We start from the raw sequence: 276,643 nt of genomic DNA, 5'->3' as shown, positions 1-276,643 counted from the left end.
AAACGTATTAGACTTCTCCTTTCCTCAATTATGGCACTAGAGAAATTATTTTTTAATATGCTATGGATATCCACCATTGAGTTGCATCTATCGTTTTCAATTTTTGATTAGTTATTTTTTATAGGAGCTAGGAGCCGCCAAACATCAATAAAATCGCCTCTTTTTTACACCCACGAAAAGAGTCCAGCATGCTTATTTAACGGTCGATTTAAAAAAAAATACGCGCATAGTTGCACAGAAAATATCTTTCTCATACCGATGATGATTTTTTTTTTTAAATTGGTCCAGTTTTGGAGGAGAAAATAGGAGAATACGAAACCTCGATTTTATCAATTTAAAATACGTTTTATCTGGTCGAAGCGCAACTGTCGCATTCACTCAATTTATATATTGTCGCATTCACTCAATATATATATATATATATATATATATATATATATATATATATATATATATATATATATATATATATATATATATATCGAAGAAAGAAACGGCAACATTATTAAGGTTTCGGGTGTACAGCCCTCTTAACACAACAGCATTAAAATCATAAAAAATAACAATCATTCACATTTATAATTGACAAAATCAACCACTGGCATTCCTCAACAACCACTCAACCAGATTAGCATAGTTTATATTCAAGAGGTCAATTTCACCAGCAATCCGGTTGGGCAGATATATCGCCCTAGATATAGGAGCCGTTGCTAACATATTTGTGCGGGCCACAGGAGGAACAAACAAATCACGATTCCTCAAGTCCCTGAATTTACTAGGTGCATAAAACCTAAATTCATTAAGAACCTTAGGATTGTGTATTATCCCATTCAACAGCTTAAAAAAGTGCCTTCCCAGTAACATATTCCGACGAGACTCCAATGAGTTGAAACCTAACGCGCCTAATAGGAATGCACTAGGATATAGCCAAGGATAATAACCATACCGTTTCATATAAAGATATCTATAAATAAACCGTTTTGGATTCTCTCAATCTTCAATGAATGAGTTATATGGGTAGGATACCATATAATGAAAGAAAATTCTAGAATGCTACGTACTAAAGATTCATAAAGAATTTTAAGCACCAACGCACTCTGGAAAGGTTTACTAACTCGTAGTACGAATCCCAGCATTTTTGTGGCTCGCAAACAAATATTGTCTATGTGTCGTTTTAATTGAAAATTATTTGAGAATATATGTATTTCCGTAAAGCTCTATCTGTTTCACAGTCCATATATTGAATTTATTTTCTTTCATTACGCTCTATTAAAAATTATTCGTTGATATTCGTCCATATATGCACACATGATCATTTTTTCTAGTACAACTGTAGAATGATTGCAGATATATTTATCTATGGTACATTTATTGGATGCGGGTTGCTGAAACGAATGATTCGTCGCATGAAGAGTACATTTAATTAATTTCAATAACTGTTTTCATCCTTCCCATAAAATTGTTCTGTTGCTAAATGGCAGAAGATATAACCGTTTAAGATAATAACTTCTGTTTCTACCTTTGAATTTAAGCAGAATATATAAGGGAATTACAATTTTTATTTATTTTATTTTTAATTTTAACAAAAGCTAATTTATAACTTAAACTAAACCAAAATGTATGCTACATTCCACACTCATATTAAAGGATATTAATAATTTTACATATGTACATATGTAAGTGGTACGCAAAATATATAGTAAAAGGTTTACTCTTCACCAGCAGAATATAGTAAAGGTTTGATTATGATGTGGATACTAGGATTTCTGATTTCCTGGACTTTCTCAACTCCCGGAACATGGGACAGAGCTTAGGATCGATCCCGGGATTCCTGGGGTCCCGGGACATATAATGTTAATAATTTTTTAAAATTTCTTTTTTATTATTATAAAATATTATATATATATATATATATATATATACACACACATATATATATATATATATATATATATATATATTTTATTTATCGGTTTTTCTCCGGTCAGAATGCATCTTTTCATTTCTTTTTTTTTTTTAATTGAGGCTATTTTTATTTACGTTATTCTGTAGTTTTGACTTTGACACATAATTATCTCATCTTCATCAGAATCTAAAAGAGTTTCTTTCATTGTGGAAACGTCAATACATGAAGGATACACTCGCTCCATAATAGTTTCATCGTAGGATTTGCATTCACCTTTATTAAAACATTTAAAGAAAGTTTTAATTGAAATATTTTCCTGGTATTCGGGATAAGAATTCCCGGGACCCAGGACATAAAAATTCCGTGAGTTCCCGGGAATGTCCATCTCGAGTCGACCCGAGGAGAAACCATATTGGATACATATGTATGTACATATATAACACTAATAGTGGATGATAGACATGACTATCCATCGTTTACAATATATATGTTTATTTTATTATTAACGAATTTGTAAGTAGTAGTATAAATAAGAAAATAAAAGTTAGTAATTGTTTGTTTACTTTATTTCTGATACACAATTACAATACGATATGACTTTTTCTAAGCCGCAAGTGTTGTTGCTTTAATATAATGCATGTACTTAAATATTTAGCATATGCTAGATAAAACTTTGTTATATTTATTGTGGCAATCGCTCAATTAGAATGATATAATATCTTTTAGACATTGATTTCTCGAGTCATATATACAATATGACTGGATACAATTCATGCTAACAATAGTACAATGTATCGTGCCATAGTATTGAATCAACTTTTATACATTTAATATTTTTTTCTGAATTTTATACATTCATACGATATTAACATTAATTTAGAGTACAATTTGTAGCAATAGCGTGTAAAAATAATAGCAATACCGAATGTGCATAGTGAATTAATAATGTAGTCAATATATTGCAAGAATTCATTGAAATCCAATTCAAAGTGCATATGGATAATTATCGCGGATAATTTTCGAAATGGATTTATTTCTCTTTTTACAACTGATAAAAATATAATTGTTATTGAAATGGTAAAACTATCACTTATTATAATATGTACCGCCAACGATGATCACTTATCAAATATATGTACATCACCTTTGACCGAAAAAAATCACACTTTTCAAATATTTGTAGTATATTATAATACGCTCATAAACTCAACGAGTAAATGGAATAATATGAATCTGAAATTATAGTACTAATGATATAATATAATAAGTAGTTCTTGTGAGACTCATACTAATTATGTATTATATGATACATTTGTATGTAGATATTTAGATACATCCATACATTGATTGTATGTACATCTGATACATAATATACACATTATCATAGAACGTTGTGGTATTTGGTTCAAATATTCTAATGTTAATTATAAACTCCCGGTCATGTTGCAGTGACTTTTTAAGGCATAAAAATAATTGATAATTAAATAATAATAAAAATAATTAATAATTGATGTATGTATGTACATATGTTATTTTGATAATGGGTTTTGAATTGAGAATCTTTATAAATACGCATTCAAATAAATTAAATTGAATATTAAGTTTAAATTAAATATTTGAGAGACTGTGACTTCAATGCATTTATTTTACGCCAGTATTTTTTTACGAAGTTTCTTATCGAATAATTAAAAAAAATGCACGAATTGTATAAACTTTTATATAATACTAATTTATTTTTTATTTAAAATTTAGAACAATTTGAGATAAATCGAACTTTGCAAAAACAAAAAAAAATGCTTGTTTTGAAATTCTTATAAAGAGAAAGTATAATATTTAAAGAAGACTCATGAACTCTACATATACTCTTGCGTTATAGTTATAGACCTTCAACGTAATAGTCTTATCAATTGGGTTGTAATTATTATAATTTTAATTTATACTATAGCATGAATTTCAGATTACCAGTATTTAACCATTAAAAAGTAATCACTACAGTTTACTGCTCAAAGTGGCATCGGGGTCATGTAAAGATATGCTTTGTACATATATTATAATAATAAGTTCACAATGAATCTAAAATTCTATAATAAATTCCAACATGGTAGTTATTTAGATACCTACGTTTATTAATTGTGTACTTTTCCTCGACTAGAATTAAAGCTAATAATTAAAAAAAAGGCTACTTTAACCTTTTCCTACACAAGAGAGGCCTTCTCCTTTTAGGAAAAGATTGAATTGATTATAATTTTAATAAGTGTTAAGGGATTAGTCTCATGTTTTAAACCTGGAAATGTAGGATAATTACAAGAAAATGTAAAATTATTTATAATTAGTATTATTATTTAATTTCTTCTGAAACTAAAAAAAATGGCCTCGGTTTGGGTTCAAAATTTTTTTTTTTATTATTTCCTATTTATTCTATCACTAAAGGAAAAAAAATAAGACCATGAGACCTTCTTTCCCAAAATTAACATGCGTGTATTGTATATAGATTATATTTTATATAGATTCATTGTTCTTTTTGGATTATCAATAAAATCAAATTTTTCCTATCAAACGATGATCAATTTGGTATACATATGTACATATTACAGATTTGTGTTGATCAACATAACGAAGTGATCGATAGTAATGATCGAATATGTTTTTGTTTATGTTATGAGGACATTGGGATTTGAACCCTGAACCTCAACTACTCGTGCCGGTGTCAAACATCTGTCTATCCGGACAATTGGTTCCTGGTGATGACCAACTGTGACCCGGTCTAGACTCTGCGTCATCTTGCTAATATCGCCGATGAAAATATTTTAATGACGATAATCGTCGATGAAAAATCAATTTTGTAATTAATTTTACTATAAGTATAGCAATTAAAATTAATATCCAACAAATTCTAAAATATATATATTTTTTTATGATTTTCCACCAAATCATTTCCTCTAGAATTTCATGTTTTTATTTACTTTAATTTTATTGTAAATAATTAAGTAATTAATATATTGTTAATATAAACTTTTTTGTATGCGTACATACGTCAAATGTTAATGCATACAAATAAATAGAGCCATTACAATCATTCCAAGAAACTTATTGTTTATGACTATTATATTATAAATATTTTGTTAAATATCAGTCAATGTACGTCTTAAAAATAATTAAAGATTGTCTCTTTTAATTGAATTCATACATACATACATATATACATATGTACATATAATTTTTTGATTGTGATTATGAAAATATCACACATTTGTAACATAATTTCATAATGTTACAAATTAATACTAATCTAAACTTAAACTAGACAATTCAATATGATAGAGTTCTAATTTATTTTTCTTCGTTTTTCTTTAAAATCACCATTTTGTCGAAAAACATGGTTTACTAAATAATATATTGGGTAGCTAAAACTAATGTAGTCACAAATATGCATGTACATATATAACGTCATTAAGCATCACTCAATTATAAATATTTTTTGGCGTCACTACAACTGTAGATTTTTTTTTCAAAAAGGGCCTCCCAAAGATCTGGAACCTGGTGTAGTTGCACCACCTGCATCATTGATGATACACCACTGAATGTGGATATTGATATACATATGTACATGTATATTAATTAATTAAAATTGATTAATTAATTAATATACATATAATATACATGACCTTATTATGTATTTATGTTAGATGTTTGCTTACATGGCAAAAATACTGAATGCGGATTTTAGTGATTATTTTCCGAGATATTTGAATCGGAAATATGACGCAATAGTCTGAATTGAGTTGAGTAGTTGTATGTGTACAATATCCATATATAATATATTTAAAAAAATATATATGTATATATATATATATTTTTTTTTTTACAGTGTTTATGGATTCATCGATCAGTTACGATTGCTAATTAATTTGTATGCCATTATATTGTGCGATTACATAATCAATATAGAATTAAGCTGTTGAACTTTAAACAATAATGTTCCATAACGAAGAACACTAGTAAACACTTACTAGATTAGACCGGCAACAAAAATTGAAAAAAAAATAATTTCGAATCTAATTGGGTCAAAAGATAAATGTTCAAATCTGTGATCAATTATCAATTTAGAGAATAAAGCATTAAAGTAATTTGACAGAAAAATTACCAGACTTTTAAGCGTCATCAAATTGATTTACCGAGCAGTATATTTTGTAAATTTTAGAGGATCATCATATCATATCATCATCATATACATATATAATATCGCTATTCCGTCTGTGTGTCTGTCTGCGATAACGCTCGCCATACTATAATAGTCGTTTCGATTCGACACACATTATATGTACGTCACAGCTAAAAAAATTCCCAACTAAACTTACGAATATAATAATAAAAGAAAAAAACTTCTATATATGTATAATGTTTGCTACCAATTTTTCCTCTAGGCTAATAGACAGCGCTAAGTCTCTGAGGATTTACCACCATCTATTGAAAATGTATTTAATTAATTAATTTTTCTATTGGTGTTTTATATTGTACATATGTAGGTAGGTAAATAGTTTTTACCATTTTTTTTCATATTAAAAATTAAATATAAATATTAAATTAAATATAAATATATTTTTTTTTAATTTAATAACTTAATTTGCCAACACCCATGCCACAGTGGCGTAACTACCACGCCCGCAGACCCCGCAATGCGGGGGGGCGCCACGAAGCGCGCCTTTTTTACGGATTTTTCAATTTGTTGAGAATTCTCTTATTCTTGTATATATTTTTTCAATGTGTAAACAATAAAACAAAATTATATGATTAAAACCAATAAAATTTATAAATTTTTCGCTGCCACCATTAACAGGTGGGAAGTTTTTAATAAAAATTCACCATCAGTTACTTTAAACAGATTGTGCACTGCTTGTTGGTCGTCCAGATTAAACTATTAATGCACTTTGATATATAGGTACATATATAGATAAAAAAGTATAAATATTAATTTGGAAAGTTATTTTGCTAATATTATTATATGGGGGAGGGGGGGGGGGCGCCTTAAAATATTTTGCGGGGGGGGCACCAGGAATTCACGCTACGCCACTGCCATGCCATGATATTTCATCGGGTGCAGCACTAGTTTTATTATAACATTATCATTTTATATTGTAAATTAAATTAAATTTAAATTAAAATAAATAATTACAATGACGTCTCTGGACTAAGTGTTTAATAATTACTTAATATATTGTTATAATTATATGTGATTTTTAAATAACACTTTATATCAAACTAGCTGAACCCCATCATGCGTTGCAATGCCACAATAACGCAAGCAATTCCTGTTCCCGTTGCAGCAATTCCTGTTCCCAAATGCAGGCAGCGAACACTTTCAATAAATAAACAAAATTATTCAATTGTTTGTTTATTTCACGCCTAACAATGCTGGTCGCGACGCGAAAACATTTGAAATTATTGCGTTGCAATACCACTCATTCCCGTTTTTCCCGTTCCTGTTCCCGTTTCAAGTGATGGTTGGAGCCCAACGCCGTGGAGTAAAGTCTCTTCAACGCTGTGTCGTCATAAACCAACCTGTTAACATGGTTGCCAACAAACACATTTCCTTGGCTACATAATGGCGCTTCATACTTTCGCGTCGGTAAAATCGTAATTACAAATAATATTATTAAGAGGTTTTCTCCCGTTTTTTTTCATAGTAATCTTCCCGAACGTGCATATAACAAATCCTGAAAGTTCCATCGTAATCGGTTGAGTGGATTAGGAGCCTATACGAGACAGAGACAGACAAACAGACAAACATACATTCAATTTTCTATATATAGATATCTTGTAATGTATTTGAAATACATACATACATATGTACATATGAAATACGTTCACTATGTATTTTCATACATATGTCTTTAAGGGAAACTGGGGCAGTGCCCTACCCACATTTCTCCTAATAAAGAAAAGTATATTTTCGGTGATTCAATTCAATTGATTGATAGTCAAGATTCAAGAAATGCTTTATTTATATTGCTCAATATTCATCATACACGAACAATATGGAGTGAACAGAACCGGTTCGTAATGAAGCTTGGGGCAGTCGCCCACCAGCCACGATCCCGTGGTCGCCAGCAACAGTTTACCTGCTACTCTGACACTAGCAAGTGGTTCGTTTGGTCGGTCAGCGGAGTTAAAGAGAAAAGAGCCGTATTGCCGTATTCAGAAGGTCGCTTTTAGTTCACTGTGTAAAAAGCTCTCTTTAGGGCAGAATACGTGTGCCATATGTCATCGGGTACAACACTAGTGTTTTTATAATGATAGTGTAGCATATGCCAAAAGGAGCCGCCGTTTTAATTGGTTTTCGAGGATTATCTCGAGGCGTAAGTGCAGTCGGCTAACAATGGAGACCCCCGAATTGACTTAGTGGTCGGTAACGGCATTCGGTCACTTCCCACTGGAGTTCTCTGAACTGACAGCGCGAAAGCGTGGGACTGCATGCCGAGACGGTGGGACGGCGTATCTGGTACGAGACTATAATAATAGGTTAAAAAACGCGTTGAGGAAAATGCAGTGAGCGACCTGTCGTTTATAAGCAGGTACTTAGGCCATATTAAGGCATTCTGGACGGAGCACTGGTTGTGCGCGGATCTCCTTAATCACCCAATAAATGCTGTGAAGCGACGTTGGCCTTTTATTTGTATCCTCCATCCACCCCTACACAACAATAGTTTTTTTTTATTATTTTTTTTATTTTATTTATTGAAAAATCAACAGACAGGATGTACATAGATATGTATAAAAAAACAAATAGTAAATAAATAATATATGTAACATCCGAGTCCAATAACAGATTTTTACAAAAATGAAAAAGATAAATATAAGGAAATCAAATTAAAAAGTAAAGAATAAAGGCGTGACAAAATATGTAGAACATTGCATAATTAAACTATAGTATTAAAATATTGGGAAAAGGTTATAAAATAGAATATAAGAAGAAATTGAAATTTACAAATATAAAACAAATGAAAAAGGTAAATACAAAATAAACAAATGAAAAGGAAAAGAATGAAAGCTATAATATGATTAAATAGCACATTACATAAATAAACTAAAGTATAAAAATATTGGAAATATTGGAAAAATAGAATAGGAGAAGAAATGAATCGATCGGTCACGATTCTCTTGATATTAGACCTGAATTGATGTAGGGAAATACCAAATAGATCAACCTCATTCAGCTCTCCGTTAAACATACGATAAACGCGCTGCAGATAAGAATATTTTTGGGAATTAGTATTGAAAGGATCAAGTGAAAAGAGTGCAACGCATCTAGAGTACCGAACTGGGATTCTGAAATTAACCTTATTCAGTAAATCAGAACAATCAAGGAAACCATTAATGAGCTTAAAGAAGAATATAGCATCAGTATGTCGTCGCCTGACAGAAAGATTGTTAAAAGAAAGGATTTTTAAAATGTCGGAAACAGTAGAATGGGTATAGGTAGGAAAAAGGTAGCGTAAAGATTTAATAAATTTAAGTTGAACTTTCTCAATACAATTAATATGGGATAAATAAAAAATAAAATAAAAAGGTGACCAGATAATTGAGGCAAATTCAAGGTGAGATCTTACAAAGGAAAAATAAAGATAAATAAAAATAGTTTTGTTTATTTAATGTTCGTATGTAAATAAAAATTGTTTAATGGTGTTTCTTATATATGTATTCTAAAAATCAAATCTAAAATTTTATAATCTTAAGCATAATATTAAAATACTTTAAATTTACAAAAGCGTTATTCATATGTTATTTTATGTGTAAAAAATTTTCATCAATGTTTGGCAGTATCATGGTGACGGGTTCGCGAAACTATTCTACAATGCCGGAGACTTTTATCGACATTGTTATGGGTCAATCCACGTTCAGGGGTCACCTTTACAACGATAACTGTTGCTCTTGTCATCCAGGGCGAGTGTTCATTATTGATTACATTCTATCTGCGTTATATGTATACATATGTAGAAAGGCCAAGTTCATCACACAATGACCATCTCAATATCACATAAGTGTTTCGTTTGAAATCTCCACTCTGATCCACGGTGATCAGAGTGAAATCACCGTGGAATATTTTCACCTACAAAATAAATCCGTACCACGAACAATTTTAATGCACGTTAAAATCGAGACATTGTCTTGATCGTTTTCGGTTTTAAACGCATCCCCGATCTTTTTTGATGCGAGTCCAGGGTTGCCAGAGGTCCATATTTGAGCGGCACTGTCCCGAGTTCAACAGACATTGCCTCTGAAAATCCCGACTTTCAGAAGAATTGAAAATCGAATTTTCTTCAATTGGAGAATTAATTAATTATTATTTACAATATTGACCATCTATACCAGCGTTTCCCAACCCTTTTTGACTCGCGTACCACTTGGTAGTATATAACGCTCAATTGTACCACCATATAAAATCTATTGTATTTCATGAAATTTGTTATTGCAAGTGTAATTACATAAATATATAGGTAGTATTTGAATTGTAAGGAATTTGAAGATAGGGTAGAACCGTAGACGCGCAATGAATCTGTTTTGTTAAGAAATTTTGTGAAAAAAATGTAATTTGCGGAGTCACAATTATTAATTGCGCACTTAATGGTATATCTCGCATCATTTTAATCAAATTTTAAAAAACTATGTTCCTCTTAAACAAGCACAAGGATCTCATTAAATTTATTTTGTAATATAGATTTAGCTAAAAAATAAAATATATTATATCTACTTTGTAAATTTGTGTTTTTATTAAAACCATTTATCAGTAGTAGAAGTATGATGAAATAGTAGATGAATATATTAAACTTTGAGCATTTTATAATTGTGACTATGCAAATAGCTTTTTATCCATAAAATTTCTTAATAATTCCTTACCATGCAAATAGTACATACATATGTATATGCCGGATTTTCGATCATCGACTGTAAATGTTGACGTCGACTATGATTAATGATTAATTAAGCTAATGTTTATTAATTATTTAAAAAATATTTCAACCATCAACCGCGTACCACAGGTTGGGGAACGCAGATCTATACGAAGATGTCTGTTTAAAACAATGTATGAGAAATGGACAATATTTTTTTAAAGATCATTCGGCTTGCAATAATTTGTATAACATTAGCCCACATCCTTTCAATTCTACATTCCATTGCAATTTGCGGAAGAATATTTAGTCTAATGAATGCCACCTGGAGAAAGATTATGATTAAAAACCGTAGAATCTCAATTAATTGTAATGACAAGAAGATTTTTATCAAGCAAGGTTGGCGAACATATTTTGAAATAATCTAAAAGCTAAAAAAATTTTTAATAAAACTGTTTTGATTATATAAATTTTTGCATTTAGACCAAAATGTAATTCCTGTAATTATATCCAATATATTTCAATAACTGTGATTTCTGTGGATCATTAAGTGACTACTTTTTATATGTTCTCATCTACATACGTATTCATATACATTTGATTTTCAAATGCTTTTTATTATTACGAAATTACGTTCACAATACATCTAATATCTATTTTAATAGCTACTGATCTACTGATCATTTTCTATTTTACAATTTAAATTTAATTTTGTTAGTAATCATAGTATTATATTATTCTAATGTCAATGTACAGCATAATAGGAAAAAGAGCTCAAAAACCTATTTACAAATATACATATACATAAATACTTATGTATATGTATATGTATGTACTTATACATAATAATAATTTTATTAAAAATATTTTTTCTTGATTTCTTCATTAATTCTTAAGCTTCTTTTCTTTGATCGTTCGAAATAGTGAATGACCCGATCTGTGATTTTGGAAATCTGGCAACCTTGGTGGGAGTATGTATGTGCTTTATTATAGAAAATATGATTGGGAAAAAGTACTAAATGCAAATCAATCAAATTTCCCACTTCGTATATTTGTGTACGCAGATCAAATAAAAATTAAATAAATATGCTATCGTCATTAGCATATCCTGATCAAATTCTAGATTGATGTGTTTTCAATATTGTGTGAATGCGTTTGTTTTCTTATCATACATGACCTTTGCGATGTGAATGTGATTTTCTTTAATTTTTGGATAATATTTTCCTGTTGTATCACAGATAATCGTTTTTGTTGCATCTTGTTGCATTACATATAATCATCAGTTCCCTTATACCAAGTAATACAATGAGAACATTTTAGCAATATATAATTTTACACATGTTCATCACTATGATATATTTTTACTTCATTACCATACATCACTATAAATATATGTACATATTTCTATAATACCTGAGGCTACTCAGTTAATGCTTAGTGTCAAAGTTATGCCTTTGTTCATTTAAATAGAGATTTTATAATACATACATACGTTGTTGTGAAAAACATTCAAAGCATATCTCCAAGATAACCTTTTATTATTAACTATATTTTTATGTTCATTAATTAATTATTGTGGTTTTATTCCAAATTCTAGACATATTTATAAGTGTTTACTTCTATAAGATCTTCTTTAGTTTTCATTACATGAAATATGAATTTAATGTACATATACAATCAAGTTAATGCTAATTTTTTTTAGTTTATTGATTTTGTTTTATTGTATTGTAACATTATACAAATTTATATCAAAGCTGGAACTAGACATTTTGTCATCTGAGCAGTGGCGTAGCTAGAAATTTTGGGCCCTGATGCAAAAATTACGTAAGGGCCCTTGATATTTGTTTTTAAATACGAAATGAAATAACTTTATGTGCATATTTGACATAATAATTACTCATACAATAGATAAAACAATCAAATAATTTAGAAATAAGCTCACCAATTATAAATTTTTACTTTATGTGTTTTGTGTTCATGCGAAAATTTGAACTCGATATTGATCACTGATCACGTTTTAAACACGACATAAACTTCCGAAAATTCACTTTCTAAACAACTGTATTTTGTGAAAAGCAATTGCGAAAATTGTCTTATGGTCATGTTTTCAGTGAAATCGTTTTTCAATAATGAAAAAAATCCCAAAAATTTTTCGCTAAAATTGAAGTTTGTGGGTTGTTGATTTTCATACTTAATTGGTCTTTTTTGGTGATATCTTGGGTCGTATCCAACATTATGGCATAAAAAGGCGATGAATTAATATTTAGGATTAATTTATTAAGTAACTTATTTCCCAACAATTCTATCAACACATTCTGTATTGTTGGACTAAGATAATTTACTGATCCGGGTGGCATATCTTTTACTTGCTTCATAACATCATCGAAATTCGCAATTAATTGAACTTGGGATAAAAAATTTCCATTGTAATCATCCAAAAGTTTTTCTCTGTGACCTCGAAATCCCAATGAATTTTTGACTAACATTAATGTTATGCGAAACAGTCGCTCCAAAACCATGTTCCAAAACTAAGCTTCATATCGTATTTATTCTTCATTTTTACAATCATTGGTCAATTTTTTCTACATTAGATAGTAATTTGGGCCCCTTGTCGAGCATGGGCCGTGATGCTTTTCATCACTCTGCGCAATGGTAGCTACGCCACTGCATCTGAGTCAAAAGCAAAAATTTGCACCCCTATGTAATTTTTTTTTTTATTTTCAATGTATATATATATATATATATATATATATATATATATATATATATATACATATACACATATGCACATTTTTGAAGATACTCTTCTTCGAACAATGGCCCATAATTTTACACCAGGCTTTCTCAAACATCGGAAAAATGCAGTCATGTAGTCGGGCCAGGTCGCCGCTCTGGCACTTTATTTTCAACATTATTTTTGTAGTACAATTAAAAAATATTTGACTAAAATTTCATATAAAATTTTGTATTCCAAATATTGTGAGCAACATTCGATGGCCACAATAGAATAGTAATTTGAGCACATTCAAAACTTAAAAGACATTTAATGAAATTTATTGGTTTATTTATCTAAAACCACCCAAAACTTCGAACTATTTTCCATATGTACTTGATGAGAGATAAAATGAGGGATCTCAGCTTAACACATTCAGCCCGGCGCGTAATTTCATATACTATTCCGTGTGGCGGCACTATCGCGCGTAGGGAACCCAATTACGCGTGCGGCATTAAATCACATGAGTTATGCCTAAATCTTTAGAGCTTCATATGAACTTCAGTTTTGGGGTGCTATATGAAGTGGAACCGTAAAATTATAATGCATCAGGGTACCCAAAAAAAAGTGAAAAAAAAAAATTATCAGGCGGCATATTTAACTTAATATTTTTCCATGTGGCGGCGTATTTAATTCGAGTATGAGCGTTATACGGGAGTGTGACCACCGGTGGTTTTTGACGCTGGGTTGAACGTGTTAAATTAATAGTCATCTCTAAATTCACATGTTAAAATTTCATAGTTTTTTAACATATATATGTATACATATGTACATGGTTTTGGCATTGGTAAAAGCAAATGTTGCTGTTGACTCACAAACACGGTTTTTGCAAAATCATAAATGTTGAAGAGGATGCATTATGGCAGTTTTTATAAAATATTGGCTGAGCCCAGCATGCGTTGCAATACCACCATAACGCATACAATTCCCGTTTCCGTTCCCATTCCCGTTCTCGTTCTCGTTCCCGTTCCCATTTGTCGGAAAAACGCAGGCAGCGAACACATTTGAAATTATTCAATTATTTGTTTATTTTACCCTAACAACGCACGCCACTCGTTCCCGTTTTTTGCTGATTTTTTTCACAGTAAGCTTCCCGGACATGCATACAATAAATCCTGAAAGTTCCATTGTTCCATCGTACAATAACGCATGCAATTCCCGTTCCCGTTCCCGTTTCTAGATGCGTTTCGATAAGTGAATGTTTCAGTTTCAAATTAATACTTAATAATCAAATTAAATTATAGTAAAGTATACGTGACAGACAGACAAACATTGATTTTTGTATATGTATATATAAGATTGTTATGAGTGGTACATAATGAAAGGTTGGTATGAGTGGTACGCAATGTAAGCGTTGGTAAGTTGATTACCAACGTAAATATTTCCTTAACTACACACTTGCGCTTCATACTTACGCGTCGATAAAATCGTAATTACGAATATTAAGAGGTTTTTTTCCTTATTTTTTCACAGTAATCTTTCCGGACATGTATACAACAAATCCTGAAAGTTCCATCGTAATCGGTTCTTTGGTTTAGGAGCCTATTCGAGACAGACAGACGGACAAACATTGATTTTTATATATGTATATACATAGATAAAAAATACATCATAATTTCAGCAAGTAAGAATATTTGTTAATTATTATTTGTTTTTTTTTTTATAAATATATAAAAAAAATCATTTTTAGTAAGGAAAAAAGTGGGGGGGGGGGGGGTCGTAAAAATTAAACACCAACCTGGTTCTTTTTTATTTAGCACTACACCAGTGTATATATGTATGTAAGTATTCATAATTGATTGATATTTTTGTTTGTGATGAGTCAGGATTTCTCAAATTAATTATTATTGATTTACGTTCGCTAAATTCATGTATTTTTCATTAGAGATACTTTCAAGACTAAGTACTTTGATTTTGATTCTTTGGTGATTTAATTCAAATAAGAAAGCCGACAATTTAAAAGACAGGTGACAGTCTTGTTGCAAGTTCATAGGAATGCCGCTTGTCAGCCTCAAAACTGAAGGTTTTTGCTCAAAGCCGATATAAATACATGTAACATTAACATTAGAATAATATAATACTATAACTACTAATAAAAATAAAATAAAATTGTAAAATCGAAAATGATAAGTAGATCAGTAGCTATTAAAATATACATAAAAGCTATTGTAAACCTAATTTAGTAATAATAAAAAGCATTTAAAAATCAAAAAATAAAATACAACCCTCGAATTGAATGGAATTTGTTAAAAAAACAATAATTTAAATGGTTTTCCGCTACAGATTGACGCCTTTGGCGGAATTGAAATGTAAAGGATTTTAGTCAATCAATATTGGCATATATTTTCGATTGGTGATTTTCTGAAAAACGGTCCTTTCATACAAACACTCACACGCTTTGTATGGGGAATTGTGAGCAAATGGTGACTTCGGATTCTCATTAATCAGCCAAAACTAATAATAAATTACTCATTTAAACCAAAATCCATTGGTTGGATGCACAGGACATTGTTTAAAATTAACGATTTTTTTATTTAACGTTCCATTGATACGACGAAATTTTTTTACTAGATCCATAGATGAAGATTAAAAATTCACGTTTTTCGCTCCGGGATAATATATACATACATACATACATATGAACCATTGTATTTGAAAATTGGCGGAAGTCCAATTTTCAGTTCCAGAAACACAATTTCAGTTTGACTTAATTCACAAATTTTTATTACTACTTTTATTTTATATGTTCCGAATTTCGAAAAAGCAGAATAAGCTTATTACAAACCACCAGTATTTTTAAATATTGTAAAACGCAAAACATAATTATAAATGTTTTGCGAGAATTTTCTCGAATTAAAAAAAAACATTTTTAGTGAACAAAATTATTTGGTTTGGTTTTTTTTTATATATAAATCAAAAATTCGTCGTATATAAAACAATTTTTTTTTTGTACATATATATGTAGGTATAAACCAAAAAGCTTTAGATTTTGTAATTTCAATAGCCAATTTGTGGGCTGATAATTATTTTATTTAAATTTTATCAATCATATTATCAACAATTTTAAAAGAATCCAGTAGTTGTCTGTAGAAAAAAATATTTTATACATAATATCATAGTCTTATGAGCTACATGTGTATTTACAGCAACAGTTTAAGACATTGATTTAAATTTGAAATCTACAGTAATTTAAATTATCTATCATCCAATGCTATATCAAGACTTTGAGAAGTGAATTGCGAATTAACTAAATCACATTTAAGATTAATTTCAAATAAAGCTTTTATATTCTTACAATAGATGGCAGAAATGAAATATGTATACATATGTACACACATATGTACATATGTATATATATATATATATATATATATATATATATATATATATATATATATATTTATTTATATGGAGATTTCCACTTAGCAGCAATCCAATAAGCAACCAATTACCGGTTTACTGGTTAATAGCCGGATTTTTAAATCTCAAAAATAAACTATTCTTTTTTTGTACTAAATATATTTAGCCTAACGCCTGTAAACATTATTCATTATTAAATTTAAATCTAAACATTATGTATTAATAAAATCATATTATATATAATGCCCAAAAATATGTATGAGTGGTAGTGAATTCTTTATGAATTAATATTTTATAATGGTCTAAAAGAATATAAATTTTTTAACAGCGTAGAAAACATGTATGCATTCACACTATCGTACGATAGTTGTGATCTAATTTATCAAGTTCTAGTTGTTTTACCCGGCTTCGCTTAGTATTTGTAATATAAACAACGTAAATATGGAGAATCTAATAGTAAATATTGATTCAACCAATTGAATTGTCGTCATAGAAAATTTGTATTGTTTATGAAGTTCCCAACCAAATATACTAACATACATATGTACTTACATACATACAAAGTAAGGCTTCCAATCCCGGGATCCCGGTGCTCGGGATGCCGATGTTTTCTGGTACCGTGAATCCCGGTGCTGAAACTAGTCCGAATACCGGGATTACGGTGCTGGCAGAAATCTCTTTAAAAATATTAATTTTCCAAAAATAATATGGAAAAAAACATAAAACAACATTATATAATGAACAATGGTGGGATGAGCAATGACAGTCATAGTCCATTTGTTTGCCACCCGTTTCGACGCCAGCTTATAGTGGTATAGTGGTATCCCCGAAATGGTATGAACGGCCTGTATCGTATCGCAGATATTGTGCTCTACTGCAATGATATTTGAAGCATTGTTTAACTGATTCGAACTCAGAATCGACCACTGATCACGTTTCATGATCTAGAAAAAATTTATGTGTGAGTGTCTGTATGTTTATTGTGTGTCAGTGTATTTTGGGGATACAGTGATAACACTGTTCGTCCTATCGAACTGAAACTTAGTATTGGTTACTGAAATTTTTATCGATACACGATTTTCAAATTTTTAAGTTGGTACCTCCTCTTATAGGTGTCCTCTTTCTTTTTAAGTTTTTGAATAAAATTATCTCCCAAACCACTCATCAAATCGGACTGAAATTTCTTACTTATAATAGAAATTATTAATATTATACCCCAATATTTTTTCCTAACCCGAAAGTAGTACTTTTAGTTTGGAGAATCAAGGTTTTTTTGTGTTTTTCTAAGAAATTCTTTAATTTATTGAACTGAAATTTTACCAAGTTATGTATAAAAGTTGGTAAGCATCCGTCAACCAGAAGTACTTTATTTAATTACATTTTCGGATGTGTTTTATTTAATCTTAGAATTTTATGGATGCGAACCGAAAATTAAAAAATGTAGCTTAACTCTCAAAATTAGTACGCCAAATGGGAGTATTTTTTGCGTGAAACATCGGGAGAGGTTGCAAAATTCAATTGAACTTTTTTGAAATATGAAAACATGAAATTGAACTTGTTTCTCTTATACATTTGAAATACCGGTGCTAGCACCGGGATCCCGGGATCGGAAATTCCCGGCACCGCAATCCCGGTGTTGAAGTAACCTTCCGGGATTGGAAGCATTAATACAAAGTCTCTTTCGAAATTATATATTAGATTATATCGGTTTTATGTATTTCTTTTTATCAAAAAAGTCAATTCCCTTCTCACGATTTCTTTATTACTTGATCATGCCAAAATTCGAACACAAGATTTTGACTGATTCGAACTCTGAATCGACCACTGATCACGTTTTCATGATTTAGAAAAAAGGTGTGTGTGACTGTGTGTGTTTGTCTGTGTATTTTGGGGATTTTTTGAACACCGTGAGTCCTATCGAACTGAAACTTAGTAACGGTTTTATTTAATTTAACTCTTTTATTTAAGTTTTTGAATTCAATTATCTCCCAAACCGCTAATCAAATCGGATTGAAATTTTTTTACATATATATAATATAAATGTTATGTAAAAACCGGAAGTAATACTTTTACTCTAGAGAATCGAGGTCTTACTAAGCTGAAAATTTATATTTTATTCTTTATGTACTAATTTAGCATTGATAAGGTTTTGGTCAGAATTCGTAAACCGGAAGAAGTATTTTTTTTTAAAACAATATTCATGATATATAATAGTGATTTTAAGTAATAACAAAAAATTTGATAATCCGACAACCGGAATGAGAACTTTTGTCTTGTGCAAGTTTCCTTACATTTGCGCTCAATTTGTATCGTCAATGCTCTCATAGCCGGAATGTGTGAATGTGTCTGTATGGTTCAATATCAAATTTTATTTTGTGACCTTCTTATATTCCTCAAATAAAGTCATGGGTTGGTCATATCCGATTTTTTTTATCTGGGTAGGCTCCTTTCTCAAATTGATTTCAGTTTTATTTCTAAAAGCTAATTGATGCCTTTCTTTTACTGATAACATATATTTAGTCGTAGTTGCTACTTCTATAATATCATCATCGGAATCAGAAACGGATTTATTACATCTTCCTTGTTTGTGTGTAAATCGAAGATGAAGCGTTGGGTCGGACCAGTGTTGCCAGAAGATAAAATAAAGGAAAGGAATTAGATAAAACGCAGTGAATATATGTATATATATATATATATATATATATATATATATATATATATATATATATATATATATATATATATGTAGAATTGATTTTTAAACGAGCCGTAGGTATAGTTGGTCAAGCTGGGATAAAGTGTGTGTGGTATGCATGGGAAAGACCGGATGCGTGTTGTTATGGTCACTTGTTGGAGAACAAGCCCGAAGATATGTGTTAATAAATACATAGTTCTGACTTAATCTGCGTTTCACTTGGAATCCTTCACATCCGGATCCTATATTTGGGGGCTCGTCCGGGATGCCCGAAGACATTCCAGTGACAGCCAGAAGCGGTCAGACGACGACGCGGAGTTTTGACAGTTGAGGTTAGAACGCGCGATGACGCGTACGAGCATAAAGACGACGCCGGTGGCGTCACGTCAGCGAACACGCCACACAACGATGATGATATCCAAGACGATAACGCCATTGTCAGCGTCAGTTGTACGTCGGCTAACTGTCGTGGAGATGCAGAGGTTCGCGGACTTAGACGAAGATGATGACGACGAGGATGAAGAGGAAGAAGAAGACGAAGTGCCATATTTTGACAGAGACAAATTCGAGACTTACGCGCCACGGTTTAAGGGGATCGGCGGTGTGCCAATCAGCCAGTGGATTGAGCACATGGAAGAATTTGCGAAGTTCTTCCACTGGACGCCCCTGCAGCAACTGGTCTACGGGAGAGTATATTGCGTAGGAACAGCGAGAATGTTCCTGGATTCAGAAGGGATAATTAGATCATGGACTATCCTTAAGCAGAAGCTGATAGAAGAGTTCCAGTGGGATGACGAAGAGCTCGTCTTTGAAGAACGAGAAATGCTTGCTCAAGCAGAGCCCATTGACTCCGATTCAAGTGGGGCCGGTGAAACACCAAAGATGTCAAATGGTACACGGCCTGCAGCATCGCCGTCTCAAACTACTTTAGACGCTTCTTCAGTGCGACTAGACACGGAAGAAATAAGAGAACCAGTCGGTATTCCAATACAAGAAGAAATAAGAAAAGAAGTCAGTATCCCGGGTGCCGCCCTGTTGGGTAGCCCCATAACAGAATCCGTTGTGAAATTTGTTAATAAACCGTGTGTTTTGATGGAGGTTAACTTAGAACGGAGTCTGCCGAGGAGAAAAAAAGAGCAAGAGATGAGGGATCGTAAGGAAGTGTGGCAACAGGCATGTAAAAGACCTTTGCAGCAACGGGCTTCACGAGAGATGTCTGCTCAAGCAGAACTCATTGTTTCCAATAATGAAGAGGACGATGCGAACATGGCTGATGGAGATGTAAACATAGCTGATGTAAGTGTGAACAGTGATGGTTTGCAAAGAGGAAGACTTTGGGACTACGGAGACATACCGTCTTCAAATACAGATGAACCACCCGATGATCAATTTAAAAAAGGATCTAAGGATTATAGTCATTTGAAGAATTCTGAAGATGAGAATAAAGAAAAGGAGAAACATAAAGACAAAGAGAAAGATATGGCTATATCACAAGAAGGATTAAGGGACCCAGTCAAAATTTCAACACCAAAAGACACTGTATTCACTTTCAAGCTCGGTCGTAGTCGGATTGATGTTAATTCAATGGAAAAGAAAATAGAACCATGGATTGAGAAAAGACTTACTGGATGTATCAGTGAGCCAGAACCAATATGTGTTGACTTCATTTATGGTAAATTACTAGCAGAAAATCTGTGGGGTGACGGCAGATTCATCGGATGGTCACGGAGAATCGCCACGGGCATTGGATAGTATTTAAGTTGTACCGATAGAAGTGAAGTGTGCGTTTGTGAATTAGAGAATAAGTGAAATACCTGGAGGGTTTTTAGTTAAGCCTTACTTGTAATTTGATGATTGAAAAGTGTAATGTTTTATTGCTTATTCTAGTATTTTTGGGAAGTGCTTGGTACATTGAATAATGTTTTAATTTGGTTACATGCTTAGAAGAATATAATATAACTGTATTGAAATGTAATTCTAGTAATGTTTTAAAATGTGATTGTTTCCGATGTAAAGATTTAACCTGTCATTGTAATGGTATTGATTTTAATGTTTTATTGCTAATTCTAGTAATGTTTTGAAATGTGATTGTTTCCGATGTAAAGATTTAACTTGTCATTGTAAAGGTATTGATTCTAATGTTTTGTATTGCTTGTAATAATTTTAAATTGTAATTGTGATACCTTTCTGTTTTGTATTGCTTGAAATAATTTTAAATTGTAATTGTGATGATTTATGTGTAACTTTAATTGTGATGATTTATGTGTAACTTTATTGAAGATTGAATTGTGTTGAAATGAAAAATTGATTTGTAGTGAAATGTGCAACGATTAATTTGTTATAATTGTAATTGTTATGTAAATTGTAAAATGATTGATGTATAAGTGTATTGAAATGTAGTTGTGATGATGATTGTAATTGTGATTTAAATTGTAATTGTGACAATTGAAAGCATGTTTAGAAGAATATAAGATGATTTTATGGAATGGAAGATTAAACATTGTTGAGGATGATAGAGGAAATGTTTTAAAAGAATGTAAGATGATACATTGTATAGAGTAGAAGATGAAATGTAAAAGAATGTGAGATGAAATGCTGTAAAAATATAAAAGACGAAGAATGTCATCCGAGGGCGAATGACAGTCAGGAATGACCGAATGTAGAATTGATTTTTAAACGAGCCGTAGGTATAGTTGGTCAAGCTGGGATAAAGTGTGTGTGGTATGCATGGGAAAGACCGGATGCGTGTTGTTATGGTCACTTGTTGGAGAACAAGCCCGAAGATATGTGTTAATAAATACATAGTTCTGACTTAATCTGCGTTTCACTTGGAATCCTTCACATCCGGATCCTATATATATTTACTGTTTTATTGTCTTTGTGTTCATTATTAATTATTTTAATATTATGAAAATAAAAATCAAAAATAGTTTTTATATACAATCTTGAATAAATACTTTATTGTGTAGCGGTTATTATTTTGAATAGTATATACATACATCCAATTAAATTGCCAAAATGTGAGTTACAAAAGTTGACTTAATTTCTAAGGTATTTTTTTAAATAAAAACAATATCATTACAGGTGCCGTGGTCATAGTACCCGATACTTCAAGCACATTTCACGTGTGACGAGATTTATCGGTTTTTGATTCATTTGCACGTTTTGGGAACCATGTAGTAATCTTCTCGGGTTGCCTTGTACTTAGTTTTGTCTAACTGGATATCCTCACCCAATTCAACCGCCTTCTTCATGGCCTGGAATTCTTGATTGGTATTCGGTTGGCAGACGACTCCAACCTTTAAATTGAAACGTTTGGATTAGTCAATTAATTCATGTACTGTTAAAGGTATTTTACTTAAAGTTTTATTTATTGTACTTACAGTCATCTCGTAAAGATCACCTTCTTGGCATTTGTTGCTGCATGCTGGTATGGGTTGTTCAGTAATGCAAATTTCACTGTTCTCTTCGTATAGTTGTACGGTGGAGCGAACTTGGCAGACAGTGTGGCTTTGGCGGATCTTCTTTCGTTCTGCTTCCTTTTTCTTCTGATCTTGGCTTTCTCCTTGGTGGGATCCTTCTTGGTGGGATCCTTCTTGGTGGTCATGAGATGAATCAGTGTGGGACTCACCGTTGTCCATGTTCGGTGGTTGGACAGACGGAGTGATCTGTTCATGACACACGGTAGGTACGGCATTGGCTTGTTGTTGTAATTCTTTAACTTGAGGATCGCATTGATCGTTAGTCATAGCCCAGGTGGCACCGAACAAGGTGTTGTCGCACATGTAGCAATTGGATGGAGTTGCCAGATCGAATTTGGAATCGCCTGAGTTATCTCCGCATAAACCACTGGTCGTGTTGCGATAAGAATCGCTGACTGAGATGAGCATACGATCTCCATTGGAAATGATGGTCAATTTCTCGTTGTCAACGTTGATGGTTAATTCGCCATTGATCATGTAAGCTTCCATGAGCTTAGATTTCTTGTCCTTGGTCCATTCATACACGGATTTTCCATGGGTGAGTTGAACTTGTTTCTTATTCACCAGTATGTTATCGCCTTGATAGTATTCGATGGTTATATCATCTCCCGAAAGTGATCTGAAAATGCGTATATCTATAAGTAAAACAGCTAGCAAAAATCTAAAATGTAAAGGTTAGGTGTATGGTATGGTAAGCACCTGTAGGTGACCAAGAAGTCTTTTTTGCCGTTATTTCCCTTTACTAAAACAGAACTTTGTTGAAGAGCGGAGAAGACGCCTGAAGATTGTCCAGCGGCGTCTACGACATGAGATCCATTTTGCATAGCTACGTGCCAACAATTTCCGACGGCGTACTTGTAAGTCTGGTTAGAGAACGTGTTGACAGACTTTCCATCAATAGCACAAGTTGCTATTAAAAAAAGAAAAAGTTAAGCTTCAATTTAAACAAGTTAACATCATTGATCTTGAAACTTACGTTGATATTGGTATCCATAGACTCGATCGGCGTATTGTTTGAACATGGGAACGGTGGGGTTCATGACGATTCCAGCGATCGCCTTGCCCCATTGGCTCAGATGGAAATTGATGTATTGAACTTCAACGATGGGAGTACTCATAACCGAAACTAGTCCGTTCATTGCAGGACCGAAATCGGCCTGGAATTGGATAGTTCCAGGTTTGGTTTGTTTTAACCAGTCGTCTCTGATATTATAGTATAAGTGGTGTCTGATCAGATGGTGAGCTAAGTAGGCCAATCGTCTGGTTCCATCACCAATGTTGTTGTATTGAACGTCGGCGGACAGAGCGTTCATTACATTGGCGCGAATAGTGACATTTTGGCATGCGGGCATCAAGAAGTTTCCACTGGCCATTTCCAACTCGCAAAGCTTAGCCATGGGTGCGTTTTTCAAGTATTCCTTTCTATCGGGGGTCTGGCTCATTTGTCCTTTCATGGTGACTACAGCTCCGTTGTTCACGGATTCTCCGTATTTCAAAATCATATCGAAGTCAAGGCTCGAGTTAAATTCGAGTGCCTTCACAAAGTCCAAGGTGGGTACTGTGGGCATCTTGGCGGAGATCACGGAGTAGGCTTGGAATGGTTTGCCGCTGGCGGTTTGATGGTTATAGAAGAAGATCAGTCGGGATCTCTCGTCCAATTTGCTGTTGCCTCGTGCGATCGAGGCAGAGAATTGAGCATTAGCTTTTCCAAGGCATTGAACTCCAACATCCAGAATGTATCCTTGTCCTTCTGGGATTCCAAATACGGCTGTTTCCAACAACTGTTGTTGGCGAGCTTTGCTACCACAGCTGACATCAGAGGGGTATTGAGAAATTACTTTGTCTGATGGCGACCAAGCACCTTTAACGGGATGTGGTTCTTGGGTGTCTAAAGGAAAAAAATGATTATCGTTTTGTTTTAATATGTAATAAGACACTATCATCGAAAAAATACTCACTGTAACCAAGCGAAAAGACGATCTGTTGATTTTGAGACTGTTGTGGTTGGTATTTGATTGTGGTTAATCGGTTTTTGTATAATGTCTTGGATTGAGGTTTGATCATGACGATAAAGGTGTCCATAATTTGATCTCTTAGAGATCGTTGTGGGGGAAGCGAATTATAAACTTGTCTTACTTCGAGGGCCATTCCGAAAGTGTCTTTTCCGTAGATTGTGTTGAAGTCGTATTTTGGATGTTGTGGTAGGTTGAATTTGGTTTCTTTGTGTTGTGTTGGAACGATAGTAGAGTCTCTTTCTCGAACCGATGTATAAGAGTCCATGCTATCGTGGTACAACCTGGACTCTTCTGAAGGATTCAGGGGGCTGACTTCGACGGAGACGTCAGAATTGATCACATCAACATTGACTTTAGATCTGAGTGGAATATTGATTTGGGATTTTCTGATGACTCCAGATGTCATATATTTGTCTCCCATAGGGCAATAGAAGCCAACTCTTCCTTCGCTGTCACGAGCCAATACGAGTTGAAGATCTCCGGTGACGTTCACTGTATTAGGTATGTTCAGTTTGTCTTCCTTGTTGTTTTTGGGGTTGATTTTAGCTTGAACCTTGCCTTTAAGCTGGATGTATACTGGGCTTCTGGATTTCAGGAAGAATGGCATGCCAGTGATTGTTGGGAAACTGATATCAACATTTTCTTGATTGTAGAATTTGTTGTAGTTGTATTCGACACCATTTTCGAGTTTTTGCACTATGGACTTAACATAGCGCGGAAGATTGTGGAAGCTTTGTTCTCCGAATGCGAAAATGCGATCTTGGCTAAACAGTTTCAAGAATAAGCTTGCTTGAAGCTCTTCTTGAAGATCTCCCTTGATGTTGAAAACTTTAGCGATATCATCAGCAGTTAGTTTTGAATTGTCTTTTTTGTCATTTATTTTAGTGACTACTCTATCCAATGTACTCTTGATAAGTTCAATCAACTTGCTAATGCTTGAAACACCACCTTGAACCTGTGAATTAATAAATATCAATAAGAGTTCTTTTGAAGGATTGGATGGTTAAAAAACTCTTAAATTACCCTATTGGGTGACAACCATCCGCCGAATTTAACTCTGGAATTGTAAGTGAAATATTTGTGTATTATGCTATCTTCACTTCCGATAAGACCAAGAGATTGGAATAGTCCTGTGCCTAAATTCTTGGAGTAGTAATACTGTAAGTATTTAGCAGAATATTGGAATCCATATTCTTTTTCAGAAAGCATTTTTTCAGCTGCTTTGGCGTATCTCGATCTAAAATGAAAAAAAATTAAAGTTTCTTGACATGTGTGAAATCAAAAACGTAACCATAGAAAAATTTACTAACAGTCTTTCAAATTTCTTCTCTTGTGTTCCTAAATTGGCTGCGTATTTGATGGCCGATTTGATGGCGGCGCGAACTTGGATACTGGAGTCAGTGTGGGTAGCTTCAGCCATTTGTTGGAGCATGTTGAGAGTTGGACGAGCTTTCAAAAGTTCGAAAATAGCGGCGACTCTCACTTCATAGTTGTCACCTTCGTTGTTGTAAATGTTGAATAGAGTGTATCTGGCTTGTTTTGGGAAAAGTTTAGCAAGTTCGTCCATACACATGACCATGAACATGCGTTGGTAGTTGGTAACCTTGACACGTCTTTCGATATAAGGTGAGAATACTCTCAAGATATCAGGATGACCCAAGTTTCCGATAGCTCTCACGAATACTTGAACTCGGTGAGTATCCCTATTTTGAACGGCTGTTTTAAGTTCTCGTTCCAACTCAGGTATAACAAAGCTGGTTACGAGATCGTCCTTGCTGGACAACATTCTGCCGAAGATGTGAGTTGGGAAGTTTTTGTGAGCAGTGTGCCTATTCACATGAGCTTTGTTGATCATGATTGTGGAAGCCATCAGCAACGAACTATTCAAGTGCAATTGGTTTTTCACCCTGGTGTCGAAAGTCATTTTGAAGAAGTCCAAAAGCAATCGTTTCGTAGGATAGCGCAAGGTTCTGGGCATAACTGCGACTAATTGAGCTGCTTCTTCACCCCTGATGGTATTTTTAAAAATCATGTTTTTGATGTGGGTGAAGGCTGCGTTGGTTCCAGCTTGAGCAACAGCATCCAAGTACACTCTCCAGGCGTACAGTTTTACATTGTCGGCGCGATTTTCCTGGGGACCGATCAACTTGGCAGTTTGTTCCAATTCTTGAAGATTCATGGTTGACAGCCAGTTGACGAGGCCATTCATTTTTGACAACGTGCTCTCATTGGGCATATTACTCGGGTGCTGGAGTTCCGTAGCAATGTTCTGTGCGATTTTGGCGATTTCCGCTGGGGTCTTGCGTGGTTGTTTGCCGTGTGAGTTTCTGATAATTGACATGGAAGGTGATTGCATATTGGGTAGATCGAGCCATGAATCACCACTGTCATCATCATCAGAGTCACAAGACGAGGAGGAAGATGAATGGCTTGAGCTAGAACGAGAAGAAGGATAGTGCGTATTAAAGCCTCGAATTGAGCCGGAGCCTTGCTGTCTATTGCTGCCTTCCTGGATTCGCTTGATATTCTCATCCAAATTTGATCGCAAAAGGTCTTCGGTATTCACACGCTGTATTACCGATCTGTATTGAGATAATTCAAATATCTTATTAATATCTAGTACAACGTAAAATATAATTTTTTGAAGTTATATAATTCAATACCGTCGTTGGCGACGAGCTGGTTTTTGTTCATCTCCTTGGTCTTTATGGTTTTGCTCTCCATGCTTGCTAATGGAGTTGGGATGGGATGCTTGATCGCCACCTTTATTGTTTCCATGGCGATCTTCTTCTGAGGAAGAAGAACTGCTGGATGATGATCCACCGACGCGTTGGTTTCTTTGTTTTTTAGATCCGATGCTGTAAATGAGATCACCGGCAGAACGAAGTTCAAGAGGTTTGGGATTTTCCATGCTTTGTTCAACAGCGATCAGAGTCACGTTAGCACTGCTCATAACTTCGGCTTCATTTGCGTATTGTTGGCCAATCAAAGGAGTGGCTCTGATTTGATCGGTCGTGTACGACGAGTAGATGGTGTTGTTATTCAGATCAGCGATAATGCGACTAACAGTAGACCTCTAAAATATCAAAATTGTCTGAGTTGACACTTTGGCATTATATTTACAAATTATTCTTAATAAATCAATCACTTTTTCACCTTCATCAAATTGCCAGCGGAGTTTTCCCAGCTAGATTCTTCTGGAACACCGAAGTGGTATGCCACGCGTTTATTACATTTGCCGTAGTTTTTGGTTTTCCTTATATCGACTACGTATTTTTTATTTTCTTGCTTCATTTTCTTGACATTAACGAATGGTGCCAAGTAGGGAGAGCTCTGCAAAATGTCCAATCCCAAAGGATTGACAGCGTACAGCGTCTGTAAAAATATAATATATTTAAGTATATTTGTGTATAAATCTAATATAATCAACATATTAAGAAATATCAATACCTCGCACTTGCCGCTAACTTCACGTTCCATTTTTCTGAAGACACCATTGCTTTTATCTTCGTGGCGAGAATTGCTCCTTTCGCTGGTATCATATTGGAAATTGCCCAAAATGCCTTTAAGCAAATTTTCTTCTTCCGGGGTGGTATCCTTGCTCACCAACACTTCCTTGACCAATCCACCGCTCATGATGACTTCGAATGGTTTTTGCATTCCTGGGTATGGCTTATATTGCAGGACGGGCAAGTTGGAATTCCAACCTCCTGGAAGTTGATGGTGCACATGTCCGTAAACAAACCCTTGGAATTCTCCTCGGAGTCTGTCGGCTTTGAGGCAGTGAAGGCTTAGTCTAGCTTTGATTTGGACGCCAGCCCAGTTGCTGGAGACACCCTCTTCGTGCGTGTTCATGGAAGTCAAGGTACGTAATTCGACATTGTACGAGTACTTCTTATTGGCATGCCAATCTGAAAAAAAGGTAATATGTAATATACACGTGTACATTTAGAAACCTAAAATTAAATCAACTTAAAAGACTTACTACTGTACGTATCTGAGGGACGTCTGCAAAAAATGCATTTCGATGACTGGTGCGATTTGTCAACCTGATCACTGTGCCATTGATTTCCTTGATCTACATATGTATTTAAAAATTACGTTATCTAACATAAATTAAAATGGCTTTAATACAACACTATAAACTTTGAGGATCTACTAAATGACCGTTGTCGATAGGACTAGGTTTTATTAGAAGATCTACAAAGAGTATTTAAATCAAATTAAATTCGAAAAGAGCTTTCAGCATAGGAATTTGGTTAAAAGTTGTTACGTACGTCGATTTGAAGGATGGAAGCCAGTGGTCGAATTTAAGACGATTGATATAGGCACCACACCTTGAAAAACAGGCTGGGCTTCCTTTGTTTTCCTGTCGTCTGCATCGTTCGCGAATGCTGCCGCTACTGTTTATTATAACAGAAATTATGTGAGCACAAGATCAATCAATAAATAATTATCAGCCGATGGTGATTTTTGTGTGGACTTACACAGCAAAGTTATCACGAAAACGAACTTCATGATGAGAGAAGCTCCACTGGCCACACAGCTTCACCAGCCGGAGTCTGCTTGTGATAATCTATTGTACGGCTTATATACAGATTTGAAAATTTGCTTCGATCATCATTTCATAGATTATTGCTCAACGGTGGCTGTTTTCAGCGATTCTCAATGTGGTGGTCGCGACAAACGATATGTCATCGTTAAAAGCGTCATATGTAGATAATGGCTATATCAATACATTCGTACATATAATTGAAGTTTTTGAAATAGTGGATGTCAGATGTATTCCTTTTATATTTCTACATCACTTACTCTGATCATATTAATATTAGGTATGTTTTGGATTATTTTATTATAACTTACAAATCAAAGTGGCCAATGATCTTAGCAAGGCCAACAAACTCCATAATTTATTTATGTTACTTTAATTTTTGATTTTTATATGAATATTAATACCAATATTATACTTATCTCCATATTTTTTTAGATTGAACATCAAGTTTTGCTGTCTAGGACGCAACATGTGCAACTCGAAATGTCACATATTATATGTATCTCATAATGCAATGTAAGATAGTCGGCAACAGAAGACCAGGTAGAAGAAGTATCTCAGATCAAAAGCTTCAAAATGGGAAAGCTTTAGTTTTTTTATATTGCTTTTTATAAAATAATTGTTGTCAGGATAATCGCAAATATTTAGTGAGCGGATAATGCAACAACAAGAAGAAGAATATCAAATTTTGTGGCTGAAATGCGTAAGAATATTTATAATTAAATTTTAAATTTGGTATTAAAACCTCTAATTTGGACGCTGAACAGAAAAACTCGCGTGAATATTTTTTTAATTTGTGAAACTTTCTTTGTTGAATGAAATTAAAATAAAATAAGTTAATAAAATTCAAAAAATCATTATGTTGTTGGCGACTAATATCTAAGCCTTTTATGTCTGTTTTTATATCGTACCCACAGATACATAACGTTGTCAAAATATTTAAATATATTAAGTGAATTGCTTTCATGTGGCAAAAGTACGTTCGTGTTGTGTTTTGAATTGTCAATAATATGTATGTACATACATATGTAACACTGTTCGACAAATGACGACTTTTTTAAGTTCAGAGACGAGATATGACTTTTCTTATAGATCTATGCCCAATGAACACTAATCTGGTAATAAAAAATGTTGATTAGATCGAGATTCGGAGATATGTGTTTTTTAAATCGCGCGATGTTTCTATATCTTAGTGTCGTTCAGTCGATGTCTCAAAATCTGTCAATTTCCTGTTTAAAATGAATATTGGAATCTATAGTCGGGTATTTTATCTTTCATTTGTAGTACTTTTCAGCCTTCAAATCTCTCTAAGTAGTCGTCCAGTTCAAATCAAAAGTCAAAAGTACGTATTTTCACTTGGGATTTTTTCCCACTGTTAATACTATTTTATATTGAAACATGTTTATTGGGATAGTGTTCTGGCCACACTATTTTTGTTTTCGTTTAAAAGGGTTAATTGGAATTGTGTGCTGAATTTTAAATCGGTAAAATTGCGAGCTAAAAGCTCGTACTAGTATTTACTTGTATTTACACGAATCTGAATTGAATTTATAGGGATAATATATTAAATTGTCTTTATATGAGAATTAAATAAAATTCCACTTAGAAAAATCATATTTCGACTATTCGTTTATTTTATCGAGATAAGCCTGTTATCAATAGAATTTTTGTTATTAATCCACAAGAATTAATAACAAAAGATTGAAAATAAAAAAAGTCCGTATAAAAAGTATTGGAATATTCAAAGTAGGGATACCTAATTTAGAGTACATAGTCATATACAGATTTAGTGTCAATATTTAGATAGCATATATAATATTATGATATTCGAAAAAGTCGAATACAAAATCGACATCTCTATTTATTAAGCCAAACTATGTTCTTATCTTCATCTATGTACATACATATGTACATATAATATTCTAGAATGCAAGGAAAATCTACTTGTGAAGGCAACAAAAAACCACTTGAAAATCGATGAACACTTCGTTACAGAGTAAGCTGAAAAACTTCAACCATGATAAAAAAACGAAATTTCTAAAATAAAATCTATCTAAAAATTGGTAATTTAATAAAGATTGAGAATTGCATGATATGTGCATATGTATAAGTGTGGTGATTGATAAGCGAATTTCAGATGGAAAATTATCTGCATAAATTTATTCTACTGTGATTTTTTTATGTGTCGGGTTTTCTTGAGTATACAAGGAGATGCATTATATTTTAATGTATATAAATATATACGTTAAATGATTCCTGATGAAGTTAAAGTAATGTAGTAATGATATAAATACAAAATAAATTTGTAATATTCTAGGGTAATAAATGAAAACAAAAAAAAACTATTACAAAAAAATGGTATGTATTTTATTTATCTAAATAAAGTATTTCAACGTTCTCTACAGTGCATCAAATTTTATATTACTCGTTTCTCGGCTTTTAGTTTCATTAATAGATTTAGCTCTACTGGACAAAGGACATGCTAAAATAGTATTCCGAGGAAGTAGAATTGATACAAGTGATGTAAGTTTTCGGCACAGATGGCCGACTTCAACACGAAAAAAAAGAGAATTCAATTAAATTATGTCAGGATGTCATATTCATTCACAAGTTGATACATTACATTTTTATAAAATGCCAGTATAAATGTTTACACGTGGCCTCTAACCCTTTCAAAGTTCAGTAGGTGTACATAACACTGTTGATTTCATTATTAACATTTTAATGCACTTACACCCCAGATAGATTTGTTTGCAACAGTCATAGTTATTTATCTACATGCATGCGTATGGTAAATACATTTTAATTGCTGTTATGAAACATAAATGTATGTAGAAGCAATATATAATACATTTAATTAGGTAATTACTAAGCAACTTTGATTTTGATTTTTAAATGCTTTTTATTGTTACTAAATTTCACAATACATCTTATATCTATTTTAATAGCTACTGATCTACTGATCATTTTCTATTTTACAATATCAATTTAATTTTGTTAGTTATCATAGTATTATATTATTCCAATGTTAATGTACAGCATAATAGGAAAAATAGCTCAAAAACCTAGGCAACTTGAAAAGTGTGAAATGTATGAAAATCGTCATTACAATATTTACATTGTATTATTGAATTACATTAATATTTTATTGAAATAGCTAAAAATATCTGGTGCTGCAAAATAAATTTAAATCCATTATATAAAAGTATACTTCAACTTTCATCTACATACGTATTTATATACAAGTGTTTACATATGTAGTATTTTTTATTTTATTTTGAATTATACCAAGAAGACACGAATAGAGATATTCATAGTTTTAATTTGTTATGTTCAAGTTCAAACCTTAAAAAAATATATTTTGGGTAAAATGTTTTTCTTTTTGACATAAAAAAACCAAAGCTCATAGTTATTCCGAGTAACGTCAACGAGCTGTACAACGTCAATCAAAATACGAAACTACTTAAAATTTTGATCCTTTTTCTATTCGGTGACTTTTTCCCATGATACCTAATGTTTTTTAGGCGCATTTTTTCAGTGTCAAATCGCGCAACTCTAAGATAATTACGTTTCGGTTTTTATAGGGGTTGAACGATGTTGAAAAATGGTCTAACGAAGGATCAAAAAAAAAAAGAAAGGGTGCGACGAAACGCGACACTCGACGGATTTATTTTGTCTTAAACGGTAGAAACTGTTACTGATTTTTTTTAATTTACTTTGTTGAGGGTCAAATATTGTCAAGGGGAGATGGGAATATTATAGTGAACATGTAAAAGTCTATATATTATATGTATGTAAGCATACTTTGTAATTTTTTTTATATATTTGATTTAAAATTGCAACATATGTAAATGATCGGGTCGGGTCGCATGTTTGATAATCTTAAGTTTTTCAATATAGAATAAATATAAGCCGTAGCAAAGGTCGCATGATGCAGAAATATTATCAAACACGTGTTGAAGATAAGATTTGAAATATGAACGAAAACTTTCGCTGCAATAAATCAAGAAAATCTGTCACTGACGAACGCATTGTTTCCATCTCTCTTGGAAGAAATTAAAAAATGAATAAAAATAGAAAAAAAAAACCCCGAACGAAAGATGAAAATATAATTGAAGTAAAAAAGATCAACGGTTCCATATTTGACGCCATTAGTCGGTGACATGTGTCTGGTGAACCCTTCAGTTATTTTTATTCAGCAAAAGCCGCGTTAACTGATATACGCGCGAGATGAACTCTTTTTGTAGCAAAGGGGAAACTATACACAAGAGACACATAGATTTATTAAATCAATTAGCTGAAATTACCTGAAAACAGCCAGGTAATACGGTAATACGCACCTAAATTATAATATGAAATATGGAGCCGAAAAATTAAAAACAATTTTATTTTTTCATATAACAAATTCAGACCATTATATCCTTATTTAAGAAGACAGTCGTTACGATTTTAAATTACTACATTGTAAGAAGTTATTAAATCCTTAAAAAATATCGTATGAAAACTTTATATTATGTATATTACAGGTTTCATATATCATGTCTCGCAAGTTCTTAATTCATTAACGAAAAAATCATTGCTAATGTCTTTGGAATTATGTATGTTAGTCATATTTAAATGAAAAAGTAGTTCAAGTCTATAATAATAATAAACTACATATATGTACATACATATGTATGGATATGCATTTCATCACAAATGTAATTAAATCTAAATACATGTATTCGAGTGACATTATATCAAAATAATATTGTATATTTAATATACATATATAATAAAATTGATGTTCGGTTGTCCTAGTATTCCCCTCATGCACATGTACTTGTACAATGTGTAACCCATGAACTGTAAAAAACAATAAGGAATACACGTTCACTTCAAAAAAAGTAACACATGTGCAAGTAAACTCTAATCTGTTTTATTTCATACCTCGTATTTATGTATTTGTGGAAATGCGATTGTTCTGTAAACACACGCAGTTGGACATTTTATTTGATTTGTAGCGCACAAGATGTCTAGATTTTCAAAATATTAAAGGCACATACGATGAAATGTTCCCTTTCGTGAAAATGTTATACGTACACATGTAGGTGTTAATTTGTAAATAATCTTAATGCTATAGCATATTTCAAAGTAAACAATATCCTATTAAAGAATTAGAAATCATACCTGAAATTTGAGCCTGTAAAATTTAAAACATTTGTTTTCTTATATTAGTATAATAATTCAAATTGTCTTTTGTTTTAATGTAATATTTAAAATTTTAATTGTATATTATGCTAAGGTTAAGAAATATCCAATTAATGGTAATGGTATACACGTTCTTAAGCAATACATCACACGGTTTCTTCTCCAAGCATCTGTAAATGCGCTATCGCAGGCCTTACAAATGAAAGTTTAGATGAAATATTATTAGAAAATATGAAACAAATTTTTTCACAATTTAAAAACTATCTTTGAAAGATATGTGGTATTACAAATAAAAAATAGTTATATGTATTTACATAGTTACATGAGTATTATATTTATAATATTCAATCGTATACAATCTGTAAGTGTTTGTTGGTATATATTTTTTTTATTTTTTATTGAATTTGCATTTTTGCAATATTGGGTATAGTAAAAATGAAAATTGAATATTTCTGAACGCTTGTGCACTTGTTCCATTCCTTTCGAACCCTTTTGTCACACAACAAAAGTGTGTTTAACCGTGCTACGCTAAAATAGTCCCTGTGGCAATGTCATATAGAGTTTCTTTAATTGATCACGTGTGCGTGTGTGTGCATTTAAAAAAAGAAAACTTTAGAGATCTTTTTATGAACGGAATATACTTTTGTATTTAGCTCGGTAATGAAGAAGAACGTACGATCAGAAGTCGAAAACATTTTTCTAATATTATCATCCACATACATATTAATTTTATTTATTTATCATCCATAGTAATCAGGCTATGATTTCAAATTACAAAAATTCTAAAGAAATTTATTTCATTTGATTTATAATGGAGAAGACAGGTGACTTTAAAATTTTATTGAAACAGGAGTTTACATAATGCCCTATGGAATAAACAATCGTGTAATAAATGTTTACAATAATGCGTTAATATTTGAATAAAGGTAATGAGCATTGTCTTTCAATATGTCTAAGAATGTGTTCAAAACAAAAATGTGACTTTCCAACTCAATTTACTAGTCGAGTGACGATTTCACGAAAACCTAACCTAATCTATATTGGACCAATTTATAGTTGAACTGTATTTTCAGTTGTAATATATTTTGACCAGTTGGAATGTAATTCGCCATATGAATCAGCTTACGTAGGTTAGGTTAGGTTGAAAATACACTTCAACTATAGCGGTAGTTGTACATACCAGGCTAAATGGAATATATTCCAAGTAGTCAAATTATATTACAACTGGAAACTACACTTCAACTGTAACATACCTATATGTAAAAATAAACTTGAAAACCCATTTGTTATACAATGCTCATAAATGTTCATAATATATTTTACACATAGAATATTTTTAATTAAAAACGACGAATAAATTGTGTTTGAGTAATCTATGTTTATACTTGAAATTACTTATTTTAAAATTTGCTTTCTGAAGACAAGATATTGTTGCGTTAGGGGTGGGTTCAGATTCATATGAAAGACCAAAGTCGCTTCACAGCATTTATTCAACGATTCAGGAGTTCCACACGTAACCATCGCTGACTTACCTCCTTATAAAGGTCAAGTTGCATACCCAGTATTCCATTCTTATTATATATATGTGTAGTATACTTTCCACCTAGATCAACGCCTGAATCTTATAGGGATTTTTTTAATTTGATTGTTTCAAATGTTTTAGATTTATCCAAAGGGCGTGCAATGTTGATTGGGGATTTTAATTTAATCTACTCGAACAAATATGTTGGCAAAGGCTCCTATATCTAGGGAGATATATCTGCTCAACCGGATTGCTGGTGAAATTGACCTCTTCAATATAAACTATGCTAATCTGGTTGAGTGGTTGTTGAGGAACGCCAATATTATAATTATATTGTGATAATTGAATGTCTGGCCACAGTGACGCGTTGGAGCTCTCTGTAATGTCACTATGGCTAATATGTAAAAATAAAATAAAATAAAATTTGTGTATCCATTATTAGGCACGTAGAGTTCTACCGTGGTGAGTCTATTGTCCTGTGAGAACTCCAGCGTATTCGTTGTTCGGGCACTTACTGAGTCCCGTTCGCTTAATTCGGGATGTCTATTGTTCACCCACGAACGCACTTAGACAGTGGATACTCTCTCCCATGTTCCCACATTACAATAAAGGCGTTAATTTGTTTCCAATGAAATGTATATGGAGCTATCTTGAGAATTGAATACGATCTTAATAAATTATTATTTTGAATAAAAAATACCAATAATTTTATTTTACTACCGCCATCTACATATGTATAAAACTAAAGACTACATAGACGTCACCCAGATTTAAAATTTGCAAAATTCAAACGCGTCTTAAACGATATTTTATCTCTATCGTAATGGCAGAGGATCCATTTACTTATATTGATGACCAAAATGAGCAATATCGCAAAGTATGAAAACGATCGGATAAGAGGCAAATATTTTCCTGAATTGTAATCGTAAGTGAAACGTAAAGGAGGTTTGTAATAAAAAGCGTGCATCCCTTAAGAGGGCTGGACACCAGCGCCTTGTCCATACAAACGTATTACACTTCTCCCTTCCTCAATTATGGCACTAGAGAAATTATTTTTTAATATGCTACGAATATCCACCATTGGGATGCATCTATCGTTTTATTTTTTTGATTAGTTATTTTTTATAGGAGTTAGGAGCCGCCAAACATCTATAAAATCGCATCTTTTTTACACCCACGAAAAGAGTCCAGCGTGCTTATTTAACGGTCGATTTAAAAAAAAATACGCGCATAGTTGCACAGAAAATATCTTTCTCATACCGATGATGATTTTTTTTTAAATTGGTCCAGTTTCGGAGGAGAAAATAGGAGAATACGAAACCTCGATTTTGTCGATTTAAAATACGTATTATCTGGTCGAAGCGAAACTGTCGCATTCACTTAATATATATATTGATCGGTCTCCGTGACGAGACAGAATGTTAAACGACAGAAAACGCAAATATCGGAAGGCAAAGATCGAAAATCGAAAGATCTTAAGTCGATAGATCAAAAAAAAATGGTGCATGGTAAACGGTACATACTCACTTAATTTGCGCGAGCAGGATACAACAGGAACAAGAGGAACAGGCTTATTCTGCGCGCGCACATTAATACGGGAGGAAAAGCCAGCCAGCAGCATAGCTCGGACGTTAAGCTTCTGCTTACCGTCAAGAAGGTGCCGGGTTCTATCCCTGAATGAAAATGAATTTTTCAGAGTATGCTGTTGGTCAGACCTGGATTTGTGACTCCAGGTTGATCGTTTCCTATCAGAGTTTGCCAATTTTCTCTGATTTCATTGTTGAAACGGTTCCCGGAAAAAAAAATTGGCTAAAAATCCTTCCTACCTACTATGTCACCACTATTTGAAATTTGATGGATGTACAATAAAAATTTATGTACAATTCATAGATGTCTCGTTAATTTGCGAGTTTTTTCAGTGTCTCGCAATTCAACGACTTATAATAAAAAAATGCTGCATTTGTATTTGTAATTGGCCAGGAAGGCGTATTGGGATTTACCTGTAAGGCCTTCCTGGTATATATGTAAAATAAAAAAATAAAATAAAAAATATATCGAAGAAAGCAACGGCAACAAAATTAAGGTTTCTGGTGTGCAGCCCTCTTAATTGATATCAAATGAGAAAAATAAGAAGAAAGCATAGCTTACTTGACTCTAATCACATTGTATATGTTGAATGTATAGGTAGTATATAAAAAGAAAATCGTTTTGAAATGTTTGGAACTGCTTCCCCTTACATAAACGGTCTTATGAATAAATAATACAAAAAAAAAACTGTTTCACCATGTGCTGAAGTCCTTTATTTGGTGGTGGGGGTAAACAATGATCTTACGAAGGTTGAAAAAAATACCGTGCGGGCAGCGCGAATCCAGACCATGTGGCTGAAACATGGCGGCCGTCTTCCAATATGGCGGCAGGAGTGATTCCCGACACTCCCGCCGCAAACGGGTAAACAAATTACCAGTTTACCGCGACCCGTTACCATTGCAACACCTCGCGTTCCCGGTTTCAAGTGACGTTTCACACCTCTAGTGTCAAACGGGCACACCTGTCACTTTTTCATTAGCCTGTCAAAATTTCACACGCCAACTTGTACATACATTCATTCACCTTCTAAGGTAATCTAATATAATATTTTATTTTTAATAATGTATTATTTTAATTATCATAATTAACAATTTACTTAAGCCACTACTGACTTAGTTTTGTTGAAAGGAAATAACTGTAAAATATATACATATATTATATGAGCCGTTATATTTGTAAGTGGCGGTTGTCCACTTTTCTTCATTTCGAGAAATTCTTAAAGTTTTCAATCTTTAAAAATACGGGTGGATTGTAACAAATTAATTCTGCTTTTCCGAGATTTTGAACATATCAAATTAAAAGTAATGATAACAATTTGTGAATTAAGTCAAACTGAAATTGTATTTTTGGAACTGAAAATTGGACTTGCAAATATAGCGGCTTATATATAAAACGCTTATTTCGTCACACTGATTGTTCGTACAGACGTTTCGCCGATAATGCGTATGCGCATTCAGTCAACTGGCATATTTTTGCTATTATTTATTTTGTAGGAAAACCATTTTGTAACAAGCTTTTTTGCTCTGAACACTGATTCAATGGGCTATTGTTATTTACAATTGCTCCTGCGACTATCCGATGTCTAGATATCACATGGATTGTTCGTATAGACGTCACAACGTGCTTAATTTTAATCAAGCACGAATGCGTGCACCTGGTTTAATAATAATAAACAACAGTGTTTTTTTATTGCAGTTCCCTCCTTTTTTTTACAGATTTGCTTTGATATTGTACAAAGACGATCTATATTTGTATATACTAAAAACGGGGCTAGATTTTTTATAATAACATTCAACCATTTAATTTATATTAAATAATAAAATTTATAAATTTTGATATTAATTATTTATTAAAAAGAAATATTTATTTACTACAAAACTAATAAAATAATATTTTATAAATTTTAAACATATTGTTGCGTAGGGGTGGGTGGATGATCCAAGTAAAAGGCCAACGTCTTGTCAAAGCATTTATTGATGATTAAGGAGATACACGCACTGCCAGTGCTCAGTCCAGAATGTCTTGATATCGCCTAAGTACCGCCTTATAAGGGGTAGATCTCTCAGGACATCTTCCTATTGTTATGGTCACGTATTCGGATATGTATTCCCACGACATTCGGTCCCACGGTACCAAGGTATCGGTCACTTCTGAGAACTTCACGGGAATGCGACCGAGTACCGCTACTACGCCATTGTTTAGCTTACTTGCACTTAGTTTGCAGATAATCCTCGAAACCAATTATAACGGTCACACGGTGTCAGGGATGCGCCTCGGCTTAATCCGATTGCACTTAACCGACGGCTCTTTACTAACCTCTTATTTTAGTATACGTAACAATATTAACAACTATTATAATTTTAGTAAGAAATAGTATAAAAAAACTCACTAGCGCATAACTAAATAAAACTGTTGCAGGGGGGTTTGGTTGAAACGGCTAGTGAATGAAAAAAAAAGCGTCTGTTGCAAATATTTCGCGAAAATTGCTTATACATTTTTGAATTCCGGGTTAAACGTTGGTAGGTATCTAAAAATTTGTGAGTCGGAACTTTTGGGCGTCCTGAAAGGTTTGTTCGGGACACCGGGACACTACATATATTTAGTAAAAACGGGGACAATCTAGATTAATCGGGACGTCTGACAACCCTAGTTAAAAAGTTACTTATAGGTGTCCCGTTTATAGGTGTTACTCACTTATGGGTGTCCCGATTTCAATTTAGATGTTATCTAATCATTATATTGCTTTCAATTTAAGTGTCTCTGATGTTTTAGATATATGTACATAAATACATATGTTCGTATGACAAAGTGTTAGTATTTGCTTGGTTCATGAATTTAGAAGTTTCATTGACATATCGGTGGGCGCCAAACAGTTTATTTTTCCTACAGCTAGCTTTGAAATAATTAAGCAAATATTTACGTTAAATTTTCAACTGCGAATATTTATGAAATTGCCCAAGGCTGACTTTTTCACAATTTTCAACATCTGCACGATAATTTAGCCGGCTTGTTTTTATATACACTAAATATGAGGCCGTCAACCTTATGCTAGACAAGTCGGAACAACTTCGCGATTCACATTATCCTAGTGGAAACTTTTAAAATTAGTATCGGCTCGTGCTGTAAGATACTGAGTACTAAGTCCGCTCCGGAAAACTCCCGGAAAATGTCACGACGTTTATTCGAATAACCAGTTCTTGCATTCAAAGTCGAACTCTATCATCTATACGTATGTAAGCATTATACATACATATATATATACGAAGAAAAATGAAAGATGAAACTTCTTATGGATATTTATAATATTGGTCAATCCGAAACTAAATAAATGACGACAAATTTATATACATAGGAGCTGTTTTATTTGAGAGTGGCGGAAGTTCAATATTCAGTTTCAAAAACACAATTCCTGTTTGATTTGATTAACAAATTATTATCATTTATTTTAATTCGATATGTCCATAATCTAGGAAAAGCAAAATAAACGTATTATAGGCCATCAGTATTTTCAAATAACGGCTCATATGTATGTATAATTGCGGTCTCCGTGACGAGCCCGAATGTGAAACGCCGGAAAACGCAAATATCGGAAGGCAAAGATCAAAAATCGAATGATCTTAAGTCGAAAGATCAAAAAAAAGGATGCATGGTAAACGGTGCATACTCACTTAATTTGCGCGAGCAGGATACAACAGGAACAAGAGGAACAGGCTTTTCCTCCCGTATTCTGCGCACGCACATTAATACGGGAGGAAAAGCCTGTTCCTCTTGTTCCTGTTGTATCTTGCTCGCGCAAATTAAGTGAGTATGTGCGTGAGTATGTACCGTTTACCATGCACCCTTTTTTTATCTTTCGACTTAAGATCTTTCGATTTTCGATCTTTGCCTTCCGATATTTGCGTTTTCCGGCGTTTCACATTCGGGCCCGTGAGGTAGACCCGTATAATTGATACGAACATGAAATCCGTTGAAATACACATCAAAATGTTTATCTGCTTATTTTGTATAATAATAAAATTTGATGAAAGTTATATTTATATAGGAATCTTTGACCCAATATGTATATTAAAAAAGTTGTCAAAATAAAAAAAAATTGTCATAAATTCTCCACAAACACTTTCAAACGCCATTTAAATCTTATTTCTCTTTCTATGTAGTTTTTTAGGAAGACTTGAATTAAATCTCAAAAGTAATAAAATGTCGATTTTGTTTGAGCTGAGCTTATATTATATTACAAAAAACTTTCTATTTTTTTTAATTTAAGATAAACCTAGGGTAGAAAGGATATTAGGTATTTAACCTTTTTTTTTGTAACAAAGTACAATTCTCAATTTGTTAAATTAACTTTTAAGTTACATACATACATATGCATATACATATATTATATTTCAATTTTAATTAAAGTTTTGAAAAACACAATGGATTTCTCAAGTTGATAATAATTTGTAAAACAAGAAAAATCTTGGGAGGTCCCATCAATGCAATTTTTTAATGGACGCTTTTTTTATAATACACTTAACATTTTCCCTGAAGCACAATTAATGTAATGGTTTAATGACTGTCTCCATGATATATGTATATAAATAATATTCCATTCAGATCCAGTAAGGGCCACCTAACGATCTGCTTTACTCGTGGACTTTATGATCTGCATATAAATTATTACATACATACATATATGGCAAAATTTTATAGCGATCGTAAAGGGATGCTTACGCCATATTCGCATGTACGTAATATAAACGTAATTGGTTTTAATGACAACCGTTTTTTTTGGCATTACAGATGGCCGTTCGCCAGCAGCGTTTTCATTGAAGATCTTCGCTCATCGTTCGGGTTTTTTTTGCTTCAATTCACTCTTCTGCTTCTTTCACCTAAAAAATAGTGTGGACTTCTTGCCCATGTGCTACATCTCTCAAGTACAATAACGTCGATGAGCTTGCGCGTCCGAGAATAGAACCTGTAGCACATGTGCCAATGCGCGGGGGTCGAAACGACGCATGCCCTAAAAAAACCCCACTCGACCAAAACAATACGAGATCAGATGAGACGACACGAGCCATTGATGCACTGATTCATTGTAAAACCAAAGGACATGGACGCCGAAACTGGTTATCCTTTCTTCGTACCACCCCCGTTCGCTCCCTTCTCCTCTCCAACCGTCTCTAATCAAGATAAGTCGATAGACGATGAGAAATATCAAACTATATCAGATTTAGAACTACACTTCAACACTCTTTTCATGCTGGAATCGGAAAAGGGCAGAAATGCGAGCGAAAGCTGTGAAACTTCAAAGTACGACCAGATAGAACAGAACTACTGGCCTGCTGAAGAATCGCCTATCAAAACCGATATGAGAAGACACGAAAGCTTCTCGTGCTCTGAACAATCCACCTGTAGTGAGAATAATTTAACTACACTATCAGACTATGGCTCGTTGGTTACGTCTTCTTCGGAAGCGTGTCAATGGAATCAAACTGCTCAAAATGAATCTTGCGACTTGGACAATTTGTGGTACGCTGAAAAGGAACTGTTCAGCGAGTATTCCTCTAATTTCACCGATCGCTTGTCCCCAGAATCAGAAAAGTGTCCTTTGCCTCCTCTAGAAACCGCTTTCTCTAAGCACTTCAGTAAGTTCTCATCAGGCAGAGATGCGTCCGTGCCTCAAATTGGCATGCAAACCTGTAACAATTTGGATTTGTATCCAAATTCGAGTAAAAATAAGCCGTTGGATGTGAACAACCTAGACGGATACATATATCCGAAAAATCTCAATTTAGAAGACGATACAAAAAACGTCGATAGCAAAAGTATCGAATTTGCAGAACTTTTTGACAGTATAACGTTCGATAATAATAAACCCGAGGATGTTGAAGGCGATCTGATCACAGATCTAGATTCACTGAATTACTTTCAAGATGAAGATGACGATGATATGATCGGTTTTGAAGAATACTGGACTAATGATTCGTCTAATTTGGAAACTATGGGAGAGAGCGTTGCAGAAGAAACATCAGAAGATGTTAGCAGTACTAATCAAATGGATCCAGAAGGTTAATATTTAATACTTTAAAAATGATTATAACAAATTTTGAATAATATGAATATTTAATTAATATTTTTCTTTTATAGGTAACAGAACTTGTCTGTGGAGGACTTGTAATATGACCTTTCATAATCAAACGTCTCTTGTTGAACATATTGAAAAAATTCATGTGAACTCATTCAAAGGTATGTAAAATATCTCTGATCTATCGTATCAAATAAAATATTCCTATTTAAAGTAGATTTTTTTTATATATTACGATTCTAAATATTTTTAAATAAATTGTAACACATTTTATACATAATTATTACATATTTGCATAGTTACAAACTAACGAATATGTGAAAAACATCGTTTAAAATGATTGCATGCATAATATATTTACAGTTTATGTTTTGATAGTCATCATTATACATACATATTATGATTTATCGCAAAAGTTCACTTGGAACTTTTTCCTTTTCAATGAAAGTTAAAAGGCTATCAATTGAGGTACATCATTACAAATAAAATAGAACGCAGTTTATGTTCATAGATTACAATTTTGAAAGTTCATCGCAAAATAGTTTTGCAATATCGGCAATGATGAAATATCTACAGAAAATTTCAATATACTTAATTTAATTTCAGGAGAAGAATTTGGGTGTCTTTGGATCGAATGTCCTAGAAAACAGCGTCCCTTTAATGCAAGATATAAGCTGCTGATTCATATGAGGGTTCACACGGGACACAAACCTAATAAATGCTCGGTGAGTACCAGCAAATGTGCCCATTTTCGAATTAGTTTGATGAATTTTAGTATTAATTGAAATCAACAGTTTCCAGGTTGTGGAAAAGCTTTTTCCCGTTTGGAGAATCTGAAAATTCACCGAAGATCTCACACCGGTGAGCGACCGTACAGATGTCAAGTGTCCCGTTGCACCAAAGTGTTTTCGAACAGCTCCGATCGTGCAAAACATCAAAGGACACATTTTAATGCCGTAAGTGTTGCAATTCACGTCTAAATTAAAAATAAATGAAATTTTCTTCAAGTGGATATGTTGATTACAGAGACCGTATGCCTGTCAAGTAGACGGATGCACAAAAAGATACACGGATCCGTCGAGCTTAAGAAAACACGTAAAGAACCACACGTCTGGTGATTGTAAGTCCACTTCCAAAATGGTGCTCCAACAGTTAATACAAAGATCAGATGAAAAAATTGGCTTGGAAACGTGTGGGCAGAATTATGTGAAACAAACACCAGATGCGGAGAAAAGATTGTACAGAAGTTGCAGAGCCAACGGTAGAACTATCCATGAAGAGAGTAAAAAGAGATCTATCGAAAGCACTCTGTCACCAGATACCAAAAGAAGAATGAAAGAAAAGATAGTAAACAATATAGCGGAGAGTAATACTCGTTCTTCAATTTTAGACATTTCTAATTCGACCGTCGTAACCAGAAAATTTGAAGAGAATAGTTTCGGTTTGATGAACATTTGGGAGGTGGATGTCAGTCGTCCAAATGTCAATTATATAAATATTCCAAATGAACCTAATGTACAAAGTTACCTAAATAATGTCACCGTAGAAGAATATGCAAATAAAGAACTTAATATTGCATATTTTAATGATAGCTTTATGTAATGTTGTGAACATGCTTTTACTAAAGAAATAAACAATAAAAAATAGTCTTAATATTGTACAGTCATGCAATTGTTCAATTATAATTGTATTTATGTATATGTATAGTACTTAAAGGGACCAAATGTTCGTGATAATTAGGTATACATAATTATGTAATTTTAAATTTAAAAAGTACTTAATATGCACATACACACATACATATATGACAAATTTTATACAAAAATTGTTTAGGCGAATTTATATGAAATTAATATTAAATAAATTTACAAACTACTTAAATGAATTAAAAAAATATATTATTTTTAACGTAAATTGAATAAATATTTTGTTTTATACATACATATGTACATATTTTATATTGCAAATTCTATATTTGATCTCAGTTGTGAATTAATGTCATGTTATATTTTTATATATAAGGTAACTTCTAAGTAAATGATATACAAGATCTCTTATAAAATTATTTTTTGAAGATAATAAAAACAAAATAATATTTTTTGTCGTTTTTCTTTTGTTAATTCTTTAAATGTTATAATGACTATATAAATAAATTAATTAATAATAATAATTATTGTATACATTTATTCATGTTTTGAATAACATCGAAACTAATCATAACACGTATATTAGTTAAAATGTATCAAGTTATCAATTTAATGTTCGATTTGTTTAAACATATTTATTAGATCTGAAACATAATAAATAGTTATTTGACCTGAATCAGGTCACATCAACTTGTTAATTAACATCAATTCATTTTTCAACGTCATGGCTTTGCATAATTGATTAGAACTGCAAAACATATTTGAATAAAAATTCATTTTTATATATAAAAAAATGAAAGCTTCCTTTTATATATTATTCAATATATTTTCAAGTACGTATTGTCGCACTCAAACAAATAAAAAAGGTTATAAAGTATGGAAATTATGTGAAGAAAACATTGATTACTTCATATTGCAAATATAAATCTAAAAAATACTATGCAACAGGAAAGTCATATTATGTATAACAGGCAATTCGAATAATTTAACCTTTAAGAATGCGATATTTAGAATCATTTTCTCAAATTTAATTTCCCAAATCGAATTAAATTGAATTTAATTTGATATTGAATTCGGCTTTTTTAACATATTATTATACATAAGTTTGTGATGCTTCTATGTACATATCAAATGAATCTAATTAATGGAAATAAAACAATGTGTATTTTTTAATTTTAATAAAAAAAAATAGCACACAGTTTTAGCTAATACATAGAGCTTATGAATGGTAAAGACAGATAACAAATATTTCTATTGCCTTTGCATTTTCTCCACCGCATGTAAAGTGAAGTTCAAAACATGTGGAAAATGAGGTATCGTAAACCTTTTTCTTCGGCATTATATAAACTAAGATATTCTAATTATATTTAGTGTACATATTGATAATAAATTCCAGTAAAAAGTATTTCATCGAGTTTTATTTTGAATACATTCTAATAATTTATATTTATTTATCAGTTAAAAAAATTTTAATTGGGTTTTCATTGGTTTTTGGATTATTTATTAGGTTCAATATTTTTTTTATGCTTTGTAACATTATAAATACATAATAATTAAAAAGCATCCGCCTATAATCAAAATCTGATGATTGAAAATTGAAAATTTGACATTATAAATGATTAAAGCATAGATTTTGTAAAATTATATCATGAAATTTGGTGCAGAATCTCTATAAACATAGATATACTTAATTTTTTGAAAAGAAGCATTTTATTACTGTTGCAAAATATTAAATATAATGAAAAATATTCCAAATTCAGAATATAATATAAAATAAAACCGCATTTTATATTTACAATGTATTTTTATTTGACCACTAAATTTTTCTGTACACTTTTTTGTATCATAATTACAATAATAAGCCATTAGCCACTGCTGGATGAAGGCCTCTCCAACATGCTTTCATTCGTCTCGGTTTTGGGCAACTCTCATCCATCTCCCACACATTTTTCCGCGTTCATCCACCCATTTCCCCTGCGTCCTTCCTTGCACCATTTTACATTCTTTCGGGTACCATTCGAGCACTTCTTTCGTCTATCTATCGTCCGCTCTTCTGCATAACTACGTGACCTACTCACTGCCATTTCAATCTCGTTACCATCATAATTTTAACTCACGTTTCCGTTTTCTATCTCTCCTTGTTATGCCAAGAATACAACGTCGCATACTTCTTTGACTGCACTGGACATTATGCAGCATTCTGTTGTTCAATATCCAAGTTTCGCACCGATACGTCATCACTCGAAAGAAACTAATCGAAGATATTTTACTTCAGGCATTTTAGATTTCTTTATATTATACCTATTAACTTAAAATTATTGGATAGCAAATATCACCAATCGAAATACATAAATACATTTGTGTAAATTTACCAAATAGATTAATCAGTAATAAAATAATTTTGATTAAAAACTAATAATTACTTAAGTTAAAACCCGTAAAAGATTTTTGCTTTAAATATTTCTGAAAATCAAAATAGTTCTAGAAAATATTTTATTATTTGTATGTATGTATGTATGTATGTATGTATAAATTGGTAATCGGATTATTTCGCACATTGCGATCGCGCGTACGATAATCATTGCCGCAAAAATTGCGAATACGGAATATCTGGCACTCGAATTCTCGTTAGTGTATTAGTTCACGTGGTTAACATTCGATGGATGGAATTTTTGACTGCCAGATATTCCGTGATCGAGATTTAGTGAAATTGTATAAATTATTGTACACCTGTATGTATATAATATTCTCCTGGTATTTTCAGACGTTAGCTGGAATAATTTGAGTTTTCATAAATAATAAATAAGAAAAAAAAGTGTCATCTATGTACTTATGTATAGGTATGGACGAACCAACTATTAAACATCTTCAATGTATGTAAGTATACATATTATAGAAAAAACTATTTTTTAATCAAATGTCGCGATGTTAAAAATATTTAAGAACACTTGGATAATGATACATGGTATATAATATAATATATTACTTGGATTAATTAAAATTAAATTTATATCCAAGTATGTTAATTATACAATATCTGACTGGAATGAAAATGTTGTCTATTGCTGGCGAATGTGTAAAGCTTATTCAGCGAATCGATGGAATATAAGCGCCGCAAAGGCAACAGATCCTCAGACTCCAACTGGTGAGAAGAAGCCAGAGGAGCTCCTCACAATGAGGGTCGCCTTCGTATTGTTGGCGCTCGGTAAATTAAAATAACATTAAATATACATATAAGTATTTAGTTTCATTGTAATAACTTATTCTTTCTTTATTTTTTTTATCACTTTAGTCGCAGTCACTTTTGCTACCTCTGAATGTAAGTACTTAGAGATAACATTTACTTTTATTTTATATAGCATATAAATAGTTGATTTAAATTGAAAATATTTATTTTTAATTATAGCACAATTTAGAAGGACTTACCAGGTGGATGCTCGCACCTTGACAGCTTTCGGCGTGTCTGGAGGGGGAGAAAGTGCCCAAGGAAAATGGGCCGGAGTTCAACTGAAAGGAAAATTAGTGCTGGAGTTTGGATCGAATAAAAACCGTATTCTGGGACAATTCACCCAAGCCTCCTATGGAGAAGTGAACCATCACTTGTCTGGCGGCTGGGGCGGACCAATGCCACAGGTGAGATGAACCAGAAAAAGCAAACTTTCCATCAATTAACCAAAAATAATTGAACTAATTTTTATATTCAACTTAAAGGACGTCAAATATCAACCATACCCAGCTATCGAACACCCGTTCACTGTTCTAATGAACAATGGACTCGTAAAAGAGCTACTTGTACCTAAGGATATGAGAGTCCAAGAGGAGAATCTTCTCAAGGGTATGTTGAGCGCAATCCAATACGACATCAGCAACAGCAACTTAGTCGACAAGAGTAACACTTTCGTCAACGACGACAAAACCAATGGAGTTTACCGCAAAATGGAAACTGACGTCACTGGAAAGTGTAACGTGAGTTTTGTATTCGTTTGATTATTTTTGCTATGAATGGATATAATTTTAAACTTGTGCTAATTTGTTACATAGACTCTCTATACTGTCTCACCATTACCTCAAATAGTCATGATGAAGGATGTCAAACTTGCCCCGTTGGTCCAATTGGACAAACTCGCCAAGAAAAATAACCGACAATTTTTGGATATCACTAAGACCAGAAGCTATAGCGACTGTAAACGACGAGTGGAATATAGTTCCGGAGTGCCTCAAGGTTCTGATTGGGAACGCACTGCCAACGTAGAAGATAACTTTATGACTGTAAGTGATATATTGTAATACATGTAGACTGTTGTGGCGGAAAATTAAAACGTTAAATGTATTTTGTTGTTTCAGCGTGCTTCATTCCAACGCATCGTCGTTGACAGATTCAGCGATGTCATCTATTCAGCTTCTTTCACCAATCGCGTGGCCGCTCGACCTCTGTTCTATGGTAATAATGGAATGGTTATCAGCAGCGTCAACATGACTTTGACATCGATCAATGACGGTAGTGGAACCGTTCGAGAACCATCGTCACCACGTTCAGCTGGAGATCTCATGTACAGCATTGCCTCGAGCCAAAACAAAGGCTCCCAGGACCAAAAAACATCGGATCCTATCAAAAATCAACAGCATAACCAGGGAGCTAAAAGCAGAAGCCGCAGGTAAGTCACAATATTTTCAAATGCAGAAACAAAATAATAATAGGTATGTCAGAGTTTCGCAAATTTTTACTTCAAATATTTTCAGATCTGTTGACCCAAATCACCGTGAAGAGGATTGTGATAACAAAGAACATAACCACAAAAAGCATCCTCAAAACGACTCTCCACTTATACACAACGCACATGAAGTTAACCTTTTCGGAGATAAACAAAACAAAAAAAATTCGTCTGTTCACTGGGGATTAGATGTTGCGCAACCAGAAAACTGGCATATAGAAAATATAACACTTCCAGGTTTGATACCAAAGGTGAATGGTTCCTTTGGGTGGGACATTAATAGGCCCAATAATAGTCACGGACATGACTTTAAATGGGGATTCGGTCAAGGACAGGGAGAGGGACATGGACAGGGACAGGGACATGGACAGGGACAGGGACATGGACAAGGACAGGGACATGGACAAGGACAGGGACATGGACAAGGACAGGGACATGGACAAGGACAGGGACATGGAGATGAACAAGGACAGGGACAATGGCAATGGCAAGGTACAGGACATGGTCACTTGATCCACGAAAATCAACGTCCAGGTCATGAACACCGTCCAGGCCAAGCCCAAAAACCAGGACAAGAACAGGGACAAGGACATGCACAACAATGGGGACCAGGTTATCACCAAGGACACGGAAATGGCCAGGGACAAGGGCATGGAAACGGCCAGGGACAATGGCACGGAAATGGTCAAGGACAAGGACAAGGACAAGGAAATGGCCAGGGACAAGGACATGGAAATGGCCAAGGACACGGACACGGGAATGGCCAGGGACAAGGACACGGAAATGGCCAGGGACAAGGACATGGAAATGGCCAAGGACACGGACACGGGAATGGCCAGGGACAAGGACACGGAAATGGCCAAGGGCAAGGAAACGAAAACGGCCAGGGACAATGGCACGGAAATGGCCAGGGACAAGGGCATGGAAATGGTCAAGGACAAGGAAACGGCCAGGGACAAGGACACGGAAATGGCCAAGGACAAGGAAACGGAAATGGCCAGGGACAAGGACATGGAAATGGCCATGGACAAGGAAACGGTCAAGGACAAGGAAACGGACAGGGACATGGAAATAGCCAAGAACATGGAAATGGACAGAGCCATGGAAATGGACAGGGCCATGGAAATGGAAACGGACAGGGACATGGAAACGGACAAGGACAAGGTCAACGACCTGGAAAATATCACGGACACGGTCAATCTGGACGAAGTCATGAGTCAGGACAAGTTCATGGACACGACCATGGAAATAAACCAGGGCAGAACGGTGGGCATATACCTGGACACGAACAATTCCCACAATCGGGTCACCATTCAGGACATGGAAATCATCATTATCGTCCAAGTCAGAAGTGGCAAGACGGAAAACGACCAAGGAAGACTTCAGGCGGTTCTAGTTCATCCTCCAGCTCATCCAGTAGCTCATACAGCAGTTCTGAGAGCAGCGATAAATGGGATAGTGTGCCTGATGATAGAGAACTCATCACCAATAAACTTTACTTGCAGCCCGAAGAACACAAACAACAACAACCAGCTCAAGTACAAAACACAATTAACATTGCTAAAGAAATCGCAACGGAACTCCAACGACCTGGTCAAATGCCTGATGTTGATACAACCAGTAAGCTAGGTTTACTCGTCAATGCTGTATCTCAAATGGATTCCAAACATTTACAACAAACCACCGATAAAATGTACAATGTCCAAGATCCACTTGCCCGTACTGCCTGGAAGCTTTACCGCGATGCATTGGCTCTGGCCGGAACTGGTCCAGCCTTCAATCAAGTCAGAAAAATGATTGAATCGAAAAAGGTCCAAAATGAAGAAGCCGCTGAATTGGTAGCAATTCTCCCAAAGACGCTTCGTCAACCAACCAAAAAAATAGTTTCTGATTTCTTCGCTTTCGCAGCTTCTAACGATGTTAGAAATCAGGAACATTTGAATACCACCGCTTTATTGGCTTCGACAGCTCTTATTAATAAGGTTTACGTTAATGATAGAATAGCGCACGATCTCTACCCACAACACATCTTCGGCCGCCTCGTGCCCAGAGACCAACAACAAATCTTATCTAACGTTTTGTCCGTTTTGAAACCGAAATTAGAAGCGGCTGTCGCTAAAGGAGACACTCGCAAAGCTCAAGTCTATATCGAAGCCATCGGAAATTTGGCTCACCCTAAAATCTTAGAAGTCTTTGCACCATACTTGGAAAGCAATGAACGTACGACCAAATTCTTGCGCACCCACATGGTTCAAAACCTTGAAAAAGTCGCAAAACAATTCCCCAAAAAAGTCAGATATACCTTATTCAACATTTACAACAACCAAGGTGATGACTACGAAGTTCGCGTTGCTGCAATCTTCAAATTACTTAAAGCTAGACCCACCATTTCCATGTTGATGTCGATGGCGAAAGCTACCCACACAGATAGCAACAGGAACGTTCGATCTGCAATTCAATCTGCGATTAGCGATGCTGCGCGATTGAGACAGCCTGGATGTGAGCAGTTGTAAGTACAACTAACGTGTTTAAATATTTATTTTGATCAACTGTTACACATATATTTGTCGGATAAATTTTATACAATATTTTTCATGTTTTCAAATTAAGGGCAAGAAACGCTCGTACCGCTACTAGTATGTTGAGCAAAGAACACTATGGATACAAATATTCCAACGTCGTATTGAGGAGCTATAGATCTGAAGATCAAAATATCGGTTACGATCTGTCCTACTTCCAAATCGGAAGTGAAGATAGCATTCTGCCTAAATCCATTGCAATGAAATGGAGGAGCAAGCTTGGAGCTTGGATCAGCCCACTCAAGGTATTCATCACAAGATTTTCATACTAAGGAATATTTTTTAATATACTATATTCCGTTGAATGGAGCAGATTTAACAACTGAAAATGTTTTTATAAATTTTAGGTGCAAAGTTCTGTTTCCAGTGTTAGCCAATTATTAGATATCATATATGCTGAAATCGTATCGAAAGGACAAAAACACGGACAATATCCTCATGGACAAGGACAAGGACAACACGGACAATATCCTCATGGACAAGGACAAGGACAACAAGGACAGGGACAACATCAAGGACAACAAGGACAGGGACAACATCAAGGACAAGGACAAGGACAACATCAAGGACAAGGACAACATCAAGGACAAGGACAACATCAAGGACAAGGACAACATCAAGGACAAGGACAACGTATTGATGAAATCGTCAAGTTATTTAACGGACCTGAAAATGATTATCTAAGGCGACATGTGAAACCATTCGAAGGCAATCTCTTCCTGAAACTTTTCGGCCAGGAAAGATTCTTCTCGATCGACAAAGAAAGACTGATGGAATTCCCAAAAATGTTCCAAGGAAATAACAATGAAATGAAATACGATTATACTAAGACTTTGACAACAGAAGATGCAGTCATCATGTTCCCATTGGTTATGGGAGTCCCATTGTACTTCAGATACACCACACCAACTTTGGTGAAAATCCAAGGTGACGTTCGTGCCCAGATCAAACCAGAAGGTAGCTTCATCCCACGAACCGTCAACATCAGCAGCAGCATCAATCTTTTGTACACCACAAACGTCGAAGGAAAAATTGGATTCGTGAACACTGTCAACAAACATAACGAACACGTCACCGCTGGAGTAATCATCAAGAAACAATTGAATGTGCCACTCAGAGCTGATGCCGATATCGACGTCGTCAACAGTAACATTGTTGTATCCATGAGTCTTCTCAATGGCGACAAGAACACTCTCATCGTGCACCACAGTGTGTCACCATTCACAGCCATCACCGATAGGAACGTGATGAAGCCAGTGTTACAACAAAAAAGCACGCACGTGATTAAGAGAAAACCTCAGTTCCAAATGGACGAAAGGTACGGATACGAAGAGGGCATGGTCTTTGAAGTTAAAAGTTCTTCAGATAAATTTGAAGGAAGTACAGGATACAGATTACCATTGAAAGAAAAGATCATTCCAACCATTTTCAATATGCACGTCAGAAATCCTGAGTACTATAGATCTGACATCACCTACTTGGCTGAAGCATCCCCCGCTCGCAAAATCATCTTCAGTGTAAATTACGGTTAGTTTAAGATATATCATAAATATTTTTTTAAATTAAATTTTGTATTAATAAATAAATCATTTTGGTTTTTAGATAACCTAAATGGCCATAAAAAAACTACGACTATAGATCAGCAAGACCAACAAAATCAAAAGGAAGATAAAATAAGGAAACAACCATTGATTCCATCCGAAGAAGTGACTAAAATGTCTCAAGATGTCAACCCGAACAGTCAAAATAGACGACAGAAGATGATGAACACTGTATCATCTGGTATCAGCAATCCACGAGCATTTGTTATTGATTTAGGACTTAAATTCGTCGGAAAGGATAAAACTGGAAGATATGCCATGACCTTCGCATACTGCCAGAGCTCTGTCGATGAGAAGGTTCAGGCTATCCTCTACTATAACAAAAATTCTATCCGAGACACCTCATTCTTATTTAATGCTGTAATGGCCGCCAAAGTCCCCAACTCCCCTATTACCAACTTGAATAAGGTTCAGAAGTGCAACAAGTATCCTGAAGGTACATTGGAAATCATATATGGCAGGAAAATCTTCAATGAATGTCAGATTAGCATTGGAGCTAATATGAACCAATCGCCCGAACAGAAAGAATACTTGAAACAGCACCCAATGATCAAACAGTGCGAACAGGAAATGCAGAAGGGAGACTTCATGATGCCAGCTTGCCGCAAGGCCGTAACTCTCCAGAGCACCGTCGATAGGGTTACCATGAGAGCTTCATACAGAAATATCAGCTCTAGATTACAACATATCCTCACCAATTTCCACAACATAGCTCGCCAAATGGGCTACCAGTATATAGAAGAAGACTGGATCACCCACAAAGGCAAGGAACAACAGATGGAGTTGGATGTGCATCTCAGACCTGACTTGAGCGCAATGAATATTTCAATGCAGTTACCTTCAGCACGCATTACCTACAAGAATGTACCAGTGACCAGCCCGTATGTCAAGAGCGTCTTTGCTAGAGAACCATCTGTCCCAATGTACCGTCGCATTCTAAAACAATTCTATGGACGTCAATTCAACCGTTAGTATCTACAATGTGATGATTATTTCATTAATTAATGATAGGTTGATTGATTCTTATGTTATTTGTTTCTTTGCAGCAACCTGTGTCGTTGATGGCAATAGGATCAATACGTTCAGCAACGTTTCCTATGAATACCAAGTACCTGGCTGCGACCGCGTATTGATGCAGAGCGACCGAGAGGCTCAAAACGGAATACGACAAAGTTATGACCACTCCAGAAAGGTCAACATAAGGACCCGGAGAGTCAACGGCCAACAAGAAACGTCTATCTGGTACAGAGCCGGAACCGGCGAGTTCATTACCATCGACATTGAAAATATGGGTATCAAAGTCAACGGCAAGACAGTCGCCTTGACTGAATCCCACACGTACGAACTGTGGAGCAAAGACAGACAGATTCTGCTCCTCGAAGCATTTGTGCTCCCAAGTGGCGAGTTTGTCGTGAAGATTGACGACGATAACCTGCGCGTAGTCTACGATGGAGTCAAACGAGTGCTGGTGCAACCAGGCGTTTACTTCAGTGGACACACCCAAGGTCTTTGCGGTGGAATGAGCGGAGAGCAGCTCTATGATCTTGCTACACCCCAAAGCTGTTTCGTTCGCGAACATCAACACTTCGGAGACTCTTGGGCTATGGTCGACCCCAAGTGTGACGCTAAAACTAAACAACGCCAACAGGAATACCATCAAGCTACATGCATCCGCAGACAATGGGTCCCACCCTCAATCAACCAAAACAGATTCACGAGCGGCAGCGGTGACAATAATGACAGAAGTGATGAACACACTCACAAAATAGCCACCAATCCTAAATCCGACTCTGAAATCATTTCATCTTCTGAAGAAACCATCCCTGGTGAAAATGGAAAGCCCAATGCCATCTTGACCAAAACTTACAGGAAACACACTCCAGGAAATTGCCAACTGCAAAGACAAGTCCAACTCGTAGATGACCTCACACAGTTATGCATCACATACACCCGCCTGCCGGCCTGCTCGAAGCAATGCGGAGGAAGAAACAACTTGCAGATATTGCCGGTGAGTGTTTGAATCCACCTACAAACATAAGAATTCTTGTAGCAACAATTTAGAAGTAGTATATTTAATGTAAATGTATTTTTTATATTTTCAGACTCCAGTACATTGCAGACCTTGCACTGACTTGGAATTCAGCAAACTCGCCCGAGAAATTAAGAAAGGCAACAATCCAGAAATCGACCCCAAGAAATATCCTGAAACGAAAAAAGTGTACTTTGCAGCACCCACAAAATGTGGCGGCCATTAATACCATACGATAAACCCCGAAACGGCAAACCGAGGATTTCTTCCTAGTTGTATTATTTCATGAATTATTTTTGAATATGTTATGTATCCACATATAAATTACAGTGTAAATATGATATATTATTTATCAAATAAATAGCAATTAAAAATTAAACGATTCTTATTACTCAAATCTATCCGTGAAATATTTCCTGAATAAAAATTGATCAAATTTAGGAGTTTGGGCAGTGTTGTATTGAAAGGAAAAAGCAAAAACTAAATAAATATGTTATTTAAATATATTTAAATTCACATTGTATATACAAGTGTACACATATATTCTGATGTTCCAAAATTTATTTTCGTCAATGTTTACACGTGAAAATCTATCATTGTTTATTTTGTTTTTCTTTCGTGAAGTTTACTTTTATACAAAAATTATCTAGTTGAATGTATAAAAGGTATAGCTCATATCGACTGAAACTTTATATAAAAAATAAATTGGAAACATAATTTAGAATAATTTATAACAAATAGGATATATAATATAATAACAATATAATTTCAAAAATCAAACTGAATGGTGCTATTGAATATTGCCGCTTTTTTACAAGCAAATATTGTACTTCGGAAAGAAATAATTTTGAAACACTAAAATTATTAACAGTGCATTGAGATTTCATTTCAGACAAATAAATCAAAACGTCAGTGAATTTTCATCATTAAAATTAGCTTAATGTTACGTTAAAACTATATACAATAAAATGCTTTCTTCCTTAAAGATACGATTTACATCATATACCTTTTGTATAATCTATGTAATGTAAGAAAAATATATAAAAAAAATCAAAATTTAAAATAAATAATCAATATTCTACGTACTGCGAATTTTATACGATAAATAGTAATTTTACGAACTTTTATACTAATTTTAAAACTATGAAATACGTAATACTATTATAAAAACGAAAAAATATATAGTTAATTCACTAACATACTTAATACTATTATATTATGTATACAACATATGTATATTGTGTACATATAATATATATATATATATATATATATATATATATATATATATATATATATATATATAATTTTTTTTTTTTTGCTAAAAAATAGTATGTGTAATATGTGTGGGATTGACAATGTGTATATTTTTGCAGATTTTTTTATGCACAAATACAATTACTTAAGACTATCGATATTTACAAAACAATAAAAAAAAAGCAATATTTTACATGCTTGGAAAAATACTCAAGTTTTAAATATATATTATGTATATAAAAACATGACATAAACAACGTTATTAAGTAGTCTAATTACCAATACAAAAACTAAAAAGCTGTCTGTCTAAAAAGTGTTTGGGTTCGACAACGAGTGTGACTGTATGGAATTTACATAAAAAATATTAATCAAATTTGGGATTGAATATAAATGAGCTACCAGTGGCATAGTGCAAGTATGCAAATTTCAATTTAAACTGCCCTCGAAATCAGTCAAATGTGGTTATTGCATATACCATATGCTTACAATATTCAACTGAAAATATCAAAGCAATGATTGTATTCAGGATAAGGCTAGTATGTATACCAGTTTCACTGTAACAATTTTAACACTAATCAACGAAACTATTACTAAGTTCAAAAAATGAAACAATATATAAAAATCAATTTTCCACCATCAGACAAAAAAAATCTAAAAAGGAACTGAATGCTTCTTTGTATATTATCATAAAACATATTCATAATCGAAATATTAAATAATTCACACATTAAGTAACAATATTTTAATCTAACTGCACAATCTTTCTACTAATATAATCTCACAAAAAAAAAAAAACATTATGTAAATATAAGATCAGAAATATTCTCAATTTTATTTTACGTCTTAAGTGTAGAAAATAACACTTTAATGTGGCAGCATTACACATCAGTCATATTTTGAGAGATTTGTTTACCAACGAGAGTAACTAATATTTAGTTCTGTCTTATATGGATACTCTTGAGAAAAATTTTGTTGTACTTTCTACTAAAGTAAATCAATAATAATCAAAACAAAAACACTGAATTTCCAGTCCAAGTTCATAAATTGAAAACAATATGAAGTTTTTAATGTCACTTTTCAGAAACAGTATTTGTATCACACTTTATAATGTCAATCACTAATTCAAAAAATATAATAGTAAATAGTAACACATTTGTACACAGAGGAAAAACGTGGCTCATAATATACATAATAAATAAAATTATTAATAATAACAACTCCAACATAAAAATGCAATATTTAGTAATAGACCAAAACACTTTTTAAATAGATATAATCATAACAAAGTCAGAAGAATCACAGTCAATTCCATAATACAACCTCACTCAAAATTCCTTCAATCGGGGGGTTTATGACCACAATTCTGTGGACTTTGAATCACAATGTGCTCTTTGTCAATCACATCAACTTCTTTGCGCAAATGATTGTCTTGAATAGGTAGATCGTGATTATTTGATTCGGATTTATGACAACTGACGTGAATGTTCGTTTTGTCAGATTCGACAACTTGATGTTTTGAGCTGGAACTAGGCCTACGATGACCATCACTATGTGAAGTCGAATGATGGGAGTCGTGTGTTCGATGCCGGTGTTTCGATGAATCCGAGTGTTTGGATCTATGTCGATCCGATGAGTGACTTGAACTTTTGGGAGATGATTTCTTTGATTCGGCTTTCTTTGAGACTTCGCTGTAATCTCTTTTCCCATCGGAACTTTTCATTGAATCTCCGCTAGATTTTCTGCCTTCAGATACTCTCGAATCGGTAAACTTCTTTGTTTCATAGTTGTTCTGAATTTTGAGAACAGAGTCGCAGCCTTTTTCAGACACATTCTCGGAATTGATAGGTCTTATAATATTGTCACTTGTTTTCTTTAATTTATTTTCATCGTGGACTTTTTCTTTTTTATCAGACATTAACAGATCGGACGATTTCTTGTCATTAGAATGTTTATTTGAACTTTTGTGTACGGATGAGTCTTTATATTTCTCGTGTACTTTATTGACTGACGACGACCGACTGTGCGTTTTACTCGACCCAGATGAACTGCTAGAGCTATGATGTTTCTTAATAGATGGATGATGACTCGTTTTACTCGGGGTTTGAGATTCTTGCGACACTTTGGACGTCTGTTTTGAACTAGACTCTGAATGCACTTTTTTGTCTGTAGATTTCGTCTTCTCCACAGAATGCCGGTGGATAGTACTCATTGCTCTCATTTCAATTTTATCTACATTATGTTTTGCAGATATTGGCGTTTTCTTGGGCACTGTAATAAAAGAATAAATACAATTATATACTTACATAAACAGTATATAAATAATTAAAATACATAAATATCAAAAATATACCAGACGTGTTTTCCTGGACAGCCGCTGGATCTACAGGTGTGGATATATCTTCTGGCACACCTTCACTTGGTGAACTATCAGATTCAGGGTAATATTGCTTTAATCTTAGATGCCAGGCTAAGAGACAAAATTAAAATTAGTATACTGGTGTTATGCATCTTAATATTTCAACAGATTTTAAGCATGTATACAAATATAACACATCTGAATTCCATGTATGTATTGTTTATAAAAAAAATAACGAAATTAATGAATTTCAAAATTATAAACATATGTACATTTATACATTAACGGTCATATTATGTAGAAAATGTGAATGCATGTATTTTGATATAATATGCTTGTATGCAATTTGGCAACCAGGTATTCGCATTGAATTCCAGAACTGTTGTTTGGATTGTACAAACAAAGACATCTTGAACATTGGAAAATATATATAATATATATATTCAAATACACGCGCAACTTCAATGCATTGTTTTTTCATTGAACTTACCAACACTAGTGACAGCAGATACCGTTCTAAACTGATGTATGATATTTCTTGGTAGAAAATAAATATCGTTATCGCGGAGAGAAAATCGACTATAGCGTACACCTTCCCGACGAAGCTGATTCAATTTTGCTTCTTCAAGCCTGTAAAAAAAATAAAGTAAAAATTATGTAAAAAAAATCATGCAATGAAAATAAAAATGCAATAAAAAATAAACCAACCAATTGACACATTGTGTGATGGGCGGTTCATGTAAATCCAACTGCAGTAACTGGACGAGTTGTGGGAAGTCTCCAGCGTGAAAAGCCACAACATCCTTAGTGATACGACCAGTTCCAGTTGAACTGCCTTCCACTGCTTTCAAGACGCCTATGAAATGAATGAATCACAAATGAACGCACGCATAACACACGTCATAGATCACCAGCACAACAAATTGGAGTCATATACAAACCTACGGCAGCAGTTGTGATTCGATCGAGACCGTGTCCAACGTGATCGGCGTGAGCCCGAGTACGATCTTCAAACAAAGTCTCGCGAGCCTCACTCCAACGAGGCAAATATTGCAGATTTCTTAGCTCGTTGATCCCAGCTCTGATTAAACACGACACAAGTTATTAATAAAGCAAATAAAACAGCCTAATTTACAAGAGTTTAACAGACATACGTAATACTTTTATTACCTGCGCTTTTTTATTGGACTTTTTCCTAATTCTGCGGTAGGAATCAATTGCTCACCAGGCCGAATCCACAAAATCGGACCATCGTTACTCTCTCGAGGATCCATTTCCACAGCCGACATAGGTCCCCAAGGCATGGTCTGAAAGCACAGATGTTTGCATATAAATTTACCATTTTCAAAATAAATACGAGTATTGCTTCTGTATTATAACTAACCAGTCGTAAAAACGGCGATAGTTCCAATAGTGAGAGCATATCGGGAAAATAGCCACCGACTTCTTCGTGCACTGTCCCGACTAAGGATATTTGATGAAGTGGTCCACACCGGAAAGTACCCGCAGAGTACGTTTGCATTACCTGTGCAAAATGAAGACATAAATTTGTGCTTACTTCAACAATTGATCTACTTTTGCACAAACAACGGAATCGAATTACGATTTAATCACATAAAAAAAATTTGATTTGCAATGTTTTTCATTAATAACGCGTAAATTACCTGTTGACTGTACTGTAATAGCGTGGTCGTTTCTATATCACTATTCCGTGCAAGAGCACCAGATTTAACAGTGAGATTTGGATGTGTGCGAGTTAAATATTGCAGAAGGCACGGTAATACAGAGGCAGCTCCACGAACCACACCAGCGGTAAAGCGAGCCCAACCGTCGGAATCTTCGATGAACACGAGCTACAAAACACAATGCATTTTTTAAAAAAAGACGAATCAATCAACAAAATAGATGAATTTTGAATGAACAATATATCAATACCTTCAAAAACTCCTCAGCGACGGAATTTTGCTGATTTGGCGACAGCATTTCTAGATCTTTGTGTTGTAAATAGAGCACGGTGGCACCGCCGTTAGGATGTGTGTCCATATATATCAACCTAAAAAGCAAAACAGTTTGTTAAATGAATGATTTAATTCAATATTAAATCACGAGTGGGATGATATAATACCGATGGTATTTAAGATTGTGGACAGAGATAGAAGAAGAAACTGGGCCCCAGTTATCAGGAGCAGCATTTTCCGATTGTCGTCTGCATTGGACGCCTATAGAGCATCGTCTTACTCGTGCTCTTCGTCTGCATCGGCGACACGAAGTCGATGATCCGTTGATATCTTCCTTGATGGACTTCTCAGCATCAGGTTCAACTTTGATGACTGTTTTGACTTCCATTTCGGAAGTTTTAAATTCTATAAAACATATTTTTAATTAAATAAATAAACGAAAAAAAAAAAGAATCATCTATATTGGTCTATATTCATACCTTGTTTCTCGATAAGATTTGTTTGTTTGTTGTCTTTTCTTATGGTGTTGTCTTTCGATGTAGGGTGTGACGTTTCCAAGCGCCGTTTCCTATTACTTCTGACACAATTACTGTTAACTAAATGCGATGTCGACAGTCTCTCTTGTTTCACTTTGTTATTCAATTCCAAGTTGCCATAGCAAGGCAATTGTCTGATTTTAGGAATGGGGGTGAATTTCACCGGACTGACGAGACAAGACGATTTTCTGTGTATGCAAATGTACTGTCCGAGGACCGTAGGCGCCGTCAATACATTAGTTCTTGAAACTTTGGGGTACTTGTATTTAAATAAATTTTTTTGCAAAAAACTATTTATAATCCTTATTTGCTTAGTCACCGAACCGAGAATTTTGAACAACACATGATCTACAAATATAATATTGTTTAATTTGTACTGATTTTTTGCAACGTCTAAGTTGGCAATCCAATATATCACAATTTTTTCTACGCTTAGTCTAGGTAAAGATAAAATATTCAATTCTCGTTTATGATGATTCGATATAGTCACTGGGAGACGGAGAATGCTCGAATGGGAGTTTGTCGTTTTGATTCTCTTTCCGAAACCTCCCGAATCGAAGACAGGCCACAGTGGAATCCTCTTCTGCAGCTTGGAAATGGAACTGGACATGTGAATGCGATGACTTTCCTCATTGTCTTCAACTTCCCGTTTCCGCTTGCGTCCTGCAACAGAAAATACTATTATCATATGCAGACCACATTTTTTTTTATTAAAATACACATAAGGAATTATAATCATAACCATAACGACTCGGTCTTCGTCACGAGCCCGAATGTGAAACGCCCGAATACGCAGATATCGGAAGGCAAAGATCGAAAGATATTAAGTCGAAAGATCAAAAAAAAAAGGGTGCATGGTAAACGGTACATACTCACTTAATTTGCGCGAGCAGGATACAACAGGAACAGGCTTTTCCTCCTGTATTAATGTGCGCGCGCAGAATACGGGAGGAAAAGCCTGTTCCTCTTGTTCCTGTTGTATCCTGCTCGCGCAAATTAAGTGAGTATGTACGTGAGTATATACCGTTTACCATGCACCCTTTTTTTTATCTTTCGACTTCAGATCTTTTCAGTAACCAATATTAAGTTTCAGTTCGATAGGACGAACAGTGTTCAAAAAATCCCCAAAATACACTGACACACAATAAACATACAGACACTCACACATAAACACAGACACACACACACATTTTTTCTAGATCATGAAAACGTGATCAGTGGTCGATTCTGAGTTCGAATCAGTTAAACTATGCTTCAAATATCATTGCAGTTGAGCACAATATCTGCGATACGATACAGGCCGTTCATACCATTTCGGGGAAACTATAAGCCGGCGTCGAAACGGGTGGCAAACAAATGGACTATGACTGTCATTGCTCATCCCACCATTGTTCATTATATAATGTTGTTTTATGTTTTTTTCCATATTATTTTTAAAGAGATTTCTGCCAGCACCGTAATCCCGGTATTCGGACTAGTTTCAGCACCGGGATTCACGGTACCAGAAAACATCGGGATCCCAGGATTGGAAGCCTTAGTGAGTAGCAACTTAAAGTTCATGAATTTGAATTCTGGCTAGAAAATATTCATACATTGTATAATTTTTAATATTTCTACAGTGCTGCTGGTCAGATTAGGATATTTGAGATGACCAAATCGATCATTTCCTATTAGTTTCCCAATTTAAGTCATTTAATTGTTGAAATAGCTACCTACTCTTTATTTCCCAGTACTGTTTGATTAGGCTTACCAAGTGGTAATTAAAATGAGGACATGTCCTTCAATTTGACTTAAGAAAACATATCCTTCATCCATTTTAGGAACAGTTTTCATGTCCACCTTTTCGAAGGAGATTGAAATAATGAGCTGAATTGTATGTATGTGAGAATGAGAGAAATATTATTATACATGATGTTAAATCTCAAGACTAATCAGATATGCATGAAGAATATTGCTTGTTTTATTTATAAAAATTGCTCTAGCATAATTGTGTTTCATAACTGCTAAAAATATAACAATTTGCATTTTATATTTATGCCCACAATGCCAACGTACATACAACTATAGAAAGACATTGTTTTCATTTCATATTTTTATTAATATACGATAATGTCCTACATTCGTATTTTTTCATCCGCTAACTCTATGTTTTGATTGAATATGGAATGTGGCCTGAAAGTCTAAAATGGTTGTCAATTTCTATTCTATATGATAAAAATTCTATAAGACTTTTTCTAGTGCCCATCGGTTAAAATTAGTTTGCAAAATTAACCATATTAGAGGACGCCTTTCCTATCGTGCGACAGTTTTTGACTAAAAGTTCTTTTACTTTTGTAATATATGTATGTAAAAAAACAGTAGATGCCCGTGAGAATTCTTAGTGAAGCTGCAGTAACTTTTTGACTGAAATCAAACAAATAACATTCATATATAGACGAGATAAACCGCCACAAGCGAATTATAACAACCATACATACTAAGAAAATGCCACCTCCGGCTGGAATATACTTTACCTATCCGACAGAGGTCAAAGAAAAATCACTAAAAATATATTACGCTTACTTCCTTTCCTCTTTACTAAGAGCAATACAGGTAGTCCTCGACTTACGACTGAAAAAAAATCAACAATTTTCAGGATATTATTTTTTTAAAAGTTACTATTAAATAATGGGCCACTGTTCTCTATAGCTGCTGCCCGTTGGGAGAAATTAAATGACGCATTATTTTCGAGAAAATAGACATGGACATGAATAAAATTGAACATTTTGACGTTTTACATGAAATTCGACTTACGACCGAGGAGATACAAGAACATATCCTCGTCGTAAATCGAGGAATACCCAGGGCCGCCGAGAGGAATCCCGAGCCCTGGGAAAAATAACTCCGGGCCATATAATAAATTTCGAAAAAGATCTTGTAGATATATTTTTAATATGCTTAATATCAGAAGTATTATAAAAATACCTATATGTTGGTTGTTATTTTGCAAAATAATTGACAGGTACAATTACCGACACAGGGCCCTGGAGCTTTGCCCCGGTTCCCCCTGTCTCGGCGGCCCTGGGAATATCTGTACCTGTTTGCTCAAACTGATATAAAACTTGATTTTGAGTGAGTCCGGTGCATAGCCGCCGTCAACACTCACCCAACAAACGATATCATTAGTACAACAATCGAAGTGTGCATTCGATTTGTGCTTCTGTCTAACACTCACATAGAATTTAAAAATTCAAACACAATCAAATGAAAACATAAATTTCATACTGGGCGGGTATATGAACAGACCACTACCGATTAGGCCATTGATTGTTCAAACTGAATTCTTCCACTCGCTAGGGAATAATAAAAGCAAATGCACAATAATCGAAGCATACCATAATCCCGCTGTTTTGAGATCGCCGTACAATGCTCTAGTTAGGAGTATCCTGGAATACGCCTCTATGATCTGGAATCCTTACAGTAAATCTCAATCTATGAAACATGAACTTATCCAACGACGATTTCTCAGACTGCTTTATAAGGAGCAATATGGGATTTACCCAGTAGCGGCTCGTGAAAATTCATAGTGGTGGGGCTGCAGAGATAAATCAGGCTGTAGTAACTCGTTAACCAAACCGGATGATCGAATGAAAACAAAAATAGCATGCATATGTACTATATTGGGAGGCTGCAGCCCGCAGCCTATGTAAACGACAAAAATAGCATGCGTTTGTACTGTACTGGGGGGTACTGCAGCCCTGCAGCCCATATGGACGAGCCGCCACTGGATTTACCCATACTCATTTCCTCCACAATTCGTCATGGGTATAGTCGGCTACACTTCTCTTGACCACAGGAGGAGTGTTGCCCTCATCAAGTTCTTGTTTTCCATACTTAGAGGCTATATCTCCAGTCCGTCTATCCTGGCTGAGTTGGGCCTTCATGCTCCGGAGAGTGTGATATGGACCCGCCATCGTCCCCTTTAAAACACACCTCTGGCTAGAACTGTGGCTGTTAGTTATTCTCCCATTGCTCGTGGCCTCCGTTTCTTACATTCACTGCATGGTGCCATTGACATTTGTCACATCTCTCTTCATTCTCTGCACCGCTTCCTAAGTTACGGAAGTCGCGACCATTTAGAAAGGTTGAGTGAGTTTATTTAATTATGAATTTATTAAGAATTTTTTTTTTCTTCTATGTCATGTTTTATTTAATTATCTTTTCTTTATTTAATTTGTATATTTGTATATATAATTTGTTTATTTTAGTTGTATTTCATGTACCCTTTCTTAATCTTTTTAGCACACTCGTCGCTTTGGAGCAATCTGTTAGACGAGTGTGCTTGATTAATCGATGTTGTATAATAAATAAATACAATCAAAAGGGAGAGCACGTACAAAATGGAGATTGTTTTGTTTTGCAGCAACATAATACATTACCTAACCTAACATAACGAGACGCCATGTTGATTCGGACCGAAACAAACGGAATCGACGCCATCAACATTGCAACACAAATGTCACTCGTTTGTAATATTTGTGATTATCATACATACACATTCACATGTGCACGTACACGTATACGTATACGTACGATAGAGGGGTTTTGACACATTTGCGTCGCTCGTGTGAATGGGTGTAGGAGAGATTGGTCACACTCACCGTGATAGTCAGACGCGAGGATGTCCTGGGGGGTGGGGATGTGGGCGTGCGAGTGGTTGTTGTTGGAGTTGGCCAGAGCGTGAGCATGAGCGTCCCTCGACGTGTAGCCCTTGAGCGAGAGAGTGCGGTAGTCGTGCGTGACGCGTCGCCGCTTAGGGGCGCCGTCGCACGCCGACATGGGGGCGCCGCTTCCGCTTCCGGCTTCCCCCTTCGCCCCGCACACCACCCCTCCCGCTCCCGCTCCCACTCCCACTCCCGCCCCCGCCCCCGCCCCCAGCGCGACCGGGGAGTCGTCCAGCGTGCCGGCGAGTCGCGTTCGCCCGACGAACGCCGACGTCAACGCCAACGCCAACGCCAATGCCGATGCTGATGCCTGCTCCTCGCCCTGCACTTCGCCTCTCTGCAGTCTCCGGTCGCCAATCGCCAATCGCCTATCGCCTCTCGCCTCTCGCCAGACTGCCGCTGCCGCAACAGCACGCAGCGCCACCGACACGGCACTCTTGCCAACCTAACTCCGCCTCGCTAAACTGCATACACGGCCGTTACCAACATGACATGTCTCCAGCAGCGGTTTATCGTACATGGAAAATAAGTGCGCGCTTGGACCCCCGAATCTTATTGAGCCTGAAATGCACCTTTTCTACCAACATTTACAACGTAATATCACTGTCCATAATACGTTCGTAGGCGGTCTCCGTAACGGGCCGGAATGTGAAATTATCGAAAACGCTGTGGCGGCTCGCTATACAACATGGTCCAGTTTGGTTACCTTGCTGCGAGTGGGGATCAACTCGGTTGGGTTCGGAGAGCGGCTATTCACTCTGCCTTCAGCTGTCATAAATAAAACACGTGCATTAACATGCCAGTCGTCTCATTCGTTCATCCCCCATAATGCAAATATCGGAAGACAAAGATCGAAAATCGAAAGATCTTAAGTCGAAAGATAAAATAAAAAAGGGTGCATGGTAAACGGTACATACTCACTTAATTTGCGCGAGCAGGATACAAAAGGAACCAGAGGAACAGGCTTTTCCTCCCGTATTCTGCGCGCGAACATTAATACGGGAGGAAAAGCCTGTTCCTTTTGTTCCTGTTGTACCTTGCTCGCGCAAATTAAGTGAGTATGTACCGTTTACCATGCACCATTTTTTTTTATCTTTCGATTTTCGATCTTTGCCTTCCGATATTTGCGTTTTCGGTAATTTCACATTCCGGCCCGTGAGGTAAACCCGTTCGTAGGCCAAGAATAAATTAAATTAATACCTATTTTATTGTTTGGTGATTATATCGCAAAAGTGAATCGCTGCCAGCAGGGGAGTCATTTTTGGGGAGGGGGGGGGGGATTGAAAACTGGAAACTGGGGTGTCACCCCAATTTTGGAACAACGGGTTTCCAAATTTAAAAAAAAATTTTTTTTTGAAAATTTACATATGTATTTTATTTTATTTTTCACATAGATACATATATACCAGGAAAGCTTGATAGGACGACTCCAATGCGCCTTCCTGGACAATTAATTAGAAACAATGCAGCAATTTTTAATTATTATATAAATCACTGTATTTCCAGAAGCTGAAGAGCACGAAATAACAATTAATTTTAATTTATTAATACATAATTAATCCATTGAGACATCTATTGATTTTAGATTTTGTACATAATTTTTACAAATTAAACACAATAAGTACAGAAGATTTGTGACAACAGGAAAGGATTATTTTGCCAATTTGAGGAACCGTTTCAACAATGATCAGATCTGATCACATGGTGCTAAGGTAAACGGATTACTAGTCAAATGTGAACCGGTCACAGGACAACCGGTCGCTCTAGATCGGTCACACGTGATCACCCGTCACACTAAAACTGGTCACGAGAAAACTGGTCACACCTTAAAACTGGTCACGAGAAAACTGGTCACACCCGAAAATTGGTCACGAAAAAACTGGTCACAGCCAAAAATTCGACCAATTTTTAATTGTTGGGTGTGACCAGTTTTTTCATGACCAATTTTCGGGTGTGACCAGTTTTAGTGTGACGGGTGATCACGTGTGACTGATCTAGAGCGACCGGTTGTCCTGTGGCTGGTTCACATTTGATTAGTAATCACCGAAGCGGTGCTAAACATACACGCTACCATTAACTCCAAAATGTATTTTATTTTGTTATTTATCTTGCTTCGAAAGATATTTGTAAAACTCGTTTATCCCTTAAAAAATTATTTTACTATTAATTTTATTAATCAAAATACATAAATAAAAAAGTGACTAAAGGAAATAGTTAAAATTCATATACAATCATTTTTTTAATATAATTCATCCCCCCCCCCCCCCTAGAAAGTCATTCCTTATTGGTCAAAAGTGTTGCTCCCCCGTGAGAAAAGCTGAAATGACGCCCCTGGCTGCCAGGATAACCACCGCTATGAAAATCGCGTGCGCGGATCTACCGGCAAAGACAAAGCAACGTATAGAAAACGGCGTAATTTAATATTTGCGCAGTTTTCTGTACGCCGAATTTTCATGCGCTGGGATATCCGCGCACGAATGTTGATACAGAAATACGAGTACGTACCATGTCTAGTCGATAATAACAAAAATCTCGTAAAAAAAAAAAATGAATTTTCTGAGAAATATTTGGACAGTTTTTTATACAGAAATTTTCCTGTGGCAATTTTCGTGCGACAGAAAATCCGCACGAGCGATTTTCGTAGCGGTGATTATCCTGGTAGCGATTCACATTTGGGATATAATCACCAAACCCTCCAGCACCTACAATCTCATCATATCCCAACCATTAGATGAATAGGAGGACTTGCTCCATTATAATTAACTGTAAAAAATACCCACAACCCCTTTTTAATTAATATATATAATTTACCAAATCGTTTATTCTATATATATATGTAAGTTTAAAACGGACGCAGATAGTATTTGAATACTCGTAAAAGTTATGCTTTTAAAAAATAATTAAGTTTTACTTTGAGAATTTTTTTTTTTAAATAAAAATGCTTAGCGCAAGATATACATAAAACATAAAATTATGTCAGTTTTCAAATGTAGTTTATCCATAAAATTACAAACAAAGAAAACAATTACACTTTTGCAAGCATTTTCATAATGAATTTGTAATGGTCGTTTGTGCGACTCTTTTGACTGACATTTATTTGACAGTTCTTGTGTTGACGCAGCTGGATGCGGATTATGATTTTTCGCTATTTAGATTATTTTTGTTCAGTTCATATATATTTGAAATGAAACGAGATATTATTTAATACGCAATCATGTTTAAAAAAGAAACATAATGATAAGTTAATAAATGGAATGAATTAAAATACAAATATTGTTTTTATTATTTTCTTTATTCGAATAAGGAAACTTTTCGGAATTCCTTTTATGTAAAATGATATTTTTAGCAAAAACAAAATTCACGCATGCAAAAAAAATGCAATCACTTCTTTAACCGCATTTTTTCTTATTTCTTGCATATGTAAAAACGTTATGTAAAGTATTTTATTTGTAAGCACATCTATGATAAATAAATACCACACTAATTTATTTTTAAACTCAAGACCTTGAGCATTTCTGTATACGATTTTATCAAGTTCGGTGTTGTTTTGTGTGCAAACACGTGTATTAATTAATTCTTAAAATAAAAACGGACGATGGTTTGATAAAACTGGAACGAAAATTTTCCATTTCAATTACGTCCATAATCCAATAGCTATTGTGTTTATAGCGATATTATAAACACTTTCTCACGAACATCAATAACAATAATCAATAATAAATTATAATAAAATAAGTACAAAAAATTAATTACTTGAAAGAGTAATATTTTCGTAATAAAAGTCGTAAATTAAAAAAAATATTTTTAATCGAATTTATTGGTAATATAATTACCACTTACATAAAAAACATGTGAAATGTAAAGGAGGTATGTAAAAAAAAAAATAGCATTTTGGCTTACATTGTAGTTTCTAAATAAGTGTTGGGCATTAATTATTTTTACAACTGGACGTGTAATCAATAAAACTCAACCATAATCATAGTTTGCATGATAACTTTAGTCCCCAGTAAAATGAGTGCCATACTGTACAGGAGGAGGGGTATGGGGGGATGGTAGGGGGAGGGAAGCAACAGCTTGTTGTTTGTTTTCAAGCCCTCCCCCTCTACTCCATTATTATTATTTCTGTAAATACACAGCACAGGGGTCGATCATCTTTCAGATGAACTTTTAATTCCACCATAAATCATTTTAATAATTTATTATGTATGCACATACATATAATATATGGTTTTAGACACATGAAGTTATAAAATAAATAAAGCCATAGATGTAAATCAATATAAAATCAATCAATACATATGATAAAGGGCTAAATAGGGGTGGATTATTGGAAGAAAATTAGCAATAATAAGCATTCTTGGTTAATCAAAACCTACCAATGAACAGATGGTTTATGCAGTCGGAAGACGCGAGATATGTAGGGGAGAGTGGTGTACCTATGGACGAATGGACCTGTGGACAATGACTTTACTTCGGTCGGGGAAAATATTTTTGCTACACAATGTTCTAGGGAATTATGAACATCGAATATTGGCAACATTCAAGCCACCTTTTGGTGCCGCGCACTGCCAGATTCGAGTTTTTTCGAGAATTTCGTTATTTGGGACCCAAAAGTAAATATTTACCAACGAACTGATTGTTTTTTCATATTTATTAAAATAACTTTTCATACAAGATATACATTTAGTTTTGTATAGTGGCTATTCAACTATTTGGTAACGACGATATATGTGTTAAAACGTAACCACAAAGAAGTGTATTTTAATATTAGTTGAATATTTCGTTTTGTTATACCTTTGAACATTTATTTGGTTGTACCTCTGGACGCGTCCAGAGGTTAAGGTTAGAGGTTCTTGTGAAAGTAACAACCAAAAAGACTTTCAAGTATTATGTTGCTGAAGTTATGAATAATCCAATCCAAAATGATATTGAAATTAAGTATTACAAGAAAATATCGACAAACAGATTTCTTGTGGTCGATAACAAAATTTATATATTTGTCAAGAGGAAATTGCCTCCTCCTTGAGTGGCAAGCCAGTCTGGGAGACTCAAATCACAGTTGGAATTTAATGTAGACCTTGAGAATTTCAACATTGGATGAAATAGTTTACTTTGTATAAATTATCATATCTGTCCAAAGGTTCAACATACACTGTCGATAGGTTCAATATAGTGTTGAACCTTTGGACAATTTTTTTGTCTCTATTATTTTTGCAAAAAATAAAAAACTGTTGTGCTATCATTAATTTTTCTTTTTTAATTTTAATCTTGAATATTCAACCTATCTAATGACATTAAAAAGTTTGCATAAAACAATAAATTTGCTGAGCTATGAGTGAAAAAGGGAAAATTGTCCACAGGTACACCACTCTCCCCTATACACACTTTCGTGGAAACTGAAGAAGATAAACAATACAAGAAGTTTCATATTTTTATAATAATTGGAGCCATTAGTATTTTTATATTTTTTAGTCATTTGGCGTTCAATTTGTAAAAAAGTCATCTTCAATGATGCAGTATCTATCAAATACATATAGTGATGCTTTCATTCAATTAAAGCATGCATTGGCTGTGCTGTCGATTCGTCTTATCTACAGTCTTCCTCTTTTCAATCAAACTAACACCGTAATTTGCAGACCCATTTATTTTATCCTCATCATTTACTTGATCCGACGACTATTTTGGTTGAACAACCTTTTTAATTATATATCTATTTCAGTTGCTCAATGTTGAAAGCAGTGTCATTCATGTTGCTACTTCTAAACTTTTTATTTTTTCGTATCTTCAGCCTGATTATTTTACGAATATCTTTCAAATCATCATTCCGACTTCTTTTAATCTCTTCACCGCCTTTACTATGTACATATATTCTATACATATTTGCTCAGGTATTATGTGTTGAAAATTAAAGCGTCCCGCTCAAATGACCTTTTTCGCATGTATGTATGTACATTGTATGTATGTAGTTCGTTTTTGTCAAGTCACAGAATTGATTTAGAGATATATTTTGAAATATTTCACGAGCCAACAGTTGTCTATGCCGGCAATAACTCAACAAACGCACGTATGTACAAGCATGAGTTATTTGTGTAAATACACGCACACCCGCTCACGTATGTATGTATTTATATATGTACACATATGCATAAATACATATGTATGTATATGCTTACCAACACACACCGAGTCTCAACCGAATATAAAAAGTAAACAATTCCAACACAACACAAACAATATTCACGAGCCTGGCAACCAACCATCAAACTGTGCAAAAACGAGACACATCCACCGACATACACATTTTCATTTAGTTGTCACGGGTTCACCAACAAATAGTTGTCACGGGTTCACCAAAGGACATAGATGTTGTTTCATTCTCATTCATTGGCAAGAAAACATAAACAATCAATAAGATATTAATTTATTTTCAGCAATTCTAATGTCCATTCAATTTAAGTTTATCTTCAATTAAAACTTTTAAGTTACTTTGGCACAAGTCTAAAATTTCCTTTTTTAGATGTTGACAAATACTGGGCTCATTTGTATTCATTTTCCGTGTAACTTTTTCACTTGGTAAAACGAATTTCCGTTTGATGTGTATTATAAATGTTGACATTATCAATGAAGCATATGTATTAATGTTCTGATTGTCTTTATGAAGAAAACTATCGGTATAATTTAACAAGGTCTACAACGGAACAACAACCTCCAAAATATGAACTATACATACTACAAATATATTATAGATACATATAATACAAAGTTTATGCAAGTACAAAAAAACATTGTTTCAAAATATAAAAAAAAATTGTATTACATATGTATATTGGTATGATATGCAAATTTCATTTCGAAAATACTTATAAAAAAATATTATTCAATTTTAAAATAAAAAGATATTTTTGTTATTATTATAAATAAGTGTTTATTATGCAAAAAATATTTAAGCTTATTTTTATATGAAAATTGAATTAAAAATACTTGTCGATGCACTTTTCATAGGAATTTCAAGTGTTAAGGATTGTTAAAGAAGTCCCCAAAAGTCATTAAATAAAGTGAAAAAATCATTGAAAATTGGTCAGTGTTTCTTTAGCGTGCGGTCTACCTACCAGCCAGCAGGCGGCACATGCAGTCACGCGTCAACAACGGTCTCGCACAGCTTTGTTTTTCGTTAATTACTTGTATCAAAATATAATCAACACGGAAGAGAATTAAGTCAATTTTTTTACGGGGGCAAAATCTTCTCGATGCTGTAACAGAATCACCATCTTGTCATTGTCGTGGCGGTGATATGCAAGAAAAAAGAAGACGTGATAGAAATCGCATACTCTTCCGTATTATATTTGATACAAGGGCTTCAATAATATCATGGATCTAGAAGTATTTTATTGAATTTGAATTAACGAAACTGCTAGATCGTTGTTGACGCGGAACTACATGTGCCGCATTCTGGCTGCTAGGTGGACCGCATGCTAAAGTGGCACCTTCAAAATATTACTGATTTATTGTTTTAAAAATACATTATGAAGACACACATACATATGTACATAAATTATGAACTGATGCAATTTTTAAACGATCACAATCTTGTCTAAATATGCACGTGTTTACTTTTGAATGAGTCAAGACTACAATGTTAAACATAGTTAAAATCATGACAATGCTTTCAAAAGATTAGGTATCGCTCGTTATCAAATAGCGCGTAAAGGTTTTTTATGATATTTTTGATAAGAGAATTGCTCAACCATGCCGTAATAAATGTTGCAGCTTTCGCGACTTTCAATCACGCATAACGATATGATCAACATTATTACCCTTCATAATATAATTCAGCAATTATTATAATCATCAAAATCTCGATAGAACGAAATTTAGCAATCATGAACTTGGTTTAACGGCAGGTGGCAACAAAGAGATCAAAAATACTTAATAGTGAACGAGCATGTTATATGCAAGTATGTACGTAAATTTGCGAGCCTGCGTTTATTATTCGCTGAATTTGATATCACTTTATCATTCTCAATTGAATTGTTTATTTTAAGATTTGTTGTTTATAGTTCTGTGTATTTATAAATTGAATAATTTTAAATGTATAATTGTCGCCGTATAAACTATGCATCTATGGTGTGATTAAATAATGGTAATTATTTAAAAACCTTGAATTATGTATGTTCATTGTTAAATGTTCGTGCTCACATATTATAATAAAATGTTTACTCGTGTTTGCTTGTGGTTTTGGCCGGTTGAATTAATTTTTAGAATGTAAAAAACCGCAACCTAATCCTGGAAACAATCGCATTATCGCCATCCAAGATTATTATTGCTGTTTTTATTTATATTTATTGCATTTTAACTTCGAAACTTGTATGCATATCTATCATACTTCACATTTTTAATTCAATTTGATTTCATGATTTATTATAATTCTATAATGAAAATTATCACATGAAACATGTGCAAAAAGTTAACGACGAAATAAAATTAGATATTTTTTACATAATGTTGTGCAATAAGTTAAATATGTACATAACATAAACAACGATAATAGCGTTCAGATAAAAGAACATGTTACATTTAATATATATATACATGTATGTACATATGTACATATGTATATACATTTTTATTATTATATCTATTTTATTTTTATTCAAAAGACTTCACTGATTCTCACAATTTGAGCAATCGAAACTTAAGAACGTATCAGTTGTTTTTCAATAAACAATTATTTATGCGATTGATTATGTTATGTAATTACGTCATCATATGTCAGAAGTCAAGTGCTCGTCAATTTGCTTGTTTTATTTTCACGTTGTGTTAACACATCCACTTTATTATTACAATTAAAACGAGTAATCGATATAGAAATTATCAACTTTCACTTACGAATCTCGAAAATTTTACTAATATAATTCACTGATTAAAATCTGTACATATGTATGTATGTACATATTTACAGTTTATGTCCAAACGTATTTTTACTGTACATATATTTAAAACATATTCGAATATGTGTTTTGTATATACATATAAAAGTATGTATACAAAATCAACGACGGAATACATCGAAAAAGTTGGGAAAACGAGTCTTGAGATATCATATGCATTACATGGGTAAGGGTGAAAATACACCGATGAACGTGGCACGTGGTTTTTTTAGATAGTTTTAAACGTGCGAAGAAAGTGTGGCGTGCCTTGCACAGATTCATGGCACGCCGTCCCAAAATTACCCCCTGGAGTGTTTTCGGTCAAATTGTATCCTTGTATTTATCCTTGCTTGACGGTGATCGATAGCGGTGTATCCCATAGTATAAGAAATATAGGAGAACTTGTCGACGTTCCACGTTCCTTGCTGTGTGTTTTCGCCCTAAATGTTGCTGAAAAATACATAAGTAGATATGTACATATGTACATACAATCAACAAAATACTAAAATACAACTCTTGTTTCCCAAAATACTAAAATATGTCTCATTTCATTCGGAAAATTTTCAGCATATCTTTAAAGTTATTACAACTCATTAAAAATATGTTTTTTCTATGATGAAAAATTCTGATAGAATGAAAGTTCTTATATTTACAATATTTTTCTTTATTTATATCAGAAATTTATTTTATTATATTATTGTTGTTGTAGATTAGCTATCGAGCTATGTGTGTCTTAAAATAAATTAATTAATTAAAATATTAAAAAAAAAACAGTCGCATATTTATTATATGAATTCAACTCCATTTTGCACAATGTTGAATTGTCAAAATTTAAAGATTTAAGAAATAGAGAATACAAAAAAAAAACTAACATACGAAGTTTATAACTTCTTTCAACGTGTTACGATTAGTTTAACATTGACGATTTAAGACAATATAAAAACAAAAGCTTGATTTGAATAGGAAGCGTACCGGTATGATATTACATATGATTGCTAATTTGAATGATTATTGATTTGATTAACCACATGCAAGGTTATCGGACGCAGGAAAACGGATGACACAATACCGAGGTGTGTCCAGAGGGGGAGGCGAAGGGAGGGTTCGCCAGCGAGCCACAGTTTGAGAGCACCGGCTGACACATGTACGTCAACCAGCCGCCCAGTGTTTGTTTACCGGTGCGTCACGTTGTAACGCCCAATGTTCGACAATACATTCTCATACATATTATTTTCAGTTAAACTTGAATATACATAAATAAATCAATCAATATTTCAGTCATCTTTCTAAATAATTCATTTCAGGAAAAAAATCGAATTTATTCGAAAAATAAAAGTTGTTGAAACAATTGAATGACATGTATTTAAATATTGTTTTGTTTTCGGGTAGCCGATTGTGGGTGGAGGGGGAGGGACGCGGGTTCAGGTCGCTTTCCGGACTTTCGGTAACTTTTGCGGTTTCGCGCGCTTTTCTACGCTTTTCAGCGTGTCGGGAAATTTCAGCATGGTCGGAAAATTTGCCGTAGGTCTTCCGCGGCGTCTGTCTTTGTGTCGTAATAATGTGTCGTTGTCGCGCTATCTGTCCGTTGTAGCTCACAAATGCGCTAATGGGTCGTTAAAGTCGGCCGCGTGTGTTTGTTTGTTTGTTTACGCCCGGTGACGTCATGTGTTTATTCTGACGAGGGGAGATTCGGGCTATATGGAGCTCCGCTATTACATATATTATTTTGAGGTGATTTAATTTTACTTTATGATTTTCTGAAAATGAAACAATACGTATTTAGTATGTATTGGTGATTTATATATGTATATATATAGAAAAAATCCATGAAACAAAAGATGTTTTTTAAATTACATTTGATCGAATAATTTGAATAATTAATGCATTTTTTTAAAACATTTAAAGTAGACATGTAATATTTTATTTTTATATATTGTATATATTTACTTTCAGTACATGAATGGTATCTGAGGATGCAAAATAAGGCAAACGACTAGAGTTGCCTGTGTACGTGTAGAATAAATTGGATGAATTTTTCACAAGGAGTTGAAGAGGATCAAGATTTCTAAAAATGATCATGTTCCTATAAGGTAATACAATACTTTTGATAGTATAGATGTACAATTTTAGGTAGAAAACAAATGAAAATTTCAATTTTTTTATTAATTTGCATCTTCTTTTTTTTTCAAAATCAGAGGATTGTTTAGTTCCAAAAGCAATCAAAACAATTATATTTATGTAAGAAAAATAGGCAATAAGTATTATTATGAGTAATTATTTAAGAAATTTTATATTATTTTCTCTCTCAAGCAATAGATCTTAAGATTACTGACGAAATGATATATACATATGTATATATATAGTTCATTTTTGAAAAATTTCAACACATAATCTCTCAAATTTTATTTTTATTTACCTAATAATGACAAAATACTCGGTTGGGTTTCATAGTTTCACTATTTACCATTGATAGACTTATTTCTTCTGTAACTAATTTACATATTTATACGTATGAAAGTTATCAATTCATAAAGTAAAGATTTTTATTTTCTGTTGAGATCTTTTTTTAATAAACAAAATATTTATAACTATGTTAAGACTTGGATAATATCGGGGTCGATATTATCCAAGTTTATCTATCAACTATAAAAATTGAGTTATTTTTTTATAAATCGACAGTTTTCAATGTAGAATTACTTAATTTGGTATATTATCTCATGAAATTCTAACTTAAATCGTAAAATGCTTTTGGGCAAGGTCTGAGTCAAGTTTTATTCACAAGTTTTATTGCAACGCCCGGTGTTTCAGCAATTTCAACACAATATTTGTATACTCACTATGCAAATCGAAAATCAAGAATCACCATATTTGGTGTATATTTTTTTATGGGAAATCCAGCCTAGGGTAACCAGATGGGGTCTACGTGACGAGACAGAATGTTAAATTACAGAAAACACAAATATCGGAAGGCAAAGATCGAAAATCGAAAGATCTTAAGTCGAAAGATCAAAAAAAAGGGTGCATGGTAAACGGTACATACTCACTTAATTTGCGCGAGCAGGATACAACAGGAACAAGAGGAACATGCTTTTCCTCCCGTATTCTGCGCGCGCACATTAATACGGGAGGAAAAGCCTGTTCCTCTTGTTCCTGTTGTATCCTGCTCGTGCAAATTAAGTGAGTATGTACCGATTACAATGCACCATTTATTTTTTGATCTTTCGACTTAAGATCTTTCGATTTTCGATCTTTGCCTTCCGATATTTGCGTTTTCTGTAATTTAACATTCTGTCTCGATACGGAGACCGAACCAGATGATAGGTGTAACGTGAAAGTTCACTGTATTCAAACCCTTTCCACTCTCCAAATTAAAAAAAAATGGGGCAAACTAAATAAGATTTCAAATAAACTTATTTTTGCAACAATTTATACCTTTGTATAATCCTCATCATCATCATTCACAGCCGTTCGCCATCCACTGCTAAATAAAGACCTCTCCAACTCTCATCCATCTCCCATGTGGACTTACTTGCAGCCTTTTACTTTCTCTCAGATACCATTCGAGCATTTCTTTCATCCATCTATCGTCCGTTTTGCTAGCTACGTGACCTGCCCATTGCCATTCAATTTCTCAACTCTTACCATTACATCAACCACCTTTGTCATACTTCTAACCCACGTATTCCGTTTCTATGTATCTCTTCTCGTTATGCCAATCATAAAGTGTTCCAGTGGCATGTGCTGAAAACCTCCTCATTTTTGTTGCACAGTCTTACGTGTGCGCGAGCAGGATACTACCTAGTCCCCTTGCATCCTGCTCGTGCACACCTGAGTAAGGCTGTGACAAAAACGCACTGGATGCATAGAATGCACTGGACCTCATTCAGCATTCCAGCGTTATGCCTATCTATGTATATATTTTTTTTCATACTAAAATGAAAAAAGTTGCACAGAGGCGGTCTGGACCTAATAACTGCCCACTTTGTGGGCAACTGGTACTCTATTTTATTTCAACCCGAGCATCGTCGTTTAGTACTGTACAAAAAGCTACATATAATTTAGGGTGGTCGGATAAATGCACTAAAGAGAGTCGCACTCTCGAGACATTAAAATGCCCAAGAACAACTAAGGCAATAGAATTCCACAAAAAAGCGTCAAGGGGTATTGTATGTTATCCGAGGGTGCTAACCCTTTTTTGTTGAATAGCATTGCCTTAGTTCTTCTTGGGCATCTTTGAAAATTTGAATGTCTCGAGAGTGCGGCTCTCTTTAGTGCATTTATCCGATCACCATAAATTATATGTGGCTTTTTGTACAGTACTAAACGTTCTTCAGTTCTTCTTGAGCGCCTTTGAAAATTAGGATTTCTCGAAACTGCGCCACTATTCAGTGCAATTCAGTGAATTTTTCCAGGAATTTTTCCAGTTTTTTTTTTCATATTGACTGTCCACTTATGCATTATTCGCTACAGTTGCGTCGATTCAAATCGCCCCTCGAAAATCGAATTGATTTGTTTTAAATTTTTAGTTTGTTTGGGCGAGTTAACAATCTTATTCAATTGTTTTCATGGATTTGTATTGTTTAATGAGAGGTGGAGGGGGGAGGAGTGGGGTGGGGTGGTCTGTGGCGTGATGATGCGAATGGCAAGTCGCCCGAGTCGGTCGAGTGTCCCCACACATGCACACACACATCGTCGAGTGCGGCAACTCGGCTATTTAGGTATATTGTTGTTTATTTTATTGGGGGCCCGCGGTCCCCGCGCGGCTCAGTCCGCCCGCGGCCGCCCGCCGCACGCCACTGCCACCGCCACAGCCCTGACACGGCACGGACACAGACACGGACACGGACACGGACACTACCTTGCCACCTCACACCACACCACCTCGCAATCACAACACACCACCACACCGACACGCGCCGGAAGTTCCGGTGCGACTGCGACTGCGCACGCGCCACTTTCGCCACTACCGGCGCGACCCGCCAAATTCAAATCGGATCGCGGTGTCGAGTGGAGTGTTGCGATCGGCGACCTTGACACCGGCGAGCTCGCGCGCGCGTGTGCAACTGTCACTAAAGTGTATCGCTCGTCGCCAAACTACCGCGTCGACAACCTTTTTCCTCCGCTGAGGATCCGCCTCGACCCCGTCATGTGGCTGAGCTCCTTCTGTGTCCGGTGACGTCTATCAAATCGCTGCTCCGGCCCTTCCGTTCCACCGGACGTCGTTGTCGATCATTTGGTAATAATGCACACATACACACATAGGTACTCTTCAATTGTAATTAATCGTTTACAATGCAATGCGCCAACTCGTTAAACGATAGTCCAGCCTGTGTGTGCAGATCTGAGACGCGGTGTTTCTAGCTTTGACTTTTTCTCGTGTTTGGGTCAAATTGGAGGTGATGTCTGATATTTGACCATCAGATATCAGCCTACATTTTATTTCGGTGTACAATACCGTACTCTGCATGCACTGTATGTATATATAGAATCCTTGTTGGTTTTTCTCGGTGTAACATATTCAATTGAGTTGTATCATTGTACGGTGATCGTTTTTTCCAAATTCAAAAACAGGACATTTTTTTGCAAATACTTCAATTATTTAAAACGAAGATTAAAGAATGATGAACGCATATTTATAACAAAAAAATGAATTAATTTTCTTGAATGCTCTTATAAAATTCTACACAAGACTGGTTAAATATATACTAATTGATTAGCAAACATTTTAAAGTTTCAACATTGATTTAGTTTTATCACTGGAGTATATATTGTTCATCAAAGTAAAAAATCTTTCGGCTGTTGCATTTGTTCCTGATAAATGGAAACAACATTTGACTAATTTGCCAATATGTTTGTAGGAGACATCATTTTCGCTGAAGAATTTGTATATTTATCGATCTATTAGATAAAAAAATTATATTACATAAAAAAGTGTACGGGTTTCATCTCATGACGTACCAGGACGGATACCCAAATAACCAGTACTGTCCTGGAAAAACAGTAAGAATGGTCACCTTAATGTACGCTATCTTTAGGATACGAAATGTTCCGAGTGAAAAATCCAATTGGCCAATACTATAAAGTTTCCCTTATAGGGCTTGGATTGTATCGAAGTATATTTAGAAAATACCGAAACTATGATTTTTCTAAATTTAATTCGTATAAATAAAATTTCGTCTCTAGTGCATTGCATTCAATAAAAAATATAATATTTTTACGAATATATGAATTTTTTTTGACGATTTAAAAATAAATATTTAATGTGTGCAAATATGTAATAGCATGTATGTATGTACATATGTAGGGAATTGTACCAAAACAACATGCATATTGTTATTTAATTTGTTTCTGATCTTTTTTTGTTCAAAACTAAAAATAATTTGTTTTTTTATTCACTTTGATATTGATGTAATATCACTGTTGTGCGTCAACGGTACATTAAAATAATCTGTTCGATTATATTTATGATGGGATTGAATAAGTTCAATCGTTCACGCCACTTGTTGAATGCATATAGAGTTTTCCTACATATGTACATATGTAGCTTGTTTAATTCTTAAGGATTCTCTAATGATGAGAGCTCAATTCCTATTGGTCGTATGAAATTTTTCTCAAAGAAAAACTAATGTTCTTCTTGTTTTGTTTTTCAGTGGAGTTTATCTTAAGGAATTGTCGCGCATCAGGTTATTCGAAAAGTTCCGTTTATGTTCTAAACTAAATATAAATAATTATTGTTGTGTGACGTCAAAGCGAATGCGAATAATTTTATTTTGTTTATTTTTATATTTATTTCAGTAGAATAAACGAACCAGCGAGCTTACTTTGCGCTGACGTCATAGTAATGCTATAGTTTCGCCTTATCTATTTACGTTTTGTTTTTTTTTTCTTGAAAATTTGCTCACTCCATTGAATGCACGTTGTCAAAATTTTCATTATCAACGTTGAAATTGTAAAAAAGCATCACCTGCATATGATATAATATATGTACCATTGTATGTACATATTTCCGACGGATACACGTGCACGTTTAATTTAATCGCTAATTGATTCATCGTTTTGCGTTTACCTCATGACGCGATATGCTATTCTTCAGTTAATAACAGTGATTTTTATTGTTTTTACAAATGCAAACAACTTGTTAAATACAAATTAGCACTTATGGGAAAATCTCTTTTCAATGGAAATTTTGCATGTCTCGACTATTGAACTTTGTCGATCTTTGTATTCTCAAATAATAATAAACCATAGTAAACGGTTGACGATCGTTGAACGATCAAAACTTATATTGAACAAAACGATGTTGCATAATAATCAAAATGTGTCAATTTTGTTCGGAATTTGTTTCTCGAATTGTTTCGACAATTATTTGTTTGGGAAATTTGTTCAATGGTCAGATCCATTCGTTCTCAAACTCAAACGCATTTACACATGTTTTATAATTTATTAAACCATTTTTCATAAAATGCGAACTATGCACAGCGTTTATATTGGAGTAAAATTATCACATAAAGCCAAATGCAAATAATAAATCAATCGAGAGTGTTTGCGAAGTGAATTCATTGACGCCAAAAACTTCAAACGTTTTTCAATGATTTAATTTTAAACGGCCGTCGGGTATTTCGCTTTCGTTTATTTGTTCGTGATGCAAGTAGCGTAATCTAAATACAACTTACAAGTTTTAGTTTAGGCTTTGTGGTTTTTATTTTTTTTATTTACGATGATGCAATCGTACACGTACTGTTTCACATGTTGCGGAAAACCATGTAAATATAATATTATATAAAACAAATCAGTCAATTGTTTTTTTGTTTAAAATTAGGGTACACAGTTGACACGTGTATATACATATTATATGTATGTACATATATACATAAAATGTGGAATCTGATCGCATCGCGTGTGTGTATTATATATGTATGTGTATGTATTATATATGTATGTGTATGTATTATATATGTATGTGTATGTATTATATATGTATGTGTATGTTATACATACATACATATAATACATGCTAATAGGATTTTGTGTCTTTCGCAAATATTGATATTGGCGATGATTATTCCGTTGATGGAATACGCGATGGGCGTTTGCTGCTCCGGAATCATTATGTATTGTTTATTGTATAGTGTTTTTTTGTATTATAATGTATGTATGTATGTTGATAATTATTGTATCGCCGAAAAGTGTATTCACGTATATTATTAACGCCGTTTTGCCGGCTGGAACTGTTTGTTTGCATGGGCCAAGCCAGGTACGGTACGATATCTCTGTTGTGATAGTCAAACATAAACAATGCTTTCGAACAACGCAATTTTCTTTTATTGAAAAATTTTCGTTGTCTTTTTTCCGTTTCATATTTACCATGTAATATTTTTCTATCGTTCAAAAATACTATTTGTCTAGCTTTTATTTTATTTTTATTTTTTAATGTATCCGTCGTAATTCGTTTTGTTTTTTTCATGCTGAAACTAACCGTTCAAAATAAAAGCTTTGATTTTTTCAGACATGTACATATGTACAGTGTCTGGAAATTTGAGCATTTAAGATTATCTCATAGATTATTTTTTTTTTTTTTTTTTTTTTATCTTTAATTTATACCAGGAATGCCTAACAGGTAACCCCAATCCGCCTTACTGGCCAGAAATATTGTAACTACGATACAAATATTATTAGTATTATAAATACATATCAATTATGTCCACAGAGCATCTACATATGGTCAAATTTGTAAATTTGTAAATTTGTAAATTGCTGAATTGTTTTAATTCAGCAATTAAAACAATTCAGAGAAATTCTGTTAATAGATATCAACTAACATCCACATTTTATGGTCATTTTTTTGTAAATTTGCAGTATTTTATACAATTCAACGAAATTCGAGATTGCCAATTTGTTGGAACCGTTTCAATGAAAATCAGATAAATTGGCAAACTCTGATAGGAAACGATCGACCTGGAGTCACAAATCCAAGGTCTGGCCAGCAGAAACCAGAGGGATTTGAACCTGTGACCACTCTGTTCAAAGCATTATATGCTAACCATTGGTCTATTCGGCTGGTTATGAGTCATAACCAAACGTAGGCGACCAAAATGCTTTTACCCACAAAAAATTGTTCACTATTGTCAATTAATATTGTCCTACAAATCAAGAGAGCAAAAAGAAAGGTTGACAATAGTGAACCAGTTTTTGTGGGTAAAATAATCCTGGCCGCCCAAGTCTGCTCATAACTAAGCTTCAGCGCGACCATGCGCACCATTTTTCATTTTTTGTAGTTTGTAGTTTGCCCCAAAACTCTCATTTTTGTTCCAAAAGCACGCTCCACCGCCGAAGACTACTCTTAACTATAGGGTGGATAGTCGTTCGGGCAATATCCTTTTTAGGGCGTTATGGCTATTGTTAACTTCGTAGGAAATCTTTTTTTCTTGCTTTCTTTGCACTCAGTCATTGTTAACCTGTTTTACAAGCTTTTTGTTACTTTCTTGCTTTTCAGCTCTTTTAGAGTGTATATTGTTATTTACCATTGCCTTAATCATTCTCCGTAGTCTACTCGTAACCGACTGAAAAAAATAACGATAATGTGTCTAAAGCTATAAATTAATAATCTTTTAGGTAATAAATAAGTCATTTTGATCATCTTTTTACGATTACTGTTAATCAGTGCAAATTTTACGCGACGGGTCGATGTATCATTTCTTGATGCATAATATTATAGTTATTAAGATACCCACGCTTTTCTCAGTAGTTTAATCGTTAACTTATTGCTTGTACACGTTTTGATTCACATTTTATCCTAAAATATTTCGTGAAGCAATCCATTTGGACATAGAAACAAAGTTAAGTCTTCATTAGTTTTTTCCAACATTGGCTATTTCGTAAATATATTACATAGATTGAATTTATCTTATTTTTTATTATAAAATAATAAAAAATGAAAACGTGCAGCATAGCAAGTGTAAAATATTATTGGTTACATGCATGGATATGTACATACAAACGTAGTGGGATTATACATAGTTAGGCTGGTCGCACACGAAGATAAACTTCTCGTCGAATAAGTTGGGTTCAGTAAATTTTGATAGTATTCAAATAATCTACCTAAATATAATATTAAAAAAAACGCTGTGGTCGGATTAGTCAGTCACTATCAAACCAATGGCGTGCTGTGGAAATCTCCCCATTTTTGTCGCACAGTTTAACTTGCGTGTGCAAGCGAGCAGGATATAAGAAGACTAGGTGACGTCATACTGAGTACCCTCGTATCCTGCTCGCGCACACGTAAGTAAGGCTGTGCGATAAAAACAGAGATTTACATGGCACGCCGCTGCTATCAATTTATGTGTGTACATATGTATGTACACCTACTGCTTTGCTGATTGCACGGTGCCGAATTTAGCAAGTCTATTTAAATTGGCACATTATCTGATATTTATTGATTATTTTCAATAATAATATTAGATCGAACGACATGCGATGCATTTATCGCAACGTCACTCTTATCGTTACCAAACACAATAAATTAGTCACTTTATCTCGTTCAAATCTAACCATACCTGGTTACTATTTTTTTTTTCGTTTATTTTTTGTTGTATTGATGCGTGAGTAATTTGGTAAATAGTACATAATTCGTAGCCGATATTTTAATGGAGGCGTTTGTTTGGACGCGGATGTAGTTCTCGTCGTCGAGTAAACAAAAACGGTGTCGTCGACCGACGGTTGACCATCTCGTCCGCAAACCGAACGCGGAATTAAACTTCATTAGCGAATAAATTTTTGTTGTGTGTTATATCGCATTTTTAAATTTATTTTATTAGTGGAATTTTACCGCTGTCGATCTGTTTGTGTCTCCTCTTAACGATGTTGTGCTACGAAAGTTGCAGTTTTCCTAATTGACATTTGATACGTGGACTAGTTTTATTACCGTTGTGGTTTCGGTGTGATACAGTGGATTAAACAACGCTCTCTCTCTCCTGAGAATGAATACGAATAAGATTGAGAATCGGCGCAGGAGACTTGTAAGGGATGTTGTGTTGAGTTCCAGCTTATAACGCGTAAACACACTAAAGTTGACGGGTAGTTTTTTTTTTGTTAATCTGGAAAATTCTTACCGGATGCGATTGAAATAACGCCGAAGAGGGAAACCGGAATCTTATGGGACATTTACACCGAAGAGCACAAACACGGACTTCCTAAGAAAATCTCAGATTCGTAGTATTTGGGGTGAATTTTTCTGTATATGTTATTCCAGGTATGCATGTTTGTACAATATCTATTTGAGTTAAAAAATTGATCTTCACTCAGTAGTGATATTTCAAGAGTTTTTTTTTTAAATAAACTAGTCAGCATTTATAGAAAGATATTGTTTTGTACTCCTTTACCAAATTTGAGACTAAATTACCTTTCTTCTTCAAAGGTGGTTTCGCTCTCTGAAATGTATTTAATGCGTTGGATGATTAAAATTTTGACAAAATCGGTCTTCCTTATTAGTTAATCGCAAAATTTATTGTAATATGAACGCAGTTATTTCTTCTTAAAGGAATTTATAAATTTTTTGTCAACCATAATTTCATTAGCCTTTTTTGTGCAATTGTAAACTTGTAAAATTTGATAATCGCAGACAACGTCAGCAACAATATATGTATATATGTATGTTTGTACATATGTACTGTTGTTTAGCATCATTAAATTTTATGAGTTTTCCTTTTTTATTGGACAAAAAGTTCTATGAATTTGCGGATGTCAAAAAATTTCACACGTGGACAACTACATACATATGTATGTAGTAAGTACCACTGGGTAAAACTCGTATGTCCGAATGAAAAGTTGATTAGTTGATCGATTTATTATCCGTTTGTTGACTGTTCAAATTCACTTTGACGCGAATAGGATGTGAGCGCTCAAACTGTGGCCTTATTTTCCTTTTTTTTTTATTTATTTTGTATTTATTTTGTTTCTCGAAAACGTTGCACGAAATGTAAACAACGGAGTGTGTAAATTGGCGAGCCGTAAAAAAGCTGTGTACTAGCCGTTCGTGTGACGATAAATATTTGCATAACGAAGCCGGGAACTCAGGCCGAATGGGTATGTGTATCTCGGAGACAAATTTAGATCCGAAATAGCGTCAATGCGTCGATTGCATCATCGGATTATTATCAAGTGCATAAAAAGGTTCGCCTCGTCGTCGGCTTCTTTGGACTCTGGGATCCTAAGCCGGAAATTTCCGCTAAGCGCTATGTATGTACATAAATGTATGTACATATATGAATGAGTGAAGCAACACGTGATAATTGACGCTCGAGATGCGTTCTGAGATCTCGGAATTGTCAGGAATGGCAGTGTCAATAGTGAAAGATGATTGATTTCGGTGGGTGTGTAGTGGGTTTGAATTTTCCATTGCTGGTTTTCCGACGTGTAGAAAATGCATGTTTCTAAGAATACTACATTGCGTGTTGCACATTAGTTAATATATACATCTTCGTTGTGAGTTTACTGTGATGATTGAGTGATGATTTTTTTTCGTTTTGTTTCAACAAAAAAGAATGCATGTTTGTACTTAGTGGATCAAAGAGCGAATTGCCTTTGACGATTCGGAAGATGTCCCTGGGTACGTGCATCCAATGTGTTGATTCGCATTATGTCATGTGATTTGTGTTTGCTTATAATGCAGGGTTTTTTTTGCATATTGTAGTGTTGAAAAAAATGTGCAATGTATATTTTATGGTTTTTTTTTTTTGTATATTTAATTTAATAATGCAAGGATTAAAATTCGTATCTTAAATTGGCATTTGTATAGTATTGAAATAATAATATTTTTGTTGCACAATATTTTCTTTCAAAGATTATTTTTATTTAACAATATGAGCCGTTATAATTGAAAGTGGCATAAGTCCACTTTTCTTCATTTCGAGAAATTTCTCTCAAAACATTGAATATAATTTTTTGCATTTAACAATATTTAAAAATACTGGTTGCCTTTTATGCGTTTTTTCTGCTTTTACGAGATTCTGGACATATCGAATTAAAAGAAGTGATAAAAATTTGTGAATTAAGTCAAACAGAATTAGTTTTTTTGGTACTGAAAATTGAACTTCACATACATACATACATATGTACGTATACAAAATATTTTTAAAAATAAGAAGTTATATAATACATTTCCTGAAAACCAGTCGATCGGAATATAAATATGAGTTTTTTTTATGAACATCAAATTTATATTCATTTACATTTATTTTGATTCGACTTGGGTTATCCACTCATTTAGCAATAAACAATATAATTTATGTACAAAAAATATTTTGGATGGATTTGTATTATTTTTCTATTATTATATAAATTTATATTTAAGGTTTTTTTTCGTATTCAAAATTTTTAATCGGGTAATGTCGTTACGTAATTTTATAATTATTTACATATACATTTATGCTTTTTAATAATAGGAAAAACTCTTCTTTACTATGAAAAGATATTGTTTAGAATCAATATTTTTTTTTATTATTTTACATTCCACTATAGTCGAACCGATCTAGCATGAGACTTACGTAAAATGTACATGCTATTGCATTCACCCCCCACTTGACCCGCGATGACCAATTACATTTCGTTTCAGTTTCGCGTTGGATTTTGGTCAAGAAATACAACATTGTTCATGCCTATAGCGGTCGATAGTATTTGATATTTATTTTTCATTAGTATTTTGAAATATTTACATAAATAAAATTTTAATTTAATTAAAATAAGTAAGATGTTGGTATTATTAATTTATTTATGAAATACGTATATATTTTATATGAATGGAAATTTATATTTTTTAGACGATAAAAGTAATTGTCGACGTCATGTTATGGACAATATTACTTATAGTAATATTATTAAAGACCTTGCATTGAATTACATATATCTTAAATAAGAAATAATTAAAAAAAAATAAAGAAATTATTTTACGTCCTTTTAATGTTACAACACATTACACGAATGCGACAGAATGCTCGGTTCTCGTGAGTCTCACGCTACATCGGATCGAATATAGGTCCATCGATGAAAATTCAAAATTCGCGCTTTTCGCTCCGGCCTAAATTGTACATACATACAGGGCTGACGAGAGTGGGGGGGGGGGGAGCATGGGTTCCAGGGTCCTGACTACTCTAGGTGCTCAGTGTCAAAATCATACCTTTTATATCATACTTTCTTGTTCAATTACATATTTAAAAAATGACAACCAACATATGTATGTACTATATGTAGATATTTTTGTAATAGTTCTGAGATTTTTTGCATTTTAAAAATATATCTAGAAGATATTTTTTTTAAGTTTATCATTTGGGGCAGGTATTATTTTTCCCAGGGCCCCGGGATTCATACATACATAACCTACATATGTACATATGGGGTTAAGTTATAGGATCTTTGAGTTTAGGATTTGGCGTAGGCCATTATCTGCGAGCACGTTTTGGTATCTGCTCTAGTGAGGAGTTGTGCACATTTTTTATTTTATTTTATTTACTCGTGTTTGTGTGCCCGCTTATTTACTTAAGTGTATACATACATAGGTACATGTGTGTCGCCAGGGACTTGCAAATCTTATCGCGGTAAAAAATATCCGATTTGGCGTCATTTTTTTTTCCATCGCTTATTTTATTTTCGTGTGTATATTATTCTGTTGTACACGGGCACAACAATATTACATGTGTATTCTAAAAATACATAGCTATTTCCGCAAACAAATAAATGGAATCGGCGCTTGTGATATAATATATGATAAATATTTTTTCTTCTATCGTAATACTGTATTTCGTGGAATGTGTGTACGTAGATTAGCCGTGCCTAAAGTTGTTTAATATAACGTAATGAAATGATTCTAATATGCAGTTGTGTCGTTAATCAGCATCATTGTTGTTGTATTTCGATATTTGTGTAGAGCCCCGGGGAAAACTTGATTTAGATTCATTCAACATTTAAATTTTATGCAATGCCATTGATATGCAATCAAAGTTTGAATGCTGTTTGTCACTGGCTGATGTTGCATTAACGTTCAAATTTGCACTATCTGCATTATGATTGTAAAAGCTGTCGATAATCGCTATTATATGGAATCATAAATTTAAAGGTTTATATTGTCATCTAAACGAATCACAGGTTATAGATATTGAGATAGAATATCGAAGTTGATTAGTGCATTCATGTATTGTGTACGAACTTATTATGTATATTTTGTAAAAATAATATTATGTACATATGTATAATATATAAAAACGGAAGGGGTGCGTGTTTATTTTTTTGAATGGACAAGTATGCAGATTAAAAACAATAAATATTGCAATTATCAGAAGATAAAAATTTAGGAGATCGCGCCGTGATCACTGGACACGAATACACATGCACGAAGGCACATACATTCACATGATCATTCGTACGCGGACGGCAAAGCTAGTGTGCGGGGATGTAATGAGGGGGCAGTGAAAGTTGCAATAAATAACTAAATCATGAGCATAGTATTATATAGTGTATATTTTACAGTGAGCGAGTCTAGAGTGAATTTCACGCTGTAAAAGTATACTTAATCGGTGAAATCATACCACACAAATCAGGACATTGAAAAAATATGATGCTGTATTTAGACAAATTGCATTGGTTGGTCTAACATCATCAAATTTGCCTTCTGATATAATTTAACATTTATACACTGAAGAAGATATCGAAAAACTTTTGATGGAGGTAGAAGAGGAAGACACATCGTTAATAAACAGTTACTGATATAAAATTTTAAGTATTTGAAATGTGAATTTCCTAAAATGACAGTGAAAGTATACTTTCACAGCTAGTATGAAATCATTGTACATATACATATGTATACGCGAATTGACCGCTAGAGATGTGTATGTTGAAACCCTTAGCGATAATAGCCTCGGGTGTGGTTCGTGTATCAATGCCTTTTCAAAACCACCCGTTGAAATATCAACCGGCACAACACTGATGCTATGATTATATGCAAATATATCATTTATTTGTTAACATCATTATTTCCAATTTTATAGTTAAGATTTGTAAATTTTTTGCGGCCAAAATACTACTCGTATATTTTATTCTGTTCTACTCTATCTGAAGAACTACATATGCCTATTTTGCTTATCCAGAATTTCTTCAATGATATCTTATCTTCTGGTTTTTCCTTAGGAGAAAAAAATATGAAATAAATATCGTTTTCGTTTATGTCGGTAGTATTATATTTAGCGAAAATATGTAGACGGTCAATTTTTACAGCATTCGTTTTTAAAATACATACATATATGTATGTATGTGTAGTTCGGGTTTTTTTTTTAGTTTTATCATTTTTTTATACCAATGATTTGTTCAGTTCGGTTCGATTACTGTTGAAATATTTGTGTGGTTTTTTTATCGGTCCTGAAATTAATGTATATATTTTGATTGCCGGTCCACTGTGTTGGAAACACCTGGCTGTGGCTATTTATCCATGGTTGTTTGTTCTACGCTCACAATCAAAACTTTCAGCCGCTCATGTCGTCATGACGCAATGACATAATGTTTGCCAAATTGTTGTCGACCATTACTTCTAAAACTAAACAAAATTTCGTGCAAACATTACACCACATCGAACACACATGCGCTCACACGCAAATTGACGTTTACGCTTGCATAAACATCTACATATGTACATAAATGAATCGAGAATGAAATTAACAACTAATTACGATTGCATACGGTCAATTGAATTGGAAATTAATATTTTTCCACGGGGGAAATGTTTATTTATCGATTTGATTAGATTTATTCCTTGACCGCTGTGACTTCAAAGAGTGGATAGTGTCTGACAATAATTGTCTTTTGCTGTCTACCAGCGTTTCCCGAACGGTTTTTCACCGGGCAGTGTGTAAACATACTGGGGTGACAACGTTCTATTCTTATTCGCGGTGTTTATTTTTATACCGTACACTTTTGAAAATAGATTGATCGATAGATAGTTTAGGGTTGTGCAATAAATTACGCTAGCTATAGACTTATATGTTTTTTTATAATTATACGTGAAATTATGACACAGTAGGGTTGTAGGTAATTGATCATTAAGGCAATAATTACTGATCGGTGATATTTCGCAGATAAAATACGGAAAATAAGATAATTTGTCTATTAAAAAAAAAACATTGTTCCGTAACTTGGTTAGATTCAGTCCATACTTCATTAAGTAAGCTTTATTTATTTATTTATACAATTTTTGTAATAGTGATATTACAGATTTACCCCGGAGAGTCACTATGGCTAATCATATAATTTATACACATGAATTACATAAAACAATAAAAAATAAATAAAGATAAAATATGAAAACACATCTACGATCCAACAATCTCTCAACCAGATCAGTATATTTTAGAATAAACAAATCCAAGTTAATAACAATCTCGTTGAGCAGTTTTGTGTCCTTTGCGACAGATGAAACCAAGAAACTGCGGCATCTGGCGTATTTGAGTTGAATGAATCTTTCAACCGATTTTAATTTACATAGAAGTCGTTCTATTTATGAAGGCCCACCCCCTCTCCACGGAAAAGATGCGCAATCTAAGATAGTGTAATTACTTTCGTTGTTTTTGCACACTTTTTCCAAGAGGCAGGGTTTGGCCTTTATAAATAGAACGTAGGCAGTGCTATCTGTTTATTTACATTTGACTCATTTAGTATTAATCATTTTTTGTTTTGTTTTGAGTAAAATTTGATGCAAATCATCCTCATCACAGAGCGCGACCGTTAAAATGTTTATGCGGATGGTCGATGAAAATAGTACAAACATGTCGTTAAAATATATATAAAAAAATCTTGTCTTTCATACTACATACATATTATGTAAAATATAATAATTGTATTTATTATTGTATGAGTCATAATTCGTAATGCTTTTTAATGCGCTTGACAAACCGGTGTTTGATGATTTGTGACAATAATTATGTAGAGTGAGACTTTTGTCTAATGAATTTACAAAAAAAGATCATTTCGCCGTTGAATTTTTCTCAAATTTTCGTGTCTTTCGTTGCGAACGCTGATGTACAACATATAACGAATATTGGACGTGTTAAAAACGTATTGTTTACATTGGAAGTGACAGTGACCCGTATGGATGTTGATCTTTATATGTATGCATACTGAAACATCACACCGAATTTGAAACTGTTGATCGTCGTTAAAAAAAAAAAAAAAACAGTTTTTAAGTCATTTTGAATTCAACTCAAAGTTCTAAAATGTTGCTTGGAATTTTGTTTATTTGAATTGTGTTTAGTTTAGTTTTTCCATTTTTTTTTGTTTCATCACGTATTACGTGTGTAATAGTATATGTACTGTTCCATTAAACATTGTTCTCCTCTATGCATTTTTTGTGTCAAATTTGAGTTCAGCAATTTGTCGCTCAATTGAACAATCGCTTGTTTATATTTTGGCGTCACAATCTTTTTTTAGGCATTTGTTGTGTATGTATTTATATAATGTATGTATGTTTGTATGATTTGTTGGAAAAACCTGAAACGTTTACATTCAATAGATATGTATATTGTTTATATAATTTTAAAAATAGAAAATTGTAGAATGTTTATAAACTATAATATTCATTGCGTTCACTTTTCCTCATATCGTTGCTTTCTTAGGATAAATAAGACATGTCTACAAATACGTAGTTCTTTGAGTAAACTGTGTATTGTTATATTATATTATTACAATATATATTTTTTCAGTTTCCATTATTCATCTCTAGGTAACTCAATATGCGAGCATACTGCTTTTTCAAAGAAAATATTCACTTTGTAAATATTTATTAATGTGTTGGAATTAATTTTCATTTTTTTTAAACGAGTAAAATCTGGTTCTCATGAATTTCATTTTTTTTCGTTCGGTATGTGTGTGTGTGTGCGCGCGCGAAATATAAAGAAGATTTTAATAATTCAATGAATTCATTCAGACAGCGGTAAATATTATATGTACGATTTGTTTGCAAAAATCTGTTAATATGCAGACTTTGGTACACACGGATGATATGAATGTCAACTTTTAGCCGTTACGACGAATCTTCGGAAAACATATTCATATGTATGTACATACATATATGTTTTTGTACATCGAGTTGTCATCAATTTACTTTGACTCTATTGCTAAACGTTGCTAAATATTTTGAACGGTAAACTTTAAATGGAAAGCGGCAACAATCGTTCAACGAGAGCACACACTCTCTATCCTGCTGATTTCATGGTAGATTTGCCAAAATGATAAAAATCGAGAGCTGTACTGTACTATTCATCTCTTATGATGCACCCAACATTTTGAGTACTGTAATGATGTTAATGATTTTGAGGTAATGATCAGATCAATTTGCTCGAATCGTCATATTTTATACGCCAGTAATATTAGCCGATATTGTCGTAAAAAACAAAATAAAAAAAATCTAGTATCTATAAGTCTGTCATATTGGCAGGTAGTATTGTCTAACGATAAACACAAACAAGTCAATAGCGATAAACAATGTATTTAATTATTGCAGCGATAAGGTTCGCGCTATTGTTATTTACATTCATTTGAAGGCTTTGCGAACGTTTGCATAGCTTATGTGGGTGTGTATTATACATACGTATGTACATACATACATACATACATATATTTACTCGGGACATGATGCATTAAGTTTGTTTGGTTAAATTTGAGGACCGAGTTCTACGGTTATTATTAGTGGGGCTGGAATGTTCTGGCTTAGTTATTGGTAAGTCCGAATTGGTAACAATTTTTTTGTTTTGGTAAATACATATAAAAAGTCGGTGTTAATTTATTGTTATTTAGCTACTTATTGATAGTTTATATCAGTTCTTGCGTTGGTTTCATGTGATGCATGATGGATAGGGAGACCACACGTCCCATTTTTTACGTGCTTTGCGTTATTTCCGTCGTTTGCTTAAATTTGTTTGGTTTATCTCGTTCTGTTCTTGTTTTTTCAAATAATTTTTTTCCCAAAAACAAATATTATTATATAAATATAGATTTACATACAATATATTCATTTTAAAGTAACATTCAAATAATTTTTTACATGATTCATTTTACATGTTTCTGAAAAAAAAATATATTTGTATTATTATTTTCATCATATATATTTTTAAATAATTGTAAAATACTTTTAAAGAAATGTATGGATAAAAATTATATTACTCAACGAAAGAAGAAATGAAAATTAAAGAAATCAAATTTCAGTTGCACATAATTTTTGCAATTAAAAGAAACCGAGAATATCTTTTTGGAAAATTTTGTAGTTATTTTATTTGTTAATTTTACACGTTTCAGACATAAATCTGCTTGTGGTGCATAAGAATCAAATATTATATATTTTTTATCTTGTTCCTATTTTCTTTGTACACAAGAATTGTAAATTATGAAAAAAAATTTAGTTCCTTGACAATATTAATAGTTATTCGAAGGAAAAATTATAAAATTTTTGGACGTACAACCAGTGGCGGCTCGTCCATACGCACTGCGGTACTGCAGCACCCCCAAGGAATTTGAGAAAAAATTAATATTATTATATACATAAATGTATGTATATTATATATAAATATCAATATTATTTAAGCGTGCATTAAGCTCGCCCGCACACCGATACACCCAATAATGATCATACATCGCGGTAATAATATCAGAAAGTGAGGCATCGTTTATGATTTTGTGCAGTACGGTTTTCGATGGAATATGCTGAGTGGGCGAAGGAGGGGCGCGGGGGCAGCTAGAAGCTTGGTCCGTACTGCACTCCCAACAGTGCTATACACATTTCTTGTTGCGTTCGTGTGCGCGCCGCGCGCTCGACACGCTCCTCACTTTTCGTCATTTCTTCTGAACCTTTTGCTTTTCCTTCTACACCTCTTACACATTCTACGTTTCTACACGTCCTTCCACACGTCACTTTAAGTATTTAAGATGGTATCAAAATCAAGAGAAGCTGAGCCAATGTTTTCAAGAACTTAAATATTCTTCCGAAAATACTGATGAAACAATAACAGATTCTTCCAATTTACTGAATACAATTTTTTATTAAATGTTAATGCCGCATGTAGAAAATATTTATAACCAGATGCAATCTAGTAATATCGATGCATTTTCAATTAAAGAAAATTTAAAAAGTTTGCTAATGTCATTATACAAATACGAGATTCTTATAGCGAATAGAAACCAATAATATGTGCGATGTTATTATTAAGGATATAAAAGCAAGATATACTTTTTCTAATGAATGAAAAGCTGTGATATTATTTAATAAAGAAAATTTTGAAAAGTACTGAAAGAAAATGCCAATGGAAGATCTACTACTAACCGTTGAATCATATCCAATGCTAGATAAAGAAAAACTTAAAAATGAATTAGAAGTGTTTTACTCAAGGAAAGAAATGCATAGTATTAATGATTTATTAATATTTTTAAAACTTATTTTTGCAATCAATTTAACCAAAGTTCGTGTGGAAATAATAATTCAAATTCTGCTTACAACTTCAACTAGCTCTGAGCCAGGACGGTGCTTTTCATCAATAAATAGTATAAAGACATACATATGTATATAAGAAACACAATGGTTCAAGAAAGATTGACGGCTTTGTCTATGCTGTCAATTGAAAAAAAAATGATTATAATAATAATAATAATAATAGTTTTTTATTCCAGACGATGAGGAGAATAGTGCAATCCCCAACGCCCATATAAATAATATATAGATAATAAAAATAAAAAAAAAAAAAAAAGTATTGAAAAATAGTTAACAAAAAATAAATAAATAAATACATAAGTAAATATATAAATATTACTGATAATAAATAATAATAATAATAAATAATAATAATAATAATTATAATAAATAAATAATAATAAATAAGTCTAATAATAATAAATAATAATAATTTTATGTCTATTCAAGGCGGTCGGTGTAGCAGTTCCATCCATCGAACATACAATGAAGAATGCAAATGAGAAGATGCAGCAGCAAGAAGACAATTAGGCGATAAAAATATACGAAGACGTAGAGAGGCCGCTCTCATCCTGAGAATGGCTTCAAAATGAGGCACATGCCCTTCTACAAACATTTGCGACGCGCTACAGCTCCTAGGTAACCCGAAAAGAGCACGGTAACAGTTGTTGTATTGTACCTTTATCTTCCTCATCGTCTCCCGCTTGTATCTGGTCCATAATTCACCAGTATAGAGGCTAGTACAAAAGGACATAAATAATTGTCTCTTAACCTCTACACTGGAGTGGAAAAATCGTCTAGCCAGCATATTTGCCCTTACACAAATGGCTCTTCTTTGTCTTTCGATGTCACGGTCATCAGATAGATCCTCCGTCAGCAAGTGTCCCAGATACTTGACTTCCCTAACAGTTTCAAGATTACGCCCATCTAAAATAATGTTGGGGACGAAATGAGGACCTCGACCGTATCGGAAAATCAATACCATGGATTTACTCGTATTATACCGCATATTATGTTCTGCAGCATAACTCGAGCAAACTTCCAGGAGGCGATTCAGAGCTGACGGAGAAGGCGCCAAGATCACCATGTCATCCGCATAGCTGATGTGGTTACTGCATATTCCTCCTATGTGGCAACCAACTCCAGTCTGTCGAAGGCGATGTGAAAGTTCATCCATGTAAAGGTTGAATAAGCCAGGAGACATTGACCCACCCTGTCTAACCCCGCACTTCAAAGAAGCGGGATCAGAGTATGAATTCCCCCAGCGTACATGGCTGAACTGATTCCGGTGCCAGGATGCTAAAAACCTCACGATTTGACTTGGAGCTCCCCTTTTTAAAAGTTTGGACCAAAGTAGATCATGATCCACTCGATCGAAGGCCTTGGATAAGTCTAGAAAACAGGCGTATACGGAAGTTTTTCGCGATGTATAAAAATCCACTACCTGTTTTAAAGTGTAGATGGCCATGTCCGTCGACGAGTGCTTCTTGAATCCAAACTGCTCATCAGCTGACAAAAGGTAGCCACTTAATCTGCAACTCAATATCTTCTCTAGAATTTTAGATAAAATGGTGGCTAGAGCAATAGGACGATAGCTGTCAATGACTGAAGCATCAAGCTTTGATGACTTGAGGACAGGAACAATAGTCGTCCTTGAAAACTCTTCAGGTACATGTTCATGCAAAATCATCACATTGAAAAGCCTTGCTAATATGATGAAGAAATTCTTACCACTATGCAGAACATGATCCGTACTAATGCTGTCCCAACCAGTTGCTTTCCCTCCAGACATTGACCTTAACGCAGTTTCAACTTCTTCGCCAGTTATGACGAAAAACGAATCTTCTGAGATAGACATAACCATATCAGCCCTGCCCATCAAATCCGACTCTTTGAAATGCTTGCTAAACATATTGGCAATACTCCGATGGTTGTAGATTCCATTAATATGTACCGGGATAGTACTGTTTACTGCTAAAATAGCATTTGTAGCATTCCAAAATTGCTTGAATTCTTTATTTCTATGATATAGGGCTATCTTGTCCATAATACTTTGATTAGCGTTGCGTTGACATACCTTCAGTGCAATTTTAAAAACATGCCTAGCATGACGACGTCGGTCGGCAATTTCTCCTGTAGAAGGGCGGCCCGCTGCGACCCATTCTATAAATGAGTTCCTCGAATCTAGGTAGCGTGCCGCTACCTGATCGTTCCAACCAGGAACCACCTTAAACCTCTTATCATTATACTGATGCGTTGGTGAAGAAAATGATGTCGAAGCGGCATTTCTCAACACATCTACAATCGAATGATAGAGGTAATTAATGGAAGTCCTATGCTCAGTATCAGTGCATTTTCTCAAATTGCAATTTTGAAGATTATTATCACATACAATACGATCCAAAGAGTTAATTACTTCTAGTGAATATGCAATTATGTCGGAAGGGTTGCGTGGCATCCAAGTTGCAATGTCGCGATGACGATAATTGTGATATGGTCTCGAACGATTCAGACCATTCGAAGCAATTATAACAAAAAGCGGACGATGATCTGACCATACTACGTCAGTGTGGACTTTAAAATCTTGAATGGATCCTAAAATTCCTTCAGATGTGATACAGTGATCCAACCACCGTAAGGAGCCGTGTGCGTCACTAACATATGTAAATGTATCAGATGGAAGACACGCATAATCATGAATCCTCAAATGATTTTCTTCACAGAAGGATAGTAGTTCGTTCCAAAATAAAGAGCCAGGATGAGCATTAAAATCACCCATGACAATAAAATTCGAGCGACTATGATCTTCGATAGCGGCATTAACAATGCCCAAGCAAGTAGTAAAATCTTCAAAGTTTTCTGGTTTTGCCGTCGGCATATATACATTAATAATTAACAATTCAATATCACCTTGCTGAATTTTAATGCAAAGTAATCTCGGATTATGAAGGTCAATTTGGGTGACTGTAAAAGTTTTTTTGTACAATATACCAACACCACCATAGGGACGTCCAACTAAAGGTCCATTACCGCTGTCCACTGCAGATGTACCAGTGCCTTCAAATGATGGATGGAATCTTCTCAAGTATACAGTTTCAAATTCTAAAAACCATGTTTCTTGTAACAAAATAACGTCGGCCTCATTACATAGTTTGGAAATGTAGGATTCAGTACGTCGAAAAGAGCGACAATTATAGCTGACGATTGTTATGAACAGTGAAAAATTTAACGAAAAGGTGATAGACCTTTTTTCAAGGAAAAAAGACAGAAGAATCAATTTTTAAATGAAATAAAATACATATAATGTTTAATTGTGATAATTTTGATGTTAATAGTAAAATATAATCCAAATAAACATTTTTTTTATTTTTAATCAACCGCAGCACCCCCAGACATCTTATCCACGAGCCGCCACTGCGTACAACACATTTTTCGGTGTCCCGTTTTGAGTTCTAGGAAATATGGTCACCCTAATGATTGATGCAAGTGGCTTATAAATTTCTCTATTTTTCTGATAGTGACTTGTAAGATTGATATACATATGTACATAATATACATTCTACATTGAAGGGTGGATGTGTGTTTGTTTGTTTGCATATCTTCAGTTTTCAATTTCAAACCAACAAATTTGATACACTATTTCATTGGACTCTCACATACATAGACCGGAGACTGACAAGACTTTGAAGGGGTTGGAGACTGACAAAATTTATTTCTATGTTTTTTCGCTCATAAATTCGCATAGTATTATAGACATGTTTGTCATGATTTTCCTTATAATTTGATTTAAAATTAAAACAGTGAATCTTCGGTGATTTTACTTGCCCACTCGTATGTAAGCAAGTGTATGAATTTTCCCCCTTTCTACTGTCGTTTCTCCGTCTTATTAAAATTTCGTCCTTTCGTTTGTGATATAATAAAAAAGACCGATTTAGGTCACAGACAATACGGTGTTGGTAAACACAGACGGAATGTAAACAGATTGTTCAATACAGATATACAAACTTAGTCATCCGCCTGTGTATCTATTTTATTTGCCTTTGTAGAATTTTCTTAATAAAATTGTTCGGAAAAAATACACGTACATACTATATATTATTGTATATTAAAGCAGACGACGACAATTGGGTGTTTATTTTGTTTTCTTTTGCTGAAAAAATGTAATATGAAGAAAATTTCGATTTTTTCTTCTATAGGTGATCCAATGACAAAAGTGAAGATTGGCAAGTCAGTAAAATTATTCAGTGGTGCGAAATGCATCAATATGTACAACGGTCTGATCGTAAAATAATGAAGACTTCCATTATGGCAGTCTACGTAAGCTTTAGAGAATTTCGATCTTCATAGGAGCAGAATCTTGTGCCAAAAAACACTCTTCCTGTCTGACCCTCATCCTTCTAAGTTTTGCATATAATATTATATATGTATAGGTATATGCATCTTTAACTAGAATTCTTCCGATACGTTCTAGAGTTCTTCCTTTGAATGTTCTTATATTAAGAAGTAACATCTTTACGTTTATTTAAATATGTTCATATACATATATGTATATATGTGATTTAATTTTAACTTTAATATAAGTCTATTATATACTACATAATAATAACCAGAAACATAGCTCAGTGGTTATATAATGCCATCGACTGAGGTATGATGGGTTTAATCCCTGGCTTACTCTTGCTGTCCAGGCTTTGGATGTGACTTCAGGTCGATCGTTTCCTATCAGAGTTTTCCAATTTATCTGATTTCATTGTTGAAACGGTTCCAAACAAATTGACAACCTATCCTCATTTGTCACCATTATTTGAATATAATTTCAAATTCTAAATAATAATGTAAAGTGCATATGCACAAATTTGGCCATATATGTCGCATTGGGGTAAAACCTGTAATGGAATCAAGGTAAATATAAATTATAATAAAAAAAAATTAAAACTTAGATTCTCCTAATTTCTTGGGTTAGTATTATATAAGAAGACTAGGTATGACTCCTAGTCATCATGTTTCCTATGTACTTGCGCACACTTAAGTAAGACTGTGCGACAAAAACAAGGAGAATTTCACGGCGTGCCACTGGTACATACCTACTAATTACGTAATCGATATATTACATGGATTTCGTATATGATCAATATTAATATTTTCATTGACAATTCCATCAAAAAATTCTCACTGATTAGGCAAAAATACGCCAAGGAATGCATAGTTTGTATGTATGTAGGTATGTACGTGGACAAACGTTTAATTTGGATATGTTAAAAATGCGAATTTTTATTTACTTATAATATTCACATAGTGAGAAAGTTGCGTGGCGATCACATCATAACATAAATTTAAATATTTATTCTAATGGAAATAGTTTATTTGCACACTGTTTAAAGCAACATCCTTTTTAGTCATTCTGTATACGTATTATGTATGTATGTACTTTACAAATATGACAACACTTTAACATTTAGATAAAATTCTATGCTGAGGAATTTTACAATATTAGGCATATATGTACATATACATACACAATTATTATTTTCTCGTTTTCAATTGACGCTTTGAAATTTTATTTATTGTAAACTACTGAATACCCCACCGAGTGGTTCAAGTGGGCCAAAATTCCCATAGAGTAATTATCATAATCGAATACGCAGCTGTGCAACTGGATGTATACATGTAAGATGTGGTAACTAATGTGAGTTTGTTTATGTGTAATGTATTTTTCTTTTATTTAACCACACCACATGGCCACACAGTAGTAGTGCCCAAAATCCAAATTTCGAACGACACTAATTGAAAAAGTCGTGTTTACAGAAAAAAGTAAAATGAAACGAGATAAAGTGCTCTCTGTTAGCACGAATCAGATCAGAAATGGTAATAGTCGACGGCCAAATTGCCCTAAGACTGTTTTTCTCTATTAAATTTCGATAGTAAATATATCGATTGGTTTTGTTCCATCATCGTTTCGATGGTTGGGGTTGTTGTAAAATTGCGTTATCTTTTGTGCTATTGTATGTTTGAGGCTATTTCCTGGTGATTGAGAATTTGCTGGGAAAATTTGTTGAATGTGTTTGTGTGTGTGTGTACATTTTGTATCTTATTTTCCTTTCGAGCCAGTTTATCAGAATTCAACAGTACGTTTTGTTTACTTTGTGTCAAATAAACAATGACGCAATGAAGTGGTGTTCATTTTGCATCCGTCATCGAGTACAATAGTGAAAGTCGTTCTATTTAATCTTCTGTGTATCTATCGACAAGTGTTTATATTTTCGTTTCTGATTTTTATTTAGTCCCGTTTGTCCTCGTGGAATTATTTTTTGGTCTTCCTACTAAAAAAAACCCCTCTTTGTTTACTTTATCGCAGGAAGTGTTGTTTACGAAACGGATTTCTTGTCAATTGAGCGAAAATGAACCATTGTATATTCTTGGTATATTTATCGTTGAATTTTGATGATAAAATCCCGAAAACTGTTTTATAATAGGAATAGAATATCTATGTATGTATGTATGTACAATGCAGATATGTACATATGTAAGTTTGTGATTAAAATGTGGTTTTACTTTTCGTTATCTGTGGAAAGTTCATTGTTGGATATTAAGCGGTTTAAATCGTTGTTTAAAATAGTTTATAAACGAGTAAGCGATTAGGAATTTTCCTTTGGGGCTGTTTGGATTTCCCGCTTTTCCGACGTAGAGTGCGATTTTATCGACAGTGTATAAAGTTTGTAGATTTTAGTTTTTCTAATAGATGTCACTGCTAACCTCTTTGTATAATAAATACATATTTACATATATTCAATATCCATAAGTACATATACATACATATATATTTAATGTTTATGATAATATATTTTGTATAATTTTTCAATATTTTAATAGTTTGAGTTATGATGAATGGAATAACTCAATAAAATACATGTTTATATTTAATATTGTATATACATATGTATATGTATTGTGTGTGTGTGTAAATTTTCGGTGTGTATTATTTGACCACAATATTATTGTAAAGTGAAATTCTGCGAAACCATTATAATTTTAACTTTAAATTTGAAATCACGAAGGAAAAGTTTGTGTAATAATATGAGCCATTGTGGCATAAGTCCACTTTTCTTCATTTCGAGAAATATCTCGCAAAACATTAAATATAATGTTTTGCGTTTAACAATATTTAAAAATATTGTTAGCCTGTAATACAATCTTCTTTTCCGAGATTTTGGACATATCGAATTTAAAAAAGCGATCACAATTTGTGAATTAAGGTAAACAGAAATATTGTTTTTGGAACTGAAAATTGGACTTCCGCCACTTTCAAATATAACGGCTCATATATTGTATATTCGCGACATCAATCATAATGAATCTGTAGATATGATGATTTTTACTCTTGATAATTTCTTGAAATATATATTTTTTATATTGTAATTTATATTTTTGTACGAATTCGTTATATCTCGTTGCGTCGTTGGAGAGAAAAACTTGTTTTTCCGCTTTTTTAAGAAGCAAAATCTACACTTTTCCGGGCTTTAACAATTGTGCTACCCGTCTCCGAATGATTGATGAACATTTGATATACATACATACATACTTGTGTATATGTATATTTGTAGTACGAAATTAAGCAGCGTCGTTTTATTTTGTTAAATTATAAATTTTGTATACGGGTTGTATAATATTTTGTAGAAATTTTATTGTTATTTATTATTTCAATGGTAAGAAAGTAAACGTGGAGAATTTTCCGCGGAAATATCCAATTTAGATTTTTCTCCGAAGCTCGTGTGCGCTAATGTAAAATATCCACCGCTTCACTCAACCTTTGAAGTGAATCCTCGTAAGCCAAATAAACTTTTGTTTGTCGTTCGTATCGAGCATACAGACGTGTACGGAATTGAAGTTGTTGACTGTAAAACCAGATATGGTGTTTGTTTTAAAATTACCATCGAACATAATCAAAACAACCTGGTGCACGGTCACGTAACACGAAGCGGCTGTGTTGAACCTTCTACATACATACATACATATGTAAAACGATTCATTTAATTTTTTTATTAAATAATGAAAAAAATATGTATATTGTCTTTATATACGTACGTATGTATATATGTATATACGAACTTTTATGGTAATTTGTATTGGAAGTTGGGTGTCTGTTTTCTACAATATCGTTGTTGAGTTTACCGTATTGTTGGGAAATAGTCTGATTGGTCGAAAACGCTTTCGTATTGCCAGTGGCGGCGAATTCATTTTATTTTTTACATCAAACTACCTACTACCATATATCAAAAGTGTATTAGTTAAATCTGCATCGCATTAGGTTTTAAAACTAATAATAGCATACCAAATAAATTTGAAAATTTTTATAAAGTTATCCTCCAATGATACGATTTAGATACGAAATCCCGGTTTTGTTTCGTGACGTCACTAAAGGTTTATGTGCAGTTAAATTATGACAGTTTTAACCCTTTGTACGCCAGTGACTCGCTCGTGAGTCGCGAATATTTTCACCTTGTATGCCAGTATCTCATCGATCGAATCTAAGAGTACTTAAAAAGTTCAAATTAAGTTTTTAACCATATCGATGGCTTGGTGCACAGATATTGTGTGTCAATTTTTGAATTTGTATTGAATTTTAAGTTTGTAGATGCTGGAATATGTATGTAATTCAGGGTGTTCGTTTCAAGGTAATTTGTGTATCTATATGTATATATATATAAATGAATATCTGTTTGTCTGTTTGTCTCGTATAGGCTCCTAAATTACTCAACCGATTACGATGGAACTTTCAGGATTTGTTGTATGCATGCCCGGGAAGCTTACTGTAAAAAAATCGCCCAAAAATGGGAACGGAAACGGGAAAAACGGGAATGAGTGGTGTTGTAACGCAATAATTTTAATTATTTAATAATTTTTTCGCGTCGCGACCTGCGTTGTTAGGGTAAAATAAACAAACAATTGAATAATTTCAAATGTGTTCGCTGTCTGCATTTTTCCGACAAATGGGAACGATAACTAGAAGGGGAACGGGAACGGGAACGGGAATTGCATGCGTTAATGTGGTATTGCAACGCATGCCGGGTACGGCTAGTACCACATAAATGACCTTGAAAGGAATAACCTAAATTATTCCAGCATCTACAAACTTGAAATTCGATACAAATTCAAAAATGGACATACAATATCTGGTAAAAGTCGGAATTCTCGACAGGGCGGACCCTCTAGGCTCGGAAGCGAGGCTCGGTCGACCCGTTCCTTCCTGTCATCGGATGCTCTTTGCAAGTACTTTAGTTTTTGCCGTGCCCTGAATTAACTCGACTTTTACCTCATGAAATACTCCGACATATACTGCCTGGTTCGTATATATGTATGTAACGGTTGGGCAGCGTACGGAAATATTCCGAATTCCGGTAAAAGTGGTTATAATTTCGTGGATCCAAATGATAGTGAAATACATACGCAAAATGTGGAAAATATATGGATGCGTGTGAAAATAAAGGTGAGAGGCGTCGATTTGGCACAACGTGTGCCCATTTTGATTAATATTTAGATGAATTTGTATTGAACCACAAACGAATGCGTGTATGTATATTCCATTCGCAATTATATCGCTGCCCAACCGTTTGAAATTATACGCGAACCAGGCAGTATATGTCGGGAGTATTTCATCAGGTAAAAGTCGACTTAATTCAGGCCACGGCAATACTAGAGTACTCGCAAAGAGCAACCAATGACAGGAAGGAGAGTCCGCCCTGTCGACAATTCCGACTTTTACCCAATAGATTGTGCACCAAGCCCATCGATATGCTCTTGTAATGCGTTACATTAGACTAGGTACATATGTAAGTTAATTATTGTCTTTGTACATTTTACAGAATAGGCAGTGTATGCGTAATGTGTGATGGTTTTCCGATATTTTCACCGCTCTCGCATACGATTTTATTTTGTAGAATTGTATATTTAGTAAAATTGTATGGTAAGAATGAATCCACGTGGCGCTTGTGTGTTGAAAAAGGCGTACATGTGGGCGTGCTCAGAACGGGCCACGCCTGATAACGTCCGAAACGCCCACAGATCAATGAATGCCTCGACTTGGCTAGCCAAATTACTACATATATTCATATTCACAAACACACACACACACCTACATTATATTTATTTATTTATATTAATTAATTACCCATTTAAAAGTCTTTCGAAAAAAAATTGTTTATAATTTTTGACTATCGTCGAAAACACGTTAACATTTAACTTGGGTCCCTATGGGAAGAACTGTTGTTCATTTTATTACATATATAATATACCTTCTGAAAGACCATGATATATGTATGTATATTTTATTCGTATTATGATCGTTTGGATTAAAGACAAACATTATATTTCAATTTGATGGTCGTTCATTAACGATTAATTTTTTTCGTAGTAAAAGAAATAGCAATCGAAATTGAAATGAATATTTAAAAAAAATAATAAATAAATTAACATTATTTTAATAGCATACGCGTTATATCTAATATATAATTTCGAAATAGACTTTGTACGTATGTATGTATGTCTGTTTTGTTTATTTGTGTGACGTTAAATTTAATATAAAAAAAAAACAAATGAATGTTCAAATACATTTAAATAAAATGAAACTATTCAAATAAATTTAATAAAATGTTTCATATCAGATTGGCCGTGTTAAAGCGGTTTATATTACAAATACCGAGCGACGCCGGGTAAAAACGCTAGTTACAAATAAAATAAATGTACATATGAATTAATTGAAAAACTTGAATAGTATTTTAGCAAATTGAGTAAGTGCATATTATATGCCCCTGGTATCAAATATGTCCGAAGACCCCTTACGTTTTTATTTTCATAAAATACAAGTTTGATACTAATATTTATTGATATAGCAAACTGCTAATACATATAACCCAAAATAACAACAAAAAATTATAAATCATCTTCCACAAAGGTATCCATTAACACTATATATACTATACAAGTCCTTTTTTTAAAGTTAATTTAATACCAAGCTTAGCCGGTTTTGACAGTCACAATTGTTAATTACGGATTACTAATGACCAGCAGAACAAAATAGCTTTAAAACATACAAATTCAATTCAAAAAAGCGCTTTTGGCTATCTTTGATAATAAGGGCCTATATATACATACACGTATTTATATATCTATGTGCATATCATTGAATCATATATGTATGTATGAACATATGTATGTTAAGTAAATAGTTAATTTTATATGAATGAATAGTTAATCTTACATATATGATTGAAAAGTTGTTCTTAGTTTATCAATGAAAAGTTATTTTTACATGAGTTGATCTTATAATAATAAACATAACTTACATCCGTCTATTTATCTGTTTGTCCAGTATGCAAATTAACAGTTTTCAATTTAGAACTAAAAAATTTAGTAAACGATATATCTTATGATGCTCTCTGACTTAAACGATTAACTGCTACATATTGCGTAAATTCTCAATTTTTTTTTACAAATATCATGCATCCGAGCAATGCTGGTTAATTCGCTCAGTCTGTTATAATCAAATATCGGCGTTCGATGGATGTCTTTTGCACAAAAAATAGTTCACTATTGTCAATTTCTTAGAAAAGTCATGCTTTTTATTTGCTCTCTTGTTTTTAACACTAATGGTTAAAACAAGTTAAGTAACGTCTATTGTTATTTGAAAAGCATTAGACTATTTATAATATTTAGTTCAGATTTTGTTTTATAATTAATAATATGAGTGGTTAATATCGTACATATGTAAAATATTTGTAGTTAAACTTTTGATATGTCGTTCCTTTTTATGTATCAAAAAACGTATTCGAATTTCTTTATTTTCCATTTCGAATCTCAAGCTTACACGTCGACGGTTTTTATTATATTACAGTGCGATTTTTTACGTATGGCGTATCTATGTAAAGTGCTTTAGTTATGTCATCGTCACAAATTCGGCAAGTTTTTCCTCTTATCGTTCGCGATCGATGAATTGAAAGGAACTGCGAAACTTTTCCCTTACATTTCGTACAATCGTCTGCTACCAGGATATAAATAAGAAACGAATACATTCGTGTTATTAAAATCCGACAGGCCAATTCGATGTTACGCGTGAATGTTCTGTCGAATCGAAATACTAGTCAGCTACATATATATCGTATGCTGGAAGATCGTGTTAAATCAGTATCGTCGGTGAGAATTTTATATATTGTTTGGTTTTGATTTTATAATTTGACGTATTTTCCAGCCGTCAAGGGAGCGATTCATCATTAAATGAATCGTTGGTGTTTTTTTTTGTTCGTCGGCGTCTTTGAAATTTAATTATCTCCTTTGGGTCGACACTTGTTCTGGAGATTGTAATATTTCAAAAGTTTTTCCGATTAAATGTGACGTTTCAAGGCCGAATCGGCAATGTGTCATTTTTTCCATTTTCCTGCCGTCGTTAACCAGATCTTGTGACCTCTTAACTCCTTTCTTCCCATCGAACCGTATTTTCCTCTTCGTTTTATTCAAATTATCCAGTCGTTTCGTATGATTGATGATCGTAGTGCAGTAAGTACGCATCCATCGACGATTTTCACTGTTAAATCTATTTAAACGGTTTCATTTTAAAAGTCGTAGTCATAGTTTTATTTTGTTTTCATTGTTAATTTAATTTAATTTATCGTATAGATGCATATATGTATGTACATATTTATATAGAAAATGTTCTAATAGTCACTTTTATTTGTTTGTTGCAGGACTAATGGTGCATTTACCAATACAGGTGAGTCGTTATTGTGAGAACATGTTTTTAATTAATTTGTTTTTAATTATTATATTTTTTTACGACTGATTAGTCTAAATCGATTCCGTGCTTATTTGACGCACAACAGCGATTTATCGCATTTCAGTACTATCTGAAAACGCTGAAAAGCGATGGAACTTATTAGAGTCTGGAATAATAATTAGTCACTTCTCTTGAACCTTTTTTTAATTCATCCGTATTTGCGAGTGACAATATATTCCTTTTTATTCATAGTTATAAAATATATTTAAATGAACATTGATTTTGTACATGAATTTGATTATTTTTTTTACATCACCATGGTTTTTAAGTATTTTTAATTTATGTATTACCTATACGTAATTACATATGTGTTTTCTGGGTAAAATCGGAAAAAAATGTCAATAAGCTTCTTTATAGGTTTAATTTCATTTTATCGTGATTTTAAACATTTACAATATAATTGGAGATACACTTTTAAATTTTTTTATATATTTTTGTGCAGTATATACAGTCGATATTTGATTTTTATATCTTCTGAAGTGAAAAAGATACGATTTCAAAACAATTTTCTCAATATAACATCATCAATTAATAATGTTTTTATATAAAAATATTTTTTTGATTTATATAGTCGGAGAGTAAATTACATCGTCATTTCTACACCTAAGTATGTATGAACGTTGCCAAGTCGTCTTTTAATTGTATATTATACTCACTAAGTATATTATTATGATACGTAAGATTGTAATTTATCGCACATTATAGCCTACTTTGTTAAGTTTACATTGAATATAGATATAATAATTTATCATATACCATATGCACAACGTAAAAAAGCGTCGCTCAAATTAATTTTTTATACGATTATAATCTCATTTCTATGCGAAAATTTCCTTTATTCTATTCTTGTGCGTTTGATCGACATCGAGTGTTTGATTTAAATTCAACATTTCGTCGATGAATTAGACAAATCTTCAATCATGTTTGCTTCAAATAGTGTTGAGATAAATATGTGATTCGATTTGTATCGGAAAACTTCATCGTTCGAAACTGATGATAAATTTTCACGCGGGTTTTGTAGAGGAAAATGGCCATTCGTCGATGTCACTGTAGAGCGGGTGTCGGTCGCTATAAAGCTACCGGGAGGCGGCGCTCAACAGGGACCTCCTACGAGACACACAAACGCACGCATACAACAAAATAAACATCAATGGGCATATATAGCAAAGTTTGAGAACCACAAAACGAAAATTCGAAACGATTGTCCCGCGGAAAATTCATCAACCAGCGTGCGAACTTTTGAGCAATGCGTCGACGCTCATGATGAACTCGCAATGGTTCGTCAAAGATCGACCGAATCCGATGGAATGTGTACAGCCACGGTGAAAATGAGAAGGTTTTGCGAAATTTTACGAGTGCCATTGCCGAAGTTTTGCGGTGAAACGTTTCGAAATTTAAGGTTATCCGGGGAAAGGCAACGCCCTAAAAGCTGTCCGCTGCGATCCATCACGAGGCGGCTTGACAAGCGTTTTGCGTATTTTTCGCATTTTTTTTTAAATATGATAATGAAATCGGCGAAGAATCTTTAGGTCCAACCCTACCTCGTCTCGCCCCATCTCGCTTGTGACTATTTTTAACTTTCGGAAAGTGTGCTCTTGAAGGGTGCCAAAAATATGTTCGATCTGATTTTCCTCTCATGAGAGAGTGGGAGGGGGGTTTCATACAGAAAAATACATGTACTAGATTTTCAGTCTATTCATTTTTCATTTATCGTATAAGATATTTTGTAATATTTAAAATTTGTCGGAATTGATCAATCGCTTATAAGTGGTGATGTATCGTAAATTATAAGCAACGTTGTTGTCGACGCCGAACGTTTATCGATCTTTTCAGCTACGAAACATTTCATGAAATATTAATAATAAATAATAATAAAAAAACATCATTTAAGTATATATTATATTTATAATTTAAATTTTTCATATCGGTATTTGGATACAAGATATTTTTTATTTAAAAAAAATGTACACGTATTTATATTATTGAACGTTAACGCGGAAATGTATCAAAAATTTACGAAAATATTATTAAACGGTTCGATCGTATAAATTTTATTCGCAATAAAAGTTCATTGTTTAACTATTACAAATTGTGATTTATATTGTTGTATGTATTTATGTGTGTGTGTGTGTGTGTATATTATATCGGAGGCTTTGTCGTGTCGTATGGCGGGCGGGTGCATGTGTTGGTATAAATAATCAATTGTATGTGTATGTATATGTGGCTCTGTATCTGTGTGAGTGATCTTGTGTGTGTGTGTGTGTATGTGTGGGTGTGTGTGTGCAGGTGCAGCGTTCTGGCGCCCCTTCATCCCCTTCGTTCCTGACGCGACGAGTCCTCATGCCTGACTTTCTTTCTCTGCTCCTCTGAAGCACTTCTGCGCAGACTCCCACGACGTCTTTCTCGCCGGACGGCAGAGGTGTGAAACTGCTGGCTGTCGAGTGATTCGGTTTCGTGTGAAAATTCTCCGGCATTTTCCGAGATTTTCTCTCGCCCTGTTACTCGTTGCGCGCCGTGTCGCAATGGTGATGCGCTTTGAATCATTTGAGTGGTTTTAAGGTGTATTGAAACGTTGCATTCACTATGAAACTTTGTAGATATACTCAATGATGATGAGTTTTAAAAGTTTCTAAAAACCAGAACATACAAATGACGTCATGTGGTAAACCGTACCCTTTTAAACTGAGCGTTCTTTTGCTGGTGTTTTTAGCTCTAATGTTTCTTTATGTATATACATAACTAGCTTTCTTACTCGGCTTCGCTCGGTATTTGTTATATAAACCGCTTAAGTATGACTAATTTAATAGTAAACATTTTATTAAATTTATTTGAATAGTTTTATTTTTTATAAATTTATACTCTTTTGTTTATTAATACTCTTTTGTTTATTTTTATTAAATTGACTGTCACTAACAAACAAACATATATAGATAGTCTCTTATAAAAAATTATATTTACACCCCCGGGGTCTGCGCCCCCTAGGGCTTTGCCTACGGCGCCTACGTCCCCGGGAACTTCGAATCCTTTGAATCAGAAAAAAGCGAATTATTTGTTCGATGACGTTAGAACAATAGACTGTTGATGAAAAATACATAGGCACATAAATACATACATATACGAACAAACTTTAGTGTTTCATATAGTAGATTATATTTTCTATCTGATTGTTTTAAGTTTTTGTTCAATAGAACAAATAATATTAATATACGAGTGGTTTTTGTGAATTGTACGAGATTTCGACAGCAAAAACGATATAGATATTATTGTTTGTATTTTTTTTAATACATCTGCTCACGTGCAAATAGAATGATAAATTGAAAATGTTGTTTTTTCCCGTGCGATATTTTTCTTAGAATTATATATTTAGTATCTTAACTTTTTGCAGTAGAATCGATAATTTGATTTGCGATATCACTTTCGACGGTATCGCCCAAATTTATTTTTATTATATGATTTAATATTTCATCTGAAGTCGGTCTCCATTACCAAGATCGTGACATCCATAAATTCTGGCATCTGGGGTTTGATTTATAATTCTCGAATCTTCTCTTGATACGGCATTTCGAAGTGCATCGACAATATGTAAAACAGCCAAGAGTCAACTTGATTTGAACTTTTCAGGATGATGTAATTTCTTCTCCTGATTTCTCCTTCGCATCCTCTACGATTTTCGATTCGATAGCCCAAATAAACTCATATAAGTCACTAAGATATAATACTGAAAAGGCAACAAATGGTGTTTGCATTTGTGAAGCAAGCGGTATGATCTGGATATGGATCTGTGATCGATCGCACTAGGCGCTCGCTTAGAACTCCCAAAAGACTTGAAAATAATAATAAATTGTTTAAACTCAAACATTTCTTTTAAATTTAGAAAAAATCTTTGAATTTCTGAAAAAAACGGCAATATTATCGGGTCGTGAGGCAAAATCAAATTGCGCTTAAGGCCCGCAATCCAGTTATATATATATATATATATATATATATATATATATATATATATATATATATATATATATATATATATATATATATATATATATATATATATATATATATATATATATATATATATATATATATATATATATATATATATATATATATATATATACACCAGCAGTCACATAAAACGGAACGCTTGTGAATTTTACGACTTCGAGGCCATTTAAGGATTATCCCTTTATGTGTAGGGTTTTTAACGACCAAATATTCTAAATATGATTGTTTTCTAAGATTTGAGTTCAGTATAGTGTGGGTTTTCGAGGAGAAAGCATCAAATTCGAATTTTAACACGTCAACATGAAAAAACGAGCTCAGTTATCATTGCAGAAGAGTGTAAAAATCTCGACATTGGCGAGTTCAGGATTTTTCTTTCGGTCAATTTCCAAGAAAATGGGATGTTCGTTATCGACTGTTTCGAGAATACTGATAAAAAAAAAGAGAATCTGGAAGTTTTGACCGTAAGAAGGGGACCGGACTGAAAATATGCACATCGGAGAGGCAAGACCGTGTAATAACCAGATTATCTTTACAGCAGCGATTCAAAACTGCTGTAGAAATAAGAACAGATGTATCCTCACAATTTTCCATAGAAATCAATGACTCAACAGTAAGAAGGCGAGTCAGAGAAGCTGGACTCTACGGTCGGAAAGCTGCAAAAAAACCACTACTAACCAAGAGAATGAAAAACAATCGATTGGAATGGGCGAAAGCACATGAAAATTGGAGTCCATCAGATTGGCAACGAGTGATATTTTCCGACGAATCAAAGTTTAACCTCTATAGTCCTGATGGTTTTCCGTATGTCCGAAGGAAAGTTGGCGAAAGGTATAATGAAAATTGTACCCTTAAAACTGTTAAGCATCCTCGAAGTCAAATTGTCTGGGGATGATTTTCGTACCATAGCATTGGACAATTGGAGTTTCTACAAGGTGCCATCGATGGAAAAAAATATAAAAAAATTTTAGAAGAAAGCTTTGTCCCATCGATGGAAAACCACCTTTCATATTCCGATGATATAGTTTTTCAAGATGACTCTGCCCCTTGTCATCGAGCTAAATTGGTGAGTATTCATTTTATTTGATAGCATTGAATATAAATTATAAAATTTCAATCAAAAAACTGAATTTTTTTTTTTACTTTTTTTTAGGTTCGGGACTATTTACAAGAAATGGGTGTAAAGACACTACCATGGCCTGGCAATAGTCCCGATTTAAATCCAATCGAAAATTTATGGATGTGTATCAAGTACAGGTTAAGGAAGAACAATGTTACTACTCTTAAATCGTTGAAAGAAATAATAGAAAAGATATGGTACGAAGACTTCCCAATCGAAAATTTAAAAACTTTAGTAGATTCTATGCCAAACCGAATAAAATAAGTTATAAAATCGAAAGGAGCCGCTACAAAATATTAATTTCTTTTTTATAAGATGTAAATAATAATATGTGACTGTAAAAAAATTAAAAATGTACATGTATAGTGTTATTTTCATTTCAAATTTCATTTAACTGTGAAGTCAACGCACGGTCGTAAAATCTGCCCTCCATTAAATTTCTCCCCAACTCATTTTTATCACCTTTTTTTTTCACGTTTGGTGTTACACGAATGCACTATGATACAACCTATCATTTAAATGACTTTCGGTATTCGGCGCTTGATAATTTTCTAAACGTGCTTTTAATTTTTATAATACATTGTATTTGTTATAATACATAATATTTATACCAGAGCCGGTGAAAAGGAAAAATTTGTGCCCCTATGTATGTAATTTTATTTCTTGTTTTCAATGAGTATTTTTTTAATTAAAAATAAGATTTTACACATATGTTATTTATAACATATGTATTACATATAACATATGTACACATATGTTATTTATAACATTATATATTTATTTAATGGGAGGGTGATAAATGACATGTACTTTGAAAATATAGTATAATTTATATACGTAGTAGTAGATTCAGGGTTTCTCAAATGTATCATTACTGATTTATGTTCGCTAAATTCAAGTTTTTTCATCAGTGTGCTTGCAAGACTGAACAATTTTTAAATTTTGATTCCTTATCCAAATAAGAAAGTCAACAATTTAAAAGAAAATAATCGAATTCGATGACAGGTTTGATAGAAATGTTAATTGTCGGCCTCAAAACTGAAACATACGTATGCATACATACGTACATGGAATCATGATACCCTTGGATTTAATGGAATTTGGAATTCGTTGTTTTCAAGTAACAGTGCACCCAGCTTGTTAAAAATATAACAATTTAAATGGTTTTCGGCTACAGATTGAGCCTTTGGCGAAATTGAAATGCAAAGCATTTTAATAGCAGTCAACAACAAATTGTAATTCAATATTACAATATTGGCATATTATATACGTTTTTTATGGATGGATCCCATGACCTCCCGTTCCTTTCGAGCCCTGTTTGTGATCAAATCACCGAGTGACCTGCAATTACTGAATCATATAAAAAGAGCTGTGCGAAAAGATCGGCAGTCCTGGGCTTCGACATCTGAAGGCGCCAAAATCGTCATCACACATTTGTACAACTCTCATCTCACCTCACAAATTTTTTATAATTTTTCTCAACCTTGCGGCCTTTTACATATTCTTGGATACCATTCCAGTATTCTTTTTGACCACCTTTTTTCCATAATACTAATACATAAAGTGCTCCTTTAGTTTTGTCTAAATAACTCGTAATCTTAATTTTTCTAAATTTATGTTGAAATCACGGGTTTTTCAATTCTAACTCCTATCGACACTTTCCAAAAATCATCATTTAATTAATTTCATTTATAACATTTACAACGTAGACCTTATGAAGAAAAACTGTACCAAAGACGTGAGCGTTCTTATAGATCCCAAACTGTCATTTAATGAGTATCTCAACTATATAGTCAATAAATCATTCAAACTGTTGGGATTTATTTGTCGAGTTTGCTAAACCCTTTAAGAATCCCCATACCCATAATATTAGTCTATAACAGTTTACATACATAGTTCGCAGCATTATGCGGTGCTCACTTTAATAGGAATTTAAATGTTTTCTTTTATGTATATTTGTATATTTTTTTTCGCTCTATTGATCCTTTTTTTTATTTGTACTTCTATTCGGTGCTACCCGGTTTTCCCCGCTTTCCTGACTCGGTCATATATTGGAGCAAACCCTTGAACACTTGTCTTTACAGATCGCTCCAAAAAAGAGTGAAACAGATACAATACAATCAATATACGCAAGCAAATACAATGCGAATTGGTACAAACATCCCCAGTGACATCTACTGATAAACTTTTACCGCATTTTATTATCAAAATTGCGAACCTCAAAGCGCTGAATAACTTGAGATTAGCAAGAAAGATAGGAAAGGAGATGCGAGTTTCAATGACAATCAGAAAAATTGGCAAACTCTGATAAGAAACGATCGACATCTGGCCAGCAGTGGGACTCGAACCCATGACCACTCTGCTCGAAAGTATAATATGCTAACCACTAGTCCACGCCGCTGGCTACATATACATATATGGGATTCGCAAGCACATACATTTTATTAATATCCGCTGTGCACAGACTAGTATCCGTTGTCTAAGTGCATTCGGGGGTGAACAATAGAGACCCCCGGACTAGACTAAACGGAACTCAGTGTCCGCTAGAATGTCCGCCAGAAGACTCGCCAGGGTAGACCTACGTGCCTACACAATATAAACATGAATGGATCGGGGAAACTGTGATGGGCAACTTGTCCTTTATAAGGAGGTATACACGGCAGAGCAGATTACACTGCTCGACAAATGACGACTTTTTTTTGGTTCAGAGACGAGATATGACTTTTCTTATAGATCTATGCCCAGTGAACACGAATCTGGTAGTAAAAAAATGTTGATTGGCTCGAGATTCGGAGATATGTTTTTTAAATCGCGCGATTTTTCTATATCTTGGTGATGTTCGGTCGATGTCTCAACATCTGTCAATTTCCTGTTCAAAATGAATATTGGAATCGATAGTCGATAGTCGTCCAGTTCAAATCAAAATTTAAAATTACGTATTTTCACTTGGGATTTTTTTCCACTGTTAATACTATATTATATTGAGTATTTTCTATTGTAACATGTTTATTGGGATAGTGTTCTGGCCGCACTATTTTTTGTTTTCGTTTAAAAGGGTTAATTGGAAGTGTGTGCTGAATTTTAAATCGGTAAAATTGCGAGCTAAAAACTCGTACTAGTGGAGCACGGCTTTGTGTTGCACGGCACTTTCTGGTATTATAACAATAACTGGTATTCAATCAAAATAGCCAACGTGCAATGTTCTTAGGCATATTGTTGGGCATAATCGTCCGCCAGGCGGCGCGCGTCGGTTCGCCGAAGAAGTCGCACGCTCCCGATCCGAGAGTGCGCTGCACCTGAACAGCGCCGTGCGCAGGCCCGCTCCTCCGCCACTCATAATGTTTATATTATTTGTATTTCAGCTGTGTATCATGTAAACTAAACTACCACCACGGCGGCGCGGAATGGCGCTGTTGGTTAAATATTGCTTTGCTTATTTCACGTTGCATTGTTGTGTAAGCGGCAACCGTCCCAACAGTCCCCGGTGTTGTGCCGGACCCGCGGCCGCGTCGCGCGCTCTACCACTCACCCAACAATTTATAACATTCACCACACAACATCCACCACCATTTTTGCATACACACCCCGGCTGTCTTCTATCATCACGTATTGTTATTAATTTATATACACACACACATACAATCATTGTATATATTATAAACAAATAAATGACTGGAAAAATATCGCCGATTTACACGTCAGTATTGCACAAAAATTACATGTGCGCGAATAATTTAAATATAAATAAAAACAACAATACCAAATATAATATATAAATAAAAATCTTTTTTATTAATAATTCAACGAAATTTTATAGTTGTGTTTCAATTTTTATGGTTTAAAAAGTGTTCCTTTTGTGTTGTCGTCGGTGTCGCTTATGAGTGCCGGTTCATATTTTGACTCAATTTGTTGCCGTTTTGATTTGTAACCGTCCAATTTGAGTTTCGTTTTGTGTGAATTTTGAATAGTTTTGGAAGTTGGCGCGCTTTCGGTGTGCTTTGTGTCGCGAAACGCGAGATGTCGCTCATGAGCGCATCTGTAGCGCTTTTCTGTGCCGATTTTTTTTTTTATTAAAACGTTTCAATCAAATATCATTTTATATTTGTTACACGATGTGAATCATTTTTTTATTATATAAAATGGTTTTATTTGTTACTAGTGTTTTAAACCGGCTTCGTTCGGTATTTTTAATATAAACCGCTTAAACATGGCCAATCTAATAGTAAACATTTTATTAAATTTTTTTGAATAGTTTTATTTTATTTAAATTTATTTGAATATTCATTTGTTCGATGACGTCACGGATTTACATACAAAGTCTCTTTCGAAATTATATATTAGATATCTACAAATGTAGTTCGGTGTAATTATATATTTAATGTTGTCGATGAAATAATGGATTTTTTTTAAAGTTTTGATTCGGTACGTTTTTGCGTGTGTGTGTGTGTGTTACGCTTTTGGTTATGTGCGAGAAAATGCCGCTGTCGGCCAAATATAAACCGCGCCAGCTCGAATAAATAAATTCCGTTTGGCCATTCGTAAATAAGCATAAATTGCGTCAATAAACACCGAATTATTATTATGTATAAACAGTATGGCGGACGCGTTTATTTATATTAAAAAGGGGGAAAAAAAGCCGAAAAATTATTATTCGAACACAAAATGACGCGATGTTGAGACCAGCTGTTCAACTTAACGAAAATATACTCTGATCAATTCCGTACGCTTTATTATTCAACGACGAATGGACCGCTTCGTGGTGGTTTTGTGTTTTTTTTTTCTTTTATTATTATTATTTTTTCTTTTACAGTAATTAATCGGTCGTGCAAGTAAAAGTTTTATACGTAGTCGGTGAATTGACATTCGTGAAAAGTATGATTATTTGAAGTTGAAGTCGATTGAGTGTTGTCTTCTGAAGGGGCGACAGCTTTTAACTTCTGACCCTTGGGTTCGAGAATGCTATACGCTATTAGACAGGTGAGTTTTCCTTTATTTTCTTATTTAAAAGTGTATCTAGTTCATTTGAAGGCTAATTTAAACGTCTAGTTTTGAATTTGATTTTTTCGATGCAAATTTTTCTAATTACATGATTAGAATCGAGTTTCATATTTGAATGAACCATGTACTATTTTTTTGTATAGGTATTATTTCATAATTTTATTACACAGTAAAATATTGCTTTGAAACTGACAATGGCTCAATTTCAGGATTACGTTTATATTAACGTCTGTGTGTAGTCAATGATACATTGTACTCATTCATCAATTAATATTGCTTTCCTTTTTTGATCTTAAGTATTATAATTACTTTTTATTACATACATACATACATGTTTTACAGTTTGAGTATCTCAAATCCAAACCTAAAAGAAAGAAAATCTTTATATCACATCCTTATCCCTGAAGAATTCCATTTTTTGTCGCTCTTAAGACGAATTAAATTTCTCTAATAATACCTTTACTCCTCCATGCAATTTAAAAGTTTATTAAATATTTTTAAAAAGGGATACTCATACTTAATTTAATAGTAAAATATAATATTTTGTTTATTATATTATACAAAATATTTGTGTCGAAAACATTATCAGTTGAACCTTGTAAGTATATTAATATTTGTGCATACTTTATCTACATATAGACACATACACAAGTCGACAATAAAGTCTTATGCAATTTCAGATGTATGAAAATATGTAGGTGCTTATTCACAATAAGCATCCATAAATTATATATAATGAGTTTTTTTAATGGAGCTTTTCTTGTGTATCTTTCAGTATACATTTCAGAGTTGAATTGAAAATTGTATGTGCATATGTATATCGAAGTTTTTCGCGTTTTACGAGACTTTTATACGGTTGATATAATTTGTATGTAATGAACACGTATCCGTGAACACGAAGGCGTTCGTTACACCAGATGTCGACTAAACAGTTTGTAATCACTGTCGAATAAAACACGTCGGTTTGCGGTCTCGTGAAAAGCCGGAAAATTCTCAATGATTGCGTTTTGTCCGCGCGTTCTTCGGTCCGCGTCATTTGCCTCGGTTATTATAAACATTGCACACACGCACAAACGCACACATGGACACGGTTATTATAAACATTATACACATATAGTTATTATAAACAAATTCGCGAATAAACATGCGGCAGCTGCCAAACAATAACATGTAGCCGTTCATGTGCGGGGGGCTGTCTGGAGAGGGAGGAGAGCGTACATACAATCAACGACAAACAATCGATATTATTAACCCGACTATGTGTGAATTTATTTGGCCATGTAATGATTTTTGCATTGCCTAATAATATATCCGAGTCGAATAACTAACTTGCCTTGCGGGTGCACGTTCTAATTGATTCCGTTAAATGGTTGGATGTTTGTAGTATGCATCAGATGAATGAGGAAATATGATGTGTTTTAAAATAAATAAAAAATGTTTGATTGTGGTCATACTTCACAGAACTGGAGTTCTGTAGAAGCACGACAATATTTTCTAGTTTCCATCTCTAAGAGTGTTTTTTTTTAACAGAATCCTATTTAAAACAATACTTAATAATAATCTATAAATATGTACTTAGTATATATGTACATATTTTGCTAGAAATATTTTTAGCGTACAGGTTTTGTCACTTATGAGTTATGAATCATGTCTCATTTAATTTCACAAGTCATTCTTTGAACACTGTTCATATGTAGTTTTCTCGAATATTTCTAATAAAATTCATCTTCTCTGTTAAGATTTTTCAATGCATTCTTCTAGTTTGGTTTTCATATTATATTACTTTGTACAGTTGTCCTTAAATAGTTATTATGAACATATTACAGTATTGATTGAGAGTTTTCCTTAAGTATGAATTTAGTACCTTTTTTTTACTATAGCTAATTTTTTTTCATTGTGTATAAAATCAAGTAGATCTCGATTTTACACACCTAGATTAGTGTACGTCATTGTGATCGGAGGATGAAGTGCAAGGATGTAAGTTTCTAGAAACGCGGTGGGAAATATTTGCATATTAAAATTTAAAGTTTTTTGTTTAGAACAAATGCATTCATCACCATCGTTTACAACCATTCACCATCCACTGCTGGCTTAAGGCTTCCATTCGTTTCTGATTTGCGCAATTCTAATCCATCTCACCCCACACATTTTTCTAATTTCGTCTACACATCTTCCAAATGGCCTTATTTTTACGATTTTACTTTCTTTCGGATACCATTCTAATCCATTTTTCTAGCTACGCTGCTATTTCAATTTTTTCACTCTCTCCACTATACATATAGCCAGCAGTATAGATCGGTGATTGCGTTAATGCTTACCACCGAGATAAGTGTTAATGCTCCCGGGTTCCTCTTCAATCGAAGTCCTGGGTTGACATCGATTGAAGAGAATTTATTCTATTTCTGCGGTCAGACTTAAATATTTGTGACTCCAAATCGATCCTTCCTTATCAGAGTTTGTCAATTTATCTGATTTTATTGTTGAAACGGATCCTCATCAAATTGGCAAAAACCATCCTACTTAACTATTTGTCACCTCCATTTGAATATGATTTCAATTTTATATATGAAGTAAAACCCGTAATTGGCACCATAGTAAAATATAAATTTTATTAAAAAGTAAGTGATAAAATCCACATATTCTATTTCCTATCCCTCTTTGTTGTGCCGAGCATAACACAAAATTCTATACACAAAACCCAATTGTAATAAATCCGGAGGATTGAATATATGTATGTATGTAAACATGTAATGTTTTCACATATTAATTAACTGTCTTTCAATTAAAGTTCTTGCTCGTTGACATTTCAATGAGTGGATTTGGAACGGAATTCATACGTTTTTTAGATTTTAAAACTTTCGTTTATTTCCAACAATGACAATGAGACGCTATTTTGAAAAGTTACCAATTTGATACGATATGAAAACAAGAACCAAACTGCATTGATAATTCATTTTAATTAGTCAAAAAGTTACCACTTTTGGGCTATGAGGACGTGAAATACGAAGTGTACGCTTTTGATTTTCACTGGAAGTATGTACACCTATAGATATTACATACAAGCACCGAGGCGAGTGCACTTATTTCGACAGTTTAAATTTTGTGGTCTCCGGGTCTTTGAACCAGTGGTTCGCCATTGTTGCATCCTGCATCCAGCGGTCGAAGAACAACAACGCGCGGCGTCGAAAAAAGAACTATTGTTTCGTTCGAGCGGGCGTGCAACATCCTGTTTACTCTCGCATTAAGTTGTTCCACATCCCCAAGATGAGACAATTTAACCGTCCTCGTTTGAAGACCACCGACGACGTTGTTTTCTTTCTTATTTTCCGGTGAAATTTTTCCAAAACCTAAACACAACAATGTAAACATGTTGCGTTTGCGGTTTGGTCGAATCGTAAATTCCCGTGAATCCTATCAACATCGAGTTACGAATACACGAAACGGAAATAAATATTTAATCAACATTGAATATCTACACATTGCGGTGTAAAAATGAAAATAAATATATGCACATTCGTAATATTATACCAATATGTATGCGGTTGACCTTCGACATACATATATACATGGGAGTTTGACGTTGAAAATCAGCGAGACGTTACAACAAGGCTGATTTGTTTTCATATGTGGTCCATCATCTACTATTCGATTGCAATGGCTGTTTGTTATTCATTTTATGACTTGTTTTATGCACGATCGTTACTGGATGCGTTTGGAGATTATGTTTGTTTTTTTTTTTGCATTCGCGTTCGGTATGATCGATACGGTGTGTCAGTGTCGGTTTGAGTCTGAAACGTGCACGTTAACCAGGTGTGGAAAATGCTCGAAGTGAAACGTTAAATTGGTGCTGAACATGACACTGGAAAAACGGCAGAGCTTTGTGAAGGATCCGGTGCATCCGAAATAAGACGTTGAAGAATGATCAAAGGGTAATAAGACAGAATGAAGACGCTTCTTTTTCATATAAAACCGCATCAGGGGTGAAATTTAATAAGAAAGTTTCGATTTAAATAAATTGCGGCACTTGTACAATGATTTGTGTGATTCAAGTTTGTATGAATTTTAGTTTCATTTAACATTTAAATTTTTTATTCCATTTATAATAATTACGTGCGTGGTAGACATTATCATTTGATGGTTGTAAATACTTCCTGCTCGTATAGTTCTTTATTGAATAGCTCCAATTCCAAGAGCTATGCGACTTCTCAATGAAATCATTGCTGCTGAGCCTGAATGTAATATTTTCCACCTTAGTGAGCGTAGATCATCGGAGCCTGTGCTCATCTTTATTTTAATAATTGAATGTGATGTATGAGTGGAATTTTGATTTTTCTTCCATTTGTTTTGTATTTGCAGCTGGTTCTTATATGTATATTGGTGCAAGACATTCCCTACTTTGTATTTTATTATTTGTTATTTTTAATTTATCTGCTACTATTATAATACTTTGGTTTTTTTATGATTATTTATAAATGTATTTTTGTTTGTGTATATGTTACAGTGAAAGCATATTTCAAGTGAAAATAAATTTTCACTATTGAAAATATATTTTCACCAATTCCAGCATTGAAAATGTATCGAACAATGAATTTACAATGTTTAACTCTATAAATTTAACCCTAAAAACCCAATCTTAAATGAATAAGGCCAACCCTTATTTAACCTTACCTATCCTAATCCTTAAATAATACCAACCCTAAAAATCTAATCTTAAATTAATAAAACCAACCCAGAAAATGTAAATGATTTCACTGAAACGTCAGTGAAAATATATTTTCACTCGAAATATAATTTCACTGTGAAATATATATGTATACATATATTTTTAGTTTTGTCATCTCTCTGTATTTTTTCGACCATTGTGCCTTCCAGTAATAAATAATAAATAAATAAATAATATTTGATCTGATGTTTGGATCTTTCTATAAACGATCGGTTGTTGAATTATAATTGGTTTGTTCTTAAAATATCAACTGAAATTAGTCTTTAAAACAATGAATATTTAATGTGGTTGAACTTTAGCCTGAAAAATTTGATCGATATTCTCAGTACGTGTAAACGTTTCAGTACATTCGATTCCTCTTATATTTCATGTGGTTGTTTGATATGTCTCTCGGGATCACCGAAATCACCACAAAGACGTAAAGATGACAGTTGATCAGGTCTGCTCGTAAAATTTTCAGATTTGAAGTCATACGGTAAATCGAACTCATTCTTTCAACTGTTTGCCGATCGAATGATAGTCGGAGACCCTGAAAGTTATCACTTAAAAACTTCGGATATTTTATGATGTCTATAGTATAAATTCGATTTATCATATGTTTACCTATATTATCTAAGATCGTTAACTTAGAACCTATTTTTTATTTATCGTGACGTTTCTTGTTTATTATATGTAGGTACATATGTAAATTTAGTACATATAGGAAAAAGCATTGTCTACCAGCCTGTAGCAGAAATTAGTTGACCTGGACAATTTTTCAATTAATGGTGCGTGACGTTAATGATCGGGTGTCCGATCGGGCGATGTCCCACGACCCCGTGTTTAGAAGGGGGTGGTTTATTTGCTCGACAGCCTCCTACGCTCCCTTCTCATTCCCATCCTACCCCCACCCCACCCCGTTGCACTCGACGTAAACACCGGCCACGGAAATTATGTAAACACTAAACAAAACAACCCCAATGCCGTAAACATGTGTGGACGGACACGTCACTTTTATATTGGATTTTAATACGAAATCGAATGTTGCATTTCTTCATACATACATGCAACTGTAAGTACTGTTGCGTGGAATTTCCGGTATTTAAGTGAAAGACGCAGCTATTAGTGGTAGAGGTAGTTTATTGTTCTTAATCCGTCGGCCTATTAGCTCCGATTGAAGCACGAACCAAAACCGCCTAATATTTAAACCCAGAGGATACTCTCAACACAGATAGGTCATTGGTCGATGGGTCGCGTGAAATCATTGGCTGTTGTTTACAGCTTGTTCATACGCCGAGGCCTTTTTGGCGCGAACGCAAAATCTGTGATCAGCGATGATAAATCAGTGGTTGATGAGCACCAATCACCACCTAATCTCTACGTTACGGTACTTTATATAACTTAGACAGTAGATGGGGCTTAGACGGGCTGAAGCCCTTTTAAAGCTTTCTTCCAACTTTCATCCTACACTCCTGCACTCGCCACTATGCGTGTATATTTCCACAGTGGCCAAAGAAAATAGGTTGTACTTGATTTATTTCGGTGACATGTATTGCTGTTTAATATGAATAGATCGTGTCGGTTGCTGCTGTTTCCAATACCTCACAACATACGAATGTGTCCATATATGTATAATGTACTAAATAATATTTTTCGTATTTCTGTTTATTTGCAGATGCTGTTATACGAACCTTATATCTGTAATAATACTTCGATACATACATAATTAAAAGAACAAAGCTTTTTAACCACTTATAATTTTTGACCATTGTGGCGCTTTAGGAATTCCTGTTATGCCACAATGGTCTGTTTAGAATAAAATAAATAAATAAATAATTAGATGATAATGTGATTTGCAGTTAGTCTGCATTATTAGATCAAAAGTACAAGATAATGATGACAACTACATATGAAATCAATGAATCCTTATCATTTCCACCAAAAATCCTAAATGCGAGGATGTATGTTGTTTCACGTTTAAACACATCGAATGAATTCACTTCAGACTTGTCTATGTAGTTTGGATGTTATCAGTTTTGCAAGATTACGAAGTCGTGGGGGGAGGAGGGAGGGGGGATTTAAGCAGGGTCTCAGACGTCGGACCGCGCACCACCGTTTGCGAAGCATCGCCATTGTAAACAAGACCGGTGGTGCCGTGTTTGTTTGTTTGACCAATCGATAGAGTGGCATGGGCTGAGGGCGGTCGACCCCCAGTTTTACAAGGGGAGGCCCCCATAAATCCTCACGCAGCAACACTAATGCCGATTGATGCAAGTTTTTAAGCTCGCCGACGACGTTCCTCAACTCCAACATCCAACTAATGTTCTTCTACATAGTATGTAGGTACACACATGTGTAGCTACATATGTATATGGCTCTAAACTTCCGATGCTTTCACATTTTTCATGGCTTTTCACCGGGGAATCGTCGGAAGATTGAATTCAAACACTTATATGGATTATTCTACGAATTAATTCTTACCTTAATTAACGTCTAACATACTGTGCTTAAAAATGTGTTAGCTACGGCGTTGTACGCGAAGCTTCCATGTAAAAAATGTATGTTTTAAGTTGAAATAATGCAAAATCTGTGGGATTAATCATTGTAATTAGCTTTAAAAATCATTTTATCGTGTCTTAAACGTTGAATAATGTAAAATAAGTTCAAGAAATGAAAATAGCGACTGAAGCAGAGCCGTCATTTCAAGGCGGATATCATTCTCAAACTGAATGTTGAGCGCGGCGCGTACTGAATTCCCCATCTCTCTTGCATCTGTAAGGCACGTGTATAAGGCGCTTCCCGCAACAATAATTATTTATGTTGATGTTGATCAATGTATTTCTTTCATAATGAAATAACTCGAATCATAGAGATTTTGATGAGGATTACATAAAATATGAAGAATCTGTATTCAGTATATTTGGAGAAATTAAATAAAATATGTCCTGGTCACTCGCTTTCCATCATATTGCGGCAAGTGTTGAAAATGAGAACTCAATTAAAAGAAAGCGGTTCATTGATTTTGTATTCGACTGTTTGTCGAGAGGTTCTACATAGAAGCTTCTAGTAATATTACAAGCTTTATTTTTGTAGATTCTGGTGATGTTTGTTTGACATCTATGTAAGATTGGCCATTTCGTGAATTGTTTGATTTTATATGACAATTATTAAGGTCAGATTTGGTTCCATGCCAAAATTCCTACAAAAAAAAAGAAATCGTGTACTTTTTCATTTTTCTTTCTGCCCTTTCCGGATGGAAATTGGAAAACATTGTAAAAACATATCCAATAGATTTCATCGCATGGCATGCAGTAAAAGTCAACTGTAATTACAATTATGTATAATTTAAAACGGTTATTATTTTTTAAATGAATTTTAAATATTGATTCAATTAAAAAGATAAAGTAAAAAAAAAAAACACTGTCTCACTTTATGTACATACGTAAATATTAAATTTATATGCGTTTAAAATAGTATCAACGATTTAAACTATGACTAATTTATATTAAAAAGCTACTCAATACATACACAACACTACCTTATTTTTTACAGGCCTATTATTATATGTTTCATTTTACTTTGCGGTATAAATCCATTATTATATACATATATGTATATATACATAATGCCAGTGATTCCCAAAATATATGTTCATACAAACATAGTCTTTTGATATGAATTTGTATTGTAAACGTGTTCTATTAATAACTAGGCTATATATTTTCGTTATGCACATGCTTCATAACAGCTTGCAGAAACAGGAAATTACTATAGAGTAATTCTTAGAATAGCGTATCGCTTAAACGTTTATTTTATTTGTCAAAGCACATAAATAAACAACGTTTGAAATATAATACCTTGCTTAAACAGATAATTTATGAATACCACACTTGTAGATGGGGATAATGTACTTTCGATAGATGTTTTCCTCGAATCTAATTTTTAATGTATGTACATATACCTATAATATATATTAAAAAACTAATACCGCATATTCGTGGTTAATCCGCGAGACGAATAATAATTATCGTTGCCCCCGTTTTAATCTGCGTTGCCCTTTTATTTCGTAGGGATGCTTGGGCGACATGAGCGTGTGATACCTCAACAGCAACCGGGTTGGGAACTGATAAGCGTCGCCCTTTTGTAGGGAAAACACCCTTTTCAGCGCCCTTCGCCCGGCGACCCTCCCCAGTATCCGTTTTCCCCGTTTTCCACCCCCATCACTGGCCCACATTCAAATGATCAGCGACGCGCTCATGAGCTACGTGCTACGACCGCTCTTGTGCTACTAATACGTGCTTGTAAAGCGTCAGTGCAAAGTATCGTCATACTTTTAGTTTAAATATGTATATATTGTTATTTTTAATGTACTGATATTTTTAACTCACTATGAACCGTAAACACATACGCTGTGTTTTTAATAAAACTTAATTCAACAAAAAGTTAACACAACATGTGTTTTTAAATCCTCCAAACTTCATACAAGAAAAGGATTGTTTCAAATTTTCATTCATTAATATCATACCAGCATATCTTGGATCCAAAATATCGATAAACGAATTTTAAAAATAAATTTAAAGCTTGATTTATTTTCCAAAGAATTGATCGATATTATACAGTAAAGATTTCGAAGCACCAGATGTTTTTTTCTACATGTGTACATATTTCTCAAATTGAATTTTTAATTAAAATGAATATCACAATGATCTACAAGATAGGTATTTTTTATTACGTGAAAATATATTGAAATGTAAATATATATTTTTTTTATACAAAATTGAATATGGAAATCATCACAGTTTGAGTAATACTGATCTGATCATTTTTATAATCGAAGAAAACCGTAAAGAAGCTGTATTCCAATTTAATTGATAGAAAGGTTTAGAAGTTACATATGTTTGATTTACAAAATATATTACTTTAAGCATTATTTTGCAAAAAATTACGTGGTTTTTTTCAATGCATGTTACATAGATTTCGAGCATAGTGGAATTCAACATACATATGTAATATTTATTCGCGTATATAAACCGGCATAAACCGGCAAAAACATATGTACTTCATTTTAAGGCTGTTTATAATTGAGAATGAGGTGTTTTGATGTTTGAGTATTTTAAAGCAGTATAGAGATTCCCGAATTCGAGCCATGGGCTGAACTCGATTGAAAAAAATTATTCGGGATTATTTTTGTAGAAATGCTGGTCAGACTTTAATATTTGTGACTCGCTTCCTATCAGAGTTTACCCATTTATCTAATTTCATTGTTGAAACGGTTCCTCATCAAAATTAGAAAAACCATTCTGCCTACTATTTTAATATGATTTCAAATTTGTAATCTATAAATTTATATACATATGTACAAATTTAATACCATAAGTGTCGCTCAGGGGAAACCCATAATGGCATCATGGAAAAATATTTAAAAAATATATAAACGTTCTGACTTATAGTAATCGAGTATACTGAAGATTTATAAAAACTGGTGAGCTTCGTTGAGCTTAAAATATTCGAATACTTAAAAATATTATAAATATTATTACATATGTATGTATTTAGTGTTTGATACAATGTTGTTACGATTGTGGTTTTTTTCGGAATTTTCCCTTCAGACTGTTATCAGATTTGATTTTGCTTAAAAGCGACACTACGACACACACACACAAACACACATTGCGAGCGTTGAAAATATGTATGTGCGAAAATTTAATTAAACAAGAATTTTCATTCAACACTTTGCGCAATAAATTGAAATTTTCACTCGTTTAGGTCTCCCCGCGCACGATGAGACTTTTCATTTTGAATTTTGAACCAGAAGAAAATTGACGGGTAATATATGCACATATGGATCTGCTATTATGAAAATTATGATATTAAGAAATTGCTTTTCTTAGTTTTATACATATTATACATATAACGCATATGATCAACTAGGTATTGACTGTTTAATTTAATAGTTTTTGAATGAGTACAATTTAACTATGTACATGTCAATACTTACACAAGATAGTATTATCACTTGTGACAATACTTGTGGACAATACTTCACTCACTTCCTGATGCAAATTGAGGTGTGTTTGCTACTTATATGTGTGGTGATCAATAACAGAGAAGTATTTGAGTGAGTCGTAGTTATAAGCGTGGAGGAAATAAGAAGAAGCGTCAAATCATTGAACAGATTTTTAAGCTACAAGTTCTGTCGTGAAGGTTACAAGGCACTAGAAGAAAGTAAAGACATTCAATTTTGTATTTATTTATATATTAATTTTTGCCATTTGTACCATAAAAGGTTGCCCTAAAGTGACATCTATGACCAAACTTGTACATTAATATTGTACAAATTCTATTAATATTGTACAAATTCTACATTAAATTTATAATATTATATATTTTAACAATCAACAAAATTCGGATTCGTCGAATTTGCGAGAAATGGATGGGGATGCCGATTTTTATTCGATCCGTCACAACTTAATTAATTAAATAAAATAAATATTAAAAACTCTGAAAGATGACGATCGATCTGAATTTAATAACCAATTAGATATTTTCAGCAACGTATATAAATGAATAATTAATCTATTCCGATCGGGATTTCCACCCTCAACCTCTCTACTGGTAAACAATGGCTTAACCAGTGAGCAACCCTGTGGCTATTTTTTATATACATATATATGTATGTACATCGATAACATTCAGCAACAAAAAAATTAATAGAGTGGAGACTATTCAATCTTTATTAAATTTGATTCATTGAATTAGAATATGACAATGATTTATTCTTTATTCTCGTTCATGAGATATGAGCGTTTAAAAAAAATGCGCAATTTTTACAGATTTTTGGCTTTTGCAGTCTTTAACTCAAAATCTAGTATTGCTGTGCCAAAAGTGTAGTTGTATGTTTTTTCTATTGATTGTGATTAGTTAGTACTTTAAAAAACTTATAATTAATTATTTAACAAATTTTAAAAGTCAAAAATATTTTTTTTCTCGAGATATCATGCATTTATTGGACTAGTTCTCTATTTTACTACGTTCTTAAGGGTTGATTTTCCATTTCACAATCAATAGAAAATACACCTATTTATTCCAATACTCACTTTTGGCACAGAATTATTAGATTTTGAATTAAAGGCTGGAAAAGCCATAAATCTATAAAAATTTCACATATTTTTAAACGCTGATATCTAATTAACGAGAAGAAGCCAACAAAAAGGAATTGTCATATTTCAATTCAGTGGGTCGAACTTAGTAAAGATTGATGATTGATGCTCAATGTAGTTAGATGTATCATATATGTAAGGCTTTCCCAATTCGATTGTAAGGAAAATTTTCAAAAATCTCAACCTGATATTTTAAATCCGTCATTTTTTGATGTTTGATGTTGGAAAATTCAATTTCGACTTTAATTCCGCATTGCAATAGGGGTTAAAGTGATGTGTCGCGCTCAGAAGAGACTCGTCTGTTTACCGATTTCCATCTGCCCGCCCTGCAGAATGGGGTGAATAAATACACAACAACACCAGAGCCGAATCGGAATCGGAATTCTTTTAATTACGATTATTATATTTGTTAGAGCGTATAAATTATGAACGATCGGACTCCATAATTAGTTTTAAACTTCGGCCGTAATATTTTCCAACCGAGGCTTTCAATTATGACTCGGATTTTAATTACGAATCTTTTCAGGGCGGAAGTGGAGGGGCGGGGCGGGAGGTGCGGGAGGGGTTGCAAATTCGGACATTAAAATTCTCGAAATGTTTCGCAGCAGAGTGGCGCAAACTTGGCTCTGGTCCCCGAGAATTATTCAAACAAGAGTTGGTAACTCGCTGGCAGGCCATTTTTTACCGTGCTCGCAGCTGAAGCCTGACGACGCCATTGGTCGGGCTGGAGAACGACCCACCCCCTCCTCCCACTCGATCCACCTCTTTCGGTCCTCTCTCCCCAGCCTCCTCCGGGTCGATTTCCTCGTTTTTGCCCCGGTTGCTGCTGCAACTCGTGGAAACTAATGGCAGACTGCACTTCCGCGCTATTCCATCTGGGCGTTTCAGCTGAAATTAATTATACCGCGACTACGCTTTCCCAGCTACGGCTAGACCGAATCTGAAGACTTCATTAATTCCATTTTCGTTTTGAGAGAACGTGGATAACATTCTGCATGTCAGTCGCGTGAATGATGGCTCTGTGCAAGCACTAGGATGTGCCATGTTCAATTTATGTTCTATTTGACTTACAATAACACTCTGGTGCAATGCAATTGTAAATGAACCGTAATTGATCCACGTCAGAATGGTTCGAAAGGCTTGATTTATAATTGAAGCTTAAAACTCTCAAATCTACCCAAGAAACAATTTATGTTTTTATTTTCATTATGAATAATCCATAATATTACTTACATAGCTATATGTATGTAACAGGTTATGAAGAATAGGATATATGAACTATTTTCTTTTGCAAATTCGCTCACATTTTTTCTTACTACAGATTTTAAACTTCGGTCACTCAAACTTGTGATTTAAATTGTATCATTTCTTAGACCGTTTTTATCTCTTTTATCCTTTTTTTATTCAATCTTCTATGTATGTAAATACATGTTCATTGGAGCATTTCAGCCCTTCAATATATACACTACATATGCATACATATGTATATGATGTTACCTTTGTCATACTTCTCATCTTTGTTTTTCGCTTTCAATCTTTTATCGTTAATAAATGCACACATACGTTCTTATTAAGTGCAATTGCTGGACTTTATCTTAGTGTAAATAATCAAATAAGTTGATATTTTTATCGTATAATTTTTTTTTATTTGATTTAAACCAATAAATTATTTTTTTAAGCGAGATTTGCATACATACGTATATGTTAATCATGATTCGTAAAGAATATATGTACATTTAGATATTTATATATAGGTATATATGATATTAGGAATATTTCGTTACGGATTCGGACCTGCACGATCTGTGTAGTTGCGAGGGTGCAAAAGTACTCGAGGGGAAAAACTACCTCCGTGTGAATGGAATAATATAAATGCGAATGCTTTTCCGGTTTTAATTTCTTAAATATATGTACATTCATACATATGTCTCTTATTATGTAGCTATTTATTTTAATCATTATTATATTATACATGTTATAATTAATTATGAAAATTTTTTTAATTAAAACAATTTTTTTTTGTAAATTTTAAATACACTAATTTTATCTATGAGCGTCTCAACACTCATCACATTGTTTGTTTTACAAAGTCGTAATTATTCATGTTTATGATAAATTTTATTATTTTATACTCTCATACGTACCGCTCGAGGCATTTATGAGTAACATTGGATTAATTCACAAAATAATGCGTTTATACTGTTAGTATCTATGTATTATTTACAAAACTGAATTTCCTGGTATAATTTGTAAATACGTACGTATGTTTAGTTTGTTTTATTGCCGTATTGCTTTATTGAATATCTTGTTGCTTATAAGGAATAATTTTGTATCGAGGAAAAGCCTCATCAGTGACGCTTTCCGCGTTCATGACTGATTTATAATACTTTCGCACGTACTTTGTTTATTCATTATATTTTTATTATATATATTGTTTGTGATTCTATCTATTATAATGTCTAATACGATACTCCATAGAAAGGATGCAGTTAATGTGAAACCTCACAGTAATCATAAGCTTAACCATGAGACGCTTAACAGTGAACTTTTCCGTCGCTTTCGTGAAAATTTCATACTACTTCATAGAAATGTATGATTGTTCTTCTTATTGAATATTTTATTACTAAATTGATTTTTTTTTTAATATAAGTTTAATTAATTTTCATTTATTCATCTACATAAGCTTTTATGTTTTCAAATACCCCACTCTATATATTTTTAAAAATAAGATTATTAATAATATTGATCTATTCTTCGTATGTATGCATATTTTATGATTTTTTTACGATTTTTCCCCTTTTGCAGTACAAGATTTGCTATATAAACCTAATGTGAAGTCAAATTATATTGAAAAGATGATCTTTGTTTAGGACTTGGTTCTCCTTTGTATTAAATATGTATCTATATTGTTGCAGTCGACGTCGCTGGAGCCACCCCCGGATCTGCGAAGTGCGGGACTCCCCGCTCGTCCACCGCCGAACATCGACCTGGATCGCTGTTTGGATCGGTAATATAACACTAAACTTAATAAAAAATACACTTAATATATATACGAATCTTGGACATGAATCCATGCTCGGAAAAACCCCGGAAAATTCAATCTAACGTGCGTCGCCTATGTTACCTATGAAGATATTTGAGCGCCTCGAATTGTTTATTAACATTGAATACATTGAGTTTGATTACGGTTAGTGGAAAATTGTGTGCAACGATTAATCACTCAAGTATGTTTTTACTTCTTAATTCATCAAATTCACCAGATTGCCAATTTAAGTCGGGTATCTTGGGTATCATCTTTGTTTTCAGTAGGCTTGTAATAATTTCGTATCTCGTTGAAAGGGGCGTTTAATCAATTAATAGAGTGTTAGTCAACGATGATTTGTTTAATGAGATATCTGTGAACCTGTTTGGAACATTATTTTATCTATTATATGATACATATGTATACACATACCGAGTATCAATTGATGATTTGTGATAATATTTACAAATATTAATATAAGAAGTACCCAAAAGTAATCGGAGTTTTTATTTTAAAAACTTGTAGTCAAGGATACATTCAATCGTCTTCAAATGACTCCATAAAATCTTTGTTCTAACGTTTTTTCAGTTCAGCAGTTCTGGAATCCTTCAATTGTGTACAATACGTGTATGTTATTTTGAGATTTCATAGTTTTCTTCAACTTCTTTGACATCTTCATAACGATTTCCTTTCAGCTCTTTTCAAAACAGAATAAAGTTACATTTGGGTAACCGGTACTGCTGAAAAAGTATTCAATATCGGTAGTATCGGTATTTAATTAATTATCGATACAATATTGTACGTTAATCATTAAATAATTTACTTTTTTAATTTATTAATATCGTAATTATAAAATTATGTGTCGAGTCCTTCTACACTGCGCGAATTACTGATCAGTGAGTTTGAAAAAGTCGATTGGCTTGAGCGTCATTGTTAACAGTCAGTTATAAATCAATATATGTTTGCAATCGGAAATAATGTCATGAATAATTTATCTTTGGTTTCGAATTTATGATACACTTAGCGTCTCCTTTGAATAGCAGGTAAAAAGTATGTTGAGTATCGATTCATTCTTCGACTATCTGTACAAAACTAGCCGATATAACGTTTTCTTCTGAATTTAAATTACATAAAATCGAAATTAATATTTTATTTTATTTCATAGAACATAAACACTCGCCTTTACAGATCTCTCCAAAGTGACGAGTGAACTTTAAACAGATCAATCAATATAATCAATATATGTACATATATATATAATCATTTTATACAATGCTAATTCATATAAAAATTCACAGTGACATATAATGGAGAAAGTTTTGCAGCATTTTATAATCGAATTGCCGAACCTGAATAACTTGAGCTTATAGCAAGAGAGATAGGAAAGGATATGCCAATTTTACAGGAACCGTTTCAAATAAAATCAGAAAAATTGGCAAACTCTAATAAGAAACGATCGACCTGGATTCACAAACCAAGGTCTGGCCAGCATCGGGACTCTAGTGGGACTCGAATCGGTGACCACTCTGCTCGAAAGTATAATATGCTAACCACTAGTCCACGCCGCTGGTTATAATTCAGTTCTATCGGTAGTCTTTTTTTTTTGACAAGAAAGCGGCAGTATCGGTATTAGAATCTCTAGAGTACACGTAATTTTTGTTTCTTAACTTGACATAATCTAATACATTTATAAATTCGAAAGATACTTTGTATGTATGGAGGGTTTTAAGGTTTGGGTGGAAGCATCGAAAACAAATCAGAATTTCTATGACGACGATATCAATATCGTTGAATATTATTTTTGTTTCGATTCAAATAAATTTAATATTAAAAAAAAACAAATGGATGTTTACTATTAGATTGTTTTGTTTAAGCTGTTTATATTACAAATACCGAGCGAAGCCGCGTAAAACCACTAGTTACATATATAAATAAATATATCATTCTTAAAAAACGTATAAGGAATGTGACTCATTTGATAACGTTATCGCCCATTCGGTTTAGCAAATTTATGTCCATATAATCGTAATTGGATAGTTCGGTTAAGTAAAGTTGAAAATATTATATAAATACAGTTGCTGATTTGAAACACATAATTCCGTTGGACACTGTCCAACTACACATGTATGTATACTAAATTATATTGTATGCGTGGATACGCAATTAAATGTGTATTGAATAATGCATTAAAAATAGCAGTATTGTGCAGGTGTTTATTTGAATTGTGATTGTTATTGTTTCAGGTGGTCCCCTGGGGAGCCAAGACGCCGTCGAGCGCGAGATCGGCCCGACTCGCGCGTCTCGCCTCCACGACACCATCTATCGGTAATGCTCGACAATAGTCCCACTTCCGGTCAAAAACCGGATATATTTCACTTTCCTTTTCTTCGGACGTCCGAATCGGCCATATGTCACACACCCGCCCGCCCACACACGTACCTACGCGTGCCGCAGTTTTCATTCACGAAAACGACCCACCCACCCACCCACCCCCTGCCATTTCTCTTGTTCGGTCGGTCAACAATCGGACATTTTCTCGCCACCCCACCGTTTTCTTCGCACTCGTTGATTTATGTCGCATATATTTCACATCGCGGTGTCAATTACGTCGAATGCGGTTCAGATATCCAGCGTCGAAATTTCTGCTGGGTGTGGAATGAATGAAAGTCTGATATGTATGTACATTTGATTCGAGCTGTTTTTGATCTTTTTTTGATGAAATTTTTCTAATCTTTTCTTTTTGCATATATTGTGGAATTTTCATGGTTATTATCAGTACAGTGGGCATTGCATACAGCTTTCACTTTCAATTATTTCATCTCATTGGTCCGTATTCACTATCATCATGCTCCACGCATTTTCTTTGGTTCTATAGACTTTTCTTACTGTTCTGAAAACTGTTCTGGCACTTTCTTTTTCACTGTCTCTTATTTGCTCAATGCTGAACGTCGTATTTTGTCATTTGTATCATGTGAAATCCGGTGGAAGATCCACTTCTACTCCTCCCGGTCCTGTGCCAAGTTGAAAGCAGCGTTTAGGGATAATCCCGTCAGTATGAGAGACCGTCCTCTCGTTAAATGTTGAAGGTCGTGGTCATTTCTATCATTTGGAATCCGATAGAAATTCACTCCTCCCGTCCCTGTACCATGTTGAAAGCAGCGTTTAGGGACGATCTTATGGGAGACCGTCCTCTTGTTCGCCTTCCCTCTGGTGTTCTGGTGACTAGCGGCATCTCTAGACTCCACATTCTTTCTGGCAATATGGCCAAAGTAGGAAAGATTCCTTTTTACAAAGTTTATCTTAGTTCTACGCGTTGTGGAGAGTCTCTGAAACTGCCAGCTCTTTGAGAATGAAGATGTTCGTGCGTATGGTGGTTCATAAAATGCCACACATTTCACTTTATTTTTAAGAGTACATGTCTCGACTCCATACAATGTTATGTAATTACCAGAGATCGCACCAAACCGATTTTCGTTCTTATCATTATATATGTAGAATTGTTTTTCTATTTTCTATCCATGTATGTATATAAAACATGAAGGTACATATATTTTTAAAATTCTGCTGGACAGATTTTAAATGTATAGAGAACTGTTTCTAGAGGGTCATGACTTTCCTGTCTTCTAACTTCCATAATGCGGTCCGTCATGGTCCTCCAGCTCTCTCGACACGCTGCAGCTCGTAGTGACTTGACTGCCGTTTTCCCAGTGGCAGCCCTGACCTCGTCACTCCATCTTGTTGGGGATCATCCTCTTATCTGCTTCTATCAACGCTTCCCAGAGAGATCATTTTTTTTCCAGGCTGTCCTGGACTCACCTCGCGATGTGTCTAAAGAACTGGAGGATACACCTAAGACAAATGGATGATAGCCTATCGTCAATCCTCTGCTCTTGCAGGATAGAGGCATTGGATCTTCTCGTAACTGTATCAATGACCAATAATTACATGGAAATATTTTAGATACAGAGACTTTTTTTATGCCCCTTTTACTAATTCGTACAAATTGTGATATAAAATATGCCTAGTACGAAAACGTTCGTCATCACTGTTCTGTGCAATAATACTCATTCACTTAACGCCACCCCTTTAACTTATGTACTTCCTTCATTCTTCAGTCATTTTTCTTGCACCCTTCCACACATGTATACATAAGTTATAAGTAGGTACTGTCTTTTTGTCCACTTTTCATGCATTCTTCTAGCTACATAGATGACTTGCACATTAACAATTAGTAAGTCATCTATGTTTACTGTTCAAATGTGTATTCATTGAATCAATTTGTACTCATCGAATCATCAAGAAAATTGTTAATTTTTTTATAGGAATTTTGATAGATTTGAACTCAGCCTTTCCCAATAAAATCACCAACTAGTGGCTTCTTTGAGTTGAGCAATACATACAAATGTAGATGGAAAATCATCAGACATCTTCGATTTGCAGGTGTCCGAAGGTGGTTCACCGGGGACAGGTGGATCACCAGGGGGCTCGCCGCCCTCCCGCTCGCCGCCGCCTTCTTCGACGGCGAGCGGGGCGGTGCCCCCTCATCAGGCGCCTCCGCCCTCGTTGTCACCAGCACCACCCCCTCCGCCCCAACCAGCTGACCTCTATGCCGTGCAACAGCTCCTCGACCAGCCGCTGATTGCACCAGCGCAGCTGCAAGCGCTCATGAAGCACCGCTTTCTCCAACACCATCACATGCACAAGCAGGTGAGAATCAGTCAACCTCGTCGATGCAACTTCCAAGTTGTCGTCGCTCTCGTTCTATGTTTTGGTGATCAAGTATGATGAATTTCAGCTGTCTTCCGAGCTCAACAAGAGGCAGATGGAACAGGCCGCTCAGCGGCTGCAAGATCAACTGCAACTCAGCATTCTCCAAGGACATGCTTTGCATGGTGCCCCAGATGGACCAGGTACTAATCACTACTTCGACCAATTCAAACATACGTACATACATATGCTTTATTAGAAGCATTGTAAAATTAAATGGCTGGAGTTGTGCTATGAATTGTATACATATGTTAAATGGTATGCTGGTTTCAGGATCTCTGCAACAGCTGGGAGCTCAACAACAATTGGTCCAGCAGTTGCAGGCTGCGCAAAGACAGTACTTACTTCACGGACTTCCGAGACCGCCCCCAGCTCCGGCACATGGTTGGCTAACTCCCACAGAATCTTGGTTAGATGTATACGATATTGTGCCTAACGATTTATTACAATATCCAGGCTTGTTATCGTCCATGGTGTTCGGAGCGAGCGGGCCAGAAGTCAATTCCGACGAAGAGACGGCTCATCCACTTTTCGGTCATGGAGTATGCAAATGGCCGGGATGCGAAGCACTCTGTGATGATTTTCAAGCTTTTCTAAAGTGAGTTTTTTTGTGTTCTAAATGAAAACTTTACAATTCTGTGTTAATTATTCATATATTTGTAGATGTGAGCTGTGTATTTATATAGTACGGGAGCAAGAAAGTGCTTTCATTTATCTTGTTATTTACACAAACTTAGGCGAAGTCGAATCACTAACGAAATCGAATGTAGCAATATTTACAGTAAATGTATTTATATTCCATCTTATTGATACAAGGATTATTATTATTTTCTTTTGACGCAGTATGCTTAGAATTTCTTATGGAATACAAATGAATTTAGGCCATGTTGATTTACATTCAAAAATAGTATTAGATTAATTCAACAAAATCTATTTTTGTTCACTTATTTTCTTTTTTCGTATTATTTGATATTAGTTTTGTATTTTGTTATATCCTAACGGTATTCGACCATTAGCCCCCATATATTCTATCTGTGTTTGCAATCTGTAAATCAACGACTTCTATAATCTACCCCTGCATTTATTCTTTAGTCAACAGTCTTGTATCCCTTTTTTTAGCATTGTACGTTGCCTCAATTTGTATTCATTTTAAATCCTATGTAATTTGACCACACCCAGAAGCATACGATCTGAAGAATCTTTGCAACTCGATTGCCATCATTGCGTTGTAAAATTTAAAGAACAAAACTTATTTTTCATCTCGGTAGTCTTTGCAGCAGGAAAACTGTGAATCTTTTTTCCTATTGATCGAAAAACTTAATTGCCTACAGTCATAAAATCTTAATTGACATCGTATATTTGAAATGAATGAAATATGATGATATGTAGGTTTACTTCACATGACCCAATATTTCCTTTTTTAAGACATTTAAGATTTATTATTTGAGTTTATTTCGATAATTTTTCACTTAACCACATTTATAAGGATTGGTTTTTTATATCAATATTTTTATTACTATCTTAACGTACCAATTAGAGGGATAAATGATTTTAAATTGAGTTAAAAATACTGTTTCTCATGACTGTATGTATGATGCAAGAGCGAGATGAAGAATTGAGAGCCCATCATTCCGTCTCACTCGCTCACTTTCGAGCGATGAGCGCCCCCGCCTATAATATTTCATATTGTAATTTAAAATCATTTACCGTTTGAATTAGTACGTTCAGATAAAATAAAAATATATTGAAATTGAAAACCAACCCTTGTATACGAGTACGTAGTGAAATTTAGAAGTGGTCCAAAAAATGCATGACACATAGCTCGAAAAAAAGGTGTAAAAGATGTATATATTTGACTTTTAAAATTCGCTAGATAATTAATTATACGTATTTTATCCGTAAAAAATCACAATCAATAGAAAACATATGGCTATTGATTCCAATACTCAATTTTTCCATAGAAGTACTAGATTTTGAGTTAAAGACTGCGAAAGCCAAAAATCTGACGACATAAATCTGATGTCATATTCGAATTCAGTAGCTCAAATTTAGTGACGGTTGAATAGTTTTTGTTGTTCAGTTTTATTGATACGTTCCAGAGCATATAGCAAACATTAAAGCCTACAACGATACTACAAATTATTTTACCCAATATTTATTACAGTACAATGAGGCGACAATCTCAAGGCATTGAACTTTTTATCCTTATTTGTATCCGAATCGATTTCGCAATATACGTAACACGATCGTAGCCCCGTAACAGGACAATGTCCGACATTTTAATCGATTATTTTATCCCGGGTTTGACTGGAGAGCGTCGGGTGCACCGCAGAAAGGTTTCCGTTTTGTATGGCGCCACGTATGGACCGTGCGAGAGCCGGGTGGCCATCTTTTGTGTTGTTTTGTTTTCCCGCCACTTTTGTGTGCCGCTCGCCACGATTATTTTAACCGTGGCGTGTATCTTTCGGTGAATGGCTTTATTGGCGATATAAATTCTGCGCGCTCCTCTTGTTTTCCATATTTACGACCCCGAATTATTAACGCTTTCCGCCGATAAAGAAGTGTGTAGCTCCGAGAGGAAACCGTGCGCCATTACGCTAATCCGCGAGCCCCTCGACAATGCGATCATTGTGTTAAGTTTGCGCGATTATCGAATATGTATGTATGTTTCAGAATTCTCCAAACGATGTGAATGTGAACATTCACCGTTTAAATTTCTCGCTAAGGTGCTCGAAATGCTGCCAACTTTCCTGGGGTGCTCGCGTTAAACTCACTATTGTAATGCGAACTATTGTATTTTATCAAAATTTGACTTGCATGTGTATTGCTTTGTGTAATCTTAATGGAAATAACTCACATTATTATTTCTTTGACATCCACAACTTGATTTTTTTGTACAGTTTATTTATTTATTCATATATGTACACATGTGTATATGCCAAGAAAGCCTAACAGGTAAACCCCGGTGCGCTTTCCTAATCCTGATTATACAGTATCATAGACATTAGATTATATGTACAGTATCATAGACATAGACAGATTGGGAAACATTTTATAATATCAGCAAATTCAAGTCGCTTATAGACTCGATTTTGCGAGAGATAAATACAATATCTTTTTTGTATTGATAAATTATATAATATATAGAATATACGAAAGATGTATGGAACGCTGTATGCTTGGCATAACGAGGAAAAAACAGGAAGCGGAATACGCGGGTGAGAAGTATGACAAGGGTAGTGGACATAGTGGATATAATAAAGAGAGTTAAATGGCAATGGACGGGTCACGTGGCGTCGAAAGGTGGACAAAAGAAGTGCTTGAATGGTACCCGAGAGAATGCAAAAGGGTGGAAGGAAGACCGCGTACGGAATCTATCGGTAGATTCCGCTACGGTATTTGCCGTGTTATAGACGAGGATTGTATGTTTAAAAAGTTGAGGAATAGTCATATTCAGTGCGTTTGCGCCTTAATTGTAATTCAGTTTACATACTATCAATGGCTAGCGTATCATGCTAACAAATGAAGGGTCACTGTTTTAAGCCCTAACCCAGCAGTGTTGCTGGCCAGACCATAGATATATTTGACTCTAAATTCATCGTTTTTTATTAGAGTTTGCCAATTTATCTGATTTCATTGTTGAAATGATTCCTCACCAAATTGACCACCTTACCTCTATAGTTCATATGTACAACTTTGGCCATAGGTGTCGCCTGGGTAAACCTGTAATGTCATATAATAAGTGTTTATTCACATTTATGCTACTTAAAAAAGCATGCGAGGTATTGTCACAAGCTCGCACGCTCACAGCATACAATATAATATAATTGTATGGAAACATGTGAGCTTTTGAAAAGTGTATACCTTCCTTGCATGCTTTAGGCAAATTAATTTAAACAAACGATATAGTATTACACTTTAATATCGATTGTTGTTTTTGTGTGTCCAGGCACTTGAGCGGTGCTCACGCTCTGGATGATCGCTCTGCAGCACAAGCTCGCGTCCAACAGCAGGTCGTTGCACAACTGGAGCTGCAGCTGAGGCGAGAGCGAGACAGATTGCGTGCCATGACCAAACATTTGCATGCAGCACGTGCAGCAGAACGCGACGAGCGCGCTTCTCAGCATCCACAGCATGCGCCATTGCAACCGCATCAGCAGCATGCACCTCCACCGCCACAGCTGGCACCGAAACCACCGCTAACAGGTATGCAAAGTCTCAATTGATTGTTACTCTAAAATCTACATGTACATTTCTCAAAAGTAATGGAATCGACTTTCGGGTGTTTGATCGATTGGTAATGTACAGGTGCTTCCGTGTCCGGTGGGTCGTCTCGAGCGCCATCACCTGCTGGACCAATTCGCCGTCGTGTTAGCGACAAGACAGGAGTATCCATAGCAGGAGGTCAGCACCACTCACTTAGTACGTTCTGATTTAATCCAATCATCGCAACACACTTTCACAATTTCGAATTTTGCAACGCGCGAAGGGTGTAACGATTGGTTAGAGATAAGTGGGACGTTTTCAAAACCATTGTACATACATATAATCGTCTGGTATATGTATGTATGTATGTAGATCAATCATTATATCTGGAAAAATTATTAAAAATTGTCTTCCACATCAATGAAAAAGCATTTTTTATAAGTTGCAGGTCAAGCGTTGAAAATTTTCATAAGAGTAGAAATTTTATCTCCTAATGTTTCGGTTTATATACTTGGATTACGATTCTGTGAATATGTTGTGCAATGTAAAATCTTGTATTATAAAGTTTATAAAATTTGGTAAAAGTATGTATGTGTCATTGGAGATCATTCAATTTGTGAAAGCCCATCCCCACCCACTAAATATGTGCGCAAACGCTATGTTCAATACACGGTTTTAAGTTAGGGCTGCCATATTTGCAAGGGTGATCGGATAAATGCACTCGAAAGAGATGAATTATATGATAGGTATATGCCGCACTCTCGAGACGTCCAAACTTTTAAATATGCTCAAGAAAAACTAACGCAGTAGAATTCCACAAAACAGTGTCAAGGAGTATTTATATAATTATATGTTATCCGAGGGTGCTAACCCTTTTGTTGTGGAATTCTATTGTGTAAGTTCTTCTTGAGCTCCTTTGAAAATTAGGATTTCTCGAAACTGCGCCACTATTCAGTGCAATTCAGTGCATTCTTCCGGGTACCTTTTGCAAGATGCCGACCGGGATATTTGGAAAATGTATGATATATATAATATTGAAACAGAACTTGCAGTTTTATTTCAATATTGTTAGCTCGCTAGCTATTTAGACTACACTAAGATAATACTTTTTGTAGGAGAGCTGGAATTGTACCCAAGAACATTTAAACGGGTGAAAGGAAGGCCGCAAAGAAGATGGGTGGATCAAATTATAAAAATGTGTGAGGTGAGATGGATGGATGAATAAATGTGTGATGACGATTTTGGCGCCCCCAGATTTTGAAGCATCGCTCCTTTCACGCGGCTCTATGTATACAATTAAATAATTGCAGGTCACGTCATTTACCCATTTTAGCCTGACTACTTTATGACTAACTGATTGCTAGATAGAAAACCGGAGTAACTGACTCATGCACCGGGACACGGGGACACAGATCTATAAATTGGGACATGTCCCGGTCTAACGGAAAGTATGGCAAACCTATCTTAGGGAGAAAATACACAGAGAGGCATGCACGTGGTTTTTTTTTTAGATAGTTTTGCACAAAAAACGCTAGCACTAATCTTTCCCGCGGTATCTAGTTCAAAAGTCACCCCCCTGGAGTTTTTTCGATTATATTTTATCCTTGTATTGACATATGTAGGTTGATCGATAACGGTGATTCCCATATTTGAAGAAATGTAGGAGAAACTTGTCGAAATAATAAGATTTTACGAATTAACAATGAACTTAATGAAACGCACTTCCCATCTGAAAGCCACGAAGACTCTCTGTATGTTTTCGTCCTTAGCTTGCGCATCTTTTCCGTGGGGTGGAGTTGAGCTTTTGTAAATGGAACGATTTTTACTGACCATATGAAATAAGTGCTCGAATGATACCCCATAGAGTGTACAAGGTGCAAGGAAGACCTCAGGGGAGATGGGTGGATGAAGTCAGAAAAAATATGTGGAAAGAGATGGATAAGAGTTGCCCAAAGCAGAGACGATTGAAAGCGTGTGGAAGTGGCTTTAATTCAGTAGTGGATGGCGAATGGTTGTGAATATAATATAATATATACCGTTGCGTTATAATAATAAATTTTATAAGTTTGCTTTTAAATTTTACAAAAATTATTTATTGAATTCTGGGGTTCAAATTCTAGCGTTGGTAAAAATGTGTTTTAGTTAAATCAAGTGCAGAAATTGATCAATTTTTCAAAATTCAAACAGCAGTCATCACCTGACTGCTCTCGATATGATAGCAGATCAATAGAAGTATCGCATTGGGTCTATCAAAATTACATTACGGAATTAGATTGGTTTATTTAAAAAATGTATGAGGTTATATTGATGAATAAAAAGGGTAATAAAATGTTGTATTGTGTAATCTTTTAGGTCTGCCCTATATGCTCGAAAGAGCTGGCCTAGATGTGCAGCAAGGTAAACTATGGAATTTCTACTTGTGTCATTTGGGTTTGAAACGTCAATCAATCGTCATTTTTATTTCTTTGCCTTTCATTTCGATTATATGTACGTCATTATTTATTATTTTTACGTTACACATGCACCCGTGTACTATCTTATATTATAAAATATACATATGTAGTATGTATTTATTTTACTTTTGTTTTAGTTTGTTTTTATATTATGATTTAATGCGTTTTTAATCGTCGATATATTTCAATACTATATGTCGAATATTACGTTCGTTCACATTGTCAAATGTGTCCAAACTTGTAATTCTGTTATTTTGCAGAGATTCAAAGAAACAGGGAATTTTATAAAAACGCCGACGTTAGACCGCCGTTTACTTACGCCTCGCTCATAAGACAGGTATACTGTTTGTCTTTTACTTGTTTTAATTATAAAACAATAATAATGCTGTTTACGTTGTTGAAACTTTATTGATTCTAAATTTTTAACACTGTAGGCCATTATTGAATCTCCAGACAAACAGTTAACTTTGAATGAGATTTACAATTGGTTCCAGAATACGTTCTGTTATTTTAGAAGAAACGCCGCCACATGGAAGGTAAGAAAGTTATTTTTTTTATTATTATTTCATTTAAACTATGAATGGGGCAAATATACATTGTATTGTTTATCTACGTATGTAAGATTAAAATTAACGTTAATATTTGTATTATATATATATTTAGTATTTAAATAAAAGTTTCAGATTTTCCAGCTTTTCCCACAATGGACATTAATGTATTTTTTTTTGTTGATATTTAATATAAATTGTCATTAATGATAAACAAAGCATAGTGAGATGTTTTTTAATCTTAAGTTTGAAAAAATATTTTGATTTATATTATACAAACATAAGAAATCAAGAATGATTCTAAAACATCCCACTATGTATTTTTATACTCATCCAATTACTTACTACGTTTATTGGGTGTGTGATTTTTGCTTAGATTAATTTTTTTGCAATTGACACTATAAGAATATATCTAATTCATTTCAACAATAAAACATATCTAAAACAGGGAAAATACCTCAGTAATCAATAAGTCTATGGTAAATTTAAAAAAAATGGGAATCTTATGTGCCTTCAATGGCGCTTTTGTTTAATTTTAATCGATATATAATATTATATATGACTTTATTTTTACATTTAAAGTGGCTTATTACTATGGTTTCTTCCTTGTAATATATTTATATGTATATGAAGAATCTTCACTTAATTTATTTTTATTTTAATATACGTAGATACATACATATATTATTAATTTAAGGATTAAGAGAAGATTTGGCATAGTGATAACAACCGTTAATAATGAAAAAAAAGACACTTAGATTGAAACACTGCTCTATTATTGAATGTCCAATTGACCAATTAAAGAGCTGTATTTTGGTGCAAGTATATAAAAATTTTTCGCGGTTGGATGCATCTATGTAGTTGTAAAATAGTATACATAGTTTAAGCCGGGTCGCATATTAAAGGATCAAACGATCGGTTGGTGTTTCAATATGCGACCGTCGAGACGAGGATTGGTGTGATAATAATATGCCATGGTGGTAAATTAAAAAAAAAAACAAAAAAAAAAATACGATGTGGTGTATGTAGAATGTGTTATGTTGTGTTTTCGCGATGGTGTAGAACGCCGTGCGCCACAACCTGTCGCTGCACAAGTGTTTCGCTCGCGTCGAGAACGTGAAAGGCGCAGTGTGGACAGTCGACGAGGTGGAGTTCTACAAGAGGCGGCCGCAGAGGTGCTCTCAGGCAGGGGGTGCCGCGAATCTGCCCGCGCCTATGCCCCCCGCGCCCCCCGGGTACGTGCCCCCGCGGGCCCCCCCACGCATACCCCACCCAACTACTGCCAAACCGGCGAAGACCACCAACACTGTCTTTCCACCACCCACTACTCAAGTCAGCACACCCCTTCAATGCAAAATTGGATCAAGTCGAAGATGTTCAAAAAATACCACTAACTTAAGTGGACTCTATTTGCCAAACTGACTCTTAGCCCGCCTTTACACGTGCAGGATGGATTAGACCGGCAGCCGTGCCTGCGCCGAGTATTAGTCGCTGTGTTGTATGGGTGGGTATGCAATGTTAAACAATGCATACCCACCCATACAACACTGAGCCTAGTACCCAGCGCAGGTGCTGCTGCCGATTTAATCCATCCTTCCCGTGTAAAGGCGAGCCTTTCTTAACCTTCCGTTGGGCGCAATGTGCTTGATGGGCACACATTTAAAAAAAACCTCATCTATTGTTACTACGTACATAGATAAAGTAATAGTGAAACACCTAATTCAGCGTCACCGTCCTGTCCCCAAAGTTGCTCGAGACTTTGTCGATATGCTCCTGCTAGATGCAGCAATATAATAAAAGCTCTTATTTCGATTAAATCCGTGGGCTTGATGTTCCTTTCACTGGAAAGTTTGTTGGTGCATTTTCCTATCATGCGTAAGGGCGAGAACACACTGAGTGATATGGGACGTCACGTGTCCTTGAATTCCCGCTGTGATCGTAAACAGCGGGTGTTCCCCGAATCGAATTTGGGTGGACTTGCACGTGCAGAATATGGGATTCACCATTATCGACCACTGTCAAGCAAGAATAAAATATCACCGAAAACACTCCATGGGGTGATTTTTGGGACTGTGTACCATGTAGATGCCGCGTTTTTTTCGCATGTTTAAAAGTATATATTAAAAACACGTACAGTGAATAATCGAGTTGAGAGATCGCTACGTTCAAGGCTCGAAATGAACGGGAGCATATGGGAATGCCGCTTCCTCGTGAAAAATCCGATATTTCCGTATCCTTTCGTAAATTTAAAAATTGTTCAGTTTTGAATTCAGAGAACGTGTCAAATAAATCAGTAATTATTAATTGCAGAAACACTAACTCATCACTTACAAACATATCAACCTATTATAATATAGTACACAATGTATACATATATATGTACATATGAAGATACTCTTCTTCGAACAGTGGCCCATTAAGCTCATATTTTACACCAGGCTTTCTCAAACATCCGAAAAATCTTTTCGTCTGCGGCGCATGCTTTTTTTGACTTGAACATATTGAATAAGAATAATATTTTATTTTTGACTAAGAAATACTTGAAAATAATTTAAAAAAATGGATTACATTGGGGCGCAAATTTTTTATTTTACTTCATACATATGTATGCATATAATGTATTATAATAGGTACAATAAACAAATTTGAACCATGTTTTGAAAATTATCGAGCGCTCCCATTCGTGAAAATTTCCATATCGAGCCCTGGACGAGTTTGGATCCAATGAGGTTTTCTGAATCAAGCTTGAACTTAGTGTAGGTCAAGGACAAACTAGGTGGGAAGGTATAAACTAAGGTAGGTAAAATTGAGCATGTCAAAATGGAAGCGCCATAAGCCAACTTCGCTTGACAACGTGGTGAGATGACACAAGTGAAGCTAATAAAAACCTTGTAAAAATCTCCACACTGTGCCTGTCAGATTAGTTGCGCCCGAAGGAAAGTTAACTGAGCATAATCTGAAAAAATCATTTAATTAAAATTGACTTTGTTTATAACTTATTAATAATCGAAAGTGTTCAACTTGATGATAAGGAGAGTCGTATCTAATGTATCAAACTGCTCTTACTATAATAACGTTGGAACATCGTCACCGACTTGATGCAATATTATTACAGGGCATATTCTAACTTTGTACTATTTTTTGATTGTATAATTCATTGATTTTGGTGGAGTACAGTTTAGTGGTCTGAGCTTCAAATGCGGTTTGAGAGATTTAGATTGTCCAAAAGCAATAAAAACAAAGTACACACGAAAACAGAGCATACTTCAAATATGCGAAATATTCCTCATTTCCTTCAAAAGCGTCAGATTATTATACTGATTGCGTTCCGTTTGTATGAGAGTGTCATGAACATATTTTCATACCTATATATGATAGTATTGTAAAATATGTGAATGAAAATCTCAATGCAAGTATTCTCCAAATACCATCTTCCATTTCTTGTGTGTAAAAAAAAAAAACAAAAATAAAGTAAATCATTCGGCGTGGTGTGCGGTTTATCATAATCATCCAAAGAAAATGCATCGAATTTCTAATCGCTTTTCGCTAGAAATTAAAATAAACAATCGATACTAACCAAAATATTTCATACGCTTTTCTTAACGTTCATTATATACATACAAATATAAAAAAAAATTAATAACAAACAACTGTTTTGTACATATCAATATACGTATAATATTGCCGTTCGATTGGAAATTCATATATAAATATAAAGGCACGTGTAAATTTTCTTTTTAAAACAAACACTGAACAAAACTAATATTTAACAGAACAACAAAAAACACACTTGTACAAAACAATTAACACACGAACTACATTTAAACACTCACGTTTCAATTCCAACACGTAATGAATACGTTGGAATTGAAATTTTTGGTACTGTATATGTAATGTGCTTCAACATTACACTTAAAGCACTAAAAACAAATTATAACACAAACTTTATATACACTGACTAATATATAATATACACATTACAAAATACAACTTGACTGTACATAATTAAAATTAAAAAAAAAAAATAAATATAAATTAAAACTAAATCTTCACTCATCTATTATATAATATAATATACACGCACACACTTTTTCCTATAATTTATATCTATATATTCTCACTTTTTTCAATCTCTCTTTTAGTACTAATTTTATATTGTTTATATACTGATATGTGATACAAACACTGTTATATACGATTTTGTACATTTAACAATATTAACATGTAAATACATAAAAATTGAAAAGGCTGCGAGCACGGTACGCCGCGGAGTACTTGACCTCAAAACCAAGTTAACCCCCGTCCGGATAGTGTTACACGTCAACATTTGAACTTGATTAATTGACGAACGCTAGTGAAAGTCTCGCTGTGGAAAAACCGCAGTTTTCTATTTTGTCCGGGTCATCGGGTGAAGGTTCTCCTCGGCGTTCCGGATTCGTCGGCCGTTGCCACCTCTCAAATGGGTGGTTTTTCTCGCATTTTCCAGGATAAAAGCTCGTACAGAGGTGTTTTGTTTGTATTATTATTTTTCATAGGATGGTCGTGTGTGTGTTTGTGCGTGTGTTTTGATTTTTTATATGTATCTGATCAATTCATAAATAATGTATTTTTTTGAATATGAAATCTCAAGTTGTTGGAAAATAATATTAAATTTAAGAACAATACTGTTTGAATATCTTTTTACCTTCGGCAGAATTCATTATTTCTCTTATACATTTAGTTTTTTTTTGTAAGTATAATTTTCTACCAACAAAAGACCTTTTAGTATTATTCATGGATCGATCATTGATACCTTAAATAAAATTAGCGTGTAAAGTTTTCATTGTTCATTCGAAAAGATGGGGGACCCACATAGCATCCCCTTATTTTTATATCACACATTCCTTACTATTATAATGTGTGTGTGTATGTAATAGTGAGTATTTTTGTGCGTGTGTGTTTGCGCGTGCGTGTGCGGGTGTGTATCTTTGAAAAACATAAATTTTTATATTTTTGTATGCGGCAAACCTGCACCGCGAAATGTAATATATTGAGTTCCGTTTGTATATATGTATGTTATTATTTTTTGACGGAATTTTCCTTTTGGGTTTTTCGCGGTGGAGGTTTTTCCGGTACAGTATATGTTACCTGCATGGGTGCTTCAGTCTCTCTGTCCTTCTGTCTCACCTCTGTCTCACAAGCAACAGCGGCGAGCGGCTCAACATCCCCAATTCGCCCGGCCCAACGAGAAGAGCCACTCTCTTTTTGGCCACCCGGTGTTTTGAAGCGCCACCGGATATTATTTTGTCATACCTTTATTATACATATATATATACTATAATATATTATTTATTTATTTTTAATGTATACCGACAAATATTTCAATATTTTTAATTACTATATAGGTCATACTTTAGGTTAACATATTTATATTAGAAGGGAGTTAAAACACAAAGTTCAATTTTCAAAGGATACTATACCGCATCGGATTATTCTAATTGATTAATATAATAATACACTTCAGTTGGTCAAAACAAATTGGTCATGTCAAATGTAAACTCATGCATGATATCTGAATATTGAATATTTGGGTATTGCGCTCTGATGGAAATGCCTTTGTTTGGCCAAGTTATTTTGAATTGACTTTTATATTTTGCATCATTTCTATTCCATTGATTGGATCAATACATTTTTACGACCGTTTATTACTAAAAGTATGCGTTGAGGATTCAAAATAAATAATTCAGAGCGTAGTACTGTCGTAAGGAAGAGTGCGCTATGTGACATTTATTATACAAAAGTAAATGAAACGTTTGTCTGTTATAATATAATAAATAGAAATTAGTATGCATAAAGATGTGATTTAGAAAATGTGCACACACCGCACTTTTGCTTAGGATGTGTGATGGTTTTGGGTGCGGAATGATGTACGGTAGTGTTGACGTTGCTTGAGTCAGGCATGGCGCCTAGTGTGCAGCATCCGGCGCGGTATAGTATCTTGAAAGATGATGATATTGATGATATCAGGCGCAAGTGACGGCTGCAATCAATCGACACATTGACTAACAATGACCAAATTGTGATAAAATAATGAAATTTGTTAATGTTGCCTTTCTGTAAAATTTGTCCGTGTGTGAACATTGTTAGAACGCGATCCGGACAAATTTGTCCCTGCACAAGTGCTTCGTGCGCTACGAAGATGACTTCGGCTCATTCTGGATGGTGGACGACGCAGAGTTTGTGAAGCGTCGGCACCTGAGCCGCGGCCGGCCGAGGAAGTACGAACCGAGTCCCACAGGAGGACCACAGTAAGGGCCAACAAACCCAGAGACCCAAAAACACTGAGGCCACCAAAAATAAAATACCACTGACCCAACCACCAAATCTAGATCAGGGGGCGAATCTCTCCACGTCGCCGACAAAATATATATATATTAATATAAGCCTGTCTCTCTACCTGTCTGCTCTACCTGTCTCTTTCTCTCTCTTGCATATTTTTTGCACTTCCAAAATGGACAGACGACCCTTAATCTAGATTCCAACATAGATATTCGCAGCTTTGAATGCGGCTCCACCCGGTCGAACCAGTACGTCTTGCAATGTTGCCGATGCCCCACGCTTCAAAAACACTGCCAACTGCCTCTTCTGTGTCTTGGTCTAAATTTCATTCCGTTTCGAATCAATTCATTGGCTTCGTCTGGTTCAATTTGCTATGAGACAGTTGTTCGAAGTTTTAAATTTTAACATAACGGTCTTGTGCGCGCAGGAGAGCGTTGCTCGCCGTACTCGTTCGCACAGTGGAGTTTCCACAGAATCCCCCCTATCAAACAGTTGTATGATTATGTGATCACTGTGACAATTCTGGTTTCCCTTTGGTCATTTATGATTTGTAGCATCGTCCCAAAATACCAAAAAAAAAAAAAAAAACCATTAACAGAATTTTAGTTTATATAATAACAATGAAATCATTGTGTGCTTAGTTCTGAAACCATAGTTGGATCCATGTTGTCTTTTTTGGGTTTATTAGTGCGATCTTTAGATGACTAGGCCGTGGTCAGCGCGATGAAGCAATCGTTAATTGCAGCATCATTACGAATTTCATAGAAAATACACAACCGATGAACACCCGTAGGAAAATTTAAAGCCAAGAACAAAATGATATTGAAAATCTTAAATTACACTTTATTTTTATACATTTTTGTTTCAGACTTTTAATTAAAATTTCCATTATTTTATATAATATTGGTTTTATTAAAGTTTAAAGTTTTATTTTTCTCAGTCTCTTCAATTAGATTGCTTTTGATTAATTGTAAAATAATAAAGAATATATTATATTTTTAAACGGAGTAAAATATAATGTGATTGTCTTCATTTCGCTGCCACCGCTTTTTAGACTCTTAGAGTTCCATATGATTTAATTTAGCTGTCGCGGCTGTCAATGTGCTAATGTTGTTATAGCCTGCTCAACTAAATTTCAAATAAATTATTTTTTATATATACAACAATAATATAATACAATTTTATATTAAAAAAGAGAGCAAGACGAAAAACAAAGTTTTTCCTTTCTTTCGACGTACTCGTACTTGCGTCATTCGTTGTACAAAAAAAAAAATTACAATAATAACCAAAAAGAAGTATATATATATTATTATATTATACATATATAAGTGAACGAATGACGCATCCAATGGCGATCACGTGTATAATGATTGTTTATAAAATTGGACACGTGTTTTTTTGGAGTGTCGGGACGATCGTACATCTTCCACACGTTTCCTATTATAAAATCGACAATTGTTCATATAAATAACTGGCGGGCCGTTCGCTGTGCTGCTGGCATTATTATTTTACTTTATTGTATGTATTTTTCATTTCTGAAATGTGAAACAAAATCATCGGCATTCTATGATGTAATAAAAAAAGTATTTTTTATACACATGTATATGTGTTTCAAATTAAAACGATTTTCAATCGATGATTCGTGTGGTGATTTGTTTCACATTTTTTGGTATGGATAATAAATAGGTGTTTGTTTATGTTTGGCTCTTACTCGCTCATTTATGTTATGTTTCGGTCAGTCTGAGTCGCTTATTTGTCTCGTCTCATAGTATTATACTACGTGTATACTGGAAAATTGTTTGAATTGAAATAATCGAAAGAGCTAAGTAATTTTTGTCATAAAATACTATATAATATAGGTATCCTTTTGAGCTTTTGAACTTAATGAATATTGCGTTAATTACATATACGACTCAAAAGACCGTTCTTTTTGTTTGTTTGCATGATGCTTTTTATGGCGATCAGTTGCTTGGCTCTAGATGTCTATGAAATAACCACACACATATTATATTATATACTGAAACTTAGATGTTATCATAGGAATAGTAATATTCTCCGGAAGAGTTCACCGTGATAGTGATATCAATGTAATAAATACATATGTATGTATATTTTTTGTTATGATCAATAATTCAAATGTATAAATATGTCTAACTGATTTTATGGGTGGCTATGAAAGGTAAGATTTTATAATAAGGTTGTTTAATTTTTATCTTTCTATTTTCACAAATTTTTACTACAATTTTTGCACTTTTTGAATTAACTTTTTTCAACTCTTCAATTTTTATATACATAGTATTTATACACAATTTCATAAACAACTCAATACTCTCTTCAATTTGATGATTCTTTATTGAGTATGAACTCAATGCTCAATGGAATAATTAGTTGCCATGTGGTGCTTGTTTGTTATTCTTAAAAAGAAAAAAAAACAGCATATGATTACGCATACAACTTGTACAATCAATTCAATACGGAGAATTGTTCAATAATCATGATTAATTATAATCCTGCTAGTTAAGACCTAAATATCATAATTTACAGCTGGTTTTCATTATCTGTATGTAGCTAGCTAAATTTCATTATTCTTGTAAAAAAAAAACTAAATCGTATTAAAATATTCTGAATATTTATATTACATTTATACAAACACATTTTAACAAAACGAAAAAGGTAGGTAAGTAGTAAAATTTTCCATTTTTCTAATATACATTTTTTAATGTTTTTCTCTTGATCGCATGTGTTTTTTCTAACTTAACTAACTTTTTTGCATGTTTTATAACATTTTTATATCTTATTACGCTTCTATATTCTCATCTTTAATATTTTTTAGATCGTTTTTTACTCTCACATCCTTTTTGATCTTTTTTACCTTATAAAAATATATACACAATCCTTCTACCACCGTTCCGCTCTTGCGGACATGTTCCAAATTATTCACAAACACACTATACACATTGACCACGAACAACGTGAAACTCTCAGTATGATTCTCATTTTATTTTAAAACCTGGGGTATGTATGGGGATGCTCCCAAGTGTATGTTTACCACAATCTTTACTTTATTTTTTATATTATTCAAACAAATGTATTATTAAATTTATTTGAATTGAAAAAAATTAGAATAAAATGTCATAAATTAAAATATTCATATAATTATTAAATTTTCACAAAGATAATAGTTTTGATCAAAATAAAGAATGATTTAAATTTCATTTTAATTATGTCGGTTGAGTGCTATAGATTATTTTGGTAAATTACAGGTGCTTGATGTCACAAAGTCCGCCTATGTTACATAGTCCTCAGGGCTATAGCGAAGTTCTGAAAAGAAACCTTCAGGTAATACTATTTGTAAGTCAACTTTTATCATTTAAAAATGTTTATAAATTTATTACAAATTTATTTTGCTATTATTCAGGGTATGATGGAAGACTGTAGTCTACCATATATGACGCCTGATGATCACATGCAAGGCCCAGAAGATTATCAATCTCTTCACGAAGATTACAGGTATATTTGTGAACGTTTTAATGAAGTCAAATTTTTAATCACCTGTCATTTAGTATTTTCTCTTCACACCCAGGAAGGTTACTTATCGTTTAGAACGTTTTGAATACGCAAGTATTCGTAAGTTAAGTGTTCCTTTATAGAATCGAACGTGCCCTTAAAATGCGAAATGACCTAGTAATTATTTTGTCAAATCCCCTCTCCAGACTTTGTTCAGATGAAGTGGCTCGTAATCCTCATAAGAGGGCACTTTCATTATTTCTCCCCTAACAAAGGACTCAATTCACAATTGAGTTGATAAAAAAAAAAAAAAAAATGGCGTTCGATCAAGCAGAATATTCTACATAAGTATTCACTCTTATATGCATTCATCGGTGTTTGTTGTTTGGCTAACCCTCAGTTTCTGTATTGTTCGTCGAATATATGCATAAATAAGAGGCTTATCGTTTTCTGTTTCGCCCCGAGTATATATGTATTTAAATGCTTTCTTCAGATCCAGCCTTATGAATGGTTATGGACAAGCTGGCCAGAACGATCGTCATAACAGTGACATAAAACCCGAGAACTTGAGCTCTTCTTCCGACGGACAAATCACACGTCACAATATTCCCGGAATGGATCCGGTTGACGTCAAGCCTAACATATTCAATTTGAAGAACGAATACGCCAATCATTCCAGCGTGCACCAATCCAAATCAGAATACCAATCGTCGGCGGAGAGCGGTCTGGCCAACTACGAATCGGAGAGCAACTATCATCGGCACATGGACGATGATAGAGATCAGCAGCAGTCTCAGAACTGCGACGATAACAACGGCAGCGTGAGAGGGCTGGACAACCTTCACCACAAAGGAGACGACAGTAACGTGGTAGATATGATCGATGATGAGGAGGATGACGATATCGAAGAAGCGGAAAATTTATCACTCAACAACAACGGTTCAAATAACGATCATTCACATATAGAAAAATTCAATTAGACATTGGTTCAGATCGGATGAATATTTGAACACAAGACACAATCATACATAGATACTTAACGTATGATGCTTTGTTTTGTATGATTTCAAACACGATGTGTGTATATGAACGGTGTAACTTAGCAATTGTGAATGTACCAAAATACAGTTTCTTAGACTAAGTCGTTTTGTCTTCCTCATTGCAAATAAATTTTGGCTTTTGTGTATCTCAAAACGGTCAAATGGCTTCATTTTATTTTGGGGATTGTTTAGCTGACGCCAAGATATTGAAAATCGATGTTGAATGTAAAGTGTCCAATACATATCTCTAATCGGAATATGTCTTTTTCGTTTTGAAGTAATTAAAATTGTATGTATATTACGCTGTTTGTTTCTGTATATTATATATAAATATATATATGTATGTATTATAAATAACCATGTTTGTGCAATTGTTACAAATTGAACTGATGTTTACAAATGTATGTCGTATAGGTGAGAGTCATGTCGTCTGTTAGCGGACTTCGTCGACTCAAATTCCACTAAGAGAGCATGTCCTTGTAGAATTACTCCGTATAAGGCTCAATCCGAGGATCAAAACATATTAAGTTATCTTATTGTTTGACCAAGTCGAAACTAATGATTTTTCGACAAAGTCAAATTTTTTTTTAATATATATTTCGTTTGTATGTGCTTTCATGATCAGTTCAAAACAAATCAAAGCTACAAATTTTCGACCAAAGCCAGTTTTTCCTTATAAGTTCCTTTATGTAAAAAGTTCTAAAATTTAGAACTTCCATTAAGATATGATTTTATTTCAATTAAATATAATTCAATTTAATCATTATACATAATTGTGCAATACAAATAATTTCAAATATGTTAGAGCTTTTGTTTTTTTTTTTAAACCCTGAAAATTTATGTATTTATCAGTATTTGTTAATGAAATCACTACTTTGAGTACTTACAAAATCAGTTTATACTACTTCAAAGTGCTGCACATCTCTTCAGTCATCTTTTCAAGGATTGGATTAAATTTTATTATTTTGTGAATATTTTTGGTAATAATTGGGCAATCGATGTTAACTGCATGCCTTATTTATTAAAAGTTTAATTAAACAAAGTTATTGTTGTGATAAGCTTGCAATAGTATTGCGAGTTTACTATAAAATTAAATCAACCAAAGGCATATCTCTTTTAATATGCACGTAAGTCTAATGATAAGATTTTATGTAACTTGTGTTTTAAGATAGTCGAGTTAAATGTGATTAAAGTATATTGAATGTCATCTCTCAACGGTTGAACTCTTCACTCACTTTCTGTGAATTAAATTAAATTGAATATAAAAAATAGGAATTTGGTTTGATTGGTGTTTTAGGTTTTTTTTTTATTATTATTAATGTAATGAATAAAACAATATGGGAAAGTGAAGATATTGTCAACGGTCTTAAACGACTACTATGTATTTGTATATATATTTGTGATTTTTGAAAGAATAAGTAGTTTTTCAATATCGGATATATATTTATTATGTATTATTAAGCGCCACTGACACTGGCTATAAAATCGAATGTTTTAATTAATTAAATTAAATGTACTTGTAAATATGTTAATCAAGACCGTATATCTCATTTGACATGAAAGAATATGTGGAAAAAAAGAAGTCTTTGCAATACTTGATAAGGTATGTGTATAGAGACGAAGAAACGGAATTATTGACTTGTTTTTATAAATTATGTATAAAAATATTTAGCTTCATTGAATGATAATAATTATTGTATTTAAATTTGAATAGTTACAATATTTAGAAATTTTTCTATGAAAAATCATCTTAATCATTCAAAAACCCTCTGTGTCACATAATAATCACTTAGATTTATCGTATACGGATCAAAGTTAGCTGTAATATTCATCAACTTTATACTTATATTATATAATAATGATAAAGTAATTATTAAAAAAAAAAATCTAAGAATTGTATAATATAACGGAACGGGGTCATATTTATCTATATTGTTTCCCGGAACGTATCGGATCGCATCGCAAGTGACACTTTAGAAATCAATCTACGGATTGAACAACTTATGTACATCTTAGTGATGATGATAATTGCAGTTAACTTTCTATATTGGTAATATTATACATTGATGTAATCATTTTTATATGTTGTGAGACTAGTTTCTGAAAGTTGCCATAGTGATCAATTCATAATAACAAATTCGTATTGGCACAATTTAATATAATATAAGTCAAATTTGTGGTATTGATACCAGATGAACTTGTGCCATTGCATTGTGACATGCGTATTATGAATATGCTTGTTATTAAACTTTAATTTATTCCTACCCTATAGTGATAAATGTATTTTGCAAGGCAATCATTCATTCTTTGACTTTTTATTGCAATGTTTTCTATTCATGATGTTTGAGTGTTTTTCAAAGAACAATTTTGTTTATCGACATTCCTATTCTTTAATGTGTATAAAATATTTGATGTATGTGTGTGTGTGTGTAATGAATTTCAAGCACTGCGATACAACGAATCCTTATTGCCAAATATGTAAAATTAGTCATTTACTAATTGTAATCTAAAATAGTTGAAACAAGTAAGGATAGTAATGGTCAACGTATTATTTCATCTCAAATGTTGCATTTATTTGAAAGTGTAGGATGTATTTTTGTTATTTATTAATTTTATTATGAATATTAACCGTAATTGAGTGCTTGTTGAGGATTGAAAAAGAGTCATTAATTACTGTAATAGTGTAAATTAAATAAAAACAGTATAGGGGTATTTATTAGAATTTACGGCATTTTACCGTTGTCGGTGGTAATTTTTAAATATAAATTACATTTTTACGTAGACTTTTGACTATATCACAATTTTGTTATATTATTAATATTTATTCAATTGTTTCATAAGTCTCTACATATTCACGAAACCAAAACATATTTGATAATTTGTATATAGTAGCACAGTAAATATATATATACATATATATATATATATATATATATATATATATATATATATATATATATATATATATATATATATATATATATATATATATATATACTTTTAGATCTTAAAAAAAATATTCAGTAATTATGTCATATTATATTTATAGTGATTGAGCGAATCTGGTTATATTCTGGTTCTGTTACTTTTTTTATTTATTTTGTTATTTGAAAAATATAATTATTGATAATTTTTATTTTTTTTATTATTATTTTAGTCTACTTTCGTTGTGTTCTGAAAACGATCTGCGTATTTCATAATATTTAATAATATGAAACATTGAGAAATGTTCATTTTGTTTTTTTCTTTAATACTTTTTAAATTCATACCGTAAACTACAACGTGGTAATAAATTAAATATATATATACATATGTATATATAAATTCAATAAAGCTCTAAATAACAGTATCTGTTCCGAAGGAGCACACGTCATTAACAAACATATGTACGTGATGTTAAAAATATACGATTAAATTTCTATTATGTTTACTTTTAAACGTGACAATGAGGGTAAAATATACCATATCATCATAGAAGAGTGATAATATAATTAAAATAGCCACCAGTTAAGTCATAAATGCACTTCATTGTGGAGATTCTTTGCAATACAGTATTTTAGCAATTAAAATCGTCTTCAGATTATGATTTTCCTTCATCCCTTCCCAGTGATTTTTTTCATAGACCAATTTTACTACCGGTAATTCTATCGGCTTTCATCCACTGAAGCTGAATTTGTGTACTATGTCGAAATAACTATATTATCCAATCACCGTGTAGTATAAATTGTAAAATTAGAAATCATCATTCGTTTGGACGTATTACCAAATTCATTATTGTAACTACGAAATAACATTAAATGTTCATTACCTTGTATAAGACTCGAATTTATATATATACATATAGTGAACTCTCACATAATGCAGGCGTTGAAGTTTTTCTAAGAGAAATGCCAGCTGAAGAAAAGCGCACTGAATTTACTTTTCAACGCACATGACGAACGAATTTCTTCATATTTTGAATAAATACATGTAAACAAACCTGCACTAGGTGAGAGACAATGTATATACATAGATAAATATATATATATACAAACACATGCTATTTGATAAAAAAATTGTAACGGAAAATATAAATGACAGCCATAGATTAATAAAAGTATTCAATAACCAAACTTTTTTTCAATTTTATGGTCGTATAAATATCCAGCTCTGTTCCCTACTTACATAGAAAGAACAAACAAAATTGATATTGTCTCTTTAACCAGTAGCATAGTATAGTAGTTGTGTTAATGCTAACTACTAAGAGGTTGCCAGGTTCGTTCCCGTGGATTTACCTCGATTGAAAATAATTTATTCCGAGTATTATCTGTAGTGCTGCTGGTCAGACTTAGATATTTGTGACTCCAAGTCAATCGTTTCCTATCAGAATTTGCCAATTTATCTGATTTCATAGTTGAAAAGTTTCATCATCAAATTGGCATCAACCATCCTACCCACTATGTCAACACAATTTCAAATTTATAATCTATATACATATGTATAAGTTTAATATACCATACATAGATGTCGCTCAGGGGCAGCCCAAAAATTTGCGTCATGGGAAAATGGTAAACGGACTACTAGTCATATTTGAACCAGTCACAGGACAACCGGTCGCTCTAGATCGGTCACACGTGATCACCCATCACACTAAAACGGGACACGGACAATTGGGCGCCCAGGACGATTGGGCGACCAGTGTTACTCGCCACTGCGACAATTGGACGACGAGACTGGCGGACACTGCGTCAATTGGGCGCCCATCGCACTGGACGATCGTCGACTGGGCTATGGCGACTGGGCGACCTGGGCGCGTGGGCGACCGCCGCCGACACGGCCCGCTGGTGAAGTGGTCGCCAAGCTTACGTAAACTCTGCGTTTTGCAAGGAACGACCGCGAACGGAGCGTTATAGGAATTTCCGATGCACTGACAAATATTCTACCTACATACATATGCTTTATACCGCTTTATTTTTCGTTTCAGTTTTACCAACTTTTCGTAACAACACGAATCATACTATTAATTTTTTTCGCTATATTATATTACATTTGCTGGAATTTTATATTAAACGTACTTTTATAAATACATGTGTAGCACCTTTTCACAAAAAATAATTGTAAGATGACAAATCATATGTACCTACATATTCTCCAAAATAATATAAAAGAAAAATGATCGATTGAATCTTTCGCGCAGTGCTTTTAGTTTTTTTTCAAATGGACACACTTTTTTTTTCTTTTAAATGTTTATATTTCAGTTTTATCAATTGGATAAATTCACACTCTATTCTCAATTTTCTCAACACTGTATTAGTTATACATAATTACAAAATATTTTCTAGTAGCGATTCTCAAAGTTTTCAAGATTATATTTTTTTTCAATGATGAAATACGTTTACGAAAAAAAAGCGCATACTTAAATTCGTTCGCGGAGCTCGAATAATTTTTTTCGGCTTTTCCCATAATTAAATTATTACATCGTTTACGATTCGCAGAGGCAATTCTCGGAAAAAATAGCTTTTTAAAGCAATTTTAAACATCTCCCGTTCTATGGTTATTGTTGAAAATTACATTGAGCCACAAAAAATCACGTTTTTTAGTTACCAGAGCGGAGACTAACCAATCTTTACTAACTTTGACCCACTAAAATCGAATATGATATTGATTTTTGCTGGTTGGTGATCGTTTACGAGATATGAGCGTTTAAAAAAATGCGCGATTTTTACAGTTTTTTGGCTTTTGCGGTCTTTAACTCAAAACCTAGTATTGCTGTGCTCAAAGTGAGTATTGGAATCAATAGTCAGATGTTTTTCCTATTGATTGTGATATTGCATTGCTTTAAAATACTTATAATTAATTGTCTAGCGAATTTTAAAAGTCAAAAATATATTTTTTTTACGGATTTTTTCTCCGTGCTATTTTGCATTTATTTGGCAATTTTTTTATTTCACCTCGTTTATAAGGATTGGTTTTCTATTTCAATATTTTTTATTTTTATCTAAACGTACTAACTCGAGCGGTAATTGCAATTTAAATGCTTTCGTTTTTGTTGCTCAGTGTTATTATAGTCACATTAAAATCTATATGATAGTTTATAGTAATTAAGGCTCATTTCGTTTATCAATAATTTAATAAGGTATATTTTTACTAATTAATATCTTTCGCTTTTGTAAATTCGAAACATACATACATATGTATAACGAATTATGTTTACATCTATAACTGTCATCCAGCGCTCATCTGTTCATCTAATATATAATTTCTTTAATAATATTTTATGCGTATAAAATATTACAAAGACCTTACAAGAAATTATATATTTTCAAATATTTGGACCGAATGAACGAACTCATTCAAAACGTTTTTTTTTACTATGAGTGGCAGTTTTATTGCCTAAAGATAAATAATACCGCGCCTCATAGGCTAGGCTACAGATGCTCTGCAAGTCAAAATAATAAAAAAATAAAATCTGATAAAACAGTTCTCAAAACGACTTTTGACAACTGTTTCTCGAACTACTTTTTTTCTTGATTGTTTTACATGACATGTTATACATACATATGTAAGGTTTTTCAACGGGTTTTTGCGGTATCAAAAATTCATGGCCCTCAAATTTGGTTTAAAATAATGCAATGACGTAAATGATTTTATACCCTTTATCCTTTTATTAAATTCAAATTATTCTGAAATGGTTTTCATCGTTTTTTCAAAACCTCTCCGATAAAATAAACGTTTTTTATTCCAAAAAAAATGGCAAAGTTTCAAAGCGATCGGAAAAGTTTTAGGAGGTTTGTCCAAAACTAAGATAAACCTTGTAATTTTCAAATGTTATAATTAGCATGGAAATATTTTTTTCAATGTATGTATGTATTGTATGAATGCATGTACATACATACATATGTACATATGTTATTTTGAAAATTTTCAATTTAATATTTATTTTCATTATTCATCAATGAAAAGTAAATCAAAAAACTTTATTAATACTATGATTTGATGAATATACTAAATACTGGCGATTCTAGAATTGATATAATGTTGAGAGTTATAAATTTTACACGTTTTGGATTTTCGTAAGATTAAAAATAAGCACCAATCACACGGTTGATCCCATATTTTATCGAGATACGAGAACCTCGAATTTTCATAATAAAATATTCTCGAGAAATGAGAATCTCGTAATTTTACAATAAAATATTCTCGAGAAACGAGAATCAAAATTTCTCGAGAAATCTCGAGACAAGATTTCTCGTTCACAACCTCTAGTTCTATGGTTATTGTTGAAAATTATGCTTTTTAAATAATTATTTAATAACGAGTCCATAATGTTATGATGCGTTTAGGTACATATGTATGTATGTACATATATCAAAAACTACGTACATAGATAAAGTAAAAATTAGCCGTAAGAATTAAAAATATAGACATTTTCGTCATATTAAAATTTTATATGATAGTTTATAGTATTTTCAATTTTTTTTTAATTTTTACTTTATCTATGTACGTAGTTTTTGATATATGTACATACATACATATGTACCTAAACGCATCATAACATTATGGACTCGTTATTAAATAATTATTTAAAAAGCATAATTTTCAACAATAACCATAGAACTAGAGGTTGTGAACGAGAAATCTTGTCTCGAGATTTCTCGAGAAATTTTGATTCTCGTTTCTCGAGAATATTTTATTGTAAAATTACGAGATTCTCATTTCTCGAGAATATTTTATTATGAAAATTCGAGATTCTCGTATCTCGATAAAATATGGGATCAACCGTGTGATTGGTGCTTATTTTTAATCTTACGAAAATCCAAAACGTGTAAAATTTATAACTCTCAACATTATATCAATTCTAGAATCGCCAGTATTTAGTATATTCATCAAATCATAGTATTAATAAAGTTTTTTGATTTACTTTTCATTGATGAATAATGAAAATAAATATTAAATTGAAAATTTTCAAAATAACATATGTACATATGTATGTATGTACATGCATTCATACAATACATACATACATTGAAAAAAATATTTCCATGCTAATTATAACATTTGAAAATTACAAGGTTTATCTTAGTTTTGGACAAACCTCCTAAAACTTTTCCGATCGCTTTGAAACTTTGCCATTTTTTTTGGAATAAAAAACGTTTATTTTATCGGAGAGGTTTTGAAAAAACGATGAAAACCATTTCAGAATAATTTGAATTTAATAAAAGGATAAAGGGTATAAAATCATTTACGTCATTGCATTATTTTAAACCAAATTTGAGGGCCATGAATTTTTGATACCGCAAAAACCCGTTGAAAAACCTTACATATGTATGTATAACATGTCATGTAAAACAATCAAGAAAAAAAGTAGTTCGAGAAACAGTTGTCAAAAGTCGTTTTGAGAACTGTTTTATCAGATTTTATTTTTTTATTATTTTGACTTGCAGAGCATCTGTAGCCTAGCCTATGAGGCGCGGTATTATTTATCTTTAGGCAATAAAACTGCCACTCATAGTAAAAAAAAACGTTTTGAATGAGTTCGTTCATTCGGTCCAAATATTTGAAAATATATAATTTCTTGTAAGGTCTTTGTAATATTTTATACGCATAAAATATTATTAAAGAAATTATATATTAGATGAACAGATGAGCGCTGGATGACAGTTATAGATGTAAACATAATTCGTTATACATATGTATGTATGTTTCGAATTTACAAAAGCGAAAGATATTAATTAGTAAAAATATACCTTATTAAATTATTGATAAACGAAATGAGCCTTAATTACTATAAACTATCATATAGATTTTAATGTGACTATAATAACACTGAGCAACAAAAACGAAAGCATTTAAATTGCAATTACCGCTCGAGTTAGTACGTTTAGATAAAAATAAAAAATATTGAAATAGAAAACCAATCCTTATAAACGAGGTGAAATAAAAAAATTGCCAAATAAATGCAAAATAGCACGGAGAAAAAATCCGTAAAAAAAATATATTTTTGACTTTTAAAATTCGCTAGACAATTAATTATAAGTATTTTAAAGCAATGCAATATCACAATCAATAGGAAAAACATCTGACTATTGATTCCAATACTCACTTTGAGCACAGCAATACTAGGTTTTGACGCAGTGTCCGCCAGTCTCGTCGTCCAATTGTCGCAGTGGCGAGTAACACTGGTCGCCCAATCGTCCTGGGCGCCCAATCGTCACGTACCGCACTAAAACTGGTCACGAGAAAACTGGTCACACCCTAAAATCGGTCACGAGAAAACTGGTTGACCGATTTTAGGGTGTGACCAGTTTTAGTGTGACGGGTGATCATGTGTGACCGATCTAGATCGACCGGTTGTCCTGTGACCGGTTCACATTTGACTAGTAATCACCGAACCGGGAAAATATATGTAATTGGATCCATCGGCTATGCCACCTTTTCCAAATATAAAATAAATAAATGTGCTCAGTACCTTTATATAAATCAAAGAGGTATTAACCCCCCCGCCCCCCTTTAATAGATATCCAGGAATTATTATATGAATTATTTTATAATATGCCATAAAAATTCACGTTAACACTTTTATATTATTTATTATAGAATTAAAAAATAATAACATGATATAACTATAAAATAACTAAATAAATCCAATATTGAACAAAATATTTTCATATATTTATTTTTTATTTATAAATAAATTAGCAAGAATATCATGCACACAATAGATTTTTCATTATACATTAAAACATTATTAATTCTAAACAATGATTTAAACTAAAACAAGCAAAACATTTATGAAACATGTTCATAAGAAAATTGACCACACTTTAAGTGAAGCTTCAGATATTAAATAAATATGCATTTATAATTTAAAAATTCAAATAAAAATACAATTTAATCATTTGTTTATTATTAGTCAAAAATGTAAAAACATTTGACTTAAGTTTCACTCAAAGTGTTGGCATTGGGAAATATTAAATTTTAAAACATTAAAATTACTTTATATATACCGTATTTGTTCGGTTTATAGCAATTTAGAATCACAAAAGCAAAGTTGTACTTTACTCAGTTAAATAATAATATAATATTAATTTAAAAAAAAATGTTAATTGAAAGAATATTCCCCGATGCCGAAATTTCATTTTTACAAAGTGTCTAAAAGAAAAGCTTAAAAATATAATGCAATATATATATATTAAAAACAATTGATTAAAAATAGTTTACTTGATTTATATAACTCACTCATATATAAGATACTTTAATGCAAACATTTAATATACAAAAAATAATAGTAACCTTAATTTCACAATGATATTCAAATGACTTACAAAAATAATGAAAATAAATAGTTATTTTTGTCAAAAATAAATAATTAAAATTTATTCAAAATAAATCTGTCCATATAAAATTATTTTAAAATGTATATAATGTCACAGACAAATTTAAAATAAGGAACTAAATCAGACACCATGTATTATATAATTACTAATAACAAAAACTATTGAAATTCAAATTAAAATACAAAAACACAAAATAGATTTTGCACGCATAGAAAATAAAAAATCGATGACATATATAATAAAAACGCAAGTGCAAGAAATATTGAATTGAATTAAAAAATAAAAGTACCCGATGCAAGCAATGCGTAGCAATGATTAAAATTATTAAATAATCGCACCAAATGTGCGACCGATGCGCTTAGTAAAAAACTTACGAAAAAGTTGCATAGTATCTAGATCTAAGCTAGACATTTTTTATTTTCCTCTCCATCTTCATTAAATCTTCTCTATCGAAATAACAATATAACTTTAAAAATATTAATAAAATCTATGTCATGACTCTAATAATATCAATAGAATAAGTTTGTTTGTACTACCTATTATACACGTATAAATGTATTGCAAATGAGAAACAATAAATATGATACATACGAATTCACAAAGAAGAAAATATAAAATTTGGCAACCTGTGTGTTTGTGTGTGTGCATATTCTAATATAATACAAACTACACTTATTTTTCCCCCGTCTGTCAACTTTACATTGCACCTGGATTTAACCATGCTCTCGACAAATCAAGATAGCACAATACATTATTTTATGCAACATCATTATATCATTACATATACTATTAAACTACGACAAAGTCATCGCTTCATATATAATATATGCATTACAATAATAATAACATGCCATTTTTATGCAAACTCTTCATAATAACATATTGCCAAAGATAATTTACACTGAGATTAGAGAAATTTTACATCAAAGTTACGTCCAGCCAACAGAAGCAAAATTTCGATGGAAATCAATGGATGATTTCATAGTTTCGTCCATCGGAATCACATTTCGTCAACAGTGTTGTTCAATTAAACAAATCAACATATAAAAAAAAACAACGAACAGCAGCAGCCGTCATGCGTTTTTATGCTTAACCTTACACTTCTATATATGCACACATATAATATTCCGGTGACGAAAATATCAACAAGCATAATTTACATAAAACTTAGAAGTAATATTTGACGAATATATCCATATATCATTTAACAAATTAACTTGAACACTTTCTTTTATAGTCACAAACGTGTACGCGCACGTCATGCATGTGCATATACATGAACATAATATACATAAAAATATGTATATACATATATATACACATCTACATACATAGTAAATGCAAATGATTTTCAGAAAATTGATACCGTAACATTTCTAATATGTATTTATAATAAGGGCACAAATTAATTGGCGTAAAACAACAAATCTGAATGTGCAAGTTGTATAATATATGTATATTATAATTAAATATATTTATTTTCAATTAGGCATGCTTAATTGATTAATAGTAATTTTTTAATAAATATACAAAGAGAAAGCGCTTTCAAGTGAATTGCACGAAAGAAGATTTTAATGTACTTTTGTGGTTTAAAATAATTATATTTTTAATATCAACAATGTTTGTGCCATAATGAGATATATTATATTTCATATATATATATTTATGTATTTTAAATTTAAATATACATACAATTAGCTCACATTTAATCGTGTTTGAATGTTTATGTATTAAAAATTGTGTTTCACAATCAATGCTGATACAAACGACAGCTGAATCATAATTGCTTATATTATATGTTATTTGCACCTATAATAAAACAAGAATGAATACCTGAAAATCATAACAATTAAAAATTAAACAATTGAACATTATTTTAATATATAAATAATAGTATACAAAACAAATGAGAATCTAACCTGTTTCACTAATATAATAATGTATTTGAAAATAGATTATTTTTTGCCTTTCTTCGATTTCTTAAATCCGGGAACTGAAAAAAATAATTTCAATATAATTTTTCGTCATATGTATTATGGATAAAACATTTCCATCAACTAATATGTAATTTCGAAAGAGACTGTATGCATGTTTGTTTGGTTTGTAGAATCCGTGACATTAAATTTAATAAAAAATCAAATGAATATTCAAATAAATTTAATAACATGTTTTTAACCCTTTGCCCACGTCAATAAATATAGCGAACAAGTCCTGTACGCGGCACCTTTTTCGCGAATTTGGCAATCGAGTTTTCGACCTTAAATACAGATTTTAATATTTACTCAAGTAACCAGATATGTTAATTAACACATAAAGTATTATTTTAAACAATAAAATACATAATATATCTCGTAGTTTTGGATTAATTGTCAAATAATCATTCTTCATAATTGTATAAAGACGTGACGTCACATAAACGAGGTTTCAGTATGGTTCCACAAAAACTAATTTTTGACTGGTATATATTCATTTTAAGCAAATTGAATAGATGGCATTCAACTCAGTAATATATCCAACCAATTATGAACCTTAAAACAGTTGAAATAGGCGCATATAGGGTTCAAAATCCCGTGCAGTTCAGAAATTCTATGGAAGACAGCCGCGCTACAGACTTGTCGCCCAAAGCTTCCATAGAAGACGGCCGCGGGCAAACGGTTAATATTAGATTAGCCATGTTTAAGCGGTTTATATCACAAAAACCGAGTGAAGCCGGGTAAATCACGAGTAGAAAATAAAATAAATTACCTTTTCCAAAAGCAAAGTCTTTCGCTTTGCTGCCTAGATCTTTTGCTTGGTCGTGAGCTTGTGCCAATGATTCGCCGACGTCATCAGCTGTGTTACCCATCTTCTTTTTTAAAGAATCGCTCTTCTCCGAAACACTATCGCTGAATTGATCGAACGATTTTTCCGCTTGATTGCCCAGAGACTTTCCCGTATCACTGATGCTTTGGCCGACGTTGGTTAATTTTTCACTAGCGTTATTTTTGGCAGTGTCGAACGACTCCGATACGTCGTGAGCTTTTTGACTGATTTCTTTACTAATGCTATCCTTCTTATCGCTTAAATTTTCGCCAATGTCAGAAATCTTAGAATCTAGTTGCTCTTTCGCAGCGTGACCCTTTTCGCTGACGTCTTTTGTGAAATCGACGACGGAGTCTCCTACAGCTTCCGCTTTATTTTTTAATTCGTCTTTTGTGCTCGCGATTTGTTCGTTGCATTTGCCTACAAGGGCTTCGCCTTGCTGGTGAATATCGTCTGCTTTAGAGTTCAGTTGTTGTTTAACATTTTCACCTTGTTGCTCAAGACTAGCTACTCCATCGCTGATTTCACTCTTCAATGATTGACTTGCATTACTTAAATCTTCTTTAACATTTGATACTTTTTCACTTACATTATCCTTGATAGCGTTTCCAGTTTCACTAACATTTTCTTTCAAGTTCGATACCTTTTCATTTACATTATCTTTCATAGCATTTCCAGTTTCACTAACATTATCTCTGAAATTTGAAAAGCCCTCTTTGACGTTTGTTACCTTTTCATTTACATTATCTTTCATAGCATTTCCAGTTTCACTGACATTATCCTTAAAATCTGAAAAACCTTCTTTAACGTTTGTTACCTTTTCATTTACATTATCTTTCATAGCATTTCCAGTTTCACTGACATTATCTTTAAAATCTGAAAATCCTTCTTTGACGTTGGTTACCTTCTGATTTACGTTATCCTTCATAGAATTTCCAGTTTCACTGACATTATCCTTGAAATCTGAAAAACCTTCTTTCACATTTGATACCTTTTCATTTACATTATCCTTCATAGCATTTCCAGTTTCACTGACATTATCCTTGAAATTTGAAAAACCTTCTTTGACGTTTGTTACCTTCTCATTTACATTATCTTTCATAGCATTTCCAGTTTCACTAACGTTATCCTTCAAATTTGAAAATCCATCTGATACGTTTTTATTTAATGCATTAACATCATCATTGAATTCAGAAACATTGCTAGCAACAGTTTCTTTTAACGAATCACCTTTGTTAGCGAGTTCTTCCTTCACATTAGATAATTTGTTATCAACTCCTTTCCTCAACAAACATTCTTTTTCAGCAATATCACTCGTAAAATCGTCAAATCCTTGTTTTAAATTTTTTTCAATCGATATTCTTTCGCTATTTGCATCTGCTGCAAGTTCACTGACATGGTCTTTAACTGAAGATGTTGCAGAATTTATTTCATCTTTCACATTTTCCAATTTTCCGCCCGCTTGCTTTTCAAGAGACTCTCGTTTTTGATTTAGATTACCTAGTTCCTCGTCAAGTTTTTGTTTGGCAGATTCACTTTTCTGATTTACAGAATCTATGCTTTGATTTGCAAAATCCTTCAAAGCACTTTGTTGACCCGCTAAGCCTTTTTGAATATCACCTGAAATATTTTCAGACTGTTGTTTCAATGCCTCTTCGCTTGCATTGAAATCATCTTTTAGATTTTGAATGTTATGACTAGCTTGTTCACTTAAAAGTTTTTCTTGTTCATCGAATGCTGCGCTAAATTCTTTCTGTAGTGAATCTTTTTCTTCGCTTAAGAAATCAGCCATGTTATCCGCTTTACTTTTCATCAAATTTTTGTTTTCTGTAAATCCACCTTTCAAATCTGATACACCTTGATGTAGTTGCATATTAAATGCTTCAAAGTCCTGTTGAGCATCACCACCCTTTTTGGATATTTCTTCAGTGATAAGGTTCGTATTTTTACCAAGATTAAAGGTTAAATCATCAAACTTTTTACTCAGATCATCTTCCGTTTCATTTAAATTTCCAATTAGCTCATCAAACTTTTTATCCACATTGTCGCCCTTTTCAAGGAATTCATTCATATAATCTTTAGTTACTGTATTGCCTTTCAATTTAGACAATTCTTTTTCAGATTCAGAAATATCTTTTATATTTTTATTCACTTTTTCTGGTAAATCACATTTGATTAGAGATTCCTGATTTTCATAATCACTTTTAGCACTCGATATATTGTCACTGATTTCTGAAAATTTGTCTTCTACTATTTTTCCTATTCCGATTAAATTACTTTCGACATCTGCTAATTTGGATTTAGAGATCTCATCATCGTCATCAATAATATTTTGCATATTCTTAGTTTTTCGGTCAACTTTATAAAAAACTTCAGTGACTTCTTTAGGGTCATTTTCATGTTTATGTACATCTGATGAGAGAACAGTAACAGTTTTTTGAGATCGTGGTTGAGCTAACGTTCCAAACATATCTTCCACTTTACCGAGAAGATCTTCATCGATAATTTGGGGAATCTTTGACTTCTCAGGAAGGTTTGAATCTGGCGCTGGTGGGGATTTTTCTTTTTTCACAGTTGGAGATTTTTGTTCAGAATCCTTGTCATTGTTTGGTTTGGGTTCTTCGTGATCATTCTTTTCATCGGCAATCATATCAGTTGTCTTTTTATCTGTTTCTGGTGATTTTCTCTTCTTCTTCTCTGCAGTACCAGTTATTGTTTTATCATCATCAGAATCAAATATTTCAAGAGTTTGCCTCATAGGTTTTGGTGGGGGTTTTCCGTCTGAGTCAGAATCGCCACCATTCTGTATCACTGTAATAAAAAAAAACAAATAAATGAAAAGGCTATTTAAAAAAAATATATCGGTAATAAAAGAAAGAAAACTCACAAGAAATTTGCCCATTAGCTTTAACTTCTTTATTATATTTATCCTTAGAAGGCTTCGCTATCTTATAATCATTAGTCAAACCACCAATCTATAAAATCGAAAAAAAATATTTTAGTCGAGTCGTTAACAATATTTTATTTTTTACAGTAAATATGATAGTACATATTTCATACCTTTCCATTAACATGCTTTTTCCTATCTTCATCCTCCGAATTTTCTTCAGAATGTCTAGGCAGAGTGAAATGCGTGTAGCGATTGAGAGAATCTCCCCAATGATTACTTAATTCATCATGCAAAGCATCGAAACCTAGTAAAATATACAAGTTTTTAAACAACTCATCAAATTCATTAAAATAATAAAAACCTGTTAGTCAATAAAATTTACCTGACTGATCCAAATTAAGGCAATCTAAATTAGATTTGGCCGCTCTCGGTGCAACAGCTTTAGGAAGCTGTATATCCAAAGCGCATGCGGCAGTTGCACTAACCTCACCACGAGAAGCCTATAAATTGTATACTTAAAATAAATATACATATTTTAAATTTAATTAAAAAATAAATTAATACAAAACTCAAACCTTGGGTTCTGTCATAAAGAACACTCTGCAAGCAGCGTGGTCTTCGGGGTCTTTCATTCGAACTGAGAACTCACAGCGATTATCTTTGAAGGCCTTTATAAAGCAAATGACATTATTTGATTAATAAAATAAAATTTAATTTAATTAAAAAAATAAATAAAAACAAAGATATTTACATCAAATTTGAAATTCAATTGATGTCCAGCTTTCGTAACTGGCAAAAGATTACCAGAAAATTCCAGATATAAATTCTTAGAATCTAATAGAGTGACGGGACCAGATTGAGCCAACTCAGTATAATGTTCCTAAAATAAATTTACAACATACACGATTTATATATTCATTATTCTTATTTTATATGAAAACATAAATATATAAATCAAAAGTGGAGATTACCTGCTCCATAAGCGTCTTTCCGAGCTGTTGATCGGTAAGACAAAGAATTAAAAGGCGTCCCTCCAATGCATCAACTCGCTTACCGAGAACAACTAATCTAGCTTCGAAAGGTACTAGTAGCATTTCCCTAAATTAATAATATGAATATCAATGAGAATTTTTCATTTATTTTTACTTTTATATTGCAGTTAAAAACAGGACATACTTATAAAGTTCAGTAGCCAGTTTAGTAGCATCTGAAATATTTCGGCAATCCATCAGCCAAAATCTATAAAATAAAAATCAATATTAGTGAGTCAATTGAAATACTTAATGACAGATCTATCGTTATATAGAATATTTCCATAAATATTACCGTGCAGAGACTGTAGTGGTGAAACTAACACAATCGCCAGTATGAGTGAGAGGTGTTGAACCAGTAACGTCTTCCCATACGGCACTTGCTTGTCCTCCCATAATAGAACACAACAAGCGAAGTGAACTACCACTTCCGCCCTAAAACGAAATCAAGATGTTGAAAATTTTATAATATAAGCTTAAAATTGAAGTAATGTTTAAGGTAATTACTTGGTTTTGTTGGGCGGTAGGAGGTAGCGGCATTGTGAGAGTGATTCCTTTGTGGAATTTTCTTCGGCGAGGTTCCACTGTGAGTACAGGACTAGCAGAGGAAGCTCGGCCTAACAAACGTCGCAGCGGTGCTTCAGCTGGGGCTTGAGCCTGAAGTCCAACACGAATTCTCTTCGTCAAAGCTGCAGGTGGGAACAATGCTTGGACCTATCAAAGAAAAATTCAGTTAATAATTTAAATTCCACTTATTACAAATCAACAAATCAAATGAAAATCACCTGAGGAATAGCGCTAGATGAAATAGTTCCACCTTCCGGACCGATAATATGCATCTCTTGACGAACGCGAGATATGACTGCAAAGTATTGTGGAAAATCGCATGTTACAATACGAGCTATCTTATCACCGCCAATCTCTCCTTCCAATTTATCCTTAGCTAATGCGTCCTAAAACCCAGTAAAAAAACAAAAATTAAACCGTGAATAACAGTAAAGCTTGGTAGCATTTCGGAAATGATAATCACCTGGATCATTTGATTATCTGTATTATGCAAATAGTGATCTTGCCAAGTTTCGCCAGTATCCGATCTAAGAATAACCAACTCTCTTTCTCGGCATTCTGAAGTAAACGATGGCACTTCAAGCACAACCGGACTGTATATGAAAATTATATATTAGCCACAATATTCCATGTAATTATTACACATATATTAAAATAGAATATACCTTAAGAAGGTCGCTTGAGGTGGGGCAAGTTGTAATAAGCGAGCTGCCAGAGATTCTCCTTCCATGAGTGGTGGAGGATGTGGTGGTGCACGTCGAGCATGTCGACACGTGATGCGAGTCGGTTGAGAGACTGCTCCTGGAGGTGCGACGACTGCCAATCCTGCTCGACGAGCTGATCTCATAGCACCTCCTCGAGCATCGACAACGAATGATGCTAAGAAACTAAAAATGAAATTGATTTGAATATATGTTTATTACTTAATGAAATGTATTTGAAAGCACCAAATGATATCATACCCAATATGTAATGGTTCTCTATCCACGTTGACATTATTAGCGGATGCAAGTATCGGCATGGAGGAATCAGTGGCTTCACGTCCACGTTCGGCCTCTCTCATATATCTATATTGTTGTTGCTGTTGTGCTAAGCACTCAACTTCGCCTAAAAGTATACAAAGTTTTTAAAAATCATATAGATTTTAGTTGAAAACGGGCGCAAAGCACACGGAATCGAATGAGCTACATTGGAAAGAATTATCAAACAATTCCAGAATTAAGTTTTGCAAATATATAAAGCTCTTATTACCTTCATCCTCAGAGTCGCTCATGAAAGTATCCTGCATTAGTTCAGGCGCAGCTACTCTGTAACGACCTTCCGTTGCTCCGCCTGGAATAAAAGAACGATTAAAGAAAAGCCATGGAAAAAAAACCGCACGAATCAAAACCACGATTAACTAACCAGTATCTCCGGCAGCCTGACTCACAGTATGCTCAGTCACGGGTCGCAAAGCCTCAACCACACCGATATATCCGAGTCTGTCGGCCACACCGCAAGCCGTCTGACCAGTCTACAAAGTGCGAGTTCAAAAATAAGTACCATTACATTAATTTAAATTGAAAGTGATTGATTGACAACGTACTGTCGTGAGGGCGTTGGGATCTGCCTTGCTCTTCAACAGCATATGAATGACCAAAGTGTGACCTTGTTGGGCAGCTTGATGCAGCGGCGTGTATCTAAAAGACAAAACGTATAATGACTTGCAATTCAATGCAGCAAATTCAATATTCAAATTTAAACGATTCTAATACCCAATATTAGTGACAGAGTGAACGTCGGCACTGTGATCGAGGAGTAGACGAACGACCGCGTGTTGACCGAAATGACTAGCAACGTGCAATGGAGTGTAACCGTCATGTGTTTGTGCATTAATATCGGCGCCCGCGCTCAATAAAGCTGCAGCTGCACCAGCGCGACCTTCCTGTGCGGCTAAGTGCAATGGTGTCAGGCCTGAAATTGGAAATAGCCAATGAAATATTTGGTATGTGGTTTTAATGTGTTTGTTTGTTATTTCGCTTGCCGTTATTGGCTTGATCGTTGACGTTGGCCTGGCGATCGAGTAGCATTTCTACGCAATCTCCGTGTCCCTCTTGAGCTGCCATGTGCAGAGCCGTGAATCCGGCGCGAGATTTTATGCAGGAATCGGCACCTGGTCACATTTTAAAATGCGTTTTATATTAAAAACATATTATACGATTTAATGCATAGCTGAATTTCAGATTAGCAAGATTTCATTGAAGTTTAGATCCATCGTTATATCTCGAAAAATTACAAATGCTCGTTGTAAACACTATATTTTCCCAGTCATATAAAAAATCAAAAGTAATAGCGACCATGATTGGCTACATATGAATGTAGTTATTAAAAATTCAAAAATATTTTTTTTATTGTCGAAGTATATATGTACATACATATGTATAAACATTAACTCACTATGGACCGTAAACACATTCGTTATGTTTTTAATAAAATTTCAATCAAAAGCCAACACAGCTTTTGTATTTAAATCTTCCAAATTTCATACAAAAAAAGTATTATTTAAAAGAATTAGTTTTAACTGTCATTCATTGATATCATACCAGCATTTCTTTATCCAAAATATCGATAAATAAATTAAAAGCCTGACTTTTTTTTTTCAAGGAATTTATCGATATATCGATATATATTAAAGATTTCAAATCAGTTTTTTCTCGCGCGGCTTAATCTTTCAATCAAATGAATAACACAATGATCTTTAAGATATGTATCGTTTATTACATGAAAATATATTGAAATGTAATACAGCAATCACTACAGTTTGAGTTATACTGATCTGATAATTTATAAAGTCGAAGACAACTGTAAACAATCTGTATTTCAATTTTCAATTTGATTAATAGAAAGGTTTAAGAGTGATGTTTAATTTACAAAATCTATTATTTCTACCGATACTTTGCGAAAAATACGCAGACTCTCATAGTATTCGGAAAATTCGGGCGGTCCATAGTGAGCTAATATAATTTTGTCAACTTTTGAATACTCTGAAATTGAGAATTACATTAAATTGGCATTCCCAGTAATAAATAATAGAAGAAATCTACATGAATTTGAAGTTTATGAAGACAAAAAATCAAAGAAAGAACTAATGAATTGAAATGACAATCCCATTATTCAAATAGCAGTCATGACAGATAAACGCGTCAAGGGTGATGCATTTAAATATTTGATAAACTGAACCCAACTTACCTAATGAAATTGATCATATGGTGATGAATATTAAAACTACGAAGTGTTATATTTAAACCCTTTGCCCGCGGCAACTTTCACGATAATTTTTTAAAGAATTTTGTAAATAGAGTTTTCGACCATAAATATAAATTATAATATTTATTTAAGTGACCAAATATGTCAATTAACACTTGAAGTATTTTGTTTACACAGTGAGTCACGCCATTCGCACTACTGACATTTTAAGCATGACGTCTATAGCAGTCATATGCGGGGAAAGGGTTAATGTAATGAAATTATGACAGGTTAACCAAATTACCATGTTCGAGTAGAGCAAAGGCGATATCTGGATGGTTATGTCTGCAGGCAACATGGAGTGCTGAATGCCCATTCTTGGCCAAGGAATGGGGCGAGGCGCCTGAACACAACACCAATTTTGTTACAAGTGTCTAATATTAGTAGTGAACTTTCAACAGTTAAAAGGAATGATATTATCAAAATACACAAATAACATTATCATGCAAAATCAACAGTATTTCACAATTATTAAAAATGAAAAAAGGTTATCTCTAAGGGACAAAAAAAGTTATAATAATTTTCACAAAAAAAAAAAAAAGGAAATGAACTGAAAACTTTGTGATATATATGCAATACCTTTATCGAGAAGCAAAAGTGCAATATCTGGATGTCCGTAATACGTCGCCATATGCAACGGAGTGATGTTGTTTTTACCGCATGCATCAACTTCAGCACCTTGTTTAACCAGCAACCGAGCTGTACCGACACGTCCATATTTTCCAGCGAGATGCAAAGGAGTGAATCCTTTACGAGTCTGTGACGAAACACTAGCTCCTTGTTCTAAAAGGATAGCTGCGACTTCTTCTTTTCCTAAAGCAATCAATAAAATCCATTAAATTCTAAAACACACTAGAAATAGCACAATAAAAAAACAAAAAATATACCTTCTTTAGCTGCAATATGCAACGGCGTATACGCATCTTTGGTCCTAGCCTCAACAGCAGCACCATGTTGTAACAACAAAGAAGCAATATCAGCATGCCCGAGTCGAGCTGCAACATGAAGAGCCGTTTGTTCTTCGCGAGCACGTGCATCTACCTATTGATACAATCACATAAAATTAAATAAAATATTAAAATAAATCAAATAATGTTCATTTAATATTATTATTAACCTGTGCTCCGTTTCTTAGCAATACACGTATGAGATCAGTTTGTTGTGCTCGTGCAGCCAAGTGAAGAGGTGTCTCTCCTCGCGCTGTAGCCCGATCGGCTGGGGCTCCCTGCTGTACCAAATGAATTGCGACGTTTAAGCACCCCATGAAAGCAGCCACGTGTAACGGAGTCAGGCCCGATTCAGTCGTAGCAGAAATATCTGATGAAAAATAAAATGAGACATTATAAGTGGTGCTTAGAGTTGTAAAAATATTGAAGTGTTTACGTTTTAGATGTGTACTTACTAGCACCATATTTCAATAATAGTTCGACCACTCGTAATCTGTTTTTCTTGCAAGCTATGTGAAGTGGAGTGAATCCGTTCAGAGCACGAGCGTTAGCGTCTGCATTTCTATCCAAAAGTAACTTGGCCACCTGCAATAGATACATTATCAAAATTTATTCAAAAATTCATCATCGAGATATATATATTTTATATGATGCATTAAAAGGTGCAGACACAGAGAATCGTACGCGGCAAGTGTTTTTCTTTAAGGTAGTTTTGTACATGCAAAAAGAACGCTGGCATGCTTGGTCTGTGCCACCGCGATCTTTCCAAAGCTCACCCAGTTGAAGTGTTTAGGTTTGACAGTGATAGATAGCGGTGATTCCCATATTTGAAGAAACGTAGGAGAAATAATAAGATCGTACGAATTAACAATGATAGGAAGAAACGCCTTTCCCAACTGGAAATCAAGTTCATGTCCATACCGTACAATTCAGTGTGTTTGCGCCTTAAATATTATGTTAAAAGTAACATATTTACAATCGATTACAAGAAAATTTGTCTAAAAAGTGACTTTTATTTAATGTCAAGATGTCCTTAATAATATTCAATATGCATATATATATAATGTTAATTTCGTCACTGTGACAATATTTTTCCTTAAATGGTGATTAATGACCTTTCATTGTATAAACCAAACTTTCGCAAGTTTTATAAGAATTAAAAAAATATTCCGTTTTTGATAAATCATAATATAAAATTAATAATCATTTATAAGTCATAGTCATAGAAAAATAATCATAAATAAGTCATTTTAAATATTTCGATATTAATCCATTTAAATAGTTACATATGTAGTAGCTTAAAAATAACCATTTAAAAAAAAATTCATCATCAGGACTCGACAACATTTGACAAATGAATAAAATTTGAAACATCATCATTCATACGATTTTCTCAATGTTTAAAGGATTGAAGCCAATATTGCAATTTTTTTAATATGTTAAAATGATAGATCTTAACCTTGACATGTCCACAATGAGCAGCAACATGTAAAGCTGTTAAATAGTCAACTGTAACATCATCGATAGGTGCACCAGCAGTCAACAAGGCACGCGCAACCTCTACATGCTCTCCTTGTACGGACATGTGTAGCGGTGTTAAACCATTCTGAAATCAAAATATCCAAATATAAAGCCGAATTGAACAACAATATAAAAAACAACATTAATCAAATGAAATAAAAACCTTAGTTTTGCTAGCAATCGGAGCTCCTTGTTGTAATAATCTCGAAACGACAGCCGTGTGACCGGATCGAGCAGCACAATGCAGCGGAGTGAGTCCGTCCCGCGTAACGGCACTGATATTAGCACCTGTTGAATGAAAATAAACATTATAAGGATGTTTGGTTGTGTGAAGGGTAAACAAAATGCGAAAGTTTATTTATAAAACCTTGTTCTATAAGCATATCAACCATCGGCGCTTGTCCCCACTTGCTGGCGACATGCAAAGGTGTGATGCTGTGTTTTGCAGCGTGGTTTACATCGGCACCGCGTTGCCGCAGAACAGTAGCCACTGCCGTGTTACCGTAATGTGCGGCAATGTGTAGTGGAGTAAAGCCAGATTTACTACAGGCGTCTGGATTGTGATCGTTCTACAACACGCAAAAATAATAAGCAACGTTAAAAATATTTTAAATAATCGGTATCACAGATAAGTCTATCTTTCTAACTATATCGAGCTGTTCAAATTTCCATAAAAACACTGAAATTATTGTGAAATTCATTTGAAGACGTGAATACCCAAAAGGAAACTCATCAAAAATGAGTCAGTGTTTACTTATCTTGAGATGCAATGATGAAGTATTTGAGATAGTCATCTGTGTATAGTTTCAGAGTCAACTCGTGTAAACATTATCTCGACATTGATCAGATAATTTTTTATGCACATGTGTTTGGGTGTCGCCGTGTTTGTTAAGATTTTATTTATTATTAAAAATATATATAGAATGATGACTTGGAATTGTTTCTATTATTACAGGCGACGATAACTACTGTAGGATCTGGTAGTCAGGAGACATAGCCGTCACAGCAAAATGAGACTCGTTGGGCGGTTTACAACATTGTTTATTAATCACAGCGCCACAACAAACTAATTCGTTCACAGCGTTTCATGGTACAAGATGACAACTTAACCATTCTTCAACTCGTGCATGCCAACTTAATCATTCATACATTCTTCTAGACTAGAAAACTAAATCCCACAATATAAAAAATATATACTGTAATCTCAATTAAGGATTATAAGCAAATATTTCAACCAGAATTTAATTTGAATTTCAGTAGATGTGTACATGTATTGCAAATAAATAATTAAGATTTAATCATTGAACATTGCACATATTGAATCTGTCTGAAATTTTCACTTATAACTTTTGATAAAATTAGACACGCAACTATTCAAAATAAAATTTTCACCTCTAATAGAAGAGTAGCTGCTTTGACGTCATCCTTTTTAGCCGCTATGTGAAGTGCCGGCAATCGAACTTTTCCACGTGTATCGGATTCTAACAACTCTGCGACAACTCTATCGTGACCTTGTTGCATAGCTACAGCCAACGGAGTAAACCCGTCCTACAAAAATACGACATGGAGACTAAAATGCTTCTGAAGTAAAGTTTAACATAATGTATGTATATGAATTCATTCATGAATACCTCAGTAGCTAGCGTTTGACTTGCACCACATCCAAGCAGCAGACGTACGCAAGAAGCGTGACCTTCCTGAGCGGCCATGTACAGAGGTGTGAAGCCGGCTGCCGACTGAGCATCTGGAGCAGCTCCCGCTGTCAGAAGGGCTTTGGCAGCCGCTTCCTGTCCGGCCAAAGCTGCTATATGCAAAGCAGTATTGCCTAAAATACAACATATCATCAATGAGTAAACACAAATCAATTTGCTCAAATAACGTATTTTGAAATGTAAATAATACCTTTCTTGGTAGGAGCATCAGGTAATGCTCCCCTGGTAAGCAATTCTTGCACCACTTCTACATGACCATCTTTGGCAGCTAAATGCAGAGCATTTAGTCCATTCTGTAAGATAAATTGTACATTATATTACAATGATTGATATACATACGTATATAAGGTGTCAAATCAGACATGGGGTAAAAACAAATGCAGCATATATCATCTAGAACAGAGTGGCTTTACCGCTGCGTGACGATTACTGTTTAGTAACTATGATTGCATCATTCATGAGTTTTGGAGCATCTTTCCAAACATCCATTTCTTCCGTAATAGTAATAATTAGATCATATCCCATAATGAATATCTTTTACATGATCTAAACAATCTGACCGTGTTTTATTTCATATTGCGACACAATATATTATAATTGTACATACATGTAACTTTAGTAGTATAGTTTAGACGTACAGAAAATTTGAATTGTGGGGTAAAACCAGACCTAAGAGATGCTTCACCTTCGTCTACTAAGCATCTATTGAGTCTGATGTAGCCTACTTGTTCAGTCTTACTAATGAAATTAATTATTGCTTGTAGAAAAAAACACAATCTCAATAATTCCAAAGAACCCAAAATCAAACTATTACATACATTTGTATGTAAATTTTCTTCCAGACCACTCATTAAGTAAAATTTATTTACATAATTATTCTGAAAAAACTTTAATAATTTATCTAGAATAAATGAAAGCGGAAAAAGTAACTTTTACCACTGTTTAATTGAGTTGTGAAGGGGGGAGGGGTAGAAAGCCGCGTTTAGATAGCTAGCTGTCATCGCTACGATCTGACACAAGATTCTGATGTAATTTTTAATGAGTTAGTTAATGATTCAATTCCTCTAGCTTTATGTCGGAGACATTAACTTACTCATATGTTAGCTAACCCCTGTATGTCGGTAAAATATCAAAGCAATTTGAAGAGTGGAGGTGGTTCAAAATGAGATCACAAACTTTTGACGGGCAGAAATGTCATTGGACTAACAGAGTGAAGCTAATAAAAAAAAATCTTGTAAAAATCAAACTTTTACTTATTTGTACAATATATGTTAGGACTTGACCTAGGTGCAAGGAAAGTCAATATTTCCTGGAAAAAAAATTTGATTCCACAACAAACATATTATGTGTGTATAAAAATTAAGCATAATTTTATTTGTTTTTACCAAGGTGCCATTACGGGATTGCTCCAGGGCGACACCTATGACCAACTTTATACATATGTACTATATACATACATATAAGTTTATAATACTATTTAAAATTTGAAATTAAATTCAAATAATGGTGAAAAATGAGGTGGCCAATTCGATAGGAACCGTTTCATCAAATAAATCAGATAAATTGGCTAGCTCTGATAGGAAACAATTGACCTGAAGTCACATACATATATCCAAGGTCTGGCCAGCAACAACGGATCAGGGCTCGAACCCATGAACCCTCAGTTGTTAGCATTATACGATAATGTTGCTGGTTAAAGAAATGTGCGTGCTTATCAAGTAAATACCTTGCTTTGTGATAATTCAATTAGTAATATATGATAAATTACGAATGCCAATTAAGCAAAAGTGAGTACAATTGAGCATTAACAATAAATAAAAATACTAACAGAATTGCATGTGTTGATATCTTTGACAGCACCGGTGTCTAACAAGTCTCTGACAGCTTGCAATTGACCAGCTCTCGCTGCACGTAGAAATGCAGTGGTTGGTTCCATCTACAAAGAAAGAAAACAAAAACATTTTAACATATGTACACTCGCTTAAAGGATTTAATATATTACAGTTAGGGACAGGAGATGACCAGATTGGATATGAAAATTTACGATCGTTTCAGGATGAAAAGGATAATGCATCTTTAATTGAAACATATTGTTCTTGAATTTTATTAGACAGACATGAAATTCAACCATTTAATAAGAAGAGATTTATTAATCATAAAATTCATACGAGCCTAAACAATTCCCAGAAACACACAATGCATGAAATCGTAATACATATAATTATTCAGTTGTCACTTAGGATATACGCACTGATGATGATTCATTATGCTATTATATGGCTGTACGTTGTATATACCAGAGGTGCACATATGTGTAGGAAGTTCTGATTCGACATAAATCACATAATTATGAATTGAGCGGACGCGTCAAAAATGCATCCCAAATTCATATGAAACGAGCATCTAATTGATCACACACGTGTGAACGCGGGCATTCAAATAGATCTTGAAAATATGTATGTATGTAGGTATGTCCGACTGGCAAAACTGTTCTATATACAAGTGTTTGAGAATTCGTTGAATAGCGATGAGCAGCTGGCTTGGTTGGGTTCTATTTGCGACAGTGACGTCACACGTGGTGGCGATATTGACGAGAACATGGAAAATTTACAATGATCCACATCCTCGCAATGTCTCCAATGCAGACTGTTGAGGGTTAACAACACGATATTCAGATTCAAAACAACGGTGTTTGTTTACAGAGCGCGATAAGGGGGTGTGGTGTTTACGTGCAGGTAAAACAAGTCGCGTTATGCATATCCGATTATTACACAGCCTTGAGATAACATTGCCAATGTATAGGAATGTAATGGGGCGTACAATTAAGATTTTTTTAGTTTGTTTAAAATTCGTCATAGAAAAAGTTTGCTGAAAGAGGCTGGGCGCTGCTCGATTCGGTCGAAAGATTTTTGAGTGGAGGAGGAAATGCAAATCGTGTTGAGAATTTGGATGCGCATGCGCAGCAGAGCGCTCCTGAACATTCAAGATGATCAAATTAGTATGGCAATATATGCAGTCTACATGCATTTGAATAATATATTATTCATCATTCGACTTTTTAAACTTTTTAAAATCAATTTACTTAAAATAAAGGTGATGTGTATTTTAAATGGGTACCATTTATCGGCCCGGCAAATTAAAAGAATGCCCCGCAACGTCAATTAGTTAGTAAATGTTAGTAACGTAGACATAACAACAGTAACCGACATCATCTATTCATATAAGCCAGCAGTTTGGCTTAGTGGTAACGTATATATTTGGCACCACTGAGGTCAAAGGTTCGAGTCCTCGCCACTGCTGGTTAGATTTAGGGGTTTTGTGACTCCAAATCGATCGTTTCTTATCAGAGTTTGCCAATTTTATCTGATCATTGCTGAAACGGTTCCTGAAAATTGGTATTAGATCTAATCCTGTTGTCACAAAAATCTGCCTGTGTATAATTTGTAATAATTGCGCATGCGCATATGAATATTTTCGGAAACGTCATATTGTGACAATATTGACTCAACCATACAAGCAATACTGCGCCATGTCGTTACACTCTGTAATGTGTATATATTGCATTCGGCCAAAACAAGTCTGAACGTGCGTTGCTGTATAGTATGAATAGAAGCTTTTCCATGCACTGCTGCGTCAGGCCGCTTCCGCGCAGTGCTGGATAATATACATAACCTTGATACGTCAAACCCAGGGTCAACGAGGGGGGGGGGGGGAAGAGCCGGGATAAAATTCCAGGGCCTGGACTACTCGATGAGCCCTGTGTTAGAAATGGTACCTGTTATATCATTACCATTCTTATTCAATTATTTTAAAAAATAACAACCAACATATGGGTATTTTTCCAATAGTTTTGATAGATTTTTCACATATTAAGAATATATTTAAAAGACCATTTTTTTACTTTGTCATAGGGCCCCGGATTCCTCTCCCACTTACACAATCACTATTATTGTCAATTTAAAAAGGCCTCGTCAGTAAGGTGCCTAATAGACATTAAAATTGCATAGACATCCAAATTTTGAACGGATGGCGTGTTTTGAATCTTATACCTTACTATTTTCATAAAAAAATAAAACGCATTAAATAAATTTACGACGATTAAACGAATTTTTATAGGGAACAGTCGAAATTAAAGTGTACAAAACATTTTTAGAGCAATTAAAAACACATAATGAATTAGTCGCAACTCAGTTTTACCTCAAGAAACTAATCCATGTGAGTAATTTTCAAAGCCCGCAATTTCATATGTGTTTTCCTTCAATATATCATAAAAGCACTCATAAAACTTAACGATTTAATATTTAACGTACGCCACTGATCGCACATGCTTCATTGTGTGCTAGCAACAGAAATAAAACACATTCTACATAAATATAGACTGAAAACTTTACAGTTACTAAAATAATCGAAAAATCGCCCGCTCTAGAGTAGGTTGAATGACTTTTTTAATTCGTTTTTTTTTAACATATTCTATAATAAAGAAAGTCTGTAATCACACACATACATATTGATGCAATAGCGTGTGCAACAAAACGCAACAATGCGCTGAAAGTGAAATTGCGCAGTCTGTTCGCCGGACCGGATAGGGCAAACGTGTAAATTGAAACGACAAGTGCAAAATGGGGTTGATGAACAATCAAAAACGGCGAGTTGACGAATAAAGAAATCAGTACATATCCGCAATTAGCAATTTATTGTCGAATCCAGTCAACATTTCAATCAAACAGGAGACAGAAACAGACATCGGAACTTAAGGTCGTCCTAAAATATTTATAAATCGGTTCGAACAGTGACAACATCGAATTAATTTTAGATTTGGTCCGTATTGATTTTGACACACTACCTATCTATGATCAGAAGAAAAGTTCAATGAGTTGAAAGAAAAAAAAGAAGAAAAAAAAAACAACAAAGGATCTATTTTCTATAATATATATTTATATACAGTATGTATGTATAGTGCAATTTTGATATTTTGCAATACGATTAGTCGTCGTACAAAAACTTGAATTTGAGCCAAAATCTCGACACGATTATAATATGTGCCTCCTTATATACATTTAAAAAACGGTTCACCGTCAGACAAATATAAGACAGATGTTACACGTCCAATTGGCCTCCCCTCTTGAGGGGTTTCCTTATTACAAACAACACGCGAGGAATTCAAACTGCAACTGTTTATTGTGGAGGATTTTATTCGGGGAATGTGCGTGAGCAAGCGTAACACTTTCAATAAAACAAATTTTAAATGAGAGCATAAAAAAGGAAGGAAAAATATGAATCACTGCAGTGTTTTGTATGTAGAGAATCATTAGCGCTATTGATGCCATACATAGTATTTTTTTTAAATGCTTTTTATTATTACTTAACCATGTTCACAATACATCTCATTTATTTATTTACATATTAGCCACAGTGCAATTACAGAATACTCTAACGCGTCACTGAGATCAGACATACATATAAGCATAATACAAATACTATATATAAGAAAATTAGCGAGACATATACGTTATAGATAGTAATTTTTTGAAATCATATTCAAATAGTGGTGACTAGTGAGTAAGATGGTTTTTGCCAATTTGATGGAGAAACCGCTTCAACAATAAAATCAGATACATTCGAAAACTCTGATAGGAAACGATCGACTTGAAAAGTCACAAATATCTAAGTCTGATTAAAAAGCAGCATGAAAGATTATACACAGAATAAATTCTTTTCAATCGCGGTCAGCTCACGGAATCGACCTCTCAACGCAACCAACGAGCCATGCTGTCGGCTTATATCTATTTTAATAGCTACTGATCATTTATTTAACAATTTTATTTTTTGTTCGTAATTACTTTTTTTAATGCCGAATCCGTATTCGGACGTAGGCCAACCTCCATGGGCAGACATCGTTTATGGCCCTTGCGAATTCCATGGAGTCCCATCCATGACCTGATGTTCTGGAGCCAAGAGAGCTTCTTTCTCCCAAGCCACCATTTGCCTTATATTTTCTCTTCTATGATTGTTTGTAGAAGATGATATTTGGGCCGCGAATAACGTGGCCAAAATATTCCATCTTACGGCGCTTTATCATGTCTAGAAGCTCTCTCTTTTTTATGAAGAAGCTGGAGGACCGCTTCGTTCCTTACATGCTTCTTCCATGAAATCTTTAAAATCCTCCGGGAACACCACATTTCAAAGAACTCTATCCTGTTTAGGCTTACCACTGGTAATGATAGTTTTATATTATTTTAATGTAAATGTACGGCATAATAGGAAAAAGAGCTCAAAAACCTATTTACATATGTAGTATATGAGGAGTGAATTATATGAAGAAAAACGTTTGATTTGTAGTTTTGTAGATACAATGGTCAAACTCAATAATTGACTTACATATACATATGTACATATATAACAGGGTTTTTTTTATAAAATTTCCATATTAAAGAAATTTAACACGACCTTATTCTAAAAATTTGGAATAAAAAAACAATACAATTGAAATTATTTTATATGTACATTAAAAACGTGCCATTGAATATTTTTCGTTTACAATTTTCTTTCACTTTTTTGTTGTAATGGGAAAATGTTTTGACACAAAACAATACACAATGTCTATTTTAGAATTTAAAAATTGGCCGAGGACATTTTTTTAAAAGTAAGCGCGTTCTGTGTTTATGTGAAAATACTGTACTATTTTGTTTAAAATGTCCACGTCTTGCTTGAGAAACTGCCATACAATGCCAATTAAAACAGATTTAATCAAATACTACTGACTTTTGGTGGCTTTAATAAAATATTTATATTTTGATACTAGTGGCGTGTCGTGAAAATCTCTTCGTTTTTGTCGCACAGTCTTACTTACGTTTGCGCGAGCAGGATACAAGGGGACTCATTATGACGTCACTTAGTAAGTAAGATTGTGCGACAAAAACAGAGGGATTTTCACGGCACGCCACTATTATGAACAAATGTAGTTCTGCAAAAAGAAACTAAATGAGTAATATTAAAAAAAATCCAAATAAAAATTTACCGGCATCCCAAAATTGATGCACAAACTGTCAAAAGATCCATGGACCATATTTTAAGAGCACCTGCTCTAGAAGCCTTATTTGAATCGGTGCTTTGCATAAAACACCTTATCAATATTTTGTAACATGTGTCAAATACATAGATAAACAATTTAAAATATCAACAAAATTTGAAACCGATTTGCAAATAAAACAACCTAATATTATCGAAGAGTGAGTGGGTTGTATCAGATAAGTGAATGTATATTAGTAGATATATTATGAAGTGCATTTAATAATCAATTAAAACTATATTGATAGTGTGCCATGAATGTGCAATAGTCAAAAAAACTGACCCGGCTTATAAAGCAATCCATGGGAGTAGAGAATTGGCACTCTATAGGAGACCCATAGCTGAGCCACGACTAACCACCACCTGAGCGAGATGGGCAATAATGACATTCGTGGCCGAAGACCATGTCCACCGTGGTCAACGTTTCGGAACGACGATTCTTGTAAATCTACACGGAGCAGATCTAATTCCATGTTTTGAGACGTGATGTCATCTTGGGAACGCAGCGTGTTGCGTTTCTTCCAAACCAGCCGAGAAGCCAAATATATATCGACGCCAGAGAGGAAGATGATGCATATCTAACATATCGACCCATTCCGATGTGAAATTTTCTAGAACAGCGATTCATAACCGGAGGCGAGTGACGTCGTACCAGATTCAAGAGATTTTAAAGAAAGACACAAAAAAATAATGCTATGAAAGAAGACAAACTTTTTACTAGGCAAACTTGCGTAGTTAGATATTAGATATTTTTTTCTAAAATACATATAAATAATTCGTGTTATATGTATATTTAACCGAAACATTTCATAAACTTGGTCAAATTAGTGCAATAGAACAATTGATACAATACGATTTTATCAGTAGCATATAACATATGCAAACATCATATCGACTAATCTGCATATATGTACATATGTCTGTATTAGCATATGTGCTCAAAAACAATCATTGAAATTGAATGCAAAACGGAATCAACCCACATGATTAATATTTATACCATAACAATTAAATTTGTATTTAAAGACATCAATCGCCAAGATGCGACACAAAGTCCTATGCAAAACAGTATGGAACGCTGTATGCTTGGCATAACGAGGAAAGATAGGAAACGGAATACATGGGTGAGAAGTATGACAAGGTTAGTGGATATAGTGAAGAGATTGAAATGACAATGGGCGGGTCATGTGGCTAGAAGAATGGACCAAAGTTGGACAAAAGAAGTGCTAGTATGGTAGCCGATAGAATGCAAAAGGGTAAAAGGAAGACCGCCGAAAGATGGTTAGACGAAATTAGGTAGTGTGGGGTGAGATGGATGAGAGTTGCGCAAAACAGAGACGAGTGGAAACGTGTTAGAAAAGCCTTCATCCAGCAGTGGATGGTGAATAGCTATAAATGATGATATAAAAAAAAATTAATCCTTGTTTGCTTATTTATTTTCAATTCAGAACCACGAAATTTGATATCCAAATTTATTTTCATAATTTTCAATTCAGTAATAGTAAAATATAAAATTTGCTATGGGATGGTTCTTTTTTGCAGAACTATATACCTACATATCTGTTTATTTTACTGTTATCTTGGATGTAAAATTGGAGCATGCGTCAGGTTGCCCCGGTTGCTTTAATCGATGTACGTGGCAGTGTCATGTAGGCAAAGTCTGACGACGAAGATGATGATGATGATGATGATGACGGTGGTAAAAAGTAGACAATTGGCAAATAACAAGTGCCGCGATATACCCGGGCGGTGACATAATCCGCCGGAACAACGCCCCACCTTTTGCCGGTACATGTGCTCGTCGAATCATAAACAAAGTGCTTCTCAAACAAACGTATGCAACGACACGTCGACGGATCATGATATAGATGAAAGTAGAATGAATTAGATACGTATGTATATTTTGTGTAGAGAATATGTGTAACATCGGCGGCGTTTGATCTGTCGCATAAAACCTGTTGAACCAGAGAACAGGTAGGTCGAGTCTTGGCTCGCGAACAGGACAGCGGCTCTTCTGATCTGGATCGCGTTTATGGTTCTATAATCCAATTTGGCGCATATAAAACGTGATAGCGTTTAATACTTTTTATATGAAATTCAATTTGTGTTTTTCTAAGCGCAAAGTTGGCTCGTTACACTTTTCAATACAAAGCAATAAGCTATAAGTAATTGTATATACATATGTATGTAGTTCGGTCTAATGGTGCGTACGCACCAAGCCAACGAACGGCCCACAGGCCAACTTTAAAAACCAGTAGCGTACAAAATATCGAAATAAAAATTAAATTTAAAAATTGAAATTAAATATCAAAATTAAAACTATTATTATTATATTAAAATTAAATTCAAGTATCAAAATAAAATTATAATCATTATATTAAAATTAAAATTAAATATTGAAAGTTAAAACAGAACATGCACAATTTAAATAAATTTTCGAGATTGACCTAAAATTAGATCATCAACAATCACATACAGGTAATCCTCGACTTTTGTTTGTCGAAGATGTTTTGACTTACGAAGATACGCACTAAGATCGAAAAAAAATCAAAGAATTATTATTTTTACTTCCCCGTAATGCGCAGTTACTAAGAATATATCATGTATTAGTATGGGTGATCCAACGATTTTTGCTAACCCGGGGTGTTGTCGGTCACATCAAACGGATTTTTTTATTCTTCAATTGTTACTCTCGTCGAAATAAATCAAGTAATTAAATCATTTCAGAGGTAAAATTTATCGGATAATGTGTGATTATTAATTTTATTTCGACGAAAGAAAAAAAACCCTTTGACAAATCACCGACATCCGACACCGCGTTTTTTTATGAATTGTTTTTTTTTATCGATCATCCAAGTGGAAATACAGTAACATCTCGTGTCGACTTTAACAATATTATTTTTCGCTCGTACGCAGAGAAATTATAATATTTCTCTGGTTTTAAATGCGGTATCGTCGTAATTCAAAACATTGTTGTAATTCAAAACATCAACGATGATCTAATTTTAGCTCAATCTCGCTCTTTAGCTTGATTTTGATATTTAATTTCAATTTTAAAATTTAATTTTTATTTCGATATTTTGTACGCTACTGCTGGTTAAAAAGTTGGCCCAAAATCGTCGTTGGTTTAGTCCGTAAGCACCATAAGATGCAACCAGTTGAACATACATACGTACATAAATAGTTCTGGAAGTAACAGGAATAATATATGTAAATATCTACTGCTGCCTACTATTTTTCAAGTTTGATTTTAGTCGTGTGGGTTGGATCTATAATGCAAAACTACATGCATTATCTTCAATACTGTGACCATGTTTACAAATATATATGTATAAACAAAAACTTTAGGTCGCATATATACAGAATTGTACGGCACGGCATGCCTAGGTGTGTATAATGCTCCAACTGTGTATAATGCAATTGTTAATTCGTACGATCTTATTATTTCGACGAGTTTCTCCTACATTTATTTAAATATGGGTCACTGTCAATGGGTGAGTTTTGGCCTGGCATACATCAAGCGTGCTCTTTAACATGTGCAAAACTATCTAAATAAAACACACACGTACCGCTTATACTGTGTGTCTGCGTCTTTACTCTCCAATAGTTGACGTGTCAAACAGATTTGTAGTAGTAACTACATAAAAGCAGAGATCGGCGCTCAGCGCGCAAAATGGGTTCACTATTGTCAATTTATATTGTTAACCTTTTTTTGCTCTCTAGCTGTGTAGGTTAACAATAGGCAAACTCCCTTTCTTGGAAAATAGCACTATCGCGCCGAAGCTTACAGTATAAAGCATGAACAGTTTGAAAAAAAATTTGCGTAGTTGTGCAAAGAGGATCTATCAGAAATTAGCGAGTCCACGTTTAGTGAAACTAATAAAAAGCATGAAATTCCGATGATAATACTATAGCTAGAACGGCAGCCATGGCAGGTAGATTGACTAGTGATTCACTTAGATATACATATGTATGTAATAGTGGACAAGTTCAAATTGAAATATTTGTCTGTAACTATAATGAATTTCATGGGATAAAAGTGAAATACGTAATTTGAAACTCACGGATTATTAGCCTTTTACCGACTGCAATCCCTTAATACATTTTTCAAAATGTTCCCACACGCAGATATAAAAAATGTTGAATTTATCACCATCATCATCATCATTAGTTATATTAGGCATAATAAGACATCACAATGTATCTCTAGCTAGGTTTAACTTACATATATATGTAAATAGGTATTATCAGAAAGGGTGAGTCTGATACATCCTGAAACACGTTGATGACCCCTGACGAAACATACTCATTTGTACGCGGACGGGATAAAATGAGGGGGGGGCGATGCGAATTGACCGCAAGGGCTATGCATGCTGAAGCCGTTAGCGACAATAGCCTCGTGCGTGGTTCATGTATCATGATTAGTGGTAGGACCGGAAGCGCGCCGTCTATTGTTCCACTATTGTAATGTTTTGTAAAAAAGGTTCGGCAAACCTAAAACAATGCATTTACAACATGTGAACAATGAACAGCGCGCTCTGGGTCCGCTCTTTAATCATGATCTCCTTTCCAAAACCATCCGTTGAAATATCAGCGGGCACAACACTAGTATATTATATTACGTATTCAGTCGATAGATGATATTCAAATAGGTTGATTTGTGTATATGTAAGTGTGTGTATATGTGAGTGTGTGTATATGTATGTGTATATTATCTTTATTTTTTATTGATTATTATTAAAGAGCGGACAAAGTTTGCGCTGTTCTCTGTTTATTGTTCGCCGTGCATTGTTCATTTTTATGATGAACCTTTTTTTTGCACTCAAGCTTTGTAGTTTGCTCTATTTCCTGGAAAATAGACCCAAAACGCCCCGTTTCCTGGAAAAATCACGCTTCCGGTCCTACCTCTAATTATTATTTACTTTATTTGTATTTTATTGTAGTTTTTGCTTTTTTTTGTAAAATGGCCATTTTTTGACCGTATAAATAAATAAATAAAATATATACCGCACGACAGAACCATGATATATCGTTCATTTTCAGACAGTTCCTTCAGAAGCGAAAAATCTAGATAAAAAAACACACGAACGGAAAAGTTCAAGATTGATTCTATGTTTGTAAACTTTTCAATTGCTGACTTCCCATCTAACTTTAGACTCGAGTCCAAAATAGAATTTCGCCGCCTTGTTTATTTACGCCGGCTATACATCGAAAACGAATCCATTAAAAATATTATGCAAATATAACTATGACGAGACGAGATAACGCCCCGTCAATGAGCCAGATGCAGAGCTGGGTCGTCGCAAGATAAACAAGTATGTGGAACGACGAAACTTCGAAATATATCGTGACGTCCGATCATAAATCGAACAAAAGTAACGATGGCGACTAATGGATGTGTCCAGATGGACTGATAAAACATACACGACAACAAACAAAAAACGTACACGGCGTGCCACAGTTGCGGAAGCGCTATCGGTTCACCGCATCAATTGTCATACATGAATGGACAGACAAGGCCATAAGCTGGAAGGGGAGAGGGGGCAAACAATGCAAATAAACACACCCGAAAACAGCAGTCACCTGTTCCAGGATTGACGCAGGTAGCAGATAGTTGTCTTCCTGACTGCGACAACGATGGGTCAGTATTGACAGATGAGGATTTCGGTCAAGGGCATTTGTCGTAGGTACTGTACAAGTTTGCACAACTGTTTTCATGACCGAAATTCGGTTTATTTTCTTCGTGCTCTTTGTTTGGGTGTAGTGTTTTTGGCGTAAGATATGTGGTAGGTGTTCTGAGCAGACGCTAAAACGGTCCGAAGATTGCGTAGGACTCGTGGAAAGGATCATAAAGCGTCAAAGAATGATTTATTGTAATCTATTGGGACTACCGTTTCGTGCTCTCATTTCTCTTTCATCTTTCGTTTGCCTTTTACAATAGGTTGAGTCATGTTCAAATTTGTCTATTGGCTGCACTGATTTTTTTGTATATATGTATATATAATCTCTTAACATAACAGTGAAAATATGTATTTGATTGGCTTATTCTATGTAGTTAACACTGAACAATCAACAGTTTATTATTTGGTTAAATTACAGTAACGGTCATCTTTTTATGTACTCGATACGAGTTCTTCTCTGATAACAGTGGTTAGTGCAGACAAAAGAATGGTGATGCGTTTTAAATGACTGCCACTGTAATTGCATCCACCCTCATTTGAAGGGATCGTTATTGGACAAAAAAAGTTAGTCGTTTTTTTATAAATCAAATGCCGAAACCCAAATATGTAGTATACAGCAAAATATTTTTAGTTGACATATGTATAATAAACTAGAGGAATTACCCGGCGTTGCTCGGTTGGGTGAAAGTTCATATGAATGTATCTTGATCCCGAATTCCAACTTCTATCAAAAACCGGCTTCGGTATAAGTTGAACTGTGGGATGGAATACCAAATTTTGTGGTTCTATTACTTATGTATGTACATACATACATTCATACATATACTGAAAACAGTGATATCACATAGCATACTGACAAGACATGCCCGGACGTTTTTGTATGGAAGCCCTTCAGTCCAGGACTCCGAGCCCTTCCGAAGTCTACTAAGATTCTAAGTTGGAATAGTTTGAAATAGTATATTAAATTTAGTGATCCTAAGTCGAAAATATTAATTTTTAAATTCACAAGTAAATTAATCTTTGAATGATATCATTGCAGTGAATTAGGTAATCATTGTAGTTTAACCTTAGATAATGGAACAATACTTTATCACAGCATACGGAATGATGGGTCATGTCTGCTTCCTGCACCCATGGAGTAAGATAGATTCACATTTTGCGAGTGTGCATTTGTGCAAATTTTATATACCCACAAAGGCGCAAACATCGTACGACATGAACGTGCTCGTGGTTTCCAGGTGGGAACGGAGTTTCTTCAGGTCATTATTATTTCGTACGACCTGATTATTTCGAAAAGTTTCTTCTACATTTCGTCAAATATGGGAATCACTATTGTCGATCACTGTCAAACATATGTCAATACAAGAATAAATTACCGAAAACACTGCAGGGGGTGATTTATTCTCAAGGATAGTGATCGATAATGGTGGATCCCATATTTGAATAAATGTAGGAGAAACTTGTCGGTTGCATATAGATATGCATACACGTGCGACCTCCAAAACATGTGCATTCTGCACGTACAACTACACCCGAATTCGGTTTGGGGAGCACCCACTATTTACGGTGGTCACAGCGGGAAGCCAAGGACGTGACGTCCCATACCATTCAGTGTGTATTCGCCCTTACACTCCTCCAGAACGTTTATATTATACTAGCTGAACCCGGCATGCGTTGCAATGCCAGAATAAGGCATGCAATTCCCGTTCCCATTTCAAGTGATGGTTGGAGCTATACTAAAGTCTCTTCAAACCAATTGGTATCGTGGTTACCAACAAACACATTTCCTTGACTACACAACGGCGTTTTAAACTTTAGTCGGTAAAATCGTAATTAAGAATATTACTATTGAGGTTTTTGCCCGTTTTCTTTCACAGCAATCTTCCCGGACATGCATACAACAAATCCTGAAAGTTCCATCGTAATCGGTTAAGTGGTTGAGTAGCCTATAGATAAGCTCCACAGGATTCCCAAAAATCTCCATGAATTTTTCCTCATTTGAACAACGTTACAAAATCGGTTTATATTTTTAATTGAAAATCAAAAAAAAATCTATATTGAATATTAGCCATATGTAATATCTATGTAAAACGATACAGGTGGTTTAAATTACAACATCGCGCCAACAGTATCTCGTTGAATTGATACGGATCGAATTACCAATAAGGGCGAATAATTTCAATGTCTCAAGATCAAAAAGGAAAAAAAATGACACAGCAATGTCACTAATCATTACGAATGCCGCTCATCTTCCGGGTGACGTAAGCACGTCAAATTTCCCTCAACCGTTCACAGAATATTCAATTAATTATTCGCCATTTATGTACTATTGAAGCACATTGCTCCTACTAACGATCGTCTATTCTAGGGGGGACTTGAATACATACATATATACGAATATTACCTTGGGTTTTAATTGCCCAAAAATGAATACAAATTTGGCAGCCACGTGCACATCCGAAAAATCTTAAATTTGTATGTAGGTATGTACATATGTATACACATGTATTAGAAAATATTAAATGCTGATCCGACCAGACGAGTTCGTTTTGCATAATGAGCGATAAAACGCTAAAAGGTCAACGATAAACATAATGAAGTGCTTGATATTCCAATACGATTTTTATTTTTAATCGTGGGTTCGTTACGTTTCAAAGATGAGCCATCGTGTCAACATTCATCGCTACATGCTGTTATTTGTCTCGTGTGTGCCAAGTCGAGTAAAATGGTGAATCATACATGCATACGTTGAATTGACCATTAGGATGTGAAAATTCGAATCTATGTAATTGTGTATTCAATTGCTAATTGTCACCAATGAGCAACAACAAAAAATAGCGTTTATTCACTAGTTACTAGGAAGTGGAAAGCATACAATAAATTTCTGGAGATTATCCATATGGTCTGATTAAAATAGATTTGGGCTGTTTTATTTATCTGATACTGTTTCGGTAGCTTCCGGTGAGGTGACGTTCGACACAACAGATTATCAATGTTGTTGTAGGGGTTCTATGGCGTGTCGAGTTTGGGTCGCCATCCCTTTAACCTTTGAAGGACGGAGCGTCGAGATCCAACGAGTGCCCCACACAGGGGTCGCGTAAGACCCCAGTATTTTGTAATCATAATACAGCTTTTCTCAATGCAAATGGGTTCAATATATCTTATTAATAATTTTATACATCAACATAAAAAGTTTTAGTTGTATAGCATGTTTTTGACTATCTTTGTATTAAAAAATAACGACAAGCATCGACATGTGTTCGCCCATAGGTAAAGGGCGCTACAGACGCTCTGGAATATCGAAGCGGTATGTCTTGGTAAACCGTGCGGCGAACGAACAGAATTTGGTTCGCCGTGCGGCGTACTGAATGCGCTTCGACCTGACGGTGAATGTTCCTACACACGCTACGGTCTACGTCAACATCGGTCGCCGCAAGACATTCCGCTCCGATATTCCAGATTGTCTGTAGCGCCCTTAAGGACCACGAGCGACTGAAGTCATGCACCCAAAGCGACGAAAGCAATAGCTTACGAAAATATAGCCGTCTCGTTTTCTCGCATTGATTCATCGATCAACAAGAATCTGCAAGCGAACAGTCAAAAACATGAATTATCGCTACCGCCTATAAATCATATGTACATACTTTGAAACGTAGAAATGTATAAATGTATTTTTTTACGATGTACCCTTTTTCTAAATCATACAAAATCTATTAAAATAAAATAAATAAATTTCTTATCGTTAATTCTAGGAATTCAAGAAATATAGGGTGTACAGCTTTGAAAACCACATAGTTATTACGAAAAACGCAAAAATTGGGGCACTTGCATACCCCACTTCGGTGAGGCAGGGTTAAGTTGATACCGATCCGACCATGTTCCACTTTACTTCCTTTCCGACAGTCATCAAAGAGGCATGCGGCACATACATTTCTTTAGATAGTTTTGCACGTGTAAAAAAAACACTAGCACGCGTGATCTATAATGGCACCCAGGCCTAAAATCCTTGTATTGACATAGGTTTTTAATTGATCGATAAGGTTGATTCCCATATTTGAATAAATGTATGAGAAAATTGTCGGGGAAAAAGCTCCTCGGTGTGAAACATTATGTTTTACCACATGAGACCAAGAGCGTACCCCTTGCCGTTCGATTCAATGTATTTGGGCCTTAAAGCACACCGACATTTCATTCCTTTCGTCCCCAAATTATCATTAAGCCTCAATCTTCTTTACTTTACTATTTTACTATAGTCCATCCGCTGTAGGAAGACACTTGGGTAAAACGCATATGCTGTCTCTTACACCCCATCTTAACCATTAGCATTTCGCACGTACCATGTTCTATCAGTCGAGAGGCGGCGTAAGGAACAACATGTGAGTTTTCCTAATTGTCTTCTCACAGCGGACCAACTATACATATGTATACACGAGCTGATGTAACTAAAAAATTGGCAGCACCAACAAATGAATTCAACAAGTTGCTGATCTCTTTCTATAATAAAACTCTGTATATATTTAAAACCAGTGGTGGAATATGTTTTTGGGGGAACTGCGTGTACCTATCCATAGTTTCTTCATACAAAAACCAATTTGGATGAGGTGCTGCAGTACCGCAATTTCTCTTGATGAACAGTAACTATTAATGACACTTATTTTTAGGATTTGATTTTAAATATGATAGTAGATGAACATATACCATCATGTATTATTGTAATGATTTAAAGGGTAAGCACACAGATGAATATATGTACTACTACGTCCTTACGTCCTTAATCCCTTCAGGGATACTATTCAGCAAGTGTTTCTGTGTACAATTGTACACAAACAGCGGCTAGTGATTAGCATGTTATGCTTTCGAGCAGAGTGGTCACGGGTTCGAGTCCCACTGCTGGCCAGACCTTGGTTTGTAACTCCAGGTCGATCGTTTCTTATCAGTTTCCCAATTTTTCCGATTTTCATTGAAACGATTCCTGTAAAATGGCATCTCCTTTCCCATCTCTCGTGCCGAGAACCTCAGCATCTTGAGGTTCGCCAATTTGATTATAAAATGCTGCAAAAATTTCTCCATATATGTCACTATGGATGTTTGTATGAATTCGCATTTAATAATAATTTGTATATAAAATTATTATTTTGAATAAAAACACCAATATTTTTTTTTTACTACCGCCATCTATGTATAAAATTAATGACTACCAACTGTCACCGAGATTAAAAATCTTCGGACCTGAAATGCTTCTTATACGATATTTTATCTCTATCGTAATGGCGGAGGCTCCATTTACTTATATTGATGATCAAAATGAGCAATATGGCAAAGTATGAAAACGATCGGATAAGAGGCAAACTTTTTCCTTAATTGTAATCGTAAGTGAAACGTAAAGGAGGTATCTAAAAATGCGTATGTATATTGATTGCTTTGGAGCGATCTGTAAAGGCTAGTGTTCATGTTCTATGAAATAAAATAAAATTAAATAACAGAATTCCTGCTGATTTTTCGTCACGTAGCATGTTCGTCGATGGGTTTACTCCAATATATGACCGAGACAGGATAACGATATTTTCTTATGCAAATTAGAAACCTGGTCGACTCCCTTTGGATTTCTACAGCTGGAATTCCCTTATACAGCGATTCATGTTTAAGCTGTCGACTATGACATGCTACCCGACTCAGCGATTTGCTACTAACGTGAAGTACTCAATAGACGAAATTGCATATTTCAAAGGTCGTCTACATATAATGGTGAATTTGTACCTCACTCCTCCACTCCGTCTATTGCTCCCCCTAACTTCTAGCGACATTTCCCGCTCATTACCAACTGAATCTCTTCTCTCCCTCCACAATGTCACGATACGCATGCATGGCGACAATTAACTTCATATCCCTATGTACATATATGAAATATGCAGAGATAACATTCTCATTTCGCACGGTGCAATTTCAAACGAACGTTCTAAATTGCAATTGCATTCTCGAAGTGAGGCGACACGTCACCTCCATTTTTTCGCAGCACCCGTCCAATATATTAAAAATGTATTCCGAGTGATTCGAGTGGATTTGTGCAATTACAAATGTGCACCTCGAATTGGCAATATTCGCTAGTCTGAGCGCACTCTGCCAGCTACACGCCCTCCCACGTTTCGACAAATTTCATCCAGCTTTGTTTTTATTTTTCGGGCTTTTTATAGCGGACACTTTTGTTTCAACGATCTGTCGCATTCCTTCCCAATTCACCGCCATTATTGTAAAGTGCAATTAACCGCAAGTTATATATGTATGTACGGTCTTAATTGCCGCTCGTCCCACATAAATATTTTCACGACAAATGAGATCTCCTCTCGCTGGCAACGATTACTTTTGGTGCTGTTTTGTCACGTTTTCGGGCATCCTAATGTCCCGGGAGTCTTCTTTGTCGAAGTGGCGCTCATTGAAAGTTGGAAAAATCAATAAACTTTGCTGCTCGTGTTTGCAAGACGTTCCGACGCCTTATCATCTGAGTATAACCAAACTTAATGGTTAGTATCTATCTACGTGTACGTTTATTGTAGTTGATATGATGTATCGTTTCCTCGTAGATATGTAGTACAGAGAATTAATGATAACTGCGGTCTTATACCACTTTTTATGTCAATACATAAGGAAGGTGTCAGTAGTCTGAGATCGCTATTTTTACAAGGTTTTTTATTCTTCTTCATTGCAAACCTGGTCTTCAATTACTTTCCCATACCAAGTATGGATGTATGTATGTACATATATTTTAATATAAACTAAGAGTGAAATGAGAACTTTTTTGCGGTAATTTCTTGTCTTCTGGTTAACTATCCACATAGATGTAATAATCATCCAAATGTTTAATATTTCATTTTTTATCCATTTAATTTTTGTTAATTATGACTCCAATATTGTATCTACAAGATGTCACAATCAGGTAGTAACAAAGATTACTAATCATTTGGAACTGCTTAAGTAATACATATGTAGCTTTCTAACCATTGTTTTAAAAGATTTACAATATTTGTCATCATCTCAACTGAACATATGACATCTGTAAATGTAGAAATAAGCAACTAACCACAAAATCGTGTTATTTTCTATTGTATTCGTTTACATTTTTGCCAAAAAGGTATATGAGAATAAATAGAAATAATTTTATTTTTCCTTAACATGTCATTTTCGTAGAACAGGAAAACTTTGCATAATGCAACTCCCTATACATAATCGATACAATGATTCAAGGTCGTATTGTCAGGTGTTTCAAGGTAAACCTAAAAAGTTATAAACACATATATGTAGGTGATTGTTATATTACAGTTTTGCCTTTGGTCAGAATGTAATGGTCCATCGACATAAACCTTATCGCGATATTGGATGCTTACTTCGAAGTGGTACCCACACACTCCCAACGACAATATATCGAATCTCGCTTTTTTTTTCTTTCATTTTCATCCGACCGAAAACCAGTTTCAGCTGACTCGTTTCGGTATCGAATGCCGTTTCGTCTGTCCGATACCGATGTCTGGTGCAGCCTCCTCGGGCCGCCCAACCCATTCTCTCCGGCGAATAAATCATCGATGGCGTTCAGCACGTTTATATAGGTTTTGCTCAAGCACAACTGGCCACATGTGGAGCATAAGAGCAGATTGCCCGCGGATAGTCGAGGTCAGCCCGAATCAAAAATAATCTCCGTGTATAAACCGAGAAACGGACTTATCAACCGGGCTATATTTGCAGATCTGACGTGTCTATCGCATACATTTTTGCCGCTGGAGGATGTAAACATCATGAAACTTTCGGTTCGCGGCAGTTGTGGATAAAGTGTGGGATTAAAGATTCACCTTTGAAAATAAATAAAGCATGTTATTGATAATATATGTACATAATAATTCATTTGTACAAAATTTGACTAGCCTGAATCAAAATCTAAAGGCGCAGACATTAGGAAGGTTTTTTTTTTTAGATAGTTTTGCATATGTAAAAAAACGATAGCACGCCTGATATGTATATACCAGACCACAAATCACCCTCTGGAGTATTTTCGGATATATATTTGCCTTGTAGTGATATTGGTGATTCCCATATTTGAAGAAATGTAGGAGAAATTTGTCGAAATAATAAGATCGGACGAATTAACAAGGACATAAGACAAGCCCATTCACAGCTGGAGTCAATCTAGGCAAGCCGTGCCGTGCCGTACTTAATTCTCGCGATCAAAGAGAGGTGAAATATTTTCAAGTAGGTAACTATCAGTCATTTATTTTATTGGGAAAAAATATATATTTTCAACAGTAAATTAATATTTTGATGAAAAAAAAATTTTCAGCTTTGTAAACACAAATACAATGTCTCAAAATTTATCAAATACAGCTGCAAACGGATGTAATCCTATAATTAATTTCTACAAGAACAAACGATCAGTTCTGGGTTTATATAATAGACAAAACAGAACACCCAAGTCTGTAATATAATACAATAAAAATGTGTATACTTTAATATGATCGATTTGTTGAATATCACGTTAAGTAATAATAAAAATGACAGATCCCTCGAGAACAACTTAAGTAATAGGACCGTTACATGAAACTAACGACGAGAAACTAAGTCCTAAATACTGTTCGTCATGCAACGAAACTTCTCCAAAGTTTCAGGAAATCTGAACACTTTCCAAACAACACACTAATCAGTGTATGCAATTTCACAGTAAACGAACCAAACTACAAATCAGGTACAAAGTTTATCTGAAAAGTTGTGAAACAATAACAAACAATACATGATACAGAAAAATAAAATAAAAACATAAACAACGATTTATAATAGTAGCATAATACAATTTGTAGCGTGTAAGATAAGAAAATTGATTGATTTAATGAGACAAATTACTACATAAACGTTTTATAACATGTGATTGAGAGCAACATACATGAATATGCAGTTGAATTTTAATCTTCGAATATCAATTGTCGGGTACCAATTTAGGTCAAGTCACGTATGTGACTTGAACGAGAATGTATGATAGTTTGTTCTAAACGTTCTAATATAATAAACAGTGATAATAAGTTCTAAACAATAATATACCTGCCTACGTCAAAGTTGTCAACATGTGAATGTTTCCACTGAGGAAATTTTGTATTCCTACAGCACACACACTTGAAAGGAAGCTGTGGAAACCGCACTTAGATTGCATTAGTGTCGATGCGATAATTGTAAATATCGGCCAAACACATACGAAAAATTAAACAGGGTTATCGAAAACAAGATAATTAAGACGGAAAGTGATTCGCGGACGAGAGCGAAAGTCACGATTGTCGAAACATGAGCTCGCGGGAAAAAAACCAGGCCAGTCCATGGTTAATTCGGATGGGAGGAAGCGGTGACTGATGCATAATGGCCATAGCTCATTATGACCACGATTATCATTACTCCGAGAGGAAAATAAAAAATAATGGAGGGACAGACGCAAGCGGGACAAGAATAAGCGCAGAGAATAAATAAAAAAGGCACATCATCAGTCCAGTTCCACAACGAATGTAAAAAGAGTAAAAATGATGGGTGTAATAATAATAGCTGGAGTCGAAGCAGGTATATTTACGTCCGTAACCTGGATATGAGATAATGATTACTGTAATACGTGGTCAAGAACCAGTTTAGAAATTTGTAAGTGTACCGAATAATAAATAAAAAAAAGCACTGACAGCGTGAAAAACGAGTGTTTCTACTTCAGGAAGCTACGCACAGAATGATATTGATCAGGGGCGCGACTACCCCCAAAAGCTTGGGTTTTTAAAGCCCCAAATAATTGAAGCTGAAAGTAAACGAGGACGCACACGATACGAACCAAGTATTGAACGCGAATTTGAATCAATGATAAGCCGTGTCTATCAATCTTCTTCGCGAGCACTTAACAGTCCTCAACCAGCATCCGCGGCATAAAGAAGCCGAGAGGCAGTCCTGTGACACGTTAATGGGACGTGTATTTTGTAGTTTTCCGATTATTTCTATGCATTTACGTTGTCAGATTAATGTTTTAATTTACTATCAGTTTAACCTGTATAATAACAATAAATTCAAGCGATATTTATGGTAAGTTTATGTATATTGCAGAGGCTCGCTTATCATCAAGTACGATCGCTTTTATTACAAAAGAATTACTAACTAAAAAAAAAAACAACATACAAATCTTACAGATAAGAAGTAAAATTACAATTAGAATTTTATTTAGACCTTAACTATGTAGTATTATTACTGATAGCAAATATAAATTTGGTCGTTAAGGTGTTCTTCACGTTTGCCATATTTCCTATGTCATCTGTAAGATGTTTCTCTGTGGACTACTGAAAAATGAACATTAAGGGCGAAAACATACCGAGTGGTACTTGGTACGTGCTTTTTTTCTTCTTCTTGTTAATGCCTTGTCCGCATCCGGACGTTGGCGACCACCTCGTCGATTATTTGAATATATCCGCATCGGTCTTCAGCGGCTCGGAACAGCTCTTCGGCGCTCATATCGGTCCACATGCGCATGTTTCGAAGCCAAGATAACTTTTTCCTGCCAATCCATTTTTTCCTTCTATTTTCCCCATGGTTATCAAACGGAGAAATTCGTATTTTGGACCCCGTATCATGTGTCCGAGGTACTCCATCTTTCTCCGCTTGATGACAGAAACAAGTTCCCTGCCTCTCCCCATCATGCCGAGGACAGCTTCGTTTGATATCTTTTTGGTCCACGGAATCTTCAGCATACGCCTATAGACCCACATCTCAAAAGCTTCAATGCGGCTGATCATCTTGGCTTTCAGAGTCCACGTCTCACATCCGTGTAGTAATACTGTCCAGACGTAGCTCTTCGCGAATCTCAACCGCGTATGAAGATTGAGATGCTTGTCTGTAAGCGCCGCCTTCATTTTTACAAATGCCGTTCTAGCCATCTCGATGCGGATTCTTAGATCTTCATCTGGGTCCATCTCTTCATTCAGCCAGGTACCCAGGTATTTGAATCTTTTTACTCTTTCTATCACCTCTCCATGCAAGGTTAGATTCCCGGTGTCTGTTTGCATTCTATCTACTATCATAAATTTTGTCTTCTTTAGATTTATGCGCAGACCTCTTCGATTGCTTTCTTTATGTACACGGGCTTTTTTTAGATACCCTTAAACATGTGCAAAAAACCCAGCACCCCTAGCCCATATTTGTACATGGTACACAGTCCCAAAAATCATCCCCTGGGATGTTTTCGGTGATATTTTATCCTTGCTTGACAGTGATCAATAACGGTGAATGCCATGTGGGAGAAATTTGTCGGTTGCATATGGATATGCATACACGTGCGACCTCCCAAGCGTATGCATTCTGCACGAGCAACTACACCAGAATTCGGTTTGGGGAACACCCAATGTTGTTCATAGCGGGAAGCCAAGGACGTGACGTCCCATACCATTCAGTGTGTTTTCGCCCTAACGCGAATATCCATATATTTACTGAATGATTTATAATTTGACTAACAAGCTCGAAGCCTTTTAGCACTGCAATATGTAGGTCGTCTCCAAATGGTTCTGTCCTGTTTAAGTGTTTCAGTAAATTATATTGGAAAACATTTCCTGGTGACCCAAGACTGTTGATGCTTTTTGTCCTTACTACAGGCATTATTCTAAATACACTCCTCGAAATTCGATCTTCTGGCACCTTTCTTTCTACCTAGCTATCCTATCAACGGTTTTGTCCGAATAAATAAATGATCCAGCGATACGCGTCTCGTGCTGCATTTTAATCATATTTAGTATTGTATATACATATGTAGGCACCTCACACCATCCAATTACAGGCAACGCCTGCCTTAACGAATCCGAAAGATTCGACACCAAATAAGGTGATCGGTCAAAGTCAATTGCATTCCACTCCAAGTTGGCCAGTCGAAGAGTATCAACGGCGGGAGAGGGACACCGACCCAGCCAATCACTATCTCCTTGCGTTCTTCGGGCACACATCTCCCCTACCAGCACAGCACACCCAAATAGATACATCACCGCTGATTGATTGATCTGCAAAAGCGCTCTAATTACATCACAGTACTTATGTACTCTCGTCACATACGCCCGACCTTGAACAGGCCAAAACTTATGAATGAACCGAATATAAAAATCGAACAAATGCAAATCCTTGACAGGGATGACCTCGGCCAGATAGTACATACAAGTGAGCTAGCTGAACGAGCTTATCGATCGGGAGACGTTAGTGATTTTTAAATGATGAGCGTTTAGCGGTGACCCTTAAAATGAAGAGCCACTCCCGACACGCCATCGCGAAAGTTGGGGAATCAAAGCGTTTCCAAAAAACATCATTAGCCTAATTAAATCAAGCGCGTCACGTACATCGCTGGACGAATGGCATTGTGGCAACAGGCGATGACTGCGACTGCGTGTTTAGAGCCTTTTTATTACGTGAATTGCATCATTATTCAAACGCAATCATTATATTATTGAATAGGAGTTCTGTCTACGAAACATTTGTCCTTCAACGTTTGGCTCATCGAAACTGTATACTTTTGTTGGTTACTTACTATACATATAGCACTTCCTAGCTCGTTTTTATTTTATTTTTTTGGTTTTTCTTCTTTATACGACGGCGTAAAAAATGGAAACAAGCGTTGGCGTAACACCATTAAAAAACATATGACCCTGAAAATCGTAGTCACAATTGAGTCTGCCACTATCAAGGTATGTTGTTCGCACGGTGACGTAAACGAGGCGTTATGTCAATTATTGCAGGCGTGTTATCATCATGCCAAAATAGAATTAACGAATATAATCAAATGACACAAAATCTACTACATTTTCAAAAGATCAAACTAAAACTCTCCATTATTTCCGATATTATAAAAAAACCTAATTAAACCGTACAGGTATTTTCAGTAAAAAAGTTTGGTTGTACACTGCGTGTACATGTGAACGCGGCGTAAAAATACACAGTTGCAAATGAAAAACGACAAATACCGTTAACAAAGTTCAAATTGCTATGAACGAGTTCAAAGCGAAGTTTACGAAGTGTACCTTCATTCAGAAACCCTGTACTTGTTTTTATGGTATTGAAATGCATGTGTATTTATGAAAAAAATCTTCAAGGTCGATAGATTATTTGAACAATAAACTGAAGATCTGTGATTGGTTTTTTTATACCATTATTCAATGTTTACGAATGGAAAATGTTATTGCATATGTGGATTTTCCGAATTTATCCAACTTTTAATGGTCAACATCATCGAAGATAGTCATTCTTCTGAAACGTGTGCGCTTTCAATATTACTCCTCCATTTATTTCAAATTTCCGCAGTACGAAGAGTACCGGTAATAGTAAGGCAACTTCCTTCTGATACAATCGGAAATCTACTCCTTCCACCCCGTCCCCCCACATTTCCGGCCTGCGATAAACTTTACAAATTATCATCTTTTTTACGCACAACGTTCGAAAATAATTCCAGAACGTGTGTCAAATAAACAGCTGAGAATAGCCCTAGATCTTAAGGTTATCTGTAGGCAACTCCCACTTTAGTAACTACACATCATATCTGCGCGCGCACATTAACACGGGAGGAAAAGCATGTTCCTCTTGTTCCTGTTGTATCCTGCTCGCGTAAATTAAGTGAGTATGTACCGTTTACCATGCACCATTTTTTTTTTATCTTTCGACTTAAGATCTTTCGATTTTCGATCTTTGCATTCTGATATTTGCGTTTTCTGTAATTTAACATTCTGTCAAATCACGGAGACCGCATATCACCATATTCAGGAAGGCAACGGTAAATCACCAACGATTATTGTTCCCTTAACGATTGTCAGAAAGGTGAAGCATATAAAAACAACAGCAGATTATGCGCGTACCAGACAACCGAATAACTTTTTCATATTAAACAGCGGCGTGGACTAGTGGTTAGCATATTATGCTTTCGAGCATAGTGGTCACGGGTTCGAGTCCCACTGCTGGCCAGACCTTGGTTTGTGATCGATTCTTATCAGAATTTGCCAATTTTTCTGATTCTCATTGAAACGGTTCCTGTAAAATTGGCATCTCCTTTCCTATCTCTCTTGATATATGTAATTCAGCGTCTCGAGGTTATCTGTCAATTTGATAATAAAATGCTGCAAAAATTTCTCCATAGATGTCACTGTGGATGTTTGTATGAATTCGCATTGTATAAAATGCTTATGTATATTTATTGGATTAATTGATTGTATTGTATCGATATAAGTACACTAGTCGATTTGGAGCGGTCTTTAAAGGCGAGTTTTCAAGTTCTATGAAATAAAATAAAAAATTATTCCTATTCAGCAGGGGATGAAACGATCCAATTATTTTTGATCGTCAAATTGAGACTTTCTCCCTATAAAAGGGGGAAAACCTAGCATCGAAAGTTAGAAAACCAAAACCACAAGTACATAAATACCAAATTCTATGCAATTCGACACGGTCTTGAATATTTAATGCAGTACGGTATTGCAACTACATTATTAATTGATACGTCACTCTTTTATCATCGATTCTGACCCGATGGCTATGAGATGGGTGAGGGGCCAGTGCGTGCAAAATAAAACGGAATAATAGGAAAGGATGAATAAAAGCAGTCAGACAGACGCGTCTCGTATTCAATTGAGAGTTACGCACACTCTCGAAATCGGTCTTGCGTGTATCACGCAATATAATCGAAAACTCGTGAAATGTAGAAGAAAAACAAAGCGAGTGCAACAAACACGTTCGAAAGGTCAAGGCTGTTTTCTTTGTCTACTGGGTTTAATAACGTTTTACGATATGCAATCTAGATGTGTTAGCTCCGCTAGCATAGGCGTGAAACAAACAAATCCGTAGACTAGATGGGAGTCGGAGTTCGCATGTCTGCGACTACGAAAGACGCAATACTCGACTAACTGTATCTAAGCTAACTGTAAGTGGAACGTCTTCTGTTCGGATGATAGTTAAATTAAAGTACCCCTGTATCATTGTCGAGTAAGTCCCCTTTCGAATGAAGTATCTTTCGTACAATTCCGTCTGACAGCTTTCGACTTACACTCGAAATCTGTCTAAACTTTCAAGTTGCTTTGTTATCCTGCCACAATTTTCCCTACTCCGTGTTATTAACCGTCACGGTACAGCTAAGAAATGTACTATCTGAAATCGAAAACAATATGATTATGTATAGATTCCAATGATTAAAAAGAACCGAGTGTGAAGGAAGGCAACAATAGAAGTACAATTAACTTTTAAATAACACTTCTCATCCGTCATTCCTCTTTCTGGAAATGAGCGAGCGAAACGCGAATACCGATACGTATCGAAACGTAATAATCCAAGCACAAGTTGTCGAACTTGCCAAAGCAACTGATAAGCGTTCTATCCTAAAACGTTTCGTTTCACGTCTGGTCTTAACTTATTATCTTTGCTAAAAAGGTCTAAACTTAAAATCCCTTCCTAGAGAAATGGCAGACATTTTGAGTTGCAGAGGGGCGGTGGAAAACCGCGTATGAATAGCTAGCTGTCATCGCTTCGACCTGACACAAGATTTCGATGTAAATTTTAATAAGTTCGTTAATGATTAAACTCCACTAGCTTCATGTTGGCAACAATACTTTGCTTTCTTGTCTGCTATCTCCCCGTATTTCGGTAAAATATCAAAGCAACTGAAGGGAGGAAGTGGTTCAAAATCAGATCACAATTTTTACGGGTGGGAATTTCATTTAACTAACAGAGTGAATCTATTAAAAAGCTTGTAAAAATGTGTGACACTGAAACATCTACGTTTAAAATCAAAAATCAATGCTTTTATTCTCTTCTGCTTCGTCCATATTCTCCCCTACATAATATAACAAAGGGAAACTACTACTTTACGTAGACGGTATTAACGGAAGGCGACATTATTTACCAAGGAATAATCAAGTCCATTCATAATTCATAGTTAATAACTATGCCTAGGATAAGATAATGGAAATAAGCCTAATTGTCTAAATAACCTGGGAGGCAACGTTCCAAGCTCGAATAAGCCTGAGGTAAATTAATCCTCAAAAAATAATAAACAGTACATAGATAGGTTAAATGAGCCGTTATATTTGGAAGTCCGCTTTTCTTAATTTGAAGAAATGTGTCACAAAACATTAAATATGTTTTGCGTTATAATGTTTTAAAAATATTGGTGACCTGTAATACGTTTATTCTGCTTTTCCAAGATTCTGAGCATATCCAATCAAAAGAAGTGATAGCAATTTGTGAATTGAGTCAAACAGCAAGTGTTTTTGGAACTGAAAATTGGACTTACGCCACTTTCAAATATAACGGCTCAAATGTTTCTTCTATACAAATAATGTATAGAAGAAAAATAAACTATACAATTTGAAGTAAGATTGCCATTCAGAAAACCTTTGCATTCAAGTCACGCCTGAAACTTTTGACAGGTGCATGCATTTCCTTCCTGTCAAACCTAACCTTTCCCAACTGAAGTGTGAGCTACAACATCAGTCTATGCAAAATTACCATCATTACTTAGATTTCTGAAAATATGGAAAACAGTCACGTCAGCTGTAGCAAGCTTTTCGTGATGAATCTGAATAAATTAAGGCCAAGCGGACATTGGGGAGCATTGAAGGACGGATGACATCACACTCGGCAATACTAACCCACAATGCAATGCATTGAACGACATTCAGTCACGTTATCAATACAATCCCCGACTATATCAATACCTCTTGGATATACATATGTACCATACATACATATGTATATGACCAGTCGACCAGAAAAACGCGTTTTAATAAATATGCAACAGTTTAAATTCGCATATAATATTAAGCGATGACGCAACCATTTTTTTCGCCTAATGCTTTTAGATAGTATAAAAGGCTGTATTATGAAGCATTTCTAAAACGGCAACTTTGTCTCTATTCATACGCACGGTACGTACATACGTGCACGCCTATAAATAAATGAAAATTATTCAGAACGAACATCATCAGCTAAGTCAGCGGTGCCATTGACGGCACGGCGATATTGCGCCAATATCGAATGTTACCAAAATATTGCGCAAATGTTGTAGGTCTCCAATGTTTATTCCCCACCTTATGGGAGGACGAGCTCATGCAAGCCTAATCGGAAAGATTAATTAGGCATGAAAATGTTCGATGACCCGATGATGGTAATACGGTAAAAATGGGCGAATTCCAGAGTCGATCGTCATCGGTGTGGTAGGCCCATTTCAGTGGACCGTGCAACTATTTTGGCAGTTGGATATTGAGAGCATTTATCAGTAAAAATGGCGGCTACGTGACACGTACGGAACGCAATAACTCGACGCGTATGCAACGAGGACTTATTTGCATTTCCGAGAAAACGTTATATATTCCGAAGTAGATCTGTACGTATTCGTCGTCTTTACTTATTGCCACGATCGATGCACGGAATCAATCATTCTAGTGACGCAGCTCTTATTTTAGACACTCTGATTCAATTTCAGGTGCAAATTTGTCTCTTTCGTCAGCCAATTTTTCAACTGCACTGATTTATTGGATGATCTAAGCTTCGCTTCGTGTTTTGTTTTTAGATGTTTCGACAATTTCAAGCGATTATAAAAATATTTTTGTAATATCGTCACGTATAATAGTCGTTGTTTCATCAGACCACTTGTCTGAAACTCTGAAATCTGATTCCACTGCCGCTACGCATCTACATACATATCTACTTTTCGAATGTTACTTTCAGTGTCCTAATCCCATATGTTGTTGCACAGATCTTTTATCCGCCACTACTGCAGAAATATGATTTTTGACAACCATTCATCAGCACATGCCCTAGTTAACTCGGTAGATATAACTCGATTTGTGCAAGTGCTTCAGGAATTTTCATTAAATTACAAATGCATCGAGTTATTGTTACTCGCACCATTCCCCTGAGATCTTATTTCTGACTTTGGATCCGACAATCCACATTAGAATCCGAAACTGCTATTCATAAGCAACACATATATTCACATATGTCGAAATTCTGTTTAAGGTCAATTATCAAAGAAGGCCCTGTTGATCTGGATTTTAATTCAAATTTTACATCCATTTTCGAATATATTTTTATTTAGTTTTTAACACGTTCAAATGCAAGCAGTGTCCATTACGTTTTAAGTTGATATCTGAAAGCTAAAAATAGCACCGAAGAGCACCTTCGTTTCATCAATAAGTTCAAATCATTTATCTTCCTTGTCCATTTATTACCACGCGTCACTCATCTGTAACCTCTCCTTAAGAAGAAGCATCCAATGTCATAATACTCATAATACTCGGGCATCTTCGATATTAATGCATTCATAAATTCAATAACAATACATTCCACAAGTGTGAAGCCATCTTTTAGTTTTGCATTGTTATCTGAATGCTAAATATAGCACGGAAAGTTTGCGCTCTTTTCGTCACGTGCATTTTCATGTCATCTGAAAAAAAAAAAGCGAAACAGTAGATTCCGAGAATCGTGTGAGTAGACAGTGAGACTATACCATTTGAACAGTTGCCAGCTCACAAACATCTCTTCGGACAACGCAGTATTATCATCGAGTCGCGTTTTTATAAACAGCGGTTTGATTGCTCGGAAGAAGAAGAAGACGAAGAGAGAATAAGAGAGATAAGTTTATTTCAAGTCATCGTGTAGTATATTACAGACAACTACATACATATACTGCTAGATACACCTACGTGTGGACGTATTCTTCCTATTCAACGTGAAATTCGTCTACGTTCTCTCCCACCTGCGGTGATTGTTTCCCGACGGGTCCCCCGATGCTCCCTCCCACTTTTCATTAGGTGGTTTTCGCGATACAAAAGGCAACCCAGCACGTGCTTATTCACCACCAAAGTCTGCATGAAAATTACCTTCCGTAGACGGACATAAAACGTGAAAAAAGGTAGGGGCGATGATAAGGGAAGACATTACATCTCCTTGCCATTAGGTATCACCTTTTCATTCGCACCCCATCTTATTATATTTTCAAAGCCTGAGAATATAACACTAAACATATACATACATATATTTTCAGTACAGTAGTAAACTGATAAATGTTGAACAAAGGTTCTCTGGTTTATAAAAAAAATATGAACTTTTAAGAAACATTAAATGATTGTTACTAGGTGTGAAAATTTTCATATCTTTCAGTATTTTTCGTGGTGATGCTTCTAAAATGAGCATATTAGATCTCGAAAAAAAAAAAAACAACCAATTTCTGATTTTTTACAAGGCTCTTTTATGTTTCACTTCACTAACGATTCAGTATCTATTCCTAGTCTTCCGATCGTTTTGGAACAACCAATTTCTGATTTTTTTATTCCATATTATGAATAAACAGGCCAATGGCTTCATTCAACTGATCGATCTATCGTTTAAACTTCTAGTAACAATTCACCTCTCCAAGTTGTCCTGTCAAATCGCACCTCAGTCATTAAAAGTAGAGGTTTTATTTTCATTTTAAGGGCTGTTTCATATTTTATGAGATATATTGTCCGAATATAATTCTTCTTCTGAAACACAAAATATGTAAATCATCACCACACTTCTACAGATTTATAAACACTAGTAGCCCATTTAAATCAACTTATAGTAGGTGTGATGTTACAAACGGTTCAACAAACTTTTGACTATCCATAGAGCAAACATCCTGGAACTTGTCTTACAAATTTTACCCGATTGACGGTCGCTGAACCTGTCGATACAAATCGCACAAGTGGCCACTCAAAAATCGATCACATTTAGAAGATAACACACCGCTTATCGTATAAAAAATATCAAAGCTTTCTTTCGATTATTTTATAAACAAGACACGTGCCCAATCACTGCTATCTATTGGCAACAAAACATCACTTGAAAATATCAAACGTTTATAATAGAGATATGTACACTTAACTCACAAGATACCAAATCCAACATTCCCAAGAGTGAAAACATCACAGAAAGGACATTTACGTCCTTATTTATATATTCAGTTTTGCCGAAACGGAATACGTAAGCGTATAAAACTTTCAGCTATTACATATTTCAATCTGTGAATAATAAATGTTTTAATTTAGCTTGCTTACTCAATGAATTATTTCGAGCAGAAGGCAGATCAAACAAGACAGAAAGCTCGGAACTAAGTACATAAGGTTCATACACACTGTCCTGTTAACAGTCCCTAGGGCATAATAGGAGACACGCGCAACATTCCTAATAGGCAAATTGACGTACATACATACAACACATTGAATATTGGACTGTGTTGCTTTTAGACATGACAATTGACTGACCGGTCACAACAAACAATTATCGACAATCAAAAGCGATCACTGCTTCATTTTCGAACCCTACACGAAAAATCGACAGCTGAATGCTCAACAATTTAGTACGAACTGCATACGAATACTTTTAGAACACAATAGCTATGATTGAATAGTTTGAGGGCAGCAGACGTGGAAAAAAAAGCACAAGAAGAAAACACCGTTATTTTCAACAATTCAACGAAAATAGGTGTAGTTCATCAGTCTATAGTCCACGAATAATGTAGTGTGTAAAATTCGTGAGAATTATGTAGAGCATGACGAATTACAGTCCCCGGAACATGTGCATTCAGAATTGTCTGTGACATACAAATATTATCAACCTTTCATGAATAAAACATAACAGCAAATTGATTGAATAACATCACACAATCGGAACTTATGTCACCGTACATATTTGCATCCATAATCAAAACAATGCATGCGAAACAAAAATATTCAGTTTCACGATTTCAATGATCTCATGTCAGATGACATACAAATACGATTAATTGTTGGCAACGTTTTATTATCTAAACTGCATAATAAACTAGTGCAGTGATAACTTGTGCTAATGTTTACTATTGACAAGTTACAATCAAACGATAGACGGCAAATCATATTAGAGGGTATTTATCGATCCACAGAGCACGTGTGGATTTTATATGAAGATAATTAAAAAATGTGGAATTGTTTTGGAAGAGATTTGAGTGTATAAGTGGGTCAACCGAAGCGGTAGGTCAAGCGTTTTGAACGCATGGGGTATACAAAGGATTTTCACCTCTATTTATATATCATAAGAATATTCATACAACATTTCCAATTGAATATTTCCAATGTTTTGAGGTGTTATATAATTCCTGAAAAAAGAAAAAAAAAGTATTGCACAACTTTTTTTAAAATATTTTAATGAATTAAAAAAGGGGGAAAACTGCGTATATTCAAACCGTATAAAAACACACATTATTAGTGTAGTGTCTGCGCTTCATCAGGTCATGTTTACGTCCCGGACCAAAACGCTATATGGGTCATCGAATAACGCATGCGCTCAGACTCGCACCAATTCAAGGACCTGACCTGAACAAAAACAATAAAGTAAAATGGGGGGGGGGGGATCGCGCTGAAACACGCCTACCAAAAACCAAACATTGGGAATTTCGCGTTCGAGGAAATAAACATACGTGTGTACAAACACCGTGGGATTATGAAATACACAGTCCGTTATACAATACACGTTGCGCAAATTGAACGCGCAGCATGCGAAACGTACTCAGTTTTATTAACAATTAGCCGAAAAGTAATCGGCCCGGCTCTGAGGACACTTTGGGCTGCGCCATTTTGTCGTAAAAGTTTTCATACGAAACTTTCAATTGTTTTTTCGTACGAAAATAAAACAACGACGTAAAATTTCAAATTGCGTGCATGTTATCAAATCCGATTATATACACGTTTATGTTTGGGAAGGTGTATTCGTTGAAAAGTTGTAGTCGATGTAGTTGTGGTCGTGTTGCGAGCGCGTTACGACCTAGCGCGCGCCCTGTTGGTGAATTCAAAAAAACAAAAGAGGAAGGAAAAAATACACAATTCAAATTTACGAGCAAATGTCAGTGAGGTGTGACGTCACTATTGCGCGAATCGCGGAGTCCACGCGGCGGCAGCAGCCGGTCGACGACGATACGTAAATAAGCCGCTGACGCCACGGCCATACGAGTACGGCGTGTATCAGTCTTTTATATTATACACAAGTCTCGTCTCGAATGTATATTTAGGGGTGACGCTGCCGGCGCTGCGAAAGGGGGCGCAGCCTCGCAATCACCGCTCGCTTCCTATGTATTATATGTTGTACATTTGATAGCACACAAGCATTCGAAAGGGACGCGGAAAGGGAAGCAAACTCGCCCGTGCGTAAATAAGGATGACGTGAGATGGCGGGGGTGGGGGTTGGGGGTTGGGGGTTGGGGGTTGGGGGTGGAGGGCTAACCTGCTTCTTGTCGGCAGGCGGGGCGTCGGCGGGGGGCGTCGCGGCCACCGCCGTCTCGCCTCCGTCGAGCGCCATCGCGGTAGATCCTGTCTCCGAACTCCTCGCGGTTGCGGTCGCGAACTCCTCGTCGGCCGAATGTTCGCCTAGAGTCCCCGAGAGTCTAGGATTGCGATCGCGTCCGATCACCGGTGTATCGAATGCGAGAGAGAGAAGTGAGAGAGAGCGACGCGACACAACCGCAGATGGCCGCCGCCGCAACGGCACTGCCACTTCTCGACGATCGCGACTCTGCAAACGCTCCCGCCCGCCTCTATCCCACCCCACCACCTCTCCCTCCTGCTTTCGTATCTACCCGCCAATGTAGCTTTTAAGCTCACCGTTCAAACTTTAAAAAAACATCACACTCGCCAATCTGGATCTCAATCTTCTACGTTATCCTTCAATTTCGGCTTATTCTATGAAAACACTTCAGTCTGATTTCGATACTCCATTGGCGACGTCCACACCCGATATTTACGAAATTTTCCATAACCAGTTCCTGGGTCTACGTGACGAGCCAGAATGTTAAATTACAGAAAACACAAATATCGGAAGGTAAAGATCGAAAATCGAAAGATCTTAAGTCGAAAGATCAAAAAAAAGGGTGCATGGTAAACGGTACATACTCACTTAATTTGCGCGAGCAGGATACAACGGGAACAAGAGGAACAGGCTTTTCCTCCCGTATTCTGCGCGCGCACATTAACACGGGAGGAAAAGCCTGTTCCTCTTGTTCCTGTTGTATCATGCTCGCGCAAATTAAGTGTGGATGTACGTGAGTATGTACCGTTTCGACTTAAGATCTTTCGATTTTCGATCTTTGCCTTCCAATATTTGGTTTTTCGTGCATTTCTAATTCGATCCCGTGGGGTAGACCCCAATATTTTATGTGTTGAGCTTTGCGATGTCGCTCTCGCTGTGTTTCTTTACTATCAACAGGGTCATTAAGATTTGTAAATAGGTTTTTGAGCTATTTTTCCTATTATGTTGTACATTAATATTAGAATAATACAATACTATGATTACTAACCAAATAAAATTAAATTGTAAAATGGAAAATGATCAGTAGATCAGTAGCTATTAAAATAGATATAAGATGTATTGTGAACATAATTTCGTAATAATAAAAAAGCATTTAAAAATCAAAATCAAACAGGGTCGCGCCTATCATATGTACAAATGTGTGCAAGGCACACAGGCGGTCGAAAGAAATGAGAGTCGGAAAAATTATGTTTCTTAACCCTTTGAATGCTGACCAACGCCGAACGGCGTATTGCCAACAAGTCCTTCAGCCTGAAATACGCCTATCAGCGTTGTTTTTTGAGCATGCAAAAAATAAACAAGAATACTACTCGCTAAGCCTTTCCAGGTACCATTGAAAAAAAGTGCATTGAACATGGGTCGTGTAATCCGTGTCAATGTTTATAAAGACTGGTTGACAGCAGAATTTCTGAATTTATAACCATAGCAGAATTTCTCGATGGAAATCCTTAACTGCCGAGTATTTTAGATTGTGGCTTGGCATTTAAATTTTGAGCATTACATTTTAACAACAGTGAAGAAGATGGAACTACGTAGTTTACTCATTTTGGAAAAATTCATTCATTAATAGACTTCTTTTGTTTATTTTATATTGTTGCAAGATATACTAGACAGTCTAAACACACCTTTACAAAACTTTAAATCCTCGGCGATAGTTATCTAGGTGATAGTGGTGATCTAGGGTTTTTATACCTGCTTTCTAAATAATTCTAGTTGGAAATGTTGGTGAAATTTTCAGCGTGGCGGGCTTCCAACAAAAAGACGTCAGCACTCAAAGGGTTAAAAAAATACGAAACAAGACATCGTACTTTTTAAAATACATTTAGGTTGTCTTGTTGTGTACTCGTGGATTGCAAGTTACAACTTGTAACACACTCGAACTATAATTCGGGGATATAACGGGATAGCAGGTATAGCCTAGAGCTAGGGCTTTTATGTTCTATTATCAACATTCGAGGATGTTGGGTGTTGGTTGGTCATCGAAAGAACAATGTCCTAGATGTAGGATTAAGCGTAAAAATACTATATTTTCAAGAATGAACTTCAAAAAGTTCAGTCTCTATTGTCGTCTGGCCCTGTTCAGAACTAAACCTTTTGGTTTTCGTTCAATAGGAAAAACATCTGACATCTGATACCAATACTCATTTTGAACACAGCAATACTAGTTTTTGAGTTATATACCGCAAAAGCCAAAAAACTGGAAAAATTGCGCATTTTTTTTAGACGCTCATATCTCGTAAACGAGAGCGAACCAACAAAAATCATTATCATATTCGAATTCAGTGGGTCAAACTTAGTAAAGATTGGTTAGTCTCCGCTCTGATAACTTGAAAACGTGATTTTTTGTTTCTCAGTGTTATCAACTATATATGTACATACGGTAATTGGACTATTCGTCACATTGGGGTGGTCACAAAGACAATTTTTGCCATGAAAATCGCGAATACACAATATTTGGCACTCAAGTTCTCGTTACTATGATAGTTATCGTTAGTATGATGGACTTTTCGGCTGCCAGATGTTCCGTTATAGAGATTTTAGTGACTTTGTGACGAGTAATTTGTGACCAGTAATCACCGAACCATGTACATACATACGTTTGAGATGTGAAAACGAGTAATATTTTCGGTATTGCTGGTAATATTGCGACTATATGGTCATGCAGTCCAGCAATATACCCGTACTGCTCGACACAATTGCTTATATTGTGATATTCAGAATATTGTTTTTCCTTTATTTTATTAGTGTCTTCTTATTTTATCTTATCTATTATGTTTTTACTATTTTTTCATTTGTATTTTACTATTTTTTGTCATATATATCATATGATTAACGGCATATTATTGTTTTTATTACTTTTATCTATTGATAATGTTTTCTTTTGTAGCAGCAATTCACAATTATTTTCTGATCTTTCACATACGATGCAGATCTTCGAGTCACACGACACGGTGACTTGTTATTTTTAGAAAAAAATTGTGCAAATTTCGGTTCGGTGATTATTCCCCACAAAGCGCTCGCCCAAAAGTCACTAAAATCTCTATAACGGAATACTGACAACCTAAAAGTCCATCATACTAACGATAACTATCATACTAACGAGAACTCTAGTGCCAAATATTCCGCATTCGCGATTTTCATGGCAAAAATTGTCTTTTGGGCGATCACAATATGCGTAATAATCCAACTATCGCAAATTTCATAGTAAAAATAATATAATAATAATTGGTCAAATGAAAAAGTACTCAGTTTCATTAATGAAATATACTCACGCCCAGAGTTGTGGAATGTAAAAGCCATTTATTATAAAGAAAAAGATATGTAGTTTGACGCATATTTCCTAAAAATATGAAATTTAAAGTTTACGTATGTATGTATGGACTATTGGTCAAGTCTAAACAATGACCAAATCTAAATTTATTCATGATATAACGTTTTTGTTTCACGACAACGCATTTCCACTCCTCATTTTAGGAAAAGCGATCGGAAAAGGAACATGCTCATACATTTCACTTTTTTCGGCGTAGACAAAAAAAGTTTCCAGCGATACACTTAATATACCCAATGAGATTTCTACAATGATTAGTCGCCAATACATACGCTAAAATATGAAATTATAATAGCTATTAATTGGATTGAACTTGAATTATCGTTAGACAAGTGAAACTTAGAAAAACCTTGTAAAGATACTTAAGTATGAGACGTAACCAAGGGGATTAATTTGGTTGCGAATATGAAAAGTTTTAAATGGCAGTGGGTGTAACAAGTAAAGGCGAACAAAATAAATGTTCGAATGAAACAAACATGAATTTAAAAGAAAATACGACCGAATAAATAATAAACAGATGAGCAAAGAAAAATATACAGAATACCATGGATGTATAATGATAAGAATAAATTATAATTAAATAAACTATTTCATCATGACCATATATATAAATGGGTCTACCTCACGGCACCGAAAGTGAAAAGGTCGAAAAACCAAATATCGAAAGGCAAAGATCGAAAATCGAAAGATCTTAAGTCGAAAGATAAAAAAAGGTGCATGGTAAACGGTACTATGTATATATAATATATATCAGTGACATGCGGTGAAATTATCTCTCTTTTTGTTATACAGCCTTGTTTAATGTGCGCGCGCAGGATACGGTAGGAAAAGCCTGTTCCTCTTGTATCCTGCTCGCGCAAATTAAGTGAGGATGTACGATGGGGGGAGATAGAGTTTTACCGCACGCCACTGATACATATATATACTAACCGTTTTTCATATGTATGCATGGTAAACAAACATTTTCGACTTTTTCACTGTCGACTTTTTTACGGTCGCCCGTGCAGTGTTTTTTTGAAAAAAAAGGTGCTGGAACTCCCTTTTTGTCAAGTTTTTTAATGAAAAAGATTATATTCAAATTATATTATATAGAATATTCATTTGAAAAAAAGCTGAGACACAAACGAAATCGGACGTAAAAATCGAAAGCGAAGTAAGAAGAGGCTAGTAAAAAAGGTGCCGGAAAGCCGTTCCACCGCGTTACATAGGAAAAAACCCCTGCATATATGTACATATGTATACATATATCTAAATTTATTTTAATTGTAATTTATCTTCCTTTTCATAATTTTTTGGAAAAGGTAGAAATCATATACTAGCTTTATCTTTCGACACCTGTAAATAGATGGCAATCCACAAATCCGTACTTTAAAAACGCTTCTTAAACGATATTTTATCTCTATCGTAATGGCGGAGGATCTATTTACTTATATTGATGACCAAAATGAGCAATATGGCAAAATATGAAAACGATCGGATAAGAGGCAAACTTTTTCCTGAAACGTAAAGGAGGTATGTAAAAAAGGAAATAGCTCGTCGTATACATATATGTAGGTACATAAAAGAGTTGAGAACCGCTGCTCTATGTGAATCACCTAAGAATACATATACATACATACATACACGAATTTTCAAATTTTTACGCTATCACATCATGAAAAACGGCCTGGTTTAATTTCTTACGAAACCAATTTATCGATTTTAGTCCGTATAAAATTATCTAGTCTATTCGATACGCTACGTAAACATAAGGCAAGCGCCTAGAATTCAAATACGGGTAAAACATCACCAATTTAAAATCGCAAGAACCAAAACTTTTTTAATAGTAAAAAAGTTGACGACTCTCTCCAAAAGACCAATAATTCATGTCATAACCTCTTGAAAAAACAGTGCTTTCAGAATCTGATAGTTAATATTCAATTCGTTATTCAATAACCGAACGCAGTTTTGTTTATTTTTATATTATACAAAAAAATATTCAAGAAATTGCTAATGAAAATGCTGAACAATGAAAATTTGGTTCCCAGTATGTATGTATGTATGTATGTATATATTATATTGGATATAAAGATAAAACGATGAAATATGTACAAATGTACATATGTATATGAGTCGATAGAATAGAAATAGAATATTTAAGATTTTGCGTCTCAATAAAATTAAAAATATACATACATACGTGAGATACCATTTTTTCACACTGCTTAAGTTTTTCTAAGAGAGTTAAATTTACAATTCCTATTAAAGGAACAGCAAGTATTAAGTGAATAATATGTGTTTTCTTACCACAAAAGCACTTTCAAAATAAAAAATTAGATTTGTTATAAATTTTTTCAGATAGATTTTCCGCATATTACAAATATATCTACAAGATCTTTTTTGTAAAATTTGTCATAGGGCCCGGAATTATTTTTCCCAAGGCCTGGGATTCCTCTCAGCAGCCCTGATCGTAATAAATCTATCGTGTCCTTGTATTTCGATGTTGTAATTGGTCTTATATTTTTATAAAGTGTCTACCCTGACGTGTTAATTAATCCAGGATTTTAAACTGTGCATTCCTCATCCATTGGTGTCTTATAGAAAATTTTATATGGTTCATTTCTCAAAAAACGTATCCAGCTTATTTGTAACCAATGTATTGTTTCCCTGGTAGAATTATTTTACCTTTAAAAACTGCATCCTCCAAAAATCTTGTTAAGTTTATTACCTCTCTGGTACTTTTTAATAACATTATAATAATATGAGGGACAAACAATAAATTATTTTTCTTTAATAACATTTCTATGACGCTACCCATAATCAACAATGAAGTGGACTTAGAAATAATGTTTTAATTACTGAGTGTATACATTTATGGTTTAAAAATTATCAAACAGTTCAAACAAACTTAACTACAAAAAGTTGCATGTGAAAGAAAACCACAGATTACACGTCAGTATATTCAACAAACAAAAAATGAAAAATGGAGTTGTCACTTTCAAAATAACCGGCTTATATTATATATGTATTTTCCTATTGAAAGTTTCAGCTGTAATTATTACCCCTTTATTAAAGTAATTGAACAGCTTCAAAACACGATTTTTTTATTCAAAATATATTAAATCAATAATAACAACATGTATGAAAAATATCTTTTTATTTAGGAATTTATAAAAATTTTCTATAATTTACATTATCGCTTCTTATCAAAAAAATGATTTATAACACAGCCAGATATAAATTTTTATTTATTTTACGTGCAAAATGATCTGGAACTCAGAAATATAATTTCATGGGATATATGTATTCATCACTTATAGTTTATAATATAAATAAAAATAAAAAAAATCATTTGTTAATGGAAATTTTATCTAAAAAAAAAATTGCAGCCATGAATATAAAATGACTGCCTTATAAATAAAAATTGAAATAAATATTAAATAATATAGGAATGCATAAATTATGAAATCTGCTGTCAAAATAAAATACAATAGAAATATTAAAAAAAACCTAAATATTTTATTTATATTATAATATTTACGCTGCCTTTGTTACACAATAAAATACAAAGAATTGACATTAGGTATTTTAAACTAATTTATTGTATACGAATTCTATAAAATTGGTAAATTCCTTAGTCAAAAATACTCTGTTATATTTTATAATAAAATATAAAAACTTTCGCAAAAATTGATAAGAATAATACCTTTGTCCTTAAATCTAATAATACTTTCAGGTACATTTAACTCATACAATCGATCGTCTTCCATTCATTTATTGTCAGATTTTGTCTTTTCATTTACGCCACTGAATTTGTACATTTGGCCATTGGAGACTGGTGGCCAATTGTCATCTTTTTCCAATTCCTTTTCAATATTTTGATAAGAGTTACTCTTGGGAAAGTTTCCTCTCAATCGCCTCGGAATCATCTCTTTTTCTTGCATAAAATATTGAACGATGATCTTTTCAATAAACAAACTACCAACAAAATTAAGAGCTGCTAAACCTAATATAACATATCTAAAATGAAAATCTGGAGGCATTTTCAGTTCGAGAAGGTTTTCTAACCAAGTTGCTGGATAAATAACGACATACACACTCAGTGCTGTAGTTAAAAAGATGCACAACAGGAAAACATAATTTGATAGGATAGATTTTCTATACGGCTTACCTTGCGAGAATGTGATCGATAGAGTTATATATTGGAACATTGAAACACAAAAAACAGCATAATTTTCATAACTTAGGTATTCAATGTCACCTTGAAACGTATGCGGTTCATACCAAGAGTAGTGACACAAAATCACATAGCTCGACGATTGAAATATAACGGCCAATAATATTTGTACTGAAATGGAAAACAATGCTACAAATCCTAAAAGAGAAGTTGAAGGTGGAGCTTTATGAAGCTTTCCCGGATAGGCGTGCGTTTTTCCGAAGAAGAATGCAAACGTAAGAATTAACACTATATCGACATACAAAAATTGAAAGTCTGTCAAGTTGGAATCGAAATAGTACAAAATTGCCACACTGATGAACTCCACCAACGAATAGGCCACCATGAATTTAAACATGCCGAAAGATGTCACCAAAGCGGCTCGTCCTTCTCTTATGACGAGTGGTACGCAGCCGACGTGTTCGTCTTTAGATGTGAATGGAGACGCAACGCTGCTCTCTTGTCCGGAAACCGATATACCCACATGAGCCGTTTTTAATGCACCACAATCATTAGCACCATCACCACACATAGCTATAAAAAAATAAAATTAATAACATAATAGATTATAACAAAAAAAATATAAAAGTATAATGTTCCGATTACGTACCGACATAATAACCCAATGCTTGCAAATCTTGCACGAGCTGTTGCTTTTGGTCGGAACTCATTCTTGCAAAAACGGCTCCTCTTGTAATTAATTTGGGAATGAGGTTTTGATAATGTTCCTTGAGAACCTTCCAAGTTGCTCCGGTCATAGCGATTTTGTACTTCTTATTGGCACCGTTTTCTAAAGAGTCTATAGATAAGGTCGACGTGGATGAATCTCTGATGTTCAAATCAGAAATTGTATTGGTTGAGATTCGTGTTATAGACGGAACGTTTTCTGAATTTGTTTTTGATTTTTTCAACTAAAAGAACACATAGATTATAGTAACTCTTTGATCAAGTGATATTAATACAGATTAAACTTCAGTTTTTAAAATATACCCCTTCAACATTGATGAGAGAAGATGTGTAATAGAGATCTGGCAAAGAATCTTCACTAGTTTGTGATGTTTCACATAAAATCAGTCTATCACCTTTTCTAAGAAGGCCACATTCAGATGCAACAGACACGGCAGTGTCTAGATTATCTCCTTTAATGTTAAAAATTCATTACAATTAAATAATCATGAATATTAACACAGCGAAATTACAATATGCAATGAATTACCAGTAATCATAACAACTTTAATATCGGCCTCGTGAAGCTCTTGTATTACAGCCGCCGATTCCGGTTTCAATCTATTTTCTAAAATAATGAGACCGAGAAAAATAAGGTCCATTTCTACTTGGTCTCTCGTCAAACGTTGAATTCTAATAAAACTTTCCTCTTGTAAATGGCGATAAGCTAATGCTAATACTCTATAGCCTTGTTGAGTGTAATAACGTAGAGATGTCTTCATATGGGGCGGTACTAAAATGATTAAATATTATAAAGAACATCACACATAAATATAAATTCAAACGGAATTGAACAATTACCACTATCGGGTACAGATAGAGCTGCTATCATCTCGGGAGACCCTTTACAAAATACTGTGTATTGCTTAGATTGTAGAGCCTTACAAACAACGCTGCTTCGTTGTAAAGATGAGCTGAATTGATATTGCTGTATTATGCCCCACTCATGACCCAACTATAATTAAAAAATATATACATAAATACATTTCCTTCAAAATTGTTATATCAATATAAAATAAAACTATAATACTTACAGCAGAATCATCATTACTCGGACGTACAACAGTTGGAACTAGCAAATCGAATTTGGTATTGTCGGGAACTTTTGGCTCTTCTAATATCCACCCAGTAGACTCAAACATCTAATAACGATATTCAAATATGAAATGTCAGTTTATAAAATTTTATTTTATACATATAAGTATATACTAGCAAGGTCTAACAATATAAACAATTTTTACATCGCATCATAAAGCATCATAGCATCATCTATGGATAAATTTTACATTTTTTTGCATGTTTGCAAAATTTTATAAATCAGCAAATTCTAGATGCCGAAAACTCGAAATTTGCGAGAAATAGGACAAAGTTGCCAATTTGTTGGAACCGTTTCAATGAAATCAGATAAATTGGCAAACTCTGATAGGAAACGATCGACCTGGAGTCACATATTCAAGGTCTGGCCAGCAGCACCGGGCCAGGAATTGAACCTGTGACCACTCAGTTGAAAGCATTACACACTAACCACTGATCTATGCTGCTGGTTAATAATAATTATCTATGTAATATATATACATATAAGCAATACTCACTTTTACATCCAATGGATCTCCAGTTATTTGGTCGTCTAGGACGGTCAAACTATGACAGACATTCATGCCAATTTTAAGCAGATCATCATCATCTAAGGTGCTCGGATCTGTGATAGGCGTTCCGAATGCGACAGTTTCGCCCGAATCCGATTTTGCATCACTGTCTGATAGCGAATACGAATCGTTTTCGTTAATGAACTGAGTCACGTCTACAAGTTCCGTGTCGGAAACAGTTTTCTTTTTCGGTAGCAGCGATCTTTCATCTTTAACACTTTTTAATAGTTTTACAGGAACTATGCCCCACATATCAAGACCATCTTCTGTTAAAGTTCCAGTCTGAAACGTGAAATATATAAAAATAGCTTATTTTTTTTAAATTCATTATATTGATATATAATTAAATGTATTAAAATTAAAATTCTACTCACTTTATCGAAACAAACGCAAGAAGTGCTTCCGCAGACGTTGATCACTCTAGGGTTGATACAATATACTTGAGCTTTTTTTAATCTAGATATAGCATATAATCTGCCGACTGTCATTGCAGCTGGTAAAGCAGGTGGTACAACTATAGTAATAATATCCAGAGATTTTATTATTATATCGCCTGCTGTAATTTCTCGACCACTCTAAAATAAAAAAATATAATTAAGACCAAATTTTGATACATCTTAAGCAGTTAAGTCTATAATACTGAAAGATCTGGTTGTCGAGAGACATTGGCGGTACAGTGAAATGAGACGGTTCAAAATATTGTTAACTTGACGGAGCGCCACAACGGTCTAAACACAGACTGTTCAACACATTGCATCTTACCAACCTCATCATTCATTCTACTCAAGCCTGCCAACCTAATCATTATACATGCAACTTCTAGTTTACAATACCTTAAGAATAACAGTGTAAATGAGTCCAAGGAATGCCAAAACAGTCAATATGATTATGAATTTGTATGAATCACGATCAAATTTGAAATCTGCCGGTAGTGGATACATTATAGATCGGACGAGTTGCCCTTTCGTTGTTAGAAAACCAGTCCGAAGTACAACAGCTCTATAAATAAACAAATAATATTAGCTCTTATGTTTATTACTAAAATATTACTTTAAAAACAAATGAATCACACTTACTTTACAGGTTCATTTTTATAATATCTAGTCTGAATGACTTTCGTTCCACAATGCAAAATATGATTAGCATCATCTTTTATACTGAAAGTTCTATTGTGACACGGTAAAGCTGTCTTGGTAATGGGCACCGATTCACCTATTCAAAGATAGAATATGTCAGACATCATTCCAAATTGAAATTTAATACATCAAGATAAAATACAATACCTGTAAGCATACTCTCGTTGACGATGCAAGAACCGTCGAGCAATATGGCGTCGACGTGCATAGTGCAGCCTTGCGATGGAATTAATATAATATCACCTGGAACCAGCTGAGAGCTGCATATGTGTTCAAATGTACCTGCAGATTTATCACGGCATACTTGAACATCGCCGACGGATTGAACGGTGCTCTTCAGATTTATTTGGTTCTGTAAATAAAACTCAGTGAAAAGTTGAAAAGCGGTGCAAAATATTTTTAATACTATTAGGAAAGTGTTTGAAACCTTTCGAGTTTGAATTATAGATGTGGTGATGCCGAAAACACTCATGATTACTATAGCGATGCAATAGTAGTAATAGTTTTCAGCTAGCCAAACGGCAATGGTAAACAATTGAAACATGTAAAAAGGATTGAAAAACTCCAATAGGAATAGAGTTAAAATACTCTGAACAGGAACTTGTATTTCATTTTCACCGTAAGCTTTCCGCCTGAATAGAAACAGTAAAAAAATCAATAGTAACAAAGTGGGATTGAAAAAGTATGTATTTTTTTACAGAAGAATATTTACAAAATAAAAACAGGTTATATAAATCATACATCGTTGCTTGTTGCTCAGCAGAATAGCCGTGGATTGAATGGAACTCGACGCAGGTTGTATTTTTCTCCAAGCCGACCATTCGAAGGAAACAATTCTTGTTTTCATCCCAAACGAACGATATCTTCTTACTTTTAAACGACCGGTAACTATTCACCACTGAAAAAGATTTATTATTAATTTTAAAAAATCATCACTATCTTAACTTCATCATAATAATAAAATAGAGTCAAACCTTTACGAGATCCGTCGTCGAAGTATAAAAGAAACGAATCTTTGGACGAACCATTATCTTGATTTTCATATTGATAATTGAATTGGGGTTGTTGTACACTATAAATCATAAAATAAATACTAAATTTATTCAAAAGTCCTTCAGTTGATTGTTTATAATTTGTTTTAAGCTTAGTAAAAATCTTACTCATGGGCTGTTGTGATTTTTATATCCTTTATGTGATAAGTTTTGCATTTTGATTGATAAGTTTCCTGTAACACGGTCCATCATTAAATATGTTTGTCAATTTTGATATAATAATATTGAAATATGTAATTAAAAAACTACCAGAATGACTAATTTTTGCGCATTTGCAAGAGAACATCGTGTATGAGTGCATAATAACCTCCAACGCGGTTGCCAATGAAACAATAGAAGTAAAAGTCCAAAAGTTAGAACGACACCAGTCCACATGAAAATTGCTCGTTTCCAACATGATGTATAACCGCATATCACCTAAAAATAACAATAATAAAACACTAAATTAGAAACAACTCAATATATCATTTTTTTTTGCATAAAAATGACGTGTTAATAAAACTCTCACCAGATGTCCATCATCACTCAATTTATTCGTAGGTATTTCTTGTATATCAATAATATTTCCTACGCGGGATGACAAAAGAGGTGTTCTATCATCCATTTTTACACTAATCACTTTTCAATGTTTACATAACAAACACTTTAAGCACTCGAAAAATCTCAATTCTATTACATATGTACATCCTTTCAAAGTGCACAATGGGCATATGCATAGTTCGTTATCAGTTTATACGAAAATCAATGATTCATAATAATATTAATGCGAGATATCCAACATAAACAAACAATAATTTACAGGGCAAATTATTTTGTGCATATGTATAACAACTACGCACATGTTTGCATATGAATGTATATAAACAATAAAGTAAGCATTCAAACTTTCAATTAATTGACAGAATATACTATTTTAGCAAAAACCATACTGACTAACAATATAATATACAATAACAATATTGTACGTATTAAAATATTAAACAAATGGATATTTGCACATGTGGCATCGAATGTGACAACTTACGGATTTATAATATGGTAACAATAGTTATGCTTACATATTTTAATGCTTTTACTCAACTAGTTATGAATGCAAAACATAATTATTCAAACATTGATTTCTATATGTGTTGATAATCAATATTATCCAAACAAAAAATAAAGGGCATACAATTTTAAGTGTAATACAAACAAATACTGATAACATCCAAATAAAATCGAGCACTGTGTTGAAATACACGAAGAATAATTTAGTTGAGCGCTTTCACTAACACCAAATGCCTAGCAAATCAGTGGCGAATGGGCAACAGCCCAAGCAATACTGATTATTCAGGGTCGCCTTTATAAACTACTTCTGCAATGTAGCAATGCGTCACTATCGTAAATCAACACATTGACGACTTTGCTTTGACACAATGGTCATATGTGTATGTAATACTAAACATCTTTTGCGCTCCCGACATCATAATGCAAACAATAAACATGGCACAAAAAATTGATAAAGATAACAGTAAAAATTCTATAGAGATAATATTATTGCTACAATAAAAGAAAGAAAATAATCCTTTTCACAAATTCATAAATAATAAGAACATTGAATGGTTTCGGAAATAATCAGCAATCAGTTGTGAATGTGTTAAATCTCAATCTTAGTTTTACTCAACAAAACTATCGGCGTTTATTGATATTATATTTTATATGCGCCAAATAAGAGTAATATGATTCTAGTTTGAGGTCAAGTTCGTTCAAACTGATATCTTATCATTCGACAAAAATGTTTTAGGCACGAACCCGGCAACATTAGTTTATTATTCAACATGTGTTCATTATTTAGCTCAAATTTAATTACAACGTATGTACATATATACTTATATATGTATTATAAATAACGTCTTAAAGATCAAGATAAAAAATGTTTTTTACCAGCTGTTCATGCTCATTTTCCATGTACTGCACATAGCCTATTTTTTCATTCGGCATTCTCCCATTTGAAAATGATGTCTTTTTGCTGTCCATGACTCTGTCTTCTGTTTATATTTCTACAAAAATTTAAACAAAGCTTCAAAATAAATTAATTTTTTTTTATAAAAAACAAGCAGTAAATTAATTATTATTTATTTATATAAGCATTCTTGAAATTTTAGTTTTAATACATATTTGAAAGAAATCTGCAGAAAGAAACCAATCCATACGAGTAATATTTTGACCGCAGCAACTTTATGATTCTTTTGTACAATTGAAAAGGAAAGTTACAAAATATTATTGCTAATGTTATGAATTTAATTTCCACAAAAAATGTATAGATGATGAAATGTAGTTCGTGTATATGAAAGTAATTTTGAAAATTCGGGTAATAAGCCACTCAATTCGAAAAAATTATTTAACACCTTATCGCTAGATGGCGTTGAAAACTAATCCTATCGAATTAAAGTGATAATTCTTTACAAATCACAATAAAATTGAGAAATGAGAATCTGGTAAATTTAAAGCTACATATGTTATCGAAAAAATTATTTAATCGTTAGATGACGTTGAAAATGAATTGTATCGAATGAATGTGATAATTCCCGGTAGCCGTCACCGCATCGAAAGTCGAAAAATCGAAATCTTTATTCTTGTTCGTTTACCATGCATACATATGAAGAGCGGGTACTATATACATATATCAGTGGCGTGCGGTAAAATTCTTTATCTTTTTGTCGTACAGACATTACTTAATGTGCGCGAGCAGGATACAAGAGGAACAGGCTGTTCCTCTTGTATCCTGCCCGTGCACATTAAGTAAGGCTATACGACAAAAAGAGAGAGAATTTTACCGCACGCCACTGATATATAATACATTATATATATACATACATAGTACCGTTTACCATGCATAGATTCTTTTCGATCTTTCAACTTAAGATCATTCGATTTTCGATCTTTGCTTTCAGATCGAAATTTAGATTTTTCTAGTTTCGATGCAGTGAACCAGACCCGATAATACCATATCACAATAAAATTGAGAAATGAAAATCTGGTGAATTTAAAGTTCTATTATTGAGCAGGAGGAATTCAGCCAGATAAACCACTGAAATGGCGAGTAAATTTCCACAGCTCTGGGAGAGGACAAGATTAATCTATAAATATATTGAAGTAAATTTACAATTGATTGCATATTTTGTTTTTAAAAAAGAATAAAAGCGGTGTAATTTTTAATATAAACTTTTTCGTTTGTTTTTCAATCGAGCAACTATCGTGGGGAGGGGGAATTCATAGAGAAAATTTTAACTGAAAAGGGGATCACAGACCAAAACGGTTATGAAACGTTACTATATTTGAAACCTTATATGATACTTGTATAAGAAATTGAAAAAGAATACTATAATATTATATAAATAAATGAACAAAAATAAAACACAACAAATTTTGTTTCTTAATGTTGGCGAACCGCATGGGTTGGCAACAGTGTTACGCGCGCCATTGTAGTCGCCGGCCGTCTGTCAGCGTTCCGTCATTTTGCGTTTTAAACCCCGAAAAATATAAGTAATTAAGCCTTTTATTCATTTAAATTATTGTATTAAAATAATATTACACATGTTTATCACAATATCCATTGTAATAAACGCGAGACAGCAAGATCGCACATTGACATGTTAATACATAACCTCTAAAAAGCGCATACGCAATAGAGTTTGTATTCATCAAACAATTGAATGAAAGTAAATACAATTAATTAAAAGGCATTTCATATTTCTCTCAAATTGGCAATTTTTCAATTGTTTTAAATAATTCGCTAGGCATTAGTATTTGCCTCGTATGATTTTTCCCTCGATTTTAAATTGTTTTTAAATCCTGCTACATTTTAAATTTATATATTGGAAATTTATTTTCAGATACAAATAACAAAACATGATTATTCCTGTGCGCTGTTTCACGTGCGGTAAAGTCATCGGAAATAAATGGGAAGCATATCTTGGATTATTACAAGCCGAATACACTGAAGGGTATTGTTTAATAATTCTATATATATATATATAAAATTTGATGTTCGCTTGGTTATAAAACTTTTGTAATTTTCATTATTTTATTTCAGCGATGCTTTGGATGCTCTTGGCCTAAAAAGATACTGTTGTCGACGTATGCTTCTCGGACACGTCGATCTTATTGAAAAACTGTTGAATTATGCACCTTTAGAAAAATAAAGACAATTCTGAATAAAACGTATTATATTTGTGATATATTTAAAATTTCCATAAGTTAATTTTGTACAAAATGTAATAAACATCTCATTTTCATGTATCTATGTTTGTGTTATTTTATACCATTGAATAATTGAAACTTGTGTAGTGTTTTATTGATTGATTTACGTATTATTTGAGCATTGTATTGCATCACATTCACAGAACCCCGGTATATATCTATACACTATCTACGTGTCTCTCCTACATGCAATACATTTATGATGATAAAGGATGAGCTAATGATAGTTGACACAATTTCCTGCAATTTGTTACGACTGACCTTATGTGGAAACCTTGAACGGATTACGGTGCACCTATTTAAATTCCAGAAAATAATAGTACATGCAATTGTTCGGTTTCAGATTTTTCCCATCGTAAATGTTTTATTCCAGTTACGAAGCTCATAGTCATTTTCAATTAATTAAATTATTAAAATCTAACTGATATGAATAACAGAAAGCTGTCAAATTGTATGTGAATTAATCCAGTGTTTATTTTCATTTTAATTTTTTAAATATAATAAAAATAAATTACTCAAAGTTAACAATATTCTTTACCACATTCAATGCAAACTATTGATTGATCAAAAAGAGTATTTCATCAATATAACACTAATGTACTAATCTATGTACTTCAAATCTTGCCAATTGACAAGTTCAATCTATTGAGGAAAGAAAAACTTCTAGAAAAATATTTATTGAAAGTTTTTCAAGTAGAATATGAATATACATAGTAAATTCAAAAACCAATTATGTTCACATATTTTTCAAAACTAACTGATTCTTGAATGTATATATGTATACGACGAAGTGCTGTTTTATTTATTTCATAATCATACAAACAATATTGTTAAGACCTATTGACTATGCAAAGCGATTATAAGAAATATGGAAATAAATTTAAAAAAAGAACTAGTTTTCCCATATTTTCTACAAGAAATAATGACCATGCTATCATACCAATTTCGATAACTCATTCAACAATCATTCTGTCATTAGCTTGTGGCACGAAGCATTAACTAGTTATTTCACAATTTTTACAGCCAGTAATTTGTAAATCGAACAGGAAATACCAATAAAATTTCGCAGATAAAACTGGAAACTACACAAAACAATTTCAAACTATTTGATATACAACTAAATTTTAAAGCATTTATGAGCCTGGGCGACCCACTTAAAACGTTGCACGCATAAAATGTATATGACATTAAAAATTGATTTATCTATCGTCTAATTAACAGCTACTGGTAAAGAAGACTGAAATTAGACTTAACCATGTTGTGCGGACGGTAATATTTCAAGTCGGTTAAATTAATCCCTTCGGGTGCGGGAGTCAGTTTCCATGACCCACATGTCTCTAAAGCAGACTCACTACACACTGACATATGATGGCACAATTTTCACAGGCACATCAATTTGTAACACAGTATGGAAACAATAATTCGATAGTTTTGCATTGCAGAACATTTCCAACGCTGATAATGTATAATGTAGCCAGTATGCAAAAAAGGGGACCAAACGGAACAATTAATCTACAAATGGGAGGGCTTGTCAAGTGACGCGAATATATATACATACATATATATCTCAATTAAAAGATATAAAAGAGTCGATGCAATGACGAAAAATTTACTTTAATCAAATTCATGGTGACCTTATGTTACACGCAATCATTTGTATGTGTTTATGTTACGACAGCGATGATGATTTTGAACGTAAACACTTTCAATTAGATACGAAACTCTTTACCAATTTGTTCGTAATTACATATGATGACCAAAGTGATAATTTCATTGCAAAGATGACCGCGCAATTTGCTTTGCGACCACCTTTAAAATGCTTGTACAAATTAATATAATGCAACGTATAAAAAGAATATGACTTTGTTGGCGTTTTAGAAATTAATTGCGACTGTTCAATTCCTTGACTACCAGCATTTTTTTTATCTATCGTTGTTTAAACAGGTTTTTTTTACTGATTGATTGTTTGTACAAAGTCTGTTGCAAAATTGATTTTCCACAAATTTTCAATTCAAAAACATATGTATGTACATATGTACATTAACTGTGTTTTTAATTTTACCCAAGCAAATTATTTAATGTAGAAATAAATTACATTAAATCAACGCAAGGTATACATACGTTGATTGCGGTTGAAAGCGGAAGTTGACAAACCATAATTTTCACCAGTTTTTTTTTTTTGGTAAAAAAATCGTAACTTTTTATTCAATTCAATTTTGATAGTAAATATAAAGTATATATGTATTTTAAAATCTAAACTAAATTTGCACTTCGACGAATATAGAGATGACTCAAACGCGTGATTGGATCTAAGAAAAGCACTAGAATAATCTTTGATTCAAAAATTTAAAATCAGATATACATAGATTGTGTCAATTTTCCATTGAGCCACAACGTGGGTCATTGAAAGTGCTGTTGCTTATCAGTAGAGAGGTCATGAGATCAAGTCCCGGCCAAATTCGCTGCTAGCGAGATCTTGGTGGTGCAATTTTCCGATTAATCTAGCTTAATAGTGGTAACGGATACAATAAATTGGCATCCTCCCTCCCAGTTTCTCTCAAATTTAAGTTTCTAGCATATCGAATTTGTTGATTCTTATAAAATATGCTATGTAAGTATAGGTCTGTTACTGAGAGTTGGCGCGTTCTCGAACTCACACAGAAGCACAGAAGAAAGGCACAAAGCGTCTTTTTTATTACAAACCTCTTCTTACTTTCACTTACGATTACTATTAAGGAAAAATTTTGCCTCTTATCCGATCGTTTTCATACTTAGCCATTTTGGTCATCAATATAAGTGGAAGTATCATCCGCCATTACGATGGTGAAAAATAATAATAATAGACACGTTTGTTATTATTGAATGCAGTGTGACAGCATGCTATACACCTATTCACCGACACACCACAAGCGCATTTGTTCGCGCCAACTCTCAGTAACAGAGCTATACATCTTTGTAATAATGTATTTCTCGCAAATTTGCTTTTAACAATAACTTTGTTGATTGTACCATAGATGACTCTATTGTATTCTATATATAATTGTGCCTATTTGAATGTTTGAAATTATTAGTACATCAGTATGATGTACAAAAATAATCTAACCATATATATGTGTGAAATTTATGTAATACAATTAAATTTGCAGTAAAACTGATTCGTAGCAACTCGAATTTTATCTTAAACATTCACTTAATCTTACCTACATTTTCAATTAATTATATGCTCCAAATGTAACGATATATAAATTTTAATATAATATAATGAAAATGAAAATAAAGCAATAAAGAAAGCTTTCAAGTGGTGATAAGAATGATTAGATATGTGTGATTATTAATCATAAGTACTCTAACAATGAAAACTGAAGATGAAAACAATGAATATTTACATACTTTATGACGTGTTGATAAAACAGAAACTCAACAGTACCAATTAACACTTGTGACTTTCGTGTTTGATGTCAATATAAAATTTGCAGCAATATAAAATTTGAAAAAGTTTTCTATTCTTTGCCCTGAATGACTTTGAAGACATTGATTTTATTGGGATTCCAAGTCTCACAATACACATACATATTGTATATGATTTTGATTTAGAGATTAGCTTGCGATTCTTGAAACGATGAATAATTAAAGTATGTATTTGCTCACCTTGTAAGAAGTCAGGGGTGCTCAATGTCAGGGGCGCAGGGGCGAGGGGAATATCCCGCGCCGCTGTCTAGCGCCCACCATACACTATACAACTTTTGTTACGCTAATTTTTTTGTTTTTATTGAACGTCACCGAGCCATGCGTTAAATATGTGTGTATGTGTGTCTTTGATTATATGTAGTCTTGAAGAAATGAAACTGGAACAAAAAAAGAAAAATAGTTAGTACAAATTACCTTAAACGGGAAAGTCTCCACGAAAAATTCGTTTTCAACGCCTAAAATCTAATGGGTATAAAATAAACAACCAGATTTTCAACCACCCGTGTATTTATTTTATACTAAATGTTGCATACATATTAAGCAATGATATAAAAGGCCGATGCAATGTATGTATGTATGTAAATATACGAATCGAATAAATGAATGATAAATAAACGATCGACAGCGGGCTGCAACTCGGATTGGAAAATATGCAAGTATAATGTGTTAGAGTAAAATAAATAAATTTTAAATAAAGGTTCGCTTATACCAGTACAGCTCAAGCCGGCAACTGCACTCACATAAATAGCAGTACGAAAAAAATTCTTTAAGGCGCACACACACACAGAATCGTACGGCATGGCATGCTTGGATTGACTCCAGCTGTGAATGGGCGTGTATTATGTCATTGTTAATGCATATGATCTTATTATTTCGACAAATTTCTCCTACATTTATTCAAATATGAGAATTACCGTTATCGATCACAAGGAAAATATATATCCAAAAACACTCCAGAGGGTGATTTTGGATATATACTCAGAGCAAAAACACACGTGCCTCCTACCACTTTGTGTGTCTACGCCCTTACTCTCCAATAGTTGACGTGTCAAAAATATTTGTAGTAATAATTAAAGGGCGGCGAGTCGCGGATGTTTTTTTTTTGCAAATAACAATAGTATTCCATGTTCCGTAGTGTTAGTGACGTATCGAAACAGCAGTAACCGACAAGATGTATTCATATTATACATCAGTACGTGTCACCGAAACGTATCAAGCAGAACCAAAGAGTACAAAGGAAGATGTCAAAGAAGAAGGGACCAAAAACCCCACTCTGCACACTAATCTACTAAATTCTTATTCCATGATTCAAGTGATAGATGCATTTTATTCATTTTGATATTTTAAATTCAAATATTCTTCATTTGCACCATTTGAAATATTGAAATATGTTGAATCTAACTTACATATGTATGTATTCGAAGTCACAATAAGAAAATTTTATCACGTGCAAATTATTATAATAAATGAATTCATAAAATTCAATGACGTCATTGATTCATACATATGTACATACATACATATGGATCTGCAATCAGAAAAGAACCGCACTGCGGTTACTTTTCAAAAATATAAATGCAATCTCTGCAAGACAAGTTTTTTTGAAAACACATTTTGTATTTCGAAATGGATATGTACAATTTACGTAGTAATATTTAAGTAGTAAATACTTAAATACATATATTCCACTATTAAATAGGGTTTACACGATACGAGTGCACTCGGACCGTGTCCACTAATTTGATCACTCGGACATTGCTCGTAATGTCCGAGAGACCAAATTAGCGGACTCAATCTCAGTGCACTTGTGTCAACCCGGTATTAGAATCTAAATGTCTAAAAGTTTTGATATTCGAATGGTTTGAAAATCTAGTTTCGACTATGTATAATACAATAGATTACTCAATACTGTTTGCAAATGGGTCGACATTTGATCCATTCTCTCATTTAGTTTGGAATTCCTTTAAATTAATATTTAAATATTACAAAATGATGTAGGGAGTTGGTGTAGAATAGAAGGTTGGGTATATTTGGTCAAAAAAAAGTAGGTACAAGATCGATTTTGCAATAAAATCCAAATAGTAATCAAATTGCGTACTCACAGTAACTGAACCACCTTGGGTATTCGTGGAAAAGAGAATTTAGAACAAACAATGGTTATGTAAGTCTAAAACCTCTCGTTCACTTCAGGTACCAAAATCAAGACTATGAAATAAATAATCTGAATGAGACTATTTCTGAAATTTTAAACGAACTGAGCCTAAACAGGACTGCCATTGGGTAGAGTAGTTCTCACGAAATTCTATATTAGGACGTTGTATCAAAATTTGCCGGAACTTCTATACCTCGATATTTATAGAGGTGGGTAGCTAAGATTAATTATCATGAAGTATCAATTTATAAGCAGACACTAGTCGGCTGCCACGTTAATTTATCCAGTAATTCAGTGTCGTCTCCCGGGAGTCACATCCCGATTCGAACACATGTCGCATGCACGCCTAAATATGTACACACACACACACACACCCAACGAAAGACCCTCGCATAATTATTATTGAAAGGACAAGGTTGACAGTGACCAGATGCAAGACCCAATCAACAGTCTCCTCAAATTTGCATGAGTGCAAGAGTTGTGGAGAACACAAAAAAAAGGAATGGAATTGAGCACAGTTACAAACTGGTTTCTTGTGTCCTCAACTCAACAGTTGGTTAAATCGTCCGCGCAAATATGATTGATTGACAACATCGACTATTATTGTGATAGAAGTTTTCGGAGTACACAACATATGAATGAACACAGCTCTGCAAACATGATCCAACCCAGCCACACGAGTAACATGTTGAAAAATGCAACTTCCTGAATCTTTTTTTGTACAATTTTGGAAACGGTAGGTAGGCAATTATTTTTATATATGTATGTATATATTAGTATACATTGTAATATATTGATTGAATTATTTTTGCAAAATTTCCAAGTGATCTCTTAAATACTTAATCTATGGTTGCATATATATATTTGACCATATTTACCATTTACGGATTTTGGCCCAAAGCCTATGTCCAAATTTTTACATATTTACGTTATATAAATGTATGACATTATTATAATATTACATACATATATGCAAATAACCGTGCAAAATGAGGATATGTTACCAATAAGTTAAGAATCGTTTCAATAATGAAATCGAAAAATTGGCAAACTCTGATAGGAAACGATCGACCTGGAGTCACATATATCCAAGGTCTGGTCAGCAACACAAGGCCGGGTATTGAACCCACAACCCCGCAGTTGATAGCATTAGCAAAAAAATTCCAAAACTGCTCGAATAAAAAGATTTTCGATTAATGTGTTTTACCAGTGATAACGCATTGGTGTGAAACTTCAACATTAAACTCCAAAATGTTGCACAAAATTCAATGAAATCAAAGAAGCGTGGAACACTATATGCTCGGTGTAACGAGGAGAAATAGGAAACGGAATAAGTGGGTGAAAAGTATGACAGGGATAGTTGAGAAGATAATGAAATGGCAGTTGGCGGTTGACGTGGCTAGAACAATGGACAAAAGAAGTGCTGGAATGGTACATGAGAGAATGTAAAAGGCTGAAAAGAAGATGAGTGGTTGAAATTAGAAAGATGTGTGCGGTGAGATGGATGAACGTTGAGCAAAACGGAGACGAATTGAAGCGTGTTGTATAGGAATATCCAGCCGCAGTCCAAAAGTCCAAAAAAAAAAAAACATTATTCATGAAATAAAAAGAAGTCTTAATCCACACCGTTTATAGTAAAAATTAATGCGTTTTTTGGAAAAACTTAGCCTTCGGCATATTTAAGACAGACAAGTAGCGTAACAATACACCCCGTTTTGGACGGGAAAGTCCCGTTTTTTACGTGCTTTGCGTTAATTTTCAGACATTGTTTTTATTTACATATTTTTCTTTGTTTTTCCGAATTAACTTGTTTCCCGAAAACAAATATTATGATATAAATAAACATATACATACAATACATATGTATATTCATTTTAAAGAAAATTTATTTATTTTGTTATATGAGCCGTTACATTAGAAAGTTGCGGAAGTCAAATTTTCATTTCCAAAAACACTGCTTCTCGGAAAAGCAGAATAAACGCATTACAGGTCGTGAGTATTTTTTAAATATTTTTAAACGCAAAATATTATATTTAATGTTTTGCGAGATTTCTCGAAATCTAGAAAAGTGAACTTATGCCAGTTTCAATTATAACGGCTCATGTTTTTGTGAAAAAATATCGCTTTGTGCTACTATTTTCATCAAAATTATTTTTAATACACTCTAAAATACAATATTATATTATATTTCCTTTATCTTGTTTCATTTTATTCTTTTAAAGAAATGTAAGTTCTGGTAAAAATTAAATTACACAAGAAGAAATCAAAATTTTCAGTTGCACATAATTTTTGCAACTATTTAAAAGAAACCGAGAATATCTTTTTGCGAAAATTTGTGGCTATTTTATTTGTTAACCAGTTGTTTTGCCCGGCTTCGCTCAGTGTTTGTAATATAAACAGCTTAAACATGGCGAATCTAATAGTTAATATTCATTTGTTAAATAATAATAATATTCATTATTAAATTTATTTGAATCGAAAAAAAAATAATACTCAACCATATCGAATCGTCGTCATCAAAACTTTGATTTGTTTTTCGATTACCAACAAGCCTTACATACATACAAAGTCTCTTTCGAAATTATATGTATATTAAATTATTTTGTGACTATTTTATTTTTTAAGAAAAAAAAATCAACCGGCTGCGCATATTTTCTTTGTACACAAGAAATGTAAATTCTGAAAAAATATATATATTAATATTATGATATTTGAGGGGAAAATTATAAAAATTTTAGACGTGCAACACATTTTTTTTATATAGGGGGAGGAAAATTTTTTGCGGAGGGTTCCGTTTTGAGTCCTGGGAAATACGATCACCCTACTTAGAAGCTTTGTTTTAAAATAAGTTTTTAAACCAAAAGAGTTTTAAAACCACTGTTTAAGGGGGATTCGTAACCATCAATGCGTTCCAGATGCTATCACGCACAAATTAACGTAGACACGCTTGGAAAATTAGGTTAGATGCTTCCTATTCGTGTATCTGGAAAGTAGGCGACACTTTTAGAACATATTATATTTTTGGAACAACCCCCACCATTTTCATTTATCGAACGGATTGGAACCGGTTGGAAATGAAATTCTCGACCAAAAATAAAAACAAACAGGATAAATTGATGTGCATTAAACGTTCAAATTGGTTCGACGAATTCAACAGAAACAACACGTCTGATCCTGTGCGAACTTCAAAAGAATCGAATTAGCATTGAACGGTGAACACCACAATGCTTCGGGCATATTATATTTGACACGCTGGATTTCCTACCATTTGGAATTTCCTTAAACGCTTGGCGAACTGTGGCTCGCACACAACCATTACGTTCATCAAGTGTTTAATATATGTATGTACATACATACTAGCATAGAGTTCATTCGGTGTCCAGTTCGTATCAGCACTATTGTAGGTGAAGGTTGAGATAGCAAGGGCAAAATTAAATTCATATTTAGACGTGGAAAGATATAATTAGCTTACATTCTAGGCTAGTCTATTTTGGATGCATCCAGTCTCTTTTCAATATAAAAAAATCATTATTCGGTATATTGCGTACTGGAATTTAGTTACTTATCGCCGTTGAGTGAGTTATTAATTTATTATATTTGCTAATCTCATTGAGAATATCGAAGTCGTCTTGGGAAATCCGACTCACACCTCCAGCTGATTTCGTGTAATGTTGTATTTGGTGAACCTTGTGTTATGATTAGAGGTAGGATAGTCACAGTGCTATCCATTGTTCGGCAAACCTTTAACAATGCATTTACAACCTTTGAACAATACACGGCCCCCTCAGGCTCCGGTGACTAGTTATGATAAGTACAACGATTACAGCGCTTCTGTAGAGAATGTGAGCTACCCACATCCTTATGTATATAATTCAGCATAAGTAATTATTATACTACGTAAACAGGCATTTCAACAATCTGATGATGATTTGGATGCGATTTATCATTTGTTTCCATCCGAGATTAGATATGAGCTGTCACTCTGGTATGTATTTACCGATGAGATGACTTATTGTAGAAATGATATTACCGTATGAAAATAATCTTCAGTTCAATATATTTAATTAGACATTAACTTTAACAGTCGCATGGGATGTCAGCGTGGATTTTTTTAATACATAATTTTGTACAACAGATTTCCGACTCCAAATTGCAAATTATGGGTTTACGCCCATTTTCAGGAGCTTTTCCGCAAATGAATTGGCGAGATTTTAGTTTTATATGCATGTATGTATGTATATATACATATATCGGAATAACTGATAGGCGGTCATGACAATATCTTATCTAATATCTTGTAATTATGACGAACCTTAGACATTGATTAATACGTACGAATCAGAGCGAACTTGAGAAAAATCTACAGAATATAAAGATAAGATACACGACACATTAAAATTATCTGTACCTACGTAGAGAATTCCAGAGGAATGATTTAAAAAAAAAATGAGATACTATGAAATACTGGTTTTACTTTATATGTAGATATAGCTACATACTATTACTAACTGAAAAAAAAAGAAAAAATTACAATCTGGTTCTCCTGGGACCCCGACAAAGCCGCGCATAGGACAAAATTAAATTCCAATATATTGTATTTTATATCCAATAAAAATTAAAACAAACTTATAATTAGACATCAGAGTGACGTGTGCCCAACATTGACAAAAAATAGTTTTGGACCTACATACTTTTCATAAAATTATAAAATAATATTTGTTTTATGGAAGTTTCCGATTGAAATGAAAATATTTTTTTATAAATAAAAAACCATAGCGGAATTCCGACAAAAGGCAAAAATTAAACTTTCGCCAAACCGTCATTAAGCTTTACGTCCAATGCTTTGTTCAATATTGTGAGCAGACTTAGGCGACCAGGATGCTTTAACCCACAAAAAATAGATCACTACAAACATTTTTTGTGCGGCATTCTGGCCACCTAAGTTTGATTATGAGCAGAGATCGGCGGCCAAGTTGCTTTTACCGACAAAAAATGGTTCAAATTGTCAATTACTATTATCCTACAAAGCAAGAGAGTAAAAAAAGGTTGACAATAGTGAACCATTTTTGTGGGTCCTGCATCCTGGCCGCCGAAGCCTGATTAATTATCAGTCCTTGTAAAATAGTTGCACTCGCACACATTTTCTGTAACAGTTACTTTTCATTCTTTTTCAAATAGACTTCTTTTTCCTGTCCTAAAAAGAACCTTTGTTTTGTTAAATTAAATTTAGTTTTGTTTTGAGAGACATTGTTGGCGCTCCATTGACGGGATTGTTCTACACGGGTTTGTTGACGCGGCAATGTCCTGCGCGGGTTTGTCGGAGCGGCAATATCGTGCGCAGCTTTGTCGGGTCACCGATTCTCCTACTTACTATGTAGGACAAAAAAAAGACAGAAAATATCCGCTGAAACTTATTTTCGTAAATGGTTACCCAATTTTTATTTGAGTTCATCAAGAGGGACATATTATTTTATCTACATACGTGAAAATTAGAAATTTCACACTTTTTTACAATCGTTATACGTATCGTGAGAATTACTGGAACATGTTGTTTTCCACGCACAATATAATAATTAACGATATATGTCCATAATACATTTAAAACGACATAAATTAATCTTAAGACCCCTCGATTAAGTGCGTCGATATATGAATAGCAAAAAAATAAATAAAAACATAAACCGATGATAATCTTCGATAATAGTAATTAAATGTTAGCGAACTGTAGATAAGACCACGGTTTGGGATACCGTGAAATAAATCATCGTTCGTCACGAATTGCATTGTTTGCAAAATGTGATCGATGTGCTTAAAGACCAGCACTAATCAGTAATGTAAACTACGTACTTACCTACCTACATACATATATAATATGTACCTACCTATCGATTAATACAATCAAGCATTCAATGTAATCAAACGTAGGTATGCACTCGAAGATTACATAATAGTAAAAAATGAATTGCAATATTGGATATGAATTAAACATCGATTAATTTTATCAAATAATGTATATTAAAGTTCGTAGTATTTTTATGACGTTTACACGATCAATCGATTTATACACATGTTTTTGCACAACTGATAAACCATTTGTGTTAACATGTATGTATACGTATCATGCTTTACATATTCATCCTACACAAAACTGTACATCTGAAGACTGTCGTGATGATTGGAGAATGAATATTAATCAGGGCGAGGTGGTTTTTTGGCGCTATGGATATTATTGACCATTCGTATAAAAACTTCGTAGAAAAACCATTTTTTTGCTATCTGGCTTTCAAAAAACCGTTGGAACGTGTTTTGTATTTTGAGATTGCCCTAATGAGATCCGTCCTTTAGTGATGATTAGAGGTAGGACCGGAAGCGAGCCGTTCATTGTTAATTGTTCACTGTGCTTTGTTCAATTTTATGAAGAACCTTTTTTTTAGACCCAGAACACTTTGTAAATAGACCCAAAATGCCCTGATTCCTGGAAAAAGCACGGTTCCGGTCCGCCCTTTAGTGATGATGACTCTTAGGCGGTCGATGAATGCTTTTCGCACAAAAAATAGTTTACTATTCAATTGATATTTTGCTCTCTTGCTTTGAACACTAATGGAGCGGTCTATTGTTGTTTGAAAATCATTCTTTCAACACCGATCTTTGATTAAGGGTTGGATTATAAGGGTTTGGTGCAAACGATCGAAAAGCGCCAGACAGATTGAACCACAGATCAACTGGATGGCTGCTTTAAACGCAATTCTCGACTTCACGAAAGAAAAATTGCACATCAGATGACGAGTAACCTTTCGATATGCATAGATGCAATTATTAAAATTGAGTTGGATCTTTCTGGCGAGTTAAATTTAATAAGGAAAAATTCGGAACTAAAGTATCAGAAGCACAGAACGTATACAGGGTAGGTATGTCGGGACTTCGGGTAGATTTCGCTTAGTGTAAGTGCGAGCAGTGCGCACGCATAAGGTACACGTGTTGTTAGGGCGGTTTCAGACTAGCGTATTTTTCTGCGCGTACACCGTCGTTTCGGCATACGCGCTTAAAAGCGCGCTACATTTCGCGCTTCAAAAAACCGGACTCGCGTACACGGGCTTATTCCAGCGTGTTCGCTCCAACCGGTAGTGGTGATTTAGTATCAACATGGATAATACGAGCTTATAAGCGCGTCTACGCTCGTACGAGTTGCGCGTATGGAAAACGACGCGCCTATACGCGCCTACATGCACTTCAAAAAACGAGATTATACGCGCGTATAAAACGCTAGTCTGAAACCGCCCTTAATCTGTGGTTCAGTTTTTCTGGCGCTTTTCGATCGTTTGCACCGCATCGGGATTATAATTATAGCATGAATGAAAAAATGGCCACTGCAAAGGCCAACCTGGGAAATTGCTTTATATTATTCAAGGAATTGTAGGGTACGACATGGTCGAGTTTGACAGTGAGTTGGGACTGATTGAAATATGTCGGTGGCCACCACTTTACTTCCTTCCCGAACGTCATATTAAATAGTCGTGGATTAAACCACACCATCATTTCATTCCTTTCGCCCCCATATCTGGTGACCTCGACTATTGAGCCACGAAGCCTTCAAGTTTTTCGGCTTGCTCTTTGTCACAGCACTCGCCAGGGACCAAGCAACCAAGCAGCATATGTACCTTTGACCCTTGATGCGAAGGCAATAATAACATCGGTGAATGATGCCGATGCTGAAGCCAACCACAAAAACCACCGCAAAACGATTATTTAAGACATAAAAAAAAATAAAGTACATGTGCCAATGACATGTTTAATTTGATAGTGGAAGAAGAAAACGCTGTTTATTATATTTCCGTAAGGTTTTAGGTATTGTTTAACTGTTTGTGTTACCAATACGGCCCCATTGGCAACTTGACCCGCTCCAAAAGGATATTGACCTGGTCAAAATCCGTGGTCTAGTAATGATGGTGATGGTCAGATAGGAAATCACGACAGTTCAGCTTTTGATTTAAAGTACATTATATTATCCATGACTGCACGTCAACAGCTCGGCACAACACGGAAAATACTACACACTTCTATTCATACTATACAGCACCACCCCGTTTTCGACACGTTCAAGCTTGTTTTGGACGATTGCAAGGCAAAATCGGCTTACATACACATTAGAGAGTGTGACTATACGGCGCAATATTGGCTGCGTTGTATCATCGAGTCAATATTGTCACAATATGACGTTTACGAAAATATTCACAAGGCAACACTTTTGTTAATACGGGTGCACTCGCCACTATGCGCGAATATTTCCGCAGTGGACAAAGAAAGCCGGTAGTGCTTGGTACGTTTTGGTACTGCTGTATAATATGAATAGATCGTTTCGGTTGCTGCTGTTTCGGATACGTCACATATGTACCTACACATTACGGAATATATGCATATGTCCATATAAAATGTACTAAAGAATATTTTTCATATTGCTGTTTACGTGCATTTTCCGGCTTGAGTTGTGCTAGATAAACGAACCTTTACTGTTATAGATATATTGAGCCTGTTGGAAACTTATACTTAAGTCGAAGCGATTTTGATATGAAGTATTAAATTACTGTCGTAGATATTTTAACTAGGCCTCTTTTCTCGGAAGGTTTCGATACTAAATGAGAACAAATATGTATTAACTTTGGTTGAATTTTATCTCATTGTATAAATTGCTATTTTAAGAGCCGAGTATTTGGAACCTTTGCTCAATATTAAATAAATTTTCATTCCGATACATTCTCCGTCGCTAGTATACATATATTATGCCAAATGTTAAATATCTAAACACCGGTGGTGGGTAGAATCCTCATTTAGAAAATCGATGGAAATAATATTAGCAGAAAATAAATGTCGATAGTCAATTTATTGATGTTTTCTTTTTTATGTAGTACCATATTGTATTCTCAAAATTCGAGTACGTTATTACAACGGTAAATGAGTAATACTTTATATATATGTATATATATATATATATATATATATATATATATATATATATATATATATATATATATATATATATATATTTGTATGTATGTATTATAATTCAATTGGCAAGGGCAAATCGAATCTTTCTTATCGTATTTCATAATATATTGAGTCTTTTCCAATTTTGAATTGTCATCAGAAGTATTCATAAGAAAAAATGTCCGTGGCCAATCGAATCGAATATTCGAATATGCCAATCGATTATTCGAATATATTCGCCTCTTTTTCAATATTCATAAATTTCAGTATTTATAAAATTAGTTGAATATTATTCGTTTTTTTATTAAGTAATTTAGATTATTAATTCTTAATTTGAAAAATGTTACTGTATATAAAAACGCGAATGAAAGAAAGAAAAAATACAACGCTTATCAGTTATCAGTTATCACGTTAATATTATATTTAGGAACGGGAAAAGTTCCTCTACGGCAGCGTTTCCCAACCTATGGTACGAGTACCACTTGGTGGTACGTGAAAAAAAATCAATAATGGCGGACATTCAGGAATGAACGATTTACAATCATAAAAATAGAAATATTTTTTAAATAATTAATAAACATTATCTTAATTAATCATTAATCATAGTCGACGTCAATATTTACAGTCGATGATCGAAAATCCGGCATATATCTATGTATGTATGTATGTAGTATTTGCATGGTAAAGAATTGGTACGAAATTTTATGGAAAAAAAGTTATTTGCATAGTCACAATTATAAAATGCTCAAAATTTAATATATTTATCTATTATTCCATACTTATATTAATGGTTTTAACAAAAACACAAAATTACAAAGTAGATATAATATATTTTATTTTTTTAATTAAATCTCCTTACAATATAAATTTAATGAGATCCTTGTGCTTGTTTCGAGGAACATAGTTTTTTAAAATTCGATTAAAATGATGCGAGATATATCATAAAGTCCGCAATTAATAATTGTGACTCCGCAAATAACTTATTTTCACAAAATCTCTCAACAAAACAAATTCATTGCGTCTACGGTTCTACCCTATCTTCAAATTCCTTACAATTCAAATACTACCTATATATATGTAATTACACTTGCAATAACAAATTTCATGAAATACAATAAATTTTATATGGTGGTACAATTGAGCGTAAATTACTACCAAGTGGTACGCGAGTCAAAAAGGGTTGGGAGCCGCTGCTCTACGGAATATATGAAATATTCGTTAGTAAAAATATAGGTCGTTGCATTGGCATCCAAGATATTGATCAGACTTTTTTACAATCTAAATAGAAACCGACAAGTCGTACAACAATTCTGATTCAGAAGTGCTGATAATAACATTACAGAAACAGTTGGACGACACATTTGCCGATATAATTCAAATTAGTTGTTCATAAGGATAATATAAAGTTTATTGAAAAGCTATTCAAAAATTTCGACCACTTTAAAAAAAGGTGTAATGTTTTAGATATTCTTCATGATTCTCTATTGACGATCAAACCAACCTCAACGACAACTGAGAGGGTTTTTTTCGACAGAAGGCTCAATAAAAACGAAATTACACTCAAATTTAAAAGTAGAAACGGTTCAATGCGCTTTTATTTTTAAAATGTGTATTTTTAAATGTAAATAAAATTCTGATCTTTTTGATTTTGGTTGTTTGGATTTTGTTTTATATTTTCTTTTTTATAACTGTTTTTCATATATTTTTCTATCTCTGTAACTGTAACATCATGGTAATTTGTTGTAAAAAAAAAATATATATACATACATATATTGATTTTTATCACAATAAAAAAAAATTAATACATATGAATATTTTATATTTATTTCGTTAAAATATCCCTTTCTTTTAAACATACCTTTTAAATAATTTCGAAAGAGACATTGTATGTAAGGTTTAAAGGTTTCGGTGGGAGCATCGAAAAAAAATCAAAGTTTCTATGACGACAATATAGATATCGTTGATTATATTTTTTTTCGATTCAAATAAATTTAATAAAAAAACAAATGAATGTTTACTATTAAATATGTAGTTTTGCCATGCTTAAGCTGTTTATATTACAAATACTGAGCGAAGCTGATATTTGTAATATAAACTTGATACGCCACTGGTCCTTACCATTATTTATTTATTTATTTATTGAAAAATCAACAAGCAACAGATGTAGAAATTCATAAAAATAAAGAATAAATAAATAAATAAAATAACATCTGAGCCCAATTATAGATTTTTATAAAATACATAATATATCTAGTACATATAGACAAACAAATAAAAAAGAAAAGAATAAAAACTAAAATATGACTAAATAGGACAATGCATAATTAACATAAACATCATACATCAAACATATGTAAGTCAAAATAGAAGGAAGAACAATCCACGAATCCTATTAGTCAGCTGAAAGCTGGAAATTGGACCAATAGGAATCGAGAGCGTCATTAAGTTGACTGAAAAGAGTAGAAACTCTACAATAGACTCTCCTATATATATATATATATATATCCAAGTAAAATTGTAATAAAAAGAGCCATCCTCTAACAATGAACTGAACTAAATTGAAGATTGTGTATACCTGCCATAATAGAAACTTAATACCCAGCACCTCTATATATGGAATTCAAAAACTTTCATTCAAAGCAGGAATTCGTGCGAAAGACATAAAAAAAAGTTGGCACAATCATGACCGGGGAGCAATAGAGCGGTAAAAGGGCAGACCCCGCTTAGCGTAGCGGCGAGGTCAACGTAGACCGAGGCTCGCTCCTTGGAATTGCAGAAATTGCACAAGAATAAAAAAATACGAAATAGCGCGCGCTTGGCCTTTACAGCGCACGCGCCATGAATAGTTCGGAAGCGGCTCGAGAACTATTTTCCGCGTAACGACGGGTGTTTTATCTGGGAGCGAACCGCGTGTGCTCCATGGAAAGTGGCCACGGCCATACCATCGTGTCGTTGATAACGTGGATGTGGCCACCTTTCGTATTTCGCGTTCGCGGCTATTATGCAAGGCGTGGATCGGTATTTGGAGCGCGTTCGTGATGTGAACGAGAGCGCCCAGGACCAGGTTGCAGGTTGCAGGTTGCAGGTCGCAGATTGCAGGTAACAGTAGCGGTCGGCTGGAAGCGTGGCCGTGTGCGTAAAATGGCGGACGCAACTTACCTGGTGTGTTTCTGTCAGTGGGAGCGAAACGTCAGGTGCGAAAGCGATGCGCGCGCAACCGATCGACCGTCCCCTTCGCCGGTCGACAACCAACTGACATTCGGCCGGCTCCGTCCGTTGAATCACGCGGGAAGCCATTTCAAGCTAAGGGGTGAGTGTGGCCGTACAAACTCGTCTTCCGACGGCCATAGAAATACAGCCGAAATCATTTTCTTCGGTAAACCGATTATTTTGCGCATTGCGATCGCGCACACGATTAATGTTGACACGAAAATCGCGAATACGGAATATCTGCCACTCCAGTTCTCGTTCGTATGATAGTTCCCGCGTTAACGATAATCGTGTGCGAGATCACTATGTGCGGAATAATCACCGAAACCATTTTATCATGTACTTAGATTTTAAATTCAATGTGTGTTTATAAGCAAGGTGAAGTATATTATGACGGGGTCTACGTGACGAGCCAGAATGTTAAATTAGCAGAAAACACGAATATCGGAAGGCAAAGATCGAAAATCGAAAGATCTTAAGTCGAAAGATAAAAAAGGGGTGCATGATAAACGGTACATACTCACTGAATTTGCGCGAGCAGGGTACAACAGGAACAAGAGGAACAGGCTTTTAACCCGCACATTAATACGGGAGGAAAAGCCTGTTCCTCTTGTTCCTGTTGTACCCTGCTCGCGCAAATTAAGTGAGTATGTACCGTTTACCATGCACCATTTTTTTTGATCTTTCGATTTTCGATCTTTGCCTTCCGATATTTGCGTTTTCTGTAATTTAACATTCCAGCTCGTCACGGAGACCGGTTATGACGATGTGAGATAAAGTTCACCATTTTATGTACGGTGATCGGAAAACCCCACTCGAGATAGTTGCACTCTCGAGACATCCAAACTTTCAAAGATGCTCAAGAAGAACTAACGCAATACAATTCCAACAAAAAAACGTTAAGTGGAATTTGGATGTTATCCTAGGGTGCTAACCTATTTTTTGTGGAATTCTATTGCGTAAGTTATTTTTGAGCGCCTTTGAAAATTGTGACTTCTCGAAACTGCGCTACTGCAATTTACTCAATGCAATTTAGTGCATCTTTCCGGGAACATTTATGTGCATATGTATATATATAGTAGTCAATAGTGGTTGAATCGATTTTATTTGTTGCCGTGGTGTTTTCGTTGCAATCACTAAAATACTCGGAATATGACGCATGAGATATTTTCACCTTTATTTTTATGTATTTTAACATGCGGAGTGTAGAAATTGGATAAATGAGGATAATTATTAAAAAACTCTCTACCTAGTTAACACAAATGAGGTAAATAGTTAAACCAGTAACGTCAATATACGATAAACATACATATGTACATATATGTACATAGATCTAAGAAATTTTCAAAATGAATTTAATTTTAAATATGCATATTATTTGAGAGCCTTGAATAGATTTTATACATTTGAAATTATCCACAATGAAAAATCTTATTGAGCGATGATGTCATTAAGGATTTATTTTTTTTTAAAACACTAAATAATTGGTTTTTACATTTATTGACATTCAACGATTGCTTTTATATTTTTTTTACAATTATGCCTAAATATTTTTATTTGTATGTAGATTTGTGTTTACGCAATTCTTTTTATTTTCGCATTGCCCGTTTTTTGACCGATAAAAAAATGTACAGCTTACAACATATTTTTTTTAATTGATATCATTTTTATCTGCATACATATTAGATTTTTGACATCATTCAATTTAATAATGCCAAAGGACATTATGACGTATGTAAAATATTTATTAGTCTGAAATAAAGGAGGTTTGTAAAAATAAGACACTGTTGGCATTTTCATTAGCATACAGCTATTCATGAATACTACGAATCCCATGACTAATAGTTCTAGAGAAATCTTATAATACATGATGCCCATAGCACTGCATTCATAGCTTCTCAATTCAATTAATCTATCTTTAATAGGTGTTCTGATTATTAATTAACACATGTATATTATATTTAGACATTTAAATAATTCATTTGAATTTTATCTATCATTGATAGGTGTTTTGGTTATTAACTATTGTAGTATATGTATGTAGAATTTTAAAAAAGTATCTCAAAACCTGAATATTAGGTGAATTATTTGAGAATAAAAAAAAGTTAATTTCAATATGAACATTATTACTAAGAGAAAATTAAATTTTGAAGTCAAAGCTCTACGTAATAAGTTTATACATATGTATTTAAAAGAAAGATCATTTTGCAACCAACCAGTTTGACTGCTTTAGGATGAATTTACACACATACATGTTTAATACTTTAATCATTTAAAAACTTTGATTATTTGAATTTCGTTGATTGAATTTTTTTTTTATATGTCACTCACTCGTGACTATTCGATCATTAAAACCACAAAAAAAAGAACAATACGATGTCAACAATGTATGGGTACTGACATGTCAATTTGGTATATACATACATATGTAGAACAAATTGAGCTTCCATAGCCTTGAATCAATTATGTTCATTATAAATATTCGTATGAGCACAAATATAATGATCATATTTTTTTTATCATTTTAAATAAATACATAATGTTATGTTTTCTGTTGTATATTAAGGAAAAGTATATTTGTCTATACGTAATTGGAAAATTATTACATTTTTTAATCACGGAGGTTCAAGTTCAGTCAAATTCAAAAGTAGCATTTGGTAATGTGTGATAAATTATTATCTTGGTTGCTGAAGTTGTAACTGGTTGAATTATGTATAATAGTGGCAAAATATTTATCATTATTCGGCATTGGTAACAAAATTGATAAGATATGTACCAAAAATTCAATTTACACAAATACTACATTTACTGAATATACAAAATAAAATGACGTAATGAAATTGAAATGTTTACCGTCATCTACATGTGAAATAAAAAAACTCTAGTAGTTTTAATAACTTCATATGGTTATCAAATTAAAATTCTGGAAAACGACAACAAATACTTTATTTGATACATATACATACATACATATAAATTTCAGAATACATGTAAGAATAATCAATATTGTAATTGGATATCTAACACATTAATTAACGATAAATTAATTCGATTTTCCTTTTTAGGCTTTAATAATTACCATTTAATAAAAAATAAAATAATCAATGTAATCACTTATTATACATATACTGAGTTGCATGTAAACAAAATGTTTGGTCATATAATACTTGCTGTCAATTAGGTTTTTTTAATTTGTTAAAAATTGAAATATTGTACAGTATTGGTGCAGGTATTTTCAATCAATTTTTATTGGAAGCACTGATTGAATTTAATTTTTGAAGCATATATTTGTTCTGTAAAGGAAATACTATAATAATTAATATGAGAATTTCAATTGGTATTTTAATATTTATGCCAATATGATTCTTAGGTTTTTGTATAGATATATGTATGTAGGATCCAATTTGTTAAGGGACATGTGGTAAGGTGTCGAAGTATAAGGTGGAACTCGTTTTGCACCTCAAACCATGTTTATTTCTCGATGCGCTGAAATGAATTGTTGATTGGTTGTGGTGTCATGCAGCATACCAACTTATAATCGATATTTACTCGACCCAAGCATGCCAACTTATTATTTATACGTGAACTCTTCTGGGTTTAAAAACTAAATCCTACATGTACATACATATATTATGTGAAATTAGGTATCATACTATAAAACTAAAAATAATAATACATTCAAAATGACGTTTTGAAAATTAGTGTACAATAGTGAAATTTGTGATAAATTGTGCAATCAACGTATTATAAATAAATTGATAAATATTTGAGTAGTTGTAAAATTAAATTTGGTCAATTTTTGAACAAAAATAAAATCTTCTTTAAGAAGTATTTTCGTTTAATAATAGTACAAATAAACTAGGTTTTATCATTATAGTACAATATTAATAAATAAATTGGCAGTTAAGTGGGTTTTATTTATGTATTTCAGAAATTTTAATTACGGCGAGTATGAATTAAAATTCATAAATCCGTACATTACCCACTTTTATTAGAAAAATTACACTAATATGCACCGATTTTATCATATAATTATTATTAAAAATAATGATTGTTCACAATTTATATTTAATGTAAATAAAGCATTTTCTATCTACCTATTTGTATATTAATTTATTTAACGTAATATAAATCAATTTTAAAACGTTTGACGGTTCTCATAGAGTTAGAAGTATCTAGGAATACATACATACATATATACATATGTATTTATGTAAGTTCATCCATAACAATGGTAAATATTCTAAATGTACAATAATATAATTAACTATATTCGAATTAAAATTATATTTCCTATCAAATATTATAATTTACAGTTAGAGTACATTTAACACCAAAGTATCGGTATACTTTTATAATACTCAATTATTTATTCTAATAAATATTTTACTAGTTTTTTTTTTTGCTGAGCATTTAATGATAATAATAATAATATTTTTAAAACGATTTTAACGCTAAACAACACAGTTAAGAGTGCAAGTATTAATTACAATTTGACATTATCACAACAATTCAATTTAGTTAAATTTACAAAAAATACCAAAATTCTATTGGCGAATTTCTTCTACGATTACGATAGTTTTTTTTTTTTAATATATTAAATATAAAGTTCAGTTCTTTCGTATAGGAATAGAAAAGAGTTGTAAGTGCTTTCAAAACTTTTTTTCAGAATTTAAAATTGGAGTAAAATGAAGCGAAGTTCAAAATATGGTATAAATTTTTTTAATTATAAATTAGCACTTCGATACTAAATATGCGTGTTTATAGAAAATGCTGCAAACACACTTTCAGACTTTTAAAGTCAACATATTATTTGAACATTTCAATTGCGTGTATTTGTGCGTGTTCACCACATGAAAAATTTAAAATTTGAATTGAATATAATAATAATTTTTACTTCGGTAACAAAAATTGTGCAGTAATTATCACATGTTGGAACTTTCAAAACGTCTACAATGAGTTTGAATAAAAGATTATGTAAATCAAATTGAAACAGAATTAAACACAAATAAATACTAAAAAAATACCCACCTCTATTTTTTAATTCCAGTAATCAAGAGAGGAACTGGAACAGTATCCAATTATATTAGGCATACAAATAATTTTCACAATACACATGGAGTAGATTTGCAAATGAAACTTCAAAACGATCATCACTAGGATAAAATTGTACTAAGAAGTACATACATACATATTAGAAAACACTGCGTTTCGAACAAAACGCACTCGGTGCACCAATAAATCTGAACACATAGTCGTTATTTTTCATTTAAAGGTATTCAACAATGTCACACTTGATGGATATGTTGGGACAGCTGAGTCCATATGAAAGGTCCAGTCCATGAGGCTGGCTACGATGCCTCTCGGATAGAAGTTTCTGGAATATGGGAAGGATGGCGCACTCGAAGAGTTCTGACTCCGAGCTGGCGGCATGCATTCTCCTTTCGCGTTGACTGTCATGGCCACCTGAACCGTGGCCGTGACTTCGCGATTGTACCCTGGTTGAGCCTCGATCTTGACCGCGACCTGGAGAACCTGAAACATCAACGTTTACCATTACCAAACTGGAACTTTTTCACTATCGTTGAATATAATTTAATTTGTATTAAGCATGTCCTACATCTCCTACTCTGTCTAGCGGCAGATTGAACATCTGGTGTCGACAGATGGTGAGCCATTCCTCTTCTACTCTGAGAGCCTGGAGTGGAGACTCTCTTTGAACCTTGACTAGGAGCTGATGGTAGACGAGAACCTTGTGTGAATAGCTGCAGCTGTGGTTTATTCGGAATCTGAAATAAATTCAATAATTCAAGCTTATGAATATATATTCAAGTATTGAACTGAGGAAGAATATTACTAACTTGTTGTTTTGGAATAACTTTATCAGTGTCTACGTGGTTTATAGTGTCTTGACGTCTGATTTTATTTTCTGGAACTGCGGTGTCTGGAGGAGTGCAGTGATTGGCGAGATCGTGACCACTTCCTAGAAAAACAAATGTCCACATTTAGTATCTCCACAATATTTGTTTTTCCAAAATCCTACCGTCGCTAACCGTATTGAGAATCTTTAATGCTGCTGGCATTTGATGCTTTTCTCTCTGGAGTTGTCCTTTGTGACTGATGAGCTGATGCTGTCGGTGTTTGATGAGGTGTGGACACGTTTGCAGCAGTTGTCGGAATTACTTGTTGATCTCTAGGTTGAATGTAAGTAGGAGTCGGGGGAGTACCGTGACTGTGATGCCTCTGACTTTTTTCAGAAACACTACGTTGAATTGGTGAATGGTGATGACCTGAAAGAGTTTTCAAATTAATACTCATTCAATTGAGACTTGCCAATTTAATCAAATAACTAATCATACTAGGAGGTCTGGGGGCACACGTATACGCAAACGTATTAGTGTCCCAAAGATCACTTTGAGCAACAATAAAACTGCTTTTGCGTTTTTCAGAATCACGCCTTTGACCTGGAAAGTTAACTATTTGAGTAAAGAGAAATTTCAAAGAGAAATCAAAACCAATCGAATCCCATATTACTAAGTCGTTTTCTTTCAGCTGTGCTCATATCGAAGTCTGTATCCATCGTATCATCCATGGGTTCTTCTCGAGCTATCATTGCAGCGTCAAATGTCATCTGCTTCTTCAAAGCGGGTTGTTGTTGCGATTGTTGCTCTGATATTGATCGCTTTTCAGCCAAGTTTCGCTTTTCAGTTTCTTCAAGTTGATCAACTACTGCCGTCTGTATCAAATCGGTGATTATAGCAGACTGTCCAATACTGCTCATACGCCTGTGGGACTTTGCTGGAGCAGTCGGCTGTTGGATGGGTTTAGATGCAGATATAAGGGCGTCTTGCTCACTCTTTTGGTATGAAGGTGGTTGAGCGACGACTTGTTTAGCAGGTGGAGTTTCTTGAACCTAAAATATTCAAACCATAAATAAACAAATCTCATTAATCATGTAAACAAAAATTAAACCCACTTCTTGTCTCCATCCATAGGGTGACTTTGCCAATTGATCTTTTTCCAAAACAGGCCTCGATCCATTGCTAGAAAGGACTTCAGCGTGTCCTCTGAAAGCATTACTAGGCAACTGTTCACTCTTTTGCTGTTCTCGAACAGTTTCTGAATGTGATTTGTAATTGCTGATCGGGGAAGCATCAGTGTGGTTCTTGAACGATACGTTCTTCGTTGTCCCCGGTTCCTTTTTGACTGGTGGTGCCTCGACCGGTAACGGTCCTTGAGAGTCTCCTTCAGATGATTTGGATACTGTTGACACTTCCTTTGCCCTAAAATTAATACGCATACCATAAAAACTATTTCATTGGTCATAACGTTAAATCAATAAAATTTTGTTATACCGATCACCAGCCATTTGCTGTAAAAGGTAGTAGTCTTCAGCTCCTTGGGACGCCGATAGACTGCATAATGATGTGATTTCAGATGTATCTGGCGTAATAAGTAATAAATAAATAAACCACAATTAAAATATAAACTGAGATAAGTTGACGTAAAATTAATTAATACCCATTTGACTAGGATTATCTTTGGGTGCAAGCAGAGTGCTTGGTGCTAGTTTTTGCTGATTTGGAGTAGTCTGAATAGCTCCTTTGGCAGGAGCAGCAGGTAAATCTGCTCCCAATTTACCCATTAGCATCTGAAAAGGTTCATTAGACTTATGTACATAAGACTTAAATTTGAGGGACATTTTCAAAATTTGACCTTCGATCAATTGAATATTACCTGAAGTTCTGTTTCTTTAGCTTGTAAAGCTTTTTTGTATCTTGAATTAGTAGCTCGTTGCTCTCGAAGACGGCGTTCTAGCTCAGCAGGAGGTGGTGAGTGAGAACCTCCTCCACTAGTACTACGGCCTCCACCAACAGGTCTTAAAGTAGCTCTCATTCGTTTGTCGGCAGAAGTAGTACCTTTCTTACTACGTCGTAGTTCTACCAACTGCCAGCGAAAATAGTTAATTAAAAAATTAACCGTCTTAGTCATGGTAATCTAATATAAAACTGACTAAAATTGTACTGCAACAAATACCTTAGGAACAAATACCAAGCAAAGTGTAGCCGTGGTGCAGAATATAATAAACACCGATATCAAAATGAACACGGCATCTTTATGATCAGCAAGCACCTATAATACATTCAAAATTATTTATGAAGCAATCAAATAATTATATAAATTCATTGTCCGATTTAAATTATATACCAGTGCTATGGGCGCTCCCATCACGCACATAATAACCACATTATAAACAGATAGCCCAACGTGTTTTGAATCGTTCAAGGCAGGAATTGAAACATTCCTCGTCTCCCATGCCAAAAAAGCTCCAAATATCTACAACCAAATAAATAATTTAATTCAAATTCAAATAAAAAAAAAACAATATTAGTTATGAAAGATACTATAAAGTGATATAACAGTACCATAAGAAGACCTTTATATGCATAAATTATCCCTACAAATATAGTCATCCTTTCAGATTGGCAGTATTCATTTTCCCTAATAATCAATACGTCCTCACTGTTTGGATGTGGCTGAAATATTATTAAAAATGAATAACTGTCTGAAAATTTCAATTAAATACAAAAATGCATAGAAGAAATGTCTCACATAAGGTTCTAATTGTTTAGTTTCCCTGTAGAATGGATCCGAAATTTGCCAAGTAGTCATTATTGCGAGGTCTATTGCCAAGAGTACTCCTACCACCATGAACAGTTGATAATCTTTTATTACCTGCAAGATTTTACAAGCAATTAAAATAATTCTATGATAATAGCTTTGTTAAATCATGATTGATAAATAACCTTTTTATTCAATTTAACATCAGTAAAGATAGAATGCACTCTCCATGTCTTAGAAAACATTGCACCAAATGCCAAACTGAACCCAGCCATCAATAACCAAGCTCGAGCAGTACATATGTATGGAAAAGCACCTATACATAGTTATATCATTAATTAATTGAAATCAAATTGTAATTATGCTAATATGTAATAAATTATATCTTACCTATGCTACTTAATCCACTGTCTAGTCCTAAAAATATAACACTCATATACGTGAGCATACATCCAATGATGATTAAATTGTTCAAATGTGGCGATGACATCTTTATATATCTAAAATCAAATTGAAAATATAAGCAAACATATGTATTTATTAATAGTTCTGTTTGATATTATATGCAATACCTTTGATTCCTATAAGTAATATTGACGACTAGAAACAAAATTGATAAAATAATTCCAACCACTGAACAACTTGCCAATACTGCATATATCGTAATGTTTACTTGACTGTGCTCGATTATATGCAAAGTTCTATCCTTTGGCGGGTATCTAAAGGATTCATGTCGTTATTGTAAGAATATTTCGACTATACATATTCAAAAATTGTATTCTTTACCTTCCGATCCATCGTAAAGGGTCACCCATTGAAAAATCGAGCCTATTCAATTCCGAACAATACTCTCCTACTTTGACTTCTTCGTATGCTTGGAATTGCTTTAGTAAAATAGAGGCCTTCCTTTCGTTATCGTAAAATCGAACAGGACCCTAAAATAGAAAACAAAATTTTATACTTCATTTAAATTATTTTTTATCAAAATAATAAATCATAAATAAATAAATACTTACCGTAACACCTTCGAAGCTTATATTTCTGAGGGCTTCTAGAAACAATTTTTCCCACTCCGGGTCTCTGTATTTGAAATCTATAACCGTTCTATTTTTGCGCATAATTTTAACTCTTTGTGCTACATGTTGTATTGCCAAAGCCACTGCCCATATTCCTACAAAAATTTAATAAGAAAATCGAAATTATTTCATAGAAGATAAAATTTGACTAAGCAATGAGATAAAACATACCATCATAAGTATATCCATGAAATCTTGAATATTCAATTCCTCTCCTGCTGTCATATTCCACTTTATATTCAGATGCAGTCTACAAATTGAAATTAAATTTAAATCAAAATAAAAATACACCTATAAAACTTAATGTAAATATAAACACTCACTATTCCCGATATAGTAATATCACCAGTGGTAGAGAGTGGTAGTAAATCTGTAATAGTAAAAAAATATGCTTATACATATGTATGTATGTAGATCTGAAAAATTTGTTTTGTAAGTTCATTCAATGCTTTAACTTATTTTGCCAAATTGGTAGTATAGTGACTCTAGAGTAGAAAAAACTCAAGTTAAAATCTAAAAGAGATTATTACCGGTAAGTATTGCAGCTTCTAGTGAAGTGGCAACATCTGAATCGTTACATCCAGGTCTCATTTCGTCATGTTTCGTCCACCATTGATCACTATAGGTGCCCATGATTAGCCATTGATAAGCTCTTCCGAACATTTCCAGCCTAAATTATTATTATAATAATGATAATATAAAATACACAGTTCATAATAACGTTTGATATTAAGCAATACTTTTTTTTTTCATACTTATAAGCTTCACAGAACACTTGAACAGCCCACGATTCATTGAAATTTCCCAAAATCACTCTGACATCTTTTTCTTTGAGTTTTTCCAAAGCAGATCTCACTTCAGTGGCGAAGCTTTGCGTTTCTACTACATTGAAACCGTTATGATCTAAATCAGCCACGAGGCGATTGTGAGCCTAAAAATATTGAGTTTTGAATCCGAATCTTTTGAAAAGTTAAGGCGAATCATATTATACTTACAAGTGAATATCTGGGCTCATTTTGGTAAATAGTTCCAACTCGAGTCCAATTGAATTGACGAAGCAAAGCAAGTCGAGGTAAGTTGAAGGCATTTTCAGATGGCACAATTCGAAAGAAATTCGGAAAAGATTCTTTTGTGAACATTGGATGTGTGTCGGCATATGATAACTGAAAATATATTGTTTTGTGTGGTATATTCTCATACACTTCCTGAAAAGTTTGGGAATATTACAGTAAAATACCTGAGTTAGATGCCAATGCTTAGACGCCTTTGCAATTGGATCTGTGACGTGAGTACAAGCAGCTCCAAACAACATCAATTTATTAGGACCAGAATGCATCATATCGAAAAATGACTTTACACCAACTGCAGCATTGCACTAAAGTGAATATAATAACATATTTCAATGTTAACCAAAAGTACATGAACGACGACCTCTTCGACGCATAAAAGAAAAAATATTGGTTTGAAAACATGAACAGTTTATACCTCAGTATCATTCCACCACATGTGCAAACGATAGTTTCTCAGTACGCCACTGTGCTCGTTGACATGATCGAGTGCTAATTTGACACTTGGCATAACTCCACGACCTGTTGCGATAAAATTATTTATAGTTAATCAATTAATAGTGGATTATTTGATAGATAAATCAAATAAAATCAATACTAACCCAAACTGGATTGATCAACGCCCTTTCCAAATGGGAAAAATCCAGCTATGTAAACATCGTGTCTTTTGTTTAGTATGCTCTCGATATTTGGCTTTTGAGCGTTGCAAAATTTTCCCGCCAAAATCGAACAAAATACAAGAGACGTTACGACAGTCAACATTTTCAATTGTTCAATTAATGCCCACTTGCTATTAGCAGCCATTTTTTGCGACGAATTTACAATTCAAGATCAAGACATGCTGTGAATCGACTTTGATTTTCTGAAAGTTCAAATATAAAATTAGTCAAACGTTTTTTTTATAATACAGTATGAATTTTGAAATATATGTAAAATGAATGTTGTTGATTATTCAGTACTACAAAGTTGAAACTTTTCCCGTCACGAACATTTTGACCCTGAGCATGCTTTCACGATTGATCGCCTACGTGGTCAGGGTCGGGTCATTGTTCGATTTTGGGTGAGGTCAATTCAATTTGTGAAGGTAAATTTTAATATTTCGACTGTGACGAGCGTTCAATTTTTAAAATTGGAAATCAATAATCGAATGTGCAACGTCGAACGTGAATTGATGAGTACAATTTAGCCGTTGAATTTACCCACATTAATTCTATAATATATGTATGTGTATATTTTTATCACATATAATTAGACTGAAACACATTCAATAAGTAAAGCTTTGAAAATTAGCATTGATAGATAACGACAAATTACGATAGAGGATTTAGAAATCTGATTAAAATAAACCGTTTACATTCATTACTTCATAATCCGAGCACCGCCCCGTAATAAATGTATTATAAATCAAATAATAATAATGAATTATTTCCATAGCACATTTATCCAGGTCATAACAATTATATATTTTGTTATAAAATAAAATTAAACATTCAAATTGATTTTTAACTTTGATCAAAAAGTGTTCGCATTTTCATAGAATGTATAATATATTCTGATCGTATAATTATTTTATTAAATTCGCATTAAAAACGAAACAAAACTCACAATTTTACTTTATCTTTAGTAGCACACATCCCGTTAATTCACATTTGAACATTTACCGGTGAATTTGAACAATTTTGCTTCAATAAAACATCGTTTGCCGAATGAGCTTTCAGACGTGAACCGCTGCTGTTTCAGCAAGACTCTAGCCTGAAATGCGATCAATTTCCATACGAGAATACAAACTGCGAACGGTAATTACAAATTTCACTCTATGATAACACGCGTTAAAGGTTCTTTTGGATTAACCATTCGAGCGCACTTATTTCATTTTAATACCGACAGGGAAAAAGGTTAGACGTTCACTCGGCAAACCGTAAGTGTAAAAGCATTTCATTTGAAAAATGTGAAAATTTGTACTGAAGAGTACGGCACTTACGACGTTCGGTCAGCCGAATGTTGACACTCTAGTGGTGCCCGTACACGTTGAAATTTACAAATAATTTATTGTGCAATCAATGCTTCAATCTTAGCAATTACATTTATATACTTTAACATAAGCCTTCTACATATACATATATGTACATATTACCCGTCATATTTGAAAGTTTCGGGAAGTCCAATATTCAGTTCTAAAAACACTATTTCATTTTGAATTAATTCACAAATTGTTATCACTACTTTAATTTGATATGTTCAGAATCTCGGAAAAGCAGAATAAACCTATTACAAACCAATAAACCTATTCTTTTTAAATATCGTAAAACACAAAATATTATATTTGATGTTTCACGAGATATTTCTCGAAATAAAGAAAACCAGACATATGCCAATTTTAAATATAATGGGCCGTTATTAACGGCTCATATGTATATTTTTGATTTTCCAGTACATACATACATATACATACAGTGTTTCTAAATATTTTTATTACGGATTATTTAATAAAAACACAACACACTTATTTGAATGCTTTTATTTTTTGATTTTGATTTTGAACTGCTTTTTATTGTTTGTAAATTATATTCACAATACATCTTATATCTATTAAAATAGTTACTGATTTACTGATTATTTTCTATTCTACATTTTTTGTTAGTATTTATAATATTATCTTATTTTAATTTTAGTGTACAGCATAATAGAAAAAAATCTCAAACCTATTAACAATAACGGTTTTGCTTGAATATTATTGAAATATACATAATGCTATGCATACATTCGTGTCTGTTTGCTGTTTAAAACATTTACGGACACGAACTAATGCAATTTTTCAATATATTTACATTTAAAAACATTAAGCAAACTTTTTTTTATTAATTAAGATTAATTAAGTGCAATAAGCATTTCATTGCTTCCTATCTAGAAAAGAGTATGGGACTTCCCATATATTTACCCCACTCCTTTCCTTTTGGGTATATTTCCTTAGAACGTGGGAGAAACTTTTAATTGATTCGTCGTTTCTGAAATTATTGGTATTCTATGTTCCAAATACTTATGTGAGTGGTAGAAATCATCATTTGTGATTGACTGTTTTTCCTTCCCGCGCAGTATTTAATTGGATGGCTGCCATTTCAAGAGGTTTCCGATTTATAAATGAAATCGTTGCTACCGTACCCGAGCTACCGTAATCGTTTGCTACGTCAGCAAGCGTAGGTAGTCAGAGATTATTTTAACCTATTTTTCTGGTAGCCTGTGCCCATCATTATCACCATAAATGGAAGAGTTATATGAATGGAATTAATAATCTACTCTGTACCACTGAGGCATCACGGGGATGTTTTTTGTTTACATTTGGTACTAATACAATACATAAATACGTATGTGCTGGCTGTATATGTACTATTCTGTCTTTAATATTGTAATTTTATAATAATACAATTGGCATTGTAAAACTTATTTGGATATACATATGTATACATACATACAAACATATTTTCACAGTTAACCATAGAGTGAATTTTGTGTGACCTGTCGGTACTATTGCATATATAAAAAAAAAATTACGTATAAAGGAACATTGGCAAATAAATTTAAGAAGAAATCCACGAATATATTCTTTAGATGCGTTAAGAACGCGATATCATAAAAAAAAGAGTTCAATTTTTACCTATTTTGACTAATCCGCATCAGTTAGCAATATCCAAAAGGAAAAGCATATATTATATATGTATGTATGTGTATACATTTGAGTATGATTATAATTTTTTTTTAATAAACACTAATCGATATAAATACTGTGCTAACATTTTAAGACAAAAAACAATTCATTCTGCAATGTGAACTATTCAATATGTGTATGGGTAGCGTTACGGGGTGTAACATCAATCGATATGCGCGCGACTTTTACCATAGACAAGAGCTTTCTTGGCCATAAGCTCCATTCTGTTCAACACAGATTGTCTATGGTTATTTTTATTTGCAAATTTGCCATTTTATCTAAACAAATGGGTAAATAATAACAAATTTAATATTCTACGATGAATAAAATAAATAAGAAAGAAATTAAATCAGTATTTTCATCAAAAATATGGAATATTATTTGGAATCGACAGTATTTAAATTCTAATCTATTTTTTTAAATACATAATTATACCGATGAAGCAGAATAATTACAATGACTACCGTTTGGTTTTGATTCAATTTGATTGTATATGATATACAAATAATATTATTTCTATTATAAAATTAATTTTTCAATAATGTAATGAGCATATGTGTTGCATTTATTTAGTATTGATAATATTTCATACGACGTTTGACATAAAAAATAAAATAAAATGCTCTCAACAAACCTTACACGTAATGGTATTGTAAATAGGTACCTGTCATATGTAGCTGTTGGGTGTGTGAAATCTTTGATTACGCGTTGACACCTGTCTTTTTGTGTAACATTTCAAGAGAACATCAACTATTACATTACTGTTCAAAAAAATGGAGAAAATAATAACGCGTCAATATTTTCCAATTCGTATAATTTTTTGTTTGACAATTTGTAATTCAATATTTTCATGGATTGTTCCATTTCGCTCTTACAAAAATAAGAAATCACATCGCGTGTGTGTAAAAAACGAAATACTTGATGACACATATAAAATTATAATATATATGAAAATATTTTTTATTATCCTTTTCTTGCTCACTATAGAGATGAAACTTTCTCTCCCCCTTTCCATGGGGTCACGTTTTTAGGTCAATCTTGTAGAATCTCACTATCCCTGAAATTCGCATATCTTTGATCTATTTTCGCTGTTTTTTTCTCGAAAAATTTGATGTCGGAAATGGAAAATAATTTTTTTTGCAGTTACATTTTATGTTCGACTTCGTAAATGGCCTTGCCGAAAACAAGATGCAACAATTTTCCAAATATTTTCATTTATTTCATAAAAACAACTTTTGATTGATACGTTTATCATGCGACGAAAATAAATAAATAAAAATATTTTCGATCAAACGAAGAAAAGACGATTTATTTACAAGCTCCGAGATTATTTTTATATATCCTCAAACGAAAAAAAGCCTACGAAAATTTAACCTACTCAAAAGAAAACTTCGATGAAATAATTGGATAATTTCGTTCTTAAATTATTTGGTATTGTGACGACGATACGTAGAAATTCGTGTATTTTCGGATATTTCAGAGGGGAAAAAATAAATTGGCGTAAACAAACACGACTTTACTACATTTTGTTGGATTGTAGGATATATATTTTGGTACATACATACATATGTAACATCACCGAGCTACACGTACCTCACAATATATTGATTTGCTGATCAGGATGTATAAAACGAATCCTGCAATTATTTTACAACATTCAGATTGATAACAACACACGTAAATTGAATGTAATTTTTTTTGCTTTCGTTTGAATAAATACATTTTAAAACATATCTATTGTTGGTTAGTAGAAAAACAAATGAATATTAAAATAAATTAAAATAAAATTATTGAATGAAAAAAACTATTGAAATAAAGTTAATAAAATGTATACTATTAGATTGGCCATGTTTAAGCGGTTTATATTACAAATACCGAGCGAAGCCGGGTAAAAACACTACTGTTATATAAAAAACTGTTCCCAAGCGAATATTTATTATAAAATTAGTGACATTTCAATTATTTAATTCGACTACAAATATTTTTTTAAATATACAAAAAACAAATGAATAACGACAGTGCCTAAAAATAATTGACATTACTTAAGTAATGTTTTTAATTGAAATTACTTATGTAATGCTTCTTATACCTTATTTCTTGCTGTTCCTTTATTTATTTTTGTGAAAAATTTATTATTTAAATAAAAAAATTGTAACAAAAATAAACAAATGAATAGCATTTCAAATTTATTGGACATTTCTTTCAATTTCTTAAAATGTTTTACAATTTATCATACAATATTCTAATCAATCAACCTATTTTTTATAAAAAATTAACTCAAGTATTTAATATGAATTTGCGTAAAGTATAAAAATAAACAAAGTAGACTACGAAATTATAAATTCGTATAATTTAAAAATATATGTACAATTTTCTATCGCGTGTTTACCACGAAGCTTATCATTTTAATCGCGCTCCGTCATTGAAATATATAACCGAATTGCTTTCCCGCTCACACTCGGTTAAAAATAATAATTTCACACACTAAGTGTATGTGGCAGCCCTGTGCTCTTAGAAAACAGTAGCAAGACCAATTCAGAACTAAATTCGTCATCTACTTCGGTCGCCCCCGAAAATATTTCATTTTTCAGCCGGATCACTCTTGGCGAATTCGTATACCTTTTTTGCAGCAAGCCATTAAAACTCACCGCGCATACGAACGTCCGGCCAATACGGTCCATATTCGTTTGCGAATTCGATTCGATTTGTAACGTTTTGATCGTGCCCGAAAAAAATCATAAAAATATAAGATGAAAAACTAGCGTCGCGGCGCGCGTACGAAACGTCGCAAGTGCCGTTAAGTAATAAGCAAAATTCAACCCACGGTCACATACGAATAGGGAGGCTTTCGAAAAGCGCATAAAGAGAGCACTGAAATGCCGAACGGTAATACGGGGCTGAAGGTTATGGCGCGATTTTGGACTCTAGTCGCGTGCGTCGTAAGAGCGGTTTTCGATTGTTTCCGCTGTTATATTGTGAATTTACAAAGTTATCCCAAATTAGGAGTGTAACAAGAGGGTGGGTGGCGGTGGAAAGGGACGCAAGACGGTTTAATGTGCAAGCGCTGTGCGGAAAATGCGAGCGAGAAAGAGACGGCGCTATCTGGGTCACAAATTCGGCTGTCATTATCGTGCGCGTACAACAGTGCAGGGCCTTAATTACACCACCGTATAATTATTATTAATAAATAAATTAAAATATCGTAATGTAATAAAAGTTGAATTATTATTCTAATTATGTTATAGTATAATTTTCGGCGAAAAATTTATTTGATATTTAACTAGTGAGTACTGGAAAATTATTTTCGATAAGCACTTTTATATTGAAAATGTATAATATTTATAGTACTTTAATATAAAACCATTTCATATGCTTACTTACCTACCGCCTTTTAGTACTCGATTCCATCTAGATATTTTTTAGAATTACATTATTAATAAAATATAAATTTGACGGGTTAATAATATCAATCCTTCAATGTATCAAATATATCGTAAATGGAAAAAAATGCCAGAAAATAATGTACACACTGGAAAAATACTTTGGACTGATTCGTAAATAAATATTGACGCTGATTTCACTGAGCAACAAAAAAAAATTACCATAGCAGAAACTAATCAATCTTTACTAAGTTTGACCCACTGAATTCGAATATGATAATAGCACGGAGAAAAAATCCGTACAAAAAATATATTTTTGACTTTTAAAATTCGCTAGATAATTAATTATAAGTATTTTAAAACAATAAAAAATCACAATCAATAGAAATAACATCTCACTATTGATTATAATACTCACTTTGAGCACAGCAATACTAGATTTTGAGTTAAAGACCGCAAAAGCCAAAAAACGCTCATATCTCGTAAACGATCACGAACCAACAAAAATCGTTATCATATTCAAATCCAGTGGGTCAAATTTAGTAAAGATTGATTAGTTTCCGCTCTGGTAACTCAAAAACGTGATTTTTTGTTGCTCAGTGCTGGTTTTGAGTTTAAAAGTCTCAAATTCACTCTTAATTAAAAAAGTCGTAATTATATAAGTTTGTAGTCTTTCGTTTCCTCATTTTGTATAATTGAACTTTTCAATGGCACGATTATGTTACTGCTGGCCGGTTACGATGGCATGATTATGTTGTATAATTGAACTTTCGATGGCATTTATGTATGTTACGCCGAAATACATCAAATGCGTCTTAGAAATGCAACAATGCTTCTCGAAATAGAATCATTAAGCCGCTGCTTGTAAACAAAAATATCAGACCTTGTTTACACTGAAAAAAAGAAACATAATAATAATATATTTTTGTACGTATCCATTCTTGGAATTCTTTTATAAGCGAGTAAAATAATAAATTATTTACAAAAAAAATGTTCCATATTGGTCACTGAAGGAATATTTGATATTGGAACTAGTACACATACATATTTATATAAGTGCCTCTGTGACTCTCAAGTCGGTAACAGAGCCGGGTTGATTATTTGGAGAAAAAAAATCTTTATTTAATTACTCTATTATTTATTATGAATGGTTTCTTACAATAAACATACATCAGTCATTAATTAAATGGAACTATATACATATATTAATATAAATAAAATATTTAGCAGCTAATCTAAAATTTTCACAAACTATGAAAAGTGCATTTTTAAATTGATTTATAGAAATTCTAAGCTTTAAATGAACCCAAATCCAATACGAATGATCGCAAATCCAATATGTACATACATATGTATGTATGTATGTACATGTATTTTTGACTATTTGACCATATATGTCGTATTTAATGTAAATATATGGATTCATATACATTTAATAATAATGTGTATGACTGTATTTTATACATTCATATACAATTAATAATTTTTAATCTGTATAACTGACTCCTCGCTTTGGAGCAATCTGCTAAGACGAGTATGCATGATTGATTGAAATATATAAATTTATAGATAGTAAATTTGAAATCATATTCAAATAGTGGTGACGTAATGAGTATGATGATTTTTCCAATTTTATAAAGGACCGTTTAAACAATTGAATAAAATAAATTTGCAAATCCTTATAGCAGACCAGTAGCACTACAGAAATACTTCCTAATAAATTTTCTTCAAACGAAGTCAACCCAGGGCTCGAACCCGGAATCCTCTTGTTGGTAAGCATTAGCGCATCCACCGAGCTATACTGCTGGATATATGGTGGAGAGTGAAGAGATTAACGGGTAACTTTATATTAATAATTAAAGCTAGAAGAATGGACGAAAAAAGTGCTTGGGATGGATGGATGAAATTAGAAATACATGTGTGATGGTGAATGGCATATGTAAATGATGATGACGATAGCCTGATTTTTCTTTTGACTTCGACTTTTCCAAAAGCTGTATAAAGCTTCTGCCATAAATAAGCATACATCCAAGTCAACAAACGGCAACCTTTCGTCGAAGCAAGTATCACGAATTCTTAAATTGAAAATTTGCATACAAATTTTCCGATTACATTTACAAATCCGAAGAAGCAAAATATCGAATTCATATCACGATAACACGAAATATATTTTTGACGTTACCAATATAAAAGGCCCTGCACCAGGGGCGCACATACACAGTGTTATGTGTGTAAGTTTCATATGATATTATAAAGTTGATACAACACACGACAGGGACGGACTCACTTTCACCCGCACTTTCACTCTCTGTCGCGCCCCGTACGAACGTAACCTCACTTCCTATATGGATAGGGGTCGTCAACCCCCCGCTTTTCCCTCGCAACGCACAACATCACCAAAGAAAAGCTCAAATGCATCAAAAATTTACAAAAAATATATAACATAAACACACAGGTATACATATAATTGTTCATTCGAAAGACGGTCCAGCTTAAAAAGGGATGAAGGCGGTATTATTCTATGATACATATGTATACCTGTCCGATGTGTACAGGCAGTTTACAATTGATGTAGAGATCAACAGGTAGACGACTTTTTTACAAGGGATCGGTGACCGTTGGTTGGTATAAAAAGCTCCGATGTTGAAATTTCATTTTAACTACACTATGTATATACATATATTGGCCGTCGTAGGGTTGTAAATCGCGACTATGTTTGTGTGCGAGAAAAACAATGGTTCCATTTTGAGTATTGTAAACAAAAGTTTCGTCCCATCGGGGTACGTGGAGCAAATATTAGCTATGTTTTATATATTAATCGCGTTTGATTCGAGCATACGAGGAATTTATAAATCGGCACGCATATCGATGTTTGTGTCCGCCTACAGTAGGATTTATAAGTGAGGGGTGGTTGAGAGCTACCACCGTGAGAGCGAGACGCCGCTATACAATTATAAGGACGAAAGAAAAAGATATGATGATATATTTTTGAAAAAAAAAAGAGGGAAAAGAAACCTGTTCTCTTTCATTATTTGATACGCTTGATGAAGGGTGACCATGACGCGTGTTAATATTTCGAAACAATAACCGCTTGAATATGTTTCGTTTTTTGAATGGAATACCTGGGATTGAATTTGCCTAAAGAGTATCGAGTGAAGGGTGCAGATAAAATGTTGACGGATTGACAGAGAACATGACGCGACGAATACAATGAGCTATTTCAGAAATGTGTGCAAAAAATTAAAACCCATTTGGGCGTACGTTATGCTTCTTTTGATATAGAAAAAAAAAGTTTGAACTTATCTACAAGTGCAATTACATTTTAAAATTGAGCGAAACTTTGACTGAGATATTTTATACAAAATTGAATTATGCGACGTCAAATGAATAAAAAAATACACTCTTCCCATCTTCCAAATAAGTGTAAAGCTTCCAACGAGTGATTAATGCCCAATGATTGGCTATTTATGATTTTAAGGTTTACTTCGTAATGTACTGGAGACTATTTTAAAGTGCAGTCCTCAAAGTTTTGATTATGTGTTCTACAACTTTCAATGTACAGCCTACGAGGAACTGAATCCTTTTTGCAAAACTAATTCCAACTGTACGATATATCGTAAGTAGAGATCGGCTCTACCCAGTGCTATTTGGACAAAAAATTGGTTCACCATTGTCTATTACAATTAAATACAAAGCTAGAGAGCAAAAAAAAGGTTGACCATTGTAAAATGATAAATCCATTTTTTGTCCAAACAGCACTGGGTCGCGCCGAACCTTTATCATAAGTATATTTCATTCAATAGAGATGTATGAATATCAGAACGTTGCTTTTTAAAACGTTCAATTTTGATAAAAACTAGCTTGCAGGGAGAAAAATTCACAAAATGTTAAATCAAAGATAAGATTTTATGTCGTGAGATTTAAAAACCAATTTTCTGGAATAGACCTATGTTGTTATAAATAAAGGTCCTCTATGAAAACTCGCATGAAATAAACTCAATTGCGCCGCTTTTATGTTGAACTATTTTCTCAATACTCTTTATAATATTTAAATATAAAATACTAAATTATAATATTTTCTAGATAATCTTTTAACAATCTTAATTAATAATTCTGACAGTATTTACGTGTAAAATTCTTCCATCAGTTGTTTGAGCCTTATTACAAGCTGGTGGATGTCGACAATGTTATTTGTACGCTTTAATAGGTTAAAGATGGTATTATGCTATAGGTTTTATGAAAAAAATCAAATGGTGTCAGATCCGAACTGTACGAAGGATGGTCTAATACCTCTCATCAAAACTTAGCCAGCTTTTAGGCTGATAATCAACGGTTATATGAGGTTTGATAGTAGTCGGATTGACGATTAAAAAATAGCTGACATATTCATAGAGCTCGAAATTAGCTGACATATTCCCGACCAAGTTGCATTCCAAAGTTCGTGTCGTTAGATTCCTGTTGGAAAACGTCGAGTGAATTTTCTTCGCATGTATTAAAATTCTTGTCTAACTAGATAAAATCTAGCTGATAAATCTTTTTTATGCAAAAATTTCAAATAAATTCGAATCAACATAAACAACGTCTTATCACGGTCTTATTCACCACATTAAAGTAAAAAATGAAAAAATTAGAATGTGGAAATTTGCTTGTGACGTCATGATCATGAGGCTCGCGAACAGTAACGAGCATCATTGCGAACGTTTCGGCAACTTCACCTGCACAAACCGATCTTAAAATTAAAACAGTTCTTAAATCATTTTTAAGAACTGTTTTAATCACTATTTAAAAAAGCAGACTTTGAATATTTGTTAAAATTTCAATCGACACATACAACTACGATCTAGCTAATGAATCTTTTTTATACAAAAAAAAGTTCTGAAGAAGTTTGATTGAACCTGATTCAATACGAACAACTGTATTAGGTTTTCTACTTTGCGCTGCATTAAACTGAGAAGCACAAAAATCAAGACACGGAAGTGCAAAATAGTTCAGTTCGATACAACGCTCGCGAACAGCAACGAGCATCATCTCTAGCGATTTTCAACATCTTCACCTACACACATTCGAGCCGCTCACAATATCAAAACAGTTCTTGATAACTATGTATTTTTATAACTATAACCTCTCCAGAGTATTTTTTAAATTAAAAAAATTCTATAAGTTCTATAAGCTCTGGAAAAGCTTCAGATTCTTACATGAAAACGATTCTAATTAAAAAAAAATGTCGGGTCAATTTCCTTAGTATGTACTTAAATTTTTGTCTAATTAGATAATATCTATGTAACCTTTTGCTGAATATTTTTATATTATACAAAAAGTTTTTAAGAAACTCAAACATGAACAAATGTATCAATCAGCAAAGTTTTCCAAAAAGTGAACATACAACAGTCGTTCACTTTGCGTCACATTCAAGTCAGTAGCGAATACGTCAGTCAATAAGGGCGAAAACACACTGAGTGGGACGTGGAACGTGTTTTTTTTAGATACTTTTAAATATGCGAAAAAAATGCAGCACCCCTGGCCCATTTACATGGTACAGTTCCAAAAATCACCGCTGGAGTGTTTTTGGTGGTATTTTATCCTTGTATTCATCCTTGCTTGACAGTGATCGATAACGGTGAATCCCATATTTGAAGAAATGTAGTGTAAATAATAAGATCTTATGAATTAAAAGTGACCTGAAGAAACGCCCTTTCCAGCTGGAAACCACGAGCACATCAGTGCCGTGTCATTCAGTGTGTTTGCACCTTAAGGCCTAGTTCATAGTCTCGACAATGTCGCAGAAGTGTCGCTGTTCATACTAATGTCTAATAGTGTTCATAGTAAGCGCGACAGTTTGTCGCGCTTACTATGAACACTAAATCAGAATAAATAGTTCAACTCTAACCAGCGGTTTTTTCAGCTTCTTCACCCATGTATCATACGTACATCGGCATGCTTAGTTTTGGCCGTCGCGATATTCCCAAAACTAACCCCCTGCAT

The 276,643-nt window shown here is 33.9% G+C and overlaps 11 protein-coding genes across 16 annotated transcripts; 4 read left to right on the top strand and 7 right to left on the bottom strand.

Moving 5' to 3' along the window:
- Positions 1-22,549: 22,549 nt before the first annotated feature.
- LOC143912911 (vitellogenin-like) lies at positions 22,550-27,575 on the bottom strand. Its single transcript, XM_077432364.1, has 7 exons — positions 26,430-27,575; positions 26,143-26,356; positions 25,063-26,074; positions 24,081-24,992; positions 23,804-24,014; positions 23,006-23,723; positions 22,550-22,921 (listed from the first exon to the last, which is right to left on the bottom strand). Exons 1-7 carry the CDS (start codon positions 27,473-27,475, stop codon positions 22,775-22,777), a joined length of 4,260 nt encoding a protein of 1,419 aa, XP_077288490.1. The 5' UTR covers positions 27,476-27,575; the 3' UTR covers positions 22,550-22,774.
- A 153-nt stretch (positions 27,576-27,728) lies between these two features.
- On the bottom strand, positions 27,729-29,024 carry LOC143912581 (vitellogenin-like). The gene is made up of 4 exons (XM_077431868.1): positions 28,570-29,024; positions 28,276-28,494; positions 27,783-28,195; positions 27,729-27,735 (listed from the first exon to the last, which is right to left on the bottom strand). Exons 1-4 carry the CDS (start codon positions 28,972-28,974, stop codon positions 27,729-27,731), a joined length of 1,044 nt encoding a protein of 347 aa, XP_077287994.1. The 5' UTR covers positions 28,975-29,024.
- A 57-nt stretch (positions 29,025-29,081) lies between these two features.
- LOC143912580 (uncharacterized) lies at positions 29,082-29,665 on the bottom strand. The gene is made up of 4 exons (XM_077431867.1): positions 29,607-29,665; positions 29,397-29,522; positions 29,266-29,319; positions 29,082-29,197 (listed from the first exon to the last, which is right to left on the bottom strand). The coding sequence occupies exons 1-4, from the start codon at positions 29,635-29,637 to the stop codon at positions 29,082-29,084; spliced, it is 327 nt and encodes a 108-aa protein (XP_077287993.1). The 5' UTR covers positions 29,638-29,665.
- Positions 29,666-38,842: 9,177 nt separating this feature from the next.
- Positions 38,843-45,642, top strand: LOC143912579 (uncharacterized). The gene is made up of 6 exons (XM_077431866.1): positions 38,843-39,001; positions 42,756-44,023; positions 44,103-44,201; positions 44,647-44,765; positions 44,835-44,996; positions 45,067-45,642. Exons 2-6 carry the CDS (start codon positions 43,066-43,068, stop codon positions 45,640-45,642), a joined length of 1,914 nt encoding a protein of 637 aa, XP_077287992.1. The 5' UTR covers positions 38,843-39,001; positions 42,756-43,065.
- A 3,166-nt stretch (positions 45,643-48,808) lies between these two features.
- Positions 48,809-56,986, top strand: LOC143913298 (vitellogenin-like). The gene is made up of 12 exons (XM_077432995.1): positions 48,809-48,891; positions 48,979-49,005; positions 49,093-49,319; positions 49,398-49,652; positions 49,728-49,955; positions 50,031-50,341; positions 50,427-52,907; positions 53,009-53,222; positions 53,325-54,504; positions 54,580-55,545; positions 55,625-56,586; positions 56,681-56,986. Exons 1-12 carry the CDS (start codon positions 48,861-48,863, stop codon positions 56,831-56,833), a joined length of 7,035 nt encoding a protein of 2,344 aa, XP_077289121.1. The 5' UTR covers positions 48,809-48,860; the 3' UTR covers positions 56,834-56,986.
- A 941-nt stretch (positions 56,987-57,927) lies between these two features.
- Positions 57,928-75,061, bottom strand: LOC143912577 (uncharacterized). The gene is made up of 17 exons (XM_077431865.1): positions 74,965-75,061; positions 74,822-74,901; positions 73,904-74,105; positions 70,447-70,562; positions 67,905-67,994; positions 67,355-67,862; positions 62,658-63,377; positions 62,346-62,583; positions 62,156-62,273; positions 61,885-62,073; positions 61,605-61,745; positions 61,391-61,527; positions 61,162-61,301; positions 60,929-61,076; positions 60,711-60,850; positions 60,215-60,331; positions 57,928-60,132 (listed from the first exon to the last, which is right to left on the bottom strand). The coding sequence occupies exons 1-17, from the start codon at positions 75,059-75,061 to the stop codon at positions 59,201-59,203; spliced, it is 4,113 nt and encodes a 1,370-aa protein (XP_077287991.1). The 3' UTR covers positions 57,928-59,200.
- A 5,915-nt stretch (positions 75,062-80,976) lies between these two features.
- Positions 80,977-160,063, top strand: FoxP (forkhead box transcription factor P). Of its 5 annotated transcripts, none has more exons than XM_077432365.1 (17): positions 80,977-81,580; positions 110,569-110,594; positions 120,587-120,753; positions 135,552-135,643; positions 137,902-137,983; positions 140,099-140,365; positions 140,439-140,568; positions 140,699-140,809; positions 140,882-141,023; positions 144,375-144,631; positions 144,734-144,847; positions 147,345-147,421; positions 147,519-147,620; positions 148,695-148,867; positions 157,214-157,289; positions 157,369-157,460; positions 157,951-158,796. In XM_077432365.1, the coding sequence occupies exons 3-17, from the start codon at positions 120,733-120,735 to the stop codon at positions 158,435-158,437; spliced, it is 2,223 nt and encodes a 740-aa protein (XP_077288491.1). In that variant the 5' UTR covers positions 80,977-81,580; positions 110,569-110,594; positions 120,587-120,732; the 3' UTR covers positions 158,438-158,796. The 5 variants fall into 5 exon arrangements, with proteins under 5 accessions (XP_077288491.1, XP_077288494.1, XP_077288495.1 ...); XM_077432368.1 differs by lacking the exon at positions 120,587-120,753 and adding an exon at positions 158,912-160,063 and having other exon boundaries at positions 81,085-81,580; positions 140,454-140,568; positions 157,951-158,326; XM_077432367.1 differs by lacking the exons at positions 80,977-81,580; positions 110,569-110,594 and adding exons at positions 119,253-119,382; positions 158,912-160,063 and having other exon boundaries at positions 157,951-158,326.
- A 10,478-nt stretch (positions 160,064-170,541) lies between these two features.
- LOC143913654 (uncharacterized) lies at positions 170,542-218,906 on the bottom strand. Its single transcript, XM_077433557.1, has 34 exons — positions 218,596-218,906; positions 185,397-185,504; positions 183,759-183,861; positions 183,488-183,681; positions 183,249-183,404; positions 182,224-182,425; positions 182,020-182,144; positions 181,795-181,941; positions 180,791-180,920; positions 180,506-180,705; positions 180,276-180,429; positions 179,968-180,201; positions 179,633-179,731; positions 178,127-178,255; positions 177,858-178,056; positions 177,689-177,782; positions 177,508-177,616; positions 177,355-177,435; positions 177,066-177,210; positions 176,769-176,990; positions 176,567-176,696; positions 176,322-176,489; positions 176,044-176,250; positions 175,832-175,971; positions 175,682-175,744; positions 175,477-175,603; positions 175,257-175,385; positions 175,081-175,173; positions 174,888-175,005; positions 174,676-174,809; positions 174,503-174,590; positions 171,559-174,426; positions 170,733-170,806; positions 170,542-170,646 (listed from the first exon to the last, which is right to left on the bottom strand). Exons 1-33 carry the CDS (start codon positions 218,668-218,670, stop codon positions 170,769-170,771), a joined length of 7,209 nt encoding a protein of 2,402 aa, XP_077289683.1. The 5' UTR covers positions 218,671-218,906; the 3' UTR covers positions 170,542-170,646; positions 170,733-170,768.
- A 6,584-nt stretch (positions 218,907-225,490) lies between these two features.
- anne (polyamine-transporting ATPase anne boleyn) lies at positions 225,491-252,874 on the bottom strand. 2 transcript variants are annotated; one of them, XM_077432016.1, is made up of 19 exons: positions 252,763-252,874; positions 238,650-238,846; positions 232,683-232,798; positions 231,009-231,176; positions 230,868-230,932; positions 230,682-230,779; positions 230,449-230,605; positions 230,135-230,339; positions 229,855-230,059; positions 229,648-229,783; positions 229,405-229,570; positions 228,946-229,146; positions 228,518-228,853; positions 227,960-228,067; positions 227,727-227,880; positions 227,416-227,658; positions 227,190-227,338; positions 226,810-227,110; positions 225,491-226,733 (listed from the first exon to the last, which is right to left on the bottom strand). In XM_077432016.1, the coding sequence occupies exons 3-19, from the start codon at positions 232,773-232,775 to the stop codon at positions 225,754-225,756; spliced, it is 3,765 nt and encodes a 1,254-aa protein (XP_077288142.1). In that variant the 5' UTR covers positions 232,776-232,798; positions 238,650-238,846; positions 252,763-252,874; the 3' UTR covers positions 225,491-225,753. The 2 variants fall into 2 exon arrangements, with proteins under 2 accessions (XP_077288142.1, XP_077288141.1); XM_077432015.1 differs by lacking the exons at positions 232,683-232,798; positions 238,650-238,846; positions 252,763-252,874 and adding exons at positions 231,268-231,446; positions 231,952-232,188.
- Positions 234,204-235,883, top strand: Polr2L (DNA-directed RNA polymerases I, II, and III subunit Rpb10). The gene is made up of 3 exons (XM_077432944.1): positions 234,204-234,284; positions 234,635-234,745; positions 234,835-235,883. Exons 2-3 carry the CDS (start codon positions 234,651-234,653, stop codon positions 234,941-234,943), a joined length of 204 nt encoding a protein of 67 aa, XP_077289070.1. The 5' UTR covers positions 234,204-234,284; positions 234,635-234,650; the 3' UTR covers positions 234,944-235,883.
- A 5,208-nt stretch (positions 252,875-258,082) lies between the features above and the next one.
- GABA-B-R2 (gamma-aminobutyric acid type B receptor subunit 2) lies at positions 258,083-264,382 on the bottom strand. Its single transcript, XM_077431864.1, has 27 exons — positions 264,181-264,382; positions 263,997-264,100; positions 263,749-263,886; positions 263,507-263,674; positions 263,267-263,442; positions 263,042-263,181; positions 262,835-262,881; positions 262,683-262,761; positions 262,452-262,606; positions 262,222-262,370; positions 262,008-262,154; positions 261,826-261,935; positions 261,621-261,751; positions 261,427-261,549; positions 261,240-261,350; positions 261,022-261,150; positions 260,851-260,946; positions 260,551-260,760; positions 260,335-260,464; positions 260,169-260,256; positions 259,790-260,096; positions 259,348-259,726; positions 259,164-259,277; positions 258,867-259,103; positions 258,675-258,796; positions 258,434-258,602; positions 258,083-258,348 (listed from the first exon to the last, which is right to left on the bottom strand). The coding sequence occupies exons 1-27, from the start codon at positions 264,380-264,382 to the stop codon at positions 258,083-258,085; spliced, it is 4,227 nt and encodes a 1,408-aa protein (XP_077287990.1).
- Between the last annotated feature and the right edge of the window lie 12,261 nt (positions 264,383-276,643).

This window comes from Arctopsyche grandis, chromosome 6, assembly GCF_051622035.1.
Source record: "Arctopsyche grandis isolate Sample6627 chromosome 6, ASM5162203v2, whole genome shotgun sequence".
Lineage (NCBI taxonomy): Eukaryota > Metazoa > Arthropoda > Insecta > Trichoptera > Hydropsychidae > Arctopsyche > Arctopsyche grandis.
This window is presented reverse-complemented; position numbering and strand designations above follow the sequence as displayed.

What these genes read in the sequence shown, in the direction of transcription:
- LOC143912581 (XM_077431868.1), bottom strand. Translation starts at nt 28,974, where the DNA reads ATGAACACGCACGAAGAGGGTGTCTCCAGCAACTGGGCTGGCGTCCAA. An exon ending in AAGTTAGCGGCAAGTGCGAG is followed by an intron (nt 28,495 to 28,569) that starts GTATTGATATTT and finishes ATATTTTTACAG; the next exon opens with ACGCTGTACGCTGTCAATCC. An exon ending in CCGCTGGCAATTTGATGAAG is followed by an intron (nt 28,196 to 28,275) that starts GTGAAAAAGTGA and finishes TTGATATTTTAG; the next exon opens with AGGTCTACTGTTAGTCGCAT.
- LOC143913654 (XM_077433557.1), bottom strand. Translation starts at nt 218,670, where the DNA reads ATGGCGCTCGACGGAGGCGAGACGGCGGTGGCCGCGACGCCCCCCGCC. An exon ending in CGCCTGCCGACAAGAAGCAG is followed by an intron (nt 185,505 to 218,595) that starts GTTAGCCCTCCA and finishes CTTTCTTTGTAG; the next exon opens with ATGGAACCAACCACTGCATT. An exon ending in AGAGAACCATTACATATTGG is followed by an intron (nt 176,991 to 177,065) that starts GTATGATATCAT and finishes TTTCATTTTTAG; the next exon opens with TTTCTTAGCATCATTCGTTG.
- LOC143913298 (XM_077432995.1), top strand. Translation starts at nt 48,861, where the DNA reads ATGAGGGTCGCCTTCGTATTGTTGGCGCTCG. An exon ending in CTTGGATCAGCCCACTCAAG is followed by an intron (nt 53,223 to 53,324) that starts GTATTCATCACA and finishes TATAAATTTTAG; the next exon opens with GTGCAAAGTTCTGTTTCCAG. An exon ending in ACAACTTGCAGATATTGCCG is followed by an intron (nt 56,587 to 56,680) that starts GTGAGTGTTTGA and finishes TTATATTTTCAG; the next exon opens with ACTCCAGTACATTGCAGACC.
- FoxP (XM_077432365.1), top strand. Translation starts at nt 120,733, where the DNA reads ATGCTATACGCTATTAGACAG. An exon ending in TGCTATACGCTATTAGACAG is followed by an intron (nt 120,754 to 135,551) that starts GTGAGTTTTCCT and finishes ATATTGTTGCAG; the next exon opens with TCGACGTCGCTGGAGCCACC. An exon ending in ACCATCACATGCACAAGCAG is followed by an intron (nt 140,366 to 140,438) that starts GTGAGAATCAGT and finishes TTGGTGATCAAG; the next exon opens with TATGATGAATTTCAGCTGTC.
- LOC143912579 (XM_077431866.1), top strand. Translation starts at nt 43,066, where the DNA reads ATGGACGCCGAAACTGGTTATCCTTTCTTCGTACCACCCCCGTTCGCT. An exon ending in ACAAACCTAATAAATGCTCG is followed by an intron (nt 44,766 to 44,834) that starts GTGAGTACCAGC and finishes TGAAATCAACAG; the next exon opens with TTTCCAGGTTGTGGAAAAGC. An exon ending in AAAGGACACATTTTAATGCC is followed by an intron (nt 44,997 to 45,066) that starts GTAAGTGTTGCA and finishes TGTTGATTACAG; the next exon opens with AGACCGTATGCCTGTCAAGT.
- LOC143912580 (XM_077431867.1), bottom strand. Translation starts at nt 29,637, where the DNA reads ATGAAGTTCGTTTTCGTGATAACTTTGCTGT. An exon ending in TTTCGTGATAACTTTGCTGT is followed by an intron (nt 29,523 to 29,606) that starts GTAAGTCCACAC and finishes TATAATAAACAG; the next exon opens with TAGCGGCAGCATTCGCGAAC. An exon ending in TCATTTAGTAGATCCTCAAA is followed by an intron (nt 29,198 to 29,265) that starts GTTTATAGTGTT and finishes ATACATATGTAG; the next exon opens with ATCAAGGAAATCAATGGCAC.
- anne (XM_077432015.1), bottom strand. Translation starts at nt 231,363, where the DNA reads ATGGATGATAGAACACCTCTTTTGTCATCCCGCGTAGGAAATATTATT. An exon ending in CAACGAGAGTATGCTTACAG is followed by an intron (nt 229,784 to 229,854) that starts GTATTGTATTTT and finishes ATCTTTGAATAG; the next exon opens with GTGAATCGGTGCCCATTACC. An exon ending in CTTGCGTTTGTTTCGATAAA is followed by an intron (nt 228,854 to 228,945) that starts GTGAGTAGAATT and finishes TTCACGTTTCAG; the next exon opens with ACTGGAACTTTAACAGAAGA.
- LOC143912577 (XM_077431865.1), bottom strand. Translation starts at nt 75,061, where the DNA reads ATGTTTAACATTGTAGTCTTGACTCATTCAAAAGTAAACACGTGCATA. An exon ending in CCTCGCGTCTGACTATCACG is followed by an intron (nt 63,378 to 67,354) that starts GTGAGTGTGACC and finishes TTTCTGTTGCAG; the next exon opens with GACGCAAGCGGAAACGGGAA. An exon ending in TCGCTGAGGAGTTTTTGAAG is followed by an intron (nt 62,074 to 62,155) that starts GTATTGATATAT and finishes TGTGTTTTGTAG; the next exon opens with CTCGTGTTCATCGAAGATTC.
- LOC143912911 (XM_077432364.1), bottom strand. Translation starts at nt 27,475, where the DNA reads ATGCAATCACCTTCCATGTCAATTATCAGAAACTCACACGGCAAACAA. An exon ending in GAGAAGAAATTTGAAAGACT is followed by an intron (nt 26,357 to 26,429) that starts GTTAGTAAATTT and finishes TTTTCATTTTAG; the next exon opens with ATCGAGATACGCCAAAGCAG. An exon ending in GTGATCTTTACGAGATGACT is followed by an intron (nt 22,922 to 23,005) that starts GTAAGTACAATA and finishes TTCAATTTAAAG; the next exon opens with GTTGGAGTCGTCTGCCAACC.
- GABA-B-R2 (XM_077431864.1), bottom strand. Translation starts at nt 264,382, where the DNA reads ATGGCTGCTAATAGCAAGTGGGCATTAATTGAACAATTGAAAATGTTG. An exon ending in GTGTTCTGTGAAGCTTATAA is followed by an intron (nt 263,182 to 263,266) that starts GTATGAAAAAAA and finishes ATAATAATTTAG; the next exon opens with GCTGGAAATGTTCGGAAGAG. An exon ending in AGCTGAAAGAAAACGACTTA is followed by an intron (nt 259,278 to 259,347) that starts GTAATATGGGAT and finishes TTAACTTTCCAG; the next exon opens with GTCAAAGGCGTGATTCTGAA.
- Polr2L (XM_077432944.1), top strand. Translation starts at nt 234,651, where the DNA reads ATGATTATTCCTGTGCGCTGTTTCACGTGCGGTAAAGTCATCGGAAAT. An exon ending in CAAGCCGAATACACTGAAGG is followed by an intron (nt 234,746 to 234,834) that starts GTATTGTTTAAT and finishes ATTTTATTTCAG; the next exon opens with CGATGCTTTGGATGCTCTTG.